The following is a 280037-nucleotide window of genomic DNA, read 5'->3' as shown; positions in this document are numbered from 1 at the left end:
ATGGACTTAGCAGGATCTAGCCTTTGAGCAGAAAGGGTAGTATCTATATAGATTTTCCTGTATGAATGTCATAGTTCTTCATCACACATAAAATACAGAGTATTTTATACTTTCTAGAAAATGTGTGTCTTAAAATGCTAATAATAGTTAGAAAATAAGTTATTTAGGTTTAAATCCAGCTATCATATTTTGACTCAAAAGCACTTCAGACAACTAAATCATTAAATTACAGTAAGTTTTAAGTAACTATCATACCTGAAAAACAAAAAAACCCTTATGTGTTCGTGGAACGAATCATAATCTTACTGCTATGGACACTTGGTGTAGGCTGGAGAAGCAGTGCTCTCCTCCTGGCAGCTCAATCTGAACATGCAGAGCAGATGGTGGCATCTTCTTTCTGTCTGACCAGCTTTATCAACCAGCAGCAGTTTAGCCAAGATCTTTAATCCAAGTACAAGATTTGTAAAACATTAATTTAATACCTGCATTCTTAAAGCATGAGTCTCTCAAAGGCAGGGCAAGCAGCAGAAAGGCAGATTTACTTCCCCTTTCATGTTTTCATAAAGGATTTTATGCCTTACTATAAATGTTATGCACTGGGAGGCAATCATTAAATAAGAATGGAGCAAATAGCACTCTGTGATATCATGACAAACCAAAAAACTGTGCCATGCATTTTCAGAACTCAAATGAACTTTTGTGCTTGTGAGGTGGTTGTGTAATAGCAGCAAGAACTACCCACGAATATTTGCAAAAGGAATGCAAACAAAGAATTTTGAAAGAAGCTACTGAAACATGAGGTTGGATTGTATAGCTATGTTTATAAACTTACCTTTCTGTTCATAACTTACCTTTCTGCCAGTCACAAAAAAGATTTGCTTGTCTGATTGTTGAGAGCAAGCCATGCTCTTGCCACAAAGTCTGAAAAATCCTGCTTTATGCTTCAAGAGAAATTACTGAAATGCTGTGTGCTCTTAAAGGTCGACTGAGTTTGCTTTGTCCTGCAGAATTTACTTTGATGCTCAGTCTGAAAACAAGCAGGTGGGGCTGAGCCAGTGCAATGTGTGCCATTTCTCAGCAATTAATGCATGTTGAGATGTGAACGCAGCACCGCCTACTCCCCACCCTAACTCTTCTCTGGTGACTGGAAATAATCTGCAACGAACTTGAGCTCCTCTAATTCTAGCCCTGTAACATAAGAGATAACTGTGAGGGGGAACTTCTGGGTTTGAGCTACAACTTCCAAGTTTGTTTATCCTGTTTATTATCTCCAGGTCTGCATAGTATCCAGTAACTGATAAATTTAGAATACAAAGGCATGCCTGAAGCTAAAACCAAGGACATGCAACGTTACCCTCTTCTCTCTTTGCTTCAAAAGCAAAGCTGTGGAGCCACAGTTCTCATTTTAGCTTGACCTGAACTATTTTTTTTTCTGCAGAATGACTAAGTTGTAACAAAATCAACATTACTACTACACATACATTTTAAATTTCCTTCTGATTATCTCTGCCATGTCAGTTCTATGCCCTTTCTGCTGTGGGTACCACATTTAACACATGCTGTATTCTTAAAGAGAGAAATCCCAAATTCTGATTTGGGATTCTAGACTCTCATCCATTTCTTTGAACACAAGTCCAGGAAACAAATGAATCTTTAACTGCCTTACTACAACTGGCCTTTATTTTTTTCAAGGGGAATTATGGATATATCTTTTAAAAGTCTTCATTGTATGTAGCTGTCTTTTGTTTCATTTACCATTTTCAGATTTTACAGCAAAGCTGTCTGTATTTCATTTAGAGTGAGTGAAGTCTTGCAGGACTAAGGAGCCAGTCCCTGGTCTTCTACCACTCCCTTTAGAAGGCAAGAAGCTGATTCTCAGCAGAGATATGCTGCTGGTTTTGTGGTTATCTAACATATCCCTGAGAGCTACCACAACACAAGCATTGGAGTGGTGTCAGTCACTAGGTCCAAAAGCCCTAATGGGTCCTGCCAAGTGCAGCAGTAATAACCACTGTAGTACTCCTCATGCATTGTAGGTACAACAGTGCAGGCTCAAATGCCTAAGAACAGAAAGAACCAGACCAAATTCTTGATTTTAGCGGTCCAATATCTAATTTACAGGCAACCCTCCATCCAGAACCTAGTATTTATGTTAGATATTTAAGCTTTCACCACATGGAATGGGCCTGCTGAGGGTAGACTGCTACAGGAACATTTGTCTCATGAAGAAAATCAGTAGAAAGAGCTCTTCTGAACCATGTCCAGTTTGGGGGTAACTGTGCAGTTACAGTGCACATTGATGGGTCAACAGCCATCCAATATGTCAGTGCCTTTGAAGCCTAACATTTCTGCTTATCTACCTTGCTGAAGATAAGAACGCTTCTCTCATAATATCCCATGTAGCCATATTTTCACCTGGATGGTCAATTGCTGAAATTTCTAGCTTCCAGGAAGTTTTTCAAACACTTAAAGCCCAGCAGACAGCTTAATATGCTTCAGACCCAAAAAACTCAACAACCCATATTTGCCACATTTATAGAATTTACTGAGGCAACTAGACAAAGGAGCCACTTGTAAAGTGGCAGGGAGGAATCTTTGCTAATAATGACTGAGAAGCAGACAAGATTTGCACTGCAGAAAACAAAGTGTAGGTCTAGAATGTGATGAATGCTTGGAGCATGAACATCTCAGTACTGCAGGTGGGGAGACACCATTGCCTGCAAGGTTTGGGCAAAATTTTTGAATGAACAAGCACCTGTGCTGGTGCATAGGTACATAGGACAACAAGAGAGCTCCCACCCAGTTTAGTAGATCTGTAGGCTCCCTGCTTCAGTATCTCCCACAATTCACACATATTTTGGGTTGTTATTTACATGTGGGGTTGCAAGCAGTCCTTGACAAATCCATATGTAAGGACCTAAAGAAGTAGTTGCCTATCTCAAAACACTGTCCCTTTAAGATAATGGAATCTGAGATAAGCATGGTTGGCACAGCAGGAAGGAGCTGATTCCAGATCTAACAGAGGTAATGGTTTGGTTAGCATCTGGACAAAAATTCCCACTGTGACAAAATATGGAAAAGAAAACAAGTGCTTATACACACACTATCTCAAATTACTGGAATGGCATGTGTGCCCCATGGATACCCAGGACCTGAACTGTAGAAAAGAGTACTTCCAGAAGAATGACTCTGGGATTATTGACTTTGGCACAGGGTCTCATTTGCACCGTAGGTGCAATCAGATTGTAACACCGAACAGTGAAACTAAGATGTTTCAAATCAGACACTAATTGTGGCAGCAGCATTCATGTTTAATTTATTGACTTCTAACAATACAGAAAAGCCAAATTAATACAAAGAAAGTGAAGAAAATAAAGTAAACCCCAAAAAGGCTTCAGCTGCCTAAATCACTTTCAGTACCACTTCCAGTGATTACAATTACTATTATCTGCCTGGTCTCAAGCTGCTGTACCATATCTTCCAGTCCTGTGCTCCCCTGTGCTATGTCTCTACTGTCTTATGACATCTAAAGCAACCTAGACAGCTACGTTTAAGCAACTGCATTTCACCAACTCATCATGGTTACAGAGAGACAAATTGAAACAATAAAGATTTCAAATCTTAATAGCTAATGCAAAAGCTCTTTAAGCAACTGACCTGATTTCTGTCACAGATACAGTGTCAGCTCAACAAATGAAGGGAAGACAAGAGAAATTGTTAAACACTAAGAGGCAGCGAAATTATAAGAGCCTGCAGGCTGACATGTCATCCATTCTCCCATTCAAAGCACACAGAACTCCATGTCAATTTTTCCATTGTGTTCAGAGGCTTTTGGCTTGCTCCATGAGATAAAGCAAGCTTCTGGTGGAAATTACACCTCTGTCAACTTCTGGGATAAAATTCTACATATCTAGGCCAGCCATGGCAACTTTCCTGGCATAGCCAAAGTGAATCATAACTCTTGTTTCTTGCATGTTTTTAACACAAAAATACCTGTGCTGAAAGATTCTAAACGTGCTTTACTACAAGTCAGAGCATCACTTCTGGTGAAAAAGGTTCTGAATCCAACAAAGTTCTGATTCTTTAACAAAGATCTCTCCACTTACACTTCACTGCAAGACTCAAATCTAAACTAGAAAATTAGCTGAAGCCATTACAAAACCATTTATCATATGAAGTTGTTTGTGTAATATGTGGCAATAAGTTATCTAGCATACCTTTACACTTCATTCTTACTTTCCTCTCCTGCAGCATTTGAGCTGTGCTGATCAGCAGATCTTTCTTGTTGAAAATATATGGTTCAAATGCAGAAGATTTATTTATAACAATTAAATGCAGTCATTTAAGCAAAATACTGTAATGAGTCCACTGGAGGAGAAATGAAGATAAGGATGTAAGATATAAAGTGCATATTTTTGGTAGCTGATTCTATGCAGAAAAAGAGAAAATACATCTATCTGTTTGTTGATTAGTGTGTCTTGGGGCAGTAAATCAGTTTTCCATTCCAATCTTGTGCACTATGGTTTGTCATTCACACAGATGTGGCCCGAGGAGGAAGCAGCTTCATTGTTCGCCATCTAAGAGATAAGCAAGAAATGACAACAGTGACTTTATTTGATTGGCAACCTCGCAACACTGCCCTTATCAAGTGGCTCCAAGTCAGTGATAACTGGGATTAGGACTAAAGAGGGATGGAGAAGCATGATTCCTGTTCTGGTGGACCTCAGCTCCTGCAAGTTCCTGTAATAAGACTAAACTCACAAATCTGCTGATGCAGGGGTCAATGGTGACTCACCACAATCACAGAAATACCATGGGAGTAACCTGTGAATGAGAGCTCAAGAGTTTCCATAGCAGAGCCCCAGAGGCTCAGGGCACAGCACAGATTTATATGCTGGCAAGGACCTTGCCTCACTAAGTAAAATCTTACCCAGCAAAAGAATTGTAACAGCAGTGGGAACATGACTAGAGTGAACAGTTGCAGAAAGTTGAGCATAAAGGATCAGAATTATACAAGGTGCATTGCCTTGTTTCTTTTTCTTCTATCTCTTTGTGTTAGCTCTGAGTTAATTATTTCTCCCAAAGACTACTGGGCATACCAAGGAAGTGACACTGCCAGCATGCAGTCAGTGGGGCAAAGCACCTGGAAGGAGACTGAAGACGCTTAGAGGCTGATCCATTGCATGTTACTAAGATGAGCTATTTAATCCTCTATGGGATTTGGCACCCAGAAGAAAGGAGGAGGGTTCAGGGAAAGAGAAGGTTGTAAAAATTACACACATTTAAAAGAAAAATAATTATATAAAATCCAGGGAAATTCCAATACGATGTTTGAATGGTATTTGTTGAAATAAATTGTGCAAATGAGACCTGTTACTAGACATTTCAATTACAAGGAGCTGTATATGAAGCATGACTGACTGGAGACATCATTAGGCACTCCACTATTTAGGGGTGCCAAAATCAGCCATCACTCCTACCCAGCCATTGTTAAACAGAGCCTTCCCTCACCTTCTCTTACCATCTCAGTAAAGACATCAGTGCAGTTTGCCCGTATTTGCTCAGCAGTCAGGGGGCTGTTCAGTGCAAAGGTCTTTTTCAGTCCTCTTTCATTCCTCACACCAGTTAGTGCATCTCTCAAAGCGAAGAACACAGAGCATCCCAAGAAAAATCCTGCCTCACCTATCCCCTGAAAAAGATTCAGAAAAGCCAGTCTCTCATATGAATACACGCATACACTATTTTGTATTGCATAGTACACACAAGCAAATTGCACACTCTGAATGACATTTTGATTTCGCCATCAATTAATATTTTTTTTCTACCTTTTCAGTTTATACCAGATTTAGAAGTGTGATTTTAAATTCATCTTTCAGCTTCTGTGTATGGTCTGTTAACAAAACTCTAAAATCACTACTTGCCAACCATTAAAGTGACACAACAATATCTGGCTTTATGTCTTACTAGTTTCTCTGATGTCATAAATAAAACAATTTATTGGACACTTGTTTGGAATGTTAAAGGAGAGGAACTGAAAACTTATATGTGTTTTATATCAAAGTAATTTCAAAGTTTGGCCTGGGATCTAAGAATTAGGCCCTGTGATGATCTGCTTACCTTGGATGCATAGATGGCATAAGGATTTTGAGAAGATGACAGCAGAGAAACACTAAACTGTTCTGGAATATCACAAACAGCAGGGATCTTATACTGATCTGGACCTCGAGTATAGAGGACTCCTTCTGAAGAATACTTTAACTCCTCCATTGTGTACAGTCCAATGCCTTGAACAAAAGCACCTTCAATCTTTAAATAAGAAAAGAAATACCATTTATGTACTCATGTTTGGTTAACTGAGAAAACTTCACCAAGAACTCATTCTTATCACGAGGTGTTACTGTAATATATGTGAGGCCTTCCAATTGCCTAATGAGATTCTTCAACATTTCGGGGCAACTAAAATGGAAATGGGCAATGGAAAAGCTTTCACACTCCTCTCTCATACCTGAGAAGACAAATGCATGTATGATGAAGTGATGAGATCTGTGGATTAGCCTGCAATGAATAAAGATATTTCCCTGAAATCAAACAGGATTTAAGTCCAGTAGACAGAAGACATACACACAAACTGGAAGTACTACATGTTGAAATCATGGGTAAAATTCAAGCTTCTTTGACATCTACAGAGTTCTGACACTAATTCAATTGGAGTAAGTCTATAGGCAAAAGACATTCTAATATGATCTATAATCTAGTAAGAAATTAATGTTTTCTGAACTAATGAGGTAATCTTCATTTCAGATAAGGACAACAGTGTAATAGAAATAAGGCATCTGAAAATTCTTGGCACGTACCTGTCCTATATCCACAGCTGGATTTATGCTGCATCCAACGTCCATAACAATGTCTGTTCTGAGGTTCTGTTAATAAAATTCAAATTTGTATCACCCAGAGAGGTGGACTGAAAGCATTAGAAGATAATGTGGGTCAGAGTTGGTATTCAGTGAAATAAACACTGAGACAGCGGCCTCTCCATGTACATAATTTCAGAATAATTTCCAGTATCTCATGACAATCAAAATTGGTTTGTCTCAACTTTTACAGATGTTTAGCCAGAGACAGCCCTGCCAGATTTTTCCCATTGCTCAAGGAAATCCCCCTACAAATGTACAGATAGAGGGCATATGATCATCAGTCTATAGCCTTTAGCTGTCCAGATGGTCAAAAGTCTGGAAATTCAATATTGTTATAAGGTATTAGCTGGCAAACAGGGACAGGACAAGCAAAGAACATGTTAGGTGTCAGCCATAACCCAAAAGGTGGACACATATGACACTGACATGTGTGTCAGAAGCTGGTTAATACTGCACAGCTTTCATTCTGCTCCACCTGTAATTCATACCTACATCGTTGATATATTTACTATCATGTGAAGACAGGCAACTTATTAACCCCAAATCTGAATGATTGTTGGAGCAAGCCTTATTCACATTACTTTCAAAACTTCTCTGACATTCAGTTATTACCTTGTGATCTCCTGTTAGACAGTTAATTTCAACCTCTGAACAAGCAGCTCCAAAAATAAAATATGTGAATGGCCGTCCTTCCCCTTTCTCCCAGTCCATGTAGTCATTGTAACCTCTGATGGAAGAAACAAAGTCCACAAGAAGAAAACTGACCACAGTTTGCATTATAACAAAGCAGGTAAGCACGTAAGTTGTGAAATCTTAAGTACAAAGTCTTAAGTGAAATCTTAAGTAACAGCTCAGAACTTCAAAATTTCATGAAAGCCTACAGAGCACTACTAGTTTAGGTTTGCTGCCTCTGGTATTTGTATAAAATGTAGCAGAAAAGCAAGCTATTTCAGTTCAGGAGAGTCTATAACCAGCATAATCCTAGAAATATACTAATAAAAGCACAGTAACCAAATACAGAATAAACATTCAAGATAGTGGTTACTGGTATTATAGCACATAAAGGAATTTATAAAAAGGGAGGAAAACTTGTCAGGACCTATGAAAGAATAATTTACAACAGATAAATGAAAAAGTCAAAGTAACAGAAACACTCTACAGAATTGAGTGAGAGGGTTAAAAGAGGAATATTGAAATAAAGATTTTAACTACTTAGGAGGCAGTGGCATTAACTGAGGACACCATAGTAGTCAGGAATGATGGGGAATGAATTCAAGGACATGAGAGGACAGTGAAATGTGGTATCTTCCAAACATGGGAGCTATGTGACTAAGGTGTATTTTCTGACTTTGTATGAGTGAAATGTCTTTGCTGAGCATATTTAAGATTATCATAAAGCAACTATAGTACAGAACCATGCACCCAAAAAGGGATACACAAAATCCATATACTCAGCTTCTCATAATCCATTTACCTCATCTGCCTTTGAGATTCTTGGAAGTAGAGAATATGACTGGATCAGAACAATACAGGGTCTGAGGCTCAGGGATTCTGCAGCTTTTTGGACAGCATTAAATATTGATAGCAAAGCATGACTGCTGTTCATTACTTTGGTGATATCGACATTTCTAAATAGCTGCATAAACTTGAACAGGCTTAACAGCAAGAAGAGACATTTTATTTGGACATTTCTCAGTGTTTTATAAAATATGGGTTTCCCAAGTGCCATTTCTTACTTACTCCAGACTGCCCAGGGACCTGAAAAGTTGCTATTGATAAGGAAGAACCACCAGCAGAAGGAGAGAAGACATAAGGCACAGCAGGCTAAGAGAAAAGCTTTGCTTTGAATTCCATCTGAGTTATAGCACAGAAATTTTTCATTTCTGGTTCTTTATAAACACAGTGAAAGAATTCAAAGAAAAAGGACCAAGAGACTGCTCTGAGAGCAGTGGGAACGATGATATTTCTAGCTAATAGCAATCCAACCTCCAGTAAATAAATTATATCCCACTTTGCACATCACTGTTACAGGCAGCAGTCACTTCTTGATGCTTTCTGGTTTGGTAAATGTCAAATCATGGAGCAAAGATGGCACAAAATATTCTTTTAATACTTTCTAGAGATCCACAGAGGACTAGACATAAATTATCACCTAAACTTTATGCTTCCAACCTTCCATATATCACTTATTATATAAAACATAAAATGAGCTATTAGAAAGACCTATTAGACAGGATCTTCTCTTTACAGCATTAATTATCTTCAGAAATCAATCCTGGTCTAATTTATGCATTTTTAAGGAACAAAAATATATTACCTAAAATAGCCAGTAGCTGAAAGGCTCACACTCTGTTTAAAAGCTTCTTTAATCTGTAAAATATAGCAGTGCTTGTGGTAAATCAAGGAAGGAGTCAGGAAGGAACACAGCATAGACATATTTACTTTATTTACATATATATACTTAGCCACGCATATTACTTAAAATCCAAAGTGTAAAAATTGTAAAGAAAGGAAGACAAGCTGAGTTAAGCATGTTTAACTGCACATGGTGCAGCTAACATGGTGTCTAATACTACAGAACTAAACCCCTCTTGCATGAAGAATCTGAATTCTTTTGGCAATACAAGAAGGAATAGACCTGTCAACAGCACTGATCTTACAGAATCTTTTTTACTGGTAATGCCATAGTCAGAAAGGGCTCTGCTCTTTCAGTTTTTCTGATGAAGTTCAATAGAGATTGTCCCTCTCTGTCAGCTAACCCAATCTGGTTGATAAGTCGCTGATTATATTGGGTCATGTGACTGTGTGCATGTGCAACCTTCTGCTTTTTCTTTGATAAACTGCCTTTATCTTAATCCACAGACTTGTTGGTTTTTTTTCCATCTCATTTTCTTCCCCTATCTCACTGAGAAGGGAAGTGATAGAGCAGTTTGTTGGGCACTTGGAGTCCAGCCAAGGTGAAACCACCACACTGACATAAAAGATCTGCATGACCTATTTGCACAAAAATAACAGTTTTCAAGATAAATGCTCTTTGTAAAGTTGTAAAGTTCTGCCAGTCATAAAAGTGAGAGCATGAGGTCCCATATCTATTCCCTTTGAGTGATCCTCAGATTTACACGGTTTATACATCAAGAAATTTTTGTGAGGCTTTTGGTCAGTTTTACTGACTTTCTAAGATATAAAGTTACTTCTCTGCATTTATTAACATTCCTTCTTTGGTCAGCCATTTCTGATAATACTTTTGGTGTGTCTGAATGACACAAATTAATTGCATACCTATTAGAGGAGACTGGGTATTTTGGATTAGCGTTTTATTGTCATTCCTAAGCAGGGCCTACACAGAGACAAGGCCTTTGCTACTTTTTGGATTGTCCCACTGGTGAGGAGGCTGGAGGTATATGGGAAACTGGGATAACTGACCCCAATTGACCAAAAGGGCTATTCCAGACTATGTGGCATCATGCTCAGTATATAAAGTGGGGGGAAGAAGGAGGAACAGGGGGACATTTGAAGTGTTTGTTTTCCCAAGTAACCATTATGTGTGATGGTGCCCTGCTCTCCTGGAGATGGCTGAATACCTGCCTGTCCATGGGAAAGAGTGGAACAATTATTTGCTTTGCTTTGGTTGTGGGTATGGCTTTTGCTTTAACCATTAAACTGTCTTTAATCCAACTCACAAGTTTTCTAGCTTTCACTCTTCTGACTCTCCCTGATTTTGCTGGTAGGGGAATGAGTGAGCAGTTGTGTGGTGCTTGGTGGCTGGCTGAGGTTACACCACAACATTCTGTAACCCTTTAGACATAGGCTGTGGACCAAACCTGAGACTGGGCAGACCTGGCTGCACCTAGACTCTTCTGAAAAGTTTAGAAAGCCAGCGCATCTCACTGATGCTCATGACTCAACAGGAGGGACCATAAACTGATTTTACTATAATCCATTGTAACAGATTATAATTTTTTACTTGGATATTGCATTGGCAATATTTAAATACTGTATTAGCAATAAATTTAATTTTTATCTTCCACATAATAATTTGTGCCTGGCCAAGAACCTTCTCTTGACTTTCACCTTTTTGTGAAATAGCCTGTTGTTACAGTTTTTAACTTTAGGACTATTAGACTGAGCAGATTTATAGACTACAGTACACATATCACAGTTTCTGTCAGCACTCAGACACATTCAGTGGGATTCACAGGTCTTACCCAATCATTCCAGGTCCCTGTTGGGTTCTTCTTGATGATGGGCTGCAGGCGTTTCAGAAGAGTTTGGCAAGCATCCTGGTGAGAATCAGGAGAATATATCACAAAATTAGCACAGATACATCTGGTACTATTCAAGTTATGTTCTAGTTACTATTAAATTAGTATATACTTTACAGATATCTTATTTTTGAAAAGGTATTGCAGGAAGTGTTGTATTAACTTCATAGACCTAAAACTTCTAAATGGTTAAGTTACAAGGGCTGGGATCTGTATAAATCAGATTTCAAACATGAACAGGGTGCAAGATTTGTATGGGATTAGTTAGCTTGTTACATGAAACAGATTTTGTCAAGTATAAGCCTTTTTGGCAAAGTGCAGATCATATTCTACAAACTCATAAGCACCATTACTAAGAAACTGTCATGTCATGTTTCTTCTTGGCCATCTCGAGAAGTATTATTAGTAATCCCAAACTTGATTTTTATGGGATCACTGGGGCCTAAAGTTTGGCAAGTATACACCTCAAGGGATAGGGTATTTTTTTCAACTAAATACTATTTTTTACCTTCACAGCCATGCCATTGACATCTGTCCCTGCAGATCCCACTGAGGCACATGCATTAGGAACAGTTGTTGTGCTCGTTTCACAGAAGTGAATACGTGACATGGGGATGTTCAATTCCCGACTAGCAACCTGTCCCAGGAAGAACAACAAGTTCTTTGTTTTATAAACAATCTAAACACTCCAACAATTCCCCAGTATTTTCTAGAAGCCAGTAAGAGCAGGGAAGATAAAAATTTTCGCAAGTTCTCTTCCAATCTCCAGCTGAAATCATTCTGTCCAATTTGGTAGTATTAAGAAGCAGAAAACGACATAATTCTAGCTATACTCAAACTCTGGATTGAGACTCTGAACACTCAATCCTGATTTTCCTGCTTATACCCTGTAAGACTTACAGCAAAAGATGCAAGCCCAGGTCCCAAACTTTCATTGACTTGACAAGTATCTCTACAGATATGTCTCAGAATTATCCAGTAACCAAACAGGATCATAATGTTATCATCATGACTATACCGATCTGAATAATCTCTGCCTTTTTCACTATAGGTTTTATGAGATCAGCCCCCAAAAAATCTCATTTCTAATAAGCCTCTTCACATGCCATTGGAAGAACAAAAAACAGTCTGTTTTTTCCTTCCTTCTGCCTTCATGAATTAATGAAGGTACCTTTGCTTTCTAACTCCTTCCATGTAAAGAAGTAGTGGCTATGCTGATAAAGAAAATGTCCTGCTGGTACACTCACCAAAAAGAAAACCTTCACATTATTTATCTGCACGACAGATAAAGCTCACAGCAGTATTTATTTAGATCATTTGTTACCTGGATCATTTTTGTATGAAGACCCTGCCCCATTTCAATTCCACCATGTGTCAGAAGCACAGACCCATCAGTATAAATATGAACCAGTGCAGCAGCCTAAAAAAGAAAAATAAAATCAAGATTAATCAGACTAATGAGAAATATGTTGCATGTGGTGATAAATTGAATTAAAAAAAGACAAACTGAAATACACTTGAACACTTTATCTGTTTAGTGCTTTTGAATAGAAGGCAAAATTTGAAAATCTACTTGCTGCTCTTCCTCTATAATGAAATTTTAAGAAAAAGATAGAAATCCTCAGTGGTCTGCTTTTTCTGTTAGTAGATCCTGAAACAAACCTATACCGGGTAACAGTATCTCAGTGGTTCCAGAAGAGGCTGGAGGAAAACCCTTACTAGTGGCTCCAAGTGCAATTTTCTGCAAGTTCCATTTTCTCTCTCATTGACATGGGAGAGTCTTGGAGGTTTTTAAATGGCATAGGTTGAATTTCTGAATGAGATTTTCTTCCTGGACTCAGCTGGAAGTAGTGCTGTAGATTACAAAGACCCTGTGACTTTAATGTCGAACAGTGACAGCCAGTTTGATATGACATAAATCAGTAAATTAATTTTAAATTGATAGAATGCTGTCTGTTTCAGAAGCACTGGACACCTACATTAAAAAATACAAGGACCAAAAATACTACTGTCCTTTTTTGCAGGGTCCAAACTGCCTGGGGTCCTGAAAATCAAACAGCTTTGATCTCAGCTTGAAAAGAGCTACAGGCTACTACAGCCTCTTCAGGGAACAATCATCAGGAGGATGATCATTTTCCAGGAAAAGACAACGTATTTGTATCCTAAGATAAAGGGACTGAATCTTCTATGGATAAAATGCTTAGCTCACTCTTAATGCAACTCACCTGAGAAAGGTAAGGTGTGCCTATTCCAAATGGATATTTCATTGGTACAATGGCAATCCCTCTTTTCTTCCAGTAATTTTGTTTGTTAAATTCACTGATAGCTTTTCTCCTACTGTAGTATGCAGATTTCTCCATACATTCATTCCAACACCGTATTAAATTCTGTGGATCAAGTTTTTGTTTGAAGTGTGTCTGCTCATTCTTCTTATACATATTTATTTCCCTAATCTGAAAAAATGAAATTACAGCTGTCACACAATTCTGTTAAAGCAAACTGACCATCTGAGGGGACTAACAGACAACAAGATCACGGTATATTTTTTTAACAATTGCCAGTTTGTAAGACCATGCTATTCATTCAACAATCAGACATTGGTTAGAAAAAATATGAATTTCAGCACAAATGATGTTTGACTTAGAAAAGAATTGCTCAAACCCAGTTCCACAGACTTCATTTCAGGAGAGAAGATGCTTTCATTTAGTCACCTTTTCTGGTGCTAAACCAGTTTTATCTGCAACATCTGTTATCCAAGTTTCTGTCACCAGTCCTGATTGAGGAAAGCCAAAGCCTCGGAATGCTGTATTTGATGGCAAGTTTGTTTTGCAGGCATAGGCCCTGCATCTCAAGTTGGGAATCTTGTATGCATTGTCCATTTTTAGTAAGGATACTTCTGCTACCTGAGGCAGGGGATAAACATAGTTTAATGTCAGAACAGCGTTTCTTTCAAAATTACATTTAAATCTTCCTCATCTCTTATATAAAAGACCTTAAGTAGAGACAATTAGCTTTAAAATTGAGTTTCTGGCAATCACTGGTAGTAAGAGTACTCATGCACACATACAGACTTCATTAATATATTTTCATGCAATATATTAATTTTCAGGGGGGTTTTGATACAGAACAAGTAACAGCTGATGTTACTTGTACTTCAATGTTATCAGGAGTTAAGGATGTAATAGATACATAATTTTATGATTGATTTTGCTCCTACTTCAATACTGAAAGCCACGCAAACTAAAAATAGGCAGATTAGATTTAGAGCAGGAGTAGCTATGAAAGGAACTGATGAAAGCATTCTGAACTATCAGATCCTGTGGAAATCCACACTTAAGGTTTAGTTTCACCAGAAAGCATATGTACTGCAGTCTGCAGAATCTTCTGGTCCTTAAGTTTTTCTTTTAGAGCTTTTACATGACAAACACAAAACCTCCTGAAGAGGAAAATCCTATACTAGAGACCTCTAATTAGACTCTAGGAGTCAGTGTAAAAAATATAAATTAAAAAATGGTTTGATGCCTGATGAAGAGGTCTCTCTTCAATGTTAAGTAGATTTCTCAGAATGACAAATTTAAGCCTTAGTTATTCCTGCTAGGTCTAGAAGCTCCACTGAATCATTGTAGGACTTCATCTTAAGACAGTTCTGACATGATCTTCATTAATGTACATGCTTCTAATAACGATTTTCTTCTAACTTAGGCTATTTTTCAGAACCAGTTAGGCAGCAATACCACAGGCAGTTACACTGACAGATTTCAGGATGCAGAAAATACTCATAGGTGGGGCAATGACAAGCAGATGAGGGGCAGTACAGCAAGCATTTCAGTTACAGGTAGAATAGCCTGTATAAACACGAATACCTAGTGATTATATCAAAGCAAGAAACATTTTATACTTTGCTGACCTGTAACTGAGGAACTAAGGTATAAAGCACAATAAATGCTGACCCAGTACAGGAATCTATAGGGACAGCAACAGGATAACTATCACTATGAGTTTTCTGAAGGCCAAGAGGGGTTTTCCCAGCCCTGAAGATATAAAGCTTTAGGCATAGACAAATGCAGGCACTACTCATTTTAAAAGGAATATATTGTTAGTTGAGATGTTCATTAAAGAAAAATAAGCCTGAGAAAACATTCATGAAGTGAATGTGTTGGGCAATATAAGAAAGTAGTAAGATGCTTCACTAAATTTAATAAGGTTAACCTGTTCAGCATAGATTCTTCCAACAACCCACAGTCCCTATATCAAAAATCTATATGATTAATAATACATGGGCAAGGGAATTTGACTTCATAATTTTCCAGCTAATGATTCCTCTGTGTTGAAAGGTTTGTCAGTATAAAATCCTTACCAGGACAGACTCATCAGGGCTACATCCTCCATTAACATAATATTCGGTATCCACAGCTGTGATCCTACCATCATTCATGAAGCCAACCTAGAAGGATCAACAGTATGTTATTTAGAATTCAGCATTCATTTGTTTCTGAAGTGCTTGTATATTTTGAAAATTAACATAACCCCCATATTTAGGGTCATATTGCTCCATTAATTTCTGGGCAGCATGCACTGAAACTACAGAAAGGCAAGAGAGAAAGAAAGTATGTTTCTAAGATATAGGCTTTTCCTCCTGGCATGTACTATGTATAGGTACAGCATAGAATAATCAACATAAGCCCATTGGGAAAGGAAGAAGCAGTGGCCTCCTCTCTATTGCCTGAGATGGCTGACAAGACCATCACCTAGGAGTGTTTACTCTAGATAAAATCAAATCCCACTGTAATGGTAAGAGCAGTGTCTGGCAGATGGAGTATGACATTTATGTTTATTAATGAAGAAATGTTCTCTTTATCTCACATCTCTCTTTTCACCTGTTGCCACTAACAGCTCTTGAATTCTCAACATGAGCTACATCTCATTTTCAACTTTAGAGAAGTATAAAAGAAGTTAGAAAATCTCTCTTGCTTTACCCATGTAGAATGTCATGCAACTTGCTTAGTATTAGCAGCTAAATTTGCAGCAGCCTAGGCTGCAAGCTCTGAACTTTCACCTAGGTATGTTGAACTGTTACCTAGTCAAGTAAAAGAAGGCCTCAGAGTCAGTTCAAGCTGAAAGATAAGGAAGCCATAATCTCTAGCAGAGGCTGCACAACTTACATATAAGAAAAGAAATGGCCCAGCTATAGACAATGAAAGAAATGGCCCATGAAGAATGTGAAGACTCCAGACCTTTAATATTACTATTGGCTTGTAATGCCATGTGAGGGATGGGGATCTTAGATTGTAAGGTTATAATTGCCCAGGTATAATCCCATTATTCAGTGTCCCTCTTTGAAGGCATCCAGCTTGAGCTGTAGTGCTATTAACAAAATGTACTTTTAAAGAGAAATCTTTCAGCTTATTGATTCAGCAGAAACTTGGATTTAAACCCCATTATGGTGGCTGGCATGCGTAATTTATATGATAAGTAGAAAAGGAAAAGAAGGCAGAAATTATCCTAATGAATGACTGATGACAGTGCATGAACAGGGAAGAGATTAATTTTCTCCACAGGGCAAGTTTTCTGCATGACACCGTTTCTGTGAAAAATTAGCTGCTTCTTTGTGTGAATCTAACCATATGGAGAGTTTAAAATAAAGTTCTGAAGAAGAAGTCTGACATAGGTTTGCTTCTTGTTCCCAGAAAGAAAGACAGAAAGAGCTATAAAAAGAAAAGAACATGAAGGAACTAGAAAAATAATAAAACAAAACACTGAAGAGACAGAGGTAGAGGCAGACAAAGGAGCTGTACATCAACTTTGTCTCTTGGGTTCTTGGCCTGTAGTTTTGTTTTAAAATTGAATTGGTTATAACAATTTTCATTAATAGAACACATCACTCAGTAACAGTGAAATACTTATTTGCAGAACGTAGCTGGGTATTTTTTCACTGAATTCTTGTGGCACTCACTTTATATTTAGCAATAAAGGGATGTCGGCCACCAGCGATTACCATATCATCCTCTCGGCTCAGAATAAGACGGACTGCTCTGCCGGTTCTAAATCCAAAAAAGAAAAATCAAATTGCAATTAAAATAAAGGATGTTGTTAATTAGAGAGCTAGGGCTACTCATGATGTATCCAGATCCAGTCATGCATATAAACATGCATTTAGATTAAACTTAACTTTAATAAGCCTGAACATACGCTTAACACTATGTCCAGAGTTCCTATTTCTCACATTTACAATCATGTCAGAATTTTCATTTCATGTCTTGAAAGCCAACAAGATAACTCAGTGCAAACTACTCCCGAAAACACTGAAATAGTTTCAAGTGTTCGTCACCTCTTAGCTATTCAGAATCATACCGAAATAGAATGTCTTGGAATGAAACCAAAATATGAATAACAATAAAAATATGAAAATTAGTCTAGAAATGCATATACCATTTAAAAGAACTACTTTAGAAAAATGGACATAAGGTGTAGAATAAGGTCCTAAGAATAAAAAAGATAGTTTAAACCACAAAAGAAATATTATTTTTAGTAAGATCTTTTAATAAAAAACACAGATTACGTGGCCAAAAATAATCAAGAGTAAATTTTATACCAGTGACAGTAAGAGCAACATAAACCTATTGAGCTAACCCGTCAGATGATGAGATCATTTTGGCTGACAGGATTTAGCCTGATGTGAATTCTGCAGCAAACTGGTTACGCTTATAAAGGAGTTTAGTATGCCTTGACAGCTAATTGCCAATATTAGCCTGCCAAATTTGGAAGATGGGGGATGGAGCTTTATGTGTTAATGTTCTTAAATTAATTCAAGCAGGATTAGAAAAAGCATAATGCCTCATAGATTTCAGCGAATTTTGACTGGTAGATGTTGAGGACCGAGCTAGAATTACTTTTTTTTAAAAGCAGTTCCACTCATGAACTATTCCCTCTGCATTTCTGCTGTGTCAGTGAAGTTCACAACTGGAGGGTTAATGTCATATTTTAATGTATGTAAAAAGTCTCAGTAGTTAGGGGCTGGTCCTTTTGAGTATTTCTAACTTATAATAATACCAACTTCTGGCAGCCCATTAATTTAGTTGAGACTAGAGCTGCTTAACATAAGTACTCCAACAAAACAAAACAAAGAAATGCACCGAACAGTCTTGCAAAATGTGAAGTCAGGATTGTATGACTTTTTGACTAGCAGCTTTGGAAAAAGAGAAAGCATTTTAGCCAAAATGGAAAACTTGTTTGCTTCATTTTTTCACATCCCAACACACATAGTGCACTTACTTGTTTGCTGCTACTGCAGCAACTGATGCCAGTAAGCCAGTTCTCAGGATTTTCCCACCAAAAGCTCCACCAACTCGTTTAACATGGCACATGATCCTGTTGGCTGGAACACCTAAACTTGCAGCTACAATCTCCTGTAAAATAAGTTGTACTATTTTATGCCAACTCAAACTAAGCCCCAAAGCTAGGTTCCGAAAGAGAAACCTTTTCTAGAAAAGTGTTCCACAGATGTTTCTATTCTCCTATCAGATGAATACAACTTTTCCTTTACCCTAGGTTAAAAAGCAAAGAAAAAAATAACAACAAACTCTCACATTTCAAATCTTTACCATGCAGACTGTGAGAAGGCCATTGGCCAATGTGAAGAATAATACCCTTGAATCACATTATCTAAACAGTAAGAAGCTTCAGGTATAATAAAAAAGGATTAGTATACAGTTTCTATTATTTTCGTTACTAAGATACTTTATTTAAAATAAAACAATTTGTTTCTTAATAGTCTAAGGTCTTGATAGTGTCAGGAATGTTTTTGCTCGAAATAATTTTCTCAAACACAAATTCTTCATACTACTTGGCTATTGACAATACAATAACAATGGAAATTACAAAAGGAGCTGAACTGGGCTTTGAACACAAAATGCCAGTGTTGAGTCTGAAATACCATCAGTTTCATGCACTATGGCTATTGCTATGCAGACCACAAGCTATGGCAGCTTTGTTTTGGCGTTTACCATCATGACAATGTTTAAAAGACTAGAACACCTCTACTATGAAGACTGAGAGATTTGGAGTTGCTCAGCCAGGAGAAGAGAGCTCCAGAGATACTTTACTGAGGCCTTTCAAACTATAAAAGCAGGTTTACAAGAAACAGAGCAAGACTTTTTAACAAAGCTTGTATTGACAGGACAAAGGGCTACAGTTTTAAACTAAAAGAGGGCAGGTTTAGATGGACAAGAGAAAGAAATTTTTTACAGCGAGGGTGGTGAGGCATGGGAACAGGGAACTTCTTCAGAGAACTTGTGGACATCCCATCACTGGGAGTGTTGAAGGGCATGTTGGATGGGACCTTGAGAAATTCCATGCAGAGACAGACAACCCTGTCCATGGCAGGGGTGTTGAACTAAATAGTCTTAATTTAAAGGTTCTTTGAAACTCAATCCAATCTGAGATTATAAGACTGCTGCATGGAGTAGCAGTCTCACCTACAGCTGTTAGACTCGATCAGATCCTCAGTAGGTTCTGACTCTGTAGGGAACTGATTGCTCCTCACACCAGTGGAAAACTAACAGAGATGGAGGAGCCTCAGCACTCCACAGGGAGTTTTTCATGCCTACAATAGTGAGGTATGAAGTAGCTTGTCCAAAGGGAGAGACTTATCCTGATAGTGTAGAGCTCAGTGTTTATCAGAATACAGCAGTACTGCAAAGCAGCTGGTTTTGGACAATCCAGATGGGCAATTTAATGTTTCTATGATTTCTATTCCTACAGATTTGTAAACCAAACTTTAAAAGCTCTATTGTCACAAATCCAAACACTTTCTCTGAGAATGCTCTGCATTACCTGAACAATTGCTGGATGCTGTGTTGACACATACAAATCCATTTCCTTATCCTCTCCTTTTGGAACAGCAAGCGTACTCTGAGTCTCCATGTAAAAGTGTTTCTGTCCCCCAATGCAGATCTGCCCTGATCCAGTAAGAAAAACACAAGTGTTACTGAGGGAAAAGGACAGAAGAAATGAACCAGAGAAGAACTAACAGCCCACCATCATGTAAATTATGGCAATCGGTGTCAAATCCTCTGATACTTCTTGTGTGAAAGAGCAACATCTAAAATAAAAACACAAATTAAAACCCTTGTAAGATTAAATTGCTCTTGTTCCAGTAGCATCACCAGAACTGGATTAAGAGCAGAACACTATTGCCCACAAGTGGCGACAACAATAAATAAAGCATAGATAAGTTAAACAAAGCAGGCACATACTGGACCAGGTCAGGAAGAGGGCCACCAATATCCTCAGGGGGCTGAACCACAGGATGTATGAGAAGAGGTTGAGAGAACTGGATTTATTCATTCATAAGAAGAAAAGATCTTGTTGCTGTCTACAACTATCTAATGGAAGAGTATAGACAAGAGCAAGGCAGACTGTTCTCAGAGATGCCCAATAGAAGGATAAGAGGCAATGAACACAAGAAATTCCAGCTAGATATATAAAAAATCAAAATCAGCATGAAAAGTGGTGAAACACTGGAACAGGTGCCTATAGATGTTGCATAATCTCCATATTTGGAGATATTAAAAACATGACTGGACATGGCCCTTAATAACCTGCTCTAAGCAGACCCGCTTTAAGTAGGAGGTTGGACTAAGAGACTCCCTTCCAACCTAATTATTCTGTAACTTTTTTCGAGAACAGATGATGCAAAAAGCTTGACTGCAGTAGCAGAACAACAATACACCAGGTTTAGTCACATTGTCCTCCAAGTGTCCAAGAGTTTGCTCAGGCCTAACGACTACATGGAAAAAAAAAGAACTGGCACTTGAAGAGCAGACGGCCAAACCCAAATACTGACAACCAAAAATTTCTTATCAAATATATTCTACAGTTTACCTTCAATTATATTATCAACAGTTTCAAATGCCTCATCAACATTTCCTTGTTCTAATTTTCTTTTTGGCTCAAAGAACGAGTTGTGTTTTATAGCTTCCTGCAATGGAGAAAAAGGGGGATTTAAGTATTTTTAAGATTCTCAGCTTGTTGCAGCATTTTAATCTCAGGACCAATACTGCTGTCTTCAGAGACTGGAACCACCAGCTACCAAAGTCAATGAACAACTTTATTTCATCACTTTACTATCATTGTTGAGTTGTTTTTTCAGTATCAGCAAGTCTTTCCTGATGCATCTTGTGTAACTGATGACAGCAGTTTCTGAAAGAAATGCAATCAGTTTAGTAAACCTGCTCTTCCCTGCCATACATCCAGGGAGTGGACAAGACACCAGAGTAAGAATGCAGCCGCATCATCCAAAGAGTGATGCCAGTAAGAGGGGAAGAAATCACAAGGACTAAGCAAAGGTGGAATCAATTTATAAATTAGCATTTGTTTTATTTCTAATAAGATGTAATTGGAGTTTCAATTCTAATGAAATGTTAACAAAATTGTCAGGCTTTGTCTATTTTTCTATCAGAAAGACTGTTCCATTAGACCACACATTATTAAAACAAGCTGTAAAGTGACTACAGAACTAATGCTGATTCCCTGCAAGAGTATCATTTGGCCCTTACTTCTACTGTCTTTAATCCCATACGGTAAGTCCATATTACTCCCACATTACACCTCTAAAATGTTGTACATCCCTAACACCTTTCCTTCATATTCCCCCAATAATTCCTACTGCTCCAGACTAGCTTTCAAGCTAGACAACAGATAAAAATGCTGGAGATAATCAGGAGGTGACTATATAGTGTTAGCCACTATACACATGCTGACTGATCAGCTGGTACCTACCAAAAAATTAGAAACCAGCACGTTCAGTGCCTTTTCCTCACTGGGAACATTAGGAGATTCCTTTTTTTTTGCATTCTAATGTTTATGATTGTAAAACTTGTGAAACCTTCATACTTTTGAAACTGTTGCCTGTCTATCACAAGTGACCAAAATTAGACAAAAGGTTAAAAATTTATTTATAGGGAGATACTCAGACTGCTTAATTGGATGTTCAAATTAATCTTGTTTCCTTAAATATCATATTTAAAAAGCAACTAAAGAGTGTGAACTGCTGCTTCCATTAGTTAAATAGGTAAAACAGTAAAAAAAAAGCAGGAGAAATTATTAGTACCTCAATTGTTAAAATTACTGGTTCCAGCATTTCATACTCTATCTTCACTTTTGCAGCTGCTTGTCTGGCATGAACATCTGAATCTGCAACCACAGCACAGACAATCTGACCCACACAAATCACCTGTAAAATACACATCACGTAATGTAGCATGGATTAAAAAAATTCCCATATGTGCTATTGAAATTCTTATTTTACGTAACCACCACTTATGTTTTCTGTTCAGAAGTTTTCTTTGACTTAGGACTTTTGTATTTTTACATCATCTATGAAGTTAACAAATTCTAAAAATACCACTATAACTACACAATCAAGGAAAATACAGTATTCAGAAATGGACAGTGGAAGGATAAAAGGCTGGAGAAAATACAGTTAAAATTAAGAAAATCCGTTTCAAAAAGATTGTAGTTATACCTCGTTTCTTGCAAATATAATCTCCGGATCATCAGAAAAATAAAACTCATTTGTAGCTGGCACATCATGAGCTGTTATGACATCAAACACACCTGCTCCTTTTAGGGCCTCTGAGGTATCTATAGATCTAATTAGGATATGGGAAGAGAGAAGTGTAATTCATTAATCTTACAAACTGCTCACAGAGGAAGGTAACACAAAACCGAGGTATATTTCTTGTACTACCAAGATCTGTTCATAGACTCACACACATAGACTCCTTTCTTCCTGTCTCTGGCATGTGGAAAAGTACAGATAAAAGAGAATTTAAGATTCTACTAATCTCCTTCATTTTGAGGAGATAATTTAGATACAACAGGGAAATCATTGGCCCATTAGATTGCCTGAACTGCACTGCTTTAATAAAAGTCACTGCACAATTATGATGCTACAACTGCAACTTTCTAAGACCTCATAGCCTATATATATATTGCAAGATACAAATAGTCATTTTCAGATGGAGGATTTGCGTAGAGATATAAAAGAAATGACAAGACTAGTATAAATGGAGAAGGAATGGAAATGTCTAGATGTAGAAGGATCAGAGGAAGAGCAGAAGGTCTGTAAGAATAGCATGTTTTGATAGCATCTAGTTCAGCAGGTCATCAGATCCCAGTACATGTACAGGCACCTCCTCTGGACACCCACTGCTAGAATAGGTGTATCTTGGTAGCATAAAAGCATACATGAAAGCAGTTTTCTTACAAAATAAAATCCTCTTCTCTACCCTTCTCTCCTATAAGCCTCATATGAGCTTTGCCACCTTGTTGCTGCAATGTTGCCACACCATTTATTACAATTTGGACAATTTTCTTTTTTCATCATAGAGTTGAAGTTTCAAAGCCATGTTGGTAAAACTGAATCTCGAGGTCTGCTTGCACTGCACAGCTGAGCACTTTGTGGAGGTAGCTAGGCTAGCTCTGGGCTGGTTTATGGACCAGAAACAGTTCATCCTTACTAGTACAGTAAAATGGAGTGAGACAATTAAATCCTAACAAACCCTTCTACTAGTGCAACAATACTGTTTCCAGCACGGATTTGCCTGCAGGTATGAGGCATGCTGGTCTTTACACACATATCTCATTAGTCTCCAAAAATCTCAGGCAGCAATTCATGGTATCACTTTCTTCAGGTCCACTTTGAACACTTACAGAATCTTAGCATGAGCTCTGGAACTAGTGACAGCAGCCAGGAAAAGCTCCCCATCCACAGAAGGAAGGTCATCAATGTAGATTGCTTCACCAGTGGCGTGCTTTATCCCAGACTGGTGCATAATGGGCCGTCCTACAGGGTCCTGAGGAGACTGGCTCGGCTCTACGTCCTGTACAGTCAGAAACACACACCCAGAAACCCCAGTTAAAAAAGAACAGTCCTGTTATTCTTACAGTAATCAGAAAATTGAATGAATGAACAGGTGCTCATACTATCATCCTCTGGTTCAACACTGGAAAAGAAGTGGCTGCAGGAGGTGACTGCTGCTCCTGGGGATTTCTTTCTCCTCATTTCTTCTCTTATGGACCCTTCCGAGAGCACCATACAGGTTTGTTTACTTGGACTTTTTTCCTTAATTATTTACATCAAAGTGAGAAACCCAGCACTTTTTCAGAAGGACATTTTCCTCTTACTGAATGGTGTCATGGACCTTTCATAATTTTCTGAATTATTCTCACAAGATTCTGCTCTGAATGTTATCAGTCAGGTAGAGTATCGTGAGCTATTTGCAATGATCTCTAGGATTTGTCTTCCTCACTGAAAGAGTGCAAATGATCAGTGTAAATCAGTGAGAAAATATTGCCAAAATATTTTCTTCCCAATGATTTCCTTGTACCTGTATGAATTTTGTATGAAATGATATTATTAATCTTTGCTAAGTTTTTTTGAAAATTAATTCAATGTTTCCAGTTAAATCTGCCACATCAACTAATGCTGCCAACTTCCAGAAGACCTTAACCATTTTTGTGTCAGTATTCATGCTAACTTTTTCTTTTCTACATTTAGAATTAGTTAATTGTTTGCAACTTAAAATGTTTTTACTTCTAAAGCTTCAAGCACACAAGTGTTCAGGCTACATATTTCTACCTCCTGCACATTCTGGCACACTGTCTGCTATTGGCACAAAGTCAAGAACAAACACTCTTCACGTAACTGCCTAAAGTTCCTCAAATGGATGCCTCAGCCAAACCACTTCAACACTTCCACAACAGAATGACACGGTATTTAGACTTCATCTTAATTTTAAAAGCTTAACAATGTCCAAATGAAGCACTGCAGACAAAAAATATGGCCTTACAAAATCTGAATAGAAATTTAAAGTGGAAAAACTCAGATTTTGTGGGTTTCTAAATTTCTATTGCTCAGTGCCAATTGATCTGAGAAACAAATTGTTTCAATTTCTGATGTTCAGTCACTTTATTACAGATGGGGAATAAACTGGGAAAAGTCACAGAAAAATAGTCCCCTTGATCCTGGCTCTTCTTATTGCCTGTTTGTTTTATTTTAAGTAAGAATAAAAATAACAACCTGAAAGAAACTTAAGATAACAATTTGAACAAATTTAAAGTATTTAAAGCTGAAGTATTTTTCTGGGGAATATCCAAAAACTAAAAGAAAAACAAATATTTACCTATATTTCATGTGAATTTTTCTTTATATTTTCAAAGGTTAGTATTTTGACTTGTGTATTGAGGGTGTCAAAAGATCAAAAATCCTTGTGGGTATTTTCACCATGAGCTATTTATACAGTGAGCTCAGAAAATAGCAAACATGTTCTTTGCTGCTCTCTACTGTTGATTTAGGACAACTTGCTCATGTTAATTTGAGCACCCAACCATCACACACCATCTTAATTCCTAAATCTACAGTAGCACCTAGGAGCTCCCTGAGATCTTGAGACAACAGTACTATAGCTATGCTACAGTATATATATACTATACCTGGGCTTTTCAATCTTTTTTTTGTTTTTTTCTCATTTCTTTCTAACTGGGTTGCACACTGCAAGAAACCAAACAGTCTGACAATGGAATTTGCTTAGCATATTTATCTTCAAAGAACTGTCTAGAAGTGAGCATACCCCAGAATCTATTTTTACAAACAAGGATTCTCCAAATGAGATGCAGTTAAAATCAACCACTAAAAGCCTCTTGCTTCCAGTCCTTTGGAAAATCTGTACCTGGCCTTCACACCAAGGCTCATGCTTGAACAGTGACTTTTTACCTAGTCCTATAAAGCACAAAACAATGTCAGAATTAAATCACTTGCCTGGTATATTTGGATACTCTGGGGCATTCTGTTTTTGAAATCTTGTAGGACACTCCCATATTCCACAGGTATGCCAGGATAATGGCAAGGATCCTGAAAAAGCAGTGAATTACTACTAAAACTCACATTTTGAACATTCCAATTAAAAAAAGCCAACAACCAAAATCAAACATAAAAAAGCAACACAAAATTTTTATACAGGAAATGCTTTCCAGGTTCAAACTAGACAGGCTCCAAAATAACAATCTGAAAATAATGTAGAGGTTTTAGATGTCACTAAATAATATTTTAAAATATACTGGATTCAACAACTATGCTTTTTAAAGTAAGCAACATAAAGTAGGGACAGACAGAGGAGCTTTGTTTTGAGGTCTGATCAAAACTAGCTCAGCATCACTCCTGGTAGTAAACAATCACCTAGTAATGGCAATTTAGGGAAAGAGCTCAAGGTAACACAGAAGAAAAACATAAAAGGGATATTCTTCTCTGTAAGAACATATTTAAGAAATAAAAAAAGAAAAAGAAAAAAGTAAATTACAACTAGAATGTCTTGGCAAGTGAAATTTTAGTGTCCTCATCTCCCAGTCAACAGCTCATATAAGAAGAAGGGTTAGTTTAGTATCTACAGGGTTTTTTCCAAGGCCTTTATACCTTTTTCATCTGTTTCTGTTTTGAACTATAGACAGAGTAAGATTTTTTTAATATTTTCTTTGGGTCTGGGAGATGGCTCCTGGTATGTTGTTGTATAAATACTGCTCAAATGTCTTTTAAAGCCTAATGTTCAATGCAAAGATACCTGAGCATCTAAAAGTGAAATGGGCATCTCTCCATCAGACTCTTTGGGAGTTAAACACTTAGGTTAGTGTGTAGCTCCAAACACCAAAGCCAACGATTTAGCACATTGTACAAACAGCAAACACTAACCTATAAGCAAGAACACCCCATTTATTTGCTTGCACAAGAACAGCCATGGGGAATGCTTGATTTGCTCAGCCTGAAGGCAACTCAAGGGAGACCTCACTGACGTCTTCAACAGCCTCACAAGGGAAAGTGGAGGGGCAGGTACTGACCTCTTCACTCTGCTGAGCAGTGACAGGACTGGAGGAAACGGCATGAAGCCAAGAGGGGAGAGCTTTAGGTTGGATATCAGGAAGAGATTTTTCACCCAGAGAGTATCTGAGCACTGGAACAGGCTCCCCAGAATAGTGGTCACAGCCCCTAGCCTAAGCTCAAAAAGCCTTTGGACAACGCTATCAGGCACATGGTGGGAGTCCTGTGGTGTCCTGTGCAGGACCAGGAGTGGGATTCAGTGGTCCTGACGGGTCTCCTGTAACTCAGCATATTCCATGATTTTATGATTCCATGAACTCATTTACCATTGTCTTCAATGACTGTGATACTTCCAGGAAAAATCTGTAGAAGAAACTGACCATCAAAGTTTTCTTATAGTCTACATTTTCACCACCAGCTAAGCCTGGAACAGCCATTTCTTTAAGAATTAGTCTGCATGCTTCATCCAACATTTGTTCATTCCAGTGTCTGTTAGGAAGAGTAATAGATACAATAAGACTAGAACTAATAAGAAATAAATACAGATTGCAGTAATATATGTATACCATCGACCACAGACATAATCCTGCTCACAATGAAGCCAAAATGCTGATTCTAATAACGTCTGCAATTTTTTAAAGTGGTGTAGATCAATGTTGCTCACAGAGCTGAGCTCCCGTAAACTGAATTAAGTGCTATGCCAGCATTTTAAAATAAACAAATACATAATTAAATAAACCCTATTACAGCCTTAAAGCTGCTTTAGCAGTCTTACAGCTTCTAACCATATTGCAGATACTATCCTATATTTGAAGTAGATAAAGATGCAAAACATAGATACTTTCAAGGGATCTAATTAGCTGTTACATTTCCCGAGAGCGCTGTCTTCTTCAAGTATCTCAACACTCTTAATTCTCTGTGGTTACACAACCGCAGATATCAAAATATTAGTCTGTTAGACTAAATTTAATCATGCAAAGCATCAAAAAATAATGAGTACTTCAACTAATTAAACAGTTGCATATTAAATGGCAAACCAGGCCAGTGGAGCTACATTTAGCATTTTTATGCTGCCTGAATTTGCAGGTTTTTTCCTCCAAAACTTGGAAGGGTGCTGCAAACTGGGAGGGAAAGTCAGGCACTAATTCCAGAGATTATTGGGACCTTGTAGATGAAGAGATGTTGAAAAGGTGAAGACTTGACTTGTGCTTCTAACTTTATTTGGAACATCTAAAGTTCTCAAACTTTGTATCTTTTAGAGACAAGCTGAAGAACTCCAGAACACTGATGAGGGGATTATCAAATGTATTGGATACAGAGTAATTTCCCTTACCTGGGTTTAGGTGCACAATTGACTGGTGTATACCTCACCTACCTGTCTCACAGCTCATCTCTCTTATCTCTCTGCATAATTCACACCAGAGCTGCACTTCATGTGCAAACTCCAAAACAACAATCCTGGTAAGTCATCATTAAGGTTTGATCATTCCCTTGAACATACATCATCATCAGTCAGGTAAATGAAATCTTTCTGTACTTTCATGTTCCAGGGAATGTGAACCCAAGCTTTCAAAGTCCATTTGTTCAGAGACACACACAAGACAGAAACATTTTACCTTCCAGTAAGTGTCCAACAGGTTTGTTTGGCACAGACTGTTGTCGAGACAGCACCTCCATAGAAAATGCTTAGATCCTTTATAATGTCTGTACCTTCTTCAAAAAGGACTCTCATCCCAGCATTGGTTATTGGAAGAGCATTTTCCCTTCTTGGTGCTTGTCGAAATGCAGAGACATACTCCCCCTGAGCAAGATCAGACAGAAGTGTGGACATGTAAGTATCTGAAAGTAGAACTTATTATTGCACTATGTGAAGCAAGAGAACAAAAACGAAGAGCACAAATTCAACTTCCTGAGCATTCAAGACCATGCACTTTCTTCTCTTGACCTTCCAGTACCATCTTTGATTTTCTAGCAGCTCATACCCGACCCTCCACCATCTACACTGTTCAGATTACCCAGATTTTTCATGGTAGATAACTGGAGGACAGGGATTTTGTGGAGTTGTATTTATAACAAGACCATAAGTTTAGAGGCTTCCAAGTATTGCCAAACTTCAGTACTCAGGTAACATAATTCTCTTGTAAGATCCCATATACACTCTTGCAAACCAGTATCAGTTAAAGACTATTATTCAGTTCAGTAACATTTATGGAACCAACATACACACATCCAATCTTACCCATTTCAAAGAAATATCCTCATGAGATGACAATGATTCACCTCTTTGATGCCAGCCATATAACAGGTGACCAGTCTGCTTTGGTGAGCACAATGGCAACTTGTCCAAGACCCTTTTCCATAGGGGATCTAGACAACTGCTATTGCGCTCATCATTTTAGGGCAAACTTTGGTCTGAATATTATTCTTTGTATAGCATCTCCAGCTACCTGCTGAGTTGTGTTTTTTGGCAGAAAATGGGAGATAGTATGGCACTGAAGCCAATAAATATAAGGAATTCAGAAAGCAAGCAGTAACAGTGCTAGTTTAAATAGATGGATTATGCCCCTTCCTGCCCTTTATTTCATAAATGAAATGAAATGCCCTTATTGCATAAAGTAATTGCATTACTTTTCATAAAGTAAATTTCATATTTCATAAAGGCATTTCATTTAACTCTGAATAAAGCAAATCTAAACAAATAACTTACCTTCCTAGAATAGGGAATATGGATAGAGACTAAGACCTCTTCTGGTGTAATGGTATTGTTACCAACTCCATCTGCAAATATATCACTCATAGGAATATGTCGCTTTTGTCCTAAAAAAAAAAAAAAAAATCCCAAATCCAGAAAATTCCATACAATTGTGCAATTAACACATATCAATAATATTTTAATTGGCAAGAAATACTTGCTGCTTTCCTGAAAAAATAACCACTACAGAGCTTACATAAAAAATTATCAGTGATATGTTCTATAAATTCAAATGGTTGCTCAATCTTCCATAACCTCATAATACCAGATTCCTAAAAAGGTACCCAGAGGTTAATTCCCATTCTATAATCCTCCCTTCCAATACTGCCGTGATGATCCCACCCTCACTCCTGTCAATCTATTCCAAATCTCTGCAGCTGCTGTCATAACTACCTTTCAATCTAAAACATAAAAACTGAGGAACTGAGTAGTAAAGAACTGCAGTAAAAGTAAAAAATTTTTAGGAAGGTAGGGCTTTTGGGTTCATTTCTTCCTTTCTTTGTTTGCTTTTCCCCTGAGATTCTGAACAATTCCAGGAGTCCAGAAAGAAATAAATGGTATTGCTTTTTAATTTCTCTTTTTGACATTTTATTCTAAAAGTGACCATACTTGCTATTCTATGACATATATTATGAAAGTTAAATTTTTCAAAAGGGAAGACGACAAAATTCTGCAAGGAACCTGAATCTCTAAGAGCCCTTTGAACACTTAAAACCTCATTTATGCTACAGAGAGAAAGGCTATCTCCTCCTACCTCTTGAAGCCAGATTGAGAATGCAGTTGCTGGCTGCCAGAACAGGATTCAAGTCTGAGGTTGATTTTCTACTTATGATGTTTCCACCAAAAGACTTGGAAAAAAAAAGTAGTTTATGTTACCTTTCTCTGTAATCGTCGTATTTTTATGTTAAGTGACAATACGGCATGCAATCTACAAGTACACTTATACATATTGAAAGCTATAAAAAGAGGTATTGATAAAAAATTCATGGCAAAATCAAAATTGCACGTTTTTGTGGTCAGGACCAATTTCACATTTGTTACAATTTTTTCAAACTGTAAATGCAAGTAATTCCCAACGTACAGCAACATTTCTTATCTGTTCTCCGCCCAGAGTTCTCAATTGCTGCAAGACAGCACAGAAAACCCTCGTCTTCTCTTCAGGGAACTCGGCAATTGCATTTGTCAAGATGTCTTTCACTAGAGAGAGGCTGCAGGCAGCTCCCAGAGTTAATCCTGTAACCAAAAGATGATGAAAGTTAATGTGTGCATTGCTTTATTGCCTGGGTTTTAAAGTGTGTTCAGACTGTAGAGTTAGGACAGCTCATGTGGCCTAAGGCAGATAAAAGGAGAGGGGTCTTTGCATTTTAAAGGAACTGCAACCTTTCACTTCAGGAGACTGAGGGTAAAATCCCTAGAAATTATGAAAACGAAGTAATACCTCACCTCTTCTGCTTAAAGGGAAATCCCTTCTCTGCTTCCAGCTGCACATCCCAACTGCTTCCCTTGCAACTTGTTTTTGACTGAGTAAATGTTTAGGAGACGTTTCACACAAAGGTGAGTCAGCTTCAAAATGCTTTCAACAGACTTCTTATTTTTAAGCATGATTTTCATCCTAATTTGATCTTGCTCTGCATATGTACATTCTAGTTATTCTTCTAAGGTGTGAGTAGGCTGCATTGGCAGCAAAAACCCAAATAGTCCTAGCAATGAAGATAGTATTCTTTTACCCACCAGAATGACAACTCATATGCATTTACTTAAGAAATTTTTTGGTAAGATGATACTTCTATTTTTTTTAAATGGTACACAGTTCCTTTCTATTAAAAATAATTATTTACATAATACACGAATGTTTTCAGTCAATACTGGAATTCAATTAAAAGTATAAATGAAAATATAAATAAATTTAATGAATTTTAATCAAGCAAAGCAGTATTAAATTTTGTGTGTTTAAAAGAACATTTAATCAAAACATATTTTACATTTAAATCTGATTAAAGAGAGGAAATGCTATTTCTGGCTGGCAAACTAAACTGTGTATCTCTTGTTTTAGAACTAGTAAGTCTCACCTTCAAATACCTTTTATTTACACACTTTAAAGAAGCAGTAGGCATTCTCCCAGCTTCTTTTCAATTCCTAGCTACTTTTCAGCTAAGAACAAATTAATCTTTGAATAGAACTGGACGACTGATCTGAAATAAAACAGATATTCTAAATGCAGTGACAGACCTATCAAACACAGTTTATCACTTAAAAAAAAAGTGACTTCAGGATATAGCAAGTAATTTCATCAGATATGACCTTCCTTAAAGCTTTGGCTATAAGCTTGTCCAAAGTAATTTTTATTCAATTACTTTAGACTATTATACTAAGTTGAAACCTATTTCTAGTTGTATTTCTAATCACCAGGAATTTATTTAAAACCCAAAACCTAGTCTAACTGAAAAAAACCTCTATGTTTATTATAAACATGTAATTTGAAGTAAAACAAATATTTTAACCTATTATAATTAATGCTGTTATGATTGAGAACTAGATTAATTAATGCATATCAGCTATGCCAGTTTAATCACAGCCTTTTTTCTAACATAACCAGGCATGCCACATGCTAACTCTCCCTGTGGTTCCACCCAAGTCTCTCCCTGCTATTCAGCAGAGCCTGGTACAGCAGTCACAAAGCAAATCCTGCATGACTGAGCACCAGAACCAGCATTACCAGAATAATCACCCTCACACTAAGGCCCAAGATAATATTGCTGGTCAGCTCTGCACTGCGTCATGAAGACAAAGCCATCCTGCACTGTGATGTGGCAACAGCCCCCTTAACCTGTGAAAGAGCCAAGTGTGCTTGGGAATGAGCTGCACAGCACTTCACACCTTCAGCACTCTGGAATGGTGCAACACTCTTTACTGCAAAGAAATCTCCTATTTCTGAAAAAAGTAAAGTCTACTGACCATCATTTGTGTATTTCAGCACATTCAGATCTGGGATCCTTGCAGGAGCAATAAGAACTGGATGGAACACACCTCTGAATTTCATGTCAGGTCCTACAAGATAGGAATAGACTTAGACAAAAGGCTTTTCTGTAACAACTCCCACATAGTGGAATGTAAGCTTAAGGATGAAGATGCAAAAAGGACAAATGTAGCCCCACGCCTCTCCTGCAAACTGGAACTACAGCAACAGGAGCCATTCTGATCACATACATACCCACACTGGTGTTCCCAACCACAAGAGGTGCTTTAGGGTGAGTGGCTTTCAGATCCAGCAGTTCATCCAAGCTTACAGGAGAAATCCACGTTACTCGCTCCCCACGAAAAAACAGAGTTCTTTTTGGTTGATTTTCTGCCATTCTCTGATGGAGAAATATGGCAGATTTAAATACTTAAGACATATAGACAGAAGTGAGGTCTAATTGACACTAGACTGAAAGTCAAAAATGTTCTTAAACAACAGCAGTTCTACATAATCCTTTAAAATTGGGCAAAAAGGGGACAAATGTTACGCTGGCTCTTTGCACAGTGGTGAAAGTTGAGACTGTGTGGGTGAAATGTCTTCAAGTAATTTCAATGGGCTAATAAACAAGATTGATAATAAACAGTTCCCTAGCAAAAGGGGTAGGAATAGACTCTGCAATTACTAAAACTGTTAGAAAAGTGATAAAAAATACTTAGGGAGGTATTTGCCCACTTAGCTTGCTTGGAGAGCACCAATGACACTTCTAGATTATGCATGCACTTAAGTGTCTCTGGCTGTTCTAGCACTGTTCACTGATCACTTGGAAACAGCTTGTGAACCAGTGCAGGTACAAACACACAGTCAAGAAATCCTGTCCTACAGCTATCAACCCTTCTCCAGAAGCAGTCAGCTAACGACAGGCAATCTGGCTTTGAATCTCTACCCTGACAATAAAGTATAACAAACAGCTTTCAGTTTTTCTAGGGCAAATAATTAAGGGTGCCTAACACTTTCCATTCCAGCTGTTTCTATCTTTGGCATGCCTTAATCAGTGGGGCTAAACACTCTCTGATCTGGGTGGCTATCTGAGAACAGACTAACAAAACTATTAAGCCACAAAAATGTTTGCCATTCAGTTTGTTGCGAAGTATTTTTATCTTCAGCTGCTGGACTGAAAACCCAGTTTAGGTTGCTTCTTCATCTTTTCACCTAACACCTAATTATTCTGCAACTTCATTTTCCCAATATGACTTTTTTGGGTATGTGAATATTCAGTAAGCTTCCTGGGCAAAATATCAAAAGGAGTACAATAACATTTAAATGTTTTGCTATTTCTTCTGATTAATTACTGCTAAGCAGGACTCAAGAATTAATTCTGAACAGAGCATCAGAATAGTCTATAAGCAGCAAAAGTTACCATTAGTTCTGGAGGGAATATAAGCTCCTGGGTGGGATCTAAGGGCTGGAATTCATCTGCTGAAAACAGGCTGGCGGAGACCTTAAAAAGAAGACAAGCAAAGACCAAGAATTTTCTCTCATCATTAATTTCATACAACAGCAATAAAAGCAAAAGCAAAACCAAACCAGGAGGCTCCCACTGAAGTCAGAAAAAAATTAGTCACTTCATTATGATTTGGATTTGTTGTTAAATCACCATGCATCATTTGGAGGTGATGAGGTGAAAGAAGTGTTCATAACATTTTCTTAAATTGTACTGCTAACATAAATTGCAGAAGCAAGCAACGGAAGGACTAAGTACAGATTTCCTGTAGTTCACTATAACAAAGTAGTTTCGTGCCAACCTAAAGTACTCAAAACCCAAAGAAGTAGATCCCATACTACTGAAAGAAAATTGAGAACAAGGTGAAATATTTGTATGGATAAGAGGTTTCACATAAAATCCCAGTCATAGCTCTAATTTTTAAGAGTGTATCAATTCTTCAGACTCAAGTCAACAGTTTTCCTAAGAGACCAGTACGTAGAGCATCACTGATCACTGATTTAAGCAGATTTCACATATGTCCTAATGTCTTGCACAATATAATTCTCACTGTATTGGTAGAGGTCAGACTATTAATATTACTGAACCTGAAGAGCTATTCAAATCTTAGCTCTGGAGAGACAAACTACCTTATACAATTATCTGACACATCACTACCTCCTCATAAAAATATACACATAGAATACTCAATTTTTCAAAATATTTCCAAATTTCTTGTGAGGAATAATAAAATACCTTATTTATCAAATACTATATGCAATAGTCTAAGTTTTATATTGAAGTAGGGTCAGTAACACATTTAAAACTTTACCTGCTCTTCATTGTCAAACAAATCATCTTCCTGATCCAAGCAACATTTTCCATTTGCTTTTCTTTGACAACAAATGGATTCCTAAAATAGGAATATCCCATTAGTGAAATACTGCCCAGAATGGCAATGAGTTAAAGCTCACAAGAGTGACTCTGTATTTCAATAAAGTTCTAGATGAAGTTTAATAACAAGCTGAATTAGAACGATTGTTAAAGGAGTGATATTAAAAAATAATTTAAAATCATCAGATGTTGAAGTCCCTAATACAAAATAATTCCTACTATGTAGAATTCAGTTGACATTGTGAGAGCAGATGTAGATGGTCTCTATTGGTTCCTTTACCAACTGTTCACTCCCATTTCTCCTCTGTAGGTTTCTGACACATTGCATTGCATAATAAATTACTAAGAATATAGACTGAAATTCTGCTTTTACTCATGTCAGTACTAACCCACAGTAAACCACATGGAGTTACTCAAGATTATTCTTCATAACCCAGGTGAGACACCATGTTCATTTGTGTTAATCAATTTTTGTAATGGGTTAGGCTATTTACTCAGAATGGCATCTTTAAACAGAGGGAAGGGATGATCTAAATGAAAATCCTGATGGCTTGTATATGCATATTCACTGATGGCCCCAATCTAGCAATCCTATTGCCATTATTTCTTACCTTACAGAAGGTTTTACAGGCATCTAGGATTGGCCGGTATCCAGTACAGCGGCACAAGTTCCCTGAAGGAAGGAAATCAGTCAGAAAAAGCTTTGCTCTAAAGTCAATGGCTTTAGAAAGTCATGTCTTTATGTGAGTTATGTGAGTTTTGTGGTTTTGAAGTTCAAGAAGTGTTAGCTCTCAAAAAGACAAAATAGTACAGCATCACGAGACTTAGGACCTGCAGCTTCTACTGCTGTTTCAAGAGGAGTAGGAAACAGTTGAGATCTGCACTAGAGGGAATGCTGGCTATAGCTCAGTATGCAGTAGAATAAGAGACTGGAATATATTCTTCACCCACTCAAAACGTTATTCTCTTTCCCTCGACTTTTTTCTACAGGTGAAGGAAGTTAAGAAAAACCTGTTTTAATCCTACTGCAAAGGGCCTGTCCTGCAAGGCTTATGACATTCTCAACGCCAGATATAAAGGGACTTCGGAGATGCTCAGAGGCAGCTGCTTCTCAATTATGACCTCGTTTTTGCACATCTGATTTTAAGCACTTCAGAAGACACATATGGGGATGTTCTGAACACCTGAAACAATCCACAGCTCCATGTTTCATTTTCCAGGAGAAAAGAATGACAGGGAATACAAGGTCTGCATCCAGTAGCAACACTTCTAGGAAGCACAGTTTGTAAGAATACATCATCCATGCATGCAAGCATGTATACTCACACAGACAGGCACTCACACAAACAAAGCATCTGAAGAAATGCTTCAGGAACACACTTGCAAAATAAAAAGTGGCAATATTTACCAGCCAGAGCTGCAATCATCTGCTCTGAAGTTGGTTCTGGATGGTTTCTTAGCAAAGTGTATATGGACATCACCATTCCAGGTGTGCAGAAACCACACTGGGAGCCATGGCACTTGGCAAGTCTTTCCTGAGATAAAATACCAAAAACAACATTCCTTCCAGCACTCATCTCCATTCTAATAAGTGCTCTCTTAAATGGGAGATGCCATACACAATGTTGCCCTTTGTAATAAATCAGACTTTTTAAGTAAAACACTTTAAGTAATACCAAATGAGAATAATTATTTTGGGTGTGATGTTCAGGCACATTTTACTAAAGAAGCTAATTAACTTTCAGTGGACTCCTGTCTTTTTTTGCATTTATACTATAACATGAGCCAAAGGGATATTGCACGAGATGTGTAGCCCAAAGAGAGCAAAGCCAGACCCACTCCAACAACCATTATATACCAACTATTTGATCAGACTTTTAATATTAAAGTAAGATCCATCAGGAGCCACGTCATCAGCCTTGATCAATTAACCACCAGAAACCAATGTTGTCCTATGTTGTCATTTAGCAGGGAAAACAACCATCTTATGAAATTCCTATGCCCTAAAAGCACTGTCACTAAAGCCATCCCATCCAAAAAAAAAAATAAGTAATCCTCCTATACAGTGATACTGTACTCTCACCTGAACTGGATGAATCCTGGTTTTTGTACTTCCAACACCCTCCACTGTAGTCACTGCTGCACCATATAAGGAGCAAATGGGAAGCAAACATGCATTGGCTGAATAGTGTCTTTGGAACATAAAGGAGAATAAAGAACATGAATATTATTATAATAAACAAGTCTGAGTATTATTTTTCAGTCAATCAAGACATAGGTCACACTTACAAAGCAGCCACTATTAACATTTGGAATGAGAAGGGATCACTTTCTAGCTATGTCTCTTGTCCCCTGTATAAAAATGTATCTATGAGGCCAGTTCCATGGAATTTACATCTTCCTTAATACCTCAGTCTTTTCTAATTGCCCTCTTGTCTGTCTTGCCCACAAGCAATCTGTCAACTGTATTTTGGAGGAGGAAGATAGGGAAGGGAAGATTGGTGTACTCATTGGAAGGAAGTAAAGAATTACTGCTGCAAATTTATAATCAAAATTCTGATCCAAAGGAAATTCTGATGTAAAATAAATATACTAAATAGGAACAGCACACCAAAAAGAAAATTCTTCAAAGCATTTAATAATTTTAATAAAATTGGTTTTTTAATACAGTTGAAATGTTTCTTTTCAGGAGTCTACTTTAATTTTAGCTCTTTCATTAACTTTAAACAATTTCATTTGTTTTGCATTCCAATGTAACTGTACAAAAGGACAACTGGAATGTTTTTTCCCCCACCTAATAAACACTTCAGTGCACAATGACATCTAACCATTTAACAATTTGATTGGAGTTTTCTCAACTTAAAAGCAATTTATTCCAGTTTTTAGCTTACTGGAACTTTAGTTTTGAATTTCAAAATCTTTCTTTTCGTGGGTAGGGTGTAATAGATGGAGTTCAGTATTAAAGGGCTGGTAAGACACACTTCTGCCTACCCTACCTTCCCACCAATCATATGACAGTATGCTGGTTTTGGCTGGGATAGTTACTTTTCTTCAGAGTAGCCAGTGTCAGGTTGTGTTTTGGATTTGTGCTGGAAACAGTGCTGATAACACAGGGATGTTTAGTTACTGCAGAGCAGGGCTTACACAGAGTCAAGGTCTTTTGTGCCTCTCACCACACCACACCAGTGAGGAGGCTGAGTGACACAAGAAACTGGGAAGGGACACAGCTAGAACAGCTGACCCAAGATGACCAAAGTCATATTCCATACCATATGGCATCATGTGCAGCATATAGAGCTGTGGGAAGAAGAAGAAAGGGTGGAAGTTTTGGAGTGATTGTGTCTGTCTTCCCAAGTACCTATCACAGATGATGGTGTCCTGCTATCCTGACCATGGCTGGACATCTGCCTGATGATGGGAAGTAAGGAGGAGATTGCCTACTTTGCTTTGTTCTCATGAGCAGCTTTTACTGTAGCAAACTGTCTTTTCTCAACCCATGAGTTTTTTCTCTTACCTTCTGATTCTCTCCCCCATCCCACTCGGGGGAATGAGTGAGCAGCTATATGGCCCTCAGTTACCAGCTGGACTTAAACCACCATACAGAGTTGCAGGTAGGAACCACATTCCAAGGTCAAGCCAAAGAGTCTTAAATTAATGTCTCCTAAACCTCTTGCAGGGGCTGTCAGTATTTGTAACTAAATCAAGCATTTGAGTATGATAGTTCAGCAAATTTACAATAGAGCTGAATCAACAGCAACTTTAACAGCATTCTCTTTTTGGATTAAAGTGACCCTTCCTCTAAATCATTTTACTATTAAGTACGAGTTCTACAACTCTGTTTTTAAAGTTTCATATCTGGAAATGGTATCTACAATCATAAAATTTTCTGTAGCTTTCAAAATATTCTGTTGAGGATACCGTATCTTCTTTGAAGCTGGCTCATAAGTTGATATCATCACTGTGCAGGCACCACAGCCACCTCCTCCACAGCCATACTTAGTTCCTGTAAGACGGACTGAAAATGCTGTCATTAGGGAAAATAATTATCTGGTTCCTTTCTCGTCTTTATTCCACTCAAAGGCTTGAGACCACCTTTTTTCCTAAACCCCTAAGGAACACAGAATCAGTTTCTATCAGCATATGTATTGGATTTCTTTCTGTATTGGAATAAAATTTTCAATTAAAGCAAGATGGAAGCTAAGGAGTTACACGACCAAAATCCTACCCTCAAGAAAACAGAAAACTTGATTATGATTTATTTTGGAAGAGGAGTAAGTTGGGACAGAAATGGGAAGTGAAAAATAGTTCTCCAAGTGAAAATATGAAAGGAAGAAATGCGTAATGGGCAAATCAGCTGTATATCTGAAATGCCAGTGGAATGCTAAAACAAATTTCCCAGTTTCTCCCAGAAGGCCCATTTATAATCAGGATATTTGCCTTGCATCTCATCTGAAAGATCACACTTCTGAGAGAAGTGCTCATTTCAGTAAATCTGGAACAGTGGTCACTCTAAAACTGTGAATCAACAAACTGCTAGTTTAATGTTCCAAAGCCACCAAAAGGGCCTTTTTGCCCCTCAAAATTCCATCAGCCTCAGGTTCTCATCACAAGATCTCCCATTTACCAGGAGAGAGACTATTACAAAGCTTCGGGACTTCTGTCAAGCTTTATATATACTGACCACTAGGTTTTTAGACTTCTTTATGAGGTGAGAGGGGAGGAACACAGACACATATTCATTGTGCCTGATGGCATAACTTTGTATGTGTAAAAAGCCAGGCTAAAAATACAGCAGCTGAGCTGAAGAATATTTGGATTAAGAAAGAGACATCATTTAGTGTGGTTGATTTATCTTAAAGGAATCACAACTTCCTTAATCTGGTAATTAAACCTTGAATTAAAATTTATGAGAATTTTGTTTGAATAAGTCTTTCACATGAGTGACTTTAGGGAACAGACAAGAAAAGGATACGCCTCTTTCGCAGATAAGACAAGAGCATTTGTTCAGGATCAGCATTTTTCTCTATTATCTACAGCAAGAAAGTAAAAACAAGGTTTAATTAAGAAACCAAGGCCTCTCAAAATTCAGGGCACAGACTACCTTCACACAAAGCCGGAAGAGAATCCTTCTCTGGTTTCCTCTTAGAACTAAACTAATTGGCAAACACAGCAGGAGAGTTTGTGCTCCTTCTGGAAATTCCTTTTCAGACAGATAAATTTCCAGAAAAGAAGCGTTAGGGCACCTTGCAAGTACTAAAAATAACTGCTGCTCAGTGAAATGTTATACTGAGGGAACTGACCTCGGTCACACTACAAATAAAAATACAGAACTTTACAGACAGCATGAAGAACTAACTAATGATTTGCAGAGCCTAAAGCCTCCCTGGCACTCTGACGTACTGGAAAAAAAACATGAGAGGAAGCCTGTAAGGCCATTGGCAGTAGCAGTTTCTTTGCTAGTTTTATTTATATTAACTTTCACTTGCTGTAAGAAACTGACAACAGAGAGCAGCAGAAATACCCACGTTCTTGATCTAGTACAGCACTTCTTATTCGGTCAGTTACAGTTGCTTTAGATCAACAGCCACTCCTTGCAATACTACCTTTATGGTCAATAGGCCAAATCTGGGCACTGGAGTCTTGCTTTCAGTTGTGCCTCTGAAAACCCGACACCATCAAAGATGAGAAGCCAGACAAACCAATGAAAAAAGTGGTTTTCTTACCAGCCAAGCCTGATACCCAGCTGAAAGTGTGTTTAACTTTGACATGGTTTTTCTCCCAAATACAGGCAGACCTAGCCAAAATGTGATGCAATCATCCAACCTTCTTCTGGAAGTTTGTGTGAGGTTACACTCCCATGAATAAAGTGAGGAAGCCAAATCTGTGCCCTTCGGGGTTCTTTCAGACACAGCAGCCCCTCCTTCTCCAGGCTACACTTACCTTTCTCCCATTCACATAGAAAACGAGCTCCTCGGGCGCCGCGGCCCCTTGCAGAGCCATGGTTGGCAGCCCCGGACCGGGGGCAGCAGGGAAAGCCGAGCAGCTGGAGGCGCCTCGCTCTGCAGGGCGGGACCGCGGCGCAGCGGGGCGGGCGGGGCGGGAGAGCGGGGCTCCACCCGGCCCCGGGCTAACACGGTCATTGTTCTCCGCGTCCTCAGCTGACTGCGGGCGTTTCTGTACTTCGGCCTTTTAAGGTGTTCTTTAAGTGTTCCAAAGCTAAGGCATACCTCACCGTTTCTCACAGGACACAGGTGTTCCTGCAGAGCGGAACGGCAACATTATCACTGTGCACTGTTATCAAGTTCTTATAATAAAATCACCAAGAGTAATTTTAAACTGAGATAAAATCCAGCAGTGTAGTGATCATGAGACTAATAGGATTTTTGATTATATTTGTGTGATAATTGATAAAAGATTTGTGTTAATCACAAAAGCATTAAAGTTTGTATAAACCAGAATACTAAGCTCTGAAGTGAAGCATGGACACTAAATAAAGGAAATTATATGATAAAATCATTCTGTTTAAAATCACCTTGTTATGGTATATTATGTTATTTTATGTTACGTAATATTATGTTATGTTTTCCAAATAAGTTATATCGCCTACCAGCTTGCAAAATCAGACTTCCCAATAGCCCTTCCTGCCTTTGTCTGATCAATACTGCTTATCTCAAGGACCAGATTTCCAGAACTTCTCTGGTGGTTATCTACAAAGATGTTTATTCAACCACCACTGCTTATAACAACAAAAAAAACCAAAAATTATTGATTACAACGAGAAACCACAGTATAAGAAGAGGCTGCAAACCAAAGTTCAGTGAAGCGTGGAGTGGGTGGTGACCCCTCACGTTCCCCAGCGCGCTGCTTGCTCTTTCTACATCAAATAAAGCAATCTAAATTTTGCTGAATATCGAGACTTTTGTCTCTCATTTATAACATCTGCATTCATAAAATAATCAGCAGTAAGGTCCAGGTATCATAGCCGTTTCTAAGGGCTACTTGTGCAGGCAAGGGTTTTAAGAAAAAATACTTTCTGTAAAATCAAAATATATGGAATTAATTTCCTACAAAATTTCAATTAGAGTAAACATGAGAAAAAGCAACTTTAAAGCTATATAAAGAAGTTCAAATTACCTTATCCTCAGCAAAATTATCCTAATTTCTGGTTATGGCTAGAAATTGATTTTTATGCCAAAAATCATGAGCTGCTTTTACATCATTTTTATTAGAAAGAGCTTCGAATATATCAAATGACCTGGTAAAACAAGCACATATAGTGAAGTTTAAAGACAATGCAACCTTCTTTATGTTGCTTTTATGTGATCATTCTGTGCAACAATTAAACTCAACCTAGGAAATAACAAAGCGAGTTTTCTCTGTATTCTATTATTGAACATCAATTTGAGCAACAAGAGTGAGCATAGAGAAAATAAGGAAAGAAGGGAAGTAGCAATAATAAGATTTTATAGTTACTTAAAAAAGCTTCTGTGCATCTTCAGGCCACTTCCTTTATCCTTTCTTACTTTGAAAGATACCCACACTAAAGGAATGGAAGAAATGAAGGCATAAAGTCCTAGGCTTTTTACTTTTATTGAAAATTACATGCTTGTATTTGGGACACCTTAGCAGTCTAGCTGGTAACACCAGAGGCTGTGTGGAACAACATGACCTTCACTGAAAAAATAATTAAGCCCATCCCCAAAGAGATTATTTATTTTCTGGGAAGATAAAAGCATGTGCCTCTGTTTCTAGCTTTCAAACCGCAGGCAGTAGAGAGAAACAACCATTTAAAATAACATTGTGTTTTGCTGCTGCAGTGCCAGCACTGGGAACACAAGTTTTAACAGGTACTTCTTGAGGGTTTCTAATAACACAGCTGGTGATGTTGATAAATAGTGGAAGCTAGGAAGAACATTTCAATTAAATATAAAATAAATAAATTACAGACTCGGTAATAAAAAAGAAGGAAAAATGCTTAATAATTTCTGTGTGTACTTCTTTTTAAAAAGTAACATTGAAGAAGGATAGAATCTATCTTACCAATCATTTTTGCACCTCTTCATAATCGTCTTGCTAATGGGGTGACATACACAGCATGTTTCAGAAAGAAAAAGTCTGTCTGCTGAAACTTCCCAGATAATGTTAGCAGCTCTGTTTTGCAATGTGGATCACATTGCCTGGGTGATGAGGTAAGTTTTTTATTGGAAGAATTTTTATACTGATTGAATACTCTATTTGTACTGCAAGGTTCTATAAGAAAACACATTGCTCTACTTACTGCTGTATATTTACCATCTTTACATGATCTTTGCAACTGGTAACCACAGCTAGACAACTCCCTGTTTAGGGAATAAATGTCCCCTTTGTAAACTACCTCACTAGTGATACATTTAACTCTAAATTCATTCATGGAAAGTCCTACAGGATCTTGAGGAAGCGGCCTTAAGGCTACAGGCCATAACAAAATAAACACAGCAGAAAATAGTTGTGGTATTACTTAAGTATTTGTAAAGAATATTTTTATGCCTCTTAGTGTTTATGGTTATAGTTCCAGACTTACATGTAGAATGGACACACCAGAAAGCCATATCCAGGAGTGTGTTTTGATATGTACGAGCTCCTTTTCTGTCAAAATACACAGCTGAAATTCTGGCAACTCACAGGAGAAGGACGTAGGTTCCTCCTGTTAAACTTCTTGAGATGGCTCTCAGCACATTTCTCCAGCCTGACTAGATCCCTCTGAATGGTGACACAACCATGGGGTACTTCAGCCACTCCTTCCAGTTTCTTATCAACTGCAGACTTGTGTAGAGTGCACTGGCTCATACAGGTTGTTAGTGAATGTGTTAATCACTGCTGGCAGCAGTGAAATCCTAAGGAGCTCTAATGTTTTTCCTCTAGCTGGACTATTTGGCACTAATCATAACCTTCCAGGTTTTCAACTCACCTTGCTGTGCCCTTAACAAACCCGTACTTCGTCGGTTTGTCTGTGGAATGTTATCAGAGAAAATGTCAGAAGCCCTCCTATCATTGAGACAAGCATCTAGTGCTCTACCCTCACTCACCAAACTAGTTGTAGAAGACTATCAGGCTCATATAGCCTGACTTCCTGATTGCAAATCAATGCCAGCTACTCCCAACTACCCTCTTGTCTTTAACGTGTGTTAAAGACCTATTATCTCCATCAGCGTCCCAGCTTACAATGTCATTTACAATGAAATACAAAGAGTACATTTAAAAAAGAACGTTTCTAAGAATATATTCTAATTTTTAAAGAATATATTCTATTTTATGAATATACTTTTAAAGACTGTATTATAAATTTAAGAATATCAGTTATACCTCATAAAAAGAGACATGCTGCATCAGACAAAAGGTCAGGCTAGCCAAAGAACTGGTCTCTGAAAGTGTTCTTGGAAAAGGTACAAAAATTGGTCAAAGGAATAGTAAGGCTTCTCCAGAATCATCTTCCAGCCTTCAAAAATTTGCAGTTCAGGAACATCCTAATGCCAGAAATGGTGTTTCTGATAATTCCTCATAGATTTTTCTTCCATTAATGTGTCTGATCAGTTTTTAGGCCCATGTAAACATCTACTGCATATGCATGAAAAACCACCATCTGTAACTAAAATAAGGTTATCTCATCAAAATCTCTATCTCATCAAAAATGGTCTTCTGTTGTTAAAAATTAACCCGAACCTTATCCATTGTAATGTGTAAAAGCTGTGTGGGTAGTGAGCTATCACCTGCATCTGGCAGCATCTACAAAGATCCTGCCAGAAAACTGCCAGCTGCCAGCACATTATGGAATGCAGAGGGGAAGCAGTACAAAAACCTGAAAGCTGAATGTGTTACTTGTCACATTGGCACTCTCTATTGGAAACTCAAGGTGTTGCTTTGTCTGGATCCTATTTGCTACTGAATTCCTATTGCAGTGATTTTTTCTTTCTTGCTGCCTCGGGCACACAGTGCAGACACAACTTCCCTACATTATTTCTCAATGAGATTTCCTTATTGAAACCTCAGTGTGATTCTGTCAAATCCAAAAGTCAACTATCAAAAAAAGAGGGACTATCTCCATCTATTTCAAAAAATTAATAAAAATTTGGGATGTGTGTATCTGTTCCAACCAGCACTGAGAAATGGTTCCACTCAAAATAAATATGAAAAACTCACAGTACAATTCCCAAAGCTGGTTTATTTTTATTTCTCATTAAAACATATCTTTTCCAACAATTTAAGAAGTGCTGCAAACCATTTGAACAGATTATAAATTATTGACCAGCAATGCAAAACATGAGTGAGTCTAACCTATATACGCATTCCTCAGTAAGGTATTCTGTGCCCCTTTTATAGAGGTTCTTCTCCAAAAAATTTCATTGTGGAAGATCTTTACTAATCAAAGAACAACAAACACTTTATATTGCTAAACATTTACATATATACATAAACAATTGTACCCGTTTTAGAAGTATTGTCCATAAAGGCAATTCTCTATTCTTCAATAAAATTTTGATTTGCTTTTAAAATTTCCTTTATTTTTAACTTTGTAGATTGGGGAATTCAGGAATTGTGTATCTGTAAATCGATCTCCTCGCCTTAATTTGCTGTAAAGACAAGAAATAAAAGACATCAGGCACCTATCATCAAGCACCTATGCAACTATAGTAATGTAATCATAATTATTCAAATGGTAAATAGCATTAATGAAAGCTTGATACACTAAAGAAATTAAATTTGTGGTAAACAAGTATGTCTGAAAAAGCAAGATGTAGATAACTACCACTTTCCAAAATAATGCTAGAAATATTTGTCTTTTTATGTGACCTCTATCATATTAGGATATTTCTATAAAACAAAATTCAAAACTTATTTAAACCAAACACTTATCAGTACCCATTCAGGACAGTGTAAATCCAACTAAAATATAAATAGAAGACAATAATCTAAAATCTTGACTGACATCAACGTTTTTCTGTGTTATTAGTTACTGTTTCTTAGAAATACAAAACCTTATCATTTTGGGGTAAAAGAGTGGCAATGTGTCAAAATATAATACTACAGCATTTTGGCATATAAGACAATCAGTAAAATAAGTGTGACTCAAATCCCTTTCCAATTTTTTTTTTACAAGTTATCTGGCACAAATATTTCTGAATTGCCAATGATAAAGTGAAGACTTCCTACATTACTTTTAGCTTCTACTTTCCCTCATTCTCACTGCTTCAATTATTAGCTTACTCACAGAAATAAAAAATATTTTGAGGTTGTATGAGAACAGTGCTCCAAATTTTTTTTCAGTTTGTGCTTTATGTTCTTCTCCTGCCACAGTATTGCCAGAAAAAAAAGGCGTTTTAGACCGTTGTCATAAATTGCTACAATCCTGTCACTCTCAACGCTGTTCCAGGGAAGCCTTTTACTATCTTTACCTCATGAATACACATCCTACTTACTAAACACACTCAACATAGTGGAACTGTTCTTTAAATTAATATTATACTTTAAAAAAATCCAAACCAAACAAAAAAACCTCAACAACTTTCTGGCAAAAACTTGCAGACTATTTTCAGAAGTAATGAACCTAAAGGTCCATTTATATTTAGATCTATTCATGTAAGGGCATATATATTAGTTTTCTTAATGGAAGTTTGGGTTTCAAATCCTCTTTTAAATTTTAGAAGTTATTTCACAATTTATGTCTTGTCTTTTAATAATCTTATATTATATACAGCTAGTTAAAGCAAAACTACTGAATTACATAATATTAGTACATAAATTTCTTTTCCATTTGACAAGATTACAAGGACATTATTATGGTATAATTTACCTTTAAGTATAACATTCATAACCATTCATCTCTAAAGGGGTTTATATCATCATAAACATTAAGATTCACTGTTATTCTGCATTAGTCCAACCTATATTTTAGAATTTGAATACTACTGTTGTCTTACTTTGGCACTTGGAAATTCTGCCACGCTAACTGGAGAAGCTTTATATCAACACTGAAGTATCTTTGCAAAAGAGATTTGTGATAGCTCAACTGTTTATTCGGGGGTTTAATAATCTTTACTGGGGGTAGTTATGTATGCAAAAAACAAGAACAAAAGCCCCAATTTATTGTGAACCTACCTGTGCAGACTGGGCTCCTTGTAGCAAACAGTGGATCTGCTTCGTCTCAGTGGTGCTGAGTCTTCTGAAGTTTGGGGGGATTTAGGTACAGGAGTGTGAAATTGTATACTAGTATTTGTCAGATCTTGGAAAGCTTTTCTCCCTGTAAATGCAGTAGTTTATATGCTTAATTTTAAATATTTCTTGAATCATTATGCAAATTCAATTAATAATTATTTTTAATATGTGTTTCTTAATTCAGGTACATTGGTTACTGCTCCTACACTAACACAAAATGGGATAGATGACCAAAGAAAGTGCTACTAGAGCAGCTTTCATCCTGTACAAACCTGGAGCTGTTTGAGGTCTGCCTTGGCTCATGGGACACTTCAGAGCAGCCCCATGACTGCTCAGGACTCCCTTACTGCATTTACAAAAGTAACACTGCACACAGCTCCTGGCATTGAACACAAGGCGAGGGCACACATGTATAATCTGAATGTTCAAGCTGTACATGAGTTTTTTAGTTCTGCATTTTCCAGCTTTATGCCTTCTTTTTGGGCCTATGTGTAAAAAATGAGCATAGCAATCTTCCAATTCAAGAACTGGATTTGGATGTAGGATGAAAACTTAGCTGTCTTTTGAACTACGCTTAAATAGATGAAGATCAAATAACTACCTTGCTTTTTATGCCAGCAGTGTTTGATACTGCTGATCACAAGGGCTTACTAATTTACTATTATAGCTACTAGAAGTATGGGATCCTTTTTCCATGTTCCAAAGAAAGAACTGAACATGAGAAAATGCAACTGCAAATCACAGAGAGTGAAACCTCACACAACAGTCTCTTTATGCCAGTGTTCCTATTCTGTTCTCATGTAAAACAGGAGATTTTTTTGGCCATTGTGTCCCAGCATTCAAATGAAGCTGAGGCAGTATTAGCTTAATAGTTTGGGATTCAAACTATTAATTTGAGCTAGGATACTGTCTAGGTGTTGGGGCTTTCTCAGACTATGAAATAAACAGGAACTTTTTGAGAATACATATGTTTACAAAACAGATCCCTAATGCTATGAAATTTGAAAGCTATGTTTTGAAGTACACTTAAATTTTTGTACAGATGTGTTAGTTATATATTCCATTAACTCAATTACATTGCATTATAATAATTGCATTTATTATAGAAGAATTTAAGCCTATCTTCCAGACTACATTGAACTTTTATTACGTTCTTAATGTATCTTAGTTAAAAAAAGAGATTGTCACATCAAAGTTGGCACATGGGCAGTTTATAGAAAAACTCAACATACTTCTTTTAGATATCAGAATTCCTGTTGAGTTGTAGTGTTTCTAAAGAAACAAAAATTAAATCTTTAAGTACAGCTATTTTTCCATTTAAGAAGGAAACTGTGTACTTCTGTCTTGTTTCCCTTAGATAAAAGCTCAAGCTATTTTACCTTTCAATCCCCAAATTTTTGAATGTAATGTAATTCTTCAAAAAAGGAATACATGCTTTAACTAAAATTGCTTCTCAAGAATGTAGACTACTTACATCTGCCCTAAAAAGTATCATCTTGGGATATATTGAAAAGCAAAAAGGATATTAGTCACCACAATTTAAAAGATTATTGCAATTGATACATGATATAGAAAATTTTGATGATTTTCATTCTTACTTTTTTTCCACTCTTGTTTTATCTACTCTAATAAAGCAACGAGAGAACAGAATTAAGAGAAGACATGTTACCACTATTTCAGGCACTACCTAATTCAAAATGCCTTGCTTTTTCTAGCCCACACACTTACCATGACAAGGTGTCAGAGTATTTTTGTTACTCTGTTTAGAAGTATGATCCATATTTTGTTCTACTTTTTCAGCATCCGGTGCTTCATTATGATCATTTTGCCCATGGATTTCAGAGCTTTTCAATATAGAGAAGTTGATGGAAGCATTATCAAGAGCTGGGAGCTCCACATTGGAAAGACCTTCCTGGGAAAGGCTTTCTGCCTTACATGGCATATTCTTACAGCATTCAACTTCAATCACAGGCCTCAACTTACTCACAAAGGAATTCATTTCATGAGGGACTTCCTGGTCATCCAAAATATTCTGATCCCCTTGATCAATATACCTGAAATAGCTTTTTTCTTGTCTGGTCTCAGTAATATCAGAACTAAACCTCTGTTTCTGCTTTATATGCTTATCAGGAAAATTACTTATGTGGGAGGTGTTTTTTTCTGTTTTTTTGGCCACTGCTGAGGAATCTACTTTCTTTAACCTGTTAGCAGCATCAACATGTTCTTTAGCTTCTGGTGTATACAGAGCTCCACCATTCTGAGTAACTAAAGCTACTTGCATTTGCTGAGTTAAAGTTACTTTCTTTCCAGTCTCTGCAAGCAATGAATCCTTATTTTTTAATTCTTCATTTTTACAAACTGAGAAGCGCGTAAGATTTTCCGTTGGTATTATGCATGCTTTCCGGCTGGCCTTTGCCAATGTACGCTTCAATCTGCCTGGTGAGAAATGGCTGCTCTTTCTGTCTGCCTTCTGACTAACTTTATGAGGGCTGTCCTTTTCAGTTTCTCCACCTTGTCTATAACTACTTTTTTTGTTCATTTTTCTCTGTGTAATGTTCTTCTGGTCTTGTTTCTTCTTGCTGCTGTCACATTGGTTTACCTCGGTTTGAGATTTTTTTGAAATATATTCTCCATCCTGGCCATTTTCCTCTCTACAGGATTTTGCTGTGTTTGCTTTGGAAAGGTTTTGAGAAGTTTTCCTCTTTATTGTTGGTTTGTTATCTTTCTCATTTGTATTCAGAAAGCCCTGCTGTAAAGAAGGCAATACATCAGAAATGCTATCCTGGAACGGTAAATTTTCAGCACAATAAACTTCTGGTGGGATCTTGTTAACAGATGAGCTCGAGTCTGTTTTTCGTATTCTGCTGTCCACTTCTCCAGACATTTCTGAGGAAATTCCTTTATTTGTCTCCAGTTTTCTTGGACTTATTACATTAACCTGGTATGTCCTCCTGGCATCCTTAGCTTTACCTGTTCTACTCTGTTGCTCTACAGAATTTCCTGTAGGCAGCTGTTCTGTCTGACTTTGGAATAGCTGAGTTTGTGAATCAGTAGTTTCTGAAATTTCACTACTGTCAGCCCTAGAGTGCCTTTCTTCTGCATGCACATTTGAATGGACTTCAGTCTTGCTTTTAATTTTTTCTTTGTCCTTCTTAGAATATTTTACTTTTCTGAAATTTGGTAATATTTTGTCAGAATTGGCATTATTAATTTTATTTCGGTGCAATTTATAATTGCCTTTTGCTGTAACTGTGAGTAGTTCACTTGCATCACTACAAGTCAACTCCATATCAGCATCATAAACAGTTTCTTCAGGCTTCATCTTGTCAGTAAAAAGCAGCTTGTTAAAATCTGTCTTATTTTCACTGTTAAATGTAAGAGGTGAAAGAATAAGCCAAGACAAGTCACTTGAATCTTCCTGCAAATTCCTATCATTGGCATTGCTGCTACCATTGATATCATGATGAGGCAGATTCAATGACCTACATTTTTTATCAAAATCCTTTACATTAGGTTGAGGTTTTGACTTACAAAGTACTGCATTTTTCTTTCTTTCAGTCACATTTTCATAGGATGGCAATGAACTACCATGATATTGCTCTGTAGGCTCCTCAGACTGTTCTAAGGATTGCGTATTTTTTCCATGAGTCAGGAAGGCACTATTGCAACTTAATTCTGCACACAGATGATGTTCTGCAAAGAGAAAAATTTCAGCAGCTTGGGGAGAAGAAGAATGGAGTGTAGTTATCTGCACAAAACTACTGAATGCTGAACCAGAAGTATGGAAAATTGCACTTTTTTTAAAAAACTGAATACATGCATTCTATGGTTGGTCATTAAAAATATAGTAAACTGAAGCTAATTTCATACTTTACTGAAGTTGGACTTTTAAAAATGGAAAAGAAATAAAACTCTTTTTCTGTAACTATGTCAGCTATTATTTGGTTATCTTAGTTATGTAATTTCAATGAATATTATTCTATACATGATTGTCAGGACACCTATACCTATGGCTGAGCTTTTTTTTTTCAGTAGTTTATTACAGTTTAGGAATCTTACTATACTTTTTACTATACCTATTACCTTGAGTAATGAATTATTAAATACTAATTCTCAGAGAGCTTGAAAAATTAATCACACAGAAATACATCATACCTTTCAAAAATCTGTTCTTGTCAACCATTGGTTCTGTTTCAATTAACTTTTGATTATTTGTACCAGAAGGCAAGAGTGATGCAAACTTGATTTGATCTGCATGCATTTCCTCTGTCAAATTAGTGATACATTTGTAAGGATTTGATGCTTCACCCAGAGAAGGGCTACCTTGCTGCTTTGCATTAGCTGTTGTAATGTAAGGAAGCTTTGCTGACAATTCTACAGATCTGAAAAGAGAAAATTTTACTGTGAAGATTTTTGTTACATTTTCTTTCATGACATTCAATTGTTTAAAATGTTCCCTTAATAATATGAAATAGCAGAAAACAGGAAATCAAATATGATATTGGGTTCCGTCTTGGGGCAAATGTGTTTTTGATGATAGAGAAATCTGCTTTGGGCTCGTGAGATCACATGAAACATGCAGTGACTTACTCAAACACAGATTTTGTCTACCACTCTCTCTCTAAATTCTGAGTTGCAAACAGGCAATTTCTGGATTAAACAGGAAATGGTTTCTCATTACCTCAAAACTACCTAGGACAATATACATAGATTAGCAGTAAGAGAAAGCCCCAGACACCAACCACCTTTGGCATTTAATACATCCACCTACCGAGCCGACTGACGTGCGCCCCTGAACTTGTGACCAGCAGGGCTGCTTGGGCCAGCTGACAGGGGAAAGGAACTCTGGAGATCCTTTCAAAAGAAGAACAGCAGGCAAATACAAATAGTTAAATATTATCTTACATTTTAAATATTGGAAATATCCACAGGGGAAAAAACCCCACAAAAATGAATGGAAGAAAAATACATGCACTGATGGTAGACACATGATATTCAAACACATGCAATAATTTTAAAGCGAAATATTTTGTTACAAAACTCATTAAAATACATAACAAAATTTTACCCCAAAGGAATGTACAGACTTTCTAAATGTAGCTATAACTCATGAAAAGTCCATTATACATATAGAAACACAGAGAAACACTAAGCAAGTTGAGAACAGACAGCACGGTGTTTTCCTTTTTTAAAAATTAATTGTATTTCTTCCATGACACAAGTACTAACATGGACTATGTTTTCTAGTTAAGTTTCCAGATGTAAGATACTTACTGCAGCACTAAGCAAGGAAGGCAGGTAGCTTGCTCGCTACGCACTGAAGTGCTAAGCTCTTTGTTTTTAACCATATGATCCTACTTTCCGGCTGATATTTAACTTTTAGGTACTTTGGAAACTAGACAAAATCCTAAATTTTCAGTTCAGTAAAATTATATCTATTTTACCACACTGGTTTAATCTCAAGTTTTAAGGAATTGGGGTAAATGTTTTACAACACAAATAGTATTTCAACATCGCACCTAATTTCATGCTTTGAAAAATCTCATCCTGGAAGATGAGTTCAATATGATAAAGTTGAAAAAACATCTTACCTCAGAAGGACTGCTTATTTCTATTGCAGTTAAGAGATTTTCGTTCAAAAATGCATCTATTCCAATAAGAGTTTTATTCTGCATGTAATAGAAAAAATATATTTTAAGTGGCTTCTGACGTAAGAAGAGACAAGATATAAAAGGTGCATCTATGCTGCAATTTTTTTTTAGACTTAATTGAGCACAAACTTATCTCAATACCTATAAGCATAAAGGTGAACCTGGGACTAAAATAGCTATAGATATACAAACTGATAGACAAAATAGTTCAAAAAAAAAGCTACAAAAGAAAAATGAAATGTAAGTATTATGCTGTCCAGTGATATAACTTCACAAATCTGAGACATGTATTTTAAGTCACCACTTTAAGAAGTAATATGAAGTTTCAAAAAAAGATAAAAGCTTAGTTTAGCTGCTCTAAGTTTAAATTATATTATTTGCAGCATACCAAACAGGTTAGTTTTTGACGAAGTGAGATATTATGAAGCTGGAGTTTTTCTACTTCCTTCTGAAGAAAAATCTTCTCATTCTTTAGCTTGCGAGAATTTTCTTTTTCAACACTCAAAGCCAAAGCTAATGCTTTGTTATTTTGTTGTAATGATACTTTAAACATAGATGAGTTATCTAAAGGAGACAAAACAATAATATTTTCAACAGTTTCAATTCTAGGCCCTCTGTGTGAATTATCACTATATGACAACATTTTTATCTGTAGGTTCTATTGCAACAGCAGCAAAGCCCAACACTTTCCAATATAAAACTGTTTATGTGGCTGTCATTCTAATGACTACTTTTGTCTGTTTCAAGCTTATTTCATGCATAGAGTCTGGATTTTTAGAAATAAGGTTATTTTAAGAAGAAAACATTCAAAAATTGATAGTTTCACAGGCATAAAAATGTTGACAAATTTCTTTAAAAATTAATAAATTTTACAAATTAAAATGTTTAAACATTCTCATAATAAATATGAGTTTTGACAACACAAAGAAAAAATACATATTTATATTCAAAATATATATTCCCACTGTCCTAATGAAAACCTACCTATACCTATCTGTTACAGAACGTTTTAACAGGCAGAATTTCAGCTAATCATGTTAAATACAACTGCTATTCCTTTTGAAGCCAGACATTCTAAGTACAGTATACAGCTTCAGTTTTATTTTAACAAGACTTACTTATTAATTTAGTTTTGATTTTAGAAGCTAAAGCAGCATTCCATTTTGCAGTTTGTAAGACTCCATCCCTCTTCTTCATCCATCCTTTAGCAGCATTTGGGGTGAACACAGCAGATGATGATTTAGCAGTTGCACCTTTATCCATCAAACTGAATCTGTACACCGTCAAGCGGAACGTCCAAATAAATAAATGATCTTTTTGACGCTTTTCAAAGTTGAGTTTATTGTCTTACGAGGATTTCTGTGTCTGAAGTTGAAAGAATTGCTTCAGTCTTTCCCTTTGTTCAGTTAATTAAAACAGATTAATGAATTAATCAGCACAAAAGACATCAACACAGGCAAAATACTTAACTAGTAAAACATGAAACCTGAAAAGATCATAGGTTTTTTAGTTTGTCTATTCCCACGCTAACCATCCAAGTTGAAACCCCAAAGGTTCTACCACTTCACAATACGACCAGACCAGACTGTGCTTTGTCAGGACAGATCTAAAACGGACGCATTTAAATAAACCGCATTACAAAAGGCGCAAAGTTAACCCGAAAGAGAGAGAGAGGAAGAAAAAACGAGCGAGAGAGCCGCGGAGACCGGCCGGCCAGCAGAGGTGCGGGAGGGCGAGGCTCCGCCCGCCCTCGGAGCCCGCAGAACGCCGAGAACTCTCGGAGCCCTCAAAGCTCTCGGAACTCTCAAGAGGACGCCGAGTCCCCAAAGCACTGAGAACCCTCGGAACCCTCAGAACCCTCCGAGCCCGCGGAGTCCCCAAAGCCCTCAGAACCCTCGAAGCCCTCGGAGCCCGCGGAGTCCCCAAAGCCCTCAGAACCCTCCGAGCCCTCCGAGCCCGCGGAGCCCGCGGAGTCCCCAAAGCCCTCAGAACCCTCGAAGCCCTCGGAGCCCGCGGAGTCCCCAAAGCCCTCAGAACCCTCGGAGCCCTCCGAGCCCGCGGAGTCCCCAAAGCCCTCAGAACCCTCCGAGCCCGCGGAGTCCCCAAAGCCCTCAGAACCCTCGGAGCCCTCCGAGCCCGCGGAGTCCCCAAAGCCCTCAGAACCCTCCGAGCCCGCGGAGTCCCCAAAGCCCTCAGAACCCTCCGAGCCCGCGGAGTCCCCAAAGCCCTCAGAACCCTCGGAGCCCTCAGAGCCAACGGCGTGGCGCGCGCCAGGGCCCGGAGCGAGGCGGGGCCGTTGGGCCGGGCACGCGCGGGGGCCGCGCCGCGAGCCCGGCCCGGGGCCGGACGGGGCGTGCGGGACAGCGGCTCCCACGCTGTACAGGTCACACACGCGCAGAATCTCCTATAAAATTGTTAAAATAGCTCACCCGCGCCCTTACGTTCTGTCAAGGACGTTCCAGAAGTGCGGTATGCAGAGGTCATTAACCGCTAATCCACGGTTCCGGCTCTTTAGTGCCACATCTCTGTGTGTTTTAAAAAGGAGTTGGGTGTTTGTAACTTCCCATTTTCAATACCAACCATTAATAACATACAGTTAAATTAAAAAAAAAAAAAAAGATATTAAGGATGTGAACGCTTAGCATCAATCTCAGTGCACTGTGAGGAAGGGGGTAGAAACTCCAGATACTCCACTTAGCCGTCAAGAGATTTTTAGTAAGAGTTTGAGGTGTTTGGCTGTGAGTCCAAAGATTTCCTTTAGGTTGAAGAGAGAAAAAGATGTGATTCCTTCTCAGTGGCAAGTTAAATTTCTTTCTGGCTGATTTTGAGCTATTAGTAAAACATGGAATAACAATATATATAGATAGACATCAGGGCAGTTAGGAAGAGAACAGAGATAAATTTACAGCCTAGTGGATTACATGCTGCCTGCATACCTACAGACTTGGAAGGGCAGGAAATCTCTGACAAGAGATTTTGAGCAAGCCCAGTTTTAATTTGGTTCAGATAACATTAGGACTGTGAATTGCATGGAAGTACTTTAGTCTAAATGCTTTTCCCCAAAATCTCTAAGTCCAAAAAAGCCCTTTAACATTCTCTTCACACACATTCTGTTTTACTGGCTATGTGTGCCCAGTTCCACCATTAGCTAAGGTGGACATTAATTGCTAAATTTGATCCAGAGATTGGTAATTTTAGAGTAAGCAGAATTAATGTTTTATTTGAAGATTTACAGAGATGCAGAAGGTTGAAATTAAAAAAACATAATTTTCTGTAATGCAGTAATTGTCAAAAAAACCTTATCCTGCTGTGTGCCAACATTACAATATTCTATAAAGTAAGTCAAAGGAATCACACATTAAACACGAGTAGCATTAAATGAAAATGAATCTTCATGAACTTACTATTTTTATATTCTGCTCTAAGCAGCATTTGGAGAGTTCCTCACTTCTACCATTTTTTAGTGAATGATGTATGATAGAGTTTCTCAGTGTGGCCCTGAAGCTGCAAAACCCTATGCTTTTATGCAAAACCCTTAAAATACAGCTTTGATCCAGCACACATCATTTTCCCTTACAAGTAAACTTGGAGTCACTGTAGCCACTATAAAACTCTGGCCAAATAAAAGAGCAAATAACCATACATAACTTTAAAAATAGAAAGCCAATCAAATAAAACTTATGTCCTTCTCCTTTCCACAAGGCAGTGTTTTCCTTCCAGATCCAACAATGAGTTTTCATTTCCTCCAATTCCACAATGGTCTGAAGTCTTGAAGAGGCAATCACCAATTTGCTTCCATTTAGTGTTTATGTCACTACTGTGGGCAATAAATGTAAAATAAAATGTGAAGTATTGCATTTCCACCCATGGTCATACTTTCCTTTACACTTCACTGAGGAACTCCCACGCTGGAACACTTCATGTGTAAAAATCTCCTGTTAATTGCCAGCTACTCTAAGTAGGAAAGAACTTAAAGCACTGCCAAGTTTCACAGCCTATAGATCTTCAGTGTATATTAAGAGCAGAATTATGGGTTTCAGTCACTTGGGATCCTATGACTGGTCTTTAAACTGAATAGAAATGAAAGGTAGTGAGGGAAAGACACACGGACTCTTGTGGAAGCTCTAATCACATGGGAACTGAATTGGTACCTTACCACATACCTACATATTCACGGCCGAGAACAATCTTGGTTGAGGAGTTAATCTTGTAGTGCCTAATACAGTGTGAGCTATGACTCAAGCACTTCTGGTGGGTAGATCATGTAGAACAGCTTCTCTCTTTCTGGTTTTTCTGATGTCCAACAAGAGCTGAGCTCATGATATAGCTTTTCCTGAAGTTATAGTATTAAGAATCTATCTTCCTCTAATCACACCACTTCTTGCACAAGCTTAATGAAAAATCCGTTTCCTAATGCCTCCTCCTCTCCAGTAAATTTGACTGAAATTAGTAAAGTGAAACACAAATATACAGAGGATGAGTGTGTAAGCCTGGCTTCCTTGGGAAACTAGTAAACACCAAACAAAAACATCCCTGTGCTCATTTCCCAAAACATGCAGCTCAAAAGGCACTTTGCTTGTGGGGGCTGGTTATGCTGCACACTTTCTGCCAAGTACATACTGTACTAAGCCTGAATTGTAATGACAATTCACAGGGTTAAATATGAGGTCCAAAACCTATTGCATTGTTTACATATATATATATATATATATATATATATATATACACACATATATGTGTGTGTGTGTGTGTGTGTGTGTGTACGTATATTGACTAAAACTGTGTATATTGTTCTGGTCTCACAGTGCAGAAATACAGGAACATTGTTCAGACTTTTGAGGCAAAACCAAGCCAGCTAAGGGGTGAAAAGAAGCATGGAAAGCTGCAGCTCCTTTAAGTGAATGTTTTAGCGTGAGAAAGACCAAAGGCTGTACTTACACTGTAACATTTGACAACAACGGTCACATTTAAGTTGCAATTGTTATGCATGAACTATTCCCAGTGAATTATCAGCCTGTATTTCATTCAGTGACATGTAACTTGTGTTAGTTCATTAGGTACTAAGCATCAGAAACCTGGCTTCTGGTACACTCTTGGTCAAGAACTGTCCAGGGAGCACAGAAGAGCCTTAGTGCCTGGCATGATATTCCCTCTCTTTGATGCAAATTGGAGCATGATTAGATGCCAAGAAAAATGAAACGTGCTTACTTTATGGCTTTGCTAAATGGCGTGAACTGCCATTCAAATGTAGATCTGCCTTACATAAAAAGTGAGTTTTAAGCAGTAAGTGATCTCTCAGAATTACACAATTTCAAAGAGAATTTATTATCCCCATACTAGCACCAAATGATGATTTATATGATTTATTTGGCACCTTCCTCTAATGTTCTTCACTTGACTGAAGGGAAGTCAGAATTAAAAGTTTATGGTCCCAAACGTTAACTGAAACACAGTAGCCCATGAATATTTGGGTATTCCCAGAAATAAAAATGTAGTAACAGACCAGAATAAAGCAAGTGGCACAATTGGAATTGTATCTGCTCTGTGTCACGTATCATTTGGTCTGACCCTTTAGCAAGTGAGTCTGTAGCTGAAGTTTTAAATATCTTTTTTGTCACCTTAAATTGGTGACAAAACATCTCCAAAAGGAAACTGAGTCAAAAAATTAGGGTCATACAAGATGGAAATCAATAGGTATTGCAGATATAACTGAGTAAACTACTTAAATACAATATAGGCACACTTCTTATATGTGCAGTGTACAGTGAAGTACGTGGATTTTACTGGACTTCAGGCAGCAATAAAAATACACTATTGTTAATTGCATGCATTTTGATGACCACACAACTCTATGTCAACATAAGGAATTTAATAGGACACTTTCTGAATGTCTTTTTTAAATGACTGTATGATGGTGAGGCATTTTGCCTGCATTACTGAATCACAGAATCATCAAGGTTGGAAGAGGCCTTCAAGATCATCAGCCATCAACTCAGCACCACCATATCAGGAGTCAGCTCAAGCTGCTCTCAGATCCAGAGCTGCCCTGCTGAGGACTTGGAAGAGCTGGGGGAGGAGAGGCTGGACATGACCCAGCCATGGGCACTCCCAGCCCAGAGAGCCAAACGTGCCCTGGGCTGCATCCAAAGCCCCGTGGGCAGCAGTGCAAGGCAGGGGATTCTGCCCCTCTGCTCTGAGATCCCACCTGGAACACTGCATCCAGCTCTGGGCTCCCAGCACAGCAGGGACAGGGACCTGCTGGAGTGAGTCAGGGGAGGGCACCAAGAGATCAGAGAAATGGAGAATCTCTCCTTTGAGGAAAGGCTGAGAGAGTTGGGATTGCTCAGTCTGGAAAAGGCTTCAGGGTGACCGAACTGCAGCCTTCCAGTACCTTAAAGCAAGAGTATTTACACGGGCGTGTAGTGCCAGGACAAAAGGAAATGAATTCAAATTGGAAGAGAACAGGTTTTTATTAGCTATTAGGAAAAATAATTATTTTCTGTGAGGGTGGTGAGGCACTGAACAGGTTGTCCAGGGAAGCTGTGGATGCCCCATCCGTGTTCAAGCTTGTTGGAAGTAGATGATCTTCAAGGTCCCCTTCCAAACCAAACCATTCTAAGATTCTGACTATAGAGACTATAGAAACAGCAATAGAATCAAACCCATTCTGAGGAAACCAGTACTTGTAATTAAAAAAATAAAAAATATTAGCACGGTTTGTACCTTACAGAGCAGCCGACTGCAGGCGGGTCGGCCACACTTGGGAAGGTGCCTGAGGGAGCCCCTGCCAGCAGCACTGGGGAGCAGCAGCAGCCGAGCCGCGGGGGCCCTGCAACCGGCTGGGCCGCGCCAGGGACCCGGGAGGGACCCCGGGAGGGCACACGGGCTGTCCCTCTGCTGTGCCCGGCCCGGGCACACGGGCTGTCCCTCTGCTGTGCCCGCTCGGCCCGGCCCGGCCCGGCCCGGCCCGGCCCGGCCCGGCCCGTCCCTCGCGGCCGCCATTTTGCGAGCGCGGCCCGGCAGCAGAGCGCTGGGACGGGGCGGCCGCGGGCCAGCAGCGCGCAGGTAACGCGGGGCCGCCGCCCCGGCCCGAGCGCTCGGCGCGCTGCCCTTGCTGCTCGTAGGCGGAGCAGCGCCCCGGGGCACGGGAGGGGCGAGCGAGCGGCCCTGGAAGTTAAAGCAGCCCTAATTAAGGATCAGTTTTTAAAGAAACTACGCTGTCATTGGTTCAAAAAGAGCTGCGTTTTTTTAGTGTTGTGAACTGTGTTGGGATTTTCCAGGATGTCCTTCCTGAGCTCTGGTCACCCATCATGACCACGTAACTCTGCTTGCCTATTTGTCTCGAAAGAGTAAGCTTCGTGTTTCCTAGCCAAGTAAAACGCCGTAGTTTTTTACACGAAAGGTGCAGAATATTTGGCTGTTTGCATTACTGGGTCTCTATAACTGTTTTCAAAGCAATATCCTGTTACAGATATGCAAGAGCTGAACCATTTCTTAGGTTATATGTGATATATTAAGTCTGTAGCTGGCATTATTTTGACTTCTTTTTGTATCTGGTTTACGTTGGAATAGCTCGTAATGAACATTATCATTGGCAAATGCAATGGAAGAGGGCAACTCCAGGTTGTAAAATAATTCTGCATGCATGACTTTATATATACAGGTAGTTCATCTGAATTCCACAAGTCTACTCGTGCATGCAAACACACACATTTGTACAGTGCCATGTCCCTGTCCAAACTGTGGCTTTGGAATGTACTTCTTCAGTAAGAATTGAAGATTGAAGAAATTGAAGTTGGCAGAGTATTTGGCATTTATCTTGGATCCTGTCTGTGAACTCCTATAATCTCCAGAGGCATCTCATTCCCTCTGTTCATTACATAAAGAGATTTGGGTCTAATCTTTGCTTCAGAATACCGCATTACCCAGTAAAAATTGCATTTTTCACCACCACGGTTTGATAAAAAAAGTTTGAATAAAACTATTCATGGATCAAATTTCACACCTGTTTGTTACTTAGAAATCCTGCCAAAGTAGGTCCAGTTAAAAGAGATGATGGATGAAGAATAGTAATTCCTTGTTGCATACATTACACCGTTTAAAATACCCGAAATGTTTAACATAAGGACTTCTCATAACATAGCAGGACTTTGCTGCCATCTTTCACAGCTGCAGTGAACATTCTGTTGTACAGACCATATGGTTTGGTTGGGTTTCTTGGGGTCCTTCAGGCAAAGGAGAGAAAAAGAAACAAATCCAGTACAACTTAAGTAATATTCAGGGAAGGTTTGACTAGATGTGGACTGGAACCGATGCTAATTTTAACTATTTTAAATGCTCTAGAAGCAAAATTGAACAGATCCCTGCAACAGCGAGTAACGATGTACCTGGAGTTAGAATTAGAAATGCGTCATGAATTAGATTTTAACGTTTTAAGCAGAGTGCAGCTAGCACAGCTATGAATGTTGTTAGTTCCTATGCAGATTTCGCTGAAATTCCAAAGAAATGTTTACTGCACTAAGAATTTTATCTTCAAATAACAAACATTCCAGGGAAACCAAATACAATTTTAAAAGAGACAGTATACTTACTCCTCCTAAGTAAAGCCATTACAGAAGTTTTGTACAAAAGGCTGTACTTGATGATTTGGTAGAATGTGACAAATTTGTCTTCACTTGCTGGAAACAGTGTTTTAAATAACTTTATGTTTTCAGGAGCATGTCTAATTCATCGAGATGGAAACCTGTTTAAATATCTTTTGGATTATCTTCATGGAGAAGTTCAGATTCCTGGAGATAAACAAATTCGAACTGCAGTGCAGGAGGAAGCAGATTATTTTGGAATCCCTTATCCATACAGTCTGTCTGTCTGATCATTTGGCCAATGAAATGGAGACATACACTTCAAGGTCCAATATAGAGCTTAAAAAGGTCCTGATATTTCTTTGATGCTGAACTTTCTAACCCATGCCATTCATTAGAACTAAACACTAAAGCTACACAATGTCCAAGTTAGCACTTCTTAGTGACCACAATAAATCATAAATAAATGCAGTTTTAGGTTAAGTAATCCTAGAGTTGATAATGCAGTCAGTATAGTTAAGGACACCAGCTTTTACCATCATTGCAATACAGCAACAGTTTAAATGTGAGTGTTGACATGCAAATCTGCTATAGAACTTAATAAGTAAGAAGGAGATTTAGTTTCCTATTTGGTTTTGAATTTTATTTTAATTAGATTTGATCCCTTCAAGTTGTTTGGGTTGGGGTTTATTTTTCAGTTTTACAAATTATTCCTAAAACTTGTAAGACAAAATGTACTCTGGCATTTCTTTAGAATGAGAAAGGAGAAAAGATAATTAGTGTATTGTTTTAAATCCTAAGGTTTTAGAGTATTGTAACTTAAAAGCTAATTCTAATTAATTGGTAGGAAATTAACTCATTTTACCAGCTCTGGCTGTGTTATTCCTGACAGTCATCTATGCTCTATTAGCAAGTTATTTTTCTCTGTATTTCACATTCTCCCTTACTCATTTCCTTTTCAAAAGTGTAAAGCAATTCCAGGCCTTTCAGTTTCTCTGCATGTGAAGGAGTTGCCTTGCCTTTATTTCTGTTGCCTTTCTGTGAACCTGTTAGTTTTACAACATTCTCTGGTAACATCAGATAAGAAATAACTGCAAACATTCTAGAAAAATTACATCCTTGATTTACTTAAAAGAGCTAACTGGTACAGTTAAGAAAACTTAAATATGAAAGTTTATTCAACTAAAAATACTGCATTCTTATTAATATTCTGTATGTTTGACACTTTTTCCAGGCTTTGTTGGATTTCTGTGATTCTTACCATTTAGTTTGTACCAAGCCTACAGTTTGGGTCCTTCACTATCTCAACACTTCTGGAGCAAGCTGTGAAAGTAAAATTATTGCTGTGTATGCCACAAGAGCTGATGGGACTGATGCAATTAATAAGGCACTAGGAATGAAAATTCATACTAAAAGCATGTACAAAAGGTAAGGCGACTGTCAAACATGAAAGCATTCTGAAGTGAGAATAAATACATATTGTAATTATGCCTGAATATTATAATATGTAGCATAATGCAGCATTATTGTACTATAAATCCATGGAAGGAATCTTTCCAGCTCCCAATGCAGCTGGATAATAGAATGTCCACATTAATCAAACAAACAAGATAAAATCTAAGCCTGGAGGGTAAGAATTTGAGAGAGTACACTCAAGGTGGTTAGCATGCAGTTGCTCTAAGTTCTTATTTTGTTTGACTTACTATTTTTAAAATGTCTCAACAACTAAAAATTTCTAATATTTACACTAAGTACAGTGAATAAATCCCCATACAGAAAAAGCTCCAGAAATATTTGCAAAGTTGGTTGTGATTCATGCAATTCTTTTGTGCAGTCTTCTAAGATAGCTGAATACTGAGAACCAAAGATGAAAGGAAATGGTTTTAAATCTTTAAAGAAGGGGTACAGCTGTATAACACTATTAATGTATTTACATGGCAGTAATTGGAAGTTATTGGTAGACCTGTACTTACAACTGGAAGCAGTTGGTCTTTGTCTTTCTCAAGTGCAGTGTCAGAAGTGTACTTCACTGTGCATCTTTTGATTAAGATAGAACTCTTAATACTTCATCATCTTTATCATTAGGATGCATATATTCCTAAATTTAAGCTGGGAACATTAATATTTATTCCAAGAATATTTGGCAACGTATCAGGTATCGATTCTCCTATTGTGTATTCTAGAAAAATAGGTTTTACATAAATAATGCTGTAATTATTCTTCTATGAACATCTATTCTTTCATGAATATCCATTTTTAGCAATAGGCATTCACAGGAGGATTAGAACCTCTTGTTTGAATAAAAACAAAATCAAGAGTAACATTTTCCTGTCTGCTTTATAAAACATTTACTGCTAAGTCCTTAAAAAGAATTATATATTTTATATATATTTATATAATATATATTTCTAATATATAAGGTATTTATATATTATATATTAAGTCTTAAAAAGAATTATACATTTCACCAATGGTACATTTTTAAGGACTAACTAATCACCTATAACCTTTAAAACAATATTTCTAGAGAAGCTGGAAATAACATCCAATACATCTGGAGCTATTACTCAGTAGCTGAGCTGAAAAAGATGATGGATGCTTTTGATGCCTGGGAAGGGAGAGGTAGAGTAATAATTTTTTATTTCAGTATTACTACTTTTTAACATAAAAATAAGAAAAATATTTGCCAACCGAGTATAATAAAAAACTCTTCATAAACTTTCATAACATTGTAAAATAGTAGTGGCTGTTTGGGGAAAATATGTTTTATTGGACGTTTCAGAGAGGGGACAGGAGTTAACATGAATGAAGCAGCATGCTGGCTGTCAGCAGTGCTCATGTCAGCAGATTGAGAGTTGAAATTCTGCATAATAAAATACATGTATTTATGTATTTAGTCAAGTGTAAACATGCATGGCTGTGTTCTCTCAGCTCATCAGTACAATGCTGCTATGCAGTGCAGGTGTCAGCTACTGGAGAGTGCCTCAGGAGCTGTCTGAATGTTGGATTCTGGAAGAACACCCTCTGAGAGGCAGTTTGCATCATATGCCTCCAGTTTATAAAAGGTATGCTGATTTGCATAGGTGGTGTAAAATTAATTAACTAATACAGTGCCATCGTTTTTTCCCCCCCTCTGTAATTTCAGGTTCCTTAAATACCTATGCATGTTGAAATTTCTCTGTTTTTTAAATTTACATTTTTATGAGATGTCATAGAGCACTTAATTGCACAACTGAACTTACTAGAAACAAATTTACTTTTTTTTAGGCTGCTGAGAAATCTCAACAGCTTGGCAAGGAGTAACTTGAAAAACTAGAGAGCAGGATTAGTTAAATGGACTGCTAAACCAGATATTTAAGTGAAAACTTTAAAAGGTTAACTGATTTTCATGTCTGTGAAATGTCTTCTTTTTAGAAGGAATTCCTAGAACTTCCTCTTTGCAGTTTTATGGCAATATTCTTGATTATACCTCCATTCTCAACACATTACCTAAAAGCAGCCTTTTGCAGTGCCACTGCACAGTCACCTGAGCCAGCCTGCAGCCACTTCACTGCTAGAATTTTTGACGTGTCATCTTATAGAGGAAGAAGAAATTAATGGTTCAATTCACAGAAAGGCAACCCTGATTGTAGTTATGACCTGTTGGGAGCTGTAATTGATGCTTGTTACAGTATCACTTAAACCTATTAGTGAAAGGCTGTTGCAAATGGTCTGTTTTGTAATAATATTATAAAAATAACAATTTACATATGTAGTCACTTTTTAATTGAAGTTTTTTTTTACAGACGATTAATTGACTCTACTGAAGTGGAAGGCTGTTTACCATGTAAAGTGGGTCCCCAGCCAATTAGATTCTCAGGTCCTTCAACAAGTACCCACATAAAAGTCAAGAACTCATCTTCATTAAAGGTAGCTGCTTGCAATACTTCACATTCTGCAGCAATTCTTAAACGACCCCGTAGCCTGATGCTGCACAAAGAAGCTTCTGGAACCACATCCACAACACGCACATCAGTGGCCAGCCAGTCCCAGGCTCCCTGTGGAAGGCAGAGTGCTGGCAATGGGACACTGAGCCAAACGCCATTCCCAGGTGCAGGGAGCAAGAGGCCAGGGAAGAACCGCGCAGTGAGGCTGAGCAGGACTCTGCTTGTTCTTGTGACACCATCTCTGCCACCTCCCTGTGCATCCAGTGGAACAAGTCCACAGGACAGTGTTGCTGGAGAAATGCCTACTCCTTGTCCAGTACTGAACAAGAAAGAACCAGCTCTATTAGCTGACTTAAGAGTGATGAAGTGGATGGATAATGTTTGACTCAGTCTGATAGACTGGACAGCTCTGCATTATAGAGATCATTACCTCATGTAATCCTTTATTCAAAAATTAGGAGAAAATTTTGATGAAAAAGATAATGAAAAGCAGAGGAAAAAATTGTTTTAAGGAAGCATTGAAGTGTGTTTTCTGCTTTATTTCTAGGTATTTTTTTAGATGTTGGGAAGAGAAGAAGAAAAATGGATCTAAAAAATCGCTCTAGCACCTGCAGTTTAACATTCCAGTGACTCCCATTTGTATTTATGTTGGGCTGTACCGAAAAGTGAGTACTTGCACAGCATAAAAGAAAACCTCTTTATGGACTTTAACTACAACTGAACTTCAATTTGTTATCTTTTAAAGGGGGGGGAAGGGAATAAATTGAGTGGCTTTTGTTAGATACAAGTTTGCCACAAGTGAACAACCTATGAATGCTGCAGAGAAACCAGAAGTTGAATGCACTTACTGGCACTTGTGCTGAGGGTAGATCACAATTTCTGCTCTCACTAGCAATGCAAGGGATCCCCTGTGCTTGTACACTGAGAGAAAATTCAGAAATCCAGGACGGGAAGAAGTGTGCTGTGTGAGTAACAAGGCTGCTCTTTCTGCAGAGAACACACATTTACAGACACACACAGAGTACCGTGGTGTGATCTGCCCCTGCGGCGGGGCTGTGGCATTTTGTGTCACACCGCTGGGGGATGGCTTTTCTGGGCCTGCAGGGTCTGAGTTACACCTGGCCTTACGTGTCCTTCTGCAGGTCCTTTCAGATCAGGAGGGCACAACCTCAACTTGTGTGAGGTTGAAGTGCCATAGTTTGAAGAAAAAGTCTCCCTCCTTCCCCCCGAGCAGGCTGGAGGAGACATTCTTGTAGCAGGGCAAATGTTGAGTAATGATACTGAAACAAAGAGCTGCTGTATGTTTCTATCAGCAGAGGAAAAGCAAGTTTGGATCCTTGATTTTCAAGAGCCCTTTTAGTTGTTTAAATCAGTGAACAAAACCTGGCTTTGTTTTGTACCCTTGCTTAGAGTTGGGTCCTGGGCTTTTTTGCTGTTTTTATGACTACTTTTGCTTCTCCAGCACAGTAAAATACAGCTGTCTCTGAACACTGAGAACATTACCAAAAAACAAGTTCTTAAAATTCCTGAGACTATTAGAATTACAGAACGGTTCTTTAAATGTTTTATTTGCTAGATCACTTAAAGCCATCACATTTTCAGGCTTTTCTCCCAATCATAAGGACTTGAAACATAATTTGCACAAGTAAAAAACCCCACATTTTCATGTACTAACATGTTTCTAAAGAGACATTTTGCCATGAACAGTAGCCACTATAAAGGTGTAGAGCATTTTAATTTTCTGCTATTGGTGTGTATATGGAAGACCTGCTGACCTTTAGAGTATTTAAGCTAGTGTTTTTTCTTTAAAAATAAACCTGAAAATCAACAATCCCAAGGCTCTTCCTATCTCAACAAAGAAAGTTTCACTGAACAAAGAACAAAGCAGAAATTAGGGAAAGATACATAACATAATGTACTCCAGGATTCTTTCAAACATGCAATTCATTGAGACTAAGATTGTGAAATTTGTTTTGCACACTAATCTGACTGAAAAGCAGTTTTTAATATTTCTGAGTTGTATTTCACTATTTATTCAACGGCTGAATTAAAGATTACAATCTTTTTATAAGGCTTTCTACAGCTGATTTCTTCCAACTTTTGAATTTAGAAAGCTTCTATAAACACAGAATCAGAAAATATATAGGTGAGAAAAGACAAGAATACAAGAAAAAATACAAGAAAAAGCTTTGAGAATATTCCTACAGGACTTCATGTACTTTATGTACTTTTTTGTACTACCTCAGTGTTTACTTAATTCTTTTGGTAGCACAGTATATTTTGAGTCAACATTTGTGTCATTTGCATTACAGTGGCATTAATGAGTCTTCTCTTTGTCCTAGACATACTAGCTTGTGGTTAAAAAAATACAAAACAACCCCCTTGAATTTCAATAGATGAAATGAAAATGTGGCTGTGGTGAAGAAGGTAAAAAAACCTTCATTTTATTTATATATTTTCAATTGGATGGGATGCAAACACGGCCTTTTAACTTATCTAAGTAGGCACTTCCAGCACGTTTTTTATATCACAGAATCTTGTTCAGTTTCTGTTAACTGCTAAGAGTGATATTGAACTGTTTTATGGTAGATGGATAGCATTAACCTTCGTGCTGACTGGAACCAGATGTACTGTCAAGTGGTGTGACAATGGTTTACTCTGAATCTTTGTAAAATTATAAATCATTATAATCATGTTAAAAAAAAACCCGAAAAACAACATGTTTAGCAAGTTATTCCAATTCCAGAATCACTGGGTTTTCTTTAAAGGAAACATTTTCAAGCACATTAAGTGCTAGGGTTTTTAATCTTTTCTTTTTTCCCAGGCATGGTTAACTAATATAAGTGTTCCAAAGAGTCTGACTGCATTCAATTACCTTCACTTTTTAGTTTTCCAGCTGTTTATGTGGATCTTTATTTTGCTGGGTTCTGCCTTTACTCTGAATTTAATCTTACATAAAAGATAAATAGACTCAACCTGCTTTAAAATACTACCCCTTTAAGATGTGTTTCCAGTTCTGGAAGAGCACAAAGTGCAGTGGGAATTCCGTGTTTGTGTTTGAGTGAGGCCAAACAGCTGTATTTGCTCTGCTAATTGAGGGGACTTTTAGACTGGCCTGCAAGGGAAGCCTTGCCCTGCCATAAATTCCTCCACTGCCCTTCTACAAGTACCTTAAAAGGAGAATTGCATGTAGTTGTCTCTGTAATGTGAAGATAAAAACAGAGTTCTGTTGAAGATGGGCCCAAGAGCATTTGGCTACTTGTAACTACCATGAACAGTAAAACACTTCTAGAAATTGGCAGATACAGTTCCAAGCACACAGACACACATGAAATGAAAGATGAAGATTCTGACAGTTTCAGAGCACAGCCACGTAATGTGGTTAAAATGTGCATTGGAATAACCTTCCCAAACCAGTACAGATACTAGAATAAACTTGGTGTGCTAAAGCAGCAGCATTCCCACAGCCAGCCTTCTCCTCAGCCTAGCCAAACCCATGCACAGCTCTTTACCAAAGATGTCCTTGTATCACCAGAGAAAAGAGAAATGCTGTCTCTCACCTGTTAGTCCTGCATGTGTCACATACTGAGCCTCCAGTACATCAAAGCTTGGCTGGAACTGAAGAGCACAAGGTAGTCCTGTTGTGCTGAGTTATGACTTAAGTTACAGACTTTATTTATTTATCTGCAGAAGGTCGCTGGTCAGAAACTGACTCATGGAATAAAGTAACTTTCAATAATGTAATAATCAAGTGTAGAAGCTGTAAGGAAGGAATAAATGTCATTACAGATAAGTTCTATTTTCCTTTTTTTAGGAAGGATTACAAGAAGAGACATTTCACAACTTACATATGGATAATATACGAAATTCCTGTGTAATATCTGTATGGAATTTTAATTAAATCTCTAAGAGTGAGGTTACAGTGAAACTCTAAGGCAGCAGATAAATTTTGAAAAGCTACCTATCTGATGGGTATGCACAACAGAGATTCTGGAATTTCAGTTCCATCTATTTCAAAACATTCAGCTCAAAAGTGTGATAGGCAATTAACTCGGAGAATAGCAGTGCTTGCAATGCTAAGAAAGCCAGTGTCTGCCTGCACATTTACTTTTCTTTTGCTACTCTTCCAGATGACGAGTTACTTGCCTTTTAAAATCAGGTTTTACCAATATTCACACGTGGGACACTGCATAAGTATCTAAAGAAAAATAAAAATTAGGGAATGCACCTCACTCTTCCCTTGGAGATTATTTTTCAAGGGCCCCAGAGGAACAGTAATCCAGTCAGTATTAAGGAAGTGTGCAGTCAACAAACAAGGTAGAGGAAATGGGTAAAAAGCAATAGCAAAAAATCACCTAGGTGTAAACTTTTAAAGCTACTGAAGTGTCCTCCTGCTCCTACTGACCTCGACAGAGGTCAACCTTACTGACCTTTACATCTTCCTGATTCTGACACTGAGTCCAACAGGTCACTTGACACCAGCTCTGGATTCTGACACCTTACTATGTTAAAGAGTAACTTACTGTAAAATGTGTTCAGCATGGAGGTGGCTCTCATGGCAAGGTTGTTTTGTGTGCTGTGGCATTAGAATCAAGCTAGAAGCAAAAGCCTAGTCCAGTCCAAACTCAGCTGAAAGCTTCCCACTGATACCAGTTCCACTACACAAATAGAATCTGAGTAAGAGCACAAGGTTAGGCACTGCAAAGCAGCAAACACCAGAGTATTTTAGAAAGAAGATTTTAATTATTTGGAAGAAACAGGTTTTCTGAAATACAGACTCAGAACATAAAGACTAAGTAATTTATTAGTCATAGCTCTTGTTATGGACAGATGGTTCCTACAGCAAAAATATAGAAAAATAATTTGAATTCAAGTCTAGAAGACCTGCAACTTTTCATATGCAAAAAATAAATCCAACTAGTCATAGAAAAGTGGCTGATAAGGATGGAGAACAGGGCTGTGCACTTGAGTAGCCATTACTATATACATTCCAAACTTAAATGAGCATATTTCCTCAGCCTCATAAAAATAGTTTGTCCATGAAAAATACCAATATGTAATACATTTAATACAATTTATACTTGAATTTAAAGATCTCAGATTATGGAATAAGAAGCTAAAATCAAACGAACTGCTTTTTCAACTCTTCTCATATAGAACAATACTCTCTGTGTATACAGTGTGCATGCATGTACGTGTATACATGCACAGAAATAAAAGAGGTGTATAGAGATTTGCTGAAAAATTCTACAAGATTATTTGATTTCATTGCAGACCACAGCATACAGACTTCCTGGGATCCTTCTAACACAGGCTGTTCTATGAAATAATAATGTTGACTGGTATAACCACATATCTACAACATGTTTTTACTATTATGAATTTAATTATCAATTTATCTTTCCAATCTAGATTTAATTTTTCTAAGAAGTAAATGCTGCTTTGGTAAGATTCCGTACAGTCATGACAAAATAAATGTGAACATATTGGGGAAAGCCTTGAAAGTATGATTTAATTTTGATAATTAGTAAGTAATAAAGATACCAACCAGTTTTAAGCAGCAAAAGATTTAAAAGACTATGTTCTGACTTTCTTCACCAACAAGCTTTTCGAGCAACAAACTAAAATGAAGAGATTGAATTTCTCTGCCTGCCATCACTGTGACATTTTAAGCGACCAAAGTCACAGCTGGCACTGAAAGAACAGTGGCATCAGCAGAGACCTCCATCCTTGCAGGGCATAAATTGCATTGTGACACCCTGCCAACGTTGCCTTGGAAAGGCCTGTGCTCTGCGGTGTCTGGTGTGTGATGCTTCCGCCGGGACTTCTCCGAATGCGTTGGATTCTCTGTGGTCCTTGCAGTTGTAGACTGCTCTTGATTTTTCATAGCTCCTTTATTTTTAGATCGAAAGCTGTTATGCTGCTGTCTTCTGTGCTCAGACCTGGAAGCACTCTTTGTATTTTGATCTGCCTCATTACTGGCACCTTGTGACTTATGAGATCCATTGAGCCGCATGTTTTGGTGCTGTGGGTTGAATCTTCGTCTCTGGCTAGAAGGTCCATTCTACCCAGAAAGAAATTGCATAACTGTTAGGTTGTCTGAATCCTTCCAACAGGCCAAGAAACACAGCAGTCAAAATTAACAGTGTTACTGTTAGGAGGCAACAGGAGAGGGAAAACACTAAAAGGTCTTGATTCTTCATTGTTACCAGAGTCTCTTTATAATAACTATAACCAGAACTATGAGTACCATACTACAGCTGAGTAGCCTGGAGATACAGATGGCAGGTTCATCACTGATGCCAAGTTAAAATCTGCCATGATTCAAGAAAATACAGAAAAGGGGATGAAATTCTAGACATCTCAACAGCAGTTGCTGAGGAAAGGGATCTGCACGTTCTGGTAAATAGAAGTTAAATGTGAGTCAGCAGTGCCCTGGCAGCCAGGAGGGACAATGCAGTCCTAGGGGGGTATCAGGCTCAGCATTGCCAGCCGGGCCAGGGAGGGGACTGTCCCACTCTGCTCTGGGGGAGCCTCACCTTAAGTGCTGAGGGCAGTTCTGGGTTCCATGGTACAGGAAACACATTAAACTATTAGACAGTGTCCAAAGGAGGGCCATGAAGCTGGTGAAGGACCCTGAGGAGAAGCCGTGTGAGGAGCAGCTGAGGTCACTTGGTCTGTTCAGTCTGGAGAAGAAGAGACTGAGGAGGAAACCTCACTGCAGTCACAACTTCCTTGTGAGGGGAAGAGGAGGGGCAGGCACTGATCTCTGCAGTGACCAGTGACAGGACCAGAGAGAATGGCCTGAAGTTGTGTCAGGGGAGGTTTAGGTTGGGTATCACGGATAACTTCTTCACCCAGAGGGTGGTTGGGCACTGGAACAGGCTCCCCAGGGAAGTGGTCACAGCATCAACCCTGACAGAGCTCAAGACGTGTTTGGACAATTCTCTCAGGCACATGGTGGGATTTTTTGGGGGGGTGTTGTGCAGGGCCAGGAGTGGGACTCAGAATACTCTGTGATTCTCTGAGCAGTTAAGAAGTACTGAAGAACTTAATACTGACTGATTTTTTCCAAAATAATGAATATTGCTTTCCTAGTAAAGCGCTATTCAAGTACTGCAGTATGACTGCAGGAAGAACAGACAGTCACATGTAAATGAAAGTCAAGTGAAAAATCCTCATTGTGGAAGACACGTCCATTGTGATATTTTGCTCAGAGGATGCTTTGATTTTTAGTGGGAAGTGAGCGAATTACTTTTATTTGCATGCCTGACAGGACAGGTGATTCCATACATGTACTGACATTATGCACCATCTTACATTTCCCATCAGGCATTTACTTGATTCTAAAATCCCTACTAGGACAAAACTCAGACCAACTTTAGTGGCAGCTTTACCTAAGAACAATAGTACTGGGACATTCTAAGGTGCTATTACAACAAAATATAATACAATGCTACTAATATAGCACAACACTATAACATCTATTATAGAGCTTCTGAAATAATAAGCTTTTAAATCTGGCAGGATTCTACTTTCAAAGTGTATCTAATAATTGTGCTTCAACAGCACATCAGCTGAGCATTTATCAAGCACTAAATGTTTCTCCTCCATAACAGTTATCTATAATGGAGGGGGTTTTCTTTTTCACTCTATTACTGCTACTAGACATTTCTAAACAGACAGCTGTCTTTACTAATATGGTATTTCTGATATTTCTACTTTGTATGTTCACACTGACTTGAAAATGAATCTGGAAAATAAATGCTTACTATCTTCAAAAATTACTAATTAAATATAGACCACGAAACACTTTTTGATTTTGTATTAACAACTTTCAATGCTACATATTTTTCTGAAAGTTTTGAAGTAATTTAGTTTAGTTCACGACTGATTGACATATTACCTGCTTATTTGTTGGGACTCCTTGAGAAGAAGATTCTGTAGGATTGGAAGGATAACTTTGTACTTTACTGCTGGCTGTTTTATTATCAGAGTTCTTGGCATTACTAGAGGACTTTCGGTTGTGTGTATTTTGCTTGCCAGTTGTTGCATGCGAGGTCATTGAAGAGAGCACTAAACTACATGGTGTTCTTGAGGAATAGTTGTTCTTTGGGTGAGAAACTGTAAAAAAGGGATAATGTGTTATCAGTTAAATGATCAACATCTAAACAGAAGACTGTATTCTTACCCTGCTTATAGTTAATTTTGGAAGCATTGTTTCAGTCTCACTCTAAAATAATGAAGCAAGCTAACTATTGAAGTAACTTGCTCGGAGTCAGGCCATAGTGTTCTACACCTGTAAGTCAGCCTGTAAAGCAGTTCTGCAGATAAAAGAGCCAATGTGGTGGCACTGCATTAAAACTGGAAGGAGCCTGGCAGAAGGCCAGGCTTTTGGAATCCAAGAGAACTTGTTCCTATCTAAAGGAAACGGTAAAAAAGGTTCTTCTGTATCATGGGTATCTATAAAAACTGCAACTGAATGCAGTGCACTAATCCACTTCATGCAGATCACAGCAGTCTGCACCATCAGGAACCACTACTGCCCACCTCCATATATTCCTACTCTCCACTTCTGAGTATTTTGAAATCACCTAATTCACTAAGCACTGTTGTATTTGGATATGAAATGCACCCAAAGAATCCTTGATTCCTCTCTGCATTTTTCAAGCTGCCTTTGTGAAATGGTCCCCAAGCAGTCTTGAAGAGGATTCTGATGCCAATAAAATTCTTGATCATTATTTGCCATCCTGATTTTTCTGATTATGGAATTTTTCTCTTTCCTTCTAATACAGATGACAAATTTGAGGCTCACTCCACAAAGACACCTGTTGTTTTTATCTAAGAGGTACTTCTATTTTTTCACTTCTAGTTCAGAGGAAGAAGACGAGGAATCATTTTAGTAACTAAGCATCATCTGTTAGGTTTTCTGAAGATCTTATTCACTTAGACCAAAATCAGCTACTTCTCCCACTAGGTGTCCTCTTCAGAAAAACAATGCAATGATCTGCACAATGAACTGAATTTTCTCTCCTGAGTTCAGTGAGGCCAACCATCCCTGAATTCTATTAATTCTCTCTCATCTAAAACAGACTGCTGCACATGGAAGCCCATATAAAAACCCAGATGCTTGTCATAAAAATGTGTTTTTAACAAAAAAAATGTACAGGGAAAGGATACTGTGTGTTCTGATATATGTCAATCCAATTACTTTTGTTTCTTCCTGTCCTTCATTTTGAGTATATGCTGTCTATGATCTCCTCATGCTAGAACATTCCTTTCTTTGCACAAACTCTGTTGGTTTGGTTATTGCTTTTATTAAAGCCCTTAAGAGTGGCTGTTCTTAGCTAATAGGCCTTGTATAATCTCTTGTTTGAGGGGTATTTGCAGCTCCTAGCAGGGTATGGGCCTCATTGAGACATGATGCTAACAGAAGCATCTTTTGCACTGAAGGTCTCAAAGACACCAATCATCACAAGCTGCTCATCTAAGGTCACTGAGGGCAGGTATGAGCAAAGTTCCTCAGACAGTCAGTGCACTATCAGTCATTTCTAGGATGACACTGCTCCCCTGCTAATAGCTGCTCTTTTGACTTCACTGACCTGATTTAAACAGGCCTGCATCAAACTACACTTACGTAATGCTTTACTGAAATGAGGTATAAATAATTAACTTGCAGAATTAACTGCAGCTGGAAGTTATTTAGGAAAGTAGTTCAGTGAGTTTTAAAAAATAGTCTATGGTTGTATCAATAGCAGCTGTGGTATTATTAGTCAAGATAATCTTTATGGAATTTTCAATCTCTAATGCTTCAGGGTATTAGATAGGGTCTATGAGGTGACTGCAAACAATTAGATGCATTACTGGGAAGTTTATGTCTTCCTCTGAAACATCCTGGGTTGGTTTCATTGAGAGACAGGATATGGGATTAGAGGGATCTTCAAAGTGTTCTGCAAAAGCAGTTCTTATGAGTTAAACTGCTTATGCCTTCAAGCAGTCAGTTCTTTAGCTGTACAGTCAGAAACTTGTATTGGCAGACTGTGTAGCATTTTCTCCATTTTCTCTTTTTAGGAACTCCTTGAAAACATTTATTATTTTCCTTCCACCAAGATGCACTTGTTCAGTATTGTTTTACCAGGTTTCTCCTGAATGGAATACCATAGGACAGCGTAACATACATACTGGGCAAAGCCTTGTATCATTTACTTTGTTTTAGGGAGAAAAAAAGCATGACAGAGATGAGAAATAGGCTCCTATTTTGCAACAGGGACATGGTACTTGAAGCAAAAAATGTGAACCCGAATTTCCAAGCAGAAGGGCAGATAATTTGGAAACAGGAGCCTTGAGAAAAAAAGGCTGAGGGGAGACCTTACTGCTCTCTACAAGTGCCTAAAAGAAGGCTGTAGCAAGGTGGGATCAGTCTTTTCCAACCTTAGTGATTCTATGATTTGGGAATCTAGATGGCTTCTGAAAACCCCAATGAATACTGTTACAAAGCTGGGGAGTTCTTAGCAGGAGAGACCTGAACTGGTCTCATTACATTATGCTCACACACAGAAGTTTCCAATTTACTATTTATTTATAAATTACTGAATTTGTGTATTCCCTAGAGTTGGGATCCTGTTTAGATTGAAAACTCCAACTGATCTGAGTAATACCTGGGACTCTCTGACAAAGATGGTACTGTGCACCTGCAGATGGAGTGTGCAGCCCAGGCACAGTGAGGCTAACATGCTGCAAACAGTAAAGTTGACTCGTGTGTGTCCAGCAGCCCTGCTGCATCCAGAGACACCACTGGGACTGGGCTTGCTGCACACTCACACACTGGCAGCACATGTGCTGTCAGCTCTGCTGAACTGGTGTGATTATTCTGAGAAACTCAGTGAGAGGGATCACCAGCACTTACTTTCTCCACAGAGCTGAATCTGGGTCTTCAGCTGCTCTGTATCACAGGAAAATCGGGCAGACCTGCCCAGCTCTTCATCATATTTCCGTTCACTCACAAAGTGCTGCAAAAATAAACATGTGAACACTGATTTACATTCTGAGCAAAAGACAGTATGGGTGGGAAAAGAACCAATCAACACTTAAACTCACTTTAAGGCTCCACACATTCTTGACCCTGCCCTGTTCACAAGACCTCCGTGCAGCACAGCTATTTTCCCATCATTACCGAATTATGTCTCACAGCCCAGTGATGGGTGGATCACTCCCACACTTGGGAAGTGGGTCATTTCAGCAGAGAATGTATGTTTGACCACTGAACCTGAAGATATCAGGTTTACTTGCATCTGTACACTGCTTGGAGGTGCTACAATGCTTTAAGAAGCTACACTTTCCCTATGGAAAGCTATTTACCCCTCAGCCCATGGCAGGAATGAACAGCCTGGGCATGTTAATGTGACAACTCTTCCTTGGCATTTCTGCAAATGGCTAAAATACCCAAGCAGAAGTGAATGCCTGACCTTAATTTCAGCCCTGAGTTCAGAGAGTTGTGCTTCAGCCATCTGACTGGCTAGGTCTGCCAGCCTCTTCAGCTCCTCTGCTTTCTTCTGCCGAGCAGTCAGGATTTCCACTGCCAAATACCAATAGTCAGTCATTAATGCTAGGAAGGTAAATTGCTCTGTAATTTATTAGTCTTTGGGCATTAACATGGTACATCCCATGTGAGACATACACAAGGACCACTGACTTCAACTGGACTTTCAATATAGCATTTGCACAGATTAAGTTGATCATCATATTTCACTTAACTGCCTGATTTTGAAAAAGATCTGAAAATGAGACAGCTGTCAGAAAATCAAAGTTAAATCAATCCTCCAACATTCAGAGACAAACAGAGGCAAAGACATGTTGTTCTGAGTTTTCCAGTAGTTTATTTTGAAGCACAAAAACAGGGAGCCTCCCAGAGACATAGAAAGAAGCATTACATTGAGTCACCAGCCTTTTTCTGAAGACATGCTGCATTTGATTTATACAGGGGAATTTCACTTCCTCTGAAAAAACCTGTTCATACAGTTTATGTTATCATAATTTTGCTTTCACATATGGAATACACACATTTGCCGTTCCAAACCAACACTGAAGGCCAGTAGTCTTTATGAAAAAAATACTAAATATTCATTACTGCCTGTTTTCCATATTCTATGTAAGGAAGAGGTGAGTAATTATATTCTTATAGGGAAAGATTAATCATAAGCCACGAAGCAATGGTCTACTTGTATACAAGATAATAAGACATTACAATTTTGGTGGAAATATATGCAAACTATTACCTAAATGGTGACTCAGTGTAAAAGCAACAACTGATTAACTGGCTGATGGGATCAGTACTTAGGCAGAGAGGAAACAACACCTAAATGTAAAATAGTAACAATCATAGTCTTTTGTCTTGAACTTCCACCTACAGTCAGAGGGAGTGGTTCTTAATGTAAACTATCCTAAGAACACAGACTCCACCAGGCCATAAAGATGTTGGTTTCTTTGCCTTCTTTTTGCCACGAATTTCCACAGCACACTTGACAAGTCATCAAACCAGCCTATACTTTTAGTGCTATTTTTAAAGGTGAGAATTAATGAGATTTCACAGACAGTTTGTTTCTCAACCCATTATCATATATTTGATCAGGTAACACTTTCTTTTGAAAGTATTGTAGAGTCAATAAATAGCTTGGGCTGGAAGGGACCTCTAAATGTCTCCAGTTCAACCCTCTGCAATGAGCAGGGACATCTTCAATAGATGGGGTTGCTCAGAGCCTGACCTTGAATGCTTCCAGGAATGAGGATCTCCCCTCCTCGGGGAAACCTGTTCCAATGTTTCAGTACAATGTTCAGTACTCATGTTTGAGTACAACATGGTCCAGCAGGCACAGGGAGACACAGCTGCACCTGTACAGCTTTGTGGGAACAAACAATCTGTGTGACTGCAGAGGAGTGTGTGTCACACACAGCAGGGAAGGAAGGCAGAGGGTGGCTGCAGTTCCTTTAGCCCTGCTGGTAAATCCACGTTATTACTTATGCTAAGAAGAGCTGCTATCCCCCCAGCAGATCTTTTCCATTTCATTTTTTGTAGAATATGATCTACAAGAGTGAGAAAATTTTATCACATTAAATGAACAGCTTACCAGGTGCTTACCTTGTCCGACAGTTCTGCTTTACTGCTTATTCTAGGTAATGCTAATATTGTTCCTCCCCAAGATCAATATCCTCTTTGCTGAAGGGACTGCCCAGACCATATGATCTTATCTCATACTGGCATTTATTTCCATGAGATGCCAGCCAAACACTCATGTTTTTAAAAAACCCTGAAATTATCATATTTGGATTTTTTCCTAGTGTTGACAGTAAGAATAAGATCACCCACTGTCAAACAGTCCTTGAGTGCAGCAAAAAGATATAAAAATAAATAATATCCTAAATCTTGGTTAGCATGTCACAGTCCTGTAACAACTTACTGCCTAAGTTTCTGAAGGCACTTCACAGCCTACAGCAGCCTTGAGAGACAGCAGAAAGCACACTGCTGGACACAGGTACTGGGCCATGCACTGTCATACATGGAGCTGGCAGGAAAACAGGGAAACAAAACATGCCATGTGCAAATGCAGCACTTTGCATGCTGGTAAGTAGGAATTAGGTTTACTTTCTACAAAAATTCCTGTAACTGGCTAAGATAAATGAAGGGGCCCTATAATACCATCAGCCCTGGACAGTGGATTTCCAAAATGTGGGGTTTTTTTGTGCAGTTGGGGCTTAAACCTGTGTCTGCTGATCAGTGGGAATACCACCATTGTTTCTCCTGGGAATGAGTGCATGCTATGTAGCTGATTATGGCTACGTGGTATCTGCAGGTAAACAAAACCTGCTGATATATTTCCCTCCACAAGTCCTTCCCAGAATAACACAAAGCTTTAAATTCACATCTCATTCATGCTATTCCTAGAAAATTAGCAAATAAAATTAAAAACACAAACTTCGTAAATTTTTGCTGTTGTAACTTCGTACTTTCTAGTTTCTACACATATACAGCTGCAAGAGACTTGGACAGCAACAGAGAATTTAGAGCATTTTTTTCAACAGAAATTCAATTAGTATACTTCTGTAAACTAACTGAATTCTAAATGCAGATGAAGCATTCAAGAATGTTAACTATATGTGTGATCCTGCTTGGAAGTACCTTAAATTCACAAATCAGTAAAAGGATTGTAGGCATTCATAGCAAGGGCATTTTCATCTGCCAGGAAAAGTAACATTCTAACAATGCTTTGGTTACTCTTTAATTTCTTTCTTAGCATTCTCTACTGAAACATGCCCCACTGTACTTCCTGGGGGGAAATACAAACACTGTATCTTGGATGGAATGTAGGACAGATACTGTGGCATCCTAATACAAGGCTCATCTTGCTTTTCCCCACCCCAAAACAGAATATATATACATGAAAATGGAAAAACCAGAGACAACATGAAAGCCTGGAATCAGATCAGCTCCAACAGATTATTAAGAAAACAGACTGCAGTAAACATCTGTTTTTTGATTTTTTTAAATTGTTCTAATTCATTAAGCTTGATCACTATCCCTTAAAGCTATGCAAGGCAACACAATAACCTACTCCCCTACTCCCCAGTTCCAGTATTCTAATTATGTAGGTAATATAAGCAAACAAATAGTGATTGATAAATGGAAACAAAGTAATGGAATAATCACAGAAATAAGGGGGAAAAAAAGCTCTGATAGGTAAGCAGAAGGAGTGAGTAATTTAAATCTAACTCCGTATCACCTTTTGGTTTACCTTAATTTCATAATACTGAAATTTTGATGCACAACCCTCATAGAAATTACCCTGGCACATCAAAGCCATATCTGACTATACATATAGAGTGAAAGATAATGGAATGTTGCAAACCAAATTTATGGATAGTGTAATTTTCTGCCAAACAAAACAACTGTTTCAACAGTATTCCAAAATTTCCCTGTGTATTTTTTTTACTTACTGGCTTCTTCTTTAACTTTATCAATTTCTGCCATTAATGACACTTCTTTGTCTACGATGCTACAAAAGGAAAAAAAAGAAAGAAAAAAATCATGATTTAATTCATGCTAGAACTCCATCAAAATCAAAAACTCTAACTACATATAGACTTCAGACATTAATAAAGGGCAATTTTGAAATGAATAAGACTTAAAAAACTGAAGCTGAAGAAATACCTAGGCAAGCCAGCTACAAAAGATTAATGATAATGAGTGTGTGTTGCTTTACACAAACATCTCACTGGCCTTCCCACATATCTGCACAGATGTGGAAATCAGTCTGATTCAGCACAGCAATCCTCAAATGACTAAACAGTCTGTTTCCTAATTATGCCACATATACCAATGCTGCTACCCACATTAATACAGCTTAGGTCTCAGCACAAAACTAAGAATGAAACAAAATTAAAGATGTGTGTAATGAGTTCTTCTTCTTCCTTAGAGATATTTTTGCATAATGTACCAAGGTAAACAAGAAAATGGTTTGTGATGTAAATAAGCATTTAAGCATCTCCATAACAGAAATCAGCTTCCTTGCGCCCTATTCCCACCAGGACTGGGGAGCTGGTCCACTTTTACCTGGCCTTCCTAAAGGAATTGTGTGCCTCTCCTTTTACAAATGCCTGGTGTGCAATCCCTGACAGTGCTTATAAGCTGTCAAAGTGCAACTAATCAGGTGGATCTGCTGAAAGCAGACAGGACACGTGGTAAATTGGTCACATTATGAATGCAGTGACATTGTCCAGTGGAGCAACATCTCTGCAGAATGCTCTCCAGGGGACAGAGCTCTGGTGTGCCATCCTGTTCTCCCCTCACTAGATTATTCCTAAAGTTAAATTCACATTTAATAAACACCACCAATGTTAATGTTCGTATTTGCATAAGTGAGTAAACTCAAACAGCTGGGGGGAAAATTTTAAGTAGGTCAAACACCAGGAGTACATCTAGGCATGCACTCAAGGGAAGAGTGAAGCTCTCAACTCTGTTAGTAAAATCAACCTTAAACTTTAGCTTTTGTACCCAGTGAAGACACTGAGTTACATGTGAACAGGCTTCTACTGAAGGAAGGCATTATAGAAAACTTAAATCCAAAACATTTTTCTAGAACATCTTTAGCAAGAAAGGGAAGATCCTCCAGAGTTCATTGGGCAGTAAAGAGAGACAGAAGACTTAGAGAACTATTGGCAGGTCCTTAGCTAAAACGGGGGAAGATTGGTGAGCAGGCAGTGTGGGCAACACATGGCAGACACACAGCTGACAACCAAACATTTACCAGCTACAACATGTTCAAGTGCCATGCATCCTTCCTTGAAATCTTCCAACCAACCTCACACAGGAGGTCTGCAACAGAAGCTCTGCAGTCTTCTGTCCTTGAGTTTTCCCAATCTACCATGGCCCCTGAAGAGCAGGAGACCTTTACACTGCCTCCCAGTAGCCAACACGAGGGACAGAAGCAGGCTGGCTGATGGCAAAGGCTTCAGCAAGACAACACAATTGCAGTGTAACACATTTTTTTTGTTTCATACATAGAAACAAGACTAAAATTACTGTTTCAGCCTGCCAGATCAATTTAGTGTGACCTACACACCAGAGGAAATAAAACAGCAGGGTTTTTTTATGGTAGAGCAGATCAGTTAAGAGGCAGGCTCTGACAGTGGAAGGACACACTTATTCCAGTTGGCGCTCGATATTCTCCAGGCATAAGCATTAAGCTTGAATGCCAAAATAAGCAGGTGATGATTCCAGCTTGCTAACCTAAATAGTCAAAGCTTCTCAGAATTAATCTACTTTCAATTAGCTTTTGTAACTACACGGTTTAATAAACTTCCTTGGCTTTCACAACAGGTGGCTGAAACAACTCTTGTAAGTTCTTACCTACTTCTATCCTCAACAAAGAGAACCGAGTTATCTTTACTACTTTCTCTTAAATTAAAAAAATACTGCAGATTTTTGCTTTTTCTGTCTCTGTTATCAAAGTGCCTCCCTAGTGCACCACACAGGTTATATAAACATGAACTTCTGTCTGGAAAACATATTCGGGCAACAAAGTCACAACAGCAGAACTCATCAGAGAAGTGTTTTAGTGCAGCTCATTCCAGGATTGTCCTCTCTGCATTCTAACAACAGATCCTTAGTAAACTGGTGACATCTAACATTTTATTTTGATGCCAAATAAAACCACTTTTAAAACCAGAATGAAAACAAAGCCATAGCAGTCCTATATTGATCATATTTTATAGTCAAATCTTATCTGTTAATAGACAGTTCTCCACTCTTAATGTTTCATTTTGGTCTCTGACGAACATTTCAGCAAAGTGTTTGGATGTCACGGCAGTAGAGGACAGGACCAATGAATGTAAAAAACAACCACCTGAGTATTTCCTTTCTAGCTATAAACTAACATTGAAAAAGAATAATACAAGGGAAAGCCTGTTTGGTGCCTTTGTCCATGTAAGAAACTCAGTTTCTTTAGCAGACAGACCTTGAAAAGGTTTTCCTTCCCTGAAGACAATGCAGCTGTACTAATTTCTATCAGCAGAGGACATGCATTCTCTCTTGGCTGAAGGAAAGGAACATACTAATTTTCATCTGGAAGCATACAACCACATTTCTCAGCTTGGAAACCTTAAACTGCCATATGTCATATATGGGAAAAGTTAATGTTTCTTTAGAAATCCTAGGCCAACCAGCACCGGGAAATGCAAAACAGAACAACACTGCTTCCAACAAGGATTTATCAAAGTTACAAACAAATGAAAACAACAGACAGAAAACTGGAAAAAAAAATCCCTGGCCTGGGGAAAACAAAAAAAACCCAAACAAATGACAAGTAAGAAGAGGAATCTTAATGCTAACATATAGAAGGAGAAAGGATAGGAACAGTGTGGAAAAATCAATGGATCAAATCTTATCTCTCATTCCTGCTAGTATCCCACTGTTTCCACACAAAGGTCTGACAGCCAAACTGAACAGCTCTTTAACTTAGGAGTTCAACAATTTTTAATGTATTTTCTGGAAAAATGCCCTACTCAGCCTTAATACAGTGATTGTGATTAGACCACAGGAAAAGTGTTACTGAGAACAGCACAGCAATACCTCCCAGGAAAACATTTTCTTTTAATGCTTCTTAGTGTCCATTTGGCACTAAAATGTTGTATCAAGCTGGTACAGCCTGTAGCCATTGGTGTGCTGTGGAGAACGGGATACTGAGTGCTACAGGAACTTTCTGCACACTCAGGTGTGACCAGATTTGAGCTCTAGCAGAGCAAGGAACAGAATGCATTTCAGATCTAAAGACACCTGAGGGAAAACATTCTACCAATTCCTTCCTTTCCAGTTATGTTATTTCTCTTGGGTTTTCTATAGATGTTTGGAACCAGGATTAAAATCATGAACCTACTACTTTAGGCTGAAGCATGGCTGAAGCCATGCCTTCTCCTTACCCTGAATATCAATATCAACACTTGAATATATTCCCACATACTATTTAAGACTGGTGACAAACAAGTCAGAACCACTTCCTTCTTTGAATGTACCTCAATCCATGCCCTAATCATCAGTTCACAGGTTCTCCTGCTGTAGTAGACCAAACACTGGGACTCAATTCTCCCCTTCACTGATCAGACTCAAGACAGATCTGAATCAAGTGAGCCTTATCTCTGTGACTGATGATACAGAAAAAAACAGAGTAACATTACTATCTCTTTCTTTTCTGCCTCCCTTCACCACACCTATCTCCTGAAAGGACTGATTCTTCCTTTTCTTATCCCTCATGTTTTCAGGACCAAACTTGAGCTATCAGCATCATATCACTGTTCACCACAGGTGAGTATCTGCAGTTTGGAGCACAGGATTTAGCACTGTTTGAGCTTAATATTCAGGTGAAATTTTGAAGTGGGGCTCAGGAAGGAGACAATTTGTTGAGAGGACATGGCAAAGCAGAGGTTTAACACAGAGGACATGCAAATGTGAAACAGCCAATGCTCATGCTGTAGAGGTATGAGATGCAGCAGGAGAGACAGCAGCTCTCTAGGAATCATTTTGCTGAAATGATTTTGGAGGCAAAAACATAAGGGCCTCATTCCTGGTCAAATGAACAGTACTCATGCCTTGGCCCTACAGAGGCTGGCAGGACTCACACTAGTGTGGAAAAAAGAGCTGCAAATGCCAAACTACAATGAGCTGTTGGCACAGCAGTGATAGGGGCAAATTATGCTGACAGCTGCCTCATTTCACAGTTTCATACTCAGAACAAATTCTGAATTTGTTCTGACATTAGTGGAAACAAATTAATCTTCCTCTAGTTTACAACATGAAATCTAGTATTTGCACAGTGCTAAAGAAATGATATTTTCAGTCAGCTGCAATACCTCCAAATCCCACTAAAATGATTAAAGTTATTAGTGCCTCTTGAGAAAAGCTGCTTCAGATTGCCAGGCTGGCTGATTTATAGCTTTACTGATGAGAATCACAAGGTTTTCAGATGACCAGAATCTTTTTCCTTCTGCCTCTTCTAGGCTTTATGACAAACCTATTGTGCTTGAAGAGATGGGGAAATAAAAAGACCAAGCTGACAGGGAGGCAAACATGCTGACAGAGCTCACGAAGGTAAGTCCCAGCTGCATGGCATAGAGGTTACTGTTAAGCATAATTCAAATAATTCCTTTCATAACCCTGTTAAACCCCTCAAAATGCCAATTTTCTTCTTGGGGTGTTTAATAAGCTTTACTCTCCCCTGAACCAGCTTGGTGCATAGTTTCAGTATGATTGTTGTTCTGGACACTGAGGAAGACAGTGTCAGCTGTGGCATCCTGAATAACTGCAGCAGGCCTCTTCATCTGGAAGGGGGAAGAACTATTTTTTCCTGGGCATCCTCTGGGGGCTGGTTCAGCTGGAGAGCTGCTGAACACTGAGGTACTATTTGAACCCTTTTTTCATAAGGAAGAGAGAGTAGTGAGACACTGTTGGAGTCTGACAGTTTAGGCATCAACAAAAATACAAGATACTGCAGTAATGCTGCTCTGTCAACACTTTGGAACAGACCCCAGTAGCTCCTTGAAGCTGTACTGATTGACAAGCTGCTGACAAGCCCAAGCAAGTTTGAGGGATGTTAGTACTGTTACTGTCTCTGCTGTATTTGTGCTGAGGTTACATGCAAATTCATGAGATGGTCCTGAAAAGCTCTGCATTGGTCTTTAAGTATTATGCTTTTTTTTCTTGCACATATTTCCCTTCTAGCATGAACATACTTGACCTACAGGCAGTGTGAAAAGACAACTGATAAGAATCTCTAATCCACTTGTGTATTTCACACAAGAATCCTGCACGCCAATCCAGAAACTAGAACTGTCCCTGTCAAACTTCTGGCCCAAGAAGCTAGAATGATGTGATGAGAATGTAAATATAAAACTCCATCAGCTGTACTAGGTGATTACAAGTGTTACAGGATTGCTGAACTAGCCATACTATTTTGTAATTGGAGAAATGATACTTCAAGTTTTCTTGATATTGATAGGAAATATATGTATAGTAGAAAATACCTTGTAGGAAAAGATGGTACATGACATATTTTTCAATGATCCAGTAGATTATATTCTTCCAGTATTAGTTAAATATTATTTAAATGTTCACAATGCTTGAAGGTTATTTGATCACCGTATTAGCATATGCACAATGCTACACAGCAAACCAGATTACATTAATTTTCATTCTGATCACTAGTACAGTTTGGCAATAACAAGATAAACAAAAGACAGCATAAATCAATTTCACTGAAATCCTTCCTCTGCAGAGCACAATCTAGTAAAACTGGAAACTCCAAAAGGCTTTTAGTTATTCAAGTTAATTTTGTGTAATTTTTTTATCTACCATCACTAACATTGTTCCCTTATTAGCCAGCCAGCACAGTGTGATCTGGTAAATGCACCATAATTAAAGGTCTACTTGCAATTTTCTTTTAACCTCTCTTTACAAACAATTAGAAATTTATTGCCTCATCACAAAAACCTCTTTAAGCTAAAAACTGTTACAGAAAACCTTTTCGTGAAAGAACATTTCCAAATTTTAGTTTTTTAGAAATGAAGGCACTGTCTCTCACTTTGGCAGTTTTAACAATGGTGAGTATGAATTGCATCATGGCTTGTTAGCATCCCAGACATTTTTACACAAACTTGTAAAGTATTTCTTTCCTATTTGAGTTGCAGTTCTGATCTGATTCCTGAGGTATCTGAATACCTTACTGGTTTTATATATTTTTGCCTAAACACACTCCAGCAAGGAAAAGACAGTTGTTGAGCTCCTGCTACAGAAAAGAGGCAACATTCCCAAAAGCACATTGGAAAGTGGCCTCAGAGAAAGGTCTGGCTTTTTGCTGCAAAGCCTGTTGAAATTTTTCAAGATAATTATTCTCTTTTTGTGTTTAATAAGCTAGATTTCTCACTAGTCTAACAACAGTGACATCAGAAAGGCGATATTAACCTTTCATCATGACATGCACAAAATCAAGAGTCTACCTGCATGGCCTCCAAACCTGTGTGTGTTCTGTGTTTCACTGAGGATGACAAACACCTATGAATGACTGCGAGGGAAGAGGGGAGACACAGCACCATAAAATACAGACAACAGCTAAGAAATGTAATCCACCTTTGAATCTCACCTCTTCAATCTAGCTCCACAAACTTTTTCAAAGAATACCGTGATGAAGTAAGTAATTGTAAAAGACAAAGGGGTCAGAAGGGGGACGAGTATCTCATTGAAACCGAACTCCCCCAGTTTCATTAACTCTGTCTGTTCTCTCCACTAATGCACAGCGAGGGTGATCCCAGCCTGCTGGAGGTCGTGAGAAGAGTGCCAGCACAGCCCCTCTCTAGGCAGGTATCCAGCCTGGGGCCAGAGCTGTTGGATCAGGTTCTCCCAGACCACCCAGGCAGCAAGGCCAGAGCCCAGGGGCCTTGGTCAAAGCACTGATCTTTGAAGGTACCTGAAAACCCAGCGGGGCCTAGGAAACCTGGATGCAAGGAGATTATTTTTATCTTTGTGCTGACAAGGTTAAAGACTGGATCGTGTGACTGATGGGCTTTTAAACATCACAACAAATTGCAAGAGGATTTGAAAACCTAGGCTTTAAAAGCGTAAGGACTACCAAAGGTAGCTGGACAGACAGAAACCTCCTAAGAGCTGCCTGGAAATGGGGCAAAAAAGAGCACAGAACTCTGTTCAGTGTAAAGCAATACTAGTCCCGGCCTTTCCAGCCATCTGCCCATCTCCAAACCACCACAGCACAAACAGGCAGCTCTCATCTGCTGCCACTGGTTCTGGGCTACAGGTGACAGAAAACCATCATCTTTACAGTTTGCCAAGCAGGGGTCCCAGGAAGGGGCAACTGTGTTCTCACTGTTCTGCAACTGTGAGCACTGGCACCACTGCTCACTACCCCACACTGAGTCAGTGCAGACACAACTACAGAAGTACAGATATAATTCAGTTCTTTTAGATTACTTCTTCCGCAATTCAACCACCCTTCTGCTTTAACTTAGAAACCAATACAAAAACTGCTTAATTTTTCCCAAACATACAGCACATGCTTTCTAATTGTTGTTACCCTGAATCTATTTTATTATATTTTTAAATTGTCAGTATTGCCAAACTCCCATCTTCCCAGCATTATATCAGATTAATTTTTTTATCTAGCCTATGGTAAAGCTTTCAACTGCTTTTCCTTCACTCCAAAAATTCAGTTGTGTTGATTTTCAAGCTCTTTACACAGCACTGGACATACCAACATGTTAGAAAAGAGTAGAGAAGCTTGTATTTATGTGCTTCAGTTCTGCATGCAGTGTAATTAAACCTGGTTCTTTCTGTTTTCCACAGACTATTTGTGGCTGGCAGCAGACCATATGGGCAAGTAGCAGATGTTTCCTTTTAGTTTTCCATATGACTGTATGAATGCCCAATATGTGAAAATTATTTTCTGGCAAGAGGTGTTATGGGGAACTGTGGCTCCTTTTGTGTTGTACACATTTCACTCAGATTTCCTGGGGCTCTCCTTTTATCCCCAGGATGGTTATTCAGTCTCTTGGTGGAAAAGAAGTGAGAACACAGTTAATGCCTGTAGCTTTTAAGCCTGGCAACAAATATCTCAAGTGCACTCTGGTGAGAGGAGAGTTCATTTAGCTTTTTTAACCTTCCCCTGCAACTTAAGGACTATTGGTAGCATTCTTTTCTGTGCTCTACAGTACTGGGGGACATGGCTACACAGATATTTTTTATATTGAAGTAGTAAGGGGAGCATCTGATGTTCTCACTCACATAAAGGTATTCCTGAAAACCAGACACCAAAGCTGAATGCAACGAGGAGAAATACTGGATCAAGGAGTACTATCAAGAAGATTTTTCTCCTAAGGAATATTGCCCTTCAGCTTGCTTTGCTGAGTGCTCTCATAACCTTGAGAAAGCAATGTCACAGAAAGCCCAGCAAGAGCAGGGGTGCCCAGAGTGCTGGATCACAGCAGGAGCACAATCCACATGAGACTGCAAAAGACTTCTTGTGGGGCAAAGTGCCCCATGGCTTGTAAAATGCTAGAGTGTGTTCTGGCATGAAAAGAACTGAATAAATGCAAGCTGATATCACTTCTTCCAAGCACACAGAAAATTACTCCAGTTACCAGAAACTTCAGTGGGACTCTTTAAGAAAGAGGAAGTGAGCCCAATGCAATGCTTTTAAATAAACATCTTTCTGGGATTGTTATTTGCCCCATTTTACTACAAAGTCAAAACTGGAGTAAGCATTGCATTTTTCCCCCACGCTTTTACAGGGGTTCACAGCACATCTGCTCCCTAGCACTGTTTTTCAGATTGTGGGAGGGTATCCACTATTTTGCCAGATAGGTGACTTTTTAAATAGTAGCATTGTACATGTTCAGGAGTAACTTCCCTATTGGTTAGATCAAGCTGTGAAATACTGAGCCAGTGAGAAACATGGATTTTCACTGGCAGCTATCACTCAATAGTTTCTGCTGTTAAAAGAAGTTCTTGTAAATGTTTCTGCTAAAGCTTTCAGGACACCTTAGGCCACATGTGCTATTAATTTAACTCCATAATAATGGTTTCATTTACTGTCTGGAAGTAGGAGGAAGATACATGATATTATCTTTGCAATCTTCATTCTTTCTGTGACTGGTAAAATAATGGAAATATTTAAAAAACCAAAACAGATCATCACAAAGTCAATACTGACTCTTGCAATGAAGTTTTGATTCTGACCTTCATAGCAAAAAAGGACACAAAAGTGGTCTTATATCCTATTATCAAAGGAAGAAAAATAAACCCAAAAGAGACAAATTAGTATGTGCTTCAACATTCAGCTGCAATTCAAGATAAAAGCTTCTGACTTCATTTAGCTTCACTAAAGGCCCTTAGGTGGTGACAGCTGTGTGTAACAGGAAGGGGTTACAGTATTGAGCTCATTCCAGTACTCCTGGCAGAACACAGACAGCACTTGGTGGCTGTTGTACCTGCTGTCCATCCCAACCAGCCTACACTCCAGCAGGAACTGGGAGAGGAACCTGGAAAAAGCTTTGGAATCACAATCACACTGGAGACCTGACATCATGCCCTTGCTTTGGTCACTCCATAGCATTCTGGGAGCAACAGTTGAGCTGAATTCCTTCACTTTTCCATGACAGACAAGTTGACTGTGTCACAGTGAAACTCTATGCCAAAGGAGGGCAATAAATATGCTCACTTAAAACTTTATCCTCCTGCTAGCACTGGAGATGTTTTGTTCAATTCTGGAGCAAGGAATCTCCCATGTAAATAACACACACTAAACCATGCAGCTCAGGAATACAATGGGATCCTTGTATGAGGTCTGAGGGTGTATGTATCACTGGTTCAGGTGATTTCTACCCAAATCCACTACATCTACAGCAGTTGTCAGGGACTTTTTGGAAACAAGGCATTAAAACAGCTGTGCCCATCTTCCTCAAAGTTTAGGCCACAAGATCATATGAAATATCACAAATCTCTCTTTAATTTTAGTGAAGAAGGTGTTAAGTCAGGCAGTTTACTGTTTAAACAAAAAATCTCCTTCATTCATTTGAAGAAAAACCTAAATGTTAGACCTAAGAGCTGCCAAAAGCAACACAGCCAGCACTGAGATTTCCATAAACATCTCCTGACATTGTACTGTCCTCGCTGCAATGTTATGCTGAGGCACAAATATTCAGACCACAGATCTATTACATCCTAGAGCTTCCAGCAGACTCCACTTCAATAATTTTTAGGCACTGAAGCTGGTAGGAGGCAAAATGAAATGAAGCCTATTGAAAAGTTTTCCAGGCTATTTTCATCATTTTAAGTACTTGCATCTACAAACTGTTTTGGGATATTTTAGTATTAGGCAATACACTTTACTGTTTTTCAAACTAAAATATGCATATATGAAAAATGAAGAAGTTCAGTTCTGAACTTACTACCTCCCTGCACTTTTTGATCATGACAGAATTCTAAGTCTGTTCTATGACCAGAGTGACAATTTATTAAAGACTGAACTGCCTGTGACTGCCTGCAGATAAGGCAAGACATGTGACATAAGGTATTTTTAACACTGCTGCCAAATATAAAAAAAGTGAGCAACTACAGATTCAACTACAGTTTTCTCAGAGAAAAGATTCCCTCTGAGAACTATGAAGAAAAGGTGCAATGAGTTGATGAACTCTGCTCATTTTTTCTATCCCAACAATCTTATTACTACATTTAAGTTCATAAGCAAAAATCACTGCAATGGCTCCATAACAATCCTGACAATGTTACCAAATTTAGTACAACAGGTGATCACAGCTCACATTCACTGGAGAGACAAAACCACAGCTCTCCCTGCTATACAGTAAAGTACACTGAGGGCTCAGTGAACCAGAATCTTCCCCAAAATCAGCTCAGCAGCACTTGAATTTTCTGCCCATACAGAAGTGAAGCCCCAATGGCTCTAAACTTGCTTTAGATGCATCTTTGAAGACAATGAATACACCACTGAAGTCCAAAGTTAACAAACTTCTGCCAATACTACTGCTCTTTTACAAGATATGCTCATAAAAATACTGACAAATACTGTGATTGAATTAAAGGGGAAAGGTTTTTCACTCTTCTCTGATTTGTAACCAAGTATTGTACATTTTAACATGACTTCTTCTATTTACTTCAACACTAATGCATAGGTTTTATATGACATCTGTGTTTAACCAAGGCCGAGTGAAACTCAAAGCAGAAAATACTTTTCTATGGCAAGAATATACCAAATATGCAACTTGCTACTACAGCAATTATTTCTGCTGTAAGTTTTGAAAGGGCATAGGTATACATGCTGAAGATCAACAGTAATCAAAATTACAATGGAAAAAATAGATTAAAGACATAAAAAAATAGGAAAAAGAATGAACTAGAGATGCAAATTGGAAATTAAATGATGGATGGGAAACTTAGAAGGAACTAGGAGGGAAAGTTAAGAGAACAATGGTAGGACATAAAGCAAAGATGATGGGACATGAAGAGACAGTAAAGGACTGTCTGCCGAAGAAGATAAGATCAAAGATTCAGTATAGAAGGAAGAGCTTTAAAGAAGGTAAAAGAGACTTCAGAAAATCCCAGACAGGATATTTAGAACAGCTTTCACTTGCTCATATAACTTGCCACTGAATCTGATACAAAAGAATTAGGTCAAGATGGATAATTTAGAAGTTAAAAAACCGAGTTTTCTTCAAAGAACTTTATGTATGTATACAATATATGCATATATTACTTCCTGGCTGGTGAGGAGTGTCATTACTGAATGGCACCATGGTTTTTTTAATGAAACCAAATGCTGTAAACAACAAGGGTGTAAATGACCCCTCTCCACTAATGCCAGTGGCTTAATTAGTCCCTTTTCTAAGTGGAGCTGATGGATCTCTGCAGCTGATTTACCTACCAGCTGTGTAATTCTGCAAAAGCAGCTTTGATCTTCTTCACTGAATTATCCACTTCCTCTTTGATCATCACACGGTATCTGGTTAGAGAAACAGTGCAACGTTGCAAGTCTTTTACTGACTTTTCAATGTTTGGCCCTAAAATAGAAAACAAAAATTGCACGGTAGTCAGAAAGTTGGTTTTAGTTTTCCTGAAAGAGGCACCAGGAATAGTTCAACATATTTGCCCAGATTAGAATGAAGTGGTTATTCTACTGAAGTCCATAAATCCAACTTTTCCACAGTCCTAGTGCTCTTCAGTTTCTAAACATGTTTGCTGAAATGCACCCCCAAATCAAATAAATATTAGAAAGGCATTATTAGTTTAAATTATTCAGTTTAATATGTTAAATAGACCATAAATTGTTTTATTAATTTTGCTATAATTCTGCTCGTACTTTCCAATACATCTCTTATTAACTTATGTGAATTTGTAGTTTTTTTCCTAGAGGCCTCAGCTGGTTTTGGACCTCAGAACACAGCAACCAGAGACCCAATTTACCTCTTTTTTTGACTGAATCATCTGTCTTTGTTTCAAGCTGGGTTGACGCATTGGGTGATTTAACTGAGGAAGATTTTGACTTTGGCCTGCCTAGGTTACACTGGAGTTGAACTGATGACTGAAGGGGCTCATGCTGTTCTACTCCATTCACAGTCTTTGGGTTTAATTCCACAGCTACTCTCTGGCGTTCTCGTTCTCTGTCTGAAAGAAAGCATTAAGGAAGAAAATGGAGATGTAAGATTAAAAAGGTATGAAGCCTTACTCTTAAGTCAGAATGACTTTATGGTGTTCTCCTGGCACACATTCTACAGAACCTCAGAGAGCTATGACAACAAATGAAATTGTTTTGGTAATTAAACACTAATTGGAACACTTCCTTATTTCAACAGAGTATAAAAGAAAAACCTCAATAAAAAGATCAACTCTTCCATACCAATAGGGAAAATACCTCATAACATAAAAAGCATGCTACCAATTACAATATTTGCCCAAATATGTATATATACAGCAAACAAAAAAGTGTTCCTGGTTTTATCAGCATTTAAAAAGCACTGATTAAATACTTCTACCTGAAATACTTACCTTGCCTGACTACAGATTTCTATTAAAAGCTGCTGCTAAGAGGAACCAAGCAGGAAATGAAAGTATGTCACAGATTAGGCTCCTGGGTTCAACAGCTTCAGAGGGTAAGATAACAATGCCTGAGCCTCTTTGGCTGCCACAAAACTGCCTGATTTCCTCTTTCCAAAACTCCAAAGGGATTAAACATACCAGCACCATAACAGAGGAGCAAGCAGCCAAAGCATGATTGTGAAAACTGACAGCAAGGCCAGCTAGTACTGCCACTGTGAATTTTAGTTAAGAAAACAAGCACAGAAAGTGGTTTGTTGTGTTAACTCATTTTTCTAATTTTTGTACTCACTTCAATGAATGAATGATTCTTCATTCTGAAATGCTTTTTATGCATCACTTTATTCAACTGATGTGTGGTGTCTGGAGAAAAGGGACTTGTCAGATTAACAACTGGATTATGGCCCATGGAATGGGATAAACACTGTTGGGATTGAGGGGTATCACATGAACAGATGCAGCATATCAACTAGTGACTTCTTTCTGTCCTGGCTGGCCATTGCAACAGGTAGAAAGCACATCTTGGTATATTTAATTGCAATCATATAATACCAGAGAAACAAGGAGGAACATCAGTGCTCACACTTTAAATCAGCTTTTAAGGGCTTTAAAAGGTTGAATCTCAAAACAGAAAAGATATCTTGCATAAAACAGTATGAAAGAAAGTAGTGAAGGAAGTAAAAGAAACCTGTGAATCTGTGAAAGCAACAAACACCAGCAATGCAGCACTCTGAACATGTCAAAGGTTTGATGCCAACAATGCTCTCACACACAGTGAGGAACTCTCCTGTGAGAGAGCTGCCACTAACCCTGTTCAACCCTGGCTGCATCTCACACTATTGCAAATAGAACATTCTTTATAAATCAAGGCTTTCTATTCTCAGTTGAGGCTGCCCTTGCTACATAACTCTAACAGGTAATTACATACCAGCAATCTAGAAGCTAACTATAAAGAAAGACCAGAGCTCTTCGGTTCTGTCCCTAAGATTTGATTTTCTGAAATTTGTTGTTAATGTGCATAATTGTTTTTACTGCATTTAATTAGTAGCTTTGGTACACTTGTCAAGACAATTACAAACTTGACAGCTTTCTGCCTAAAGAAAGTCACCTAGAACAACAACAATTATACTCTAAATTAAACTTTTTGATTATCTTTTGTCTGCAATATACTTTGACTCTGTTTCTTCCAGAACTACACACAAGCTACTTTGAAACCCAGAAGAAAGATGCCCAACATAGGCTAGCTAACAGTAGTTTTGTATGCTGCAGCTGAACTTTTAAATTTGACTGAAGACAATCAACCCAACTAAAAATAGATTGAGAAAGTCTGCAACAAGTCTCTGAAGACTTGCACCAGCTAAGACACATGTATAACAAAATCTAGGAACAAAGTCTCTGTTGAATATCTGCAAGAGAAGTCAAAAGTCTGGTTAAGAGTGGCTGCAAGTAAACTGTTAGATGGTTCAGAATGTGGTGGCTTGGAACTTCAGCACCAGCTGACCGTGTGACATCCACTGCGTTAACAGTCAAGTATGACCAATCCTGCCAGTAATGGCAACAGCCCAGATTAACTTGCTCTGAAATCTGCTGAGCTGCCATCTTCAAAATGAGTGGTTTATCTTTTTGCAGCAGCTTACCATTCAATACCTTTCAAATCAAGTGAACCTCATAGATTCCTTGGCTGAAAGAAGAAAAAAAGCTGTATGACCCCTAAGATACAAACACGAATTTCAAAAGACTCATTAAAAATCTTCCTACCTGAAAAACAGGGTAGAGATCAGGATCTGATTTTACCAAGGTCCCTGCAAAAGCAATAGCATGGCAAGGCAGCACTAAATATCCTTTCAGTGCATTCATACTGCCTCTTTACAAGGCCATGCACAGAAAGGGTAGCAGCAACTAAAGATGTCTAAGAAAAAGGAAGATGGAATAATGGCAAGAAATAAGTAGACCTGAACTAAAGGCAACACCAAATGTTTCTGCCTCTAATTTTCCATGGAGAAATGCTGCATCCTCCCTTCCAGGCCGCCAGGATTTTATGGGTCTAAAAGTCCTAATCTCACAGACTGGGAGTTGGTATAGGCAAAACTTCAACCTTATGTTCCTCATGGGGAGGAAAGCATTAGGGACTCCCAACAGACAACTATGATCCTTCTGAGCTGTGAGTCCTCTGAAGGAGACTGTGAAATGACTACAGTAACATTCATTTGATAGGGAAGGAACCAAAACAAACAAGCCAGACAAGGACAATACAAATGAGATTACAACACAAGAGAGAGCAATATGAAACAGGTGCACTTTGGACTCACTTCAACATTTCACACTGCTTTGAAAGAGTTTCTGAGCTGCTCAGAAACTGCAAGGGCACAGCTGCTGGCCCCTGAAGGATCCTGATCACTTCAGCACAAATGTAACATTATGAATAGAGGTAGCTTTTGACCCTAAAGAAGTAGTTATCATACTGACTGAAAAAGAAAAGGATATTAGTGCAACCGACAGTGAAGATGAAATTATTTTCTTCTATTAAAATATTTGCCAGGAAATTATTTTACTATGTAAGGGAAACTTGAATATTAGAGTTTCAGGTTTTCTTTTCTCTCTACTTCCTTTCCTTTTTTTCTGCCTTTTTTTTGAAAGCTCTCTCTCCTCGTCATTGAAATAGGAAAGATGTGTTTAAGTTGAAAAAGAATTGTAAAGCTATGGTAATTTCTCACTGCCACTTGCAAAAGCAAAGAAAAATTTCCAGATACTTTTTGCCCTTGATATGTACAACTCACTCTTAACTATTTCAAAGAGAAAAATGCAGGATTTAAACCCACTGACCCATAAAAAGATCACTAACAGCATGGGTACTCTTCTTGCCTTCTGTACCCCCTAGAAAAACACTCCCCATGCATAGGAAATTAAGTCTACATATCTTTCTTCATGCATGTATAATTTCAAAAAATGCCACTCTAATTATAGCACAAATGTTTGTGTCTTGCAAAACAGGTGGCAAAAATGCTTTTAGTTATTACGGAAATTCAGCATTTTCTGGCTTGTGGCATATTTTATCCAAAGCTAAGTGGGAGTCTAGCAAGGGCAGAGAGTGTATCTTTGGTCCTTTGTGAGGCAAGAAATTTTTAGGACAAAATTTCTTGCTAAGTAGTTTGTTTGGCTGCTATAGGTTGCATAGCCTTCATGTAATTAGTCAGAGGTTGGCACCACCAAAGTAATCCAAAAGCAGTAGATAATTAATTTTAGGACAATTATTACTTGGGCACATTCTATTAAAATGGGGTTTGAGAGCTGTACTTGCAACCATGGAAAAAGGGATTTCAAGGAAAGTTCTTAAGACACAGGAAGAAAATATTAACAGCAGCAAAAATCCAGACCTGTCAGACATCTGAAATGTGAAGAACTGAAGAAACACTACCAGTAGTGACAACAATTCAATATGATCTTTATGAACTTGTAGGCAGGAGCTTTCACAGAGCTTCTGCCCCACAGCAGTGAGTTTGTTCACACTGGTGTTGGTATAATTGTAACTCTGTACCTACTACAGCGAGGAAGAACTTTGTGTGTTACAGCCCCTCAGTTTCAGAAATGGTAACTAGATAACCAGACCCTGTGAGAAACTAAGTGCATGCACAAGGGCCCTCCCTTCCCTGCTAGGAAAAGCTAGTGGAGGTCTACTGTGACTAGCCTGTGTAGGGAATTATGAAAGAAAAATGGGGTAGTTGGAACTAAGAATTAAAGAAATCCAGTAATATGCCACAAGCTCATAGTGCTCAGATAACTTTACCTCACATGAGAGACTTCATCATTTTGCTAACAATTTGACACTCAAGCTATTTTCTAACCCTGCATTCTTCCATATTTCTACGTGTAATATTCTGTATCAGCTGGGCTGCCTATAGGAGAAGATACACATTTTGCAACGAAACATATTGCAAGATGAATAGTGTGTAGATATAAATCTATCAGCATGACTTTGATAGTTATGTGCATTATTTTTCCACAAAAACATCTCTACAACATCTTCATGGCAATAAAAATACCATGATCTTTATGTCAATGAAGGCTTGGCTACTGCCAGTTGAAAAGATGCTCCCTGTCAGATGAACTGACCTTTGATTTCTGGACAGTCCAGTGCTGACCCAGAGCCTTTGTTCTCAAGAGAAGTGGTTTCCAGTTTCTGATTGGCAGAACCACGGCCAGAGCTGTCCTTAGGGCATCCGTTCATATGACAGTCATTTATTCGCTGAGGCTCTTGAGATGCCTTCTCAGGTCCATTATTCTTGTTTTTAGGATCTTTATTGCCTTGCTGCTGCTGTTTAGATTTGCTTCTTTTTCTCCTATTGTTCTAAATGGAGAAATATCACAAGAACAGAGACATCACTCAATGCAAATCATACAAACTCAGAATACCATCAGTAAATTGAGCACTGTAAGTGGCTGTGACTATCCAGGATACAGTTTCTTATTGAAAGTGTTTCTGCTCATGGGCTGTTTTGGGATTTGTCCTGTGCTTATCCAGGGTCTGATTCCCACACCCAGGTACATGCATGTGCTGTCCCAGAAATTTGCTCAAACACTGGGCTTAGTGAGACAATGACAGAAGAGTAAGATTAAAAATAGTACACACATTTGCTTTCAAGGACTGTCTACAGGTGTGAATGAAGTCACCTCTGATAGAAAAGGCCAAGTACTGACCCAAAGTACTACAATTCAAGTACAAACAGCTGACATGTGATTTAAATGCTTTGACTCTCAAGAGCAAATTCTTACCTTCTTTTTCCCTGTCATATTCCATTCCTTTAGAACCTGAGCTGCACTGCCTAGAGAAAGGAAAGATAAAACATTTCAACAAAAGTTCAGCTATGAAAAACAACCAGTGTGTTCATGATCAGTTTCTAGTCTCCTAGCTGAGAAGCATTTCAATTTCTTGTAAATTCTCTTATGTGGGGAGAACAAAATGGACACTGCTGCCTTTCTTCTTCCCAGTTACCTGTTTTAATTGCACTACTTACAGTGGATGGTCTACTTGGCACTGCTGGCTTTTTATGCACTTCATTGCACAAAGTGATTGTGTCCCTAACAGAAAACATTAGCATAAGACCCAGAAAAATAAACACTCAAATCTCTTGCCTGAAAAGGAAAGTATCTCAGCACTCAGAGTCAACACTGCATACAATAAATAGTCCACCCTGACTCTAGAGCATCTGAAAGTTTTAAAAACTTTCGGCACTTTTATCATGTATTTTCTATGTGTTACTTGTCATCTTCACAAGAGTATAAAAAGTAAAGAATTAGCATCCAAAAGAGTAATTTTGTGGACTCTTGCATTAAAAAGTCCATCATACAAATGCAGTAAACTTAGGCCTGGCAGAAAAGAATGGTAAAAAATTATACTGAAAAGTAATTACTGTTATACTTGAAATTCTGCCTGTCAGCCATAATGAGTTGCTTAGATAAATTCATGAAAGAAAGCAGACAGAGACTTGGTCAGACCAGTGCCTGCTGCCATGTTAGAAGAAAATTCTTCTCCTAATTAACATTATCATTTGGTTCTCCTGGAGCCTATTGCTGAAAATAGATCTTATGGCAAGCATGCAGTCTGAACTGTCATCCAGACTACTATGGCAGTATCTGACACAACAATATTTTTAATTACCATCAGGATTAAAGGTCTTCTGCTTGAATTTAACAATCACTTTACCATCACTTCACAAATCTAGTAAATATTCAATTACTAGCCTTTTCAAGTAGATTTCATATTCAGCCATTCTTCTCATTTCTTTCAGTGAAATCTTGATATTACTATGAAGAAGAATTGCTGTTTTCATACCACCATGAGTTGTCAACTTGTATTCAGCCAAAGACATGTGAGATTTTCAGATGTACCAAAATCACCGTTCTATCACAATAAACCAGATCCAAGACTATCTGGTGAGCCTATCACACACCAGTAGGAAAGATTACATATCTTGCTAAGCCAAATTTGTTAAACTGTGAAAAGACTTGCATGGAATCCATCAAAGCCATGTTTTATTTACTAGATGACACAACAACACAGATAGAAGGCTAAGACAACTTCCATTTAATATATAACTATATACATATTTATAATTAGCTACATACATACTTATGTACATGTAAGCACAAACCCCTCTCCTAAAGGTACATCATCTTTTGACAGGCACCATATTTCTGTATGAAGTAATAAACATTTGCTGCCCATTTTACTCCATGATGCTGCAAATATGTGATTTCATGTGACAGCTTTGTTAACTGTTTTCACAGTAGCAACCAACAGCCTTTTTGTGTTGGCTGGTGGTGTCTTTGCTTTGCTTCCCTCAGCTTCCCTGTGAATACTGTGCATGCTGAGAGTTACTTTAGGGAATTCATCCAACTAACCTCTGTTTTTTCCAATTGGAAATGCACTAACTGCCCAAATCCCAAAGCCCTCATTTGAATTCACCAGTATATTTTCTCAAACACATCTACAAAGCAGCTGAACAGACCTTCTGATTATGCTTAATTAGGTAAACTAGCATAGCAAATAAAATATTTGAACACTCTTTCATTTAAATAAAATTTCACATTTAGAATAAAATTCATAACAGAGGCATCACCTAAATATCACTCCAGATATGAAGCAAGATAGGAAATTAAATTTGAATAATTCTTGATTCAGGAGGCACCACTTCTGAGAGAAGCACTGCATGGAGGTGGCTCAACCTTTCCATTCAGCATGGCCACCCCAATGTTTTACATTGCAGGACTTCTCAGCGAGTGTTATTTCAATCTTAGCTATTTTTGTCATTCATGTGAAAAAATGTTTCAATTATTCATTCTATCCACAGCAGCAGCTGCATGGACAGGTATCTTTTCTGCTCTTTCCAGACAGTAACAAATATTAGCTATTTTCATATACTCCTAACAAAGGCTTCTGAACAGTAATTATGAACTGGTGAAACAAAGATCACCTGAACTTGGGCTTTATTGGACTTCTTGCAAAGCTTGTGTTTGCCCTGTTTCTTCTTTACAGCAGGTGATGACATATGGCTGTGAAAGCACTTGCCCTTTTGAGGAACCATTGGTAACAACTCATAAGCCACAAGCAAGCCATGGCAACTTATGAAAAAATAAAGCGAAAGTATCTCACTGAATAGTCATGGAACAATCCTCCACTACCTTCCCCAGGACACACATTACAGGAAAACAAAATTATTGTTAATTAGATGCATCACACTTTCCTTTTCCACTGTGTGCACAGACAAATGCAATTTCAATACATCTCTCAGAATGTAACTGTCTGTGCAGTTGCCTGAAGCAAAAAGAACCATATAGATTTGATGGAAGAATTTTGATACATTTATAAATAATCCAATTTGCTTGCATCTGCATATTGGTAATTCCTAGTATGACAATGCTTTTTGACTGATACAAGTTATTCCAAATCAAACCCAAAAATATTCTTAAGTAAAATAGGCATGAATTAAGCAACTTGCTGAGATTACAAAAATGAGGCATTTTTAAGATATACAGGGCCCTTTATTACCACCTAACCTCTACTATCATTTATGTAACCCCAAGCTACAAAAATTTTGAAAAGATTGCTCATGGTATGCCATTACTTCTGCAAAGAGTTTCTCACAAATTGTGGTGAAAGTTCAAAATACTTGACTTTATATATTTACCAGGTAAGTGATATTAAAATAGAAGTGACCTTTCATTAGAAATGGTCTCATGACACAAAATACAAACATGGATCCAGGTTTAAATGGCTCGAACTTTCAATGGAGTCTTGGTTCAGCCATCATAAATGTCAAGGCTATTTGCAAAATTCAGATTGAGGTTTGAATGTCAATGTATGCATTGAATTCAGGGATTTAGGGGCCTGCTTATGTGCTTCAGAACTATCCCGAATTGTTCTTAGTTACTGTATCTTCAATAGTGAATGATTTCCTGACATATTACTTTACAAAGCATTAACTTTCAAGCAGAAAAAAGAAGCAGGTCTGCAGTAAGAATGGCTTCAGAAATGGCAAAGTCAGGTAGAACAGATGAACAGCCATGTCAAACACGTACTGTGAAGAAGCAAAGATGCAGACAGGAGGATCTATTTTTTTATAATTAACAAGTGTCACACATCAGATAATATATTTTGAGCCACTAGAGACAACAAATACTTTGGCATGTGATCGAACTGCTCCTGCCTTAGTGAAAAAGGTACATTGTACTCACCATCCATGAAAGCTTGAACTGCCTTGTCTACATTGTTATCAAATTGCTGCAACACCAGAACTATCTCATTATTGCTTCTGTTCGGAACAACTGATCGGATTGCATTGATCTGTAAGTAAAAGAAGACAATAACATGAATTTCTCATACTCCTTCAGACTATAAGGTACCTCTGTAGCAATGCATGTTACACTGATGTGCTCACAACCACACAGCAATGTATCTGCACAAAGCAATGCTCATCCTATCCTTACCCAGCCATGCAAGTAATGAAGCAATTTCTTCGTGACCTCAAATCATAGAACTGGTGGCCAGTAATCCTGGAAACAAATCCTACTCTCAAGTCACAGCAGAGTAACTAGCTTAATTCAACTGACAGAATTTGGCCTTATGCTTCTTTCCTAAATGGTCTATTTGCTGCCAAGGGTCTCGACACATCACATACACAAATTCAGTGAGCACACAACTTCTTCAAGGTTCTTGCATGGCCTTACTACACCAAAGTTATGACTGATGTTTTTTTGGCACCTGAAAAATAGTCATATGCATAAAAACAGTGGCAGGCTAAAAGAGAACAGTATCATTTTTACAAGTTCTACTGGCTGCTCAACATAATTTCAGTTTGCTGTTCCATATACAAGTGACCAGGAAGCTTGTCTAACAAAATCCTGAACAAAGATCTTGGGATGTCAAATGCTTCCTTCAGGAAGCTGCTGATGGATGAGGTGTTGCACCCACAGATAACTCTGACATGCCATGCTTAAATTTCACAGCATTTGCCACTGCTGCACTGTCAGTATCGCTTACTACCAAATGGAATTCAACTCATGATGTTTTAATAAAATATTCCTACTGGAATCACTTATTTATTGATGATAATTTATTTTTTTCATTCCTATATACTATAGCTATTTTAATGCTATAAAAATTTTACTAGATCAGACCAAAGTAAAAATATATAAATGTAATTAGCAAAGCAAAAGCCTATGATAAGAAAATGAGAGACTCTGCCAAACCAGTTTAGCTGCTCCAAATTAGCTTTATGAACTTCCATGTCAAGACACCCAGCATGTATTTACAATCAGAAACTTGTTATTGTCCTGCAAATGTTTATCTGGAACCCTCCTTTGTCATCTTTCCGTGGGAATACATCCTTGATTAGGGTATACTTTATTTACTGCATTCCAATGTCATCATGCTAATTGTGAAGCTGTGTGGTCTTTTTATTGTACTGTGAAATATAATTGCAAAGAAGTGATATGTGAAGGTAGAGTTGTTTAAGGGAATTAAGCTGGCTCACAAGGCGAAAGCATTCACACTACCTTGTCTTAGCTGCCCTGTTAGGTGCTGAAGGACAATCTCTATGGAGTCTCCATCAACGGGGACATCAGAAAGTTACTGAGAACACTTAAGTGCTCATACTTGACCAAAAAATCTTATTTTGCTGTAGTATGTTCACCCCACTGCTCAAGCACTGTTTCTCCCTGTGCTGTATACTACCATAAACCAGGAATCACAGCAGGTTCTCTGAATGCAGTGATGGGACAGCTCAGATTCCTGATGCCTAATGGACTCAGCTTCAGAACTGCAAAAGATTCAGACTTGGCTTCAGCACAGGTTAGTACAGCTACTTAGGATCATTTACTCTGCTCCTGTCCATCATCCCATCACACCCCTCTCTGCAGCTTCATATTTGCCCACAACACCTCTCAGGTAGCAAGTCTAGCCTTGATAGTCTAGGCCAAACCCATCATTTAGAAGTTAGTGGAGCTGAAGTGCCTGTGTACTGCCCAAGGACTCTTTCCCAAAGGTCTATCTCATTGTCTAATTTTGCCACCCCATGACTGAACCAGGCCTGCCCACAAGCTTGGTCCCCAGCCAACAGAGGCTGCTTTAGAATATCTGCTAAACAGGGGTAACTTTATGTTGACGTTCATACAGACTAGGCTGACAAGTGGACTGCTTGAACCAGAGGTTGCTGTTGCCAGAAATTATGGAGAAAATCCCCTGTCTGCTCAAGTTTCTCTCTTCAGCTGACATGCATGCATGGGGAAGGAAGTAATGAGTACAGCTCTCTGCTATGTACTGCAGGCAGCCAAGTGAAAACTAACCCAAATCAATAGGATGTGAAGAGAAAGCACTGGAAAAAGGAGTTAATTAATCTAGTGATTGTGGGCACAGGCATGCTATTTACTGATAAACCTGCAACAAGTGTGAACCGAGCTGACTCCATAATAAAAGTTGGCAAAGGCACTAAGGTAGAACAGGGCACAAGCTGCAGTCCATTTTATGTTCAAGCTCATAGCTCCCAAATATTTTCACCATGTGGATTACATCTTCATATTCTCACAAAAAACTCCCTTTTTCTTTCACAATCATGTGGATCATCTCTCTGCCTACTCAAAATTACATAATCTCCTTGTGGTCACTGCTTACAGGAAAAATAGTAAAAGAAGTATCTAGAGTATTCTAACCAAGTTTAAACATAAGCACAAGGATCTCACAATGGCTTCTAGGTCCTACTTTGCTATGAAAGGTCTGCAAGCCTCAGGAAGCATCTGGAAACAACCAAGTGAGGCTAAGACCTCACTTGGAGGATCAGGCAACTCGCCACACAGTGCACTTTGGAAACTTCTTAAAGACAAGAAGAATATCTGAAGGCAGAGAACACTGACATACAAGAACTCAACCAAGCAGGCTATGTTTTAGACTACAGAATCAACCAAATTCTGTTTGCACTGTGTGATCTTTGTTAAGAATTTTTTGATTATAGAAAAAACAGAAGTTAAACTGTACTTCATCCAACTAGTATTATAATTAAATACAGAAAGGTTATGGAAACATTCTAGTTGTGGAGATAACCCAAAGAAACCAGGATGATGATCTCAGGAAATATGCTTAACAGTACAGAGAAAAGAAATTTAACATATGACAACACTGTGGACACAGCCGTAGTTTAGTTGGACTACTAAAAATTTTCATTTAAGGAATTAATGTACTGTAAAGCTCAACAGTTCTACTGCCAAAACCCAACAATATTTTTGTTAACTGCTACACAAAAATAATTTTATTTATCTTTCGATTTGGAAAATAGAAAAAATTGAGAAGTTTAATGAAATAATTCCTCAGAAAAAGAACACCAGATGGCAAAGGAAAGCATCTATAACATAGGAAATCCCAAATCAGAAGTTGCTTAGGGTTTTTTAATCTGCTTCTCTTGTGTATGTATGCTGTGATACCCAGGACACCTACTTAGGGTTAGTGTTTCTCCTTTCCAGATTTGTGCAGTGATTTATGTGGGTGAGTAGATGAAAACTAAAATTTGCAACCAGTAGGATGCATCAAAATTAATACACACATACATACATATATATATACATAACCATCTCAGTTCAGAACCAAGAGAGCAGATATCCCAAAAGGATTTATTCCAAAACAAAGTATTTTATCTTGCAAATTTTTAGGAACAAAATGGCATCATGTTACCATACATCTTCTGGAATTTCAAAGACAAAGATCTGTGTGCCAGACATCAGGTCTACAACACATGCACTGTTTGACCAATCTTTTAATCCAGAGGACATTGGAACTGTTGTACACAGGCAATGAAAATGTCAGCAATTTCTGGATAGAAATTACTGACATGTGGTTACAAGACTCAAATTGTGACCTGTCAGTATATCTGGGAGGAGGAAAGGTATATGCAAGGAGACCAGGCTATATGACAGCCTCCACCTAGAAATGCAAATTTCAAGGTCCCTGATATTCCACCTCTTAGTCCTTTAACTCTGATTTCAAATATATATGTAGATTTCTAGGTCTGAAGCTCAGCTCTGTCCACTCATGCAAAAAAGTGTCCCATTTGTTCCTGGAAAGGGACCTAGTGATAAAAAAGAGAAAGCCACAGGGAGGGATAGGAAATTTCCTGACAGCATAAGCCTAATACAAAGGCACTCCTCCAACGGTGGGTCCTAAGAGGCCTAACACAAACTGTGACCAGAAGTGTATCAAAGCTCCAGGAATGCCTGACAAGATGACAAGGTGGACTTACACTGCAGGGCTCAATATGAGCTGGATCTGGGCACTCCAGGTATGCTGGCTGCTCTCTGCTTCACCTGCTAGCTCAGGTGATAAAACAGCCCTTGTGCTAGTACAGATATACACCTCACCTGCTTACAAACTTCCAGCTGCTTGACAGAAGTCCATCTCTTCCCAATCCAAAAACTGTTGAGTTTATTTTTATTACAGATGTGATAGAATGATGCCAGGGCAGGAGGTTACTCCTACCTTTCTCTCTCTGAACTGACAGGCCTCAAACTCAGAATATCCATCTTCTTAATATGTAAGTAACAGATTATGCAACTACAATCATCTGGTATTTATGACTTCTCCACAACAAACTCATTTAAAAAAATATTTAGCATCCTAAAGTATGAAAGAAAGTATCAGAACAAAAGAATCTCTTACCAAGTAATGGTACTGCATCAGTGTCATTCTGCAAAGGCTAACTCAGCAGTCTACTTTATTAGATTTCCATCTATGTGGGAAAAAACATTTTCTTCCTACTTACTGAAACTTGATCATAGGAGAAACAGCATTACCAGACAGACTACAGGGAAGTCAATTATTTTAATTATTTTGTGAAACATCCTGTTTTTATCCAGTGTAGATTCCCAGTGAACTGCTGTCATCATCTGGACGCTAGACAGCATTCCGGGACACCAAGAGAATTCAGTAACATACCTTCAGAACCACAGATAATTAATATTATTAATGTCAGCATTAGTTGAGACTCTGTCACTGACAGTAGCTAAATTCCTGGGCTTTCTATCCTGTAGACTAACAGGAAAGTACATTACTTTGTTTGCTACTAAGAAAACTTTCACTGAATTTCAGCTTACAAAAGCTTACTTTTAAAGCAATCACAGATCTAAAATATATCTTGAAAAAAACTGTATACATTCAAGAACATGAAAGACAGAACCCAGGTCCACCCCCATGTAAATCCACAAGCCAGAGCTCAAGTCCTGCTAATGCTTACTGCAATTTGAGCCAGACTGTCTCATCAGGACGAGAATTCCACAGTCATGAGGATGTTTTTATCCGTCTCTTACAAAAAATGTTGAAGACTGCCCAGAAATGGAACCAAAACTGATAAAGGTTTCCAATCCCCTCAGATAAGCTTCTACCTCACACAAAAATCCCCAAGGTCTGGTCAGATATACTTGAGTATTTTTCTGATGATTACTGTTAAACATCTCACTTGGGACAAATTTTTAGCTTACCTTAAAAAAAATAAAATTAAATGAATCAGTAACAGGTTACTTCTGAGGAATATAGCACACAGGAAAGGATGCTGAGTTCTACCATCTCATGATAGCCTACTCCAAGTCCTCACAACATCCATCTCACAAGACTTTCCAGGTAAGTCAAGCTCAAAAAGAAACAGAGCCTGCCTGGAAGTTGTGACACCAGATTATCTATTCCACATGCAGAATCAAGCTGACATTGATGTGTATTCCTCTAAGCCCTTTACGTTCTCTGTCAAGTTTCAAATGGTTCCCAGGCAACTGTAACAACATGGACTCAATCACTGCCTGTTTGCTGCTCCGTTCCATCTGGTCCCCCTTGGCATCATCTCAAAGAGGATGTTTCTGGTGAATAAGTAACATATCCGGGGTTCAGAGAGTTTGTTTATGTATTTCTGACACAGTGACAAATTAAACTTCTTTGCTGAAAGCTCACGGCTGTTCTGAAACCCCTGAACACAGCTGCTCTAATCCCCTTGAAGTAAGTTACTATTATGATCACTTAGAAATATTCTTATTTATGCTTGGTTAGGAAAAGTAACCCTGACCCACCTTCACTTTGTACTAAACATTAAGAGCAATAGATTTTCTCTAAGTTAAGAGCTAAATTAACTTACAAGTATGGTTATCAAGAAACACAGACATTTCCTACTTTACTTTCACTGCATGTCAGTAGCAAATTTTTACATACACATATACATCATTCAATTCCATTACACCCCCAATTTCTCCCAAATCCTGCAAGTGAAGCAGGGAAGTAGGGCTGCCTGCAGAACACTGCTGGTTTCGATAATCTAGGAATTTGGCATTAGCAGATGCCTTGGCTACATTAAGCAGGAAAATGCATTTAAAAACCACTTTATGGTAGAATTTTTAAAAAGGTTTTGAACTTCTACACAAACATATTTCATGAATACAATTTGTCTTGGTTGCATTAAGAGGCTGATTCTTACACTAGAGACATTTTTGCAGAAGCTTTACTAAGTTCACCCTGACAAACTGAACAAGTGTTGCTAGTATCCCCTTTGAGCAAAATGGCAGCATTGGTCAGATCTGTGCCTCTCTCTCTCTCTACTACATGACCTGTTCATCACCCTGATTATCTTGCTAGTAAGCTCCAAAAAAAGTTCTACTTGCTGCAGTAAACTTCTTTAGGCACTTGTCATGGATGTATTATTGCACCCTTATCCATCAAATAGAAACCCACACATTCTAGGATGTTCTTTCAAGATTTTTAAGAAGTTTGGCTTAGTAAGAACTGTTCTACTTGAGTGGTGACAGCACCATTTACAGACGTGAGTCTATGATATCCAAGTTAAATGGTTTACCAAGTGATGAAAGTGCATTTTGACCAACTTTTCTGGTCTTTGAACAGTCATCTACTTCAACACATGGGCAAAGAACAGCTGCAAAGTTCAACTTTAAGGAGAAAGTGAAATCACAGCTTGGAAATTACCTGCTTTTGTAATGCACGATTTTAAATTTACATACTACTTCCATTCCTTCCACTCTAAATTCTACTCTTTGCTTGCATGCTGACTATTGCTTATAAAAAACACATTTATGGTGTAATGCAAACAAAACTGTGAAACCTCCAAAACCACATCTGAATAAAATTTCCTTCTTGCAGTTCTGCCCATCTGCTGCTCCAGCTCTGACACTTGAAATGACAAATGAGAAAGCAAGCCTTTCAGGAGAACTTCAGCAAAACCTCATTCCTAACAGAATCTCAAAAGAAGACTTCATCTGAATGAGCGTTTTGCTAACTCCAGCTGACAGTAGATCTCACTTGTTCAAACATGTTTAGACAACAGTGAATTAAAAAAAAAAGAAAAAATAAAAAATATGGGCCCAAAAGCAAGTCCTGAAGTTTAAACAATTCCTGATACTTCTTTGGATCAAAACCAAAGTCACATGCCAGAGATGAATGATTATTCTGGGGAGTGCCTGATATTCACTCTTCTCTTGTTAAACTAAGAGGGCCTAATTGTTGCAGGACACAATACATCACTTGTCTTCCTCACTCCAATTGCTTCTTCTTTGGAAGCCTTGTAATTCAAAATCTCAGCACCTCTTCTGGTGCTGTACTAGGTTAATGCTTGAATATCTCCTTTGATTTTACGGATTTTGGGTGCAAGCCAATGAGTTTGGCTCATTTTACCCCTTAATCCAGTCAACTTTTGTGCATATGATCTGAACTATGTATAACACTCTGTCTCTGAAAATCCTGATACAAAAAATAAATCCTTACTTAGTTTCAGGCATAGAGATCATTATGAGTGTTATCAGAGGCAAGAGAGAGAGTGGCATAGTGAAGGAAGACAACAGGAAGGGTCAGGGCAGAGGAATTATTCTGAGAAGATCCTGATGGTAAACTTCTTATACTAGTTATGCAGGCAATTAATGACCTTTGTGTCTGCTGAAATGTAGAACTTAGGTTATTCTAGAAAATCTGTGGGTTATATGCATGAAAATATGGTAATTGAAACAGTCCTGGCTCCCCCACAAGAGTATCACAGCTGCAGGAGTCTCTGCCAACTATGGAAACTTTCATTAGCCTTCCCAACATCACAGGCCAACATTTATATAAATCTCTTGAGGGAGAAAAAAGAAGATATAAAATAGAATGTTTAACCTATTGACTCCATGAACTATTTCAGCTGAAATGCCAAGGATGAATTATATAAGTATCCCTACCACAGTAGCATTCTCTTATGACTCAAATTCAGGGGTTGGGCTTTACAGAGCCTGGCTGTGAGCATCATGTCCAAAATGTCTGCACTAGCCTCACACTCACTTTTAAAATAGTGGCAGAGGTTTTACTTTCTTGAACAACAGATCATGAAGAGAAGAAGCTGCTCATGGAGAGAACACAGGGAAAGGTTACCACTGAAAAAAACCCCCAAACAACTGCCCCCCTCTCCCCCAACAAAAGAACATGCTGAAATCTGTATGGGATCTGCACCACATTTTTGTCACAGTGAAACAACCTTCTATTTAAGGAGAAACCTGTATGCTACTTTCACAGAAACTTACATGAATAAGTATTTGTGTGCAGATGTACAGCTCCTTTGGCTTCATACAAGTCTTAGCAAGATTAAAGTCTTGAGTACATTATCATTTGCAAGCACTAAGGTAGAAGAAAGGGAGAACTGGGAAGGGACTGTATTCTAGTCTGTTCTTTTAAACCAAGCCTGCTTGTATTTGCATTGATGGCAAGTGATCTGTGGAGCTCAGCAGAACTATTTTATTTATAAACCTTGTTTTTTTAACCCAGAAATATTGTCTCGCAAAAGGTGGATAAAAGTAAACGTTAAACTCTGCTTCCATGTTGTGAGGCATGACCATGGAAGTTCTGTAAGCTAAGTGAGAAAGGGATGTCATTTTTACTCTCTTACCAGCACACTGTAAATATGTCTACTTTTCAAACATGCAAATGAAATCCTCATGTTTTGGAAGTTTATGTGCAAGTATTATCAAAGGCAACTCTGCAGGACTTACTTGTCCAACTCTTTCCTCATAGTTCTAGAGCATCATTCAAAGACTTCTGAAGCTACAGACACTTCACAGTTACTCAGTTTGTTGCTGCCCATATGGTCAACCAAATACAAGATACCAAATGCAGCCATTGCAACCCTGCTTTAAAACAAGAGGGACTTGGCCAGGTGCAATGGCTCTCTGAGCATGACACCTTCTCAGCTGATCTATGTAAACTGCATGAGGCTTATATTGTTCGGTCACTAACCCTCTATGCAACAGGTTATTAATCTGTATTTTCCAGGATAAAACCCAGTGATTTTGCAAAAGAATTTCAACTGCTATTAAACTAAGTTTTCAATCTGGCATAGGGATTTAGTAGTACTAAATACTGATGGAAGACACAGGAATAAAGAGTGGAACAATTTATATTAGAGTGTATTGATCCAATTATTTTCCTGTCTTAAAACACATGCTCATAAACATTTGATTTTGGGCACTCCCAGCAGATACCACACTTGGAACAGCAGATATCGACCGTGAATAAAACTCCTGTTGCAGTTCCTCATTCTCGAAATTAAAAGAGACAAACATGATTTGTAAAATCCTGCACTTGTAAAACTGACTTAAATAAAAAATTTCAAGCTACACAGTAAATATGCAGAGCTTCAACTGATTTACTAAGTAGTATTTTGAGAATTACTGTACTTTACCTTTGAGCACTCTGGCACCATGGAAAAGAATTTGATGACATTACTTTCTATGGCAAAATCATCATGCTACTCAATTTTAAAACCCTGTGCTGTTATTAAGAACTAAGGAAGACATTCATCACCAAGATGGAGATTCATATTGACATGCAAATCCTCTATCACAACGAGCAACTGAGATGTTAGTAACAAATACAAGGTATAACTACTCAAAAAACAGGCACCTGGGCAGTACAACAGGTAAGGAACTGTTTCCCATAAGGAGAGATAGAGTAAAAGAAGTTCTGCAGTTAGATGGTCTCTTCACAATCTGCCTGCTGGGAGTCACAAAAGATCTCCTGACCTACCTCATACCCTAATTAGCTTTAGGTCCTTTGCTGCTCCTGAAAGCGTGACGAGGCTCCAGCTCTAGCCAAGGATATGGAGAAGACTGACTCATGGAATGCAGTTAAAAGCAGACATACTTTCATAGGAAAAAGTAATCTACTTTTTTCAGGTCCTGCACTTTTAGGAATTGCTTTAAGTATTGTAGGCATAACATTTTTAGGCAGAAAATTATTTCTAAAGGGCATGTTTCTTTAATGGTTGCATTTTGTACAGCAGTAATCATCCAAAGTGCTGCTCTCCACAGCATCAGTGTGCACAGGAATTACAAAAGAATAAGAGGAGACTAGCTGACAAAACAGTCTTTCCACAAAAAAGTAAAAATACTTCTCATCAAGCAAGATTCAGATTAGTCCTATCAATACCTGTCTGTGTACTTAACTTCATGCACAGAGTCAATACATAATTAAGTTCAGTATGTGAACAGTGTTGGAAAGAACAGAAATTAAATATGTATGCAAATATAACTTTGGTTTGCATTGTACTGTTATCTGAACCTACCTTTTCCTTGATATTTACAGGAGAATTGATTTCTGCCATTTCTGTTCAGAGTAGAGTAGTGTCTCTGAAATGAGAAAAAAATCGAAGAGATTAATTTGGAGGTTTTAGTTCCAACCTGTCAAAGCTACATCTGTAATGATTAATTGCATATGCGTACCTGTAAGCATCAGAGAAACATGAGAACACAATGTCCTGCACAGCAGTGCTCAACCCTGCCAAAAGGTAAAGCTAGTCCACATTTCCTACCTTCCCCACATTAGTTCTGCAAGCACATTTAAAATTGCCTTATAGTTATGAATGTGAATAGAAGGCATATCACACTTCTCCCAGCCATGTCTCCCATACGCTGCTCTGAGGCTGTAAAGAGCAGGAGTACCTTAGATGAACTCAACAGCTCCTGTTTTCTCATTCACCAGCCTCTTCAAATTTTGCCAAAAGAATTTATCAATTGATGCAGTCCTAAAAAGCAGCTAAATGTGCCAGGAGGTTGGGCTGACAAGTGCTGCACGGCTGTTTATTGTTCGTTTTTAATTCAAAACTAATTCAGAGGATTTAGTCACACAGCTCCTACTGAAACTAACAGGGTCTGTAAATCTCTGAGTCTTCTCTGAAAACTTGGGCACATGAACGGAATTTGCATGTGATTAAAGAAACCCTCCAATATGCTTTCTATTTGCAGTTATGTGTCTGGGTAAGTGAGAGACACTCTACCACATGATGAAGAGTTAACACAGGGAAAGGAGTCCCATTGCCTAATCTTGCTTCCATCAAAACCAACTGCCTTAAGCTTCACTAAGGAACAGAGCTGAATCTTCACGTTTTAAAATTAAATCACACACAAAGAATTACAGCAAAGACTAAGTCAAATGAAATACAAGCTTGGTTTGGTGACTCTCTTTAACTCTATTGTGCACTGATAAAAAGGTCTAAGTATAGATATATGAGAATGGACCCCTAAGATCATTCTAAGTTTTTAAGTTAGAACACCTCCTTTACCCCATTTGCTATGTGGACTGATATGTGCTCCAAAAATTCTTCTAAATCTCTTTCAATGCCCTTAAACAATCCTCCCTTAACTTCTTTGAAATGCAGAAGTTTAGTAGAGTTCAAACTCCAGAAATTAAGCACTTCTCTTACAGTATTCAGTGACAACATTTAAATGAATTACAGAATTAATTTCTGTATGCACCCATTTTCTAACTAAAGAGATGAGAGCTGAGGAAGCATATGGGGAAGAGATAATAGGAAGAAGAAAAGTAAGTCCATTTGAGTTTTGGTCTGATGAAGAGTGAAGAGTCAAAAGACAAAAGTAACCATTTCCATTTCCATCCAGCTGTTAAAAAGACATGCTTGAAATGAGGAAGGTTGCTCCTGCCATCTCCATTTTACTATACCATGAACAGATGCTCTACTAGAATTTTAATACCTTTTACCTGTATTAAGTCAGTGGCTCAAACACTTAGCCAAGACTGGAGTCTTGTTTGATAAGACCTCTTGGCAACTGGGCCACTGTGTCACTCTGAAGGCTTTACTGTCTCTGCTCGTATCTCTGAGTGGAAGGTTGCCCTTCCTGCCCCTCCTTACATGAAGAATCAAAGAGCTCAAATTAGTTTCTTTGTCAAGCCCACCCAAAGGCTAGAAGCAGAATTAAAAACATCTGGACAGAGCAGGCAGAAAGATCACACAGAAGGTAAGTTCAGGGCAATTCCATTTCCAATATTTAGTGTTTTCCAATAACAAAAGAAAGATATTGAGAAATGCTTGTAGTCTATAGTACCTAGACAACTTTTTAAAATGTACTTACTTGTCTTTTGCTGTCAGCTATTTCTCATGCCAAAGGGACAAAGAACATGAGATATAATCAATTTTCCCAAGCAGACTGGAAAAATCAGCTCTAAAGTTACTCTAAGTCTTCATCTCCCTTGCTGCTTCTCATAAAAGCATGGCTTGTACCTAGTGACATCAAACCCATGCTGGATGGGTCCTATTCTCTGTTACAGAGATAACTGTATGGTAAGGAATAGTTAAGGAATTTGACTGGTTTGCTCTTCTATCTAGTAGCGAGCAGATTTTGTAATGTTAGAGACAACTGATCAATGCACTCTTGCACACTGATTCAAATACACTTAATCCAATCCAGCACCTCATAACAACATTAACAAAAAAAAGTAAAATCTGCTCTTGAAGAACCAAACACACAACACAGAAACAAACTCACTAAGAGAGCTAACAAACTCTTCTGGACTTAAAAGTTTACTCATCTCTAAAAACAAGTAATGGGAAAAGATCTTTGTCACTTTAAACCCTAAGGTTCTTTTTCAACATACGTTATCAATTTTGTATCAAAATTGCACATTTTAAAACTGCACATTGTATGAAGCAAATTAATCCGAATAATGATACTTTGTGAAAGCCTCATGCCTCTCAACTAAGATATCTTCAAAGATACTAGCTAAATAATCGTGGAAATTTAAATTAATTCTGTTGATTAAACCCTACTACTTGACCAATTCTATTCTTTGTAGCAATGCATTGACTTGATTTAAAACCAGACATAAGAACTCCATTCAACACCTTGCCAGAATTTGATGTGCCTCTTCTTTGCTGTGCACTGCAGGTGCTACTATGATTACAGCCTTCCACCAATAAATGTGGTGCTGATTCAGCTAGCTTGCAACTGCAAGCTGTTTCAAAAAGACCTGGCATGCTACATGAAACATAGTCTCTGCTTTTTTCTTCCTTTCTCTCTTTTTTCTTTTCCTTTTAAGATAAAGAACTAAGAGGACATCAGCTTTTACAAATGGATCCATTTCTCTAAACTTCACACACTTCATTAATATGCATATTACAACTGTTAAAATGAAGATGCTAAAACTGAGTTGGAGCTATTTTTCATTCACCTTCTCCAAGGACAGATAATTGAAATAACATGCATAAAACACCTGCTCGTTTATATAACTCAGTCCAGCACTGCTTGTTACATAAAATACAGATCATATATTAAAAGGAAAATGTCAATGCTGTACTAATTTTTAAAATCATCATCCTTTATGGCTATACTTTATAGCTACGAAATTTAATTTTCTCATTGTAGCACTAACTGATTTATTGACTTAAACTAGTGTTTTTTTCTCTGGTGTTATTTTAATCTCAGTGTTTAACAATTACTTAGTTTCTAATCCTTTGGCAAAAAACTATAGCACATCCATAATTTTATGAACAAAATATTCCCACTAAAGTTTACAAGCTTTATCTCCAGGCTGGGCTCTAAGTTTGAGCTGCTACATTCTCATCTTGAGTTCTTCAGCAAAGCTGCTTTCTGTGTGAGTTGTGGAACATCAAAATAGGACCCTCAGCTGAGACCTAAGGCACCTAAAATCAGTGGAGAACATACTTTACATGTCACCAACAGCATGCACACAAAAGGATGTTTAGAGAAAGGTCTCTGACAGATTTGCACTGGTCAAGATTAAGTTAATATAAGTACAAGATCTAAAACACACAAAACATACTGTATATCAGAGATTCTCAGCTTGAATGTCAGTTTACATGCTTTGTCTTTCTCCACCATCTCCTGCTTGCGTTTCTGCTCCTGAAATGTCACTGCAAATTATTCCAAAAGACTTCCAAGAAAAAGAAATTGATGGAAAAAACCCAACAAACTACAAAATCTCTTATATAAATGGGTCATTAATTTCTGATACAAATTTCCAAATGCACTACCTGGAGCAGGAGATCACTCTCAGTTTCTCATTACATCCTGACCTCAAATACTGACAGGGTGTTTTTTCTAAAGCTATTACACACATCCAAATGAGACGTTTCACTTGCCTTGTAAAATTAAGCATTTCAATAGCATTCAAGGGAATGCTGCAGAGAAGACTGGACTACTTTTGGCAGAGTTTTACTTCTCTACCAGATGAAGCAATTCATATTAGTCTATGCAGTTTTAAGCTTCCATGAATCTGAACCAGGGCATCTGTGCTGCTGGCACACGTTCTGTCCTGCTGACCTTAACTGTAAGCAGCAACGTCCAGCAGGCAGACAGTTACAGGAACTGTAACAGGCCTTTAACCACTGCACAAAAATATGTCAGAGCTCACCTGTCAGAACCTACATTTTGTGGCTGCTTGCCCAGTCTTTACAGAAGTTTCCTTTCTGTCTCCAAGCAGCAGTGAAATCCCACTGCTGCTGTGTTAAGCTTCCAAAGAATGCCCACCACCTTCCCACTGGAATGAGCATCAGAGGTGTTTGGCCCACAGACACCTTCCAGCCAGCCAGCCCCTCGGGTAAAGCTGACAAACACTCCATTCTACACAACATTATGGATGGGTGGGATTGCCTGCATCTCAAGCAGATAACAACAACTCTGTGTCTTGCCATTGCTGCAAACCTGGCACATTTCAATTCCACGCTTCAAAACTCGGTCAGATGCTCCCCACTCCTAACAACAACACCAAAATCTCCTTGCAAATGCACGGAGAGGAAAAGTAGTTTATGAAAGCATAAGGGTTGCCAGAAAGATACAATTTGTGAAAATACCCTGTGTCACAGTAAAGTCTATCAGAGAGGAGACTGTGTGTGACACCTGCTCTACTGCTTCTGATATCTGAAAACACAACTCTGGCAAGGGGGATCCGAAAATTCCCCATTAAACAGCACATCATAATCTGGTGTTGGATTCCTCATCTGCCCACTGCAACTGTTTCCTTTTATAAGGAAATACTAGCCCAGCAAACCAAGAATTCCAGGTCTGACTTGACCCTTGCCAGTGCTTCTCTAATCCCAGTCACTGAGTGATCTTTGTCTATTAAAAGAGAAACTAGTTTACAATTTGTCACTGAATTTTTTCATGAAGTAAAACAATACCAGAATATGAATTTTAATTATTTTCTATTTTTAATTACAGATAGTTTTCTCATTTCCAAATAGTTCTGTCAAAATCCCCCAGATCCAAAAGGCTAGACAGGTATGGTCAGAAAAAAGGAATCATAATTTTAGGGGAACTTCAAAAAATAGGAAAAAACTGCTAAGTATCTTTGCTGGTTCTGGCTGGGATTGAGTTAATTTTCCTCACAGTAGCTACAGCACAGGGATGTTGTAGTTACTGCCAGCTTTCTTACACAGCATCAAGACCTTTCCTGCCTCTCACCCCACCCCAGCAGTGAGGAGGCTGAGGGGCACAAGAAATTGGGAGTGGACAGAGCCAGGACAGCTGAGCAAAGGGATATTCCATATCATGTGATGTCAGGCCCAGCATACAAAGCTCTGCCACTCAAAGCTCACTCCCATGGGGAGGCAGTGAATGAGCAGCTGTGTGGTGCTTAGTTGCTGGCTGGTATTAAACCATGACAGTATCTAATGAGATTTTAGCACTATGCTTTCATCTTCTCTATTTCTACCTTCTCTACAGAATTACATCTCATTTTCAAATGGGATTCCTATCCACCCATATATATTATATTACACTGCCTTGCCCGCAGACTTCCACATGCCCCAGGTAAAAGCAAAGCCAGCAGAATCAGAGACACATGGCCTCCATTTCACATTTGACTTTGTTTCTCATTATAAAGAAATGCTACTAGAGAACTGCACATGAAGCCTGAGATGAACACAATATTTTTAATGCAGTTTTAAGCTACTGCACCAGAAAGACTGAAAAAACTCCGAGAGTGAAATTCCAAAATTCAAGCATTTCAGAAAGGAATTATTTTCGTTTTCACTCTGATTTTATTTAAATAGAAGAAAAAATTAACTAGGTCAAATGGGCAAACATCAGCATTCCACTGACTGTGAAACTACAAGACATATCAAGATTCAGACATTTGTCTTCAGTATCTTGAGATTAGCAAGGGGTATGATTTTCTATTTGCTGTAGTCTCATGTCTAAAGATAAACATAATAATTAAATGCACAAACATAACCAGAGTCAGGAGCACCCAGGCCGTATTAACAAGTGTCCTCACAGCTGTCCTTTTAGCCTTTTGTGCCACTAGGAATGAACACACCTTGTAAAACCAACATGAAATGAGAGAGCTGGTGTTTCCAGTACTGTTTTATATCTGTCTAATGACTGCATATAGAAATTTTTTATCCATACCACCATTTGGTATTTCCTGGTTTTTGGAAGTTTGAGATTAGCCACTTCAGACTAGTTAAGCACCCCGGGTAAGTTTCATGACATCTGAGGCCTTCAAAATCCTTTCCTTTAAATGCCTGGATAAACATATGTATGGGAGTGCACACACATTCCAGAATATTTCCCATTTGCAGAGTCCAGTCCCACCACTGTCCCTGGTCACGCTTGTCTCAATCACAGAATGCAGCTGTTGCCTCTGCATTCTCCCTCCTGCTCAGCTATTGCAGCCAGACTCTCTACTGGTCACACTCTGCCTGAAACCTATTGGCTGCAGATCTGGAAACAGGATGCAGGAAATAAAATGTCTCACTGATTCCACATGTAGCTCTGGATTCCTACAAAAAGGAGGCTTATGCTCCCTCATTGTTTATCACCTCCTCCTGAGGATTTCTGAAATGTCTGACTAGACAGTCTGAGGAAGAAGCAGATGTCTCAGATCTACAGCCTTGCAGGCTGCTCGCTTGGAAACGGGCAGTAAGGGGTAAAGGTTTGGAAAATGCAGTGGTGCATCAGGAACTTGGTTATGCTATTTAAAACTATAAAGTCCATATCTGAGAGAACACAGACCTATCTGCTGAAAAGAAAAAAGGGACAAAGGTGAGAGTGGGATATGGGAGGAAGGACAGTCCTCAGCACCTGGGTCAGTGTCCTTCTGTCTTCTATCCTAGTCAGATTTCTGCCATGGGCAGGAATGGATCTAAGCAGGTACCACAGACACACTGCCATGTCCAATCAGTATTGCAACAAAGTAGTTAGGCACCAGTAAGTTCTGTACCTCATTCTGATAAAATCCACTGCTCTTTGACCTTGTTATGCTCTCCCCTTCTAAGCAGAGATGGTACTATCCATGTAACCCAGAGGGCCTGTGCTTCTCCCCTCTTGTCAGCTGACCTGCTTCCTTCTCCCAAGTTCCAGTGTGTGAGAAGCCAGACCACTGCTTATGTGGGCTCCACAGGCATTTGTGTTTTCACAGAAATGTGGTGTGTGAGGGATCCTCAGGTCCTCCCTGCACTTGGTGTTGCAGCTCCACTGTATGAGAACCCTGCAGAGGAACACTCTAGTCCTTACTAAGGTCGCATTAAGAGAGGGTTCAAAGAAACCTACTGACTGGCATCTTTCCCAAACTCTATTAGCATTTCATCCAGTTTACAAGTATTCAGTGATATACAAACAACTCACCCTTGGTTACAAGTGAGGTTGCTCACAAACCCTCTTCCTGTAGAGTCGTTGAATGCTGGGTGTGTCCTATCCAAGCAAAGCTCTTCTTTAACACAAGTTTCAGTGTGGCTTCCCCAGAGACTGGGGTCACTGTATGAGCTGGTGTTCATTCACAACAAGTGACTGACACCCTCTGACAGTTACCAGTTACCACCTCAACGACCTGAAGTGTAACAACCTGCTACCTCTGTAGAATACAGCTCAGGCTGAGAAGGATCCAAACCAGTAATTTATATAAAGGTCATTAATGCCATCCTACATGTGAGCAACGGAGATCAATTTGAAAAGCACATAAAGAAAGGCCAGCTGTGCATTATTTACAGCAACTTATTGCAATGAAGAACAGAACTGCAGGAGGGGACACATGCAAGTCCTTTGTAGAGCTATATATTCATGATTCAACAGACAGGTACCAGTACAAAGTAAATACTCTGTAACTGCTGACATACCTACATACATACATATATATATATATGTGTGTGTATGTATCCCTATAGGCAGGCACACAGACATACAAAAAATGAATAAAATTCTTTATGAAATAATCATAATTTAAAGTAAAATAAGTTTGAAAAGAAACTAAGTACCATTACTTTTTTTAAATAGCATTCTAAACATTGAAAAACATCCCCAAAACACATGTGACAGTACACATCTTAAACAAAACCTAGGAATTCAAATTTTAAAAAAAGTCAAATTTCTGGAAGGGAGTCTTGTTGCACAGCAGCAGGTTTTTCCATGAAAGGATATTTTACAGGATAGAAGAGCTATTTCCTATGGAACATTCAAGGGACTTAGGCATAACCTTTGAAAATTCCTCCCATCCTCTTCCCATACTGACTGGTAGCCAAACATTTATTTTCAAGCCAGATCCTTTCTATAGTTGCACAGCTTGCCTTGTGAAGCAGTGAGTCAGTAATCTAAAGCCAATAGTTTCCCACCTAAACTGTTGTACATATGTGTTTGAACTCCCTATCCAGCTGGTTTTATCACCTGAACAACTATTAAATATACTGCTAAAAGTCTATGAGTGGTCAAATGCACGTGTAGTTCTAACCCGAGGTGACAGCACTTCCTATTGCTTTTCTTTTTGACCCATCCAGTTTAAACCAACCATTTACCAAAGAAGGTAACACACAGCAACACTGACTCTACTCCACATTAAGAAGCTATAGTGAACTACAAAAATACCAGAAGTATTGAAATAGTATAAGGCAGAAAGCCTCCCAGTAATTTTTCATTTCATAGCAGGAAATTATCAACTCATTAAAATCTATGGAAGTTTGGAAGAAATTAAGAGTCCGATAGATGTTTCTATAAAGAACATGAAACAGCTCAACTACAAGAGACAGAAAAAACTCATCCCAGCAGCCCAGTGACAAGGCAATGTCTCCAGCCTACAGGCATTGAAGATCTAGTGCCTGTTCCAAACCTGCCTTCTGCTACACTAGAAGAGTACTTTAACCCCTAGGCCATTCTTAAAAGAAGAGGATTTTCTCTAAAGAGTTTTCTTATTTCCCTCAAATACATCTATTAGCCTCCTAGAACCAGGTAAGAGCCAACAAAGATATATCCCCACTCCAGAGCTCCAAAGGTAGGAAAGCCAGCACCACTGCATAACTACCACAACTGCCCAGTGGCTGCTCAGGGTAAAGTATCCACTCGCTGGCTTCTGATGCTCCTTCCTTCAGGGGCTGCACTCAGGGGCTCTTTATCCTCCCCACTCTGCAGGAGAATGTTGCTGAAGCCTAGAGTCTGTGTTCTGCTAGCTGGCATCCTAGAGGAACATCTGCACAGCATCACTGATTCAGCAAAATCTGAATTCCCAGTTTACTACGTATATCATACTAGTAGAGCTGAGCCCAATTGACAATAAACGAATTCAGCTACTACATGGTCAGTAAAATGGTTCTCTCTGATAGGCAGCAGGGAGGGATGGGGGGTCTGGAAAAACAAATTCAGACAGAGAAAACTCTCTTTCCACAGTAAGACTTGCCAAAATAAACATTAGCCTCTTGCTCTTCCTCAAGCGCCTCAAAATATCTTCCTAAGCATACTGATGAAGAGCAGTGAAATAGCAAAATACAATCTACCCAAATTCTACATGTGCATGATGTAGACCCTCTTGCAAAACAACCAAAAAGGTTAACTTTCAGTTTTTACAAACGAGATATTATCTTCCAAGTTGTCCTTGCCAGGGACTTGAGCTATTAAGCCATTGACACTGGCTGCTATTCCAGCTCAGAACGGGATGCCGAGAGACAGCGTCGGTTCATGTACTCCTGCAGCTGCCCAAATGTGGACTGCTACAAGAGCATGGGAATGCTAACAGGGAAGTATGCAAAGTGGGACCATCACTTGCCTCAATCACAGTGGTTTCTCTAAACAGTAAGAGAAGAAGTACAAAAGTGAATGTCAGGGAAGTGTTCAAATCACGCTTGTTTTGGACATCAAGAAATAAATTATGACAAGGAATCAAACTTCTACCAGCAGATTGGTACAGTATAGTACATTCTCAGTCCTGGAATAAACCTCAAGTTCCAAGATGGTCCTGGAGCTATTCTGATTTCAGCCTTCCTTCTATTAAGTATTCGATGTTCACGTCACTTTTCCTTCTTGCCCAGACATCTCTAAAGAACCAGTTTACTGTTGCTAGATGTGCAAGGCTGACTCTCAGCAAATATAATCCTTTCAAGAGCTACATGGACTTGAACCAGCTTCTTGCTGGTGCCACAGGAGCCCCATCAGCTGCAGACAGAGAAGAAGTCATCAGAGCTGCCCTGACCAAGCACACAAGGAAGTACTACAGTCATGATGAGTTGGCAAGTTTACAGTGAGTTTGGGGAAAGGAAGCGCTTTAACAGAACTCTGAAAGAGCTCCCTGAATAAAGGGTTTCTGATGAGAACTGATAAAGCCAGGTGCTCAACTGGAGGCAAGACAGACCTGAAGAAGCCTTAGTGTGGTGAGACCTCAGGTAAGTAACATATATTCAAAGTACAGGTAAGCACACTTTGAGTCAGTGAGGTTACGTATATGCTTGAAGGTAAACACCTGATTTAAATGTGCCAAAGCAGTCTGAACCTTTCAAAACCAAACACTGAAATTAAATGCAGCCTTTCATTTTCTATAACCAAGTCACCTCATATAGCTCCTTTGAAGAACATGCAAATCTTTCCTTGAGTAGTATTTAAATTATTATATATTATATACATATGTAACCACACAAAATATATGTAGATATAAGCTTTAACAAATGTTTACAATGTTTCTCTAGTAAAATGATCTGATGTATATCCATAATGAACAGACATAGGCCCAGCAGAATTCCCATATTAACAGTTCCTGTAGAGTCAGACACTACACTGTCACCACCACTGGCATTTTGATATTCTCAGATTTACAAATGCTAGTCTTCCTCTCCTCCCCCATCTTCCTACTGCCAAGGAAAACATTGATTTTCTGATGTTAACAAAAGGTATTCCTGGAAACAACAACAAAAGCACATAAATAAGTTAACCCATAATTACTCATTGTTCATACAGTCCTTCAACCTAATTGCTATCACATATGAATAAAGGCTATTAGAGCATTTACTGGACTTTGAACTGTACCTTTTAGAGGAATAATCCAAACGAAACCCATTATTTTTTTCAACTGAAACCCACACTACCCAGCTACATCAAAATCAATTGCAAAAGTACAGCCAATCAATGCACACTGCATACTGCCAAAAATATGCAAAGGTGCCTTGACCAGTCCCCCCTTCCATACCCTCCCCAATAGTCAGGAGACAATCTCAAAAACTTTTCTGTTTCTAAAGGTCAATATCATATGAAGTGTTGCTGACATGCACGAACTGAGGTTCCTGTTTAGACAGAAATATTAAGGTTTCAGATTTTTAAAAAAATTACAAGTTTCTTAACTCAGCAAAGGTAATCCCAAGATAAAGCTGTTTGACTAGTTATGACATACAGACAGCAAATGGAGCAATTTTATCAACAAAATGAAAAGAAGATACTTTGAATTTGTTGAGTAACATTTCCAAGAAAATAAAAGCATGTCTTATTTTAAGGTACTTTACTTAAAGACAGGTAAGCTGAGTTACACTGTATAGCACAGATAAACGTTCTAGAGCATCTTCCAGCCCATCTGTTTGTACCCATTCACTGGAAGCGATCTATTTTTGGCATGCCAGCATCCATGAAATGACAAAATCTGGGGACAAACTTTTACTTTGCATCTGTCCAGAATTTCTGAAGACGAACCTTTGAGCTTTGGAGGACAAGATAACATACTATCTGCTTCACAGAATTCAATGTTCAAAAGTTAAGTTCTAACTTTTGGTTACCCAGGTTACTAGCTACCACTGCAGGCCCTACCAGCTGAAACTCTCAGTGTGCTAAAGGATGCCAAACCCACTTTTCTTGGGCAAACATAGATACCAGCAGGTTTTAGATACTGTATTGGGTTTGTGTAGCAATGTTTTGATAGTGGAGAGGCTACAGGCATGGCTTTTGTGAGAAACTGCTAGAATTTTCCCTCGTGTCTGATAGAGTCAATGCCAGTCAGCTTCAAGAGAGAGCTGCCGATGGCCAAGGTCGATCCCGTCAGCAACCATGGGAGTGCCTCTGGAATAACAGAGTTAAGAAGGGCGGGGTGAAAAGAGCTGTGCAGCAGCAATGGCAGGTGGAGAGAAGACTAAGAAAGAATAAATGAAAGGAACAGCTCTGCAGACACCAAGGTCAGCAGGGAAGGAGGGGCAGGAGGTGCTGCAGGTGCTGGAGCTGAGATTCTCCTGTAGCCCGTGGTGCAGCCCATAGTGAGAAGCTGTGCCCCTGCAGACCATGAGGGTCCCTAGGGATGCAGAGATCCACCTGCAGCCTGTGGAGCAAGTGGATGCCTGAAGGAGGCTGTATCCCTGTGGGAAGCCCTCACTGGAACAAGCTCCTGGCAGTGCCCTGTGGACCCCTGGAAAGAGAAGCCCATGCTAGAGCAAGTTGGTAGGACTTGTGATGCCACGGGGAGCTCACGCTGGAGCAGGCTGTGCCTGAAGGACTGCACCCCATGGAAAGGGATCCCTGCTGATGCACGACAGGCATCCACACTGGTGCAGTTTGTGAAGAACTGTAGCTTGTGGGAAGGCCCATGTCAGAGAACTTCACAGAGGGCTGTGTTCCATGGCAGGGACCCCACACTGGAGCAGGGGAAGAGTGTGGGGAGTCCTTCCCCTAAGGAGGAAGGATCAGCAGACACAATGTGTAATGAACTGATCATGACCCACATTACCCACCTACAGGCACTGCTCTGGAGAGCAGTTAGAGAACTTGGGAGTAAACTTAAACCTGAGAAGGAGGGAGGGCTGGGGGGAGGGTGTTTTAATATTTAGAGGTTATTTCTCATTATCCTACCCTTATTGACTGGTAATAAATTACACTAATTTATCCAAGTCTAGTCTGTTTTGCCTGTGATGGTAATGGCTGAGTGATCGGTCCCTGTTCTCTTGACCCACAAATCTTTTGTTTTCTTGCTCCTACCAAGCTGAAGAGAGGAAGGATAGAGAGGGTTTGGTGGGCACCTGGTATCCAGCCAGGGTCAATCCACCACAAACACACAAAAAAGCACGTTTTGTATGGGAACCTCAAAACTGCTGTAACTGCCAAGACTCTCTTCTCACTGCTGTTAATTAGTAACATTACAACAGCACTGACAAGCTCTTATATATTGCATGTAGGTGCTATCAAAAACCCAGCGCTGGTTAACAGAGTTACCACACTGAGCAAGCCAAAGTCTCAGCAAGTCAAACTCCCAGTAGCTCAACTTGCTCTAACCATCCTGTCAGCAGTAAGAACTGCCAGACAAACTGAGCTAGCTAGGACTTTCCCAATCAAATGGGTTTTGTTGGGGCTTGGTGAAGCTACTTCAGCACAACCAAAACATTTCTCAAACACCAGCTAAGCAAGGGTTCCCCAAAAGCCAACTGAATTCCCTGTTAACCAGTTGTCCTTTCCCCAAAAACCCAAACCACAGCAAAACTTGGGATAAGCAAAGTTCAGCTTAACAAAGCAGGAAGTTACTATGACTTGTGCAGACACAGAAAAGCTGACCACAGCCTTTATTATCACGTAAAGTGCTGTATCAGTCACGCCTTTCCTTCATGACTCTACAGCCTCACCAAGTAAAGGCAGAGGTGACTCCCGAACAGCTAGTCCTTTAAAGTGTCTGTCTTTTATGAAGCTATGCACAAAGTTATCATATTCATTCATAATGAGCAGTTCTGGCAGTCACTCATACAGATTTCTTACTGTAGACAAAAGCACAGTCAGAGCTGCCACAAATTCATATCTCCAATTTAGCCACACACCAGAACAAGTAGGGCTTGCTCTGCAGGCAGCAGACGTGAGCTGTGACTGGATCCTGTGGTTAACACAGCTCTGTCACTGGCATCCACAGAACCAAGGACTTTGGCTGAAGAGAGCTGGATTTATAGCTGCTCTATATTTGGACTCCCCAATAATGAAGAAAAAAACCCCAAACCCATGTATGAAACGTAATTTACACAGGATGAGATTCAGCTCCATTGGCTTCTTCCTTATACATGCAATTTACTTCCCAATAATATTGACTCAGGTAGAGTTCTTCCAAGACCTGAACTTTATCTATTACTGTTTTTCCAGGGTTCTGCTCATTAACTGAGATCAGACAGTCTACCACCTTGCTCACAGTCAGAGCACAGCAAACAGGGAATGCTTTGGCTTTTCTTAAACTGCCTGAACCGTGCAGTTGGAGGAAAAACACAAGAACTCTTTCACCATTTTATCCCCACATACATCCTGCTTTTGGACAGGGCACAAATTATTGCCCTGATCCTCCCTTCTAGCAGAAAACACACTCCATCCTAGTGGCCTCAGACAACATTTGTTCCTTTGCTGCTGAAAACAAAGATTTCCATAATTCTCCAACCTATTTCAACTGCCTGCTCCATAGACAGAATCAAAACCAGAAGTTATCACTGGCAAAGAAAAACTACCTGCTCTAATCATGAACCTTGACAGCTGAACCATTTCAAATCATATTAGAGGGGGGCAATTGTGTTTTGCCTTCACTGTGGGCTGCCTTTTATGAATTTGTTCACTCTTCCTCACCATACAACGAAAGTTTCATTCAAGTCAGTGCTTCAATGTTAAAAAGGCATGAGAAATTGCACAGAACTTTTTATGAAGACACTGGAGTCTCAGTTTCACTGTGCTTACTGCATGGTCAACCAAATCTCATAATGTCATGTCTCTCCTGGAATGACAGCACTGACTGACAAAGCCAGTAACAGGTTTGGAAGCAGCTGCCTTGAGCTCTTACATTTAGACCAGTGACACTGCTAGACATTTATGTATGCTTTGTGATGCTTTCCACTACCAGGAAAAAATGCTTATCTCTCTTCATATTAACAAGTGGAATCAAGAAGGGCCACCAATAATAAAGCAGGCCAAATACTCTAAAAATAAAGAATCAATTCAAGAACTTTAGAGTGTCATTTAATCTTGATTATTTTCGCTAAAACAATCTGTGAAAGTTCAACTCACTTTCAGTTTCAGGCTTTGATATTGATCAAAGTATTCAGTGAGCTCTAATCTGAATTACCTGAACTCTTTGCATCACACAGCTGCTATTTTTCATTGACAGCAGCATACATAACCAAAAGTAAGGTGTTGTAGGGAAGAACAGAACCATTCACTGATTTTTTTTTCAGAAGTGAACTACGATTTCATTCCTACTTCATATCTTTGTGGTTTTTTAGTTTTTCTATTTCTTAGGATAACCCCATAAATCTAATTCTTAATGCTGCAATTTTGAAAACATTTTATCTGTCCAGTCTCATGATAAATAAGACTCACAGAATTGATTCTTTTAAGGCACAAAATTACATACTTATACAGACAGTAACAAGATGCACCTACAGGCAATTAGAGAATTACCCATTTCTGACATAGGTCTGATGTTCACACTGGGTAAAATTTCTCCAGAATTATTCTTGCAAGACAGAGTCAGCTTGAATGTGCAGACCCTATTCTGAAAAGCACTTAAGTGCTACTGAATTCCCTGAAACAAATTTTCTGAGATACTTTTCAGCAAAAAAAAAAGAACTTCAGCAAATTCTCAAGAGTCTCTTTGAACTGTTTCAGAAGTGTGCATGACTCTAATGATAAGTTTCACTTATGCACGTACAAGAAAACATTTTTAATCAAGAATACTATCTTCTTAAGATCTTACAATAGTATTTCGTTCTTCTGATAATTCCTTTTTCAGTACTACATTAAAAAGTAAGTTAAAAAATGGGGTTGTTGTGGGTCTGACTGGGATGGAGTTAACTTTCTTCACAGCAGCCCACATGGTGCTGTGTTTTGGCTCTGTGGCTACAACAGTGCTGACAACACAGCAGTGTTTTGGCTACTGCTGAGCTGTGCTTGCACAGTGTCAAGGCCACCTCTGCTTCCCACTACACCCCCACAGCCAGGCTGAGGGTGGGCAAGAGGCTGGCATGGGACACAGGTGGGACAGCTGACTCTGAGTGACCAGAGGGATACTTCATGTGATGTATCCTCAAGTTCATAAATAAAATCTGGAAAAAAGGAAGAAAAAGATATTTTTGTTTTCAAGGCTGTTGTTTGGAGACTGGCTGGGCATCAGTCTGCCATCACCTGATGTGCAGTCTCCCTTGCTCTGCTTCTTTTTCACCCCCCCTGAGCCCAGCTATTCTTCACCTATTAAACTGTTTTTTAACTCAAGAGCTGCCTTTTGTTCTCACCATTTTCTCCTCCATCCCCCTGTGAAGAGTTGCTGCAGGGAGTGAGTTAGAAGCTGTGTGGGTGCTTGGCTGCTGGCCAGGGTAAACCCACGACTGCAAGTCAAATTAAAAACCCATCCCAGATTGGTGTACTCTCTTCTCAGATTGTGATCTACATTTTGCCTCAGTATTCAGTGTCTACAAAAACTCTCTTTCTCTAGATACTTGTAGGGCACTTTACCTCCAAACATCTGAGATGAGTATAATCCTCATCCCAATTTTACAATCTGAGGAAGCATTTGTTATTCTCATTCTGCTGAGGGGTAAAGAAGTGGAGATGACTACAGGAAAAGATTTCTAGAGTTGATTAAAAATTCTGGCCTCATTTGCAGAAAGAACATTTACACATAGCCATCTTTTAGAAGCAACCTGAAGCCTTGTCTGAGCTGAAAAACAATCCCTTTGCAAGTTTAAGAACTTTACTGACCTCCCTACTACTTCCCCTCCAAGTACAGGTTTCACAAAGACGGATCTTTACTAACAAGCCAGCAAGTTTCCTTATTCTGAGGGTCACAAGGCAAGTTTCTGGTGTGGAAGACCAAGTGCAGCTGAAAAATCAGCATCTTTCACAGAAATCACTGCTCATGAGAAATCCCTGTGCTTTGTAACACTGCTGACAAGGGTGGAGATGCTTCCAAGATATCTCGCTCTCTAGGCAGCCCATCTGTTTCTGACAGCTCAACTTCTGGTCAGCAACTGACCCGATGAGTCACTCTGCTTGTACTATACAGAGCTCAGAGCCAGACAAGCAATATTTCATCATGTACTTGGCCACACTTGTGATCAGCAGATGCGTAAGAACCACTCTGGGCACGTATCTTTTTCTTCTTTCCTTTGAGGAAGTCACACAGCTCACCACTACCGAGTTTAGCATGCTGAATTATTAACTACCAGACTGATTCTATGCAGCCACTCCCTGTGAGCTTCCCACTACCAAAAGCTCTGAAATTTTGCCATGTGGCAATTCTGTGTAAAAAGTGTGAAACAAAAAGGAAATCTTAAAGAAACAGCCTAACTGCCTTCACCACAGAAATGGTGCATGAAGTGAATAATGTGCAAATGAAATGAGTTCTCCTTCAATCTATTTATTAAAATGCCTGAGCATTTCAGAAACTTCAATACATAATCCTATTTATCATTCTGACACCCTTGCTTAAGTGCAGGAGTACTGCTACCTCATTTTACAGATTTAAAATTGAGAATTAGGTGATTCAGTGATGATTTCTCAGGAAGTCATTCATAAGGGACACAATCCAGGTGTCCTAAGCTGCAAGGAAACTGGAGAACCTTACAGATATTTGGAAAGTATCACCTCCATTAGAATTACACAGCAGGATGAGGTCATTAGCCCACTTGTTAGATTCAGGCTTGGAACAGACTCAGCTTATGGTTTTTAACATGCTGGACACAGAGAAACTGCCTCCTTTGGGCAAAACAGCAAAAAGAATTACTTGGTATGTTCAAATATTTTCTTCAGAACAAGTGACAAAAACCATGGGGTTTAGACCACCTCTAAAATTAGATAATTACAGAGACTCCCTTTCTCAATTTTGTAGTCTATATGTGTATGCCATTTTTTTTTTTAATTACTAGAAAGCTACTCTTTCCCACTACCCTCTGAACATCACTTTGGACTATACTTAGTGTGATATGACTTCAGAACACCAGTTCAGCAAAACTTTCAGCTGCAAACCATGCTACATCTTCACAGTGGTTCAAAAAGTTCCAGAAGATGAGGAGATGCTGAGGAGAAGCAGCAGGACCACACAGCTGGTCAACTTATGGACATAGAGAAAGAAGACAAAGGAGAGAAATTTCTACGGAATGGTGAATGATAGACTCTGGAGAGAAAACTGCCCCATCCCTGGGAGTGTTCAGGGCCAGGCTGGATGGGGCTCTCAGCAACCTGGGCCTAGTGTAAGGTGGCCCTGGCCACAGCAGGAGGCTTGGAACAAGACGATCTTCAAGGTCCCTTCCAACCCAAGCCACTCTGTGATTTCCACATGATTCAGCTTCCAAGTTGTTCAAACAGACTGCACTGCTCTGGTGAAAGCAGCCCCCAAAGTTCCCAGCTTCTTGTTCCTGCACTGACAGACCTGTCAGTAAAGAATCTTCCTATCTGAGTGATTAGCAAAGAGAAATAAAAAGTATCTTACCACTGCAAATGACTCCAGTTTCCGTTCCTATTTTTCTATCTTCTCCAATAGACTGTATCTCCTGCAGAAATAGTTGGAAGCTAAAAAAAAAAAAACAACAAAAAACCAAATACTTAAGTTTTTTCTTGATTTGCTTTACTGTCTTCTCACAGGAGACTTTTGTGAAAAAAACATCCTTCATTCCTTTACTGCTGTGGTCAACACGTGGGGGTGCCCTTACCTGTTTTACAGGGCTTATCTTTTCTAAGGTCCTCTCTTCACTGCCATGAAAGCTTAGGCCATCACCTAAGCCTTGCTGCTAGTACCATTCCTGACCACACATGAAATTCTCCCCTGAAACAAACCCATTTTTAAAGCACCTATTTTAAGCTCAAACTAGCCAGCACATGGGCTGTGCAGAAAGACAAATTTAAGCAATGAAAACTACTTTATCATTAATGCAAGAGAGCCATAGGTGCAAGTTACATGCAGCAGTTACTAATCAAACCCCTCCGAGCAGCACTAGTTTCACTGTGGTCATTCTCCAGAAACAACATTATCATCTCAAGAATACTAACTCAGATGAAACAAAGGGAAATCCAAAGAGTGACACCAGCATTTTGTTCACAATACCAGGCCTTTGCTGATTTGCATATAAATTTCAGAGGAATTGTCCCCAAAGTTAAAGACACACAACCACATGAAAAATTGAGTGTCTGCTTACATCCATACACAGATGAATGGAAACTGATTTCCCAATTCCATTAATGAAGGGAAGTAGTTAAGTTTTGTATTCTCTTGTGGAGTTGTGAGGACAAGACAGTCATGGTCTATAGTTTACCATGAATGCCAGATAGAAATTATTCCTCGTTGGAAGCTATTAAGTGAGTTGCACACTGGCCCTTGTTTGCTTTGGAATAAGATCTGTTTAGCAGTCCCTCAGCTAATCCTAAAAGAAATTGCAACGTTTCTGAACATCCTGACTGCTGAAATCAGCCTCTACTAAGCGCCACTATGACTGGATTGTCTTTACAGACAAATTTTTCCTTCTGTACTGCAAAATACTCACTTTATGTACAGACTAGAAGTGTGTGACTGCTGTCATATTTAATTCATTTTATCCTTAGTGAAACTAATTTTAGGCTGCAAAAGTCTTGTCAGCATCACAGGTTTTAGTTTAAAGCAAAGCAGAAAGCTTTTAATTGCTTCTGCATCCAAAACAGCCAGATGTTCCCTGAAGCACTTCACCTGGCAAAGGCTCCCACAACAAAGACCCTCACAGTTATGTCCCAAAGTCCATTACAATCTAAACACACATTTCTGCATGGCTTGCTGAGTCACAGTTATGTTCAAAATCAAAGGAATGAATAGAGCAATTTAAAATGTGATGCTTCAATGAAGAAATACAACTACTCACACATGTCAGTGTTAAAGAGCATTTCTGGGTGTTGGAATCACACAACAGGCACAGATCCATCAGATGAATAGAGGAGCTGGAAACCCAGTGAGGGAAGCATACCAAATTCCTTGTCTTTGGGCAGAATACCCCAACCAAGCACTGGGGAAGAGGCCAATGTGATGGTCCTACCAGGAGTTTTTTCTCTAGGACAAGCAAGGGCAGGATTTGGCTGTTTCCCTCAAAGGGATACAAGGAAGGGCTGAGAACTCATCCCTTTTGTACAGTGAGCACTTGAACCAAAACAGAGAAGACAGAGCACTCGTAACAGCTACTGCATTTCTTTCACCAACATACAGACATTTAACTCCTTCCAGTACTGCCTGTAGTCTGCAGAAAGTATTTTTAGGATTCAAACACAGCTAATCAGATCATGGACATTATTGCACTGTGGCACCCCAGTGATGATTCTTTTTTCTTGCATCACACCATCTGCTAAACCCCAGTTTTGATTTTTTTCAACCCAGGCCAGAGGAGAATCTTCTCCACTAGAAAACTAAAACCTGAAAAAGTCAAATGAGAAGAGCTTTATAACTTAAAAAATAATTTTTCCTCCTGCTCAATTAGTTCTTTCAAAAATTTCCGTGCTTTGGAATTTCACAAGATTTGAAGAAGAAAGTGACAGATGTCAGAATCCCATTTATTGATCAAGAAATAAGGTCACTGGTAAGAAATTATTCAAGCTAGAATTATAATTATTGCCCCTTGAGAGCTATTATTACAAACTATTTTAAAAGACAAAGGAACAAAAGCAAAAAAATTGAAGTCCAAAGTTCTTCTTTTGTATCACCATAAAGTAACAGAGCAGATAGCCAACTATACACTAAATGTAAAATTATAAACCCTCCCCATTTTACTGCATGCAGTAAAGATTTGTTCTTTCCAAGCAGTACCACATCTATCAAATTTGACCAAATAAGACAGATTTCCTTGAAAAAAATTAATTAATTCTACAGGACATCTTTCCACAGTTTGATCACCTTCCTAAATCACCATTTTGTCTTTACTCAATGGTCCATGACATGTTATCAAACAGTAAGCAGGAAAAAATGACTCAAGGGCAGAGAAAGGAAATCAAGAGTAAAGGCACAACAGTTAAAAGGAAACTTATTTCACTTAAGTATCATCACAGAAAAAAAACCTGTTGCTTAACATGCAAACGTTCAAGGTAATTTCCCATTATAATGCAAGGTCAATTGGTGAAGTGATTTGTATTCTCAAACAACAAAAAGACTCTGAAATAGGAAGGCGTGCTGTCACTCTGCAGGCCTTAGAATACAGACTGCACAACAGTGCCCATATTCCTCTGTGGCAGATCCATGGCTGATGAAGGCCATGTGCACGGAAATGACATGACACCTCCTCACAGAACCTTCAACACATTGTCCTCCAGTGCAGAGTATGAAGAGGAAAAAAGCAGAGCTTCAGATATCACATTACCAAACTGCACATCCACCAGAGCTCGGTGACAAACAACTGCACCAAAACCAACATAATCCCAAACACCTGCCAGGAATCAGTGCTACAGCCCTGCAGAACATACAAATAAACCAAGCATTTTAATCCCTCCCCATCTTGAGCTGTGACTGTTTCAACAGTTCCCTAATCCTAGTATTAATGTGATATGTGACAATAGAAGAATCAGACACGAAGTTAAATCTTGATTAGAACAGTCATTCAGTGTGACATGGCACTTAGTGAACCTAAAGAGCAGAATCAAAGCATAACATGAGCTATATAACACTCTAGATTGGAGTCCTCATCCTACAGGAATCTTTACTCTTCAGGGGAGCAAAACAAGGCCTTTGACCTCTTTTCTTCTGATGTCTAACCCTGACCACAGCCTTCACCTAGGATTTCACAACACACCCATCACACAGAAGAGCTCAAAAACTAACACTGCACTCTGCTAATTCCACTGTAGACCCACGAGCCTTCTAGACCCTAACAGCAAACATAACCTGTAATCCCTCCATTCCCAAGTAAATATCCTATACAAACAGGATCGGCACACCTGTGCAAAATACCATGCTAAATATATCCCATATTGTATATAACAACTATTGTAGCACTGCAATTAACTGAAAGTTGACAGAGTCTGTTAATAGTTTGGCTTCTGTCTTGGGTTGGCTTTTTGCTTATTTTTAAAAAATATTAAAAGCTAAGTTTACAGTGGAATCAGAGGCATACTGAGCAGGGATGAATGCTGACAACACAAGGAAACATTGGACTATAGAAAGCTAGCTTTTATTTCAGGATATTTCTTTGGTAAGGCCACTGATGGAACATCTAGGTGAGAAGAGTCAGCACAAGGCAGAAGATCTTTTGAATGTTGATACGAATAACTGCAAAGGCTATTTACATTCTGCTAGTCCACACACAAGAAAGTGAGATGTTGTGGATGATTATAGCACTTGGGTTTTTTTGGCCCTTTTCTGGGTTTTGATTTTGGCCTCGCTAGTAAGTCACATTTCCTTACCTGCCAATGCAGCTCTTTAGCACATGGAAAGCAAACCTCACTTCCTCTGACAGCCAGACCCTAAGACATCTACTCTCAACCTTATGCCCAACACAGACTGTAAGTTTTGATGCAGTCTATCAGGGTGTCTCCTTGTCTGTCACTGCTACACTTCAACAAGGTGGTAAGATCCTGTCAGTATCAATTAATAACAACTTCCAAAGCTGAACTCTGCCTGCCTTTAACCCAAGATGCTCCATTTTGTGCACTGCAGTTTCTAACCCTGGCCAGGGCATGCAGTGCAAGCACACTCCGCAGGATCCAGCTTTCAGAGGACAATTCACAGCGACATTTATAACAGGCACTTCTTACTGCAACAAAAAATGTGTATCACTGTAAAACAACATAAGGCTTTCTGTCTAAAACCATCTTCATCTGGTATTTGCCAGAGATTGTACAGCAGAAGAATCTGTTGACATTAGGATTGGGAAACAACCAAATAAAAGCTTCAGAACTGGACCACCTCTCATCTTAAAGCAGATTTCTGTTCAGTGACACAAGTCAGGCAATGATATCACAGTTGGGCAAATGACAGGATTCATGTTCAATTGTCTGCAGCAATCTTTATTTTCTTACCAGTGATCTATCATTATTTCAGTCTCTTACTCCTCCTAATGGAATGTCAGTCAACAATTTACTCCCAAAGCATTACGGGCCTACTCCAATTCCTCCTGACAGTACTGGAGCTGGAATAGATCCATAACACAGGCATAGGTGAGCCAGATGACACTGGAAATTTAACTTCACACCATTAAACACCTAGTATCTCACAAGATGAGAAATTTCTCCACTGCTAGAAGAACTGGACCAACTGGAAGCCTAAAATGCTTAGAGGACTGAGTTTTGTCCCCACTGAAGCACAAGTTCTCAGACAATGAACTTAGGGCAACACTTCCAAGTTCTACTTCCCACAAGAACTGGTGTCTGCTTCACATACATAACATACTTCTGATAGATGGGGATAGTTTTTTCCACAGCTGGGAATGTTTCACTTGGATGTGTTTATCTTTCCTCAATCTCTGTCTGACTCATAGGTATCTTCATTTATTTTTGTTTTCTCCACTCTCAGAAACCAAGAGGGTTTTGATAACCAACTGTACCATAACCAGGTAAACTGTCTATGACCCTAGCAGATTTATAGAAAGCCCTCTTCACTAAGAAACTCACCCACAATTTCCCAAAAATGCCTTATTTTAGGAGTTAACTTCATGAAAAGCAACTTAAACGCATTTGTTACACAGCAATAGAATAACCATTATCTATCTCAGTCTCAAAGCGATAAAAAATGATACCTTTCATTTTGCAGAATTCTTTGGTGGAGCAGGGATAGCAACAGAATAGCTACTCAGACATATATGCTATAATCAAGTACTCAGAGAGTCTGTGTACTTTGTCAAGATCAGCTAATTGAAATTATGATGAGAATTTTCCCTGAAACACATAAGCCCACACGCCAAAATTATTCTCCTTAAGGGCAGGTGAGGACTTCTGAAGCTACATTTGGAAATATTAAAAAAAACTACATGCCATCCTTAGCCAAATAGTTAGGATAGCTCATTATCATCATTACTAAAGAAAATACTTCCTAACGTATTCCAAGCTAAGATTTGCGTGCTCTTCCCTGCCCTGCCCTAAGGATGCAGATAAAGTCTACCTGAGAAGGTATCCCAGCTGGAGTTATCAAGACTGGCTGATGATAGAAGCCATAACTTGTCAAGATTTCAGTTTCTGAACTTGATGAGCTTGTGCTGAATCCTAGAAGTTGTTAAAAAAAAACATATTTAAACAGAAAGCCTTTGGGAGTAGCCAAGTGGAATAATTGAGGAAAAAAATTACTATTAAAGAAGCTGTCGAGGATTTACAATTCTGTTTTGTTTGGATCTGTACAGTAGCCTAGCCCATAAATAGAAATCAGGTAGATTTTTTTTTTTTTTTTTACATTTGCTTTACTTCCTTTATTTGAGAGTTGTGGGAATTATGGTAACCAAGCAACACCACAAACCTGGAAAGCCCTAGTTAAGACAATTGCTGATACCCTGATGAGCCAGGATGTGTTCAGTGCCTAGAGGAGCCATGGGTTCTCCATTTCTGTACACTCCAGGGGCCACAAGATTCTAAAAAGAGTAAGAAAAATATTCTGTACGATCTGTGGACTCTCCATGCCTCAGAGTGAAAATTGCCTGCCTCTGCAATGAATTTTGCTGCCACTTGGGAGTCCACTGTGAGTTTTACTTGCCACTTTAGCAAGGTCTATCTGTCAGGAGAGCATCCCCTTACCAAGGCTTGGGAACTCAAAAATAATGAGTCTCAGACAGCATAACTGTGAAGAAATTAAAAATAACATCCATGGATTTATTAGAAATATCACTGTGAATCCATGTAAATTTGAGTATGTTCATTTACACAGAACAAAACCTTCTAACTAAATGTTGATGATAAAAAGTGTTACTAAATTGGAAAAAAAACCAAACCGTAATGTTATTTTCTGGTCAGAAAACCACATCAGAACAATCGAGCATTTTACAGCTTCTGCAATGAACAACAGCTGAAATAACTCATTTTCCATGCAAGTGCAATCAGCATTATTTTCAAACTGGCACATCCTCCATGTAATCAGTCTTCAGCCTCCCAAAAGAAGGAGAGAAGCTTCTGATGGAAGCAGTACTTCTCACTTTGCACACTTAAGCAAAATCAGTTGTGTCCTCACTCTATCAAATGGTTTCTATTTAGCATTTTATAAAACAATTTTTTAAACTGCTCCAAAACAAAAGCAGACATTTTCTTAATAGCAAAGTCAATCTATACATTTTTATACAAACATTTCAAGACATAATCTGAGAAAGAAAAGTATGCAAATGATGCTTTTTTAAAAAGTTAAAATTATTTGGTTATTCAAATAAGCAGAGGCAGAGAAAATATGTCTGAGTGCATGTGCTTTAAAGTGAATGAGGGGCTCTTTTAGGAGACAAAGGGCGACTACTGCACACAACCAGTGTGTGGTGGATCCATCAAAGCTGTGGATATATGCTGCCATTCAGCAGACAGCACCTTAGTCTCACAGGTAAGACAGTGAGATCAGTACCAAAAGCATGACAGCCCAGCTACAGCAGATGTGTGCTTATGACACACAGTATGCAGGTACTGGGAGTCACAGAGTGCATTAAATTAATTAATTTAATTCATTAGCTCAACCCTGTGGAACAGGTTTGAGCTTTTCCTCCTACTGACATCCAGTTGATATTAGATTTTATTGTGCAGTACCCAGTATCAAAGATTACAATCTTAAATAAGTATTAAAATCACCAAAAAGCCCCAAGTAGAGACCACATCTAAAGATGTGCCCAGAAAGTTATACTGGGACACACACATAAAGGGCCTTCAGGGAACTTGGTCTACTGCCACCATTGCTGGGCTTCTGAAAAAACATCACACCACTACTGTGAAAAGTAGAACTGTGTGTCAACACAACGTCATGTGCTGAGTGTGCCTTTGTAACAGTGCAAGTGGGTGAGGTTCAAAGAATGGAGTACCTCCTGGGAACCTTTATCAGGAAGTAGCCCAGCAGAGGGATGTACACTCTGCATCACCCATTGGAGGAGGCACTGCATCCTTTAGAAAGAAAGCACCATGCCAGGGCCCAGCATGGCAGCAGCAATGGATCCTCAAGTCCAATTCCACTTCACTCCATCGTCATTGCCTTGGTGTGTGGACAAGAGGAGGATTAAGAACTCCCAGACTGTCATGACCTAAGCAGTTTCACACTTCTCTCCTTCCTCAAAGTCCTTTAAGAGCTGAACACAACCATGAGGTATATTTGTACAGCACAGAGATTAGATATATTCTTTCTTATATAAAACTCCAATCCTTCTCCACCTAGAATGGAGAAATACTCTTGTCTTGTGCGTTCAGATTCTAAGAGTGGGATCATACTGAACAAAAATAAAGGATGAAATCAATTTACAAATGTAAATATAACTCTAGCCTCTTTTGAAGCTGTAATAGGAAGGAAGAGCAAAATTACCCAGGGGATCTTGGTCAGACTCAGCCATGAGTGTAAATGAGATCTCATTCCCATGTGGTATTTCACATCACAAAGGAAAACACAGAGTTCTCACAGCCCTGAGACAGAAGGTTCCATGAAACAGTAATTTGTTCATCAAAGCAGCCTTTTCATGGCATTGACATACACATAACAAAATAACACCCAAAGTTCTAAAGCAAATTTCTCACGCTGGAACTTCTTTCACTGATGATTTAGATTATTTCGGCCTGGGCTTCAGATGAAATGCTTGTGTCAGCATTTTAGTTATGAAGGAATCTGGGTAAAATAAAGCAAAAATACAGTGTGGTTTGCTATTCCACTAGTAAGTTTGTATAAAAGCAAGTAAGTGCTGGTGCAAATCTGGAATGCCTTTAGGGAACTCAGATAAACCCTTTGTTCAAGCAAACTAGAGTTTGCCTCAGTTTATTGGCATAGCATCTTCTATATGGATCATTTATTCTGAATTCATGTCTGCATTTACTTTCCTAGGAACAAACATGCATTTACTGCTGACACAGAGCCTCAGCAATTGATCTATGACTTGGCACCTCTGCTCCAAGTGCCTTTGAGATACCAAGAGTAAAGTTTATTCCAGTAATAACCACACACCCACAAGACATGGTCTGAATATTTTCTACTAAAAAAAGTAATATCCCATTTAATGACAAAGTTGCATAGTAAACATTACATGCATGCCACGTGGCTAAGCTACCATCTCTAGCCCAACCTCTCCTTTGCAAATTATCGGTCTTCTGTTTGTTTTAGCTTTGCAAAGTTATAGTACATTGATGGTATTTATTTTTCCATTTTATTTCCTAAGATATTTGCAGTTTCAGTAAAAGAGAGGAGTGGCACACAGTAACTACAACCTATCTTCCTTGTTTCCAAGGTCTCCTGGCTTTCACAGAGGGACCTGCATGGTGGGGGCTCTGTTCAACATCACCCATAACTCTGGTCCTTGGTATGAACAACTGAAGCTTTCACATGTAAGCAAATCCCTCAACATCCATAGCTGCAGATTTCAAACATGCACACTGCCCAACCACCTCATGTTAACCTTGATCACCAATAAATTAAATACTAAAATTTTCTCAGCCACCTCAGGACATAAGTACATTTCTTCTAGTGAGTTACCAAAGTCATGAACTTGAGAAGCCAGACAAGCAGCTCCAGGTAGATGTTCAGGAATACCACACACTGTAAAAGCTGAGGATTAAAAGCAGAATTATCAAAGTTCAAAATAAGAGCGAGATGATTATATATTTTCACAGAGTCACATATTGGGTAAGGTTGGATGGGATGGCAGTAGGTCATCTGGACCAACCTCCGTGCTCAGGCAGGGTCATCCCAGAGCACATTGCACAGGATTGCATCCAGACAGTTCCTGAATATCTCCAGGTATATTGATTATCTTCCTGGGAAACCTGCTCCAGTGCACAGTCACTCCCACAGTTAAGAAGTTCTTCCTTATATTAATAAGGTGGAACTTTCTGTGGTTGTGTTGCTGGTTGCTCTTTGCAGGTAGGGGGTTTTAAACTGTAATCCATGAACAGATACCTTTCCACCTTTGTATTAACACAGATAGTCAATGATTTCTGGTCTCTCTCTTCATGTGCTCTATTTTGCATTTCAAGTAATGGCAGATTCCTTCCCAAAGCTCTTTGATCAGTATTGGAAAACGAAAATATCCAAAAACATAAGAGTCCTTGAGGCCCCTTCCAGAAAAAAATCCCAAACGAGCATAAGGCAAAGCCTTTTATGGAGTCTGGTACCAAATTTGTTTAAAGATAAAATCCAACAAAACCAGCACACTCACCAACAGCCCTTGCAAAGCAGCCCAGCTGCCAGCTGGCAGCAGCTCCAGCAGTTCCCCATGTCGGCCAGAGGCCTGGAGAAGGAATGCAGCTCTGCAGGACCCTCGCTCACTACACCAGGGGAAGCATCTCACCACACTCCAGCCTTAGAGACTGACACTTCAAAATGAGTTGTCCTTGCCCAGGTCTTTTGGCACTGCAGAAGAACAGTCCTTGCTATCACATGTTTGACCATTTCCCTCTATTGAACCACTTCTGCAGAGCTGGGCTCTGACTTCACAGCCAGCTCAGTGAGGATGGACAGCCTAGGAGGTCAAGTTCAGCCCAGAATAAGTACCATACCACGGTACAAAATGTCTGTTTTTTGTCATCAGTAACAGCAATCTTGAGGTTTTTCTTTCTTAATTCACAGAAATCTCTAAACGAGGCTAAGCAGCTCTCTAGATGGAAGAAGATATTATTCACTTAAAATAGTGAACAGTAGTTTAGAAGTATGCCATTCGGTTTAACTAATGAATTTACATTGCTGCATTCTTTCAATATGTGGCAACAATGCTAATTACTAACCATTTTGCAGTTTAATAGACCTTGCAACTACCAGGTGATCCCTCTTTTATTTAAAAAGTCCCTTGTTACAGCTGAAGAAATCATGCTTTGCTTTTTAGCAATTCTCACTAAAATGCTTTGGAAGACACCATCATTCACTTACAGGCTGATGTTTAGAGGACCTGACTGTACACAACTGCAATTATAACTTCGGGCACTCAGTATCTCTGGAAACCAGACACTGGGACAGCAATTCAAAATTTCTAACATTTCCTCATCTGTAATGCACAAAACAATCTTGGTTGTACACAGGTAAAATTCAGAGAGGGGAGTCAGGTGTTAAAATGCTAATCTATCAACTTCATCCCAGAAGCAAAAAAAAGGAAACCCATCATTCTTGACCAAGAGACAACAGAATGGGTTGGGTTGGAAGGGACCACAATGGATGCTCCAACCTCTGTTCAAACAGGTCTGGACAGCTCTTGAATATCTCCAGTGAAAGAGACTCCACACCATCTCTGGGCAATCTGTTCCAGTGCTCAGACACCACACAGAGAAGAAGTTCTTCCTCATGGTCAGGTGGAACTTCCTGTGCGTCAGTTTCTGCCCATTGCCTCCTGTCCATTGCTCAGCACCACCAAGAAGAGCCTGTTCCACCCTCTCGGGACTCTCCCTTTAGATATTTATACACATTGACAAGGTTCCCTTTCAGTCATCCCTTCCTTGCAATCCTTGTTGTACTCATGGCAGTGCAATGGATGAATTTACATACACGACCATCCCCTGCCAGATTATGCAACGGCAGAGTGACTTCCCAGACTGCCAGATCATGGAATCACAGAATGGTCTGGGGTAGAAGGGATTTTAAAGTTCCAACCCCCAAGCCACAGGTAGGAAAATCTATCACTAGATGAGGTTGCCCAGAGCCTCACCCAAACTGGCCCTGAACACCTCCAGGGATGGTATCCACATCCAAACAGCTTTCCTTGTTCAGAACTTCCTTAGTTTTGTAGGCTTACTCGCTTTACTACAAAATAAAGTACAACACTTCCCATTATAGAGCACCCTCCATCCTGAAACACCCTGTGGAACTGGAACCCTCTCCCATAACAGTCAGAAGTTTCAGGACTGAGCACTCCACGGAACAAAGGGCAGCACACTGCTGCAGCCTGCCCCACGGCTGGCTCTCATGTCATATTCTTGGCTAATGACATAGAACCAAACTCCAGCTCTTATCAAAGTGCTGTAAAACTGCCAATACATGTAGAGATCTGACAGGATCCTAGTTCGAAATATTTCTTTACCAGAAACTCAGTTTCAGAGGACTTAGACTGCTCCTGTTTCAGACATGTGAAGGGTTTGTGTCTTTCACAACAAGAAAAATTTGTGAGGCTACCAGCCACGCTATGATGAAAACCCAATAGCACACAATTTCATCTTGTATCAAAAAGCCCCATCTTCCTCTCCACTAGGGCTTCTTCCAGCCACTACCTTCTGCTCTCTTCACAAGCCTACAGGCACTTTTCTTACATAGCAGCTGCTCTCGTTCATCTGTATTTGCCTCACACTTCAGATCTCTTCAGGGTACCTCTTGCCCCACCTGCACTAGAGCTCTGTGAACCTGACAGCACACATCTGATCTTTCCTTACATTTCAGACCTGGCTGCCTTTCTGCTAGCCAGATGAATTATCTAGTCCTTTTTGGCTTCCACTGTGTTTGTATACAACATAATTTGATTATTGTAGAGGAAAAAACCCTCAAGAATTTTAACGAGAAGTAAGTTTCCTTCTTTCATCTTAGTAACAAAGTGTGTGCAGGACATGGGAGACCTCAGTAGCTGTGGGTAGATGATGAAGCTTCTCTGCACCTTAGACTGTACAGGGTATCTCCACATCATCCCTCACCCCAACATACCCAGCTCAAGGACTACAAGCTCCAATTCTAACACCAAAGCACAACGCCATGACAGCACCTTAACAAACCAGCCAATTCAGAACAATTTCTAGCCAAAACTAAGTTATTAACAGCAAAGAGAAACACAGAAAAAGCAACATTTCATCTAGACCTTGTCCTAAAGATCACTAAATCAAATTCTACACTGGCTAGTATCACTGCATAAGATAGTTATTCCCTCAGCAACACAGAAAGGAGAAGTCCCATAGTGATGACATTTTGGGACTTGTAGGTTTTGCACTGCTACCATAAACCACAGCTTCTGAACAAATTCCAACTGAGAAGTGCCACCACACCCAAACTGCATGTGCAACGGTTTTACTGCATTTAATTTTACACAGAGAACCATACACAGCACTGTAATTTAGATACTAAAAGAGAATAACTTAAGTGTAGTGCAGAAGAGGAAGCCACAAACTGGATGTGCGTAGGACAGTACATACTCAAAGCTGGTTCTGCTAAGTAATTTAGTCTGAAACAACCATTTGAGTATGTGCTTGAACTTCCAGTCATCCAGAGCCCAAATACTCTTTGTGGTCAGCTGTACCAAACCAATAAGAAAGTCTCAAGTCTTGATTTCCACTATGAACCACTCTTCTGCTGCAATGAAAGCCAGGTGTGACCCTCAGCATTCAAGCAGACACTCCATGGTTGAACCTTCAGGGCAAGTACTGCACACATTTCTAAGAAAATCAGCCAGATCCTGAAGAGCTATCTTCATCTGGAAATGTCTCACAGCACCAACAATATCTTTTGGTGGTGTTCCAGGTAAGAGTCAGTCAAGCACCATAAATTCTTGCATTGATTTTACACAAGGTTGGGCCAACAAACACCAGTGTACCTACCCCAAACACAAACTGTTTATTTTGAAATGCTGCCAGGCAGATTTGATTTCCCAGCACAGAAAGATAACTCCGTGAGACTGAACTGTCAATGCAACAGCGGCAGCAGCTTCTTGAATGCCAACTCAAAACACACCCACAACCTTCAAGGCTAGTCACCTTGCAAGAAATCATGCTCACAGTTCACTTGGCTATGCACAGCACAAACAGATAACATTGCTCAACTCCACCCAGGACATTAAACAGCATCAACCCTCTCAGAAACACAGTTCATGGCAGCATCAGGCTTAAGTTGCCACTCAAATTAAAAAAAAAAAAAAAAAAAGAAAAAAGAAAAAAAAGGAAATAGTACAGTCCTTCAGTCAAAGAAAATCAAATAAAACTGCACAAGTTCACACATACCAAAATCTGTCCCCAACTCCGAGTAGCAGCACACTGGTATTCACAAACAGGTGAGGCTTCTTTGCCATTTGAACTCTTTATCTTTCCAACACTTGGGAGATTAGATTCGTCAGCAATTTAAATACTGGACACAGTACACTACCATAGGCATTTTTTTCAGCTAGCAAACCACTCCAGAGAGTACTGAAAGGCCTATTATGAAGGCCAATTGCTATCCTTTTCTTGAATGACCACATGAAAATCAGTGACTGTTCCACAATGGTTTGAAAGGGCCTTTTGTCTGGAGGAAAGGACAAGGAGTCACAAAGTATTGCAGATTCATTTGTAACTCACAGCTTTTGAAGAAACTGCAGAGCTTCAGTTAAAAGCAAACCAAGAAAAGAACAAGCTTTGAAAATGTTATGCCACAATCCTTTCCTGCTATGTACATGCAGAGCATATTTTTAGTCTCTTTTGTATTATAAAAAGATGGGCTGGCATTCTATATTATTGTTGTTTTACAAGAGAAGCTTAAAACACTTGCAGAGTTTTGACTTTATTCCCAAACCCTAATTAGGGTCTGCAGCACTATTGTATAAACAGAAAATCATCAGGAGCTTTTTCTGGTACAACATCTAGTAAAAGTGTAATTGTTCTGGGATAATAAGTGAAACCATTGTCACTGTTGCTTAATAATCACTTCAGTAATTGACCAAATTTGGCATTACCCATAAAATATAAGATGGCCAATTCAAGAAAAAGACTTCTTTTATACTGAGAAACCAGTATTAGACTCTAATTTTGAAGTCTGTTTCTGAAGTCCCTCACAAAAAAAAAAAGTTAATTACATCTGCCAACAATTTCCCAGAAGAAAAAAATGTTTTACTTCTCTGCCTACCCCAAAGACACTTCAGTGCCCAGACTTTACACGCAAAGGCACACACACATTCAAAATGGGACTTGCACACATGATTTCACTACAGTTTCTAAACAAGCTTCACATGGACAAACTTTCAGCAGGAATGACGGTGGAAGCTAACAACTTAAAATAGATTTCTTCTAACCCATACCCAGAACTAGGGAATTACTGCACTTCCATTCAGAAATAAGAGTTACAGCTGACAGGTTTGCCCTCTTCCTGGTATGTTCCACCCACATATGAAACTGAACAGTCAAAAGTGTCAGTTTTCACTCCCCAGCTCCTTGCCACATCCCAAAATTTATATTCCTTGTGCCCCCACAATGGCACCGAAACCAAACAATGTATTTTGCACACACCATTGGTCAAGGTGGCAGTTACATTTAGCTCTTCTGACCACCTTATCAAATTACCTCAGGCAAGGAGCTGGTCCTTGGAATGCTACAAGACTGTACAAGGGCCAATATTTTTGCTGTAGGAAGCAGCCACGACGCCACTCCCATATATACATCGGAAGTGAAAGTCCTGCCATGACAAATACACCCCCAAGGTAACTACACACCCCCTCACCTCATACTCTTCAAAACAAGAGCTTACTGTTCTGAGGATTGTAATGAGACTCTTGCCAATGCAAAGTAGAAGCTAAACAATGCCGCACGTATTGAAGCTCAAGGTGCTCAGAAACCCCCAGGGCATAGAGGTGTGACGTGCAAAGCCCCCTGTTAATCTCAGTGAAATCCAGGATCCAAATTCTTTGATTCAATAATGATATGGAGCAATGCTTTCAAACAACTTTTAACAGGAGAAGGTGCCCAGTCTAAAATAAAGGTACACCACTACTGTTTCTTTTTATACTAGAAGAAGAAAACTGTGAGAAAGCTGGTGAAGCATTTGAAGAAGGAAAGCAGAAGGAACAGAGAAACTGAAGCATTAGAACAGTGTAGAAAAACACAGAGGAGAGAGTAGCACCAGACAGGAGCCGTATTTCTCAAGAGTAATGTGGACAATAAAATCTGTGATACTAGCTACAAATCAACTACAATTAACAGTAAACTGTTTTTTTCTTCCCTAGCTCTTCGTGCAAAGTCTCACTGCCCTTTGGTGTTCTGCTCCAAGTCATTACACAGCTTTACTTTTATCCTCCAGCGCACAGTGAAAACTGGAGTTTGACCTTTCCTTTAGATTTGTAAAGTACCACAGCAGATTGTTCTGAGAACATAACTGAGGTGGGTTTTTTTGTATTCTGCATGACTAATACTGCTAACAGTATCTAAAGACCTCTAGGACGTGGCCTCCGAGAACACACCAGGAAACACAGTCCTTTAAAATGACAACAGATGCCATGAATGTGGGTGAAAAGGTTCTCAAATATAAGTTTATGGGAATTAATACCAAATACAGGCTGTCTACAACTGCTGACAGGCACAGGTTTGGTACGCCCATGATTGCTGGGGGCAAAACTTGAAGAAAATATAAAACACATTGTAGGCCACTGGGAACTTTGTACTTTCTCTTAAAAATAAGCCTGAATCAATTTCAGTTCCAGACAAACATTTCCTTAAAATTTGGGAAACAGCAAGAAGGTGTCCTGACATAGCCTTGTTTCCGTTTGTTAGAGCAAGAAGGACTAGATAAGAATAACTGATCCACATTCAGAACCAGACTTCTCTCAACACAGAAAGATGCTTGTGTTCAATTTTTAGGCTCATTACTGTTTGTCAGACAACACAATAATTTTCAAGCACATTTCTTCTCAGGCATCTGCCTGGGCATAAGGGCTGTGGAAACAGACCCTTCACTTAAGAATAACCCTGAGGACATTTTGAAGGGTACTTAGTTTAATTCATCTTAATCATAGTACTCTTTTATGCGGTAAATTTCCCGGAGTTGTGACCTTACCTCCTTACACAGTTATACAGCACCTGACACAGTACAAGCCTTATCTTGATTAGTGTCTCATTACATTTAACAGATCCTGCTGTTCTCAAAGGGCCAAACTCCTTCCACTTCCCTAGCACAATTAGTGGGAGAACACTCACAGCCTAGTAGCAGTGTTCAGCTCCAGCAGTTTGTGATGGCGCCTCACTAAATAAATCAACCAGTTCTGACCTGGAAATCATTCTGCATTTGCACGGTTTGAGTGCATTCACAGAAACAACTGTGGCAAGGGCACAGTGGCCTGCTCACAGCAGCTTGAAGACACTAGTTAGTGGCATTCAACAGGTTGCCATCCAGGATTTCTTTCATGGACAGTGCAAATACATTCCTAGCTAACCTGATATTCTACGTGCAGCAGCCTTTTCCTCTTTCTGTATAGAAAGTTTTTAGTTTACCTTCTTGAATCATCATGTTTTGGAAAATACTTTATAACTGCATCAAGGGCTCAAAGGAACAGAAGAAAAATGCCTCTTACATATACTGGTAATTCAAATTTAAAGGTTAACAAAACTAAATTTCCACAGAAGATCATTAGTTGCCTTGAAGCACATTTTCAAGCTGAAATCAACCAAATCAATCCAGTGGAATGTGACCTGGAATAAAACAGATGGATTTTCTGTGGTGCCTCTTAGTTCTCCTAAAGAAAACAAATCTGGTAGTACAAGTGATTCACATCTCCAAGTGATGAGACTAAGGGTGGGGAAGGAGCTTACACTATTAATTTACAGCTCAACAAAGGAGGCATTGCGTTCTGATAGAGAATAAAAGAGTACTGCCAGCTGCCACTGCTTATCAACGAATTCCATACCTACTAATTTTTTTTTATGCATAGCAAAAAAGACAACAAAGACTTAAAAAACCCAACAAACCCTAAACCAAACACAAAATCAATAACAAAAAAACCAACCCCATCATCTTGGCGGTCTTTTATCTTGGCAGAGATAAAGAAGAACGCCAAACGGGTGGATTTATACCGAAAGAGCAGCCGAGGCACAGCAAGCTCCGTGCCTACCTTGCGGTGTGGCAGCGCCGGCAGCAGCGCTCACAGCCGTGCCGGAGCCCCCGGCGGCCGTTCGGGACCGAACGCTCCGCAGGCTCAGCGCGCCGGGCACGGACGGCCACGCTCGGCGACACTCGGCTCCCCGGGCGCGCAGTTAATCATTCATGGCCGAGGCTGTTACCGAATAGCCTTGAGCAGCCCAGCCCAGCCCCGCTTCGGCTCCGGAGCGGCGGCCGAGGGGGAGCGGCGGCGAGCGGCGGCGAGCGGCTCCCGGGCGCTGCCGGAGCGGGTCCCGGCGCACGCCAGGCGGGCTCCAGGGAGCGGGGCCGGCCTGGCTGCGGTCCCCGCGCCGCCAGGAGGGGCCCACCCGCAGCCGGGGCTCGGCGCCGGGACCCGAGGCGACAGAGCAGCGGGTGGGGCACCGCGGCGGCCGCACCCCTCCCTCCCCGGCACCCCTCGGCACGAAACTCCCCGTGGTCCCCCGCCGCCCCGCGCAGGTGCCGCTGAGGGGAGGCGACGGCGGCGCCTTACCTGGTGCGGCCGCGGCGGAGGCCGAGGAGGGGCTGGGGCCGGTGGCGGCCGTGGCACCGCCGCCCTCCCGCGGACACGCCTCGCGCCCCGCCCCGCGCGCCAGCACCGCCCCCGGCCCGCCCCGGGCTGGGCTCGGGGCCGGGGGCGCCGCCGGGCGGGAGCGGCTGGACGGGGACGGGGCCGGGGCGAGGCCGCCGGAGGCGTCGCTGCCGCAGCGCTGTGTGGGGCCGGGGATCTCGGTGCCGGCCCCGGGCAGTTGTGAGGGGCCGAGGGCGGCCCCCCGGCCCCAGGGATTGGCTTCGGCCCCGGGCACATGATTTACGTGTACCCCGCTTGCCACGCACGAATAAAACTCCCACGACGCGCAAGGACAGCGCGGGGCCTCACTATTCACGAACTTCTCCGCAAGTGAAAGTAAATAGGCGGCATCAGTCATGGCCAGCAGATGAATTTCAGCCTCGAGAAGAGTGACCGAGAGGGGACTTCATTAATGCGTATAAATATTTAAACGGGGAGGGAGAGTGTGTGTGCTAAGAGGATGGGTCAGGCTCTTCACGGTGGTGCTGTGCAATAGGACAAGAGGCACCAGAAAGCGATGCACAGGAAGTTCCACCCGAACATAAGAATTTCTTCACTGTGCAGTGACCGTGCATGGGAACCAGTTACCCAGAGGATTTGGAGTTTCTCTGGAGATACTCAAGAACCATCTGAACACAATCCTGTGCCTGGTGCTCTAGGATAACCCTGCTTGAGCAGAGAGGTTGGCCCAGATGACCCGTCCAACCTTACCCATTCTGTGATGCTGTAATTCTCTATGAATACTCGTGGCAAACAATGATAATATAAAAATTTACCACAAGTTTTTCAGTAATCAGTGTTTTAAAATACCAGTTGAAAGGTGCATGCAAATTACAGCCAGGATTATTAACACAAAGATTAAAGAAGCAATAAATACTTAAACACTAGAATGCAGAGGTACAACCGTACACTTGGAACAAAAAAAAAAAACAAAAAAAACCACCAAAAAAACAAACCAAAAACCCCCTAAAATTCCATAAACAATTACAAACTGGCTTTACTATCGCATTGGTGTCTTACCCTGTCCCTTAACCCAAACACCTATCAGTTCTCATTTTTGTTAGCAATGATTGCCACAAGTACTGGAAAACCATGGTGTTTCCTGTCTACATGGTTGCATACCTCTTTTCCAGCTAGCACAAATGGGACTTTCTTGGTCATACCATACCTCTGCTCGACTCCCTCCCCTCAGCCAGGAAACAAACTTTCACCCTCACAGTTCAGAGGCAACACTCGAGCCTCACTGTTTCCAACTAAGGATTCTGAAATTGCTGCACTGAAAATCTTTCAAGCGGCAATCGATCATGAGAATGTATCCGACCCACCCTGCAAACCAGGCAGAGCTGGCAGCGTTTCCTCCTGGCAAGGAACAGCGGTGCCCCAGGAAACCTCACTGGGCACTTTCTACTCTATCCAGGCACAGTGGCTTCGTTGAGTGAGTATCTGTCCACCTGCTGCAGAAAGCTGGGCATGAACTACACAGTCCATGTTACAGTGAGGCCACAGGTTGAGAATTATGTCTGCAATGGGACAACGATTCAGATCTTCAGTAAATGTTGGTTTATTTTAAGCAATGTGACTTGGAATGTCCAGGCTTACATTTATGTAGGGAAGAGTGCTCTTTACAATAATGCTAACATTTGTCTGCACCCTGAGCTGTATGAATTTTGCCTGGGAGTTCTGGAAATGATTCTGAAGTTCAGGAGAATGGTGGATTATATTCATAAAACAAGGGTGCCACTGACCTTTCAGCACAAGAGAATAGATGTGAATCAGGGACCTGAGATTCATCTAAAGGAACACAGTGGAAACACACATGATGAAAGGCTCTAAAGGCTTTACAAATTATATTTGGATGGGGGAGAGCAGGGAGAAAGAGAATGTGGGAAAAGAAGAATGAAAAAGGATCCTGCTGTTTAGCTCATGCATAAACTGTATGTGCCTAGCCAAAGGTCATTCCTTTTATTTTCTCATTAATTTCAATGACGGTAAATGGTATATGAAGAACAATCTAAAAATAAGAACTGCCAGAAATAGCTTAGGTTTTTTTGTGTGACAGCGTGGCAGGAAGAAAAACCTGAACTGAAACTTCATTCCAGATCTTTACTTCTGGCTTTTGAAAAACTAGTGACTTAAAGTTAATTATTTAAAATGTACTGTAAATCTGTTTAGAGACGTTAAATAAAAATTAAGTGGTCTATTTTTGATGTATTTTCCAATAAAGTTTTTATACTCTGTGTACATTGAAATTAATCCCTGAGGTTTTTTGTTGTTTTTTTTTCCTTCATCTACCACTCTTGTGAGAAATGGTGTACATGGACAGTTTTGAGGGAGAGTTTTCTGGGTTCTAAACACAAGTCAAAAAAAGAAACTACTAAGTACTAGGCAGCTGTAAACAAACAGAGGAGGAATAACAGCTTTGGGGAGCCTTCAGGTGCATGCAAAAGCTGGCACAAGGAAATTGCCATCCACAGCAACTGAAAATAGAGGCTGAAATGGAAACATAAAAGAGATCATGTATGTTTTGCTGTGGGGGTCATTAATAGCTGCCTCAAACAAATCTTCAGGCAACAGGAGCTCTTCATACAGAGGCTGATGCAACACCTACCAACCTTTTTTTTTTCCTAGGGAATAATGGGCCAATATCTAGAAGGTGATCTCCAGACAAGGTGACACGGATCATGGATTCTATAGCAGCCCTGAAAGAATTTTAGCATTACTCCACCAGCTTTTTAATTTTTTGCAGCAAATGTGCAAATCTGCATTGACTTGCAGCATATTTGACTGTATGCTGAGCTTACATTTGTGAAAAGAGGACACCAGCTGCCCAGAGTTTAGTTTTCATTTTTTTCTTATGCCAAATAGCAGTACGAGCCTTATAGTTAACACACGTTGCAGTAGTTCACTTTCTGTGTAGAGGTTAGTAATTGATAAAGGTAAAATGATAAGCAACAACAATTAAGCATCCCAGCTGGAACATTTGGGCTGTATTAGAAGTGAGAATGACCTGCTCAAAGCACCAACTTCGGATTTTGCATTAAGTGCTTAGGTCACTGTATTTCCTGCACAACCATGGTCATATTTCTGATGTGATCCCAGACAACTCATTTGATTTCTCTTGGTTTCAGTTTGCCATCTGCAGAAGAAGAAAGGATTTTCCAGACCTCAGTGTATATGACAAAGATAAAGAGATACTCCAAGTGGAACTGTACAGTGTAGTAACTTTGGCAGGAAAGGTGTCTGAATGATTTCTTGCTCACTTGCAGCCTCCCTGACTCCATCCTGGCACTGTAATCTGTTCTTCTATTCGGTTTTTGAAACCTACCCACAGTCCAGACCACTGAAATGACCTGGGTTAAAAATACCACACCACACTCCCCGTTCTTTAAAGACTTTTAAACTGAGATCCAGTTGTTATTGAAGCTCCAGCACCTGGTGACCTGGCATGTCAAAAAGGACCTTGAAAAGAGACATGTCATACTCTAACATCAGATAATGAGCTGCAGTAATCCAGAGGGATGTCACAACACAACCTTTGTAAAGTCACTGTTTTTGAAAGGGAAAAACACCCCTCACATATTATGTAGGTTCAATATCTGGTCCTACTTGATTAGTCTTGGGGCTAGGGATGGAACAGGAGCCAACTGAAAGCAAAGGTAATAGAACAATTACACAGGGATATATTTTATCTCCTTTATCTCCTTCAAACACCTACTGCTCCCACGAGACTGACAGACTCCAACACTTCCGTTGCATCAGTAACGCCACATCCTCTTGGACTGCTTCTTGGCAATCAGAGTTAAAGTACTGCCTGAAGCAGGTCACCCTTTTTCCTCACTACAGATAAGAGACAGTAGCAAAGAAAGAAGTGGTGCTGAGAACTTTTCAGCTGCAGAAATAAAGCACAGGTTTTCTGAGTCCTGCCCAATGCACACTACAAAGCTTCATCTCCTGCTATTTGGTGAGGTCTGTTGCCTCCCCAAAGGAATTGTGTGTCACATGCAGCAGCAATAGGAGACCATGGAGCAGGGAGGAGAGCTGTCTGGAAGGGAGTTGAGGTGTGTTTCTCTAAATATGTATTAGTTTGTTGGTTTCAATACCAGAATCAGCCATTAAGAGTTTTTTAATTGGCAACAAATTAAATCAATTGAAATTCCCCTGGCTCAAAACTGTTTCTGGCTCACAACAAGGGAAAATTGATTCAACACAAAAATTTGGAAATAAAGAAGTACAGTCATAGTGGTCTGGCAACAGATCTGAGGGTGAAGATACAGAAAACAGCAAATTACATGTTATGCAGCAGTTGCTAATCTAGGGCATAAATATAACAAGGGTCTTTTAAGCCAGGAGAAGGACTGATGATAACATTTTATCCTGGCTTTTGTTAACAGCAGTTAAAAACTGGAATGTTCGCGGAAAAGAGTTCAAAGCGAGGCACCAGAAGTGATTAACAGGAATATATCTTCAGGAGATAGATGTTTACATGCTTGGCTTATGAGAAAGCAGCCAAGCAAAGAAAAGACAGAGGATTCTTTCAAGGGACCTGGGTGGAATCCCAAAGAACATTATATAAAGTGAAGCATTGAAAGAAGAAAAAGAAAATTCATGATAACTATAAAAAATTCTGACAGTCACAGTGGACCAAAACCCTAGAGAGGTTGGCTTCCTACACGTTATCAGCAGAAAGTTGTATTCAACATTCACAAAAAATTTAGAAATAGAAAAGCCTCTCCACTCGCCTGTGTGATCTCAAGCAAAAAAAAAAGGACAGCATCTTTTTTAGCTCTCAAAGCAGGTCAAATTCAGGAAGAATTATTCACAACCCACACATAAGTCAATGGCCATTATGTTTGTTCACACAAGACCTGAATTTGATTAAATGCTTATGAGCATGCAGACTATACAGTATATAAACAAAAATTTGTTTTGCAATGAGATTATTTATATCAAAGATAATTTCAATTGCTTCTCTGAGATCTCACATTTGGTTAAAAATACAAAGTCCCCAAAGGACTGTGACAGTCAGAGTACAATATTCTAAGAAATATTTTATTTTTTACTTTTTTTTTTTTAAGACTGGCAAAGAGGTTGGCTAAAACCTTCAGAGAAACATGCAGGTGAAAAAAAAGAACCTGAGCATTTTCTGATTCCAGAAGCAACACAGCCCTATCTTGTAGTGTGTGATGTTTCAGAGTGAGTGGACTTGAGCAGGGTGGTAAACACTTAAGAATGACTGAAGTTCAAAAACAAACAAAAAGAAGCCTTGAGCTCACTCTTGTAGTAAATGGGAAAAAAGTGAGGGAAAGCTTGGCAAAAATCAGCATAATAGTGGGCTTATTGTTGAATCTGAAAGCTTCATTTTCCAACGGTGTCCCTTTTCTGGGAAGCTGCACAACCACTCTGAAAGCGCTTTCTATAGAGATGATAAATCTGCGGTGGAGATTTATGCACATTCAGATTAAGTCAGGAAATCAGTAATGAAAAGGATAATTAAATAGAGAGACAAAAACCTAGAAGAAAAATTACCAAAAGCTCCCAAAACAAACACAGCTAACAATACACCATATATATCAGGTCCTGGGATTCTGACTCTGACTTTGGCACCCATTCTTGCTTGAGCAACACACAGGGTGAGCAACCTCATCCTCTTCCTCACTGTGTTTCCCAGGACTCCAGAGAAGGGCAGTCTGAAAAGCAGCAGATTCTGGGTGAGCAAGATGAGGTTTGGTATCTTTGGTGCTCTCTCCGCTTGTTTTTGCATAAGCTCTTAACTCATCAGTAGGTGGAAAATCATAGGAAGAAAAAAATATTCTGTACTTGTTTATGGAGCTGTTTGAGGCCACAGCACTCCTAGTCCTGAAGGAGCATCCAAAAAGGGACAATTCTCACTGACACCAGCCAATCCCAAAAAACCCCAAACAAACAAGCAAACAAACAAAAATTTTAAAAATGTGTTTGGTTGAAGAGTTCCTTGCAGTTCCAGGATATTGAAGCTGCGTTAATGCTCATCTTTTTGAGGAGTTCCACCATGCATTCAGAGTGCTGCTATGTGCTCAGCACTAAAGAGACAGCCAGAGAGGTACCTCTGTTAGCAGCTGTGGTAGACTCCTGCTCTGTGGTTGGACTAGACCCTGGGCTAAAGAGGCTGCCCTCACTGTGTAGCTTCAGACATCCAACCTGAGTGCCTAAAGCAGCAGCCTCAAGGCCTGGGCTGTCAGGGGAGGTGTCCCCCTGACCCTGCAGGAGCCTGCAGCCCCATGGTCACTAGACTTAGGGGCCTGCAGTTAAACTGCAGAAAATCCCCAGTGGAGTGGTGACTTTGTCCCAGTGTTACTTTCCTACAGCACCTGCCTGTTACCCTGAGCAACCCAGAGACACTGTGCCAATGTCTGATCTAGCAGCTTTATATTCCAAAAGGGCTTGGGCCACCCCAAAACTTCAGCAACAAAAGAACAGGGAACTTCCATTAGCTGGTAGCATTAGCAGATTGCTGTCCTTTGTTGGGACTTGATACTGTGAGGAGAAAATCAAGAGTTCATTAACTAAATGAGAGTTTTTGAACATTACAGTGTCCATTTTATAACCAACAGCCCTGTCTTTCTAGGCACAAGTAAGCAAGGGTCTGTGAGAGCTGCTTTTGACAGAGAGGTCACTTCTTCCCTTTTGACTTTCAAGGATGTACAGCCAACAGAGAGTGTGCATGGTAAAGCAAATACACTGACTGAACAAAAATTAGCAAAAAAGACCTTCTCTTTTTTATGACTGTAACTCTAAAACATGAAAACTCAGTACTGTGTCATAGTCCAGTGTGCAAACTTTTCCAGCTTTAAAGGTATGGTGTACAAATGCTGCAACTCTGTGACAATCTTTAGTTTGTGCACCGTGACTTTTAAATTAATTAATTTATTTACTTTCTAAATGTTGTCCCACTTCTCTAAAATGGATTCAGTCCTAGTGTCTGATTAATCTCATGTGAGAACTAAAGACAGATGAAAAAACTGACATCTAGAAGATGTGGATCTGCTTCCAAGTTTTGCAGTGCAAGATGATCTGTAGCAGAAACTATTTACAATCCTTTCTCTCACACCACTGGACAAAAAAAAAGGTCCACAAAAAGCGTAGCAATTCCAATTTCTGCTTAAGAGTTCTGTTCTAGGCAGTGTGCAAAATGCTACTTCAGCCCCTGCCCTACTCTTTCTGCTATCAAGAATAATTTACAACAATTTGAATTTTTTTCCATGGGGCTGGGTGAATTTATAGATGACAATTTACTTTCTGCTATTAATATGCCAGGCTCAATTCAAACAAAAATCTCCATGCAAAAAAATGCCATATCATTTACTAATCATACAAATCAAGACAATCTCTCTTAAACACCAAATCAGATAACAAAGCATTCCACTGCCATTTGGAGATGTAAGGGAGTTTAACTGACACTTACATTGCTGTAAAGAAAAAAATGCATATAACAGGCACCATGCAAAGTAGTGACCACACTCAAGGACTGGCTTTGCATGTGGACATGACTCTGGTCTCCTTCACATCAAAAAGTCATCTGCACAAGATAATCCCAGCCAGAAGGAAAAAGCAAGAGAAGGTAGTAAGTGCTTTGAAGTGTGGTTTCAAGATCAACATGAAACTTATCTGGGAAGTAATGTAAATAACAAAAGTGGCACATTTAAATTGGGATTTAACTACTAACTCAGGAGTTTGGCAGTTGAGATGATGGTTGATACAGTGACGTGTCTGACGGTATTTGAAAGAAGGGATGATCAACAGGCAGAAACATATAATCAAGTTGAAAAAAACAATAAATGCAATTTATTGCAAAATATAGTTTTAGTGTTGTTACACAGTATACAGGGAATTAAAGGAAAATACTAAAACATAGTAAATACAGAAAAAACTAAAAGGTACCAAACTCCCAAGGTTTGATCAATCAGCAGGGTGCTTAGAAGTGCAGTGATCATAAGAGAAAATATGTGAGCAATGTGATTCAGAAATTACCGAGGTAACTTAAGGTTTAATATGGAATGTTGTGAAGCATAGATTTGGTTTATCTCAGAAAAGACTGAAGGGAAGCTCAGCAACGTAGAATCCAAATTCCTCAAGAGCAAAAGGGAAGTGTCCCCAGGGCTCTGCACTAGGAAAGCAGCACCTCTGTTCAACAAGGAGAGAGTTTCAGCTCAGAAAGTGCCTCAACCCATGGCTGCACAGAAAAGCTGTGCAAGGACTGAACAGAGGCCTCCACCAGGAAATTTATCTTATAGTGCCTGTTGAACGTTATCCTAAAAAAACCAAAAAAACCCCAAAACTCAAAGAAACTAAATCTGCTTAAAACAACACTCTGGCAATAACAAGAACAAAATTCATCTAGGTGGAGTTACCTGATCTAATGCACAAATACAGCCTGCTACTCTTAAAGACCAGAAAGGATTTCTCATGAACTAAGAGAAGAGAGAGAGATAACATTAAAAAACCTAGAAGACAAAACTGAAAAAGGGAGATATATAGATACAGATGCAGTATAAAAACCCACCAACTTTGGGGTCATCCTTTGTACAAGTGCCTTAGTGCATGTCACAGAATTCAAACAATACTTCTGTAGTCATGGTCCTCAAATTTTCTAGAATGTAATGAGCACGTACCATTTGTGACCCAATTTATTATATAAGAATACAATCCCTTATTAATTATAATCCTTAGGTTGGCATCAAATTTTTGTGAGAGAGGTGGTATTATTCTATGCCAGAGTACTACACTTCTCCCTGAAGAATACATAAGGAGTTAACTCACACATAGATGGATATTGTTACTTATCAGCACTTCACTGCCATTACCATGGCAGCAAGGCAAAGACCATTTTGTTCTGCCCCATTCTTCCCTCAGAACTGACAGTTTGCTTCCAAATACAGAATCTTAACAGAAACTAATGTCTGAGGCCAGATTTTGCATTGTGTCCTAAAAGCTCAATCTGATATGAAGTGTAGTGAAAAGGTGGAACAAAAGGCTGTCCTTTCATAAGGCTAACTGGCTGATTATGCTGTTTGCAGTTCAAGTGCATAAAAAAAAAAAAAAATCAAACTAAACTCAGATCAAGCATTTTCTGGGTAAAAAGTGGCCAAAAAACTACCTGCATCTTCTTTTGCTGCTCACAGACAAGTTCAGGGATCAGCATGTTGCTGCTGCCTACAGGACACCTCTGATTGCCAAGAAGGAACACATACAGTGAAATTACAATAAGTTCATCAGGAACATGTGGAAAACAGTAAGTGGAGTGCACCAAATGAATAGTCAAGAACATGTAACGTGCCAGCCATCATTACACTTCACATCTGCATATCCAACAGGTTATCAATATTAATAGGACAACTGGTGCAGGAGAAAGCTGCTGGGGCATCAGAATTACATTTTCTGATTTACTCTGACACTTTAGGGCTTGTCTAAAGAATAAAAAAACAAAGGGGAAGAATGCCATAGACAAATAACTTAAGGAATATTATCACTTCCTAGCTGGTTCAGGCTCTTTATCTGTCTCCACAAAGGTGAAAAAATTCCTCCACCAATCCCATTCATCAAAGCTTCACGGATGAACAACTCATAGGAGCTCCCCCACCATTCCTAAGTAGAAACAATTTGGATGAGATATAGAAGGCAGGAGAGCAAGGCTTAGTGAAACAGAGCTCTGACACAAACAAGCTGGGAAACAACTGGCAGGGAAGGTTGGGAAGACAGAGAGATGAAGAGGAAGGAAAAGGCAGCAAGTCTTACTCTTCTGGACAGGAGGTTCAGAGTGTTTGTGTGTGAACATCATGAGAGATCCAGATGGTCTTCTCCACCTAACAGTGTAGTTTGCTCATGTAGGTCCTGTGAGACAGTTACCTGAACAACCTGTTCCCTCTGGTAAAACCTGTCATGTAATCCAAGTTTATCCTGCTGAGCTGACCACAAAATAACAAAGTACTTAGCTGCTCCCCCCCTTATGTCACAAACACTGTATAAGCTGTGTTTGGTCTACAGCAAAGTAAGAGTTAATATCCACACAGGAACAAAGGCAGACAAAAAGAAATCAAGAAAGGGGATAGAGTAAGGCTGCAGGCTGCAGCAGTTATACCACTTGATTCCCAGCTTTAAATAAACTCTTTGAAGTAGAACAGGTTTCTTATGTTAAAAAAGCTTCTGCTCAGCCTGCATCACTGTTTATGGTTGCAAAAATTAACCCACTTGAACTCCAGACTAGATATCCAACATTGAAAAAATAGCGGAAAATTTATGTGGAGATCCCCATCATTCCCATAGCCCCCATGCCATCCAACACTTACTAGCTGCAGCACTATTAAGTCTTACACTAACAGATGACATTGTTTTGCAGGCACAGTTCAAAAACTTTACCTTCATCCCTTTACAAACCACAAACTGAATGGTATAGCTTCACAACTGAAAAGTCTGAATTAACTACAGAAAAATAATTTGTATATTTCTGTGAACTTCACTTATTGAAAAGACCTTCAAGAGCCACAGAAGAGAATATCCCATGTGAATAAATAAATGCTGAAGCTGCTGGGCTGGGTTTCATAGCGCTCTCCTCTGTCCTACACCTCATTAAATTAGACTATAAATATCAAGCAGAAGTGCAAATACCTTTCTCAATGGAGACTAAATTTGCACCTACCTGAGGAAGCTTGGCTACTTTGCTAGTAAAATCCACTGATTTTATCCTTTTGTTAAAACCAGAAAGTTGAAGGAGAGGAGGCATGCTTTCAAAGTGAAGGGTGATGTCCACACACAACAGTGGGAGAATGTAATTGTTATTTTCTACTAAATAGATCTTCAGTATTTAAATAGTTCCCCCTTGCCTACCCATGAGACCCCCAGGACTTTGGAGATTTGATAGCACTCATATTGGCATCAAAATTCCCGAAGTTTTATATGCTCTGTGAGAACTAATGAAGAGGACCTCAATAAACAGTTGCTGTGCATTTGTATTTCTGTAACATCTGTAAATTAAGAATTGCAAACTTGACTACGTGCAATATCAAACCTTAAGTCCCAGAAGTACTGAGCTGTAATAAAACAGGCTAGGAAGCAGTTGTTAATTTAAACTAAATAATATAAAGAACAGCTGCATTTCCAAGAACAAAGCCCCGGACAACAAAAAGCAATGAAGAAAAGCCTACACATATTTCTTCTAAAATGACTCTACAAAGGGAGAACACTTCAGCTTTACAATAAAATCTAATTTGGGACTTGAAGGTACAGTAAAACACAGTTCTAATACTTGTTCTAGAGATACCAACAAATGGCTACAAACCCCTAAGCAAAGTGTTCTAATTAAAAAGATCTAAATCTACACAGTGGTCAAGTGAGATGAAATGCTGGCAATTAGCCAAATATGGGTTCAAGATGATATAATTTGTCATGCCCAGCATTGATTGCTATTGCAAAACTGCTCTGGGATCAAAATCCTGATTGTAATCAATCAAACTACAGTGAGTCGAATGGCTGAGCAATTGTGATGACACAGCTGCTGCAGGAATGGTGCTAGAAATTAATAAGTGAAGTTGCTGTTAACATGTAGAAAGCTTTAAAGAAAGGGAAAAGCAGCATGGTAATTGCTAATACCCACAACACAAAAACGATATCAAAAGTTTTATTAAAAACAAACCAAATCATGTCATGCTGATTTTTGAATGAGAAATACTTATGCCTGCTGCTCACAATCTCACAATTTAAACAAAAAGTATGTCTATACATCTCTTCACCTGGTATAAGCAGAAAAACTTGGTTCTTTTCAGCTACAGTCACAGGCTATATTCAGGGAGCACCAGGAGAAAGAATCAGAGTAGTGGATGATTCACACCAGCTGGAAATGGCTTTCCCAAGTTGGCAATAGGAATACCACTGTCACACAAAACTGATTTTGCTTGGGCCACTGTTAGCACTCTGCCTCTGTCTTGCCTACTGGACAGGGTGTGTGAGACCTACATGGAGTGCCCATGCAAAAACCAGTTGGGCACTTCTGCTTCCATGAAAGCAGAATCCAAGAACACTCAGCAATTCTGACCAAATACTGCTTAGCTTGCTGTGGTAAGTCACCTCAGAGAAGTCTTGCTGAAATCCAGCGACAGAATTCCCCACTTTGGTTTGTGCTTCCTATTGCCTTTGTCACTTTGACCCTTCATCTCCCATCTGTGGGATTCTTGCCTTTACTGTATTTTTTTTCATCTAAATATAGCAGCTCTTCTGTCTTTTTGTCTCTCTGCTACAACCTTGGCTGCCTTTAATGGATCCTGCATGAAATTAGACCTAGTTTGCATTCTAATCAACTTTGGTGACTTATGCTTTTAATTAATCCTTAATATTCTTCCAGTCTCCATGGACGGTGCATTATAAAAACCCATTTATATGTGTCATTGTGGTTTCAACTTCAGGGGAAAAATGTCTCACAAATGGTATATATACCAGAAATATATGCAATTTATCATAAAACATTATGATTTTATTCTCTCCAGCTGGAGTAGCAGACAAGTTAATATGTTTTTCCAGTTGAAAAAGTTCCATGTGATTTATTATTCCACAAGGAGCAGGGGTCCAACAAGGCCCCTACTTGGACACAACCTCTATGGGATTCTCAACATCCTGTAACTTGCTGGATCTGAGTAACCCCTCTCCAAAACCACAGCAGGCTCTGACTGCCTTGCACGCAAACATTTAACAGGTTAATTGACCAAATCCTACTCACTTCAATAGCCCCTTTGTGTTCCAAATTTGACCCACAGAAGAGCTCTGAAAGTTTAGAGCACAACATAAGTGGTAAGAATTACTGGGTCACATTTTGAGGTTCAGAATCAGTTGTTACTTAATGTTTATTCAGCTTCCTTTAAAGCAGAGCACTGAATCAAAAACCAAGGAAGGATCTCCAAATTTCACCCATTATTAATAATTGGTTGTTATCAATTCAATTTAATATTCTCTGACATCTTTTACTCTTGCCTGAGTATCACTCCAAATAAAGGATTTTCAACTGTCACTTATAAAGTGTGATTTATTGCTAGCCAACCTGCTCATGTGATAGTTGAGTGAACCAAGAAGTTTCTCTGAGGGTTCTTGAAACAATCTTTCACTTCAGTTATACATATTGCCAGTTTCTGACTCTATGTAACAATAATCAGAATAATCACTCAAGAAATGACATCTGGAAAAATACATATCCTAAGAACATTCATAAACCAGTAACTTATTTTAAGACATCAGTATCTTATCATCTCAGACATATGAGACTGGCATTAAGTATAACCTGGAAGGGGTTCAGAGCAGTGAGAGTCTTCTTCATACCCATAAGATTAGTTCTTTAAGCATTTCACATTCCCTAAGTATGTTTTATTAAAATATTTATTCCCATATTTTATTTGGAATAGGAGAGTTAAAAAATAAGCTGGGCAGTAAAATTCTGTACCAATCATCTAAAACACTTGGTCCCAGGAAAATAATGCAGGAAAAATAAGGGGCCCACTGCCATTATTGCCACTAATTGCCACAGATTTCACCTTCTGTTCCTGGCCAGCTCAGCAGTTTGCAACACCACGACTAAAAGCATATTTGTCAGTCTTGTGGTTTTCAGATATTATTTGTTTGGTAAAGTAAAGCAATGCTCATTTCTACATTCTAAAGATGAGGAGACATACCTCCTGTCAGCTGAGGAAGTGACATTTCAGCCAGGAAAGAAAACTTGAACTTTTTAACAGCAATGGACAGGGGCATATCATAAATCTGACCTCAGTGTCTCATTTCTCAGTCCCAGCCAGTAATTGATGGTTAAGAAAGAGTGTGACAAGAATGAAAGTGGGCAGTGTAGCTTCTCCACTAAAGCCTCCCTGTTTCCAGAACTGTGCAGCCTGGGCACCTTCCTTCTGGCATGGTGGAAATGATCAGGATGAAGATCTTAATCTTTTGAACAAGAACAGTGAACAGTGCCCAAGTGTGTCACTTTATGTGGGTGACAACTCCTAAAATCTAAATAGTTACCCGGATCAAGGCCAGGCTCCTCAGCTCCTTGCAGAACTGAAACATTAAAGTCTAAGAGACCATGGGAGATGGGGAATAATTTCTTAATCCTGGCTGATTTTACTCTGAGGCTGCCAGAGTTTGAAAGAGGGCAAGCCTAAACTGTGTTGTGATCTTGGTGGTCACTCAAAGGTATCATGTGGAGAAACACTGAGCCAGACTGGAGATCTTTTTCATTCCAATTCTACAAACTTCAAAAGAACTTTAACAAGTTATGTGAGCATTATAATATTTCAGCCTAAGGTAAATGAAGCTCATAAAGAAAACTTACTTGCAGTTCAATCCTAGGAAAGGAAACAACCCAGCTTCAGGATTTAATCCCTTTAAAGGCAACTTTTTTATTGAGGGAGAATTTTATCCCCAAGTCCTGAACACATTAAATATATATTAATTACTGAATCATTTTTCTTGCTTTTTTTTTCCTTAGTCAAGAGACCAAAAGAAGTCCAGGATTCAGAAATTCTTGCAAAGCAGAAGATACATGTTTTCAAAACCATTAGTAAAATAAATCAGAAAAATATTGTGAGAAGTGCAAGATAAATTTCTGTATCAACCTAAAATTTGTACTTACAAAATTAAACAAAAAATAAATTATGACTATTACATATAGTCACAGGTAACAGTCAAATGTAGAAAGCTTGGAGTTTGCTCATATGCAGGGCAGAAACATTTCATAATAATTTACAATACATAGAAAAAAATACAAACTAAAAAGCCAAATTATGTAAATCAAATACAGAGCTGCTCTTAGCAGCAAGTTACCCAAAGATTTCAATGAAAGCAACTTATATCAGTATGAAGTTCTCTCTGTTTCCAGAGTTCTTGTTCTGAAAGTCTTTCCACTTGCTTTAACAAAACCTGGCACTTTTGCCATTTGCACAAAAACATTTCCTGTTTGCTATGTAAGAACTGAAGCAAGGAGTCATGGAAGTGCCAGTCAGCTCTCCTATCTGAAACACTGGGGAAGTATATTAAAATAACTCAGCATAGTCTAGACAAGCTCAGCACTGTCTGCCTTAAAAATTGTAGTTCAGGCATATCCAAATGCATGAGTTTGTTTCCAAACAGTAATATCTTTCAGAAATAATTTGTTTACCTTTCATTTTTTTTTAATGTTTGCTGTTTAGTCAAACATTCCCATGTTGAATAATTTTTTTACTAGTTTTGAAAAATCAGAAGCAACATTTCACATGATCATAGCTGCCAAAGAGCTGGAACTTGAAAAAAAAAAACATAGTGTAAAAATCATAATAAAATTGTGAGAGTGAACAAAACTGAACTGAATGAGGGAAGGTGTGATGCATCCCTAAGTCAGACATTTTTTAAAAATAGAAAAAATAAATTTAAAAAAATTAGAAAACCAAAAGGTTTATAGTCTTGTTATTACTTGCACATTAATATTATTAAGAATCAGCTTTCTATAAGAACAAAAGTGGGAAAAATCTTGCCTTTACTGTTGTATTAAAAATCCAGTTAGTATATGAAAATTGATGGGCTGCAGAAGAGAATGGCAGAACAGATTTAGCCCATCCTGGCAGGTGTGTGTTCAACACTGCTGAGCAAAGTTCCTCAGCCTACTTCAAAACTCCACCATTTCAAAGCCTGCATAATGAAAAAAATCTTTCCTCTTATCTTCTGTTTTCCTTGCTGTGTATTAAATTAATTTCCCATGCCCAGTGGAAGGACAACTTATCACTGTTCTTCTTTGAACAATTTCTGTATTTTCACTTTTACCTCCATTTTGCTTTTCCTTTTTTTGGACTAAGAATTCCCTTTCCTCACTTTATCTAATTAGCTGTATTTTCTTAGCTTTCACACTATCCCAACCTCCCTAGGCTTGGGTTTTTTGTATAGTTCTCTCAGAAACTTGTGACCTACTTTACATATACACCCAAAAAAGTACATATATAAACAGCAACAATTAATTCAATCAAAACCAACCCCCATTATATTTTAACATATTTATATTAACTTGTCAGTCAACAATGTCATCACTGCCAAAACATTCATGACACCTCCACAACAATCTTCCTCTTTTTCTGCAATACTTTTTTCAATTATATTTGGTTGAAGAATTTCACTGATGTCTATTCTGTAGTGCACCTTACATTTAAGACAATATACAATTCAAGAAAATAGTTCTGAATTTTAAACATTTTAAAGTTACTGGAACGTTGCATTTCTACTAAAGGTGATGACATTTGGAAAATTTTTAGTGTTTTCTTCTAAAAGAGAAGTCTTGGGAGAAACTCAAAAGTCTGGAGTCCAAGAAAAGGAAAAGAGATCAAAAGACTTCCTTTCCCCAGATCCAACACTTGTAGTATCTTTGCAGGTGGAGGGGGCAAACTGTACACCTAATTTCACTCCATGTGAGAACAGAACATCGTAATTTTTTTTTAAACCTAAAAATCTAAAAAGAAAGGCAGAAAAGCTGTAGAGGGAGATTATAAACTGACCTGAGAAAATGGAATCAGCCACGAGGAACTTCTGAAGCTGGGCAAGGAGACTGCAGCACAGTAAGAGTTAGAAGTGGGTCAGTGCAAGGTTGGGGCTGTTCCTGCAGGCAAGCAAGGGTTACAAAGGCTCCTTAGCACTGTGAACTAGGGAGTGAAATTGGCATCCAGCTGCTCCAAACCAGTAACCTGAAAGAACTGTTGTGCAAAGATGAGGATGGATGTGGGATGTCAATTTTAATAAAGACATTGAGAAACGGAAGGCATTAAGTGGGTTCCAGTCATAGGGAAATACGACAGTGAAGGCAAAAGTAAATTGCTCACAATTGCTCCAAGAAAAATACAGAATATATGCAAATATGCAGTGACACAAAGTCTAGAGGTAGGCATTACACCCAGCAATTTGATTAAAAACTAGACACACCTTGTCTAGTAGTAAACTGTAATGGGGATGCAGCATTGCCCCAGAATCTCACAATAATGATTTTGACAACTGGAATGAAGCAAGAATGTTCTATGTGCCTGCAAAGGCCATGGTCTGCCAGGACAGGGGCAGATGTCTGTCATAACAGAGATGATCTGGAAGTGTTGGGTAGAAAAGCAGTCATAAAATAGAGAAATTAGGAAGATATTTGGTGACTGAACAAAGAGGGCTAATAACTTTTTCTACTGGTCCTAAATGAATGGTTTTGAAGAACCTGTGAACACCTACCAGGAGTACCAAGAAGAATGACAGGCTAAGAAAAACAAATTTTGCTTGTAACATAAGAAAATACAGACCTCAGTGTGCTAGTGAAAAACAGGACAGAGACTATAACATAGCTGAATAGGCCAAGGAGTCTCAGCAGCAATGAAATGTGGCAACCACCTGTGGAAAACTAAGTATTCTAGGTCTCTACAGTGAGAAAATTATTTCAAAGAAAATGGAAAATCTGAATTTTTAACTAGGATATACAAAGATAAACTAAAAAAAAAACCAAAACCACCAACAAAAAAAAACCCAGTAGTATGATATGGGGTTGTTGTGGGTCTGACTGGAATGGAATTAACGTTCTTCACAGCAGCCCACATGGTGCTGTGTTTTGGCTCTGTGGCTACAACAGTGCTGACAACACAGCAGTGTTTTGGCTATTGCTGAGCTGTGCTTGCACAGTGTCAAGGCCACCTCTGTTTCCCACTACACCCCCACAGCCAGGCTGAGGGTGGGCAAGAGGCTGGCATGGGACACAGGTGGGACTCAGAGAGACCCAAGGGACGTTTCATGTGATGTATCCTCAAGTTCAGAGATAAAAACTGGAAGAAGAAAAAGATTGTGGGGTTGTTTTGGCTTCCAAAGTGGATGCCTAGAGACTGGCTGGGCACTGCTCTGCCTGTGGGAGGTGGTACCATCTCCTTTACCTCACTTGTTTCCCCCACTTAATTCTTTTCTTCACTTATTAAATTAGTTTTTATCTTCACGGTAGAGTTCTCTTAATTTTGTGTTCCCTATTTTCTCCCCACTTTGAGGAGCTGCTGCAGAGAGTGGCAGCAGCTGCTGGCTGAGGTCAGGTGCTGGTTAGAAGAAGAGACACTTTATTTAATACTGTGCTTTCATAGAGCTTACCTTGCATTAAAGGGGAAAAAAATAGGTCTAACTTCAGTGTTTGCTTTTACTGCAACCACCCAGAGTTGCAACCACTACTACAGGCAGAACAGCATCCACCTGGAATTTCTTAACCCAGTTCAAGAATCCCTCGATGTCCAATACTAAACAGTTCTAGGAGCACTTTACCTGCATACGTGTCTATCATAAAACCCTAAGACACAAATGTAGCCACTTACATTTGGCAGCCTGGGCCAGCCTCCAGCTCCTGGCAGCAAGTGGAGACTGGTGTTCAGTTCTAGCCTGGTTAACTGAGCAGTTGGTTTCACTGGAGACCTGATAAATGGGAGATTTCTTCTCATATCCTCCATATATGGTTCAGGAATATATCACCTAATCTTAAAAAGCATATGTAACAGTTAATTCTGCCATCTACATTTTAATGATATTTAAATCTTGCTAATCTCTGGGACTTAAACTGATGGAACTCATTACCAAAGGGCACTATATATTAAACAAATGTGTATTTATTTTAACTGCTTTAAAATACCTGTATTTGAGTCTCATCAGATAACTAGAGTTCTGTTAGTTTAAAGAATAGGTAAATCCTAAAAATAATAAAATCTAAAAATCCAATATCATGCAGAATTTCTTGGCACATTAAAAAAATCCTGAGTATTACACTAGATTCAGTCCAGTGAAATAGAAAGGTTTTTCCATTTGCAACCCTGTACTCTCATATGGATCTCAATTTCATTTCCAAGAAAGTGAAACTGCAGAGCTGAAAGACTGTGTGTGTCTGAGTCTTATCCTGATTTACCCTTTTTATGCCTTCCATTATTTCTGCAAAATGGCAAAGGCAAATATTCAAGTGAAATCTAATCCATCTATTCCTCAAACACCAGTTCTAAAGCAACACGAGTTCTAATTGAATTAGTAATTGACTTCTAAACAGCCTTTTGGACCCAAGTTAGAAATAATTCCTTCCAGTGCTAAATTAGATGAAGTTTCTGGTTTGATATTGGTTTATTTTTCAGGAAAAGAAGGTGTGCTTGGTTTGTGATGGCTGACACAGAGTAGGCACTATATCATCTGCTTTTGATACAGTGGTGGAACTTTGACTATTTCCCTTTCCCCTCTCACCTGGCTTGTCTGGTGAGGTTATAGAGGTTCTCTCTTTCTGTCATGTTGAACTACCACCCAAACCACAGAAGCATTTTTCTAAAATAAAGGCCTACTAAAAGTTAGTTTCTCTAGGAAAACTGGTTTTTGCTTATATCATCTTTCATTGCAGATCTTGATATAAATACTAGAGACAATTATTGTTGATATGTTTATCAGATACAAGAGCACAACGAAGAATGGGACCTAGGAATCCTCACTCACTGTCAAAATCATGCATTTTTAGGGAAACAGTTTGTCCTTTCACTTGAATATACAGGTGACATAAAGAACCAGGACATATGTATTTAATAGTGAGATTGTCTAAGAGAGAAAAGATTTTTTACTAAAATGTAAAAGTGATAACAGATTTAATTAGAAGAAGATGCTGGAGATAACAGGTTCTTGGCTGCTGACTGGGTCAACCTACATGTGCTTATTTTTTTTACCATACCCAATGAAAAGGTCACAGGCAAGAGATTTAACCACATCTTCTCCCAGAGACCCTCCATTAATCATGATTATCAATTCATGAGTTCATGACAAGACTCTTTTTGTTCAATCTGATTTTTTTCTCTTCCTTGTTTAGAAGTTGAATTAAAGCATAATTACTTGCATTATGCCACTTGTGACAGTATGAGCTGATTAGCTTGTAAAGCACTGATTAGTTTGGGGCTACCTTAGGAGAAAGCTATGAATTATAATGAAATTCAAAGATAAGCTTGGAGAGGTACTTATGATATGAACCAAATTAATTTTATATATAATTCAAAATGAGAGTATTTAATAATTGCAACCTATTATGAATGGAAGAATTGACACCATATGACAGATTATGCTAATCCCATACCCAAACAAGTAATGTAATTTCACAACCAGTAAATCTTTCTGCTTTCTGGTGCAGCAGCTTTGTGTCCCAAAGTGTCCCTCCCTTTCCAGCACACTCCAGCTCCCAGCAATGGGTTCACTCCATACCTGGCTGATGGGAGAAGTCCCACTGGTTCCACCAGAAACATTTTGGTGGCACCAGTGGCTTGCTTTGTGGCATGTCAACACAGATCACACTCAAACTGGAGCATTTTGCATTTCATAGCCAACTGCTCTGCTCGCTGAACCACAGGTGCTCTCAGGCCAGGGCTCACCGTAGCTCACTGGGATATCTCCTGCATGTCCTAATGGCTAATGAGATTTTGGAACAGAAAACAGTCATAGCTTTTAGTGCCTTTTCAGCACATATGAGTAGGAAAATTAAATTCTCAGTGCTTTTCAGAACTGCCCAAATATGAATATCATAATCTATTGCTAAATGTCCATTCTGGAAAACAATAATCTATTTTTTCCAGTTAAGCTGAAGTTAATTTTACAGGATGTGATCTAACAGGCTTTTTTGTGAGTCTACTCCCCTTAATAAATGTAATAAATTGATTTACATGCTTTTGCTGTTAGCATCAGGTTAAGATACTGCATTATCTTCTGAGAGGGAGTATCAGCTTGTGCAAAAGAATGCAGATGCACTGATTGTTTTGGAATGTGGTAGATTTACAGCAGCTGAATTAACTGACTGTCCTCCAGCAAAACTGTTGCAAAGGTCACAGATGCACACATCCAGAAGAGCATCCAGCAGTGCTCACACTTTATTTCAAGCTGGATTCCTCCAAGTTGCTAAACTCAGGGTAATGCACATTGTATCACACAGCACAGAGCATTGTGAATCTCCTGACTGCACACACGTATGGTGTAACCTGGGTTACATTACTACTAAATCAGTCTTTCCACTTGGGCCTATGATTTAATTACAAACTGCAGCTGAAAAATGTGTCATGAGGTGTTTGGTTTATATTTACAGAAATCAGATTTGTTTTGACAGCTTTTTCCAGCTATAGCTTATGGTACATTTCTGAAGTATCCTTCATCCACTATTTATTATTTTTCACTAAAAGCATTTCTGGAAATTCTTTCAATTTGACAGCAGATCAATTATCTTGAAAATTGCTTTACTTTCTAAGCATGTGCATGGCATCCAGTGATTTCAAATGTTTATGTAGCATTGTATATTCAGAAATCAATGTGCAATCTGAGGTTCTTACTTCCCCCTTCCTAAAACGATGATGTCAGTTTTAAATTTTGTTGGAAAAATCTACTACTCCATTAGAAAGTCAGCAAGAAAATGAACATGTTGATCATCAGAAAATGAACACACTGAATCTATAAATTTCATTTAGTTATTTTGGGCCTGATACAAATCACACAAGTGAATTTGGTGGACTTTGGTTGACACAATAAGCCTTATTTTGTTTTCTACTGTAAGTTATTCTCTATTTCACGCAGAATCTTTTGCATTTTTAAATGTCATTAAGCACATAACATAGAGGAACTAAAGGATTAATTTTTCAATATGATATTGCATACAGTTGTGAAGGAGATTTTATAGAATAATAAAATCACAGGATAACTAGTTGGGTATAGTAAGTGAGTCTCCCTCTGTTAGCACAATTACTCCTGTTTCAAATAAGAAATTCTTTCTGTATTCTTATAAGCTCAAATGGATTCCTGCTAGATGTCTGCATTTTTTATTTCCCTAAATGGACACATATTTTTCTTGTTACACTCTCTATCATAATACTCACTGTAGAGTAAGGAAAGTGTTTTGCTTGTGTGTAATTTTTTTTTCCTAAGTATTTTGTCCTCTTAGAAATCTCCTAAAAACCGGAAAAATAACACATCTACCAGGAACAGCAACCAGAGGAGAAAAGCCCTGGGCTCAGAAAAAGAACGGTTCAGGCTCAATGGGCTTAATTTGTCAGTGAATTTTCTTATGGCCAGAGAAATAAGCAAGAGCTCTGAAGGAGCCTCAACCTGTATTATTTAGACACAAGGAATTCTGTGTGGTGACCAAACACACCAGAGAAAAGCACAGTGCATAAATCAAAAGAAGGACAAAATAATCAAGAATCTTACACAGTCCAACACAGATCAGCAGCAGCAGCTATGGTAGAAACTATTCTTGAAATTCAGTATTTTGGGCCTTGGTGTGTAAAAGAACCCTTTGTCCTTCAGTGAGTTTTGAGGGTTATCTGAAGGACACATTCTTCTCTGCTATTTTTAAGAATCCTACGCTAGTTACACATCCTGTTCTCAGGTCTTCAGAAGAAACAAAGATAGTCTTAGTCCAGTAAGTTTACAGCCCTGCAAAGACAGTGCACATCACCAAGCAATCTTCTTTGCATAGTTCCCAGTTCAACAGACTCCTCTCTGTTTATCATTAAATTACATTGTCAATCAAAGCAAGAATTCTGAAGCCTTATCAGTTACTCCAACTGGATTTTAACTGAGCATCCTCTATCCTTGTGCATCATTTCACTATCAACAGCACAACCCTTCAATCCAGAGGAAGAGGAGTACTCAGAGGATATAAGTGCATTAAATTCCCCTCAGCACATTGCATTAATGAGCTTGCTTGCTTGTCTGCCACATAATCCTTGGTTGGGGAAACAAGCACAAATGCAGCCCCACAGATCCAAAGCACACATTAAGCCTTCTAAGTAAACACAGATACAATAAGATAAACATTTAGCAGGAAATGCACACTATTGCCAGGGCACATGGTCTTAGTGAAGATAATTTTTTGCATACTTCTATGGTCACTGATATGCTGCATATATACTTGCAACAACATCCATGTTCTCAGCATAGCTCAACACACATAAATAACTCTTGGTAAAACAGAAATAGAAAATTAATTACTGACCTGTACTACGTCTCCTACTTGCTCCTGTAACCTTCCTCTCTTTCCTTTAACGTGAAATAATGTACTTTACTAGCAAACCAAGAAGAGTTCACATGAGAATACTCTGATGTAAGCAGCAAGGTCTGCATGTGCAGACCACTTGTGAATTACCAGAAGAGCAATCAGACATTTCAGAACCTTTCACAAGAACCTCAAGGATCCTGGGGTTGCATGGTTTATGTCTCCGGACTGTTACATAATGCATGGAATAAAACCATGTTTATAAGCACGGTTGGGATACAGGTCAGGCTCTGAAAAATCAACACCAAATTTTGTTGAATGTATGCAAACACCATGGTGAGCTTCCCCCCTGTTACTTGTCACAGTTAGCCCGTGTTACTCCTTTACAGTATTTTGTGGCTTATTCTCCTTCACGTTTCTGCTCGGTGCTTTATCCATAACCCAATGTTTTTCTGCACAGTCCCTCTCATGTTCTGCAATTTAAACTAAAAGCTGTAGCAATCACTCTAGCAAATTTTTACAGGGGAAAAAAACTTCTGCCAGGTCCCTGGAACCACGGTAGCCAAATTACTTGACAGTCCTGGAGTGAGAGCAGGATAGCTGGAAATGTCATGTCCTCCTCAGCCTTTGGAACAAGGGTGTCATAACTGGGCTCAGAAATCATTTACCGGTGCGATTCACTCTAATTTGAAAGCCATGCCTCGTTTGGCAGGAAGAGACAAAGCTCATTCAGCAAGGTATTGAGGTTATCTTGAGGACTATAGACTTCTTAGCAAGAAGACCATCAAGATTCTGTGATCTATTTTCTTTAGAAATCACCAGCCAAGCAGGATTTTACAAAGCCCTGCTCGGAAACACTGGAGCTAGATGTGCTTCAGTTCCACTGTACCAGGGGAATCTCACGTCAGTATCACCGTCTTTCCAAATGTTTATAACAGGGTTTCACTTTTATCAGTTAGTTATGTCCTGACTGGGCAGAAACTTCAAACAAGTTACCCATTTATTTGCTGTACAGTACTCACTATACTTTGTAAAAAAAGTTGAAACAAGAATCTCAGCTTTTTTTCCTCCTTTTCCCTTGTACACTCAGCTTTTGAAGCTGTGTGCTGGTCTGTTTTCACTTATTTTTTTAAAAAGCATTGTACACAGTACAATATCAGACCAGTTATGGTTTATATATGTGAACATATGTGGCTACATTCTTTCTCTTTAAGTAAACAGTGAGCAGCAGAGTAGTCTGCAACCTTTTGGAAAAAAAGTCACCATTGGAAAAAATTACTTTGTAGATGGCTTCATGCAATTGTGGCTACAATTCATTATGCCAAAGATGGGAAATAAAGAAAAGAGCACAGCAGTCCATCAGAGCCTGCTGAGACAAACACATGAGAATCATTACACATACACATACACTCCTAAAATAACCTCAGAGCCTAGCTTCTGGGTGGGGAGGTGGTAAATTCAAATGAAGGCTGAATCCCTGGACAAAGTCCATCTCTGATGTAACTCACTGGGGGCCCCTGAAACCATCAGAGCCAACTAAGCAGAGTAGTCTGACAGCACAGATGGGAGATGCTGCTCTGCAGGCAGGTGCAGACAGTGCTAAGCAATGTCACCCCTGCCTATGGCTGAAGGGATGCCAGCACTGAAATGAAGACAGGCTTTTGAGTACCTGTGCCTTGAAAAATTTTTCGCTATTTTCCATCCCTGCAACATATTAGAGCTCTGAATAAGCAATAGCTGCAGACGGTAGCTTGCAGCCTCAAATCTAAATTTCTTTTTTGCAGAAGAAAATTCTTTTTTAAGTCTTTAACACACTTTCTGCTGTCTTGCCTGGAGTTACAATTTCACCCATCAAGATGAAAGAAGGTATGAATCAAATGTTAATTCCATCATTTTGTCTCACTGCCCACCAAAGGAAAAGAGCACTATAATGTGCTGGTTTTGTTGTTGTTTTGTTATGAAGAGACTTCAGGAAGATTCCATACCTCCTAGCACAACCCTTGTTCTCTGTATACTCCACAGCAACACCAAAACACAGGGAAACACTGGTAATGGCAAAGTTATCTGGGCATACATTCAGTAACACCTCTGTACCTAGATCATCTTTGGAACACCTTGTATCCAGGAGAGAACTAAGATGTCAAAAAAAGTGTGATGGACACATTAAGCCTGAGGACAGCTGAACTAGCACAGGAAGGCTCAGAGTTATATGAATCCTGGATGCTAGCCAAAGTATTTGCTATTGTAGAACTTTCCAGATCACTGATGTGTACATTTTTGATCAGAAAATACCTGTAAGTAAACCAAGCAGTTGCTGCCAAATAGGACAGGCAAGGACTGGAAGATGTGACATAGCTGAAACACTGCAGAGACACTGCCATCATGACTGCCAATAATAGCAGCCCACCCAGACCTCTACTTTTTATTGTGTCAGGTGCAGCATTTTCAAGGGTGATAGGCAAGGAGAAAAAGCCATGAGAAGAAAATATATAAGAGAGACCTAAAGTGATTTGCCTACAGTTTGGCATCAAATGATAGAGATGGGAATAGGACCTAGGTGTCTGCCCTCTCAGAATTCTGTCCTCTACAGCCCAACTTTCGGTTTTCTTGAAGCAGGCTGGTGAAATTTTTTTCCTCTCTTCCATATATTTCAAAAATGGAATGAAACCAGAGAGTCAACACGTAAGATTCCAAAGACGTCATTCCTGAAGTGAAGGACACTAAGTTCTTGCCAATGGTCTAGCTGCCTACACAAGGAAGTTGGAAATAAATTGAGAATAATTTTTCAAATTCTCTTTCAAACTTCAGAGAAGTAAACTTATGTCCCATCCCATTCCATCTCTACCCTCCTCAGCATACAAAATATATGCCCTTCTAGTGAAGATGCCAAATGAGAAATCCACCTTTCAGCTTGCATTACTCATTTTCCTGCACAGAAAAATTAGGAGATTTAAATTAAGCTGACAGTAAAAAAAAAAAAAGCTGTTGGAAATGTTACCAGGATGTGTAAGTCAGACAGGTAATGCCACATCCAAAGGTTCTCATATTTTATTGGTGATAAAAGTAACACCCCCAACCTGAGTGTGGAAAGTCAGACGGTTGGAGACAGTTTTCAGCCAGTTGACACTCTCATCCAAGGCAAATGCTTTGATTGGGAAAACAGCTGCTAACACTGATTTTTGCAGTGCCTGTTGTACCATGAACAATGTCAGCCAGGAGTGAAAGGACTACTGTGGAAGCAAAATTATACACCTTGTCCTTTTCCCTTCGTGCTTTCCTTGCAAGTGTGGAGAGTCACACAGACACCCAGAGCTGTGGCAGTTGCTCTGCAGAGGCCAATTCCTGGGATTGCTCCAGAGCACAAAGCTGCTGCACTGAGCTGTGGCATGCTGAGTTGTGGCATGTGCTTGCTCTTCTCTTCCAGGGAAGGGAAATGGTCCTGCCATTCCCATACTCCTTGTGTGACAACTACTTAGTATTTAGAGGGATGTTAATTTTATCAGCAGACTCTGCAGAGAAGCTGGGTGGGTGATAATGGCCAACAAAAGGCCGGTGAGGGTAGGTTGGTTATTCTGCCTATCTGCTGAGTTGTTTAATAATGTTTCACTCTGCAAACAAACAAGATCTACAGCAACAATAAACATACAGAGAAATTTCCTTACCATATACAATCTCACCCAGATGCCTCAATGATGCCATTTTAAAGAGCTGGTACACAAATTCTCTGCACCTCACATGAGAACATTTGAAAGACTAACATATAAAAAAAAAAGATTACAATGAAACTTATAAACATTCCATCAAACAAGTAAATAAATAGAAACCTGAAATATGCTAACTTTTGTCACTGACAGTTGCTAATTTTGAATTTGGCAGAAATTCCATTTCCAGCAGTATTTTTCTGTATTTTTACAGTCTCACACAACTCTGAAGCCAAATAACTCATTTCAGTCAGAAATGCTGCACAGTGTGGGGCCCATTGCCTCTATTTGCAATGTTTGTACCTTTCTGTTTCCTGTTGAAGATTTGCTGTCTCAAAGCAGTTCTGGGTCTGGAGCTGCAGCAAGTAAACTTTATCCAGAGGGCTAAAACCCATCTGAGCTCTTTCACTGAGCAGTGTCAGCTGCAGTTGCTCTTCCTGGCTTGGCTGCCTATTCTTGCAGGCTATCACTGCAGCAAACAGCCATGGCTACTGCTTCTTGCCAGCACTCAAAGAACAAATTACTCTGAAACTTTCATGTAACTAAGTTCAACTTGTTTTTTGCTGGATGACTTTCATGATCTGTCAGTTTCCTCACTACCAACACTTCATAAGGTAAAATTCACTCTGTGTTTCTAGTTATTTACTTGGCTGTTAAAAATCAGACACTTTTTACACGTGCAAGTAGCTGATACTCTTTCCAAAAATCACTAATCTCTCAGACTAGGCAGATATCTGATATCCCCATTCACAGAGATTTCTATGAACAGTGAATAAGGGGCGAGGTGTTTAACTCTGCATCTTTTCCTTTTCTACTGTGATTGGAATTGTTTTTGGCAGAATCCCTTAAGTAATGCGAATGTGTCAGATATTAAAACCTAAAATAAAAATCAGTGGAGACTTCAAATAAATTACAAGCACATTAAATATGGTGCTGGCAACTCTAAAGGTCAGAAACACTGTTTTCTGTTGAATGCTTTCAACTTCCAGGCACAGAAATCCTTTCTGACCCATGCAGCTCAACACCTTAAAACACAGCAGAAGAAATATCACAAATGTAAATTAAATAACAAATCATTTAATTGGCATTTGCTAGAAGGTAATCTTCATGCTAAAGACAAGTTTCACCCTTTGGACAGGATCATGTTAGCAAAAAAAAATCACAAAATCACTAAAGTCCCAAGACAGGAACACAAAACAACTCTGCACTTTGCTAGTCATCAGACAATACTTTCAAAACTATTAACAGTCAGAATTTCGAGTAGATAAAAATTCATGTAAGTACTCTTGGGATTTTCCAAAAACACAAACAAACTCAATTCCCATGGAAGTTAACTGGCAATAAGCCAGTTAAATGAGATTTTCTAATGCAATGAGGGATTTACCCGCCATTTCTAAATGCCTGGATATCTTTCAAACCTAAATAAATTCCCTTGTGAAACAGCTTTCCAGAAGTGACTCTGGGTTAGTTGTGATCTCCAGTTCACTTACAGAGCACTGTGCAAACTGAAGTTAGTCCCCACAGGACGGGAACTGATGAAAACCCTTCACAGTGGGATTTGTGCCTGTTGTGTATGACACAGCCCCTGGGTCAGATCCTCAGCTGATGTAAATCAGTGCCCATCAGATCTTTCCAAAGTGTGTCTTTATATGGTTAAATCTAAAAGTTCAGAATGTAAAAGGCACAAAATTTGGAATCCATATAGTAATATTTTTATGTAATGTCAGGCTTGAGGGATACATGTTCCTATTAGTAGCCACTGGAGGAAAACCAGGAAAAACTAATGTTCCTTTCAGTGTTCACCTAGCAGCAACTTCTGCTGCAAATTCATCTTCCAGCTTGACATTACCTAAGCACTTAGTTTTGAATTGATTTGTGAGCTTGTGTGTATTGTCCACACACTAAAAAACAGCACAAGCTTACATATTCCTGCACATAAAGAACATGTAAATACATTTCTTTAAAAAAAATTTAAGGAGAAAATGGCAAGCCTTTATTTTGTGACTGATTTATCAGTTCCTGGCTTATGCATATTGCTATGCATTTCTTAGCAGAAAGCATCTTAGTGGAGGTGGGTTGCTCATATATAAGCATAAATGCAAGTACTCCTTATACAGGAGATGCCAGCCACTGGTCATCTAGACAATATCTTTGTAGGAGTGGAGAGGAATTTTTTCTATAAATATATTTCTTCCTTTCCACCCTAAACTGAACTCCCTTATACCCTCACTGTAGAACTACTATAGGCAACATATATCACACATTCCAGGTACCTGAATTGAATGTAGAATTTAAAGCTCGTCCTGAAACTTTCTCACATGAAAAAGCACCAGGCAGGCATACTCAATGCCCAGCCCTGCTTCATGCTGCAGACATTTAATGTTCCTCTGAGGGACACGAGCATGAGGCCAGTGTACACTCCAATCACCCAGTGAAGCCTTTTCCTGGGTTTTACCAAGGCCCAGCTCCTGCTCACATGAATGGAAATGCTTTTTAGCTATTAATAGGAGTGAGCTCTGTATTACAATAGCACCTCTGAGGACATACTGTACCAGGTGCTGCACACATAACGAGTAGGAAGGAGACAGCTCTGCCTGGAAGAATATATATGACCTTACAGAACCACCAAGGCAGCAAATCTAGGTAAATGACCAGCCTTTTGAGCAGATGTACTTGAGGCACAAAAAGATCAAGTAAAAGGAGAGCAAAATCACACAGGAAGGCTCATCAAGTCCAGAACTGGCTATGCCTTGCCAAGAATACTCACTGCACATACTGAACAATTACTTTTACTGCTTGACTGTGTAGAAAATGCTCTACTACATTCACCTCAGGTGATGTCCCAAAAGGTGCTGCTCTGTTTGCTCAGACAGCAATCTTTCACTAATTAAAATTAACATTTCAGTACCAGCCTAGAAGTTAATTATAGAAATAAGTAAATAAATTAGATCACAACCATGTTATCATCTTTGAAAAATATTTTTTAAAAAAATGAGTTACAAAACACAATAATTCAACGCAAAAATCCTCTCTCCAGTGCAAAAGCACACCAACTGCCCCAAATCCTCTTTAGTTATATGCAACAGGGGCCTCTTCCTTTAACCACAGACATCCCAGATCCCCATCTTTAATTGAGCAACAGGAAGTTAGATGTGCTGGACAAGCTGAAATGACCATGTTAGTCTGAATCTGTGATGTTTTAAGCCAAGTTTTTATTCTTAAGATCACAAAATAACTAAAACTTTTTTCTTCCCAAGCATGCTGCTATTACAAGGCTTTGAGTCAGCAGGAACACATGCATATTTTTCAGAGAGAAATTTTTCCAGTGACTTAATGTCTGAATGAATTTATCATGAGACATGGAAGTGTCGTTAACATTCGCCCCAAGCAAAAGAGTAGCTTTGAGTGTGTCCACACACATTTGCGTCATTGCAGCCACGGTTCACTACCTTGAATACTCATTCCACCAGACTGTTTGGTCCTGGTAAACACAGAACAAGTTTTCCTGGCTCCTGTACTTATTAAACCAAAGGATCATTTTGCTGCCAAGTGTGTAGCTGGTGTATTTCAGAACCCAGAAAGCAATCATAGGCTATCTCTGAAAAAGTCTCTCTCATACAAGATCACAAACCCAGTTGGCACCATAAGGAACAGAACTTTGGACTATATAGAGCCTTTCAATAAGCCAGAAAAATATTATGAAGATGGAAAGAGTGAATCTACAAGAACTTCCCAAAGATTAAAGGAAGCTATGCAGAAGGTGATTTGAATCAAAATTCTCCTTCCTACAAATGCCTAACACCTATGCCTTGCTTACAAGGCACTGCTGCATCTTTCCAAACAAAAAATGCACATGACTGGGATATTTTTGTGAAGCCAAAATTTGTCAACTTTTCCCACAGGCCAGGATAATTTTGTTCCCATCCAACTGCAGCCAGAGATCTGTTCTGCATCAAGTGCAGATCCTCCCAGAACCTTCCCAGCGCTTTCCCCCCAAATGTCAATAGCATGCAAATGAATTCCACATGCAAATGAGCAGCTCAGTGAATATGACAAAACTGTCCTGTTATTCCAGTTCTGTGACTCGAGAAAAACAAGGCAGCTACACTACCTGTTACCCTTTATCCAAAACCTCTGTTAAGCACACAGTGGCCAGATTCAGAACAATACACACAACTTGACTGTGTCCTAGTCCAGGAGCTTACCTTAATGCAAAGCTAGGATTTATTGCTCTGTTAAGTGGAAGGTAAAGGTAGCAAAATCCAGTTTCTAAAAGCAATAAAATGTTGTATGGGTACAGATGATTCAGTTTCTTCACCCTGTGTAAAAGCCTGAATGGGCTTTGTATGAGTTTGTATCAGGATATTGGAATACAGAATTCTCCTCTTCCCTACTTGCTAAGCAGTCAAGTACTGATGGTTCCAATACTCTCCAAAGCCTTCCCCTAAAGATCCACAGTGAAAGGCTGGGAAAGTTCTAGCTCATTGCCCCCTTTCTACCTTTCCATATCAGAGACATGCACTATGGAAGCTCTGTCACAGTCCATATACAAAGCAATTCATGACAAAGCCTTAAATACTTTGTGATGTATCACATTATGAACTAACATTTTATTCTTTAGTTAGTTATTCTTTACTCTTTAGTACCAAAACTTATGGTACATAAGAAGCAAGAAGAACAATCTTAGAACCCTCTCTTGCTTCACAGTTCTAACTTCCATTGGATAAATGTGAATAACGAGTGGATGTATCAAGAGAGGATAGGCCATAATTTTTTAAAGGAAACCACTGTCAACACCAAACGATGAAAACTTTGAAAAACTGAACCACTTTGTGTAAGAGTTTTAAAAACTACTGGTAATTTATAGCTAGATTCTATTCCAGAAACTTTACAATAAGTACACATTGTCCTTTAACATAGTGGGTTTATAGCTCTTAGCAGTTTAATTACATAGATTCTCAGAACTCATTTCACAGAGTTGTACCACTATACACTGCAAAAATTCAGATACCTTGTGTAAGCTCATGCAACAAAAAATTTTCTCCTGTCATCAAGTCCTTGCAGGAAACTTATTGGGTGACCAATAAAACACACCCTATACACTAACAGTGCCCTACTCATTTCAGTGGGATGTCAGATACATCAAACATACTGACAGTTCTCACAGTAAGAACATTAATAGCACTTAAAACTGAATCACTCTGGCCATAATAAAAATCCTTCAACACTACTGTTTCCAGTACCAGCACTTCTTTTAATTAATCTATTAAGTCCCTGCAATTAGCTGTTATATAATTCATTTCAAAGAACAATTTACAAGAGCAGCATTTTGCTTTCCATCTGAATCCTCAACAATTATTAAAACGTTAAGAATTCTTAGATGTTACTGTCACCTGCTTAAAACAAACATAATTTGCTAGGTAACAGAGACAGAGTTAATTATGTTGCTGCAGAACTGGGACACAGATTTTACTAAATTAAGGAATTTCAAGCAGCTGCAGTGATCATAAGGTTCAAGAGCAATTCCTGTGCTTTAAGAATGCAAAAGTTGTGCTTAAGTCTTACAGATCATTGGACTTCTGCCCATCCTTCTCATAAAAATTAGTAAAAAAATCCAACTGCATATGCCAAAGTTATACTAGGAAGTGGGAACACGCAGAGAATAATTTTCGTGCAAAAAGCATCAGTCTGATCTAATTTTCACATTAGTAAGAAAGATGTCATAGTCCCAGGATGTATCCATATAATACTATTCCAGAAAAAGCAAATATTAAGGCTTTATGTGATTCAGTTTGAGGAAGTCCTCAGACATCATGGCCTAGGAGTTCCAGGAAAATGTAGGCATTGATTTCAGAATAACTCAGCTTATGGATCAAAAAGCTTTTGCTTCCTTCACCCATTTTTTTTGTAAAGATTAAAGGTTAATTTCTACTCAAGTATAAATCCACTGCAGCCACAGCTGGAGTCCCCTATCAGAGGCTGACATAATAGAGAGGATTTGAGAAGGCTGTCCCTCTCCCTCAGCTCCTGTCACATGGGGCACATATTCCTAGGACTTCTGGTGGACATGCTGCAGTGCCAATACACAGCTCTGCTGTTCCTGCACCCACACCAAGCAGTGCAGTTACACTGGGACAGCCACACGTCCCACAGGTCCCTGCCACAGCCACACAGCTATCCAGCTGTGTTTCTCCTGACAGAGGGGGTCTGTGTGTATCCACAATCAACAGGGCCCTATCTCAAGTCTCAGCAGCAGCCAAGGACTCTCCTCTTCAAAAGAACAGCTCAGCTGTAATAAAAGCTGTTTGATCATCAAGTTCAAGAGTGAGGCATCAATCCTAATGGTGTCAGAGACAAGTCTGAAGCACTCTGACTGCCAGGCTGTGTTAAAGCATTCAGCTCCATATGGCACAGTCCAGGAGCAAAGCCTCTCCCTCAGGAATATTTGGAGCCTGCTGTGGACAGAGCGCTGATGCTGCACATCAGTGAGGAAAACACACTGCAGAGCAGGACTGAAAGCACTGTGTGACCTTGGAAGGGCCTCGTGTCCCTGGGGAGATGCACAGCAGGAGCACATCTCCCACAGAGATGGCAGCAGGATATATTTGGAACTATAAATACAACCTAATGTGAAGACATTATAATACATTTTTTATTTACAGCTGTTAGGAACTTGCTTGTATCTCTGAAATCTCTTGGGTCTGTTCTTCCACCAGCCTTGCACAATGGCCAGGAGCACTCTCCTCAGTTACTAGAAAAAAAAACAGTAGGAGCAAGCCAGACTAAAAGAGGCTCTTGATACAGACTGCTGGTTAATCATTTGCCTGTTAAACACGTAAACAAAGCTTCATAGCAGAGATGCTTGTTAGGGAGTATTTATTAGCTCTTTCATGTTTCCCTTCTTAAAAGTTCTTTTATTCTTCAGCATTGTTTCTTGATGCTAATTTTATTACAGTCAGCTTCAGCAATATAATCGTGTAGTATAAAGCATCACCAGTGGTTATGCAAAGAAAGGAAATGAACAGAGAGCTCAAAGGCAGATATATGTCCCTTACAAGGTTTGTCAGAAACATGCATGTCCTGACAGATGCTGTGAGTTGAGTGGTAATTACATAGAGCTGAGATAATCACGGGGTAAGCCTGTGTAAAGTAATCTGGTGAGCCCACCTGCACATGGTCCTATTTCTATTACTACCCTAAGGAGCAGAACTGATGACAGACTTTGGCACCCTGTGGTTACTGTACTTTGATGGATCTTTATAAATCCAGTGCCTGGATTTTAGCCACAATTTTGCTTTTCCTGTCACTTAACAAGACCCATGCTTGGTAACTGTAGAAATACTGCAGTAAAGAAGATATAAATGTTTTGACGTAATGGTCATGACTACAGATGAATTTATTTTTTTTATTTCAGTGGTTGAACTGCAAATGTGCACAAGTGAGGAAAACATTTAACAGTGGTCTGTCAAGAGGATAGCTTAAAAAATCCCACCAAGTGGGCAGGATCGAATAAGTAAATTCTAGTTCATGAAAGTTGACAACAAAATAACACATATTTGTCATTGATGCAGTAAGTTAGAATATGCTCTCTAAAATGTTAACTACATATAGTTCAACCTAAAATTCTTCAGCCCGCCCTAGCAAAGACTGCAAGGTAAGATCCTTTTCAGTTATAATGCTGACTATGCCAGTACAACAGATGTTTCCTGTCCCACTGGTTCCATTAGTGCTTCACTCAATTTCTGTTTCCAGCAAATGTTGGCTAACTGATAGGTTTTAATCTTTCTCATTCATGCTATTGCCTCTGTATCAGGCCAGTACAGATGCCTCCAAATTAGCTCAGAGCATTAACATTCCTGATTCTTCATCTTTTGCACAAGACCCATGCATCATATTTTCTTCTGTGACTTCTCAGAAATGATTTGAAGATGTTTTTCTGTTTGACATACGCTTGTATCAAGAGCTCCATGCTCTCAGACCTCCAGTACTTGCTTAAATTTTTCCTATTTTTCCAAATAAGCTTTTGGAATTGTCACCAGGAGGGAGGATGGAGGAAAAAGCCCCATAACTAAGTGCTGAGCTCATTTCACCATATGTGAAGTTGCAACTAGAAGCCAAGGCATTTTTTTGTATCATCTAATCTATTGCAGAAAAGGCCAGAAAATGGAGGAGCCCAGGACTTGCCAGGTACTGGGCCAACATGAGAACATTGAAGGTCTATCCCAACTGTCAGCAAAAGCATTGGAGAGACTGGACCTGGGCCTAAGGTTTTTAAATCAGAAGCTGGAAGTGTCTTGCCACAAGAAGAAAAATCTTGTTCAAGCTACAACATAATCAACTCTATTTCAACACGAACAGTAACCTTTTTAAATCACTCCCTGTGTAAACAGCCTCTTGAGACAATAATGTCTGGTGCCCATAGGAAAAAACTGTGATAAAATGAGAATATTAAACAGCATGCAATACATAGCTCTGTGTGTGTTTGATCCATCAGATCACAGACTTAATGATGACCTTGGGCATTTTTGTAGATGACTTGGATGAGTCCTCTAATTCTACAGGAAATAGAGGCTGGATACCCCCTACAACACAGATTTTTACAGCTCTTTATTCAGCAATACTTTCTGTAAGCTTTTTCTGTTTAAATAAGGGGACAGACAATCACAGAGCAATGGCACTAACCAGCAAGTAGAATTATGCCTATGTACATGTTCACAGGACCCAGGCCTTGTGATACAGCTAAAAAATTTATAACAGATTCCCATACAAAAGGTTAGATCATCACACAGCAAAAACTGGTGCAGCTCTTTATTAGGAGAGCTCATGAGGGCTTCCTTTATGCTAACGTTAGCTAGAGAGAGTTGACAAGACATTTGACAATGACAAGACATTGACAATGACAAGACAGTTAAGGTGACTTATGAGGATATCAAAAGGAGTCAATCCACTCTGATTTTATGGCATTTTAATGGATTTTTTCTGGCAGTTTCAGGGAATATGAAAAGGTTGCAGCCTTCTGTAATAAATAATTAAACTGAGTAAAGGGGAGCACTGTTGTTATGAATACATGAACGAATACATGAACTGTCTTAGAGCTATAGCCACCTACTGAAATGAGGGAATGTTTTTGGTCAGTTGAACAGGGGAACTGGAAGACAACAAGCAGAAAGGCAGATAATAGCCTAAGTAACCATCCAATAAACCAAAAACAAGAGCCAGGCCTGCAGAGAACTGATGATAAGATGCATCCAGTGAGGACACACAAAGCAGAGAACAGTCTACGTGACACACAGGATAAACACTGTACCTCTCATGTTGAGAAAGCCTCATCTGCGATCTCCTGTTTGGTTGGTTGTGGGTTTTTAAAATCTTTTATTGCTCTACTTTCTAGTACTTTTCTCCATCTATGCATCTTTCACATGAGCTAAAATATGTATTTAGGAAATTTAGTTTGGGATTCCAGATACTTTTCACCTGATGATCATCACATGCAAAATACATTGGTCTTTCACAGCTGAAATCTTGTGATACAGTCCTCAATGAAATTGTCTAGCTTTAGTTCCAAATATTACATACATATCATCCTCTACTAAACTAAGGGCTGCTAGAATTACCTTCCCAAGTCATATATTTGTTAGCCTTAAATCCCTCATCCTCAAGTCCTTCTCCGTTCTCAAAAATTTTCTACTTTTCACATGTATTCCAAGTGTCCAGCTGACTTTTGAATGCATGGACACCAAAGAGCCAGGCAAGTTACATGTGGAATGATTTTGCTAAAGCTGTTTATAACTTTAATGTCTTCTGTACAACCACATGATGTTCCTTGCTTATATGTCCCACAAGCCCTCCACTGAGCTGCACAATCACACTGGGAATGCACATGCAACTGCTCATCCAGATGGGCCCCCAGTCCCTGCCAGCATCACTGGATGCAGTGCTCTGCTAATTTTGACCAACATACAGACCCTGCATTTCCCTGTATAATCTCTTCCTTCCCCATTATGTGACAGGTTAACACTGTACAAGTACCATCTCAACCCTTGCCAAATGCAAGAAAACTTAAATGAGTAAAATGTTCTAAAGCAACACAAGAACTGGAGATGTAACACAACTCTTATTTACTTTCAGTATTCAGTCACCTCCACCCCTTTATCTCTTCTTGTGAGCATGGTAAACTCTCAAGGTTTACACAGGGTGCCAGAGGCAGGCAGGAAATCAGGACCCTTCACCCCTTCCCAGGGTCTGCAGGGCATGAACTAGTCCAGAACCAATCACTCCACCATATTTCCTATCTGTTGCTATACAAAACGAATAAAAAGACAGAAGCTCTCCACATGGAAAAACAAGACCTGGGATTCACTTAACAGAAAGATCTAAGCACAAAGCACTAGCAGAAACCCCCTGTGCTGGCTGCTGCTAACACCTGTCAGCACCACTGAGATAACATTTGTTTCACACATGTCCTAGCTTGGCAGGCACCTGATTTACATTTTCACACTTTGTATCAGCTTTCTACACACTTGCTCTCTAGCACAGTGTTCATACATCAGACACTACTGTTGTCTCATTTTTCAGTGCTGTCATAGCTAGATTATTGCAGAGGACAAAACTCTTGCTCTGAAGTACACCTGCATCAAAACACAATAACCTTGAGGTAAAGCACGAATTAATGGCACACAAATTTTAGGTTAAAAAGCCATTAACCTGTTAATAACCAAGCCTATTTAATTTCCAGACTTCTCCTTACTACACTCTAATAATGAACTATTAATAATAACTTCAATGACTGTTACATTAAAAACAGTAACCAGTAACTATGACTTCGCTTGTCTAAACAGAATTGCACCAATTTCCAGCAGTCCTAAATTTGACCCAGAAGCAAGTCCTGTTTTCTCAGGTGCCAAAGTAGGATAGACCTGTACCAAAACTCTATTTTAATAGTTTATAGTGAGCTGGCCTCCAATTACAACAAGTGCCAAAACTCTAAGACATGTGTTTATCCACCCTGAAGGATGCAGCGGTGTTAAGAATGCTTTGTGTCATTTTCAGCTCCATGGGCAAGAATGATGGACTGAACAAGCAGGCAAAGAAACTTCTAGCCAATCTCTTAACTGAAGTTAGCATTGCTTTTCTGTGACCACTAGAGATGTATCACTGAGGAAATTACACTAAACACTTATGGACTGTGGCTTATGTGCAGTTACTAAAAAGTATTAATTAATTACATTATGGCAGAGGCCTAAGTCAGAGAACATAAATACAGGACCACATTCCTCAGAAATTATGATCTAAACTGACACAAGGGCAAAGCAAAACAGAGAATCCAAGAGGCAAAATGATCTATCCACGGTAAGTCTGTTGCAATGTTTGTAACAGTACCAAGGCATTTTGCCTTTCAGATCCTGTTCTACTGTTTTTCTCCAGAACTCTCCTAAGTCCTACACTACAGACAGGTAGGGATGTTAGGATTTTCTAGAAGCATGTCTAGTGCTAACAGAAGAGCACTTCTGAGTAATATTTAAGCCAGTAACTTAGTTGTTGCTATGATTGATAATGCAAGACAGAAAATATTAGCAACTGCTTCTTAACAAGCAGCTCTTAACAGAGGAGGCTCCAAATCTGCATAGGGGGAGGTCAGCAGAGCAGTGCAGAGACACAGCAGACTGCAAGAGCAGCAGCTATATATCTTGAGTACAAGAACCCTGACAGTCCCCTACAAACAGAGATGTGGAACAGATGACTGAATAACACCCAGACCGATTCCCAGAGAATTACACAGGCAACTTGTAAAGATCTCCAGTTGCCTGAGTTCCACAGAACAGAGTTTTACTGGGCAGCAGCAGGCAGCAAACTTCTTGGCCCTCCAGAGTAGCCTGATGTGAGCTTTAGAGAAGACTACAAACTCTGGGAGAGGTTATCACTGACTAAAGAAAACAATGTCCCTCCACCAGCAGGATGGATGTTGCTGTCAGGGCTAGTAGGGAAATTTCTCATGTGTTTCTGCCCTTGTGAATCAGGTTATTCTTATATGAAACAAGTCTAGAAATGCAGAGAGCTGCACCCCTATGAAGTCACTTGTTTAGTACAGGGATCAGCTCAGAAGGCTTAGACATTTGTGTGGAGTTTGCAGTGGATGTTTATAAAAGCTTTTGTTACTCTTTCAGCTTTCCTATTGATGTCATAGCTGAGGTGGTTTTTATAGAGCAAGCAGAATAACATAACCTATGAGAGAAACCAGTGACATCTTTCATGTGCCATGTCCACACGTGTCTGTGCTCACATTAAGGTATCCTTAAAGCAGTGTGCAGTTATGCCTCGATCATTAGCCCACTTGTTTTGTTAAAGCAACAGAGCTCTAGTAGTGGAAATGTTGGTAGGGCCAAGAAAAAGAAACGGGATGAGTGGAACAAATGAGAGGAAAAAGAATCTCCTCCATGGGCAGAAAAGCTTGGGTTCAGAGTCTTTCCCTTCAGAGACACAGAATCGAGAGTACAGAACAGGAGTTGGATGGCACTCCACAGGCCTCACTATAAGGAAGACCTCTATATTTGCTCTTACTAGAATGGTGTATATTAGTAGATTAAACACAGTTAATAAATTAATACTTTATGTCTTCCTCTATGATACTGGGGGCAACAGACTCTCATTTGGATATAGCTGATAGTAGAGCTTACAACTTTCAAAAGTCTCTTAATTCTTAGCACAATCTTGTGATAGTAGTAAGAAAAGTCTGAAAATACCTTACCTGGGAGATAATGGAATTTTACTTAAGAATAAGAAAGGCAAATGACTACAAACCAGGATATAATCATGTATAAGCCCACTATGTGGTAGGAAGGATGGCCTGTCAGACTCCAAACTTCTCTTGGAGCCATGTTTTTCAGTGAGTCTGTTACAGGATATGGACCTATTTCAACAAACACAGAGGTGTTTTCTGTACACCACCACACATCTTGCAACCCAGACTTCAGATAAACAAAAAAAAATTGACCTGAATCTGTTGCTGTCTGGTAATGAGAGCCCAAATTTGCCAAGCTGTGTGACAAAGTCTAGCCCTTGGCTACAAAACACCTCCTGGCAGCTCAAGGAGATCTGTTTTGAATTAATCAGCTGGTTCCCTAAGGGAACAGGACTGTGACAGTCACAATGGACAAGTAATTTTTTGTGCATGTAGGCTCACGTCCTGTGTGACTTGTAAATTTGTTAGGAGATTTCAAACAAAGTTGACAGAGGAATGGGCAATTCAGAGTTAAGAGGAAACAGGCAGCTAAATAGAGGACACTATCTTCAGCATCTGGCTGAGGGAACAGCTTCTGACATCAGAGAACATAGTTGGAATGCTACTCTTTTAAATTCTGCAACTATAAAAAAGTCAAAGTTTGCATAAATCATGAAGCAGAAATCTATAGAAACCAGATTTTTTACTTGAGTTGTTCTTTTTGCTCTGAAGAAAAAGTTCAAAGCTTTTCTGCATGGGATACTATTCCCACATTGATTTGTCAGTGGTACACAAATCCTATTACACAATCACAGCACATATAAAAATGGGGGACTAAATGCTTCCCCTAAAGGATTGAATGGTAGACAACAAATACAGTATTTTTCTTAAGAAGTTAAGAGGTTACTTTGGTACAAACACTGGAGCAGAAAAAGGTTATTAAAGCATTCTTGGCACTAGCTTCCTTTCTCCTTTTAATTCTTGCTTTAACTCAGTTTTCACTTTAACCTTGCCCTTTGCCTTTATGGAATTTCATTGAATACAGAAGAAAGTGTTTTCTTTGCTGCTTGTGGTGATGAAACCTGTTGGTTTTGCTCACTCTGAGATGCGGGTTTGTCACCAACAGAGGATTTTGCTGCCAGCATGACAGCAGGTATTGCTGTCAGTACAGCTGACGTTCCAGAAGTGTGGGACCCTGGGATTATATAAAGGCATCTAATTATAACAGAGGGCTGTGTGTTTTATAGAAATAATAAAGAAATAATATAGAAAATAATAAAGCAAGAGGAAAACAGGAGTATTTCACAAAGGGCTGAGTAAATGCCAATTTGCTGATTTCCACCAGATACCGTGCATTTCCAGTGCTGAAAGTGCCACATAGCCTTCAGACTAGGATGATGCATCTTAAGCTTGGCTGAAAACATGTCAGAGCCCTGATGGCTTTCACCTGACTGTGGTGCTCAAGGTGCTGTGGTGGAAAAAGAAATCTGGAAGCATAAGAGAGATTGTCATTCTGTAGTCTTAATAATACAATATTTTAAATTTAATTTCAGGGTTATAAAACAACCTTGAGAAAAGGCTTTCAGGTCTCAAACTAGTTTATGGAGTTGACATGTGCTTTACTGTCATTCTCCCAATGTTGGGGTAGAGCTTAAAGAAGATGCTGAAAAGGAAAAATACTATCCTTTCTCCTGGTACTCACTGATCTCCATTCTCCTCTAAGTCAGAAGATGTCAGTCACAACCTTAGACCTATGAAGTCACTCTGGAAAATTTCCTGTGAGGAAAAGGGGCCTGTCTTGGTGGGTCCTTACTGAGTGCAAAGACACTGCCCTTGCAGAATCTGTGTTCTGTACATAATTAAAAAGATGAAGGTGAACACAGAGTAAAGCAAGTCATTAAAGAGGACAAATAAGCTTTTTTCACCCAAGTTTATCCCAGCACAAGAAAATGTGAGCTGTGAAGCGTTTTCACTGGATAGATTTGCATTGAACACCCACTACCTTTCTTTCTCCAAACACCTGATGAATCCAACACAGCCACATATGGCACATTCCTTTCCTAATTTAACTCCTGTATGGTTGTCTCATGAATCAGATGCTTTATTGAAAAGATTGTGCTTTGACGCAGATGGAGAGGACACAATAGATACAGAGCTGTTCAGATGCTGGCTCAGCTGAGAATTTACAAGAAAACCAAAATCCTAATGACACACTGGATTTAATTTGCCATCCACCATTAGACACATGAGCCACTCTATCCAGTTCTCCATTAGAGCCAGGGACAAATGGGAAACAGAATCAATCCAAGGAAAACTGCAGTCTTCATTGTGCTTTAACCAGCAACTTCAGGAGATGCTTAACCTTCTTGCAGTTTGCATAGAACAGACATTTATTTAACTAACAATGGAGCAACAGTATAGAAATTGACTGGGAAAACAAAGCTTGATATTTTAAAAGGTGAACAAATTTACCAGTTACAGCAGTTACAGTTCAATGTCTCAGCAGCAGTCCAATATATAAAGCTCCTGTAAAATATTTTCTATCCAGCATGAGTTTTTGAACTGATATTACTAATCATATTTTAGCCTCAGTGTAAGACAGTAGCAAGATAATATTAGTTCTGTAAAAACTAAAGACTTTTTCAAAGTAAAAAGATACCTCAACCTAATCATCTTAATGCCATACAAACTCTAGCACCAGTATTGACCTTTTTACTTCCTTTAGAAATCACAATCAACATCCATCCCGCAGATTAATCTCCTAAATTGTTTCCTTGTCAAAGTGTCATGCTTTTTCATTAGTGATTGTAGCTAATTGCAATTCTCCTTAATCTGCTATGCAGCTAATTATCTAAAACAGACTTCACTGCCAGAGTATGCATGTTGTCTCTGTTATACACTAACTGTACCATCATGATTTGTATCACCACAGTACTTAGATGTCCCAAATGATGCTCTGCTTTTCATGTGCTAGGTGCTGTACAAACAGAATTATCTCTAGCACTTTAGTATCAATAAAGCCAAGTTCACCTTTGAGTGCTCTGGTGCTTGGGTCTGAGCACACGTGCGCAGAAAGCATCAGATAAAAAGCAGACCAGTCAGTCCTTACTGTCTGGAGGCAGCTGGGGCATAAAAATGAAACCATTTCATCCAGAATCATGAAAAATTTCAGAAGGAGAAGAAACTGTACTCAATCTTCTGATCCAGCTTTACAGCTTCACAGATAGCTCACTTTTAAGCATTTACAGTTCATATATGCCACAATCCAGACTAAGAAAATCTTAAACTGAGTTGTGATAACACAGCTGGCATTTCTTAGTTACACAGTCAGAAAGACAGTCCTGGTTTCCAGAATATACTTGGAGTATTTTCTCTCTAAAGAGAGAGAGAAGATGGAAAAGACAGACAACTTGCTAGCAGCAACATGTAATGAACCTGCTGTATTTATACATGTCTTTTTCATGTACATAATTACAGCCAAGAGACAGGCAGGGAACTAACAGCATTATCCCCTTCACATCAGTGGTGGGCAGAGTGCAGTAAACCAAGATTCTGAAAGGAGCTCCCAAGCAACTACTGGAAACAGCCATTTTAACATCTTCCTGAAGAGGCACAAAGGTGAATTACAAAATACAACATTCAGGAATAATATTCCCAAAACGCAAAAAAGGTTGAATTTTTAAAGACTTTGAGAAAATTCACACAATCCTGTCAAGGCACCAAGTAATTAAAAAAAAAATTAAATGGAAAAGTTCACCTGAGATAAATGTTACTGTCCCTTTCACACAAAGCAGTACAAAAGCAGCAAGACTTGTGGGATTCTGGTGGGAAGAGAAATTTAAACAAGAAAATATTAAACTTCTCTTCTGGGGGAGTTTAAATTGGTATAAATTTGAGGTGGAAAGTGATTGGGACTAAAATAGATGCTGATGAGATTTTGAAGGGAAGCAGATTTGATGATATGTATTAAGCCAGGCCATGTCATTATGAAGCAGTCTGCATCAACTAGAGTATAATTAATCAACATTTCTGGCTTCTTCAGTCAGCTTAGAGAATTTTTGTCAACATTTATCTGAATTTCCCACTATTCTCCAATAACATTACAGCCCCAAGAGACAGTGAACAAGCAGAGATTTGGGGCCCTTAGTAGGCCTAGCTCCATCATCACTGCAACTTGCAAACACACCCTTCCATGCCAGAGGGGGCATTCTTCATTACCATCTGCCTTCTCTCCATCCTCTTTCCTGGCTTCTGTACCACCACCAGTCTGCAACTTATGTGACACCAGTGCACAGAAAGTTACAGTTTGTGGTGATTTATAACCAAAGGAAATTCTGAAAATCATTTTTGGGGCGGCATAGCAGGTAAGAACTTCTTGACAAAAATTGCTCAGGTAATTGGACTGTTGTAATCAAACCATGTCCTCACTTGTGCAAGTTTCTGTCAATAGATGATCAATAACAAAGTTATTCCCCATTTGCTCAAAGTTAAATTTGCCACAGCTATTTAAAATAATTAATGTTCAAATATTGCCATGTTATAAAACAGTGCTATAAAACAGAAGAGACTGATACATACTCCTAATTACAGTCAACCTAAAGACCTTTTTGAGTGGAGATGTATATAATTATTACCAGATTGCTCTTATATTTTTATTTCAGTAAGTCACAGTGCTGTTGCCAATTCATAAAACAGCTTCAAGATCTGTTTATGCTCAAAGACATTAAGATATAAGGGCAAGAAAATATTCACTAAAGCTTAAGGTCAACGATATGCCATGTGAAATATATACTGAAATTAATTAACTGCAAATATACCACATCAAATATCCCAGGAGTTCTACTGTTTATGCCTGTTTAACTTTTATAGATACTTATACACACACATATATACACAAACACTCATAAACATATATTTCCCAAAAAATAAACTTCAGATCCCTGGCGGTATTATCAACATATTACCATTCAGATATTGCATGTACCTCATTCTTTGGCCTGACTGCTATCACACGAACTTTGAAAGAAACAGACTCCTGTTTCTAATTAATAAGAACATAAAAGTGTTTATGCAGAAGGAGAACCTAGAGAGCTTATTACACTAAGGCCTGCTCAGAGCCACTGTGGTTTTGTCATGTGTATGTTAAAACAGACACAGCCAAGTTTGGTTACAGCCCAGTAGAGCATCTGCAAGTCATTTACATACTTTCAAATGCTGCAATGATAAACACACACAGCTCTGTGATCATCTGATGGTTATGTCTGACAGTGAATGAAGAGAAAGCATTCAGAAAAGGAGAGAATAAATTGCTTAGACTGAATTTGGGCAAGGGTGGGAATGAAGAAGAAAAAGCCCAAAAGATATTTTTAAGGATCTGAGCAGAACTTATTTCATACTCCTTATTTTACAGAAAGTTACTCCTGCCACATTTATATTGTGGAGGCATAGCCCAGGGAAATATGGCTCTTCAGACAGATAGCTGTGTGGTAAGCAAACTCACTACCTACCTACTGACCTCATTGTAACTCCCCAAGGGAAAGCACATTTTGGGCAGAGACTGATCCCAGCACAGATCTTGTCTACTCATGACCAAACTTCTGACTCCAGCCTGAGCCAAGAGTTTATTTCCTCTAACACACTGGGCAGGGCTCCTTCTCAGATGTTGATTTTAATCATAAGAATTAGTCTTACTAACAATCCCAAATCAATCCCTTCAATGTAAGTATTATTTAGACATACCCAAAGGAGTCTTTTTGTCTGTTTTGCTTTGAAGATAAGGATCTCTCACTCTTATTTCAGATCTCTAAGGAATGAGAAAAGTGTCTGAAGTTGGATCTGCATTCACACTCACTATAGTGAACTCCAGTGAACAGTCCTGGTGGTAGAATTGAAGTTTAAGGTCTTTTTGAAATAGCTTGGGGTGTTGGCGACCCTCTAATCTGCTTTATCCATTCATACAAGATCTAATAAAGGACTAAAAGGACGTGGTGTAAGTTAGAAGGAATGTGTTTGGACAAGCACTTTGCATTATGTACTTCTTGGCTACAGCTGTCAGTTTCTTTATAATTTTTTTTATAAGCAAAAAAATTACTCTAAATTTTCAGTGCATATAAAAACCTAGTAACAGCCTCCCTGAAATACAAAAAATGTGTACACTTGAAAGGAAAGTTTAAATTGGGAAGTTCTACAAGTTTTATTGGTATTTCTGACATTCACATCAGAGACATCAGCTGACTCCTCATTGGTGACACCTCTTCAGAAAAGCCAAGTGATCTCTGGAGTTTCTACTTCATCAAAAGTTATCAACATATTTTTAAATCTGGATTTACACAGACAACTCTCTTCAGCTCAAAACATTTCCCATTAAATTGAGAGAACAAGTGTTCCCAGTCAACCACAGCCATACACATAAGTAAATGTCCCTCCAAACCAGCCTCAGAGACTGTTCTAATTTACAGTGGTAGAAGTAGGGGTGAGGAAAAGCCAGTTAAAAAACCTGACTGGCTTGAGGATTATGTGAGCAAAAATAGCTGTGATTTCTTGCCACAAATTAGCAATTATGGCCTGGAGGCCTGGCTATAAAGTCCCAGGACAACGATAGATGATTGTACTGCCTTCATGCTTTTATCAGGGGACCGAAAAAGAGAAGACATCATTACTATTTTGTTTGCTCTCTCATAAGTCATTAATGGCCACATTTTCCTATAATTTGACTGCCACGGTGAGTGTGAATGTATGTCCAGTTGTAAATATTTTTCTCACTCCTTAGAGAAGATCTAAATCTTGAGGCTGAAAGACAAAGGGCAAAGTTAATTGCAATCAAGAAGGTTGAATCTGCACAGATGAGCAAGGATAAATGACTGGAGTTAATGTGTTCCTCATTGTTCTGCCAATTAAAAACCGAATCAATAATAAAGAGCAACAGAAACCATAAAAGTATGATTCCATAACGGTAAAAGAGTGACAGCCCACATATTGGGTATTAACTGCTGTCTGCTCAAGTGCCTTCATGGTGGATTAAACCTGAGCCATTTGACTTTGTGTTAGTGATGGACTAGGCACACAGGAGTTTAGTTTACATTTCTGATAGCAGGGGCCCTGTACAACCTAAATTCACATTCACAGAATCTCACTTGTAACCAGTGCAGCAAAAGCACTCCACAGGATCAGGGTGAAAGATACAAAGAGAAATCAATGCCCATACAGGTTGCTTTGGCAAGAAGATGACACAGTGCAGTGCAGACCTTACTCCCATTCTTCCTAACATTCTCAAATGACATAACTGCTTCCTATGGTGTTACTTGTGATTCCTGCAGGTATAAACAGGAGTAAAAAAAGGTGCAAATTGTCTGGAAACAGTCCTAAGAGAAACAGTAAAAAATAAAAGGGGGCAAACATAATTTTTTTTCAAGTAGTGCAGCAAGCAGTTTGTCCTAAAGACAGCAAAAGTCACATCAAACAATTATTCTTCTAACTAAATACCAGCTGAGATCACTACTGGGAGGAGCTACGACCCATGCAGACAAACAGGTGGCCCTGACTGGAAGTGGCATGTCAATGGGACACTGTCCTTAAAACAGGAAACATGACACAAAGAAGTTTGCAAACAGTGGGTTTTTACATACTTGTAGGCACACGTAGGCAGAACAAGCCCACACAATGTTGGAGCAGTACTGTAAACCACTTATTCTGCAAAACAACAATTCTGGGCATCTGGCCATGTGACTGAATACAGGGATGAGTCAATCCTAAACCTAGAGATGCTCAATAAACTAAATCAAAGGGTTTACACGCCAGTGAACTCTGATCAACACATCTAGAATAATTTTAATTTCGTAGGACTTAAGATCCAACACCTCTATAAAAACACTTCTTACTCTATTTACTCCTGTGTAAATCTAGGTTTGATAAGAATTTTACGCACCTTAGTTGAGAAAGGGGAAAAGGTACAGTGACTAAAATGGCAAAAACTGTCCACCATTATCAGCTATGCCTGGTATAGGGAACTTTGCAGCAAAACACAGACTTCAGTTGCTCAACAACCAAATTACTTCCTGCTTTTGAAAGTGCATTTCTAGGCTCAAAAATATATAGACTAATGATAAGCATTCAAAAATCTTAGATACATAAAAGCTTAAAGAAAATATATCATATGTAGACATAAATATCATTATGCCTGAGGCAAGGGGGGAAGTCACCCATGTTTGACCACTTGAAAGTCAGGATATTGGCTTTGTCCAAGATGGGCTGGTTAGTATGAATCTATGATTTCCACTACTACAGTTATCCATCTTGTCTATGTTTATGTGCTGTGCAGTCTATCAAGATTCAGCTAAGTACCTTCTTTTGCCTGGTAACGCCAGTGAGGATAGGATTGGAAGACAAAGACAGGAGCTCGACTTTTTAAATTACTCTCTGGCACACATCAAACAAAGGTCCCAGTTATACTAAACCTATTCATACTATCTGTGACCCACAAACATCTGTGTTTCCACAAAGGTACACAAGTATCTCTCAAGTAGACAGATTCATTCTTGTACTGTGGGGTCCAAGGTGCAGAAGGCAGTGAAACAAAGGTGATGTCACAAAAGTATCAGCAAAGCTATATTTATGCTTGAGATAGGCAACTGCTAAAGACCTGGAACAACCTCATGTTAGTATTACCAGAACAAAAAAGCCAAACAAAACCCACTCCCCCTCTTAACTAGTTTAATAAGAGAGTCCCATCAGGTTACAAGACATACCCTTAGCTGGTGCCAGAGACTAAGTGATTATTCAGGGGACAACTCCCAGGTCAATAGTCTAAGCCATCCCCCTCAGTGTCCTGAATGTCTCTGGGATGAAGAAGATGAATTCTGAGAGCACCTTTGGCAACTCAGGTAGCACAGGCTGTGCCACAGCTGCTCTCTGCACAGCTTTGTCACTGAAACTGGGAGATGCCCACACAGCTCTCTCCAGTGCCCTCCTGCACAATGGGCCAGCCATGTTCCACAAGCACAGCAGCCAGCTGGGCTAACCTGCACCAGTGCTCAGAGCAACACTGCAAACAGCATGGCCAGAACCACATCCTGGACAGCTGCACTTTCCCCGTCTAGCCCATCTCCATAATGTGCTCTACCATCAGTCTTGAGCTCCCATTACTAACTCCTGTTTTATTTAACTGCTTAGAGCAGAGATCAGAAAGGAAAAGTTCCCTGTAGGGAGTATTACTAATTTAGTGAAATCCTGCAGGGACTCAAAAAATCTGCACTAAAATGAAGCATGCCCTGGAGTTTTCAAAAGACAGCAGAGTTTGAGAGAAAACAGGTACTCTCAAGCTGTCACTGTTTTTCTTTGCAGAGATCCAGCTTTGTGGAAAAATGCAACATTTGGATTTGTGAATCTGATCCTATTTTTTTAACTGGGCTGCTGTTCAAAGTAATGTATTAAAAAACTTCCTCACTTCAAATTATTTTCCCATTTTAGCTTTCTGGAAGTAGATGCTCTCCACTGACCAGATTTATTATTTTGGTTATTCACTATTTCCAAAAGTAATGACATGTAATTCATTTAGGGGGTTCAGTTCTCAACTCACTATTATACAGTCATGATTAAATCAGTCAATCATTGATGTGAACTTGAAAACCTCAATTTTATTTTTAAAATGCTGTTCTCAACGGTAGTGTATGCGGTTTTTAGTGTGGAACAGGACATTGCATTGGAAGTATGGCAGAATTCAGCCAGGAGCTTTTTGGCACAGAGCCTCTCACACCTCTTGCCCTTTTCCTGGATTAGGCATATTTCCTGGATGATCATTAGGCACATACAACTAATCTCAGTAACCATCTATCAAGAACTGAAAGAACTGAGCTGGCTGATATACATAGATTACTTCATAAATCACACCAGTCTCAAAGGCATTGCTTGCTGAGCAGTTTTAGAAAATACATCCTGAGTAGTTACACGTGGCTTTTGGAAGCTAATGCAGCATTTACAGAGCTGAACTAATAAGACTAACAGCTTCACTTTGTGCATCAAAATGCTGAAAACTGACACATCAATTCTCAATACAACAGCTTAAGAAAAAAAGCCACTTCACAAAAGCTAAACTCTCTGAAGTCTGAAGTCCCAGATGACATTACAGCATCTCTTGAAGGCCAAGCCCAGGATCACACAACACAGAAGCACAATGTCCCTTCTGCCCTCCCCAAAGATCAGGGGCTTGGACATGCAAAGTTGCTCAGATATCTTCTGAGACTCACAAGATCACCTAGCCCAGTTTTGCACTTAAGAAAAGAAAAAAGATTTTAAGATCCCACCCTGTTTGAGCACATCTGAAATATCTACTAGCAATTATGAGCTTCAGTGACTTGTACTGTGTAAGACCAATTTCTGGTCTCACAGCTAAAAGCTGATCTGAGTATTGATATATGTTTCTGTCCAAAACAGGCAGCAGAAAACCATACTCTGTTTTCCAGCACAGGCCAGCCATGTAGAGCCTGAGGGTCTGAGTACCTATTTAGTGAAGAGAAATCTGCCCGTTATTTTTTATTGATTTTCACTGTATGTAACATGGACAGAGATTATATTGAAGAACAGTTGCATATCAGAAGCAATACAGACTCAAATCCTAGCACTCACCCTAGAAACCTCACAGATGTGATCAGAACACCCTTTCAGGAAATGACCTCACCAGACTGCCCTGGTAACTTCAGAAGACTTAGCTCATGGGAGCTCTGCCCTGTTCTGGGACAGCAGCTCACATGAGGACATGCTTTGTGTTTGTAGCAACAAAGCTTTAAAGGACAGTAAGTTAATGTACTGGGGGTTTATGCACCTCTAAAAAAGCCAGGACAAAAATCAGAAAGAAGAAATGATGGTCCAAAACACTTGTGTTTTTTTCCAAAGCCTAAACCTGCAACTCAGCTACGATTTCCCTGAGGAGGTAATATCATGTTTGCACTGCAAGTTTTGTCAAGAAGAGATAAGTGATGGTTATGCAACAGTGCGAGAAACTGTTCTAATCTACCTGAAGCCTTTAAAATTGCTTCCCCTGCAGCCAATCTCCGAGACAGGAATAAACACCGTTGCCACAACCATGAAGAAAAACAGTGCTGCAGCAATAGAAAAGCCCTTGGAAGGTCCCAAAGCTCTGTCCCATGCTCAGAAATGCTCTTCAGGCTCTGTGTGAGGGCCACAGGCTATTGCCCAGAGCTCAGCACACCCCACTTGCTCTGTGCTGCTCAAACCACACTAACAGTGTGAACAGGCAAAGGAAGACCTTTGTGCTTAAAGAAACAACAAAATTCGGTGTTAAGTTACTAGGGTTAACCATGCTTTCAGTCAGCCACTGTCTAGCTTCTTACAAAACACAGCAAAAAATATAACCAGAACAAGAAAACCCTCTTCTTCTTCTGTGTGATTTCATACTTTGAGATTAAAGAGGTACATTGCTAGATATAAAACACATAAACAGCCATAAAATCCTTTTTCTGTTTGTACCTCTAAACCTTTCTCTGGGTTTTAAAATGGAGGACTCCTCCTTTGTTTTGAGCACATTTCCTCTGCATTTCATAAGGTCGGGGCTCCCTCTTATTTGAGAAGGTTCCCTTTATAGAAAGCTAAACAATGAGCTTGGAAAAGTTTTCATTGATAATAGCTTACATATGGTGCTACAGAAAAGGAGACTATTTTAAGTATCCTTCTTCTCCAAGAAGGGATTCTAAAGAGGCACCATGTGTTCCAAACTTGCTGGCAACACTTGAGCCTGCTCCCAGAGCCTGCCTCTGGAACTGCTCCCTGGCTTGTGATGGAAACCATAATCCTAAAAGTGGTGGAAATATATTTAATTTCCTATGCTTGTGAGGCTTTGAGAAAATGGCAGGACCAGTGTGCAGCACATGCTGTTCTGGAGGGGATTCCTAAGAAACATTCATACACTGGTCTCAGGTATATGAATAGAGAGCCACAGATTTATTTCTTCCACACATAAACCCCAAGAAAAGGAAGGGACACTTGGTTATCCACTTTCCTCCCTAGTGTTTGCATTTAAAAAATTTATTTAGAATATATTATTACAAGGAAATACATTTTAGCTAAAGAGACATTTTGCAATCTATTTGACCCAACTGTCTGAGAAATGAAACTGCCTGAAACCTTTTATATAAAGATGACTCTTCAGGTCTTTCTCACTTTTCATCAAGATGTAATCCTAAAATATAATGTTAAGGGTATCAGACACAGCTGCTTTCAGAAAAGAAGCTTGTGTTTCAGGCCATAATCAAGAAAATTCCAGGAATTCTTCTTTCAGCAAAAAACAGGCAGGAAGGACATAGTGACCTTGCAACATTCAACCTGCATCACGAGCTGTCTGCCAACTTAAATCTTGCCTACGATTTCTATGATTACACAGCATTTCCTTTCCTAAACAGTTGCATTGCTTTGTGTAACCATTTAGGGTATTATTTACAGAAGGGTGAAATAATCCCTATCAACTTCAATGATTACAAAACTTGCCAAGAAGAAAGTAAGATCATCCTCATCAAATTTTGTAAGAAAAGAAGTATTAGCTTATAGTCATTTAAAAACACGTTCCTAATATCTACAGATATGACAAGTCACTTGGAACAAAACTGAAAAACATGCAGAAGGGGGTTTTTGCTTATGAATCCTCTGAACTAAATATGCTTTCTATAAATATATTATCAGCATTGTTCATGTACAAAACTATTTGAACATTGTAACAGTCCTAACAATTAGCTGTCATCTGTGATATGTCACTTGATAATGCAGATCATAGTGTTTCTGTTTTCTGGCTATCTGCAACTATGAATAATGGAAGCAGAACTATGCATACAAAGAGTTAAAGTTTAAAATATTATCTGAGTTACACTTTTCCATTTTCAGCATAAGCTGAAAAGTAAGAAAGCACTAAAAAAAATTGTCTGCTTTCCTTACCCCAAAAGGCTTTTGACATAATGATCATCAAATGTCAGAGGCTCATAAGATGACTTTCACTGTGATGGAAAAAGATGGTGGTTATCACAACGACAAACCACGTTGCCTGGTTTTAGTTAAACTACCTCAGTGCTTGCATACTTCTTCCTAGCAGCAACATGAATTAATTACTATGAAATTTCGTAAATACAGAAGACCAAAGTTATCTCTAAGGTACAAAGATTATTTTGGTCTAAATTAAAACCATCTGAATTTTAATGCAAAATAATGAAAGTGTCATGTGCAAATTCACTCATCCAGAGTTCAATATTTTTGAAATTTCAAATCAAAGACTGTATTGGAGCCTTCTGTCTGACTCAAATAAATGTTTTACTAAGGATATTAATTTCATTGACCTCATAATGCACATAAGTGAGTGAACAAAACAACTTAGTATTGGGCAGTTCATAATGCCAGCACCACCATTCACTTCTGTAACTAGAGACATTCATGTTCCTCAGTCTTTTAAGTGAGGGGTGACTGTACAGAATTCTTAGTAATAGCTTGTACTGAGAACATCAAATGCATTAGGCAACAAGCTTGGCAGAAGAGCAACCTTCACATCATAATCCTGTGCAATTAATCCTGGCATTGTGAAGGATTGTCAGATCCATGTCTCACTGCCAGGTCTTGTCATTTTAGAGATATTTAACACTGTGATACTGTTCTCACCCTTGTGAGATCTTTTCCTGGTTAAATCATGACAGAGCACTTCCTTGCCCCTCAGCAAAGCTTTCCTTTTCCCTTGTGGCACAAGGGTATTTTGCAGATCCAGGCAATATCCAAGCGCCCACCCACAACTCCTTTCCCTCGATACTTCCAGCTCCAGGAATGATGTTCCCTAGAAAGGCAATTCATCTCCCTAGAAGACAACAGGGAGTGGATAAATGATACCACTAGGGAGCATTTCACACTCTTCATAAACAGTTAATTCTAGCTAGTGCATGCAGATCACAAAATACAACTGCTAAGGAAGAACATACGCTTTCCATACATAAACAATAAAATCTTTCCAAAACTGTCTTTCAAGATTGTCTTTGTTCTTCAGCCTGAGCCAATGCATTCTAATCCCAGGGTGTTGTCTGCCGCAAGTGATGCTGCATTGTTCTTGCAGCCTTCTGAAGCAGTTTCCTTTTTTGTGAACTATGCTTATCACATCCTGTACTTCATTATGTTTCCAGGAAAGGTTCCCTAGCACAAGCCAGTTTCTCTGAAGCCCTTTTGCTCCGTTCCCTTCCTCTGCTGCTTCATCATGTGAAGGAAGTACAATCACCTCAGGGAGAAGAGATACACCATGACTACTTTGCCCCCCTTCATTACAAGCCCAGCTGGTAGAGAGACCAGAAGAGTGTCTGGGTCTTGCATAGCCTGAAACTTCACATCTCAAAACCCAGGACTGCAACTGGCTGATAGAGTGGATGGGAGTGTTGGTTTGAAGCTATCTCTCTAACATCCTTCCTAAAGCACTTTAAATGCATAATGTCCAGGTAATTAATGTACATAAAACCCCCCATGGCTGCCTTGCCAAATATAGGAGGTTTTATTTTTTAAGGAAATAAAGACAATAAAATTTGAAGAAAGACACCAAACAGATTTGTCACCTGAGAGAGCAGCACATGGAGCTCCACACAGGGATGTTTACTTACTCAGGCAGCCAGGAGCGTTACGGTCATCAGGATAATCCCCTTCCAGATCTTCTAACAGTCATGTTAACCAACAGTAACATTCCTAACAATTTGATCCCAGTTACCTTAAGCTATTCAAAATATAAAACTTTTCAGTTTGGAACCTGGCTCTCTCAGTCAAAACTCCAGAAGTGCTGACAAATTCCAGGTAACAGACTGGCTGAGGGCAAGGAATTTATTCTTAAAAATTCCCTAGATTACTTGTAATTCCTCCAACCTTCCACAGATGTATGCAAGAATGCAGGAGTAGAGGTAAAGCACACAGATTATATTCTGGGGCAGGAACTAAGCTGGTCAAGAGGATTTCCTGTTCGTTAAGAAGTGATCCAGTTTCATTGTGTAGCTACTTCTTTGTCTGGTGACAAGTAAATTTCGCAAATGTCATTAAAAGTGTAGTACTCTAGACAGGGAAATGCAAACTGGGTTAAGTTAAATACAAAGGCATCCTTTTATTCATTTGGACACAGATAAAACATTCTGAGAACAGTCTGCCATATAAGAACACCCTTCTACACCCCTTTCTTCCTAACAGAAAAAGTATTGCTTGGGTGCCCATCTTGCTTATACCCAAGGGACTACAATGAATTCTGGCCTTGCCTTATGGAAGATGCAGTTTTAGTAAATAATGGGGATATTTGTTAACAGTTGGGGTATATATATATATATATATATATATGAAATATATATTGAAGGGGAATACTGAGAAACATGAAGTGTCAGTGCTCCCCGTGCACTAAAATTCTCCTGAGTTGGAAGGATTAGAAATGCCTTCCCTTCCCAAGATTGAAAAATGCACACGGGATAAACTACTTTCAATATTGTAAAACAGAAAATGTGGAAAAGTTTAAGCCTTAGGAGACAACAACCAGTAGAATTGCATTTAGTTGGTTTTGACTTACAAAGGACAGTTTGGGTAAGAAGGTCACCACCTCCTTTAAGGAATGTGCTGCTTAGGAAAAGAGAATCTCAGGTGCCAATGCACAGATGAAAAGATCTGAGGATGTTTTTTTGGTTTCCACAGGCAGGGCTGGTCAGCTGGCTCATGCTTATGTGTTGTCCCCATCTGCAAACACAAGTAAACCCTGCTATCAACTCCTGGGATTCTCATCATGCTTCACGTGGATCCTAAATCCTGATTTCCTACAAATACAAACTGGGAACAGTCTTGGTGGCACTGGAAGACATCCACTGGAAGATCATCCTTGTCTTCAATATCACAGAGAAGAGTTTTCCAAAATGTGCCTTTAACGAGCATACAAACTCAAAGTCAGAATAAAACAAACCAAAAGCACTCAGATCTCAGAGTTTAATTAATGTAACAAATATTAAGCCACTGCTGTCATTTTCGACTATTCGTATTCAGGAACACTGGATCAGAATAACCACAAAAAACTAAGGGAGAAGATGAGCATGTAATTTTAGGCTATGCAGGTGATGGTCTGAAGTAACAAGACTCATTTGGGGGCAGGAAGCTGCCTAAGCACTGGTTCTACTTCAGAGATCAGGCTCCTCAAAGGAGAATTGCTGCTGAAAGAAGGCAACCCTGTACTGCCAGGCTGATCACATGCAGAGATGCAACAAAACTGGTTTAACACATTTTCACAACACTCACAACCACTGAGCCAGGGTAATATCTGAGCAAAGAACCCAATGACCTCTGAGCATTTGTACTTCTCTTGAAGCCCAGCCTGGCAGTTTTTTAAAAATTAAAACCAACAAAGAAGTAACAGAGGGAATAGGAAGCCAATGGTGGGGAAAGGAGGATGAGTAAACATTTCTTTGCCCACAGTAAAGCTTTTCTCAGCAAACTGCACTTGAGAGCACTGCAGTGAGTGCTGCTACGTGAGGATCCTGGGGAGAGGCAGCTCACACTGCAGCAGTGCTGCTGCTGAGGGCGAGTAGGGTGGGTTTTTATCACTGCTGGCTATTTTCTCCTTCCTCTAAGAGGCACAGCTGTTAACCAGATACATGAAGCAGGAAGTACTTCTACTTTCCTTTTCTAGTGCTTTGGGAACAGTTAATGAGAAGTCTGGGTCAGAGCTTATAAATAATATGAAACTTAAAGTAAGCTAACAAATTCCTGCAGGAGCAAGCTTTCAAGAGAATGAGTGCTGTGTTTCTTCTTTTTTTGGCAAAAAATACAGTACACAATTTGATTGCAGAACCAAAATACTCTATGAATTGCATGGCAATTCAAGCTCTGCCTTTTTTCATAAATGTCCTTCATGTACTTTTCCATTCCCCTCATCCTGGCTGCTAGGAAGGCCTGACTATGGCCCTCTGCATATCCCAGGGAACTGTTAAATAAGAAAGAGAATAATAATGTAAAAAAATAAGCCACTGATACTTAAGTCTTAAATCAATATTAGAACAGGAAGCTTTATTCTAGTGTATAGGTCAGGGTAGTATTTGAAATACAAACACTGGACAACTTGGTTCATGGAGAGGGCTGGCTCAGAGAGCTCTGCTGCTCTGAGGAAAGCAGGATACAGCTGCTCTGTGCTGTAGATACAGTTCTGCTCCAGGCTGCTCCCCTCAGAACACCAGAGAGATTATTTTACTGCTCCAAGATCATGACAGGGTAGAATACGCCAGGTTTCATGCAAAGCTGGGGTTTGGACTGCACTCAGAGAGAAAAGGAAGATCATTACTCCTGCTCTGAGACAGAAGCCACATGGACAGTAAGGATCAAAACCATGTTCCTAGCAGTACTTAAGAAAACTTATGAAACTGGGAAACTGAGGCTCAGATTTATAAAAGGAATCTAAAATTGGAATTACGAAGTCTGCAGTGTGACAGGAACCGTGGTCATAATTTTGATCCAAAAACCCAAACAAAAACCAAACCAAACAAATTCCTAGAAATTCACAGGACTTAAAAAGCAAGAGTGAAACTCTGTAATCCATGGTACTTCCCTAGAATATTTGGTAGCACTGGGGCTAGTACACGCAGCAGCACCTTACCTTGTTGAGTGGATCATCAGTGAATTGCAGAATATTCTGAAGCACACTGAAATCAGAGAGTAATTTTTATGAAGTTTCGAGTCGTTTTACATGAGCTGACTTCAGTGAATGGTATTAGGCAGCTGCACTGCTGAAATCACTGCAAAACTTTAGGTACTGAGGCTTTTGGAAACAGAATCCTCAGGCCTCAAACAAGCAAAATGCACACTTTAAAAGCACAAATACTGGCAGGGAGGCTCTGATCCCACAGAAACTGCATTAGCCTAAGAATGGAGAACTGTATTCTCCCACTGACTTCAGCAAGTGAACTTGGATATAGCAAAGAACTCCTCCACAAAACCCCATTTCCATCTGTAAATGAACATAATAAAATGCTAAGAAAGCTCCATGCAAAACAGGTTTTTCGTTTCTGAGTGGTTCAGAAAGACCAGTTACCATGGCTGGCTTATAGGGCAGACATACATAAACATTTCTGTATGAATGCAACACCTTTTTAGGGATGACATATATGTTATGTGTCTGTACCTTATCCCACTGCAAATACACTAAAGAGTTAGTGCTCGAGATGCACTGATAAACCACACTCTGTGATCTGGTTAAACAGTCACAACCAGGAAAACATCAAGCTTTGCTTGTGTAGCAAGCAAAAATGACAATTGTTGTCATTACATCCAAGAACTAAGCATGAGGAAAATGAGCAAAATGGAAACAATATTTTAAACACCAGGATTATTGCACCACCATGCCATATTTACATATGCTTTCTGACCCCTCTGAAGTGCTTATGTCTTATTCCACATGGGGACTTACTTGGGTACCTTTTATTTTAAGAACTGCCTAAGGATGGCCACACACAGCTCTACAGTCCATGGTTTAAGAATTCTGGCAGACTCTTCCCAGGATAATCTTAACTGTGCAGTAGCTTGCACAGTGCCTGAAGAAACTCCAAGCAGCACAGTCTGCTCTTTCCTGGGAAGACAAAACAAAGTAAATCCCTATCTCTCATCAGTGCTCTCTGACCAAGGACAGTATTTCTACATTTCCAAAGTGACTTTTCTTCCACGTTGATTTGGTTTTGCATGTTTGCATTGATAGAAATCACCGTTAAGAATATTCTCAGTGCTGTATTCCATCCTAATAACAGGATGTGAATAAAGGAAAGCTATTCAAGTAAATTATAATAACCATGCTCCATTTAATCCCCTAACACATACACTGTATTCTTTTTAGGAATTTTGACCTGCACTTAGGGCCAGACATACAAATATATCTACTGAAAAGATAAACCTTCTAGACAATTTCTAGGGGAAAATAACAGAAACAGAAGAGAAGAAACTGAAGCATGGAAAACACAGAAGCTAAAACTCAAAACCAGAGTTGTTTCACAAACTAACAAGCATAAGAAATTAATCCAAGTTAAGCTGCTACACTGTAGGACTAACCTGCAAGTGTTTGATACATATCAGAGAACCTTGAAAGAGAAAAGGCATGTGAATAAAATATGATTCAATAAAATAATTCATGCTGAAATGACAGGATTTTAATTACGTGCAACTTCAGCCCTGTGAATATGAAACAGGAAACACCTCAGGCATTTAAGGCTCTGATGACAAGTTACAAATTTATTCAGTGATTTACTTTATGAAATATTAAGTTGGATGCAGCATTTGGAAATAAAAAAAAGAAAAAAGTCATAACTAGCAAACCCAAACCAACACATAAAAACCAAAACACAAGCAAACCCACAAAGACCATATATTTAGATGTGGTCTTCATCAATAATCAGGACTACCAGTTTAAAAATAACTGAAATGACAGCATAAAGCTACTTCCCTCAGATACCTATGTGTTCCAAATAGCTGTGGCATCAGCACAGACACTGCAATAGTACTGTCAAGACTCCACAAGAAAATGGAACAGAAAGGCAAGCAAGAAAAAACGAAATACATGAAAGTACACATGTGGATTTCAAACAGCCTCGTTCAGGATTAACCTGGGAACATAAGAGAGCTCATACACTTGGGAGAGGGATGTATATCTGGATAAAGGCTCCAAAATAGTTCTCAAATCATTCAGGAAGAAAGCAAGAATGGTAAATCAATTACATATGGTGATGTTCACAAAGAAAACAGGAAATATAGTCCACTGGGGAGAAATATAGAAGACTACTAAAACAGGCAGCCTGTTGTGAATGCAAACTAGAAATTAGAAGAGAAAGAAATTCAAAACTCCCCCACAACTCTTACAAACCACAAAGCCCAGCAAAGCAGCTAAGAAGCAAGCAGGCAACACCATGTGTCTAAATGAATCCTTTTAAAATCCTCTTTGCTTTGCAGCTCATTCTACACCCAAATGGTAAGGGGAATGTTTTTTAAGTAAATGTCTAGTGAAAGTTCAAGAAAAATTTAAGCAAAAAGGAAAGACCATGTAAATATAAGGTAAAGGGTCACTGTTTTAGTAAAACAGCAGCGAAGCTAAAGCAAACAATTAGGTCTTTTGTGCTCAAACAATTGGCTGGATTAGCGCTTGAATGGACACAGAAATTTTACATATCAAATAAACTGCATTGAGAGCTGAGGTATCAATTTACATATTAAAAATATGACTAGAGATCAGTGCAGGAAAGGGTACACAAGTGTGACATGGTACACTGACCAATTACCAGAATCACTGGCATCTAGACAGGCCTTGACTTCAAGTGACACAGCTCTGCCTGCCCCAGCAGAGACATGCAGACAGGCAGTAAGATAAGAGCTCATGAAAATCTGAGTACAGGAAACTAAAGCTGGCCTTGCCCTGGCATTTTTTGAATGTCTGAATCAGCAAATCTTCTTTTAAGTAGCTTTGGGCATAATCTTTGAAACACAGATTTTATCTTTTTTCTGGGCACAGGATGAAAGAAATAATCACTTAATGCACCATAAAGAAAGCAAAAGGAACAAGAAAGAAGAGAAAGCACACTGAATATAGTAAAAAGAATAGGAATGTACAAGGTCGAAAACAAGGGGAGAAAAAAACCTATGGTGGTAATGTGTGATTGGACAAAAGAATCCCAGTTAAACAAGGAAAGAAAACCCTACTGGTCACACACAGGGTCAGAAATAATGCTGAGAAATCTCAAGTACTCTGCTATTATGTTTGACAGAAGAAATGAGATCCTGCAAACTAAGCCTGAGAATTCTTAAATATGAAATTAGAGGAAATTATTCCAACACACTGATAAATACAGCAGGCCCATCTGCAGCAGCAGGCTCAGCTCTGGTTAGGCTGTTAGGGAAACTGAGATTTTTGAGAAAACAATCAATTGATTCTGAGACTGCAGTGGGATTAATGTATCTGTGAATGAGTGTCACCAGCCCTTCCTCTCAAATACCCCCTGCTAGATCTGCAAGGTTAGGAAAGAAGAGAGTAGTGTGACAATCAATAAAGTCACAAAGGCCACTTGACTGCAGACTGAATGTATCAGACAGTCTCATGAGAAAGCACTGAACTACTGCTGGAGAGAAGTAATCCCCAGTTCTTGCAAGTGAAGGTTTCAGCACATGTGTCATCACTTTATAAAGTATTCCAAAGACCTTTCTCACAACTGTGGCTAGTCACTATAAATCCTCTACAATTTGCTTCTTCCTGATACCCAGGACACCACCTCAGAATCCTACAAGAAATTATCTTTGCCTCAGGTGTGAGGGAGTTCTCCAGCCTTTTATCTGAGAGAACAACCTCCAGTTAGAACACCAACCTTCTCACACTTTATTTTTCTCAAGTGTTCTAAACTCACCTTCATTTCAGGGTTGCTTCAGCTTCTGCTCTAGAAACAGAATACATAGAGCTTGCTTCCCCTTTATATGAATCCTGCATTACCACCCACCTTTCATCCCTTCCTCTCTCTACTTCTGCCATTATAATTTCACAGATTTTGCCAGGAGGAACCATTAGATCACTTAAGCAGATCTCCAGTATAATGCAGGCACTAACTTTTACTCAGTTACCCCTGCTGAAATCCATGTATTCCAGTGAAATGAAAGCAAGAGATTAAATTGTACACTGCAGGAGACGAGCTGCACTGGCAGGAAGCTGGGCAAAAACACATGCAAATTATTCCATCAGGAAACAACAGGCTCCACTGCAGAGAAAGTCAGTGAATGTTACCAATTTGGCATTAAAACCCCACTTCTTTCCAACACAGAATCTAAAAGTAGAACATGAAATGTGTAAAAATGACTGATAATCTAATTTTCCCTTAGATGTCTTACACAATGAACACTTTCTCTACCTTGACTAACTGGTGGTGCTTAGGAGAGAATAAAAAAATACATATAGAAACCACCACAGAACAACGTGAAAAAAGGAAAAAGTTCTCCCTTACTCACAGCAGAAATTATGCCAAGACTTTATTAAAATTACTGTCTTAATGTAGCTGATACAAATTCAGACTTAACATCTGATCTGTAGATTTGCTTCTGAAACTTTTAAGTATATACACAGTAAGTTTACAATTCAAGCCACAATGGTCCTACTATCTTTACAAGTACTGGTACAAATGCTTTACTACCTTCTCAGATGGAGGGCTGGAAACTTATGGCAAGATGGAAATCACAGAGTTCAATTCTCACACCACTGGGTTTGCACAGTGCTTTCATAGGCAGAGACTGCTTCACAACAGCAGCAGTGATGCCCTCCAAAGCACATCTCAGCAGAAGTCCAGGCAGGATCCCTATACCAACAAGCAAGGCACACTGCAGAGGATCAGCAATCTCTCTATTGTTCTACCTTATGAATAATATCTTAGCTCAGGAAAAAAAAAAAGTGACTTAATGACACTAGTGACAAAAACGAAGGAAACAGGCAAATTGCTCAGGCAGTTCTACTACAGGGAGTTTAGCCTGAGGTAGGCCTAAGGGATAGTGAACCCACTGATAATTTGAAAGGACAGAGTACTTGACTAAGCTGATTACAGACTTTAATAATAGATGTACTTTGAAAATACAGAATAAGAAATTTCAGGCAGCTTCCAATGAGCTCTTCATTTCTATCCCAATCACACTAGTAGTGATTAGATGCTCACCTAGTAAATGGTCAATGCTTTGCTTTACATGGTTTCTGGACTACAAAAATTAGTTTTCACTAGCTTGTTTCTCACTTTATATTGCAATCTCTCAATCCTGTTCGATTTGAAAGTATTTTCTAAAATATCTGACAAATAGTTATTTATATTCATCTGTTCTCAGTTTATGAAATGAAATACACATTACAAAAAAATAACATTACAAGTAATGACCTTGTCTGGCTTTGGTGCAGATGAAGGTCCTAAAACAGCATTAACTCCATAAATGAGCACAGAAGCCAATGCTGGGACAGCCCCACAGGCTGGAACAAGGTAGCCACTTCATCCAATTGCGCCACTGAAACTTCCACTTCCACACTTGGCAAACAGCACTGACCTTAGAGCTGCTGCAGCTGCCAGTTGCTTCCAGAAAGTTCAGAAGAGATTAATTACCAAGGCATTTTCCCTGCCCCTCCCCCCCCCCCCCCTTTTTCACTCCAGTTTCTAGGGATGTGCCAGCTGCTAATTAGCAAAAGGCAGAAATAGCCTTTACTTGCTTTGAGGTAGCCCACCTTTACCTGGGTAGTCTCTCCTACAACTCTCTGGTCAGACTAGGAAATCTCTGCAGACTTAAGGTGGGACCTTAGCTCTAATCTTACAAAGTCAGATCCTTTCCTGCACCCAAGCAGAACTTTTTATGCAAAAGGTTATGGTCAACTACAAAATGTAATTTAGAGGAACATTCAAGCCACCACCTGTTTCCAAATACCCCACGTCCTCAAGGCAAAGGGCTGCATCCTTGGTAAAATGCCACCTCCTCTGCACTGCTCTTTGCTGTCCTGCTCCTTTCCCTCATAGTGCCTCTTGGCACTACAGTACCAAGCTCACCACTAAAAGTCTTGCTCTGTGACAGCAGAGGAGGGATGAAATGGCACACGAGAAAATACAGCACGTCTAACTTTAGCTTCCCTCTATTTCTGCTGGAGCAACTTCAAAGGCAGTAAAGAAGTTGCAGTCTGCTCCCATTAAAATGCAGAGCAGTTTCCCCTGAACAACTTCAATAAGAGAACTTTATATTAGGAAATGCACACACCACTGAAATCAGACAAAATACACATAAGAGAAGCATTGTGATTAAGGGAGTGTTTTCAACAGTGCTGCACAAGTTCACAGTGACTCACCCAACCTTTATGCTATGGCAGTACTATAAAAATCCAAAAGGCTGGCACACCAGTAATGGAAAATGAAGGTAAAAGACAAGGAGGGTAACTCCTATGACTTAGGGTGGTCAGTACTCACTGTGCAACAGCTTTTACCCCAGATGCTTTTCCCTTAGAAGAACAAAAGCTATGTAGGCAATGCTTGCTTTTTTAGCAGCTAAATACCTCTTCCTGTGTCTACAGGTAGTCCAGTGCCTAGAAATCAGCTATCACACCCATATACCAGGGAGAAATGAAACTAAAAGCACTACACCCTCTTGTATCCCATCTCTTATAAGCTGTGAACCATCATGTGACTACAGCCTGTGAGGAATCTCAAAGCCCCCACCTGCAGCCAATAAAGCACATGGGGCAGAAATCAAGTTTAATCACACAACAAAGAAAGAAAGCAGGGGAGCTGTGAAGTTTTGAAGGAGTATGATTGCTACTGTGATAAACAACATGACTTTTATTACTGAACAGATTTCCAGCCATAAGACCTCAAAATAATTAACTAAATATAACCTGAAGTGATGATAAGGTCAAGCTCGAACATGCCTTAAAAACTGGAGAAAGCTGAGTGTGTCCCTTGAAGTAATCAGACAGTGCTGGGACAGGAGGGAAGGGAACCACAATCAACATGATAAACGCATTTGAAAATGTGACTATTAAAAATTAGCTTTGCTACTGTCAGACAATGAGGTGCCTGCATGAATTCACATGTACAGATGTACACATGTACATCTTTCCCACATTAAGAATGCAGGTAAATTGCCACTTCAAAATGGGCAGGCACTGCAGAGAACACAAGACACTATCGTTGACTCGTGATGAAAGACAGGAAAAATATAAAGACTTTTAAATAAGACAAATCTAAATTATTTAAATAGCACTTAATGCTTCTACCATTTTATCCTTTACCCCACTTACACTCTCATTAATATCAGTTATTTCCCAGCCACAATAGCTTTGTGACCAAGGCCATCTACTGGTGAGTAGGGTGTGTGAATTAATGAGAGGTTCGTTGGCCAGATTTAATTAGTGCTTGTCAAGATTTAGGTACATGCATTGAAACTGTGCCAAGCAGCTGTCAGGAATTACTAAATATGATCACAGTTTTGGATGAACAAATAGAACATTAAGGCTTCCCAACTCTGCATGGATGTAAAGAACCATGATGTTGCCCAGGGGAGAAGAGTGTGGTACTCTGAATCTGCATCCTGTTGTAGACCAGACACCATGTCACCTCACTGCTCTGTGTAAAATGAATCAGACATATCAGTGTTGCTAACAGAGACATGGATTTTACCCCCAAAATCACTACCAAACCTGGTGACATTGTTTTCAAGAATTAATGGGGTCTGAATGGAAACATTTGTAGGCTAAAACTGCAAACATTAAAATGGGAATTTTAGATGGGGATTTATTGGCTGCACACTATAGTTACAATTGTACTTGTCCCCAGGCATTAGTCTACAGAAATGGGACACCAGGCAAGGAAGTGGATGGGAAATTAAGCACACCTATATCCTTATGAATTGTCATTTCCAGGATGATGTCTGAGACTAATCAGCAAAGGAAACTGAAGCAACAGCATGCTATGACACAGAGATCCCCACACTGTTCTACTGTTACCTGCTGACGATCATTATTCCCAAATCAGGAAGATGTTTTTAATAAGATGCTTCCTTTAGCTCTGTTTTCAAATTCTGTAACACTTAAGCTAGCATTATGATTTTCAGAGTGAGGTATTTGAGTGGCAGCACTGGAAATCCCCAAATTACAAGACAATATTCTCTCCACCTTTGAGATGAAGTAAAGTTAACCCTTTACTCATCCTTCTTGCCGTAAGAATTTCAGGCAACCTCAATAGCACAGAGACTAGCTTGAAGAAACTGAAATAACTTCTTATTGCTACTTTTGGATGGCAACATAGAAACCAGAAGTTTTTGTTTTGCTTGAACAAATGACACAGAAGAAAAGTATTTCCACAAGAGAAAATGTGGATGCCATAAAATGACAAATGCCCTTCACTGGCCATCACTTCAGTCTGATTAATTGCTATGACGATCAGATTTATGACAAATAATTTATGAATGGCAAGTAAAAGGAGTCAAACCTTCCACATTTGTTCATTACAAGTTGGGTTGGGGCTGGTTTGTGAGGGTTTTTTTGGGGTGGGTGGTGTTTTTTCTTCTGAAGCCAGTATTAGACTATAAATCCAGTTTAATTACGCCAGTTTTATTCAGTGTGGGAGAATGCCATTTTCCAATACAGCAAGCTTAGTAATTTATATGCCTTTCTGATTTATTTATGGTGCAATAAACCCATGGGCAGTTCTGTGTCTTGGAGATTTGTAGTCTCCAGGATAATTTTTTAATTGACGACCAGAAGTGGAGAAAAAACCCCGAACATCCAACTGCTGCCCCCTTTGGCTTCAACCCACAAGACATAAACAACTTCAAAAGAATAAAACAGTGCATGTGAATTTCCCATCACATCTTTTGCAGCAAAAGTGTGTTACCAACTAGTTGATAAGCTTTAGATGTTCCTCTCATTAAGTCATTGGATCAAAAGAGCTGAACTATGGAAAATTTAATTTACACCTTCAATTACAATTACTGTGAATCAGAGTAATTACACTTCACACTTTTAAAACACTGCACTAACGTCTACAACATGCCTTGGTAGAAAGTTAGCTTTATATTTGATACAGGGGATGAAGAAACCCGTTACCATCTCCTGTTAATTGGCATAGAAAAGCCTCCAGCTACTTACACCAGGATTCTCACATTCTAGAAACCAGAGATAAAGTGACAACTAGGAAATTGTTCACTTGCAGCATCTAATTGTAAGGGTTTGGTCATTTCTTTAACACACATTTCAAACAGAGGACTTCATTTCACTTCACTGTCTGGTCCTCTTTTAAATTTATGTTTTCAACTGATTTTTCTTCCATAATTCTCTCAACCTGGAATTTCCTATATATTACTGAATTGAAAGGAATGTTGTTTTTTTTTAATTTTCCAAAACATATATAACTTTGGATCAATTTTCCCGGTGCAATGCTAAAAGCTTTTTCTTTCTCCAATCCTACAGCAAATACTAATAGCAGGTCTAACTTTCTTAACCTCAAATATATTCAAAAGCAAGATTACCTCAAAATGAACTGCTGAAGCTAGACAGGCTAAGAAGTCCCTCTACCTCTATTTCATCTTGCATATTATTCAGCTATACATTGTACAGTCCCTAGGGAAAAAAAACACAGGAAAATAACTCAGAGTGGCCATCAGTCATTTAAGTGTTGTTTATTTTCAAACAGCACCATTTCTTCTCAGAATGTAAGAAACTGACATATCCATTACACCTGCCTGAATGAAACTGTGCTGTCTAAATGCCTGGGATGAACACTGGAACCAATTACATTTCTACCAGCCTGTTCCAGGGAAAAGGCTTTACTGTAATGTTGCAGCATGGTGCAAGTTTCAGAAAAAAGTTTTGGAAATCTCACATAGAAAATTCATCCCTCTTTTGGAGGAAAGGGCAGGAAGGGGAAAAAGGCCCAAAAAAGCCTGGTATTTGTGAAATCAAAACAATTAAGAGTGGTACATAAAAAGGGTGCAGAAGGCATTTATTCTAATAGCCTTGGATGTTCAATCCGTGTAATAGTCCAGTCTGGTTTTGCTCCTTCTGTAAACTCCCTTTGGAACCTGAAAAATGAAAGATAATAAGTGAAGAGTTGTTAAAACTTACTTGACCTTAAGGAGCTACTAAAATGACAAGAAATCATGAAGAAATATTTTACTTCAAACTTATTGCTGTAAAAGCCACTTATACTTTAATGCTTACACCCCAAAATTGAAGATAAAAATTATTTCTGTAGTATGAAACAAAATGCATTGACTTCAGAGTATTTTGGTTCAGAGCCCATAGACAGGATCAAGCAGCAATAGTAAAGACCCTGATATCAAGAATGCACTCAGTTTTCACAGCAGGAATATGAAAAAAGCTTTATGGAAGATCTTGATTTGTAAATAAAGGGTTTTATTTAATGGGATGGTAAGTGAAGGGAAATCATGTACTCCATATTTTACTTGAAAATTTTCATCCTTCCTGAAGTGTCGTTTAAAAGGTAATATATTTTCAGAACTACATCAAAGATCAAGCTAACAGTAGTACTGAGTCTCCCTTATCTCAAGATAAGTCTGAGCTTCAAGCTGAATTCTCATGCTCTCAAATAACCTGCATATCATGGACAAGAGCAGTATAATATCATTGCTTTACAATCATGTGCAAATCCACTTCTGCAAAGTGGGATTGGGAAGATATTTAGGCTTTAAGGGAAGGCTCTCAAGGTTAATGGAGCCTCAGAAGCCTCCAACTCTGAGGAAGATGCTGAATTCAGCTAAGGGATGGATCCACAACAATCTATCCGGGCAAAAAGTACTGGTCTCCTCATGAGTGTTACCTTTGTTTCAGAGCTCCTCATCACCTAGACTCCATATTTTCAATTTCAAATGTGGGTGTAGAAATCCTTGATCATACGGCATTTATCACACAAAAATCCTCACTTCTCCCAGCTTCTGAGAATCTGATTTTCGATACATTTTGCCAACTGTGTAGGTATTTTCTGCACTGCTCTGACATCAGTACACCAACACAGACATTATTTATAAGTATTCCTAATGTGTGCTTTGAGGATCACAAACCTCATTCAGTGGTCCAAATACTGCTCTTCCTTATAGATAAAGAGTTTCCAATAATGTCAACTCAGATGCAAGAAAATAACGTAGTGACGTTAGGGGTATTTAAAAATCTTGGCCCCAAAATCAAAACTGGAAAGCTGGATGAGAATTAACTTGGATTAGAATTGAGGTAAATTAAAAACACTGGGCTCTGCAGTGGCACAGTGGGAGTGCTTGCAGACCTGCCTAGCCCACAGGTACCTCATGGACATGGGAACAGAAAAGGACAAGCAAGCTTACTCATAGTTTGCTGTTAAAAGATGTTTCTTTTCTTTTGTGTTTTCATCTCCAAACACAATCTGGAAGACTTTGGCTTCACCTGGTACTTCATCAGGTAGATTAGCACCATTCAGATACCAGAAGCACATCAGGATGCTAACAAACTTTCTTCCTGTTGGAAACAAATAAAAACTTAAGTTAGATCTCATGTTTCTCATCGGTCAAATACTCCTATTTGTACCTAGCATATATTCTAGTGAGACCCTGGAAGGAAAGCCATAAAGAATACAGGATAGAATAATGAATGATAAAGCTATTTTATGCCATACTTATGCTGTTGAGCAATAATAAAAATACACTCTGTAAAAAAATAGGTATTTTATCATGAGTGTGATGTGACAGTGTATATAATGAAACTGTATAAAAAACGTTGTTTCCCATAGATTCCAAAGCTAACCGCAGATACAACAAATCCATGTGGAGTAGTTCAAAGATGGGAACAATCTAAGAGGGGAAAAAGAAATTCCTACTTCCCAAACCAGGAAAAATGCTTACTGGGTCTGACAACTTGAAATGCTCAACTGAAGACCCAGGGTTAGACCCACATATCATCTCCACCGTGTCTGAGAGTGAACAGGGCACACAGCGCTGGTATCCAACCAAAAGAAAAACTTGGTTCAGCTCATCACTAGCTTAAAAAAACCACTCAAGGAGTCCTAGAACGAAGTGCATTTCATCACAGAAAGACTTACCAGCAAAATTTATTTAATTATCCAGCCTTCACTATTCTTGCAGAATGCATGTTCATTGTTGAAGCAAACAGCTTTCAGCATATATAAGAATAATTGTTTTTGAGTGGTTTCACATTGCTGAGGACTAATAATATAAAATTCTGTACCAAAGAAGAGGAATAAGCAAAACCCCAACAGAAATCAAAACAGTACCATGGTGTATTAACAATAATCTCTGTCTGTGGTTTAAAAAGAAATCAAGAAACTTTATATGGATGAATTACAAACAGAGAAACAAGGAATGACAAACAGTATTCAAAATCACATCTGCATGGAAAATGTCTGTTTAGTAGCAAAACCAGAAAATAAGACTGCTCATTGCTGAAATATTTTAGGATTCTAAACATACCATCATCATCATAGTAAATGCGAACATCTCCTTCTGTTGTGTACATGATTGCATCAATGTCAGCTGCTAAAGCATCCCTGTGGCTGTCAGGGAGCAAAGAAATCTTTTCCTTCAGCACCTGAAGTACCTAAATTCAGAAAAACTGTCACTTAGTTTTTCATTAGGAAATTTAAGTAACAATCCATTTCTACTGCAGTTAATAAAATGAGCTGTATTACTAAAATATTTGTCTAACACATCTAATAGCCAAACTGAAAAAGCACTGGGAAGTTTGGGTATTCCTAAACCCTAGTTCAGCAGCACTGAAGAAGGTCCATTTACTGCTCAAAACAAATGAAAACCAAGCACCTTAACAGATGTTCAGAAAAGGTACAGTCAAAACAGCAGCAGCAACACAAGCCCTGTCATCCCAGAACAGCCCAGTGAAGCCTGCTCCCACAATCACACTCTGCCTTCTCACCACTGAATTATTGCTATGTGCAGGTTCCTAAGCTTTTGATTCAGTATCTTTCAGCTAGCTTTCACAAATTTCTTTGAAAATCAGTTTCATTACCAGTGAGTTTATCTTTGCTATTTTGTGATCCACATTGCATTTCGAAAAAGTTTAAACGATTGCAAATCATAACAGATTGAAAAACTAATTAATTAATGTCCTTATGACACTCACATCCATATTATCTAAGTGTCCTTTGATCCACACAGATGTATTGAGTAGAAAATGGTGGGGTGCAAAAATTGCACAGAGGTAGCACCTCAAACACCACATGAGAAAGTTGTCACCAGAAAGGATGAAACTGCAGAACTTATTTTTAACCAATACTCATTTTTTACCCTAACTTGATCTACCATTTTTGAATAACAAACAAATGCAGAGGTTACATGGAAGCAAGAGGCAATCTTCAAAAGGAGACATTGGTTTCATTTTGCAGGTACAAAAGTCACTGGCCAAAGAAATGACAAGGGGTGTGGGATCACAGCCTCACCTACTACACCCTTGGCTTACATGAAGTCTCTGCATCAATGAAAACCTGAAAAATTTACAGCGACCAGAGCAAGTTCTTTCAAGAGGAAGCAGAAGAGATGCCCTTTCAAGACAACTACAAGAAACAAACTCACGTTTTATTGCTATCTCTGTTCAGAGGGGATGCACTAGAACAGCACCAGAGTTTTTTGCTGCAAAGGCATGGGTGGCAATAGGACAGGCCATGCTGACATCCTGTAACAAGGCAGACATAGACCTGGAGTGTCTCCTCCACTTGACTCTGATGCATCTGCTACCTCCATGCCCTGGGAAGGCCAAGACAACTTCAGCAATTAAAAATTCATAAACACACAGCACTGATGTTTAACCAGGTCAGTCATAGCCCTAAGACCATGACACAAGCCTGAGGCCTTCCAGCCAAAACCAGTAATCAGCTGTATGATCTGATGGCAGTGAGAATGTATCAGTGCAGCAGGGATGAGCACAAACCAGTTTCTTTATTCACATGAATTCTGGTGCAGAGTGAGTCAGCTTCAGCCACCTGCCTACACCTAGAGACACACAATTCCACCTGCCATCCAGAGCCTGCTGCCTTTCCATCCTTCCTGGTACACTAGCAATCTTTCTGGCATTTGGTCCTTATGCTCAACAGCTAAAATATATTTCATTTTGTTTCAAATACAGCAACTTTGAATTAAGTTTCATGCCTTGAAATTAAACATAAAAAAAGCTGTGGGACAAAAAATTGCCCACCCGATGTTGTGTTATGCTGTTTATCCCAAATTAAACCAAACTGGCAACTTGTAGATAATGACAGGGTGAATGCATCCATGTTACTTTATAACAGACAATCAATTGCTAAAACAGGAGATGGAAAGCATTTACCTCTGCTGATACAAGTTCTTCCAGCAGGTCAAGTTTACGCTGAGACAGCAGCTTTGAAACAACAGAAAAGGCCTGCCAAAGTAAAATAGAAACAAAAAACAAACATGAACAAGCAACTCTGGGCTGGCTTATTTTTCAGACAAATCCATAAGTATATGACAAGCTACCCAAATATTCCATGATTTAAGATTTCAGTATTTGCAGAATTTATCACCATTGTAATGCAATTCCTCCAGCATTACAAGAGTGATTTCATGAACTGATAAAAATATGATTTCTTTTCAATCTCTTATTTAAAACATCAACGCTTCTGATAGGTGAATGCATAGTTTACAAAAAAAAAAAAAAAGCTTTGCAGTATTTTGTATGTTGCTTTTACTCTTTTTGATAATAATTCAAACAGTCTATGTCTTTCCCTGGAAATATTTTGTTCTCCTGCTCTCTTTTCCAACTCATCTTCTGGTTTCAGTCAAAACTGATGCTGCAATTTACAAATTTTTTTTAGAAATCTGGTTTAGTCTCTCAACTCCAGAAATCTCTCCTTTTTCCCCTCAATTTTGTAGGTATATTTACATACAATTATGCCTCTACATATTCAAGTAGTGCACTTGTGAAGGACAGCATATTTAGGACGTTACAACAAGTAAAAACAAACAAACACCAAAACAAAACCCCAGAAATCCAGGCCAAGGAAAAACAGGTGGTTCTGCACACTTGTCAAGTCATTTGTTGTAGGTTGAGGGGTTTTTCCTGTCTTGAATTGATTCTAATAATTTTAACATTCTGTCTCCTGATGTGCTGTTTTGAGCCGGGCTTTTTTGATAAAAGTAAATATAATAATAAAAAGTTTGCCAACAGATAACTGTAATTTTCATATGACTAGCTTTGAGATATTTACCTCTTTGACACATTCTGTTGACAGAGTTTAGTGGGCTCGTAAATTTGGAAAAATAAATAAATACACCTGCTCTATGCTTGTCTAAGCTTCATCATTTCAGGAAAACCTGCTAAGAGGAGACACACTTCTCTTTAAAGTCTCCGTAATGTTTGGAAACACCTTCCTTCACGCTACTTTGGGGGATGGCTTAACCAGTTCATTTTAATTGTAGAATCTGGGAAAACAAGAAATTCCTGAAGAAAGGTACAGCTCTGGTCACACAATTTGTCTCGAAGTCTGGTGTTTGGAACCAGCAGTGGGGAACTCCATGTACTTTACACACAGGAGCACGTTAGCGCTATGACGTCCACACGTAAAATAACATCAGGCTGGACATCAGGAGGAATTTCTTCATGGAAAGGGCTGTCAAACATTGAAATGAGCTGCCCAGGGAGGTGGTGGAGTCATCATCCCTGGAGGTGTTTAAGGAAAGACTGGACATGGCATTGATGCCAGAAACTGGCTGACAAAAGTGGTGTTTGGTCATAGGTTGGACTCAACGTACAACACAGACACGGAGCTCCTGGAGTGGTCCAGCAGCAAGGACTGGGGGACTGGAGCATCTCTCCTACAGGAAAAGCTTATGGGACTGGAATTGTTCAGCCTCAAGAAGAGACAGCTGAGAGGGATCTCATCAATACGGGTAAATATTTAAAGGGGGGGAGTGCCAAGAGTATGGACCATGTTCTGCTCGATGTGCCAAGCAACAGGACAAGAGCCAATGGGCAGAAACTGACGCACAAGAAATTCCACCTGAACACAAGGAAGGACTTCTTCACTGTGAGCATGACCAAGCACTGCAACAGAATGCCCAGAGATTGTGGAGTCTCCCTCACTGCAGATATTCCAGACCCGTCTGGACACAATCCAGTGCCGTGTGCTCTAGGACGGCCTTGCTGGAGAAGGAAGGATGGAGCAGATGGCCCAAGTGGTCCATTCCTACCTCACCTGTTCTGTGAATCTGTGATTGTCTCCAAAGTCTTCTCCACCCTAACTGGTTCTATAATTCCATGAAAGTAACCGGAACATCGGCAGCCCCTGCGGAGGCCAGCAGGACCCTTCCCCTCAGGCCGGCCGCTCTCCTCGCCCCGAGGCCCAGGCCCGCTCACCTGCTTGGCCCCCCGCGTGAACTCCTCGATACTGAATTCCTGGTCGAAGTAGAGGCGGATGAGCAGGTAGTAGAAGCGGGTGCGAAGCCAGGCGAAGGGGCTGGTGATCCTCACTACCACTACACGCCGCTGAGGGCCCTCTGTCCCAGATCCGGCGCTGCTGGCGAACCGAGCGCTGAGCTGGGGCGGACGGGTCAGGGCGGGGCCCAGGGGACCCGGTGCGGCTGCGGCCGGCGGCAGGAGCCGGGCAGAGCCCGCCAGCGCCCGCGCCAGCCAGCGGACACGGCCCGGAGCCGCGCAGCGCAGCGCCATGACGGCCCGGGCCCGCCCTGTCCGCCCGTAACTCCCGCTCCCCGGAAACACGGCTGCGGCCGCCGCTGGTTCCGGTGCAGGCGCGAGCAGGGCGGGGGGGGCGGCGGCTCCGGGTCAGGGCGCTCGAGCCGCTGTCACCCCCGGGGGAGGGGAGCGGCCCCTCTGCTGGCCCTGCTGAGGGCACGGCTGGGATACAGGGTCCAGCTCTGGGCTTCTCAGTACAAGAGAGACAAGGAGTGCTGGAGAGGATGCAGCGAGGGCCACAAAGATGATCAAGGGCCTGGAGCATCTCTCTTCATGAGGAGAGACTGCGGGAGCTGGGCCTGTTCGGTCTGGAGGAGATTGTGGGGGAATCTCATGAATGCATGTAAATACCTCAAAGGCGGGTGCCAAGACGATGGTGCCAGACACTTCTCATGGCCCTCAGTGAGGAGTAACGGCCATAAACTAAAACATAAGTTCATCTCAGCTTGAGAAAGAACAGCTTTGCGTTGAGGGTGGCAGAGCACTGGAACAGGCTGCCCAGGAAGTCATGGAGTCTCCCTCTCTGGAGACATTCCAACCCCACCTGGACATGTTCCTGTGTCACCTGCTCCAAGTGACCCTGCCGTGGCAGGGGTTGGAACAGACTCGATGGTCTCCAGAGGTCCCTCCCAACCCTGACAATTCTGTCATCCACGGGCTCCCGGGCCCTTGCCCAGAGGGAGAGGCAGGAACGCTTGTGCGCGGGCTCTTCTTTCCGGGGGAAGCGGCGGGGCGGACGCGGTGCCGTGGCCATGGAGCGGCGGGAGCGGGCGGCCGTGGCCGTGGAGCGGCTGGCCGGGGTGACGCGGGAGCGCTTCCTGCGGGACATCTACCCGCGGGTACGGGCCTCTGAGCGGGACCCGCCGGAGCGGCTGGGGCTCCACGGGGACACAGGGCAAGGCAGGGTGTGTCCGGGGACCCCTCCTCAGCGGGCACGGCTGGGGCAGGCAAACCTCAGGGTTTGGGGGTGTGTGTTCCCGGAAAGGTGCCCTGATCCATTGAGGGGAATGGGAGTTTTGGAGCAAGGAGCTTCTATAGGCAGATCCTGTCTGAGCTGCTGGCAGGCTCCGACGGTGATCTCTGTAAGAGGCCATTTCCTTTGGCAGTGGTTAAAAAGTGTGATCGTTAGTTTTGTTGCTTTGTCATCTCTTGTTTTATTTTCCCCCGTCCCCCCCTTACCCCCCACCCTCTGAATTCCAATTGAAAGCAAAAGTGTCTTTCTACTTTTTGTGTGCTGGCTGGATCAAACCTGTTCGTGATTGTGAGCAGCAAGAAACCTTGAGCTTTTCTCACGAGAACATAACAGCATCACCACAGGTCACAGTCTGCACCTTAACTGTGTGGGCTTCTACACAGTTTTGTTTTGTGCTAAGTCTTGGCTAGAAGGATTAAATCTACTCCTTCATCTGGCTGGATTCCTGAATGGCCCCAGCACAAACTATAATTGGGCTATAATTGTCTTTGCCTCTCCATATCTTTCCTTACTCAACTAGGAAAGAACACGTAGTTGATAGAGAAACAGTTCCATAATTTATTGCCTTTTGTTTCAACATTAAGCATTTGATTCACAGTGCTTGTGAACAGATTAGTTGTGACCTTGTGTACTGGGTCCTGGCATTCAAATGACTTGTTTGCTTGGATTGTGATTTGAAAAATTCATTTTTCCATTTTTTTTCCATTGGATGCTTTGATCATTCACCATTGATTTTTTTTTGTTGTTGTTGTTCCTTAGAGAAAGCCAGTAGTGCTGACAGGACTGGAACTGGGCAGTTGCACCACCAAATGGACAACAGATTACTTGAGCCAAGCTGAAGGATCTAAAGAAGTAAAGATCCATGTTTCTGCAGTGCCACAGATGGATTTCCTCAGTAAGAACTTTGTGTATAGGTACTTTACTCCAAGGCCTCTTGTATTTTAAAGGCATTTGCTTGTAACTTACAGACATAGAGTGCATCTGTTTGAAGCTGAGAGTAGGAATGGGAAGATAGTTTGTGAAAACATTACATTGTGTATCAAAGGGTTGTCCTAGATTTCTCCCTCTTCTATTAATTCTGCACCCTGAATAAATACAATGAAATGAAGGGCACTTTAAAAACAGCACTTTTAAAGTGTTGTCATGAAGAAGTGTTGTATTTTGTCAGAGCACTCTTGTTGGAAGTTTGAGCCTGGCACTTGCAGCTGTTAATTAAAAATAAACCCAAATACCCTTGATATCTCCAGTCGATGACCTGGTATTTTGTTCTAGTTATATGGTGCATGCTCAATGTTACTGAATAATCTGATAATTTCTGACTCACTGTTTGTCTGATCCCCTCTGAATGCTGGTGTGTGTGTGCCAGCTGTGGTATTCCACTCCAGAAAGGTGTAACTAATTAAAATCAAGCTCCTTTCAAAGTTAGCATGTGCAGCTTTCAGAATGTTCAAACCACTGGATACCACACATTTCACCAGCTCTTTAATCTTGATGTGGGCCAGAAAAAAAACCTTGATCTCTGGAGCTTTTCTTATGTAACTGCCAGAACATTTCTTCAGAATTCATTTCATCTCAGTCATTGTACTTCAAAGATAAATGCCTTTATTTTAGCAGTCCTTTATTTTCCCCAAGTGGGAACAGGATGTTCTCAGCTTGTTCAACTTCTAAGCAGGTGGGAGTGTATGATATTGGTATAAACATGTCTCTGAGTGGAGCCTCTTTGTTCAAGGGATAAACACAAGTTACAATCATGATGCATTCTGCAGACTACATGATGAACTTTTGAATCTCTGAAATTAGCTTGTACTTGACTAACTTTGCCTTATCTCCATACTTTGTTTTCCCTGCTCTGTTTTGGTTTTTTTTTTTAGTAAGTCTTGCTGTGAGTTCATGTACAGTTGTTCTGGAGGCTTAGTTTTAGCAGGTTTGTAGACAGCCATATGGACTCTCTGATGCTCTGATGGTGTTTCATTATAGCAGGTGTCAGGACTTTTCACATACTTCACTTGAAATTCAGGAAGCTTTGACCTTTTCCACAGCAAGCCCCTCATTCTAATCTGAAGGGACAGTAAGTAGAAAGAAAATAATAGAAACTCTGAGGACTTAACATCCATTAGTTTAAACTGGTGAACATTAGTAGTACTGCAGTTCTGTTGTAAGTTGCATGCTCCTACCCCTGTTTTTGTGTTGGTTCTGGAACTCATTCAGCCAGGTTGTGACGTGCTGCAGAAATCTGAATGTTTTTCTGCTGTTTTAGCTTTGTAAGCAGGTTCATGAAGAGGTCAGATGAGTGCCAGTGCTACTGTAAGGGGGGAGATGGGGTGATTAGGTCAGATAGCAAGGGCAGAGCTGTGGTAGCACCAAAATGCTTCAGTTCAAGCTGTACTAAAGCTGTGCTCTCACTTTGTTCAGCAGCAAGTGTAAGTGGACATGATAGAACAGTTTGGCTGAAGTCAGAGCATTGGGTTGTGTTTCCTTTTCCATTGACTTCAGTGGGTTTTGTATTTGCCTATTGCAAACAAGCTTAAAATGTTTAGAGAATTGTTTTAAGTACTCTCAGATGCAAGTTCACATTCTGGTAAAAAAGATAACAGGATCAAGAAAAATTTTGCTAGAGAGTGGCTTCTTCTTAACCCTGGGTACTTGGAGGTTGCTCTGAAATGTGATGTTTACGTGTAATAATTCATTATCCAGTGACAGTGTGAGATGGTGAGCTGCATGAGTGTAACACAGAATTAACAATAATGAATACATGTCCTGTTGCTGATTGTGCTTGTGTAATCTGTATGAAAAGCTGCCATTATGTAGATATATATGTAAAAGTCCTACTGACTTCAGAGGGACCAGCTCTAATGCCCAGTGAGTCTTCTTGAATCTTCTGAAGTTGTGTTTAGTAAATTTAAGGAAAACTGCAAAGAAACATTTGAAAATATCAAGATTCCTGTGTTTTAAGAAGCTAAGAAAGCATACATTTTAAAAAAAAATCCATATAACTGAAGTACATTTTACAGATGTACAAATGAAGGTAGTCATCTGTGTTCCTGTACAAATTCATAGTAGAAAATGCATAGACATAAACACGTGCATCTTCCCTGTTGAAATTTTCTTGATGCTGAACTTTTCTGCAAATTTATAAACATGTACATAAACAAGCCTAAAAATGACACACTTAAAGAAACAGTTAAGCAATCATTGCCACAGTTTGAGTCTTAATTTCACTGTGAAAAATGTTTAGCTCTGTGTTTCAGACCATTCAGAACTCCTAAATTCAAGAGGGGTCTTAACAAAGTGTATGAACAGTTGATGGAGCCGGATTCTCAGTGGTTCATGGTGACAGGACAAGAGGCAATGGGCACAAGCTGGAACACAGGAAATTCTGTTAACCCCTTTAACACACACAGACACACACTTTTACAGTGAGGATAGTCAAACAATGGAACAAATGGAACAGGTTGCCTAGAGAGATTATGGAGTCTCCATCCTTGGAGATCCGTAAAAGTGAACTGGATGCTGTCCTGTGCAAGCTTCTGTAGTGAACCCCGCTCTTGGCAAGGGGCTTGGACTGGAGGATCTCCAGAGGTGCTTCCAGCCTCAGCTACTACAGGATTCTGTTTGAATATATATTGGAACAGTTCACTAAAACAGAGAACTTTCTAAGTGTAGGATTTGTGTCTTGGGAGAACTGTTCAAACATCTGCTGCAAACACTGATTAGTCACTATGTTAAGTTAAAGAGTACAAGAGCAGCCTATTGCACCTTCCATTATACTTGATATGGTAGGGGAGTTATTATAAATTTAGAGTTTAGAACGTGTGCTGTTACACTGATTCATGGTACAAATTCAAATATTCATATTTCAGAACTCTGCCTTTTGATGTGTTTGTACGAAGAGCAGCTGAAGTCAAGCACAAGGAGTACTTTCTTACTGAGGTAATTTCATTAGTGTCATAGTTTCTTCTCTTGGTTATTTTGCTGGTATATGGAGAGGAAAGTGATTAATTGTTATTTAAAGTCTTACTTTAGTAAAAGACTTGATCTTTAATTTAACTTTCTTGTGGCTTGATGCCAAAGGAAAAAATATGAGAAGTAATTCTTCTCAGAAGTTTTTTTGTATGTGTACAGTGTTGTTAACTTCAGTCATCCTGTTTCTCTTAATAAAAATTGCATACATGAGAAAAAAATTCCAGTATAATATTTAGAAATCAAATCTCGCTTTAGAATAACAATCATATCATTTGTGTGTTTTGCAAGAAAACGTCATGAAGATATTTTAGGATTTGATGACTGTTAAAATACAAATCCAGATATATTGTAACATAATTTGTGAGTAGCAAATGTGTGGTTATCTGTACATATCAGTGTTCAGGCTAGGGATTTTCCAGATAACTGTGACTGGCAAGAAAATAGTTTTAACTGTAGACATGCTTTTTACCTTTTATGCTGCATAGAATGCTGTAAGTTTTGAAGACAATCAAAATAGTTCTCTGTATCAGTACACTGAAGAACCTAAATAACAATCTGCATTTGCTTTGAATCTGTTCAGTAATAGCAATGCTGAAACAGTTGACTCTTCTTTCAGATAACTTATTTTTCCCATTTCTCAAGCTGAACTGCAAGGATCAGCCAAGGGCAGTATAACAAAGTAGCTGAATTTGTAGATGCCCTTTATTTGTACCATATTTTAATGAAACTCTGCATTACATAAATGAGAAAATACAAGCTCTTTGTTTAAGTGTTTTGGTAATTATTATTAAAAAACCCCAAACCATTCTCTTTTTCTGTTCTCTTCAGGATGAAAGGTACTATTTGCGATCAGTGGGTGAAGATGTTAGGAAGGTAAGTTACCGGAGATTACAGTTCTAATATTGTAAAGTTGCAATTTAGAAATACTTTTTAAGCCTGTTGTCATACAGCTTACTTAAGGTCACATAGTTTGTGAATCTGACTGGATTTAGGTCAGAGTACTTCAATGTGTCTGAAGTAGATGCTGTTGTGTGGTGTTGCATGGGAGCTGAGCTGATCACTGGAGAGTACATTGCTAAACTCCCTTTCTTTAGCTTTTGTTGTAAACTAATAGAAAAGGATTTATGCTGATCTCTTGCTCCTTCAGTGTGATTCCTAGCAGCCATGGTTAAGAGCAGCTCCCTGGCTGTTCTTATTAATGGCATTGAACAAGTCAGTGCTGAAAAGCATTGCTCATTTCAGGTGTTTGCCAATGCTGAAGTTCTAACCCTGTTTCATATGGTTGGAAATGATTGTGAAGTGCTCCCCCATTTAAACGTGCACAGATAGTTCTCTGAGTTATGCCCTTTCTGTTTCAGGATATTGCAGATATCAGGAAGCAGTTTCCTATTTTAGCAGAAGATGTTCATATTCCAGAGTATTTTGAGAAGGAACAGTTTTTCTCTAGTGTCTTCCGCATCAGCTCAGCTGGATTACAGTTATGGACACATTATGATGTAGGTATTACATGGGTTTAGCATAAAGTGTTCCAGATGGCATTACAGAGATAATACGGTGCAAATCTCTGCCAAAGATTAGAGAATAATAACAAATTTCACGTATTTTAAAATAGTGAAATGAACCACAATTAGTGGTATGGAGAACTTTAAATTTTGCATTGCTTGGGCATAATATCTTAACTGTGTTTATGTCTAATTCAGATTTGTAAGATTAAAGGATGTTTTATTTTGTTTCCCGTAACTGTTTTGAGTTTCAGTTGAAAATCTGAAACACAGTAACTTTCAACATTTTTGTCTTTAATATTGCTTTCCTTCTTTTTTTTTACTCTAATGGCCAGATTGGGATAAATTCTAGTTGTACAATACACTGCCAACTGTGCAATGATTGTAGTGGTATCTGGCTGCAATGCAATAGATTCCAAATAAGGTTGTCTTCTAACATTGTGCAGTGAGTTCTGAATAAATTTATTTATAAGATAATTCTTAATTTGAAGGTTTTATTAATTCTCTTTTTTAAGCTAATAATTAGATGAGTTGAAGTCTATATATTTGTTCACTCAACTTTTGGCTGACATCTCTCTTATTACGCTCATCCCAGGTAATGGACAACTTCTTAATCCAAGTCACAGGGAAAAAAAGAGTTGTTTTGTACAGTCCTCGAGATGCACCATATTTGTATTTATCAGGTATGCATGTCATAGGTGTCTAGTTCAGTTTGGTGATTTTAGATTTTTAGCTCACAAATGTTGCACTGTAGAAAATAATCACTAAAAGACGACTTGGTATAAAAGAAGTAATTTGTTCCTTCAACTCTGATTCTGTGTGCTTTAGTCAAAGCTAAGGAGAACAGCAGCTTTGCCTGATTATTTTCAACACCTAACTGAAGGAGTTAAAGGTTCTGTCTGGGTTCAAAATATTTTTTAAATGTCAGGAAACGTGTTTTTCGGTGTTATAATAAGGTTGCAGTTACAAAACAAATACAGACAAAAGGAGAACATCTCTTCAGTAAATGAGGGGTGCCATCAGGTTTCCCTGGTTTTGAGAAATAAACCAGTTCTAAATTTGATTCAAGAACTGCCATTTCCAGCAATATGATAATGCTTTGTTACTATTGGAAGAGTGGGAATATTTATTCACTGAAACTCTCCTAGGTACTAAATCAGAGGTGCTGGATGTGGATAACCCAGACTTGGAGAAATATCCCCTTTTTGAGAAAGCCAAGCGCTATCAATGTGTTTTGGAAGCAGGAGATGTGTTATTTATTCCAGGTAAGTAGTAAATAGTTCCTGACCATGGCATGGTATTAAAGAGTCTTGTTTCTAATTTATGATTTCTGGAGATGGTAAGAGGTTACTAAAACGTTTCTCTGTTATAAGTAGGAGCATTGAAAGATACTGGCAAAACTCATTTACTTCTTCCAACTGTACAATTAAACTAAAAACCAGTATTATATCAACCTACAAATCTTACTTTCTCTCAAGTGTACATTCTATGCTCCTGAATTTGTGTCTTAATAGATTAATACTATAAATTTACTTTCTGAAATCTGAAACAACTTCAGTGACCTGAGTTTTTTAGTGACACAATTTGAGTGAAATACCATTTCTGTTCTTCTGTAGCTCTGGGACTTAAGCACTGTGAGGCACATGATGAGAATTATGGATGGTGGAGTTATTGGGCGTTCTAAAGATTTATAATAATCTTTGGGGAATGGAAAGACAAGTTCTAATAATTTTTCTGCACAGGAAGAAAGCTGCTTCCTGGGCTGACATGATAAATTCTGCTAGTCAGGGAAAGGCATTTGAATTACTCCCAGTGAACTACTCCTCTTTACTGATTTTATTTTAACTTGTCGTGAGCTTGCAGCAGATATGGCTTATCCTGTCACTTTTACATTATCTGGGCAATATAAACAGGTCAGTAAACAAGAAGGTAAACGATTTTTAGGAAGTTATTTTTTAATAGTTTCTTAGCCTTGGACTTGTTACTTAATTTTGAACTTACCGTTATGTTTCTTCCTATGTAAGCTTTTGGTTACAATTAGATCGTTATATGTCACACTGCTGCTGATGTCAGCATCCCTGTTTTCTGTTTATGAAGTCCAGATACTTGTTTGTCTTTGCCTCTGGGTGAGCAGAGTCAAACTTGAGACACACTCAGCTCTCTTAAGACTGACTGGGGAGTATAGGGATTTTTGAGTCCAGAGAGTGGTGCTTTGTCAGCATTCTGCAGTGCATATCACTGGAAAAGAAAGATGTTTTTTGAGGAATGTGTGTGGTTATTATGAAGAAGGTAGAAGCAGCCCCTCGTCCTAACCTGAAAGAAACTTCATGTTGATTTCTCATGTTTAAAATCATGTTCATTTGAAACTTTCTATGTCTTCAGCACCTACAGGCAAATGAGATAGAATAAACACAGCATTCAGACTTTTAGCTTAAAATTCAAATATCCTAAATATATCATATTAAACTGATTCTTTAAATGTACTCAGTGAAACAAAGATGTCTTGGCTTCCTTACCACAGTCATGATGATTCAGCTGAAAAACCTCCTGCCTTCATTATGAGAAGATTAGCAACTTGCCTGAGTGACGTGGCTGATGCTGGTGGTTTACATTAATGCCTGGACAGTGTGTGCAAGGTTAGGGACTAAGTGAAAACAGATACCTGCATTTAGAGTGGAGGTGAACGAGGGAAGGTTTCTTTCTTTCATCTTGCACATGCTTATGCTTTGCTTACATTTGAGTACCTCTACACTTCAGCAGTTGTTACTTTTATGAGAAGTTATGGATCAGCATAAATGTCTTGAAGTACTTCCTAAATTTGGTACAATGCAATATATTCACATGGATATTTTTAAATAACCAGAAATATAGTAGTTTAGGCTTTTCCTCAACTAGATTTAGTTTGGGCAATTCTGACACCTGTGTGGAATCACACAGAAGTTGTGGACAGTAATATTTATTTTAGACACTGTTCTTCCTATAGCTTTGTGGTTCCATAATGTACTTTCTGAGGAATTTGGAGTGGCACTGAATGTCTTTTGGAAGCACCTTCCTGCTGAATCCTATGATAAGACGGACACTTATGGAAATAAAGATCCCATGGCAGCCTCTAGAGCTATACAGATCTTGGACAGAGCCTTGAAAACTCTTGAAGAACTACCTGAGGAATACAGGGATTTTTATGCTCGGAGAATGGTGTTACGTATCCAAGAAAAAGCCTATAGGAATGATTATGGATAAAGTGACACATTGTAATTCAGCAAGGTCCCTTGCAAGTAGAAAATTCTATGTTAGTATGGTATGGAAACTGTCCATATGTACTTACATACCCTTCCTGTGAGACCAATAATCTGTCAATAAACATTCATCTATAACAAAGTTGATCTTGTAGATTTTCTTTCTTGTTTTTCATGTGCAGTGAGGTCACAGTCTGCTTGATCTGGAGATGGTCTCTTTTCTACAATGAGACAGACATTCGCAATGCCTCCACTTGTACTTTTTTAGAATGTTCTACTTAAATTTTTCTGAACAAAAGTTTTGGTATGTAGGCTGACAGTATGTATGCTTACAAGTAACTGCACATCTTTGTGAATGTAACCTCATTAAATTTTAGGAAAGCCATAGTGGCTTCTGAGGAGGTCCAAGCAAGCCACTGGTCGTAGCTGTAATGGTCACGGTTGCTTTTCAAGTCATTACCTGGCAATTAGTGTACAGAGTTTCTTCTCCTCCTTGTAGTGAAACAGAGTGGGTATGGAAAAAAAAGCAAAAGTAACCATTTCAGGTTACACTTAGAATTGTGCAGCAGCTTGACTGCAATGTAAATTATTTACCCTTTTCCTAGCTCAAAAATGTACTACTGGGGGGAAATCTTTTTTGTCACTGCCCCAGTGCAGTCAGACAGCATTGCTGTTGCTGCAGCTGTGAAACACTTGCCACTAATGTGCCCACAAATCCATTCAGATCCAGTCCTAGTATCTGCAATGGAGTTCACAGTTGTGAAGTAGACACAGAATCAGTTGGGAGCTGTATTTGCTGTGCTCTTTGTTACCATATGAAAGGGGGTTTGCACAGCACCTTTTGGGAGCCTGTTGTTCAGGCATTGTAGAAGGTTACTTTTTCAGCAGATTGTGGTGCTTACAAAAGCCCTCTGAAATAAAGGTGGGGATCTGACAAAAAGGACAGGCTAGTCATTGTCTTTTTGAAACACCTCTGATGTTATTACTTGTGTTGTTTAGGGAATGCAGCATTTATCTGACTTAGGTCAGTCTGTTACTTCTAGCAATGTTTTTTCAGAATTGTAACTTGTCAAAAGCTCTTAGACTAAATAAATGTGTAGTGTTAAAAAAGTGCTGGAAAAAAGCTTTCATCAGAAGAGCAGGAGCTTGAACACTGTGCAGATTATTCTTCTAAACCTGTTCTTCTTGGCAGTTCAGCACAGTGAAAATAGTCTGGTACCATGTGAATGGGCACCCAGCCACCTCAATGAATAAGCATGAATGGAACCAGCCAAGCGATTCTGACGGGCATCATTGTACGTTCTGAGGGTAGAATTTAAATTTGGGATCACAAATAGGTCTCCCAAAATTTTTGTTCAGAAAGGAACAAGGATTGCTTGTGCATACTGCTGAGACAGAATCTCTCTGCCTGTTAGGCTGGGGTAACCTCTTGGCTTTGTTGGACTGGTAATGTCAAGGGCCCAGTCTGAATTGCAGAGGTGAACAGAGCATATTCTTTGTGTGTTAGGACTGAATGGAGAGGTTCAGAGAGCCTGCAGGGCTCAACAAAGCTGTGTTCCAGCATTGTGCCTGCACAGCCATCACTTTAAACTGTAACTGCCAGCACTTCTCAAGATATTGGTACAGAGAAGTAGTGTGCTGATGCCTCCTTCTGCTATTCCTCGGGTGTCCATTCTCAAAAGGAAGGCCTTAGCTTGGTATTCTCAGGCCCCTCAACACTTCAGTGTAAATTTTATCTTCATGCTGCCAACTCTAAAATTGAGCCCTTATTTAACATGGAAAGAGTTTCTTCAATTTTTTAGTAACTTCTCTAAAACAGTTGTTTTGAAATGCTATAAAAGAAGAATACAAGCATAAAAAAATTTATTTTCTGTATTTGAGTATAATCTAACTAGTGATAAAAATCTGGAAGTTATTGTGTTAAAAAATTAAGTTACTTAGTGCTTTGTAACCACTATGCAAGATGGTGTGAAGCAGGCAATAAAGTGATGAATGAATGGTGAAAGCATTAAAGGAATAACTTTCAGGTAATATATTAAGAGATTACACTTAGAAATCCATTACTGAAATCACACAAAGAATTAGAGCCACTTACATTTTGTGGATGTTTGTCTGCTACAGATCCTGCTACCGTAAAACTGATGAAACTGTGTTAACAGGTATTAGAAAAATAAACACTGACCATCTTAAGCATTCAAAGCAGCCACTTCAGTGTATTCCTAGGAGTTGGATGATGCAGACTGCCCAGGACTGAAAGATGAGTTGACAGCTACATAAAGACAGTGTGTAAAATTCAGAAGTTTAAACGTGGCCTACTGCATACCTCGAAATACTCTATAAATTTGGTGACTGAGACATTTAAAATGGAAATTCACTGCAAGTCAATACCTGGAAAAAATTATTTATTCTTAACCATATGAAATATAAAGGATGACAAATTATTTCAGATTTCATTTTTTTAATGTGCTTGCTATGGAAACACTCAAATGAAAAAATTGATGTAAAAATATTTTTCTTGTCAAACAATTAAACATACCATTAAAAATCTGCCTGTCATGGTTGTGCTGACAATTTGATGTACTTACAAGATGTTCCTCTCCAGCAGCTACACAAGTTCTAGGTTAAGTGTCGAGTTAATGCCTAATGAGAAAGGATTTGTCTTGATCACAAAGGATCAGAAATATGTTTGTAATTTTTTTTAAATATGCAGGACGAAACTATTTGTCTCATTCACACTATTCGTTTCACAAGACTTACTTGAATAAGATGAGAATGATTTTATCACAGTAGAGGTGATATTACATATGATATGATCCCAATATGCATTACTTCACAGCTTCAGAGAAATTCCTGTATACTCTTGATTCTTTTTTCCTCTCACCAAAATCTATCTTCCAAAACCTGATATCTTCCTGCAAATGATACAGCTGTTGAAGATACACATTCTGAGACAGTAGTTTTTACAAGGGATTCTCTAAGTTGGTATCACTCAATAACCAAAGATTCTGGTGTTACTTGAAGGACAGATGAAGTTTTACATTTTCTTAGACAGTTACCCAAGTTTGCAGTAATGCTGTGCATTAAGATTTTATATTTTATTTTGGGTCAGACTCTACAGTGGGGATAGATTCTGAGCTCTGGATGTAGGAATTTCTGGGAGCAACAATCTCTCTTAAGCAGCAGTCTCTTGTTCCTGAGAGCAACAAGAACAGATGACTTTGTTTCCAACAAAGTTCAGGTCTGTTCCTCCTTGTCACAGACTGAAGCCATTAACAGAACTGCTCAGCCATGTCAAACACACAGCTCCATGTGAGCTGCCACGTTCATACAAAAATGCTCAGAAGCTGTTGCCTGCAGTAATAACACAGATCATAGCAATGGACAATTTCTGCTGTGAAAACATTTGTACTTCAGCTGTCAAGCAGGACATGAACTGTTTTAAACTTCCATCACAAAACCCTAATGTACTTCTCACGATGGGGAATGGGAAAGGAAAGCCAAGCTCTGTAAGGTCTGTAAGGGATACAACAGCTTTGTGTGACACCCAGGCATAGGAGCACTGCTCAGAGCGTAAACTCTGGTGTGGGAGAAGAGCCTTGTCCTGCCCTTCAGCACTGGTCTGTCTCTCGACTGTTTTTTATGTCTTGCAGCAGTGCTTTCTTTAGAAACAACTCAGCTCTGAAGTGCCAAGTTTAACAAAAGAAACCAGCAATAATGACTCAAAGTGCTCTTTTGAGACCCTACTGAAAGAAAGAAAAATTTATTCTGAATCTCGAAGTAATGGCACCCCATTCCTTTTCAAGTACATAAAGTGTTTATGCACATGAATTAAAACCAGATAATTTATTTTTCCCTTTTTTATTACCAGTTGCTTTTCTGGTTATTTGCTTCAGTAGAACTTGGTACTTCTTGGGTTACTTGGAAACATTTAATCAAGCTCTAATGACAGGAAACACAAAGCCATCACTACCATTTAACCCACACTACACTGTATTCAAAATGACTGCCAGAATCAGTCTTCCATGGTTTCCACGGTGATGTGGAACAGCTAATCCGGTGCAAGTGGGTTTTTTTTGTCAGCAGGAGGAGTGAATTATGTTGTTAATACCAATAGAATGAAGTTAGTCAGGAACAGAACGTCTGGCACTGGAAGAGGCAGTGCCTGTCTGACACATTGGTGTTACATGATCTTGCATTACTGACTTAATGATTTCATGTTTATTCCAGTTAAAAACAGTCACCCTGCATCTGAACACAGTTAAGAGATCAACAACACCAACAGAAAGCCAGCTTTGGTCTTAGGTTCTCCATCCGCAATATTCAAATGTGTCTAAATTTTCATTAGTTATGATCATTAGAAGTAAACTTTTAAAATTTAATCTACCATCCTTAAAAGAATGAAACGAGATTTCAATATTAGATTTAAAAAGATGGTGAAGTAACTTTGAAGGTGATTTAAAGAGGCCTTCTCTCATGGACTGCAGTTTTGAGAGACCTGCCTTTGCTTTTGTATTGCACAAGGGCACCAGAGACATATTTGTGTTTGTGGATTCTGCTAGGCTGCAGTGTACCTAAAAGTATCACAACAGAGCACAGACATCCCCAAATTCTCACTGTTAATAAATTCTTTCCTGTATTAACTGATAATGTAATTTAAAATAAGCATTCAAGGTAAATGAATGGGTATACAATTAACCTCAGTGCTTCAAATTTCAGTCTGTACAAGACAACAAATATTGGTTATGTGCAGAGATGAAGTAACTGTTACAGCTCAGAAAGAGCCTCTGGAGAAAATCCGAGTGCATGCTCATGCACAATCATTTTTATCTGCGCATATCCACAGTTGTAACAGCCTAACTCCCGAACTGACTTAGCAGTCTTATTTAAAATAATTTCTATGCTTATTTAAATATATAGCACTGCTGTTACTTATCTCTATCAGCAATGATGTTTGTTTAGAAAGATAGAACAGCTTACCATAAAAGTGCTTGTGCAGAGAGGCAGCAGGATTTTATCAATGGGAGGACAGAGAAAATTGCTCCTTTCAGCCACACTAATCACCTTCCAAAATTAGGGGACAATACTGATTAATGCATCAGCATTTGCAGAGATGTGATTAAATTAGTCCTAGATGGGATTAAGTTTACCAAACTTTTTAGCACTTTAGATTCACACAAAATCATTTAAGTCTTCTGGACAATTTCACAGACTCAAGCCTTGCTTTAAAAGAATTTAGCAGTCACAGTTTAGAACACGTTAGCATGCCTCAAAATCTGAAGAATGTCTTGTCTGTTGTACCAGAAACAGGCATGAAATACAAAGAACACCAGTCATTATTAGGTTGTACTAAGGACTGTGTAATGTTGCTCACTCCATTAAAATACAGAAGTGTCTTGAACTGCACCACTACAAGCAGGAGAGCCACCAAACTTTAGGCATTTACATCTAAGCTTATTAAAAACTGCCTTTACAATTAATGTTAAAAAATGATCATATGCAAACTATGACCCATTTCACCGACACAGAAATGTCCCACCCTTGGCTGCTTCATGCCAGCTTTCCTGTGTTTGTGAGATGTTTTAAAATTACAGATTCTGACTACACCAATAAAAATCCTTGAAAAAATGTTATCAAATAAGTCTGATTTTTTAAACCAGGTCTCCACAAACACCTGATAAAGCTTAATCCACAAAACTGCACATTCCTTGTTTAATGGTTTTATACTCACATCAAAGTGGTTTCACCCATCAGAAATAGTTTATTTTCTACATAGTTCGCAAAATTTATTTTTAGCATGCTTTGTAGTGAATGACAGAGGCACATTCCAACAGAGTACTACAGCTGTTTAAAGAATGAAAAACAACCAGTCAGTTTTCCCTCCACAACACGAGGTCTCATAACAAGATTAGTTTTACAACAAAGTGCCTATTCTTCCAAGTAATGCAGCAACACTTAAGCCTATTTAACAGTTATTGTAGGCAGCCTCCATCAAACAGGTTAGTATTATTTTCATAGGACAGCCATCCAGAAACTTTTGAAGATAATGTCAATATTTTAATAGCTATTTCCAAAAGCTTGCAACAACGTAGTCCTGTTGTTTTGGCAGGCACAGAATTGTTTAGAAATTGGTCTCTGATCTGCAGTGTTATTGGATTAGGCAAGTGTTAGCACACCCAACTTAGCCTAGTCAGTCTGAAACTGAGGGAACAAAAGCAATAGAATGTTCTGGGGTTTCTGTTGGTTTACTTTCTAAAATTTTATTTTGTAAGTGGATGGTTAAACATTTTTCGAGCCATTTTGCAGGCTTTCTATTAAAGCCACTTCTTTAGGTGAGCCATATTTCCTTTACAGAAAAAAGTCCTCACATATGCTGCAAATGTTATCAAAAGGACCAAAAAGGGGAAAAAATGTTCCTTGAAACACATTAAAAAGTTGTTATAAGCCTATTAAGATGGTAATCAACAAATAGGATTGAACGAAATATCCAAGAAACAGCCTAAAATAAAAAAGCAGGTGGAACTAAATTTCAGGTTCTTTGTAATTTGTTTGCATGTTGCACTTTTATACATCAATTAAAATAGATTTCTTTTGATGACCTAGGTACATGAATCTAATTATTGGTGATAGAGTTCTCCTTCAAATTGTAAAGTACACACTATATGCATAATCCTTTCTATCGCCTTTAATATTTTGAGTGTTAAGAAAATTTTCTTAGGAGTACAACACTTTTCTCATTGTTCAGTGATCACTGATGTATAAAATTTCTGCCAAAAGTTGTCTACATGGAACCTTTTAAGTTTTAATGATGCCACCAGAAGAAAGATCACTCAAGACTTCCCTTCCACAGTGTAAGAGTCACAGGAAACAAGGAGCAGGGCAGAGATTCACTAAACCATCAAACGCAGAACCAAAGTGAATAAAATGCCTTTTATCACAACTTAGCCACAACTGTTTGTGTAATCTTCACAGTGTTTTGCTAACTTGCTTTTGTATTCCTATACATCCAGGAAATCCAATACCATTTGTCTTTAAGAATGATACTAGGCTTTGTAGATAAATGGGAAGTTACTTGCAATAGACAAGTTCCATTAATACCATCATTGCCCATCTTTCAGTATTTCTTTCTTAAGAACACTCAGGCTCGGTGTCTGAACCAGATTACATTTTTTGTATCAAATCTGGCTGGCTTTCTATTTAATTAGAGGGGTTTTTTTTTCTGTAGGAAAAATTAGGCTCCAAAAATAAGATTTTTGGATGGCTCTAGAAGCAACTACTGCAATACATTTAAAGGAGGTAATAGATTTTAAAACAGGCATTTTGAAAGAGTTAAAGTCAACACAGTCTGAATTTTTTTTATGCAACTTGTAATAGATTATGTGCTTATGGCTCAATTGTGAGCAACATCAATGCAGCAGTTACCAAGAGAAACCTTGCCCCACCCCAAGGTAGGGATGTCACCTCTTGGTGTGACAATAAAGGTAATACTGCTGGTCCTTACAGAAGTTAGCAAAGCAGCAGCAAGGTATGTTGAAACAGGAACAAGCTGCACCCTAATCAACATTCTTGGTTACTTAACATAGCTACATCAAAGTTTTCAAGCCCCCAGGTGAAATGGCTGTTGACTAGCAAATACTACACAATTAATTAATCAATCAAACCTTCGAGTGACAGAAATGGCAAGGCGCACATAAGGAAGAGAAATGCATTGGCACTATTATTCCAAAGGTGAGTACTTGTAACTCAATGAAATGTTACAAAACTGGAATATTCAATTACCTAATAAAAAAAAAATCTCAGCAAAATATATAACTAACATTCTTCTTACAATCAATTTCCTTAAGCCAAAAAAACTAACCTTACATCTGTTATTGACAAAGACCAATACATTTAACCCTGGAAGCCACTCAACTGAAGTATCTACACATCTGAAATTCTCAAGTACTTTAAAGTCCCGTTAAATGCAGTATATATGTTAGACATCCAGGACTCAAAATTCTGCCAATAGCTTAAGAATAAACATTCATATTTAACAAAAAACATATATAGGATTGTTCTTCATAACACTTTTTTTCCAGGAATCAAAAAACATCTGTTATAGTTATGGGGTCCCAATATGCCTTTTCTAAGCTACAGAAATTTATATATAGTATCTATTAGCAACACAGAACTGATTTAGTATTCTGTTTAGAAAGCATCTGCTCAAAGCTGAAAATCTAGATGACAAAATTTACAATGTTAAAGTGCTTCTACAAAGAATAAACTGTTCATATACATACAGTCTCAAAATACTTCATGAACTCTGAAATGGTTGTCTAAGGAGGGAACTTCATCACCAAAATGCAGCTGATCATTTATTTCCACACCAAATTCTTCAAGTATCTGTACAAATTTCTCATGCTCTCTCCCAATCCATGACCTCATTGTGTCAAACACTTGGTACGGTGTAACATGAGCATGAACTTCAATTCCTGTCTCTGCAAGTTCTTTCAGCATTTCAGGGTAGGTAACCCAAGTATTGCTTCCTCCCGAATGACCACCATCCAGCCAGTAAATTGCTTTTATGTTTTTTAAGAAGGCATCTGTATTCTTGTCTTTTTTTGCTTCCTTCAGCTCATAAAGCAGCTGGTTCAAAACCACACAGCCTTTACTGAAGCCAATCAAAGTAAACGATGCTGCCCCTACAGCAGATGGTACCATGAAGTTCACAGCAGAATTATTAGAGCATTCACAATCTCTCTCCCTTTCTTTGGATGAGCAGCCATTTGTTGTAGGAACAGACTGTGGCTGTGATTTACAAGCAGCTATTTTTGCATCCTTGCTGACACCATGCACACTTTTCTGGGACAGCAGAATATTCTGAGAGAGTCTGAATGCATTAACTAGCAAAGCATGGAGATGCTTGAAAGCTCCAAAGTCAGTGCTGTGCTCTGGTGCTCCAAACATGTTACTTGTCACAAAATTGTCATAACAACTGAATTTGTGCAGGTGCATTCGAGAACATTTTATGACCCAAATAAAGCTATTGGGGAACCGGCGAGCAAGTATGGTAGCAACATTTTCAAAACTCCAGTGCTCCCACTGAAAGTTTTCTGGGTGGCAAGACATGATGTCATGATAGTTCTGAAAAATTAAAAGAAAAAAAAAAAAAAGATGCATTACTACATTGTGAAAATATTCAGCTCCAATGCACTCATATTTATAAGAAACGACTGTAAAAGAAAAACATGCATTAGAGGCTCTCACTTTTTAGGTTTGCAGAACAAAAGAACATTAAAGAAACTGATGTATTTCGATTTGCTTACTTTTTTTTTAACCACATTGTTAATACCCCCAAGAGAAATACAATAAAATCAGGACATGAAAATATTCACAGTTTTTGTGGACTTCATACAAAAAGAAAATTAAAGTACTATTCAACCTAGCATTATACAGAATACATAATTTTACTGTATTATCTCCATGTACAGAAATACTGATTATCTTATCATAAAACAAAAACAGACTTAAAACATTGTAGCAAGTTTTCTGGATTTTATACAGAAACAAAAATATCCCCTCTCATTCAGCTGTAGGAAATTTTTATTGCCTTATTCACATCCATAGAGGGCATAGATGGAAAGAAATTAACCCCCAAGTCATGAATGAACCTCATGTCTGAAATCTTAATGGCAAAGAATACTAGTTCCTTCATTTTACTAAGGAATAATAAAGCCATATGCAAGAATGGCAATCAGATTAAGTCTTTGTAGGCCATCCTAATCCTTAAAATAAAAACACACAAAATTCTCTATCTTTACCTGACAGAAGGGAAAATCTTTTCCCTTGAAGAAGGCAGCACTACCCCTGTTTTTGAGAAGCATTAATGACAATTGAGATTAGCTGGCTACTAGAGCATGTTATGTTAGAGAAGTCGACCACATACTCAGGACAGCACTTGAGAGTCTCTGCCAACTCAAGAGAGCACAAGGGTCTCCTCAGGAAAGGCTGGGAAAGCCTCAGTGCCTGTGGAATTCCCAAAGGGCAGTGTCTGGGACGGCCACACACCTGCACAGAGACACAGTGCTCTGCCTGGGGAGGACAAACGGGCCCCTCAGGGTCTCGCTGCCTTGTCTCCATTGACACTACCTGCCCATCCCTGTCACAAATGTCACCCTCAGGCAGTGTTACCGGGCGGGAGTGAGTCCAGAGAAGGGCAATGGAGCTGGTGAAGAAGGGGCTGGAGCACAAGTCCTGTGAGGAGCGGCTGAGGGAGCTGGGGGTGTCCAGCCTGGAGACGAGCAGGATCAGGGAGAGCCCTCATTGCTCTCTACAAGCCCCGGGAAGGAGCTGTAGCCGGGGGGCCGGTCTCTTCTCCCGGGCGACAAGAGGACATAGTTTTAGGATGTGCCGGGAGAGGTTTACGTTGGACATTAGGAAGCATCCTTCACAGAAAGGGTAATTATATTTTGGAATACAATGTCCAGGAGGCGGTGGAGTCACCGTTCCTGGAGGTATTGAAGGAAAGGCTGGACAAGACAGCGCCAGGGTCTAGTTGACGTGGTTAGACTCAATGATCTCCAACCTAAGGGATTGATTCTGTGAACACGACTCTTCTCCTCTCCACCTGTGCTCCAGCTCAGCTTTCCGGAGGGCCCATTCCCGCTCCGTGTGCCCGGCCGTGCGGGGCAGCGAGGGGCGATGCCCGCCCGCGCAGCCCTTCCGGGGACGCGTCCCTCCGGCGCCGCTTCCCCGCTCCCGCCCCGCGCCCGCTCCTCCGCCCGCAGCCGCACGCCGTACCTGCACGTCCCCCGGGAAGTACACGACGTGGTGCTGCGGCGACGGGGCCGGGCCGCGCGGGGCCGGCGGCGGCAGCAGCAGCAGCTCGTTGGTGCGGTGCGGCTCGGCGCCCGGCACCTCGGGCAGCCGCAGCCACGGCGGGCTCAGCCGCGCCGCGGAGATACCCCCGCCGCCGCCCGCGGGCCCCGCCGGCGCCCCGCAGAGGCTCATGGCGCTGCCCAGGCACAGCGCGGCGGGGCCGGCGAGCCCCCGCAGCAGCGCGACGGCGGCGGCGGCCGAGCAGCAGCGCCGGCTCATGGGAGCGCCGCTCCGCGCCCCGCGCACCGTGCGCTGCGCCTGCGCGCCACCCGCGCCCCGCCCACCGGGCCGGCCCGCGGCCCCCTGCGGAGGGACCCGGCAGGGGGCGTCGCGCGTGTGCCCGCCCCGCGGTGACGTCACGAGGCAGTTCGAAAAGCGGCGGCGGGAAGCGCGCGCGGCCGCGAGGCAGCAGGTGCGCTCGCGCCGCCTCGGGCGCTGCCTGAGCCCCCAAATCCTGAGGGGAGCCGGGGCACGAGCGGCCTTGGGATGGGGGAGCGGCCCCGCAAAGCGTCCTCTGCAGGGCAGTAAAACCCCGCAGGGGGTGCCTGTACCAGTTACAGCACTAGGAGGGATCTAGCGCTCCACGTGGAGCAGTTAATTTCCAAACTGGAAGGTATGTGTCTTCCCTTGTCTCCTAAAGGTGCTGGTCGTATTAAAAAAAGTAAATAAAGAGGTAACTTTGAAATGGTGGCTTTGGTTACGCTACTTCTGCTACATTGGAAGAAAAGCTTTCACGAGTACTGGTGAGAACTCTGTTTTACAGAGCAAACAAAGCAAGGAAACAGAGCCTTTAGTTTATTTCTAAGCATTAGGGTTCCTTTTTCTAGAATTCTGATGTTTCACTTATTTATTCCCTTATTCTGTTTTCCTAGTCCACTTAAAAACACTTGCATGCATACCTGGAAAACTACCAAATACCACGCCTGTCTCCCATTAGCTGAGCCACTCAAGAAAGGAGAGTTAATTAAACAGTAATTGCTTGATCAAGTAACCAAACTATTGACTGGTTTCTTCTTGTTGGGAAGCTCAACGAGTTTAAGGAAATATAGTGGCATTAAGGCTATTTATTAGTGTAGCAAGCTAGAAACCAGCAGAATACTTTAGATGGGCTTGTTTTTTGAAGTGTAAGTTGTAGTCTGCATGTCTGTGTGTGGAGTGCCCAGGAGGCTCAGTTCGAGCTGTGATGTGGTCATGGTCCATTTGGCACACTTTGGGCTCATGCTGGAGCTCAGCAATTCTTGTGTCCCAAAGCTCATCCAAATCCTCTTCCAGAGAGAGGAGCTGCACTTTGTCATTGAGGCTCCCCTTAGAAGCACGGAAGAAAGTTATGTTGCATCTTTTAGATTACACTGCTTAATGTATAAGCAATACGTATTTTTCTTCAGTTGCGGAAATCAGAACAAGGCTGATGTGTTGATTAAGGGAGAAAGACATCATAAAGAGTTTTCTTCACTTTGCACGTTCATAGGAATAGGAGAGATTAATTACTTTTTGTATGATTTAAGTTTGATAGGTTTTTGATTGCAATAGCTTTTTTTAAAGCTTGACGCTACTAATTTTTTGTATGAAAATTATCTTAAGTATGGTTAGCTTTTTCTCAGACTAGAAAGAAAATACAATTTTTGGTCACCAGAAGATGGCGCTGTGCGGCGCGGTTTGGAAAGTCCGTATCAGAACAGCCAGAAACATCCGAATATTCCTCTGGAATTTTCCCAAGCACATCCTCCTTCTCCTGGTTTGAAGTTTTGAGATATTGTTGTAGAATGTTTCTTAGATTTTTCTCTGTGAGTATGCCCTAAGGCTATGATCCGAGTGGACACTTTCTGGTTTTCCCACTTAAAATAGAAAACACCAATTTATTCCTACTCTTAAGAGTGTCCAAGTAATCTTCTGTGCCATATTATAAATTTTAGTGGAGACTGATTATACTGAGTTTGCTTCCAGTCTTTGTCATGTAGATATTGCAATATGTAAGTAGAATCAATAATTGAGTGTATTAATCCTTACACCTATCACCCAATGGAGGCACAAAGTACTGTATTTTGAGAGGCCTTTGTCAGCCTTCATTTTAGTCCTTTTCTCTTTATAGCATGTATGCCACTCCTGAGCTTCCATTCAAGAATATATAAACAGCATAGAATAGAATTCAGGTTGTATACATTTTCTTACACCAAGAAAACACTCCATAGTTTGTTTTAATCATTCATAGCATTTAAGCTAAAGCATTTTAATAGGTGCTTCACCAGAAGTCTAGGTGAAGAACAACTATCTGCTGATGTTATATCTTTAGCCAAATATTTAATGTATTTGCATTTCTATCTTTTCATGTGTAGCAGCTGTAATATTTCAGAAGAACAAGCTCCAGAAAAACACTCTTCCTGCCCAAGTAATGTGCAGTTTACATATACATATATTTGGATATCTCTGTATTATATTGTAGTTTCCTTTGAAACATTTTCCGATGCATATGGGTTGAAATTGCTAGTTTGCATTTTGGCAGAGAATGGGAATAGCTGTGAAAACACCTGTTAAATAGTGATGGGAAACTCCTTAGCAGTTGATATGCACCTGTGTCTTTCACTATTGAGGGAAAGTGCCAGGCCTGGCTTGTCATTCTTTCAGGTATAGTAACACTTCTAGGACTGAGCTACCTGCATCTGTGGTGAAGTGTGCACAGAGAAATTCCCAGTGGCTGCACAGTCATGAATGGCTAGGTCTTGGCTTGTAGTTTTATTAATGGCAACAGTTCAAATGAAATTACAGCTATTATGCTGCATTGTAAGTACTAAACAATTTACTTCTGCTGAAATTCCTACTGACAGCTCTGCCTGCCAGCATCCATCTTTTGTGTGGGTATAAGATATGCAGGAGATCATAGCGGAGAATAAATCACTCTCTGGGCAATTTACTGAGTTGTATGAAAGTGAGAATAAAAGCTTTTCAGCATGAAAAGTAAATCCATGTTTCTTTTATGTCAGCTGCATGGAGAAGCTGCTAAAAAAAACAGGATATAGGATTGTTTTGGTTTTTTTAATGCTGAAAAAATCAGAGTGTAGAAAGTATTTGGAACTGCAGTACTATTTAAAACACCTTTTTCTCTTTTCTGTTTCCCTTTGGAAATTGGTTTTATTTAATCTTGATTTTGTCTACCTTTTTAATACCTTTCAGTCATTTTCAATGTCTCTGTTGGCTGCTCTAAGTGAAGAGTAGGACTTGCAGAGCAAATAATCTGGAACGATTAAGAAAACTGCTGGATTAATTGATTAGGATGATTCAAATGAATGCCTCCACTGGGGGGAATTCAGCTTTTATACAGTGTGTTTGAACAAATAGGCTGAAAATTCAGTGTGGTGGCTCTGCACACTGGAGCCTGCATGTGCTGTTTCTGTCCTGCTCCAGTGCTCAGAAGACATGGTGGGTAGAAAGGGCTGAAATTACTTCAATCGAAAAATGAAGAGCAAAGGGCAAGAGTCCCTACAGAAAAACATCAGTAGTTCTGCTGTTCATGGAACACATACTTCAATGACAAGTTTCTGTGCCTTGCAGTTTGTCTAAGTGCACAAGAAACTTGGGACTTGAAGAAGCTCTGTGTTGCCTGGTGTGAGTCAAGTTAAATTAGGAAGTCTGTCTGGGATTTAAAAGAATGCACAGTGGCCCAAGGAGTGTAATAAAAGGGGATTTTTTTGCTTAAAGAATTGGACAAAGCTCAGCCTCCAATCATTTCTGCAGTCTGAGGTTTGGCAGTGAAATTTTGGCTTGTGTGTGCTTGTATCCTAATTTCCCGTCTCTCTTCTTTTCCTTAGACTATTCTGGCTTTGTAGATGGGTATGCTGCAATGTATTCAGCATGAGACTAACTTCTGCCATTCCTTTTTTTAACTTCGATCCCTGCATGCACAAAAGTAAGGTCAGCATTTGGCCAAAGACAGTATCTTTGCACCGTGGGTTTCTGGAATTTATACCACATCCACACTAGTTTTTCTTTCCAAAAGTCGTTTGAGATGCTGCTTACATGGTACATTACACAAATAGTAGGCAAGTAGGTCCTCAACTTGAAATTCTTTGATTTTCAGAGAACAGTATTTTCTTTGGAAGGGCACTGCATAATCTCGGGACTCTGTGCTAACTCATTTGTTTATGGGATGCTGATCTAAAAAAAATATTATTCAAGTAGAATATGTTTATATGAAATAAGGGACAGACTTTTGCCACATGATATCCAGTGGACACATTGTTCAGCTTCCAGGAATGTTCTCCCATATGTAATGACAATGGAAAGTATGTAACAGGCAATGTTTGTTACTTTACAGTATCAAGCAATTCTTCATTGCTCTTCATGCAAATAATCTTGTCACAGTCAGTGCTTCATGTGGATGAGGAATATCCCTTTGATTTGTAGATAGACTTGGAAGATTTTAGCGCATGTAATACATATAAGGCTGTAAGTAAAGATATCTCTAACTTAAATTATTATTAGTCAAAGTATTTAAGCACCTGCTTCTGTTCAGCTTTATCACAAGTCTTTTCTTTAAATGTAGGCAGAAAATTATGTATATGCTTGTGCAATATGGAGAATTGAAGTTTTTATTATTTACTGCATACTAGAAATCTCAATCTTTTATCTTCCTCTAGAGCACAAAAGTAGTCAAGTAGCAGTGGTAAGTATATCTCCAGATGATGCCTTTAACAATCTGTTTTAATTAAAGAAGCTCCTTTTCATATGTTAAGAGCATATCTAATTTTTTTTAATATTCCTAAAGAGTTTTTTTAACTCTTGTCCCAAAAGGAACTTCTGGGATTAGAAGATGAGGCTTATTTCCCACTTGCCTGATGTGCAGGAAGCTATATTTAAATATAAGGAAATACTTCCCTGTAAGGATGGTGAAACACTGGGCCAGGTCTCCATACCTGGAGATATTCAGATGTCCTGAGCCATCTGCCCAAGCTGAACCTGCTGTGAGAAGGTGACTTGGTCTAGATGTCTCAGGATGCCCTTTCCAACTTCAGCCACTCTGTGATTCTCTAATTCATCTCAAGCAAGCACATGTGAAACCTAATGAAAAGTGTATTGTTGACCTAAAGCTAAGTCTGCCTGTGATACAAAACTTGTCTAATCTTCCTACTGGCTGTTTAAAGCCTTGTGATGAACATGCAGAATGCTGTTTTGCTCTGTTAGGAGGTCCATATCCAGACTTCACTCAGCTGCATTTGGAATAAAAGCCCATCTTCAGAATACCTGGTGGCATTCAGTGTTTGTAGCTGGTATAGGTGAGCCCTTTCTGCTTTTCTGAGGGAAACCACAAATCAAACAAACTTTAAGAAAATAAAAATCCCGTAACAGCAAACAAAAAAAACCTCTCCTTAACTGATTATCAAGATTTATTTGGTGCCACCTTGGGAAAACTTGTTTTTGTTAAATCTGCCAGTGGAAGCAATGTGACTGAGAGCAATATGAATTGACAATTTTTGGCAGGATGCTTTGGCAGAAGTGGCTGCCAAAAACCACCTCACAGTGAGCTAACATGGTGGATGTTTTCTGCCTACCTGGATTGTGGTTTTTCCAAAGCCTCTAGTTTGGCTGTATTCAGCTTTGTATAGCCTTAACTATTCTGGTGGTTATTGTTCAGAATTTTTCTGTGTGCATATCTCACAAAAAAGACTCAGCTGTAGGAATGATTGTATACAGCATCAGCAAACACTACAGAACGCTTCAATAGGAACAGGCCAGAGAACATTTTCATTTCATCCTGCCAGAGCCACTTGCAGCAGAAGCTGAAATCCACAGATCCTCAGTGGAAGGATGCACCTTCAGATACTGGTTTAGAGCTAGAGATCATTTTGGGAGACTGTCTAGTAAGTGGATGCCTCAGTTTAGTTTTGAAATGCTTCTTTAAGCTGCAGACAGTTTTCACTGTATCCCTTACTGAACTTAACAAGTCTCAATTCTGCAATGTATTTTTTTTTAAGATATAAATTCTTATGACTGAGTTAATAAATGAAGCCATAAATGCATCTAGATTCTGGACCATTAGTACTGATTTATTTAACCTGAGAAATGCTGGAGGAAAATAAGCAAAACAGGTACTGAACTATATTTCTCCCTTTTAATAAAACAAAGGTTTGCACCTACTTGAAAAATATATCCTCTCAGAAATTTAGTTTTTTGAAAATGACAGTGTTTGGATCCATTTTAAGAAATGTTATACATAAATAACTTTCTGAGAGGAGTATACATGGTTTTCTTCTGTAATCACTGCTTTTAATTTTCTTAATGCACTTTTCACTGTTGCTTTGTCTGAATACATTTTATTTTTGTTCCTCTAGACAGGATTCTGCCACAAGCACTTTTAAATCAGACATTAATAGCATAGTTCACAGTTGTTACTGCCAGTGCTCAAACACAAATACTGCATTTGTGTTTGGAGGGAAAAGCAAACATCAGATCTTAATTATGTGCATTTGTGCTTCTGTGCTTAAGCAAGCTGGCATAAGGAGTTTACATCACTATCAGTTAACTGTAGTGTGTAGCTATCAGGATCACCAGCTGGATGGTTTGCAGTGGTGGGGGGGGGGGGGTTGTCCTATTTTTTTGCCTGTTTTTAAATGGCAGCATTGCCAGGGAAACTTAAAGCTTTGTCCATAAGGAAATTAGTAGGACTTTAGTACTGAATGCCTAACTAAAACAATTTGATTTATTTGCAGAGCGTTTTCAAGCAGTTCTTGGGTTTCTCTGTGGGATTTATTAGGTGTGAGTAGGCCAAGCATTAGAGCAGAGATCAGAATTGTCAATCTGCAATATAACCTCTTGTGTTTTTCATGAATGGAATGAAATGATGAGTGCATCATCAGCCCTTTGGAGCATGCATTGAGTTTGTCAGTCAAAACAGGACTCTCCTAGTGGCATTTTTGGGCATATTTCTAGTGATAAGCTTTAAAACTTGAAAAATGTCTATAGGTCATTTAGGCTTTGGATTGCCGGTCAGTTATTAAAATCCATAATTGTGATTCTTCAGTCTCTGATGGATCACTAGAAACACATAATAATTATTCATTCCATTTTGTAAGGTGTGGGAGGTACTGAATGTCAGCATATGTAAACTCTTATATAAAGACATTTATTCTTTGCAAAGCAATTGAAACACAAAATCCTTATATGCTGAAAAAGATAAGAAAGGTTACACCAAAGGTCTTGGCCAGATGTCATTTGTAGAAAAAGAATAGAATTGGGCCAAGTAAGATTTAAGTGCCAGGGAGTGCTTAGAGAACCTCCAACAAGGACCTCTGATCAAACCACTGCTCAGAACAAAAGAAATATCAGCTAAACCTAGGAAGGATTGCAAGCCAAGCAGGACCACAGGCCTTTATCAGTAGAATTGTGGCAAATAAATCAGGAATGCCGAGTATAATCAGGAATCCAAGTATATGCAAACTGTACTGCTGGACAAATTAAAACTTCAGTGTATGCTTTTGGATCCATATAACTCCACTCTCTATCTCTCATTTTAAAATCTGGTCTTCTAATGTACTAGTATTTTGGTTTGGATTGATACTGTAAACAGTTGGAAATATTTTATTTTTTTTAAATATATTTAACTAAGAATATGAATTTGATGTAGTTGGCAGTGAACAGCAGAACATTTAGAATCGGTTGACTTATCCCACTTTTCATATAAATGGGAGTCAGCATTTATTCTGTCAGTTAGAAGCTTGATTATATTCTGGATTCTCTTGTTAAAGTGTTTGCTAAAAGGAATGTTACAAGCAAGATGTTTTAATTTTGTGTGCAACTAGGAAAGTTCTGTTAAATGTTTTGTTGTCCCAAAGCCATAGCAATAGTTGCTTTTTTTTCTGCAATGTGAAGTTGAGTCCAGCAGACTGAACTTTAACATCTCGTTCTTGAGCAAGAGGCATTGGTGACCTGGAGAGAGAAATGCCCAATAATTGTGTTTCAGAGTTTTGGAGCTAGAATCTTGAACATGGATTCAGTTTTGATCATTCTAAAACACAGCGATACATCAATTTTCTTGTTCTTGCCCAAAGAAAAGCATGTGCCTATCATTACTTGCCACTGAAAGGAATTGGTGTAGATATCTCAGAGGCTCCATTTTGAGTAGTGGAAAGTTTAGTCTTTCTGAAATCAGGTCATTTTTCTTGCTCTTTGATGCAGAACATTTAACAGGAGGGCCAAGAGGCTCATCTTTGGAACATGAATTATTATTTAGGTGTTACTTTATAATGTGGACAATCAATCTGTCATGGGAGGATAAAAGGGGACTAATGAAGTACATCTTGTCTGTTTTCAATAAAGACCTTTGTAAATGCAAAAGGCCTTCATTTTTAGCACACTGCAATAAAGGAACAGAAAAAGTAGCAAAGTAAAAGAAATTAAGTGTGTACATATTGGATATTTGTGATTAAGAAGTCACCTAGAGACAAGGAACTTTGACCAAGTAATATAAATTGAATATAAATTCTAATGGGGGAAGTGAATGCAGTATCAGTCCAGAAACTCTTACAGTCAGATGGGTTGCCAGCAGGATAGGTTTGGAAAAGCTAGAAACTGTGTTTTTTTTATTTTGTTTTTGTTTTGTTTTTTTTAATAAAGATGCAAGAGAATGTAGAACTGGTGAGGATTTTTGTTCTGACAAATCTTTTTCTCTAATGATTATAGGTATTGGAGCCAGCTTATGTGTATGAGGTGCAGTATAGCTATGGACACTCAGGAATTGGCTTCACAAAGAGGAGATGGCAAGTGCTATCCAAGGCAGCAGGACAGGTGGTGTGAAGAACCTGTGGAAGATCACCTTTTGCCCACAGTGTGAAGATTGAACAAATGTGTGGCGTGGAAAGTTTAGAGGTTAATACACTGACTTTGCATGAAGACTGAATATTTTTAATACTGTGTTCTTGAAAATACCTCCCATGTGCCTGTCCTCAGTCAGCAGAGGTGTACTTCAAAGGATTGGCCCCTGACCATGGAAGGAAGACTTGGATGGCACTAGCTGGAATCACTCTGAAGGTCTGTGAGCTTTGTGTGCCTTAATGAAAGGCACTAGGTAATTTTGCAGAAGAAAAGGCAATTTCCATCTCACTTTATAAGATGCATATATGTATAATCATCTATCTTAAACATATGGATTTTAAATCTTGGCATTGAAAGCTTTCCTGTATTGAATTGTGAAGTGTATGAGCATAAATAGTCCTAAATTGCTGTGTTCGTGGAAGCACAAATGAACAGTGTGAATCTAGAATAATTTCATGTTAATTACTGTGTTTTATTCCAATGGTTTAATTAGGGACTGGTGTCACATATTGCCATAGAATATCACAATTTACCTGCCCCCATCTGACAATCTTTTGGCTTTAGTAGCAAATGAAAGCGTAGTCCTTTTTGGAACGGCTTTGAAGATGAGATGAAAATCTTATTTAAAGATGGATAAAATTAATATATCCTTTTGGAAATTCACACAATGAAGTTAACTGACCTTCTCAAGATAGATTAGCAAAGTGTGTCAGTAGTCAAGAGCATTTAAATTCCTGACTGTGTCCCTCTTTTTAAATCATTCTTTCCAGATCAGTCTACAGAATGATGCTCTCACCAGTGACTGAGGCAGTCAACAGAATTGAATTACTGGGTATATATTTTTCCTACAATGAGCTTTCTTCTTGTAAGTAACCTACCTCTTTAAAGTTTTCTGGTTTGCTGGTTTTTTTTAAGAGGAAGAGGAATGGGGTAGATAAAAAGTTAAATATGAAGGAAAATTTTTGCTTTTCTTATTGATACTTATACTTCATAAGGAAATGGACATCACTGTAAGTTAACAAATGGAAATGTATGTATATTAAAAAGAATTTTTTGTTGTTCTTGCCAGGAATAGAATGCCTTGACTCACCATAATTGGTTTCTTGTCTTGGAATTGGGGTCAGTGGCCAGGAAGAGTTCTTATAAGAGATTTGTAAAAAATGTAATATTTCTCTAGGTGTCTAAAGCAGGACATCATGTGCTACACCATCTTCAAATAAGCTCCATTGATGATTTACTTTGTGGGATGTAAGATTGTCAATCTGTGTCTTAAATTCATGCTTTTTGGAGATGTTTTTGAACCTTTGTTAGTTCTTGCTTATGTAGCAGTGCTGAATTCTCTGCTGCACAGCAAATTCAAGTTGCTGTCTAAAAATTAAGCTTTGAATTCTGGATGCATATCTGTGAAAGTAGGCCCCATATAACCCGAAGTTCTTTCAAAAGATCTTATTTGCCTAGAATTACATGCAAGAATATAGTTTTGCTTTAGAGACTATGCTGTGATGCTGTCATTTAGCTATTGCAGGATATGTTCTTGAATGTACTGCTGAAAAAAATTTGTTTTAAGTAATCCTGTGTTTAGTACTCCTCTAAACCAGAGAGGGATTACAGTTAGTCAGGTGAACTGGATGTTATATTAGCAAGGATATAATGACCCAAATTACATTTTCTATTGAAGTACTGTTAAAGATTACTCTGTTTTCATCTGTACAGCAAACTTGAGACTCATTGAATTTGTAGGTACTGATTCCAGTAGTACAAAAATGGAGTTTGCAGCATGGCTGGGAATTCTGACCTTTCCTTTGAGTACCTGTTATGCTTTTTAGTACTCCTGCTATTGATTACTTTAGTTTCTTTTTGTTGTGAATGTTTAACCTATTTTTGTGTACTTATGTTTATTTTTATATTAAACAAATCCCTTTGCAGCTACTTTTTAGCAAGCATTCAGCAGACAAATAAACACCAAGTGGAGCTAGTCCTTGTAACAGCCATGCAGGAAACCTCCCAGCATACCTTGGTATCTGGCAAAGTTAGTGCATGCCACAGCACAGGCACAGAATTCATTATCCCACTCATGCTGATCTCTGTGATGCTGTACCTCATGTGGGGCACTCCAGTTCTTTACCATTTCACAATAGTTGATCTTACCTGCTTCAGTATTGTTTCTGTGCCACAGGTACTAATTCAATTTTTTTTATGTGTCTGATTGTTTGAAATCAGAATCATATAAAGGCTAAAGTAAGAGACATGTTTCCTAACCTGATTTTGGCTTGCAGTTTGCTTTTGTTTTGTCAGATCTGACACAAGTATTTTTCCTGAAGTCCATTCTGTTTAAATGTAGCTATTACTCATATTTTCCACTGTAAACTTGGATAGCCACTGTGAAACAAGCCACAAAATATGTGGGTTTCATGACAAAATTGTAGACCAAGAATTTTAAAATTCAGGAGTCATCTTGAGTGCTTAACTAGCAGTAATTGAGGAGCTGGATTTCCAAATATTACTCTATTTTCTGGTAACTCAGGCACTTCTCAGATAGCATGGTATGTTTGCTCCAAAAAGCATCTGAAAAATTTGAAAGCTAGGGTTGTAAAATGGATCTAAATTATGGAATCTAAGTTTTACTTCAGAATTCAAAATTCATTGAGGCAAATATAATCTACTCAGGACAAATAAACCTCTTAGTGAAATCACGCTTTTAAGAAAAGCACTGCCTTTAACAATATTATGCAGCTTCATGTACTTCATGGTTTTCATCTCCATGTGTTTAATAGTTAACAAGCTAACACAGATGAGCAAGGCTGATATGTGCTCTTTGACAACTTGGGATGAAGTGAGTGAAAAGCAGCATAATTCATATGAACAGCTTACAGGGAGACTTTCAGTATTGTCATAGCTGTTACCACTTGGCTGATCTCAAGAGTTCTATCACCCTGACTTCAAGGGCTGGGTGCATTTTGTGTCAGACATTGTTATTCTAGGAGTAACATGCGGGGTAGTTGGGTTCTCAGAGGAAATGAAATTAAAGTGTGAGGGAAGAGCAGAGGAGCTTTTTGTTTATCAAATTCGATATACAACTCCTAAATTTCTAATAACACAATTTGTTAAAGGGCTGGTCTCTTCTGGTAGTGCTATATTTTCTGAATCTTTATTTTATGCATAAAAGTTGTCTTGTTTGCAGGTCATATTAATTTCGGTCATCTTTCAGTTTACACTTGGAGCATAGATCTCTCTTAATTGGTTATTAATCCCTCCTAAAACTAACCTGACCAGAAGCATAATTTGTTGCTGTGATCTCCTGAGCACTTAAGCTTTACAGCCTCTTCAGTAAGGGAAGCAGAGCCTGACTTTTATGCTCTTATTCCCTAGCTTAATCAAATATACAAAGAAAAGCAAAGGAAGTGGTTACACTAAGTATATGCTGTTAACTGCTCCAGTACTTTTCCCAGTATCCTGGCCTGTGTGGTTTTCTCTAAAGCTGCATTGTCAGAGTTCAAATCACCAAAAATTGTTTCTATTTTTTCAGTTTCTATTGCAGAATGTGATTCCTTAGCTATACATCAGTTAAAGCTGGTATAGTCCTGTGCTCCTATTTCCATCATTTTGCCCTTTCTTGCCAGTGCTCCTAGCCTTTGTGTGATTAGGGCCAGATTCTACTCAAGATTAGTAACTCTTTTGTTGGTTGGTTTTCTCCATTTGCATTATGTTTCTTGGGATAGAGAAATGTGTGGGGCAGCAGCAGCTGAGATTGAACTGCTATGGACCTCTCACTGAGAAGGCTCTGATGTTAAAACCATGGGAGGAACTATTCTTTCTGTTGCAGCATGGAAGGGCTCAAACTTTGGAAGTTTTATAAAAACATCCTTCACTTTCACTGAAAAGGACTCGATTAAATTTGTACTGAGCAGTTTGGAGCTCCCAAATTTTGCTGAAAGAAGACTATAAAGAATAATAATCAAGATAAACAGATGGCAAAGCTGCAATTTGGAGACAGGAATTTAGCTGTTCTCTCTCTTGCCATGTTGTCATCAATTTACTTTCTATAGCTTAGTATTCAGAACTGTTAATGAAATAGCTGTGGGCATTAGTTTGTGATAGCTATGCACATCTGCAATTGCATGTATTTGACAACTCAGATTCTGAGCTGATATTTTTGATTGGGTGTTTAGGTCATTCAATCTACTTCCTTTCTCAGACTGAATGACTTCCTTTTTTTAAGTTAAAATTTCCTCAGTAAATATTTAGTTCTTAAATTATCTAGAAATAATTCTTTATGCATATAAAATTCCCTGTTAATCACTTGCTGACAATTGAAATTACTGCTAAGTATCTATAAGGAATGGCCATGATTCACAGTCTGAAACAAATTGGAGCTAATATTTATGGGTGAAAAAGTAAAACAGATTTTTCACTTGTCTCCAAGTTAAAGTTTGCTCTAGTGCTGCAGTGCATTTTTATGCAAACAACTTGTTTTTCTATCCTAAACAATTTTCTGTCCATGGAACATCTGTGGATTTCATAATAATTTCATCGGACCCTTTCATCTTGGTATTGATTTAAGATTAAAGTATTACTGTTCTGGCATATGGTATAAATCTTGCTGTTATGCAGTCTGTTAGATTTATGCCTTGTGCATCTTCACATCTGCCACTGGAGAGCTGTCTGATAATACCAAGCTCAGATATGAAAGGTGAGCAATGTCCCCAGTTCCTCCTGACTTCAGCTGGAGCTAAGAGTTCTTGTGCTTTTGTAGACCATTGCAGGATGACCAGTGCCAAGCAAATCACCATTGTGTGTCTCACTGAAACTCATCATTGTTTCACTGCCTTCATAGACTTCAAAGTCAAGAAAATTTCAGTAAAGTGTATAACAATGTACTGACTTAAAAAAAAGAAAATCTAAATTTATATGCAGCTTTCATTCTGACTTGTCTGACAGAAAGAATTTTGCACAATTTAGTAAATGTTTAAAACCAAATTAGAGTAATATTTCAATTTTATTCAAACAGATGGATACATTCTGACATGTGTGTCCAAGCAGGAGAGAATGCAAAGTCTCCATCTCATGAAAACCTTCCCAATGAGATCTGGTCATACAAGCAATTACTGTGGCTCTTTGTTGTCTGTGAGCATGGCAAACGGCTGCAAATTTATTTTCTACCATATGTGGATGAAAGCAAACACTCATTTTCATATGCTATCTGATTTTGCTTGAAATTTTACTGTATTTCAATACTGAACTCTGTTTATAGTAGTACTTGTAGGGCTAACATGGCTTAAAGCAGAAAACTTTGTGGTAGAAAGGATCACAGTGTATTCCATATCATATAGCACACTTCTCCTTCAGGGAAGGGTTTTTTTGTTTCTCATTTGTATCTTATCAGCATAGGATCAGATGCACCCTGCTTTGCAACTCTACCTGTTACTCTGATTACTAATTTTGAGGTTTGTGGAGTAAAGAAGAAAGAGATGAAAAGCACTGTGCACAGCCTTGTACTTTATGAAATCATTAGAATACTTCATGTGGATTAGACCAAGAGTTGGAGCGGTTTTGCAGAGGTTAAAGGAAATGTAATGACACTGTCTGATTTAAACACGGATCTGTTTGCTGTCATTGCAACAAATTGTTTACCACATTGCACTGCAAACAATGCTTGAGCATTATGGAAGAAATTAAGGGTTTAAGGAACAAGAGGAATGCCAGTCATGTTTGGATTCTATATGCTGGTTGAATGCTATGGCCCGTGAGGATAGTGCATTTAACTTGAAGTGCAAGAATTAAAAGTTTTTCTAAGAGGAAAAATTGGAAGAATATATGCCCAGCTTAAACATATTATTTTAATGCTGAATTGTAGTAAGAGGCTTGGTTATAATAAATCTTGTGTATAGGCACTCCTTTTATTGTTATTCGGTTTATAGGTGTTTAGATTTTCTCTGATCAATCTTTTCTTTTGTAGATATTTAAGTCTCATCCACACATTGCACATTGTTATGCATAATGGCATTTTGTAGAGCTGTTTCCAATATTACAGTAGTGCAACTTGAATGATTTCTACTTTATAGATTTGTGCAGTGAGAACAGACCTGGGTCACTACTCAAAGTGCTGTTTCTCACTGTGCTGCCTTATTCAGTACAGGATAAGATACTGCAAGTAGCTCTTTAGCATCTGTTTGGAGGGAGGTGCATCAATCCTCCCTCTTTGTTCTTCCATTCTATTTGCAGGTAAAGTCTGACAAAAGCATCTGAAACCTAATATAATTTACTTTTTGTAAAGGCTTTTTTTTGGGTTTGACCTTGATTAGTTGTACCTTTATAGAACAGTGCTGGTAGCAGGGACCTTAGTCTTTTGTTACAGTACACTGGTTCTGGGAAGTGGAAGAATAGATGGGGAGATAGCCCTCTAGACTAGAAACTTTGTATTTTAGAATTTTTTATTGAAATAATTCCCCAAAGTTATGAGCAAGAAATATCTTAAAGTTTTCAGTGGTACGAGAGGTTTTGTTTTGTTTTTTTTCTTTTAGAACAGATGCTCTCCTTTACAATGATAATTAATACTTTCTTATGTTTTACTTAAAATAGGAGCCCATGGACATGGATTTAATATAAGATTCCACATTCTAGGAGTAAGCATTTAGAAGAGTTCAGCAAGGATACTTTAATAAGTTTTTCCTCTAACTTGAACTTTGGCTTCTGTTTTGTCACCTGTGATTTTATTTACCTGTCCTTGTTCCACTTCTGTAATTGAATTGACTTCAATGCCCCCTCATTTATATCTTTGCAAATGAATATTGGGACAGACTATGAAATATTTTTGCCTATGTTAGACTTCATTAAGATCCTAAAAATTGGGGTTTGCTTCTTCTCATTTGGCTCATTCATTGTGTCCTATCTGGAGCTGAGTAGCACTGAGCACGTAACTGAGCATGTAACTTCAATCGCAATGCAGGCTGCAGTACGAAACCCTTGCTTGCTTTGCAGTCATTTTATAAATTGGTTGGTAGAGCTATGTGCAACTGTAATTACTAGAAAATGTCATTATTCTGGGGTCTCAGCATTTTCGGAGCTGGCTATCCTTTCCTTGCATCAGAAGGCAGCAGCTGGCTCCTCGTGTGTGAGTCGCACGGGTTTAGCAATCCTGCCTTTCCCTGTCTGTCTCCTTGCCACCTGCTGGCAAAGGTGGAAGCCTGCAGCATGCGGAAATCAGACTTCCTGCTTTTAGGGAAAGCCTCTCTCCTGCTTACATTGGGCACAGCGGACCAAGTCCTACCTGTTTACCAACAAATCTAGGTTTTGTCTCAAAGTAAAACACCTAATTTAAAATCCACAAGGATTTCCAGTGGGATCCAAAGCTGCTAAGCCTTCAGCTTGGAAAAAAAAAAAAGCTTTCCTATCTGTTGTCTCAATATCAGCTTAAAATGGTATTGTGTTCTATGTTTGAGGGGTGAGTCTATTCACTGAAATAAGTAAATCTTATGGCTTTGTGCAATCCGCATGTATTAGAAATAAATACAGTGTTTGCTTCTAACGACTTCAATAGTGTGCACTGAAGTGGTCACACTAAATCTTTTCTGTTAATTTTTTTAATGTTACCACACATTGAAAAGCATTGAAAGTTTCTGTGAATTGAAACAGACAACAGTGCTGTGTGTAGTATACTGTATGCTGAGTTTGGAGGGTTTTTTTTTTTTAATGGCAAGCACCATAATACTTTAATACTCATAACTATTTATAATCTGCTTTTAAAGGCAGCCTTCAGTTCATCTTCAGTTCTTTAGTAATGAATTGGTTCCTTCACACAGTTGGAACAAATTCTTTAAATGTAGAATAACTGTTCCATCAAGCATCTCTTGTGACAAAACTGAATGTTTGTAAAATTCTGTGCTTTTTTTCTTTTTTTTTTTAAATTACGTTATCGTATTTTCATGTAAATTCAAGTGTTGTTCATGCAGGGAAATAAGCTATATTATTTCAGTAATCTATTTACTATACTACATGACTAACACAAGCCTTATGGCTTCCCTAAGGATGCTGTTACTAAGGCTATACATTAGTGACTACCAGTAGTAAATATATACTTATCTGATGCAATGTAAAAATAAAGCATGATACAGCTTCTCAACACTTTCCCATAAGCAAGGCTGCATTCTTAGAAATTTGTAACATAATGAAATGTATGGTGTAATATAAGTAGAAATTTTGGGTTTATGTGTATGTATAAATACAAAGCATATGGGTATGCATTCAAATATTCAAGCATACCTCCTTCAGTGAAAATGATTACTTCATCATATGCTCAGAAATGCTGCCTTTAGTTAATGCTGTTTTGCTGTTGGTTCTGTTATGATGCTTAATTTTTAATGAAATTTAAATGTAAGTTTCTTTATTCTTGGACTATTTCACATTGAATTCCTCAAGGAACTTTGCAAGGGCAACATTAGGTTTGCATTAGTGTTATTTTTCAGATCATGCACATTTTGCAGTCATTGAGGGTTCAAAGCCCATGACACGTTAAATAAGGTGGTCATTTAAATTGTAGACCTGAGAGCTTTTCAATTTTTAATGTTTGGTTTCTGACTAAGAAGATGCTGATATAATTTGAGTTACTGGATGGAACACTGTGAACTGCTCATGATGAAGTAGGTTTCACTGAGGTAACCTTGGCACTGGGGCTGAGGGGATTCATGCCAGTTAATCAGTCTATGAATTGGAATCCCCAGCTGTGTGCTGAAACCTGGACATTGGCTTTATATAATTGTGTCCAAGATCAGATAACTGGATAACAATTATCAGATAGACAGGTTTTCTAATTACAAACAATTACTGCCAGAAGGACATTCATTCTTCCAAAGTATATAGCCATGCTGTTAGTCTGTTACACTTGTTTGAACAAGGCTTTCCTGGCTTCACAAAGTACTAAAATCATCTTCAGCTTGTAAAGTAACTTTGTAATTCCACAAACTACTTAAGCTGACAATAAGCAATGCTGCTGCTCAGAGGTAATTACACTCTCATTCCAACCATCTGATCATTCCAATCATTTTTCTCTCCCTTGCTCTATTTCTAACCAACTGTTTACACATGTAGTTCTCTCTGAACATATTTGCTGTCTTTAGAAAGAGTGAACTGGCTAATCCTGGAATAAAAGGAGCTGGAGAAATTAGAGCTGGTAGCATGAATGAAGAGTTGCTTTCATCAGGTGAAAACAGTGATATGGCCAATTCTTGAGTCATTTATGTAATCAACAACCTCCTAAGAAGATGGTATGATAAAACAGTATTCATACTGCTCTAAAGGTGTCATATATTAGATAAATCACCTCAAAATGAATTTTCAGTAAATGCATACAATAACTGACAGCTCAGTTTAATGCTGCAGCTCTTTCATTTTGATATAGCAGGTCAGAGCCCATTGAAGGCTTGTGTTATGCTCAGTCACCTTAATAGTCTAATTACTCCTCACTGGCAAAATTAAAATTTTCTTGACCTCTGAAAAATGTGAAATTAAATAGAAGTTCTTTTTTTACTTTGTATTTGCTGAGGGTGGGAGTAAACAAACATACATGGTGTACTACAAGCATTGTGCACTGTATTTTCATTGTCCATATTTTTCCAATATCCTTCTAAGTAATTAAAACTGGTGTAACACCAATCAAATGACATCTTGTGAAATCCCCTTGCATAAACAGATCCTCATAGCAGAACTGATGCTGAAGATCCCATTCTTGCCAGATGAACTGGCAGGAGAGTTGCCAGTGTTACAGAAAAACTTTGTTGAACATACAATATGTTTGAGGGAATTGTTTTTATGAATCATGTTCTCCAATGAAAATCCATTCAATGAGCATTTCTATTTCTAATTAATTCCCAACTGTAATTAGAACTTTTGCTAAAGGCCATTCAAGAAATTTCTGTCAAGGATGGGAACTAAAAGAAAACGTTTTTGGTCCTTGCCTTATAAGCATGACAAATTCCAAACCAGAAGTGTGAAAACAGCTGCTTCTCTTTTTGTACTCATAAGGTGATTAGTGATGACCTTTGTTAGAAAATGTGTTTAATAGAAAACCTTTCCAATCTAGTGTGGTAGGAAAGCAATATTAGATTTTTTTAAAAGTAATTTACTTTGTATTCAGTTTTATTTAGCAGTTGCCCGTGATGCTTCTCAAAACATAAATGGGTTGTTCAATTTCTCATCCCATGAGTTTTTGATTGAGAGATTGTATCTTTATAGATAACAGAGCTCTAATCTTGTTGCCTAATAAGCTACTCTGTGTTAGTCATAGCCTGATGTCTTCTGGAAAATAGTACTTCATTTTGGATTTTGATTTAGAATTTTTTTCTTCCCATTGAGGTGAGAGCCTGTCTGGGCAAGATGTTTCCTTGTCATATCTCTGACCTACATCTGCTTTTGGAATGGTTCAGATGGAAGTTCCTCTGATTTCCTTAGTCACAGATAATGGCCTATGTATTCTGGCATATCTGTGGACTCCTTTTTGGCTGTGGAAAACTGATTACACTTTGCTCTTTTCCTGAGCCAGGCAGAAATTACTTTTTTTTTTCTGTTTTGATTCTCAGGAGCTTGACATGAGTGGTTTTTGTGGTTTTTGGCTCAAATATTTCTAGGTATGGGCCTTTGCTGATCAGTCATGTCAGTTGGGCAATGGAGAAGGAAAGATGTTGTGTTTTTCTTGGATGATATCTTTAGGAGGAAGGATAACTTGTACAAACCTCAAATTCTAAGCAAGAGAGTATCACCCCCCCCCCCCCCCCAGCCCCCTGCCTGAGAAAACAGGTAGGGAAAGGCACCGTGTTTTGCCTTTTGGAGGGCCTTCTTGCAAGGCTTTCAGCTGCAGCTGGGAATCTTGGAGGCTAAGCTAAGGAAGCAAAAGTCTATTGGTGTGGTGTGGTTGACTTTTGTAAGGTTAAAAATAGAAACCCATTGTAAGGTTTGAAATGGAAACCCTGCAAACTTGCCTATTTCTAAACTTATTTGTTGTTGGGCTTTTTGGAGTTAATATGCATTTTATCTGTAAAAGTTATCTGCAGTGCACACTGTTTTTCTAGAGGCTTGTGGTACAGATGTGTAGTGTTGTAAATATCAGGGATATAAAAATAAACAAGCAAGGAACAATTTCAAGAGAACCATATGTACATTACTCTAGCAAGAATCACATGTATAGCATGGGTCTTGTTTTTATTGATGGCATTTAGGAGAGAAATGGGCTCCAGCTGGAAGCATGTGAGTAGTCATCTCAACAAGTCTTGTCTGACAATATTTGCTTTACAAATAAGGCACAGGCTTCTTGTCTAGCATTGAGTGATGATCAGCACCAAAAAAAAAAGGGGGGCAATTCAACTACTGATTTTTTTTTTTATTTTTTTTAAACAATAAAAACTGCTATTTTCTGTCAGAATGAAGTGATTTCCCCATGCTAATGACAGAGAGAAATTCTTTTTCTGAAGCATGGGAAGTGGCAGCACCAGCTCAACACTGCTTCCATCATGTGGCCTCTGCTTTTGCCATGAATCTCAGAAGTGCCTCTTGCTGACCTCTTTCAGAAAATGGCTTAACAGCTTTCCCCAGCTCAGCCTAAGCATAGCTGGTGTTGCAGTCCCTGCCCTGGCAGGTCTTCAGCCAAGATATGAAACAACAAAACTGGTCTGTAAAAGTGGAATACCCTGTTAGTAGAAACCAGAATATGTAGTTATAAGACATCTTATCAAAATAACATTGTCTTTTAATAAAATATCTCTACTGAACTGAGAAAAATTCTTTGTGTAAAGTTTGGTTTTGGGAGGGTCCTTGACAGCTGAAGAGCCCAGATACCTGTGCACTGTATATTGCTCATGTGTACATGATTATACTTTATATAGATTTACATGTGTGCCTATATATGTGCATACATACAAATCCAGATATAAATTACCATGTGTATGTACTTGGGCATCATCCCAATCTGTTTTCCCAGACTTTTCCTGGGAAGGAGTGGGAACTGAGTATGATTCTGATACTGATGGCTTGGAGGAGCCATCTGTTGGCTCCGAGCCATTTTGTAAACACTTTTGTATTGTTGCTGTGCCAAATGTAAACCATGTGTTAAGAGAGTGACAATTGATGCATTTACAGTAAGGGCATTCTTATGTGTAAACTCTGCTTACAGTTTAATTTTGAAATATAAGACAATATCTCTGCAGTCATCCAGTATGATTTTCTTAATCCAAATGAAAAAAACCACATACTCCTCTATTTATACAGACTGTCAAAGGGCAGCTGATACTGTAGCACAAAGCTGATGGAGATGGGATGTTATACTGGCTGAAGACCTTGTCTTCAGTTTGATATCATGCTGTTTTATCAAAAAAAAAGGTGGTTGTAGTCAGGTGGGGATGGGTCTCTTTCTCCAGGCAGCGACTGACAGAATGAGAGGACAGAGTCTTAACTGTGCCAAGGAAGATATAGGTTGGATATTAGGGAAAAGTTTTTCACTGAAAGAATAATAAAATACTGGAATGGTCTGCCTGGGGAGGTGGTGGAGTCACCATCCCTGGATGTCTTTAAAAAAAGACTGGATGTGGCACTCAGTGCCATGGTTTAGTTGAGATGTAGGGCATAGGTTGGACTCGATGATCTTGAAGGTGTCTTGCAGCCCAGTGATTCTGTGAAACCTTCTTTCAGCTACCACCTCAGGAAATCTTTTTTTACCCTTCAGAATCATGAAGTTAGTGGTTATTGAAAATACACTTGTCTCTAGGGCTCTTTCTTTTCCTCATTTTGCATGCTTTGCTTGTCCTATACCTTTATTCACAATTCAAATTTTGGATCAATTTTTCAGTTGCTCTTGCTCAGTATGATACCACACACTAAAGTTTGAAAACAATTTTCGTTTTGTAAAGAAACATTACAGTTTGATAGCATGAGAGCAGCAGTCTTAATTTTACCACTGTTGCACATCTCCGACAATGGCAATGTATTTTTGCAGGAATTTCTCAGTAATGGTGTGACAGTAGAATGGGAAATCTGGTGTTTTTGAGGGGTTTGCCTCAACTCACGTTAGACTGCAATGCCCTTCTGTATATGAAGGCAAAGCTTTGTTTTAAGGGAAAGCCTGCTGGAGTCTGCAATTTGAGGCATGATCCAAAGCCATGTAGCTTGAAGAAGTAACACTTGTCTGTAGAAGGCTTTGGATCATGAACTTTAGTATCTTGGAAGGGTTAGAAACTTGGTGCAAATTCTTAATTATGGATGTTTGGTTTTAATGGGTTCTTAAAATCTCTTGGTCCTTCCTTTGTGCTACTGTAACTAAGTTGTACTTTTCAGTGCACATTTTGTATTTATAGCATTATTTTTCCAAATGGAAACTTAACAGCAAGCCAGTGTTGCATCCTTCAATGCACAATACCATAATTATTAATAATTTTCGAGCTTTTTCTGTGTTACTGCACAGTTCAGTAATGTGAAGATGGAAATAGTTGTTGCTGGCTGTAGAATCAGTGGTGATATGCTACAGACAGCAGTGCCTTCAGCACTTCAGCACAGTGCCTTGTTGTTAGCCTGGAACTGTCATCTCCATTGAGCAGCTATTTAACTGTGATTAACAGCCACTACTTGAGATGTGTTGTTCAACTATATCCTGTTGGACTTGTGACTGGCACTCTATTTACACTAAATAAGCAAGTCTATAGCAAAGCTGTTATGGCTGATTTAATAATTTTTCTCCCAGTGAAGCTTGTGCTCTTTTCAGTGAGCAGAATCAGGTGTTTAATGATGTGGAATGTAGGAATGAGTAATTTGTAAGGCAAGTGACCTTGGAGTGCTAAAATACCATGGGCTGCTTATGCTGTCAAAATACTACGGAGTTTTGTGGTGGTGTACTCTACATGGCTGGTTTGCATGCTTGAAAGCCTTATTAGTATGCTCTGTCTCCTCGGCAGAGTGAGGAGAGAATAAAAATTATACAAATGATGATGTACTCAGCTGGTGTTGAGAAGGGGCTGAAGCAGTATTGATGGCTGAGCTGACAGTAGCTTCACAAAGAGGTAATGTATGTGGTTGTTCTACTGCTCAGGCCTAAGGAAATCCTGATTTGTCATTCTGTGACAACAAAAGTGATCTCCCAGTGACCTATTTAGTTCAGATTTTTGATATAGGTATTAGTAAAATGGATTGTATAATGACAGTCCTGAAATGCTGAGAACTGAAGATAGAAATGAATATTACCTTTTTACTTTCTTTTAAAGGCTACCAGTTTCAAAACAAAAGATATTATTTCTCTCTTCAAGTTGTTTTAAAAAAAGGACATGCCTGGTCATTCTTCTTTAACATATTTTGTCCCAGTTTTGAACAGCTGAAGGTCTTTCAACATGAAGTATTACTGTTTTCTATGATTTCTGAAGAGCAAAGGACATTGTGGGCCTTACCATCTATGTGATAAATGGTTATTTTCAAAGTTGGCTGGGAAATGGGAACACTATGGGAAACCTGTTTGTGTTGTCTGGTGCAATGTAGCTCTCGTGTCACACAGTCCATCAGGCACTGGCCTCTGGTGGTTTAACCTCAGCTGGCAACTAAGTGGCCACCCACCAGGGGAGGTGAATCAGGAAAATTGTACAACTTGTGGGTTACATCAAGTTTAATAACTGAAACAAAATAAAACTATTCCAATGATAATAATTGCAATGAAAAAGAGAGAGAAGAATAAAACTAAAAAGAAACAAGTGATGCCCAGCACAGTTCCATACCACCTGCTGGCTGATGCTCAGCCCATCCCTGAGCAGTGATCAGCCCCTCTTGGCCAAGCCCACAGTTTCTATGCCAGGCATGGTGTTATATGATATGGAGTATCCCTCTGGCCAGTCAGCTATCTCAGCCATGCTCCTTCCCAGCTTCTTGCACATCTCCTCACAGGCAGAGCTGGGGAACTGGAGTGTCCTTGATTTGGGTAAGCACTACCTAGCAACAGCCAAAACATCAGTGTGTTATCAATGTTATTGTCCTACTGAGTTCAAAACGCAGCTCTATGACAGCTAAGAAGAAAATTAACTCTTGCAGCCAAAATCAGGATGCCTCTCCTAATGGCTTGCCTTTCTAGGGACTGTTTACTTTTCAATTTGAAAACTACAAATTGTAGCCTGCTTCTTCTCCATTCTTTCACACTGCAAGGAGGAAAACTTCAGCAGTCCAGATCCTTGTACAAGATATGCTATTGAAAACAAGCACTATAGTTGTAAATGGGTCTATTAATTTGTAGGTCATAATCTGTGAATAGCACAGGATTTGCCTGCTCTTCCACATATATGTTATATAAGGGTTAACAGTGATCAAGAGCTGTAAAGCTTTTTCCTAAGGGCAGTAAAGATTTCAGCATTGCTTGGATGAAAGTGGCTTCAGAAATGTCAGAAAGTCCCTAAATAAACGTCCTTATAAGTCAGTTTTATATAGGTTTATTCTCTTTTGAAGCATTATAAATAATGCAAATTTAGTGTCCATCTGGACACTAGGTTTTTGCCAACTGCTACCAGACCAGCTGCAAAATTCACTGACTACAAGCTTTGCAGCTGCCATATGCAGTTAGTGCCAAGAAGGAGCTCACTGCAAATTCTCCTTCGAGTGCTTGGACTGGTATGCTGGACTGGAAAACAGGTTACAAGGAGTGAGGCATCAGAGAAAGTAAGGCTTTCTGAGGGCGTTCACCTTTGTTTTAAGAAGGCTGCTTGCAGAGAGAAGCCAGCTGAGATCCAATCACCTTTGTTTGCAGTGGCCCTCGTGCTTCTTGTTTACTTGTTTCCTACTGTATTATCTGCATTTTATGTGGCATGTTGTAATAATAACAGCTACAGAAATGCATAGAATCTTTGTATACCTATGGTTTTGATACCTGCATCTGGATGCTTTTATTTTTCTGATTTTTAAGTCTTCTCTGACTTGTAGGCTGCTTATCTGAATTAACTGGTAGACATTCTCTCTTAGGGATGTTTCTTGTCAACATCTTCAGACTGTTTTGGCCTCTATGGTTTTAGATCTACATGACACTTAAATTTTGAGGAAACCTCCAATTTTCCTGAGCAACTGGTCTGCTTTGTTTGTCACTCAGGATTTGTTAATTTTGATTTGTTCTTCCAACTGCTCAGTGTTTTGGAATGCATGTCCCAGTAGACCTGAAGATGCTGATGAGGAGCCTAGGGCTAATGCTCTGTAAATTGAAACCCAGAGCTCATAGGAAAGGTGATTGAAACTCTGACAACAGGGGAAAATACAAGGTCTAAATTGAAGATGGATCTAAGATTATTGCAAGGTTTTTTCATTAAGAAGGTGTTCTTTACCTTCAGGGAGAGTCCATGTTTTTTGGCCATTGATATTAAGTTGGCTAATATATTTAGATCTCTCCAAACACAAAGCTTATGCTTTGGACAACCACTGTATATATCAGTTTTATAAAACAGTGTTCAGTTACTCAAGGAATAGAGCTTTCAAATAAAGATCTTAGCTGGACAATGGTAGGTACATTAAACTGAAGGCATCTGATATTCAGCCATGTTCTTAAGCTACTTTAAAGTTCAGAACAGATTTTCAGCTGGAAAAAATCAATGTGAGCTTTTTCTATTGTATTGGATCTATGCAGGCCAACGTGAATTGAGAAGCAAACCGTTACTTTGTTCTCTTGGTTGTGTGTTTGGGTGATTGTGGTGCTCTGTTCATGTGGTTCAGCAACCCTAGCACTTCACTTGGGAGTTGTCAAGAGCAGAAGGAGCAAAGATCTTGATTATTCATTTTGTCTTCTTCTAGACCACAATGCATGGTGTGATGGGAATTAGTCTTCTTTGCTCATAGAACATTAGTGGGGAGACTTGCATAAATATATCTACTTAACTGTGAAATTCATAGCTAGCCTCTTTAGCACTAAACTTTTTTAAAAGTCTGAATTCTGGGAAATTGGTATTTTATTGGTGTTCCAGAATTTTTCTTAATGTCAGTCACATAGTTTGTGAAAAGAGGGATTTTTATGAAGGTAACTAGCATAAAGCTCTGGACATTTCAGGTTTTGTGTTCATCTCTCAGATGCAGTGCTCTGGCTTTATAGACACTGGCTATAGGGGCTACCCTGAATCCTAGATTTTAGAAAACACAGATGATTACCTCGTGTTCATGGCTTGCCTCATTCCACATTTTCTTTCTTCTTTAGAAGGGTATTAATATTTCATCATGTAAATACTTAATTTGCCACAGTACTAATAATAAAATTATTTTTGGTCTTATCTGGGAAATTTGCCATATAATTTATCAGGGTTTATTAATTTTATTAGACATCTTATAGCTTGATTTGTATCCTGAATGTTTATAATTGATTTAGGTAAATATTTTATTTCACTCTGATAGCAGATGTCACTCGGAGAGCTCAGGTGTTTATGCAGTGTCAGTTGATAAGCAGATGTGTAGCACAAATCTGACTTTACAATACACAGAGCAAAAGGAAACTGTGGGAATGGTTGAGCTGTGTCAGTGTGAGTGCCCTTGGCTTCAAAGTTCAGGGTGTGTTTGCCTGCTGTGCTAAATGGGAGCCCCAGTTCTGCCATGCAGCTCAGGCTGAAGGATGTTCACTTCTCATTTGTGTGGGCTCAGTGAGGGGAGCCTATGAAGTATAGTCTGGGTAATATAAAACGTGCATATCAAAATGGAAACCAACCAGCATAAGCAGAAGTGAGCTGTTGTTACTCCAAATAGTGCAATATGGAAGTATTAAGAAATAATTTCAGTCAAGGGAAATCATGAACTCTCTGTGAGAATAGCTGTAATGTTTATTTATGTGAGCAGAATAAAGGAAGGTGGAAAAGTTTTCTTTATGCAAACTAAATTAGGCTGTTTCAGATGAACATGAGTCTCCTGCAATATGTATTATATTTGTCTATTGTTGTAACACTAGTGACTATAGGGCGAATGTTACTTTCTAATTGAGGCATCATAAAATTTTAGTTCTTCTATTTTAGTCAAGTAAAAGCACCATGTAGAAAATCAACTAAATGGATTTCAAAACTGAACTCAACCTGGAAACATTTATCCCAAAAGATAGGTGCTGGAACTGACTGCCTTTAAAGATTCAGAAGTTCAGCTATCTCCAGTTTTATTGCATTCATGCTTACCTGTCCAGTGTATATGGAGAATGAAATGTACTTTGGGCTGTTCATTCAAGTAGTTTAACTGAAGTTCAGTGACAAAACCATTAAACCCTGGGATCTGTGCACACTGAGATTTTATAAAACCTTCCCATGTTTATGAGGCACTCAGCCAGCTCTCAGAACTGAACTTCCCCAGATGCATTCAGCTTGGCCCCATTTCTATTAAAATCCATTTTGTGAGAACAGGTGCTAATATCAGCTTGTTACTAGGTACAGCTAATTAGTTGGAGACACCCATCATGATGATGGGGTGAGTGTTGAAGTCCAGTCATGTGCCATTATGGCCTCAAATATGTGCCCTAGAGGAATTTATTGCAGCTGTAAAAATAGGACTTTTAAAATGTGAAGCTTGTTTCTAAGAATTTACAATTAGTCAAAGATTGCTTTTGAAGAAAATACTGCAATATAAAATAGCTAATTGAGCAATATAAGCTGTAAACACCTCAGGGAAGCTCTTAAAGGACACTTTTAAAGCTGACTTTAGAAATCTGCTGGACTTTTTTAAAGTATTCCTGCCTCTAGCAACACTTCTTTGAAAACTTGACAGGCAATGAGTGGGCTGGAGACGGAACTTTGTTTCCATGAAAGGAAGTGGTAAATTCCCTCTGAATCCTACTGCCGGTCCACTTTCATAAAAACAAGGAGGCAGGGAAAAGGACTGACAGATACTGGTGTAGTGGGGAATGGCTTTGGGAGCCTCAGGAGACTTCCTTTTAATGACTTCATAAAATGGCATTTATAAAGTTGTTTTCACATGGGTGAGGTGGTGAGGACAAAGGATGTATTTTTCACTGTTGATTTTTGGATCTAGGTCTGTATGGCAATAGGACTAGAGATGATAATGAGATTTATATCTCAATTTGAGGAAATCTTGCCTTCATTGCAGTCATTGATGAAACTGGCTCTTCATCTCTGTAGAGCCAAAGCTTCACCTTTACTGTTTGTTCCTTTTATCACCTTGTTTAATGTCTGCCTGCAGCACATGCAAAATGGAACAATATTTATGTAGTTCCCATGAACTAGTTTTGCTGGCACCATTCTCTGCAGTCAGTAGGTTGAAGATGTTACATTGCTTGCATTGGGGAGTTTTTGCCAAATAGACCATTAATCCAAATCAGTGAACTCTAAAGCTGTTCTAGGTTACCTGCTATTCTCCTCAGACTATCTGTTCAACACAGTATATTGCAAGAATGAATCAAAGTTTTTAACACGTTCTTGTTTTTAAAGTATTACAAAATTGACTTCACAGCTTCTAAAATACGTTTGCTAAAATTTTGCGCTGTTTTCACTTTGTGTTTTCATTACTTTAAAGTTTCTTAATTTTATATATTATTCCTTAACTACAGTAGGCTTTTAAAGTAATTTGCAAAGCAGTTGATTAAATTTGAGTTTTTGAGCTCTGTTAACAGTGAATGAACATTTTTGGACCAAATTTATTCTGTTTTCATGTAATATATGAAAAAAATAGCACTTCTACATCAAGTAATTTTTTATGATACTGAAACATGATGGGCAAAAACATATTTTGAAAATGTTGACTGACATTGCTCATTTCCTGGAAAAAACTTGTTCATTGTAGTGTGCCAAAGTGGTTACTTTTGACCTGACTGCTTTTCAGATGCTCAGTGTGGCTCCTCAAAGGGACTTGTAAGATCATGGCATTCCCTAGTGAAGCAATTCTTCCAATGGTGATTGTTATCACTCTTAAGATTGAGATTGAGATGTGCAAATCATAGAACACCCAGTTTGTTTGCATTCTTCCAGCTTTGGCTTAGCACAGGAAGGCAAAGAAGGTCTCTATGGAAATCATTATTCACACTTTAACAGCTGCTATGGGTGTATTCAGAACACAAATAGAAGCTATTGAAGCCCCTGTGATATGTGGGCTCTGGTGTGCTGGTTAAATAATTCACCATCAGTTTAAAGACTTGATTTGATGAACTTGAACTATAGGGAATTGGGTGAAAAATTGCCAGTGTAATTTGACCCATGTAGTAGGGTTAATTATAAATCCCAATCAGTGTCTCTTTGGAGAGGATGTAAGTTTCAAATGGGCCCAAAATGAGGCCAGAGATTTGGGCTGGGATTTCCAGTGCTATTTAAACTATTCGTGAAATCAAATCCCATTGAGATGAATAGAAACTGGGCATCAAACACTGTAGGTGGCTTGCAAATCAGAGTCTTGTATATTAACACTGATCTTTCATCCTATTGAGACTTATAATAGGAGGTATTATAAAGGAAATAAATGTGCTCTGACCCAAGTCTGGCATGTTTGTTAAGACAGGCTATGCCAGAACACATGTGCAAAATTGCAGGCTCTGCAATCCACATACTGTGCCTAATGGGTCAGCCCTTTTGACTTCCAGTGATGTGCTGTCTTTATTACAAAGTTACTGCTAGGGCAAGGAGCTTTAATATATGAATAATCAGTGCCTTAGGCCAGGTATCAGGTGGCTTTTATTATGGCAGTCTGTGTGGTCTCACATTTAACTCCATGGGTAAAGAAGTAGAGAAACCATCTTACCTTCATTTATTTCTCATATCAGATAGCTGAACAATTTCAGATCTCTGCTCCATTTCTTTTGGTGAGAAATTCCCTTCTGCATTATTTCAACGAATTTCTGTCTGGAAATGGTTAACAATAACTGGTTAACCATAAATGGTTATTTGAATGCAGACAATCCTGTTATTAGTACCAAAGAATTGTAATTATTCTGTCTTTTTGATCCCTAAAAGCAACTTTGTACTGTTTGATTTTAGTACCTGTTAGTGTTGCAGTGGTCCTCAAGGATTTATATCAGTTATCACTACATATATCATGATGAATTTGCATCCTGAAGGAAGCAGATAATGCCTCATCTTGAATTAATATTTAATTAGGAAAAATACAATTAAAAATTAGGAAAATTATAAGTAAAGTTTCATTTTTCAATTAATGCAGAATAGCAGAAAGTGCTGACATTGCTCAAGAACCAATTTTGTGATGTGGAGCAAACAGGGGATATTAACACATTTTACATGATAATCCCTTAGCACGAGTAAAATAAGAGCATTTTTAAGCAACACTATTTCCTTTTTATCTTGACTGCTCTGGACAGGCATTTGGTTGGGTGAGCCACACTTAGCTGTTTTACTTCCCTAAAAATACAATATTCCATTGCTGGCAGTGTAGAGGCCTGCTCCTCCAAGGGCTTGCTGTGAAGAAACTGCTCCAAAGAGATCAGCAAGCATTGGGATTATGTGGGATTGGTGAGGCTGAGTCCACCAAAATAAAAACATTTGTGTGCTTTATGAATAGCTCCCATGACTATATAGCCCAGGGCATCAGAACCTCGGTGATTTTGGCATATTATCAGTTTATTTGTGTAAGAAACCCAAAGCAAACCTTGGAGGGTGTGAACACAGAAATAAAACCTTCATTGTACCTTTTTAGGGAAGAATGACAGACATCAACAATTACTTCTTAAAATGCAATGATGTACTTTGAGTGGTCAGAGGACCTCTAAGGAAGGAATAGTGTCAGTTTGGGGGTCAAGAAAGAATCCCCTAAAAATTTGAGTGAATCACTCGCAAATTATGATTCACATTCATTGAAGTTTGCTTCAGTTTAAATTCTTCTGCTGAGAGAATGAGAAACTCGGATTCTGGATGTTTCAAAGGCTGACATTTTGACTGCAGATTGGACAAAAATAGTATCTTGGCCTAGTCCTTTCTAATAAATACCGATTAAATTTATGTGACATTAAAAAGCAAAAGGTTTTTTTTTTTTATTTTATTTGGAGATTGCTGCATAACTAATCACCTTCTTTGAGTGTCCTGAAGTTTCTAGGTAGTGAATGTCATGATCTTCTATGTTCAGAAGAGGGCAGCATCAACCTAAACAAGTGGGAACACATTTAATTTAAGGATTTCAGTATAAATAGGAGAAGCTCCAAAAGGTGACACAAATACATTTGTTAAGTTTAAAACCAGAATTTAGTTTATATTCTGATATTATACCAAATCAAATCCTTAATTCACAATTATTTGAGCATTATAGTGTCTCTGCAATAACATATTTGTTGTCTCCCAATAGTAACACATTTCTCAGAATATTGGTTACTACACCTTAGTTATTATGACACCTGCAGCCTTTTATTTACAGATATTTTGAAATAAAAATGGAACAAAACAAAAAAAGGATCAAAAATCTGAGCATTTTGTGACTGAAATGCTACTGAAGTCACAGCTTATACAAACTAGGTTTCAATACAGGTCATGGCACACTGGTCCTGAGGATCTAAGTTATTAGGAAAACACAAGGATGTCATTTTGCCTTTGGATCTAGGACTGAGATGCAAGATTTGGACTAAAATGGGCAAGTGCTTGTGTAATTACATTATGGCCTAAGTCTTGAGGGAATTTGCTTGAAGTTTTGACTAAGGACTGCACTGAGTGTAGAATTATTAGGTTAGCTATTCCTCTCCTAGCTGCCTATGACTAAATTCTGTCCCAACAAACTGGGCCCATGACAGGTTTAGTCATCTTACCACATGATTTTACTTAAACAAAATACTTGCAAATTTATGCACAAGTCCCACTGATGTCAGTGATGCTTCTGTGTATGCTGGCTTGTTTTGCTGAGAGGAGAACTGTGAAAGGAAATCCAAATTATTAGGTCATCAGTACAGCCAGGCTGTCAGCCTGAATAGTGGCAATAGATGATCCAGGCAAAACATGTGCAGGGGCTTTTCTTGTAAGAGATAACAAACTGTGTTCTGAATCAGGGCACCAGGAGACAAAAGTGGATCTTGCAAACACTGTTGGTCTTCTTTTTTCCCTGCTGACAACATTTTTAAAATATCTGGGTGATTACAGCTTTTTTTTTCTCTGCATGTATTTAGAGTTCCTTGGCTAAGGAAGATACATCATATTTCATTTGATTCATTTCTTACAGGCTAAAAGAACTGGAACACATAAGCTCTTCTCTTTTGTGAATCTCAAGGTGGATTATTTAACCTTGTATTGTATCAAAATCCGGTTTCAGCATAAAGACTGCATGTGCATACGCTTAATGAATAAGACCCTAAAGATTTGTAAAGAGCCTAAGTTTATATACTCCATTAAATATGATCTTCACAGGCTAATTAGTTAGAAATTTTACCCTTGCTTATAGTATACAACATTTTATGGTCAATAACAGTAAAATCTATGTAAACCATGCTCTCTATTAATAAACATTATATGCTTCTGGCTTTCAAATAAGGAAATTGATTACTTGTTTTTCTCTAGTGACTGGACTGCTGGCAGAGTAAAATCCAAGCAATTAACATTATGGATAGATTGCTTCATGTGAGACATGAAGGCATTACAGATAATTTTGCTTTCTATCAAAATAAGGATACTAGTACTGTGAAGGAAACTTAGATCAGCAATATCCAAACTCAGAGATTTCAGGGAGGGTCCAAGGTCTCTGAGGGTTGATATTTCATGGTATTATTTCCCCTCAATGTTACAGGTTTGTGTCCAACCAGGATTATACTAGCTAGAACTGGTCATTAAGTACTTGTAGTTGGATATCTTCTGTCCTTTTTTAGCAGTAATATGCATACCCCTAAAACCTCCCCTATAAATGGCACTGTTGACCTTTTTAAAGGAGGCATTGAAGTGGAGTGATCTGGGATGTGCACCACCCTCCCCATCCCTGCAGGGGCCTCTCTGGGTTAGCATTTGAAATACAATGGTAGAAAGAATGATCTCTATGGAGCTGTAAGCTTATGTGATAAACTGTTGTTCTGCCAACACACACAGACATAATCATCTATTCCAGTCCAGGAACTCCCCAGATGATGTGTACTTTGAGGATGTGTATAAATGAGCAGCTCATTTTGACTTTTTGGCTAATAGGATTTGCAGTATAAGCCAGGAGAAAAAACCTGTGCTCTAAGGTTTATACCCCTTACTTTTCCATGGAGGGACATTGCTGAAACAAAACGGCCCCTCATGCTGGAGTGACACGTTTGATATGTGCACCGTTGTATATGGAAGCCTAAAAGCCCAGGACAGAGAATAAATATATTAAATAAAGGTCTGCTGTGATAGAGGTCTCTTGTTTGACCACACTCAATAAACAGATGCTGAAAATATTTTAGTAATTTAGTTAGAAATATCAACCTAATGAGTCTTCTGTTTATGAATAAGGATTTAGATTGCCTTTGTATTTTAAAAATGTAGTTGTTTGGCTCCAGAGGAAGGCTTTGGACTGAATGAAGAACAATTGCTTTTCTACAAAGAGCATGTCATCTATTGGTCCTGTCTGAAGACAGCAGAATTTTCAACTGACTTTGTTTAAAATAGTAAGGCTAGCACACAGTGCAGCTCCCTTCTCCTTCCAAAGGTGTTCCCTGGGCACCAAGGGAACCAATATATTTATATATTCATAAATATATGAAAAGTGTCTGACCCAACATCCAGCTGAAAACTAATGACTTCAGTGCTTAGAAATGGAGCTGTTACATATAGGAGATTTCCCTCTTTACTGTATTTCATTCCTCCATTTCTGTTTTTATCAAGCACAAACTATATTTAGAAGGATAGCAGTTCAGGAAGATTTCCCTACCTTTTTCTGTCCTCTAGAAGTTCTTCCAAAATACCTATGCTGAATTTAATTCACAGGTCACACCTATTACTGAGTTGAAAATCTTGGAAAGTATGAAGGATAAATTAACTTTTTCTATGAGTGCTTTCCCCTGAACAACTTTTCAGTCTCTGGAGGATCTGAGGATAATTTTTTGCATTACTTTTTTACTAGGCTATACAGTGGTCTGACTTAAGGCAGAACTGACTCATGTAAAAATTAAGATTTCATTCCTGGGTGCTTAGAGCAGTGCCTAGTCGTGAAACCAGAATCTGGCTCTTTTATGATCTGTTCTCAAATTGGAGTGAGTCATTAACTTAGCTGATTTGATGCTCATCAGTTTTAAAGGAAAGCTGCTGATTCTGAAAACATGTTTCCATAAATAGAGAAGCAAAGGGAGATGTTCAGCTCATGGAGTTGAACTTCCACCTACAATGGAACTTCTCTCAGTGTGCTAAAACATGAGAGTTGGGAGCCTGAGTGAATGCTTTTTTTTTTCTGAACATGAAAGCAAAATCCTATTGCTACTTGGAGGATGGAGTGCCCTTAGTAGGTGGCCACCATCTTGTTTACAAGGAAATCTCAGCCATTAGGGTTTGAGCAAACTGCTTATGGTTGACTTTTAGCAGGAATGACACATAGAACAAATGAGGCATATATTGGATTGAGGTAAGCAGTCTCTGTTACCACAACTGTATTACTAACTTATGTTTAATTGCTCAGCATTTATGAGGTTCATAGTTTATTGTCTTTCTTGCCACACAATAGGTTGGGCAAGTCAAAAAAGCTCCAAGTTTCAAAGGCTAGAGTTTTGGGTGCCTGCCAGCACTGATCTGTTTAGCAAACAGGCAGCAGGGTGCTTATTAGTAGGTTGTGGCTTGCAAACCATGAAGCCTGTGGAGCCAGATGCACTGATCAAATAGTGAATCTATAGATCAGTAAGCCCATTAGATGAAAAAGGGGAGCACCACTGAGTATAAATATATTTTTCATAGGCTTCAATTAGCTACCATAAATGACTTTTGTAACTCCTTCTGTTGATCCAGCAGTCTAAATATTAAACATTAGTTTAAGCAACGTTTGTTCCAAATTGCTTCTCTTAGAATTTCCTGATGACTTATAATTATGTGCTACTTCATAGTAAAAGAAAAGTGCCAAATTGCTCTTATTATTTCTATTTATTTCAGTGTAACAAATGTCTACTTGTAACTCAAGGCGCTTATATATTACTCATCATGTATTAATAAAAATTGGCAGTGAATCAACTGTGTAAGATCAGGTGATTAGCTGGTCTGAATCTGCATGGTTCTGTGGAAAGCAAGGTAAGTCTAGGATTTTCCTGAAGTCACTGAGGTTATGAAAATTTTCTAGTTGTTAAGGATCTTACAAAAAGAATCTGCAAATGACATTTCACTCTTTGACTTTTCCTGCTTCAATTGGAATGAATGAAACATCAGTTGCTGTAACTTCAGCTTGAAGTTTCCAAGAGCAGACTTTACTATTTTAATTACTTGACCTTCCCTGACTGATTTTTTTAAAAAAATGTATTTCAGCCTGTGAATCACTTGTTAATTTCCTAGAATGGCTACTATTAGAAGTAGTTGAAATTTATGGTGTACCTCATCACTTAAGTGATGCTGCAGGATTCCTTCTGCCTGCCCATTTACCTGCTGAACCCTGGAATAACTTGAGCATTCCTAGTCCTGTTGCTTGCTAGCAATGTTCTTGTGAACAGTTTTACTCCTATACGGGTCTGCAAGGAAGAAGTGAAAGATGTAATGGCACTAAACCATCACTTTTGTCATGCAAACTTCTTTTTGTAGAGAATTCTTTTTGTAGCGAGGACCCAGTTCTGGTTTGTTGCCTCCTCTAGGAAAGATCAATAGGAGAAAAAAATACCTGGAAGAGTATTTTGAAGATAAATCTGAGATTACTTACATAATAAATAGGAAAAAGAAATTGATTTCTAGCGCTGAGAATCTTCTGTTGATAATTCTCAGAAACATAGAACAAAACTAAAGTGCTCTCCTCTCAGCTTCTTTCCATGCTGTTTTCAGCATCTTCTCTTTGTTTCCTTTCTGTTGAGTAACTCAGTGCTGCTGTAAATTCTGAGAAAAAACCACAAAAGGAAACATGATGGCAGTGTTTTGTCAATGATTGTCTCAGGCTTTGCATGGTTGATGTGAATTAGGTTAGTTTGAAGATACTAGTCAGTGGCAAAAAAATCTTCCTCATCTGTGCTTTTCATGTGGACAAAAGTGGTGTGCTGCACCAGTTTCTAAAGGAATTGTTACAAATTTTATTATTGGTAAGGTATTGAGTTTCAGATGTTCACACACTGCAAGAGAAGCATATCCACGTAATAGGAAAAGCAATCAGAACCCATGAATTGATTTTGCAACTTATCAGGTTGAATTTGTTTAAAAGTCTGCAAGTACCTTAGTGGCATGCAGCATTATTTTGGGTCTTGCACTGGCAAGAAGCTTAAGCAAGTGTTATGTATTTCAGTCCCATGCTGACATGCTGAAGTAAATGATGTGTATAAAATTCAGCGTGGACTTGTATTGCTTAGGCTAGTGCAAACTGAGGCTTCGCACTAGTGGAAGTGAGAGCATGTTTAGCTCCAGCTCAGCAAAATTTGGAAGAAAAAGTCAGGTTGGCATTTTCAGAATGTGTGATTTATTTGGATGTTTCTTACCCTTCAGTTACAAGTCTACTTTAAGTCATCTCATCTAAGGGCTATGTTAGCTCCTTTTAGGTGGGAAATCAGAGTCTATTGTTCTGAGACTAAATTAGGACTAGAGGCCAGATTAATAAATAATATGATTCACTTTCTGGAATTCTTAAATGTCACTAGGCAAGCATATATCTGTGAGTTTTATTAGCCTCATTATTCCTGTGCAGAACTGACATCTAAGAGCACAGACAAGAACAAAGACTAACTGAAAAAGAGACTAATGCTAATGCAGAAATCTTACATACCATTGAATATAGGGCAATCTAAAACCTAAGAATCTACATTACAAGCATCTTTCTTTTACAAGCATCTTTCTTTTTCAAGCAATAGCATTCCAGGGAAACACAACTACTCTGTGACCCTTACATCAAATTGGTCCTTAAATTAAGGTATTTTGCTTCCCATTTTCTCCTTTTGAGGGCCAAGGTCTATAACCCAGCCAAAGCAAGTACTCCATCATTCACGTGCTTGAACACTGACAACTCTGCTCCTCAGTCCAGTTTACAAGAAATCTGTTTTCTGTGAAGTTTCAGATGCATTGAGGGGGGCAAGGGTAAGATCCAATAGGCCTCGCTGTGTTGATATCCTTGCTTTCAATATTCCCAAAAAGAACTGGAGGAAACTGCATTCTCTTTTGTTTATATCAGAGAGTATATGCAGATGGAGAGACTTTCTGCTTGTACAGCTGGAGCAGTAACAAATCCTTACAAAATGGCTCTGCAGGAGTTAATGTTTTCCAGTTATTCCAGCCCACTGAAAATATCCTAAAGAAAAAAACAGTAGTAATTTTCTTTGCTAGAATGTCTCTTCAGAATGAACAGGAGAGCACCATCCCACACCTCTTCATGCTCATCTCCATACCTTTGGCTGTTACCAGCTGTTAGTCTGGTATGAGAACCTCAGGTTCAGTAAGAAAGCGATGCAGGAATTAACCCATAGC

The 280037-nt window shown here is 39.1% G+C and overlaps 7 protein-coding genes across 19 annotated transcripts; 2 read left to right on the top strand and 5 right to left on the bottom strand.

Moving 5' to 3' along the window:
- Positions 1–3290: 3290 nt before the first annotated feature.
- AOX1 (aldehyde oxidase 1) lies at positions 3291–41274 on the bottom strand. Of its 5 annotated transcripts, none has more exons than XM_014879485.2 (35): positions 41073–41274; positions 40105–40162; positions 39051–39147; positions 37216–37324; positions 36541–36667; positions 35744–35805; positions 35071–35151; positions 34176–34256; positions 33011–33155; positions 32755–32847; positions 30881–31032; positions 30554–30647; positions 29755–29864; positions 28664–28848; positions 27374–27536; positions 25998–26090; positions 23891–24060; positions 22701–22827; positions 22287–22409; positions 21059–21155; positions 20009–20133; positions 18449–18582; positions 17130–17217; positions 15534–15620; positions 13888–14079; positions 13402–13629; positions 12501–12596; positions 11685–11813; positions 11120–11194; positions 9232–9284; positions 7527–7641; positions 6855–6920; positions 6118–6306; positions 5522–5689; positions 3291–4577 (listed from the first exon to the last, which is right to left on the bottom strand). In XM_014879485.2, the coding sequence occupies exons 1-35, from the start codon at positions 41130–41132 to the stop codon at positions 4518–4520; spliced, it is 4032 nt and encodes a 1343-aa protein (XP_014734971.2). In that variant the 5' UTR covers positions 41133–41274; the 3' UTR covers positions 3291–4517. The 5 variants fall into 5 exon arrangements, with proteins under 5 accessions (XP_014734971.2, XP_088023962.1, XP_014734972.2 ...); XM_014879486.2 differs by having other exon boundaries at positions 4426–4577; positions 5512–5689; XM_088167835.1 differs by lacking the exon at positions 3291–4577 and having other exon boundaries at positions 5462–5689.
- Positions 41275–45310: 4036 nt separating this feature from the next.
- Positions 45311–57480, bottom strand: SGO2 (shugoshin 2). Of its 5 annotated transcripts, none has more exons than XM_088167834.1 (9): positions 55402–57480; positions 54091–54245; positions 53361–53536; positions 52913–52990; positions 52093–52175; positions 51477–51703; positions 49050–51014; positions 47265–47406; positions 45311–45739 (listed from the first exon to the last, which is right to left on the bottom strand). In XM_088167834.1, exons 2-9 carry the CDS (start codon positions 54233–54235, stop codon positions 45634–45636), a joined length of 2922 nt encoding a protein of 973 aa, XP_088023960.1. In that variant the 5' UTR covers positions 54236–54245; positions 55402–57480; the 3' UTR covers positions 45311–45633. The 5 variants fall into 5 exon arrangements, with proteins under 5 accessions (XP_088023960.1, XP_088023956.1, XP_088023958.1 ...); XM_088167830.1 differs by having other exon boundaries at positions 54091–54368; positions 55402–57479; XM_088167832.1 differs by having other exon boundaries at positions 54091–54337; positions 55402–57479.
- Positions 57481–61349: 3869 nt separating this feature from the next.
- On the top strand, positions 61350–68183 carry KCTD18 (potassium channel tetramerization domain containing 18). The gene is given in 7 exon segments (XM_014879389.2): positions 61350–61835; positions 61837–61902; positions 62789–62982; positions 64082–64176; positions 64517–64619; positions 65340–65827; positions 65830–68183. Coding segments are annotated over 7 exon segments (1134 nt in total). The 5' UTR covers positions 61350–61676; the 3' UTR covers positions 65859–68183.
- A 2018-nt stretch (positions 68184–70201) lies between these two features.
- SPATS2L (spermatogenesis associated serine rich 2 like) lies at positions 70202–215186 on the bottom strand. 3 transcript variants are annotated; one of them, XM_088167825.1, is made up of 13 exons: positions 215050–215186; positions 130601–130680; positions 112248–112311; positions 101869–101977; positions 98407–98456; positions 97747–97981; positions 93007–93207; positions 92468–92603; positions 80469–80527; positions 76946–77055; positions 76387–76489; positions 73387–73604; positions 70202–71544 (listed from the first exon to the last, which is right to left on the bottom strand). In XM_088167825.1, the coding sequence occupies exons 3-13, from the start codon at positions 112284–112286 to the stop codon at positions 71149–71151; spliced, it is 1656 nt and encodes a 551-aa protein (XP_088023951.1). In that variant the 5' UTR covers positions 112287–112311; positions 130601–130680; positions 215050–215186; the 3' UTR covers positions 70202–71148. The 3 variants fall into 3 exon arrangements, with proteins under 3 accessions (XP_088023951.1, XP_014734906.1, XP_088023952.1); XM_014879420.2 differs by lacking the exon at positions 215050–215186 and adding an exon at positions 148521–148597; XM_088167826.1 differs by lacking the exons at positions 130601–130680; positions 215050–215186 and adding an exon at positions 148521–148587.
- Positions 215184–222245, bottom strand: MAIP1 (matrix AAA peptidase interacting protein 1). The gene is made up of 5 exons (XM_014879481.2): positions 221909–222245; positions 219863–219934; positions 217996–218122; positions 216877–217027; positions 215184–215601 (listed from the first exon to the last, which is right to left on the bottom strand). The coding sequence occupies exons 1-5, from the start codon at positions 222218–222220 to the stop codon at positions 215523–215525; spliced, it is 741 nt and encodes a 246-aa protein (XP_014734967.1). The 5' UTR covers positions 222221–222245; the 3' UTR covers positions 215184–215522.
- Positions 222246–222381: 136 nt separating this feature from the next.
- TYW5 (tRNA-yW synthesizing protein 5) lies at positions 222382–232060 on the top strand. Of its 3 annotated transcripts, none has more exons than XM_088167828.1 (8): positions 222382–222587; positions 223977–224131; positions 227078–227147; positions 228009–228053; positions 228539–228676; positions 229278–229365; positions 229831–229947; positions 231666–232060. In XM_088167828.1, exons 1-8 carry the CDS (start codon positions 222582–222584, stop codon positions 231920–231922), a joined length of 876 nt encoding a protein of 291 aa, XP_088023954.1. In that variant the 5' UTR covers positions 222382–222581; the 3' UTR covers positions 231923–232060. The 3 variants fall into 3 exon arrangements, with proteins under 3 accessions (XP_088023954.1, XP_014734966.2, XP_088023953.1); XM_014879480.2 differs by lacking the exon at positions 222382–222587 and adding an exon at positions 222935–223083; XM_088167827.1 differs by lacking the exon at positions 222382–222587 and adding an exon at positions 222982–223149.
- A 5596-nt stretch (positions 232061–237656) lies between these two features.
- Positions 237657–242991, bottom strand: C7H2orf69 (chromosome 7 C2orf69 homolog). The gene is made up of 2 exons (XM_014879387.2): positions 242695–242991; positions 237657–241038 (listed from the first exon to the last, which is right to left on the bottom strand). Exons 1-2 carry the CDS (start codon positions 242989–242991, stop codon positions 240199–240201), a joined length of 1137 nt encoding a protein of 378 aa, XP_014734873.1. The 3' UTR covers positions 237657–240198.
- Positions 242992–280037: the final 37046 nt, after the last annotated feature.

Source organism: Sturnus vulgaris, chromosome 7 (assembly GCF_052056855.1).
Source record: "Sturnus vulgaris isolate bStuVul1 chromosome 7, bStuVul1.hap1, whole genome shotgun sequence".
Taxonomy (NCBI): domain Eukaryota; kingdom Metazoa; phylum Chordata; class Aves; order Passeriformes; family Sturnidae; genus Sturnus; species Sturnus vulgaris.
Note: the sequence above shows the minus strand (reverse complement) of the source record. Positions and strands in the feature narration are given on the sequence as shown.

Excerpts from the sequence above, each read along its gene's own strand:
- AOX1 (XM_014879485.2), bottom strand. The coding sequence starts at position 41,132 with ATGGCTCTGCAAGGGGCCGCGGCGCCCGAGGAGCTCGTTTTCTATGTG. Across the intron at positions 35,806-36,540 it reads GATGATTGCAGCTCTGGCTG|GGAACTTGTGCCGCTGTACT; the intron begins GTAAATATTGCC and ends TCCTTCCTTCAG. Across the intron at positions 32,848-33,010 it reads GGTTGGGAACACCAGTGTGG|GACCTGACATGAAATTCAGA; the intron begins GTATGTATGTGA and ends CCTATCTTGTAG.
- SGO2 (XM_088167834.1), bottom strand. The coding sequence starts at position 54,235 with ATGGATAAAGGTGCAACTGCTAAATCATCATCTGCTGTGTTCACCCCA. Across the intron at positions 53,537-54,090 it reads AATCAAAACTAAATTAATAA|ATAACTCATCTATGTTTAAA; the intron begins GTAAGTCTTGTT and ends TGTCTCCTTTAG. Across the intron at positions 52,991-53,360 it reads GTCAAAAACTAACCTGTTTG|AATAAAACTCTTATTGGAAT; the intron begins GTATGCTGCAAA and ends TATTACATGCAG.
- SPATS2L (XM_088167825.1), bottom strand. The coding sequence starts at position 112,286 with ATGGCAGAAATCAATTCTCCTGTAAATATCAAGGAAAAG. Across the intron at positions 97,982-98,406 it reads ATATGACAGGGAAAAAGAAG|AACAATAGGAGAAAAAGAAG; the intron begins GTAAGAATTTGC and ends TTCTCCATTTAG. Across the intron at positions 77,056-80,468 it reads TAAAGTTAAAGAAGAAGCCA|TGGAAATCCTGACTGCTCGG; the intron begins GTAAGTAAAAAA and ends GGTATTTGGCAG.
- MAIP1 (XM_014879481.2), bottom strand. The coding sequence starts at position 222,220 with ATGGCGCTGCGCTGCGCGGCTCCGGGCCGTGTCCGCTGGCTGGCGCGG. Across the intron at positions 218,123-219,862 it reads AAGAACTTGTATCAGCAGAG|GTACTTCAGGTGCTGAAGGA; the intron begins GTAAATGCTTTC and ends TTCTGAATTTAG. Across the intron at positions 215,602-216,876 it reads CTTTTAACAGCAAACTATGA|GTTCCAAAGGGAGTTTACAG; the intron begins GTAAGCTTGCTT and ends TTCATTTTTCAG.
- TYW5 (XM_088167827.1), top strand. The coding sequence starts at position 222,997 with ATGGAGCGGCGGGAGCGGGCGGCCGTGGCCGTGGAGCGGCTGGCCGGG. Across the intron at positions 227,148-228,008 it reads AGGAGTACTTTCTTACTGAG|GATGAAAGGTACTATTTGCG; the intron begins GTAATTTCATTA and ends TGTTCTCTTCAG. Across the intron at positions 229,366-229,830 it reads ACCATATTTGTATTTATCAG|GTACTAAATCAGAGGTGCTG; the intron begins GTATGCATGTCA and ends AAACTCTCCTAG.
- C7H2orf69 (XM_014879387.2), bottom strand. The coding sequence starts at position 242,991 with ATGAGCCGGCGCTGCTGCTCGGCCGCCGCCGCCGTCGCGCTGCTGCGG. Across the intron at positions 241,039-242,694 it reads ACTTCCCGGGGGACGTGCAG|AACTATCATGACATCATGTC; the intron begins GTACGGCGTGCG and ends TTAATTTTTCAG.